Consider the following 239,486-nt stretch of genomic DNA (forward strand, 5'->3'; position numbering starts at 1 on the left):
CTTTTACTTACTTCTACCTATTTCTATATGTAATTATTAGCTTACATGATTATGGCCGTGACATCCCCTCAGTCTCGGCTCTTATATATACTATAAGCTAGGAAGCTTTTCAAGTAGCTTCTACGAACTAGGAAGCTTCTCAAGCAGCTCCTATGAGTTAGCAAGCTTCTCAAGTAGCTTCTACGAGCTAAGCAGCTTCTCAAGCAGCTTCCACGAGCTTGAAAACTTCTCAAGTAGCTTCTATAAACTACAAAGCTTCTCTAGAACCTTCTAGAATCTTCTACAACTTCCTAGTATATGTCCTTGATACCTTCTAAAATCCTTTACTTAAAATCAAGTATTTTTTTATTTTTTTTATTAATGTGATTGTTCCACCAAAGGCTAGGATTAACAAAATATTCTTTTGAATCACTTTCATTACTATGAAACCTATTATAATTAGGAATTCTAAAAGATATAGTTAAAGTTTAAACCTTAAATATAGAGTCTTACTTTATTAACCTCTTATAAACACTTTCAAGAGGTTTCAAGACCTCTACTTCTTTGACATCATTAAGTGATGCCATGAATTGAAAGAAAATCCAATCCAACATCCAATCAAAGAACTAATGAAATAAAAGCATGAGAAGTCATAACAACAATAGTATCAATTCCAACAATAGCAAATTTTTATAATTATTCAAATCAATAGGATTTTTTAAGTATATTCAACATGTTCATAATATGTATATTTAATCAAAGTAATTTACTTACAATAATTAGGTTTGCAACATGATTCTACATAAAAATTACTATCATAAAAGAAAGTAATTAAATACAAGACATCTTTGTAAAACTAAGAAATAAGAAAAATAATGAGTAAAAGACAGTATTGTAAACTTTAATGCTCTTAGTTCTATTGTTATAATATATCCATATCATGGTGATAAGCTTCATTCATCCATAGTTTTATTTAGCTTCATTTGTTTGTTCTCTCTTTTCAGTGTCTAATCTTTTGTGTATTTAATTATTGTATTAGTACCTTGTCAATACATGCCAAGAGCATAACTCTCAATTGTTGATGCATGTATGTGTACAATGCTAGGTTCATGATTCACTTTCTTTCTACATAAATATATTAAAAAAAAAAATTAAAATTAAAATTAAAACTTCTAAATATAATATTATTTTTTAAATCCAATATATTTTTTAAAAAATAGATATTATATAAAAAATATTTTAGCCAAAGTTAAACATTTTACAACCTTCTAGATGCAATTGTATTCTTTTAGAAATAAGATAATGTACTTTTATTTAAAATAAAAATTTAAAGTTAAAAAAAATATAAATATTTTTAATTTTTAAAAAAATATGAAGAAATTGTAAAAGATCTAAAAACCAAAGATGAAGGCATTAAGAATTTCAAAAAAATTAAGTATTATATTTAAAATTATATTATGTTTATGAAGTTAAAATTAGATAAAATTTTAATTATAAAAAAATACATTAAAAAAAATAATTCTTAACTTATTTTTTTAATTATATCATGGAAATTAGATCCTATACAAGTTTTTAAGAAAAGTTCTATAAATCTTAAAATAACTTAGATGTTCTTTCATATAATTATTTAAATAATCTTTCATATAATTTTTTTAGATTATTATCAAAAAAAAATTCAACATAGCTATAGAAACAATTGAAGCTTATTTAATATTATGAAATATTTTATAGGTGTATAGAAGGCTTTAAAATCTTAAAAGAATACTTATAAGATATTACATACTTCTAAATATCTATTATAACAGATAAAATATTTAAAATTTAATTAATTATTTAAGGTCTTAATTAATTATATATCAATAATACCTTTTGGCATCTAGTTATGTCATTATATTAAACTTTAAGAATATTCAAGAATCTACTAATCCTTTATTTAACTACAAAGACTCTTTAAAATTATTTTATTTTTATTTTTTATTATTTACTATCCAAAACATGTATTTTAAGAAGATGCATTACTATTAAAGAATCACTTCTTCTAAGTTTTTCTTTCTTTTTTTCTTTCTTCTCTACAAAATTTAGTTTTTAAGTTTTGAATCATTCTAAAAACAAATAGCTTTAAAAGTTTAGTCTCTTTACATATTGAGTTAATAAATTGATGTGTAACAAAATCAAATAATTGTTAGTCTAAAAGGATTCTAGTTTTTTTTAAATAGAATCTAAATTTACTAAACAATGCCAAAATAATTGCAATTAAAATCTTTATTTTGAAATCAACACCATTTCCAATAGACCCTTAAGCTTAAAATATCTAAATGATGATAATAATAATAATAATAATAATAATAATAATAATAAATTATTAATTTTAAAAATAAATAAATATCAATCCAAAAAGTCACCATTTTAGACTCCTACCAACAAATTTATATATAGGTTAGCTTCTAAATACTTTAGAGAAACATCTAGATGCAAAATCACTTTACTCATTCAATTTTCTAAGTATTTAAGAACCACATATTGATTCACACAATCTAAGATTTGTCTACTACTAAGGGCTTCTTCTATGTTCAATGAATAGGCAATGTTATTCTTGGACTTTGCCCACATCCAGTGACCTCGACAAGGCAAAATCTACCCATTTTTTAAATTTTGCACTTCCTTGTCTAAAAATGTAAATTACTTTATGATCTTTCATAAGAGGTCATAGAAAGAAATTTTTGATAAACAGGCAAGTGACTTTTCATAAGAGGTTATAAAAAGACCTAATGACTTTCTATTGCAAATATCTACCTAATAATTGCATCACCCATCTTTTTCGCTCCCCAAAGTCATTTAAGGACAAGTTGCAGACTCCATTGCTAAAACTAATAATGTATCAAAAAATTAGAGGAGGGTTTTATATCTTAGCTTCAATTTTATCCACCAATCAAGCATAAAAGTAAGCCCTAAGAGCATTAGAACACTCTCATGTCAACATTGGATTAGCAGAGAATATTAATTCTAGACATAAATTCTTCTCTAATATCACTATCTGACACTTGACCTTGATCAGAAACTAGCAACAGAATCTACTAAAACAATATTGTGAATCAAGATTCACAATGAATTGACTTCAAAATCATGGTCACTACAACAGTCAGTAGTGTGGCATCAGCAGCTATGCCTTTGGAACAACAAGACAAGCGTTTTACAAATAATATGAGAGCAAGCATTGAGTACATGCAGCTTCTTCTTCTTCTTCTTCATTCTTCCGATTGCACAATACACGTGAGGCATGTACAGAGGAAGGTTGTGTAGGTGGAGAAGCATGAAGAAGAGGAGAAACTGTTATACTAGAGGACGAACAGACACTCCATTACAAACAAACAGTTGAAATATGTTGTCCTGCGGAATCAGTTGCCGCAGCATCTGGAGAATCGGGAGTGTCGTGCCTATTTAGCTTCTAGGAGTCTGCACTTGCATCGTGAGTTTCGCATTGCATTGGTTGCGGCATTTTTATACAGTGTTTTTGGAGGAGGAAGTGTGGGTTTTTTCGGGATAATTTGGATGTGAATCTGCAGATCGGAGGGTGTTCTTGGCGTTGGATCAAGGTGGGAATTGAAGTAGCGAGAGAGAGAGAGAGAGAGAGAGAGAGATGATTTTACTTACGAACATTGGCCAAGCGGAGGTGGCTTTAGGGAGATCGTTGACGTACTGGGAAGGATTGTGGTGGGAAGGGACTCACAATGTGAGTGACTATTACTTGTACTGTTTGAACATCATCTTTTTGTTTACCATCTTCACGATCGCGCCGTTGCCCTACGTGCTGCTGGATGTGTGGAAGGTGAAGAGTGCGGAGAAGTACAAGGTGCAGCCTGGAGTGCATAATGCGCCATCAGCAACATGGCGGTGTTACAAGGTTGTGATGTGGACATTCTTCACGGTGGTTGGGCCTTTGCAGCTGTGCTCGTTTCCTGCGGTGAGGTCTATAGGAATTCGGTTTGGTGTGCCGTTGCCGTCTGTCGGAGAGGTATGCATGCAGCTTGTTCTGTATACCATGGTGGAAGATTACGGCAACTACTGGTTGCACCGTTGGTTGCATAATGGTTGGTGGTACGATAAGATACATAGTGTACACCATGAATTTGCGACTCCGATGAGCTTTGCCGCGCCGTATGCACACTGGGCGGAGGTTATGATTTTAGGAGTGCCGACTTTCGTGGGTCCTGCGATGGCGCCTGGTCATATCATCACCTTCTGGCTTTGGATTGCGATACGTCAGTTGGAGGCCATTGAGACTCATAGCGGATACGATTTTCCTTGGAATCCTACACGCCTGATTCCTTTCTATGGAGGGGCAGAGTATCACGATTACCACCACTTTGTTGGAGCGAAGTGCTCGAGCAACTTTGCCTCGGTGTTCACATATTGCGATTGGATCTATGGTACCGATAAGGGATACCGCTACATGAAGGAGATGCACAAGCGGGGGCTGGTCGCGAAGGGCCAAGCACAAGAACAGAACGGAAATGGATGGCTTCAGAAGAATGACCTGAAAGGCCTCCCTGCCTCCTTATCTGAGGGTATCAGAGCGTCATAATGCCTCCATTTTTCATGATACTTTCGATGTCTCCGTCGATTTTTCGGCTGCAATCCCTTTCACGCTGGAATTTCTGTTTAGAATGTAGCTTCTCTCTTCTGCAGCCATCTGAATTAGGACACAAATGAGACACCGAAGACGTTCTAGTGGAGGAATAGAAGCACTACATTATGAGAAGACCAGGTCAAGTGACAAATATGCAATACGTTCTGCCCCACCTACTACGATAGAATGTGCACCAGTTCAACCTCATGCTACAGGGATCAGTCACGAGTTTGTAGCATGCAGAGCTCTTTGAACGTTCTTTTCTTCTATTCAATAGAGCGTGTATTCCTTGGATAGGGCTAGTGCACAGTTAACCTTTGTTATTTCGTAATATTGTGATGCATAATACACTTAAAATGTCTGGATTCTGCTGGTGGCGTACTTGGCATGAATTTAAGCATTTTATCATCAGGTTTTCTCGGATTCATTTCTAGCAACTATTCTAGATGCAGGAGTCTAATTCTTTTCCTTGAGAAACCGAGGCTTATTGCTACCATTTTCCCCTCTTCTCGATTGCGTTCAAATTAGTGAACTTCCAAGGATGACCTATTCTGAATGCGTGTGTTTATGTCTTCGTATTCCGAATTTTCCTAGTGGGTCTAATATGATTCATAGGGAGTATCTTCTTGCTTTTGAATGAAAACAGTGAACCAGAATTTAGTAGTTACAACTGTCGGTGCTTCTGTTATGTACTCGCCTTGTGGGTGTAGTACAAAACCTACCAAGTTTCAAACTCTTTCATGTGACCCACAATCCATAGCTCTTATCAAGGAGAACATAACTAAAGTGTTTGCTTACCTTGAATCATGAATTTTGGTAATTGTTGCACAATTAACAATATGTTTTCTATACATTGATAAAATAAAATTATTTTAGGATTAGATTCCTAAAAACTAATTTTTTTGGTTCTTAAATAATCAAAATTAAGATGGTACAAGTTTATGAAATAAAGTACTCATAAATCTATATTAGATTTTTTAAGTTGGATACTTTTAAGATAAAACTCAAAGCAAGTTAAAATTGATCAATAAATTTTTAAAAATTAAATCTTATTACTTAGACTTCTATTACAAAACCATTTAATGGTTTTAGAATGCAAAAAGTACATGTACATAGTTATTTATTATCAAAGGTATGATGTAAATTGATAAATTTTTTGAATAATATGTTGCAATTGTAAATAAAGAGAATTAATATTTCTATCTATACTTTTGTTGTTTACACCATGATACAATAGTTCTACTATATATATGGAATTACAAAATATTCATTTTATTGCCTTCATTAAGGTCTATGATCTTTTTTTCCTCTTTGTCCATTATATTTGGCTCCATGTAATCTACATCTTTATATATATGACAAATTATTCTTATCATATGGCTAGCAATTCAATCTGACCATTCTTTTGCCAAAAAGAGGCTTCAATAGGAGGTAATTGGTTGAAAAAAATCAACCACATTGCCTAAAAATAGTTATTGCAATGAACAATGGCTATTAGTTCTACATTAATAATGAATAAAAATAATAAAAGTGTAGATAGAAACTTTTTAATGTTATTTCAATTTTATAATCTAAAATATTAAAATAAAATTATACATACATTTATATATATTCTAGAGCTATTTTTTTGTCAAACATCTTTAAATCTTTAGAATACATATTGTATTAATTTTTTTAAAATTATATGTACTTCAATTGAATTTTCTTGTTTTTTTTAAAATAAAATATATTATAGTTATAAATCACTTTTTACACATACTTTCAATAAATCAAGTCTATTTATCTATTGACTTTTACAAAACTACTTATTAGATTTTCTATTGCTTTTGAACTATCTTAGCATGCTATAAGTTATATTAATTTTTTCTATACAAAATGACTTGGTCTTAAAAAATAATGTATATTTAAATATTAAATTTAAATTATCCATCTTTAAACTATAATATTTTAAAAATTATTCACAATTTAACTTTTGTCATATTTAACCTTTTTAAGTGCATTCAAGGTCCAAACTGCATATCATACAAATATTGGCATAGCTCTTTTGGATACATTTCACCTCTTCTTTTGATGATGCTTGTATGTTGGATAAATTTTTGTAAAAATATATAATAAAAGTTTTTGTACCACTATACTACTTCTTGTATGGATAGTTTAGAGGGAAGAAGGGAGGTGGACTTAGAAGTTGGCTAGAGCTTAGTTTGGGTGGAAGTTTAAAAGAGGCACCTCTTTTCAAGATTTGTTGTGTTTGATTAAGAGTGATAAACTTGATTCCATGACTTAAGCAGTCATGAAAGCCAAAGTGGGGTGAAGTTTCAAAGATCTATCAAATAAGGGGTTCAAAGAGAACTCTTTTTGTCTCCAAGTATCACTTTCTAGTTTCAATTCTCATTAAAACAAATACAATGATAAAAAAAACAAAAAAATAAAATAAAATAAAATAAACTTTGCAAAGATGACAAAAAAAATAAAAATAAATAAAAAATTTAAAAAAAATAAAATGATATATAGTTCAATTTTTATTTGGAAGCTTTTTTTGCCAAGACTCAAATCCAAGTCATTCAAGTAAGAACTAAATATCATAACTGTGGAATTCTTTCTAGGATTAAAATAATACACTAAAATACATTACATGAAGTACATCTATATATGTCATCCAACCATTGGCTAAGAGTAATGAATCAATAACCTTTTGATGGACATGGTGAACTTGCCTAAGTCCAAAATATACTATTATACATAATCATATTTAGGATTAAATGACCACTATCACTAGTACTGAAATGGTATTTATGAGATACATATCACTCATTATTGATGTCATATTATACCTTGGCTTTCTAGTCTATTGTTTTTTATCTTAGATGTCGAGGGCCTAGATCAAAGAATTGCCTCCCATTTGCCATTCATGCTCAAATATTATTTTTCTATAAGTATTATATAATTACAACATAGATTTTGAGATTTGTGATACTATTTCTAATGCATGGATTAATTTAAGATGATGCTATTAATTGAAGAAGGTCCTTTGGGCCATATGATATGGTATCAAAATAGCATTATTGCTCTTTTTTCATCTTATGCTATTAATAAAGTATATGTGGTGAGTTTGATGGCTCTTCTTTATATTTTCTTTTTATTTTTGGCAAAAATTCTTTCTTTTCTTTTTTTATTTGTTCTTTTGTTAGATTTGATGAAGGAGATTTAGAAACGTCTTGTTGAAGATATATAATTGGTTGTCAAAATCAAAAACTTAATGAAAGAAAATAAAAAAGTGAGACTTTTTCAAAGAAGTATGACAAAATAGAAATATAAAAGTATATATATTAAAAAGAAATTAGAATGACTATTTCCAAAAAAAAAAAAATAAATAAAAAATAAATAGAGCTTTTTTGAAATTAAACTAGAAATAAAAAAAGAATTGACAAGAGTGAAAAAGACTTTACTCTTACCTCTATATATACTATCTATCTAAAAGCTACATAGTGACATTCTATATGACCTTCAAAACGTGTTGACTTTGTTTAATACATATCTTAATTTGCAAGTTAAGTTTTATATATGAGCACCATATAGTTAGCTTATTTTACAAGCTATCAACATGTGTGGCATGTGATTAACTTTTTGATCAAGTTACTAAACTACTAATCAACTATAAATACATAAAAAATCAAAGCAATATTTATAAATCTTTTAAGAAGCTTCACTAAAAGATATTAAGAAATTAATCTACTTTTATTTATTTCTATTTATTCATATTATTTAGATAATAATTAAAATAAATATATGTTTGTGATATTACCTTCTTTTTTAGGAATAAGTTCCAAAAAATGTAGTGCTTACATATTGAAAAAGTCTAAAATGAAGTGAATTGTATTTTTCACGTACTTTAATTTTTTTTTTCTTTGAAGGTAGTTGATAGGTCCTCTTAGCTATTATTAATGTTTTATTCTAAAGCTAAAAGATCACCTTATTATTTGATCATTCTTGAGACCTTTGTAACTTCTTTCAAATAAAACATTTGTAATACCATCAAGAGTCATTCCTACCTCTAATAAAATTATCAGACATTAAGACTTTTTTTTCAGATTGTGATACCAAACATATTGTATCTTACCATCTATTAGAAAAAAATAGGTTATTCTAGAAGGTCTTCATCCCTATTATGTAGTCTTAAATATTGTAATAATTGTAATGTCTTATTTGGTGAGTTAGTAAATGATGGCTCTTGAATTGAATCTGTTGATTGTTGATTCTTCATCTCCTTACCGCCACAATTACACGAAAACTACAAACAATGATAGAAGGTAGAATGAAATATTTCCTAAATTGTGCTTCTTTTGTAGCAAAGATTTATTATTATTTATCTTGATTTTAATAGATACCATTAATGAAAAGCTTTGACCTTCTCTATTGTATTTGTAATATTTTTTGCTAACTTCTATGTATGTTTGCTAATATCATATTTGTACCAATGAATAAGGTATTCCAATCTAAGTTAATGTTGTCTTGAGTCTAAAACTTCTTCCACCTTGAATTCTTAATTATTATCCACTTCTATAAGATGTAATAGTATTTGTCTTCTTTTTGAGATATTCACTATCTTGTATGGCTCTAAAAGAAATATATGAAATACAAGATGAATTTTCATAGACTTTGGTAGATGTAATCAATAAGCAACTAGATTAACTTCTTCATAAATAGGAAATAGTCAAAGTTTATGATTATCCAACTTATCACAATGAAAAATAATTTTAATATTACAATAAAGTAACCATACTTTATTACCAACATGAAAATAAAGTTATTCCTTGTAATAGGCATTGGCATTGCTCTTTTTTTATTCTTCAATCTCTTTTAGTCATGCCTTTATTATTATATGTAGCTCTAATAAATAATTTTTCAAATCTTCTACCATATGATTATCAACTTTTAAGAAGTCAAAAGTATCAAATCATGGATAATAACCATAATTAGCAAAAAATGATGTTTCTTACATAGAAGAATGTATTGTATTATTATAAGTAAATTTTATCAATGGCAAAAAATTATCCAATCATCTTATTAGTAGTTAATGGTATACTTCAAATATTGCTCCAAAACCTTGATTTACATATTCTATTTTTCTATCAATTTGAGGATAGAAAGTCAAAGATAGTTTTATGTCTACATTCAAAATCTTAAAAAGAATTTTTTAAAATCTAAATACAAACTGAGTTTTTCTATCTAATATAATATCTTTAGGTAATTCATAATAGTAATAGATGTTATTAAAGAAAAGCTTAGATGTTTCTTTACCTATGATAGATTTTGTAAATGATACAAAATAATTCATCTTAGTAAAAAAATCTACTATCATAAATATAGAATCATAAGAATTTGAGACTAAAAGATCCATAATAAAATCCATAGAAATAGAAGATTATGGTTGTTCTAGAATGAATAATGGTTAAAGAAGTCTATAAGATTGATGATAAGAAATTTTTTTATTTAAAGAAAATATCATAGGATTGTACAAAATCTTTGACTATCTTCCATATTTGAAACCACCAAAAATTCCTATATATTAGCTTTAAAGTCTTATTTTATCCAAAATGTCCTACTTCTAGAATGTCATGATAAGCTTAAAAAACACATAATTAAGCTTCACCTTCCATAATATACAAGCACCCCTCAAAATATAGTAGATTTTTTTTTAATTAAAACTTGAAAGTATCATAAGATTTTAAAAGATTTTTCTTAATATTACAAATAAAACGATCAAAAAACATATTTGATAGAACTTACTTAATGAAAGTTGAATCAATAGTTAGTATTGATCTAATTTCTTGAAAATAAAAATATTTTGGCTTCAAAAGAATTATCCATTGTTGATCAAAAGTGACACTTCATTTCTTTGATGCAAAGTAAGGTTATTTAAATAGTGAGTCTAATAAACCTTGTTGTTTTCTTAGTTGATAAGTGATCTTGAATTTAAATTTTAACAAGGACATATTCCAATAGACTTGGTGTTGATTAAAAATACATGCTAATATAAAATATTTAAGATTCTTTTGATTTATATATACAATAACTAAATTACAAGCACCTTTTAGATGATGGTGCTATTTTTGAAATAAATCCACAATTACAAAAAGTTCTTTGTCATGAATCTCTTAGTTAATCTTGACTATTGAAAAAAATTGGAATGAAAAGTTATAGAATGAAGTTTATCATTTGTTTCCATTTGTGACATTATGGCATCTAAAGTAAAATCTAATGCATTTATTTCCATAAAAAATGGCTTAAAAAAATCAATATGATACAAGATTGGTACAAAAACAAAGGCACCTTCAATGCTACAAATGTCGCTTTTGCTTCTTAATTCCATTGAAGTTTGTTTTTATAAGTTAAACATATAAGTGGAGCTATAACTTGAAAGAAGTCTTTGACAAAGATCTAATAGTAGTTGGTAAATTTCAAAAAGTATTAGACATCTTTTATTATTTTTAAAATATTTCAATCCATAATAGTTTGATTCTTTTTAAGATCCATCGTAAGTCCATCATTTGAAATGATATATTCTAAGAAGTCAACTTGAATAGTATCAAATACACATTTTTTTATCTTGGCATAGAATCTTCCATCTTATAGTTTTTGTAACACACAAAAAATATGAAGTTTATATTCTTTTATATTTTTAAAATAGATTAAGATGTTGTCTAGATAATAGAAAATATTATTATTTAAAAACTCTCAAAAGACATCATTCACTAGATGTTGAAAAGTTGCTAATGCATTTATAAGTCCAAAAGGCATGATATTATATTTAAAAAATTTATACCTAGTTTGAAATGTAGTCTTCTATTCATCTCATTCTTTGATGTATACTAGATTATATACCTTTTATAGATCTATTTTTATATAGATCTTAGCTTGATTCAACTAATTAAAAAGTCTAGATATCAAAAGTAGCAAGTATCTATTCTTGATAGTGATCTTGTTGAATCATCAATAATCAATATACATTCACAATGATCCATCTTTTTTCTTTACAAATAAAATTAGAGCTCTTATTGGAGATTTGGAATGGTATACAAAGTTCTTGGCTAATTTTTGTTCAATATATTCTTTGAGTTAGTTGACTCATTTTGTAATAAACCATAGATTGATCCAAATGGCACTTAAGATCATTCTTAAAAGTCAATTAAGTAGTTATAGGGACAATATTCTATAAGAGTATTTTCATTCTTTTTTTTCAAATATTTCTTTAAAATCTTGATATTACCTAAGAATGTCATTTGAAGTCTTTTCAATATTAGAAATAAGTGTCGCATAAATAATACAAAGTGATACAAGAAAGCTTATAATATATAAGAAAGCTCTTACATCTATAAATATAGATTTGATTGTACTAGATTTATGACTTTTTATTTTATTAATTATATTCTTTATTATATTTTTAAAAAAATCAAGACTACAAGAAATTCAATCTATTTAATGATTGTATTTTTTTAACTATGATAAACTTAAAATAATTAGATTAGAAGGAGATCTAATAATATTAAATATTACAAAACTACTATGACTATTAGTTATTACTTCTAGAAGAAATATTTTATGAATAATGTTTTTAGAGAATAAGAAATGACCATCTACAACTTCTATATGAATAGATTTTTTTTTCTTTACTAAAGATATGTTATATCTTTTAATAAATTTTTCATCTAAAAAACAAACTAAGGCTCCTAAATCTACCAAAATAGAGACTTTGTAATATTTAGATCCTAAACTAACATCTTTTATAAAACAAGGAGAATGTTTTGAGGAGAAAATAGGACCTTCATTAAGTATTGTGCAAGATTTTAGCTTCATGATTCCTATTTTAGCCATTCAAACTTATTTTTTAATATATTATCTTTTTTGATAGTCATACTACTTATTTTATAATTCTATTGTTTTTTCAAAAAATATTGAATAATATATTTTGATTTTCTACAATATAATGCAATCTTTTTTTATGACAATAAGTCTTTTCTTACTCATTTAAAGATTTGAAATATATTGCATTAATTTGCATATCCTCTACTTTCAAAGATATGTATTGAAAAGATATTGATATTGCCATTAAATTGTAATAATATTGAAGCCTACTTGTGAGATTCTTAGACCAAAATTCAAAAAGTCAATTGTTATATTTTACAAAAAAATCAATTATTTGATTCAATATTTGAAGATCAAATAAACTAAGCATCAATTTCTTTATCTCATATTATAATCCATAAAAAATTTGACTAATAAGTATAGCATCATTTCACTTAATATCAATTAAAATTTGTTTAAATTGTAAAGCATATAATATTATAGATTGATTTTCTTATTACAAATTATGAATCTTGTTTATCACAATACAAACTGCATCATGTTTTTCTAACATAGATCAAAATTCTACCAAAAAAGCTTTTAAATTATCCAATATTAAATCATGTCATTCAAAAAAAAGATAAAAACTATGATAATTCAAAATCAAAAAATAATATTTCAATAAACTTGACTTGTGATCTTAGAATTAAACAGATTTGGGATAAAAGTTCAATTGCTAATTATACTTGATTGATGAATCTTCAAAATTTTGATTTTATACCATCAAACTTCTCAAATAAGACAATTATTGATTCTCTAGTACTTGAATGGTGTTCCATTATAAGAGAAGGAACATGATTTGGTGTACATGTTGAAGCAACTCCAATCATCTCTATATTTTGACTTTCTAATATTTTTATTCCTTTTTGTAGTAGTAAATTGAGTTGATACATTGCAAGCATTAACTCCCTCAATTGTTCATGCATTTGTGCTATTCAAATCTTCATTTTGAGAAGCTCTAATAAAATAATACTTAGAAAAAAAGAAATATCTTATATTACTTAAGACAAATAAATAAAATTATTTGAAAATAAAAAAAATATTAAAAAAATATTAGTTTAAAAGAAAGTAATCCACAATTTCTAATATTCTTATATCTTATAAAAAATAGATAATTTAATCTTGATTAAAAAATAATAATAATAATAATAATAATAATAATAATAATAATAATATAAGTATAATTTTTTTTAATTTGTCAAAGATAAGAACTCAATAAAAGTAAATAAATAAGTAATACTTTCTCAAAGAAGTATGAAAAAATAAAAATTAGGAAGTATGTATATTAAAAAGAAACTTGAATGGCTATTGCAAAAACACAAGAAAACTAGAGACTCTTGAAATTAGACTAGAAGCATGAAAAAAATTGAAAAGAATGAAGAAGACTTCACACTTGCCTCTATATATACTATCTACATAGGAACTATGTGGCGATATTCTATAAGACCTCCAAAACATGTTGACTTTACATGACATATATCTTAACTTGCAAGAAAAAGTTTTTATATGAGCACTATATAATTAGCTTATTTCGCAAGCTATGAACACATTTGACACATGGCTAACTTGTTGACCAAGTTTCTAACCTATCAATCAACCACAAATACATAAAAATCCAAAGCAACATTTAAGAAGCTTTACTGAGAGATATTATAAAATTAATTTATTTTTATTTATTTCTATCTATCTATATTATCTAAGCAATAATTATGGTGTTGTATTGTGGTTTGGCTACTATGTAAAAATAATATATTTATATATTTAATATATAAATATATTAGAAAACATGGTGAAAGCCATGTTAGTGGATTTTTGTAGGTTATAAGATGTAGATAGATTACTATCTCAAAAAGAGGTTGTTTAAAAGAGCTTCTATTAGAATTTATATAACTTTATTTTCTTTTGATAGTGACTTTTGAAGTTGGTTTTATTTGTAGTAACTTTTATACATTTAGAGTCACCTTTGTTAGACATTGGTAATCCTTGAAGTTTTATTTTGTTTCTTATAATTGATATTTAGGACATATATTATATAGAACTAATAAAAAAAAAGGATTAGAGAGGGATTTTGGTAGCAAAAAGAGAAGTTAGGGCATCTATATGGATGAATGGAAATGGATGATGAAAATCTCCATTCCTATTAGCAAAAAATCATGCCCAATGGACTTCAAGGAGGCTATCTAAGGCCTTATTAGATATTAGGGTTATTTTTTCGAAGTCATTCGAGCTTTGAAGGCTAAGATCAGCAAGTTTAGATTTTGGCTATGGTTTTGATGCAAATTTTGTATGATTTGGAGTTTATATGAAAGAGATATGGGTGCTCAAAATTAACGTGTTGATTTTGTACCTACTATCACTCTTTTGAACATAATATATGCATATCGAAAGCAATAAAGGATTTGCAACTGAAATTGGAGAAAGCACTTTTTTGGCTAAACTTTTGGCATAATTTTTAATGGGTTTTAAGTTTGAATAAAAGAGATATTGGAGGTTGAAGTCAGCACTTGCAAATCTAAGGATAGTAAGTAATTTGATTCACTAGTAGTTGTGTTTTGAATTATATCTTATGCAATTTGACAATATTTTAGGTCAAAATTTCTAAAAATGTGTATAGTCATGTTAATAAATTTTTTACTTATATTTTGTGGCATTTGAATTTTTATTTTTGAGATATAAAGAAAATAGTGCTTGAGTGCTTGTAAGTTAGGATTTAGAGCACCTGCTAGGATTTCTAAGATATCAAGAGATCAATAGTGATTTTATGATTTTTTTTTTTTTTTTTTAGTAAAGCTTAAGGGTAATAGCTACATTATGTAAAACTTTGAAAGAAATTGAATAGTTGAATCAAAAGACATGAATTTCTAAACTTTGGAAAGAATGAATCATTTAAAGAAAAAATATGTTTTGAAGGTTTTTTTACAATTTGGACATTTTATAAAAAGTAAAGAGGTTTTGGAAGCCAAGACTTTATATATTAGTTAAAGGTGGAATAAAAAAACTTATTGAAGCTTAGCCAATAAGTTAAAAAGAAACTCTCTACAACTAAATACTGTGTATATTCTGAGATTTCAAATCATACCACACGACAATGATAAATATATGTCCTTGATATTGGTGTTGCTAAAACAAGTATTATATCATTGTTTAATAGCAAGATTTTTTTTTATGTTCAAATTTTACAATTAACCTTGTCAAATAATTCATCAATAGTTAGTTAGAGTTCTATACTCTCCAAAGCCATATTTGTTGTGATGTTTGAAATTTTTGATTAGATATGTAGTGTTTGTTGTAGAACTCTACAACAAGTTCTTGCAATAGAAAGGATGCCAAAGATAGTCAATTTTAATGCTATAGGTTTTATGGATTGGCAAAGACCTCTTGAATCATCCATATTTTATTAAAAAGAGCAATTAACTGCTAAATCTTCTTTGTACTTCTTTTATAATAGTAAATACTTCTTCATACCTCTGCTCCAACATTTATCACTATTTTTCAAGAGTAGAATATTGCCTTATCAAGAGAAAAAGCATGACCTAAGATCTCTTTTACATATTTTTAGATCCGTATGATTTATTTCAAGTTGGTGCGGAGGAGATTCTAAGTTATATTATTATTAACCAACATCCAAGAATCTACATACTATGCTATGGTTGATTCTAAATCAAGGCTATCAAGTTGATTTTTAATGCTATAGCATATGTCATATCAAGTATTGTATCCATTTTTTAGGTTGAACTCAACTCGGAAGGCTTTAAAGTGTTGCTATGTAGAGACAACTTATATGCAGTTATATAATGTATATTTGCATGTCTTTGTTACTATTGAAATGCATAGTCTGCATTTTGTATCTTAGGAGGCTTTTATCCTCTATTGCCTAATAGATAATCTCCTTACTAGGTACAACCATATAATGGTTGTAATTTTTTAGAAGAGCCAAAAATACCAAATTCTTTGGATTAATAATTTTTTTTATTTTTATAAGTATCCTTAACTTTCTAACTCTTAGAGACCTTATATTGTATGGATTATTTTACTTAAGTTGAATTTATAATTTTATTTTGTTATATATTAAAGAAACTATATTCTTGTAGATAGCTTTGTTGTTTCCAATACCAATTTCAAGGATCCTATATGAGTAGGCTAATTGAGGTTATTCTATATAACCATAGCTTATTGTCTTTGTAATATGTATTTGGATTGTAGGGGAGAACTTCTTCCTTAGTCCTAGTCATATAGATTATTTGAACATGATGGAGAGTATCTAATGGAAGCACCTATAGATTCATCTCCATTAGTATAATTTCTTTTAATTAGAGTACTTGAAAGATCCTATAGACTTAGGTAGAATCTGATTGCTATCAAAGGTGGTAAATTATGGCTATCTTGGACATTGTTAGAGTAACTTAATTACCAATTTTGAAAGTAATTGTAGAAGAAAATTTCTAGAAGATAGCTTAAATCAGCATCGGCAATTATGTTTTAGCCATGTACAATCTAATTGATGTCTTGATGAAAACAATCATATATCATTGATCAAATAGTTGATAGAAGATATCCTTGATCTAAAAGACGCATCTTTTAGCTCAAGTAGAATATGTAGATGTTAGGTCAATGCCAAACATAACACTCAAAGTTTGTTGGATTAATAAATTATCAAACAAGGGTTGCCATAAGATCTCCAAAGCATGACTTGAAGCAACTTGTTTCAATCTTTCTTTTGTAAAGAGCCATGTTTAAAAAGTTGCTTTCCAAAGAAGAGTAGAACTACAAAGTCGTATACAACTTGTTGAAATCCAATGAAGATATTGCAACCATCTTCTTGTTCCAATTGGTATTATACAACTTAAATAGTATTGAGCAAAGATTTTCCATAGTTCATAGTCTAGTTTCAAGCTATAGATTATAAGTTTAGTTATGAGTGGTTGTGTCTATATGTAAAGATCTAATATCTTTACACCTCCTAAGTCCATGATTTGAATAAGAATGGACCATCTAAATTTTACCTTAGTAGTCTTGCATACATGAGCCCCGTTGATGAAGTTTCTAATAAGTCCATATATTGTTTTAAATGTCAAGTTTGTAATTGCTAAACATAAATATAAGAACCATATTATGGCTAAGAACGCCTAATTTGTTGTCATGATCTGCAGTACCAAGGAAAGATTCCATATTATGAGACTAGTAATAAGACTCTCAATAATTTTATTTGCAATGGTTTCTGTAGACGCCTTGTAGCTGATCAAAAAATCCAAGTATCATGTGATATTGCTCTAGGTAGCCAAATCACGTCGGAGGCTCTTGCCCATTGCCATGGATGTGGTTGGTGGTATGCCTAGATTTCACATGAATTATGCCAATTGACCTTGACTCCGCTGCCTAAGCAAAACAATGTGAGAATACTCATAGTTGTATCTTGGTTGGTTTTTTTGTGCGCAAGCCGATGCAGTTCCTTGGGAGGTCATGAAAATATTTGCAAGGCAAAAAGTACGAGCCAACTATGTAAAACAATCAGTCATTGGCTGATAAAGCCAGATGAGCGAGGCGATTTTTAATCGTTACAGAAAAATAAAAATTAATAATGTAAACCCCAATGAGGGAAGCAAAATTGGAGTCCTGATGGGAGTGGAAACTGCAAGAGATTAAACCTACGTTATGAGATTACTTTTGATAATTTAACCTTCTTAAAACTCGGACCCTTCTGCTTTGTGTTGAAGGAGGTATCTTCAACCTGACCCTCCATAGTGCCCTCTCCGTCTCTTGCCTTAATATTCTTACAAGACATGTCTTCATCCTCGGAACTTTCACACTTGGCCTTCAAAAGAGTCGAAGCTTTTTCAATCACCGTGAGTACCTCAGAATCCTTGTTCGCCTTATTCGAAGCAATCTTGTTTGCGTTCCTCTTTGTTGAATCACTGATCACTGAAGTCTTCGTTAACTCTTCAGTAACTGTATTTTGAAGCTTTGTGATTAAGTTATGCAGTTTTCCTTTACTTGGCGCGTCTATGGCTTTAAGACCCGCCAAGAGAGCTTTGCTATCCAACAATGAGTGAAGTCCTTTCAGTGGATAGAGCACTGTGAAAACATCAATGCAGCTACTACAAAATTTAAGCGCGATAGATTTGTAAGCAGACTTCTCCGGCGGACTTTGAACAATAAATGAAATGGCTGCCCCGAGGGACCCCATGTGCTGCTGAAACGCTTTCGCAAGTAGGTTACATTCAACGCTCTCTGCTACTGTTTTCTTTCCCTTACAAGATGTGACTGGTTTCAGAATCGCAGTGAGCAAGCGCAGGGCCTCACACTTCATAAACTCTGTCCGTCCATTTCCGCACTTCTCGATAAGCTTGCCAATAGAAAACCTACCAAGAATTTGGTGTCGTTGGAATATCTCGATAAAGAAAGATCCAGCGAGGCGTGACTTCTTTTGAGTGAAGTAATCGTCTAACGCAGTTGAAATACATTCCAACAACTCGGCGTCGCATTTCTCAGCTGTATCTGGAACGTTTCCTAGAAGAACCTTCAATGTCCACAAAGTGCACGCCTAAAAGCACATAACAATCCAAAACATCAAATTTCAGTCGAATCAGAGGCACTTCAACAAACTGAAATTCTCCACTTCCAGTTTAAGCACTGAAGACAATAATCTAGGCAACCGTTGTTCCACTATGAACTGGAATGTGTTCTCGATACTTAGAATCACTCCAGTACTGTAAACACAAAACGATAATCTAATTATTTCAGCATAAAATCTATTTCAGAATCACCACTATATGGCGACTCAATTCCTAATTAAGAGGTAATCTGTAACATAGGTTTAGACGTTTCATAATATAAATATTTCAGCACTAAGAAAAGACATACCTGAGCTAGTTTTCGAACTCTCTTGATTGATGACCTAGAAGCCAATTTCAAAAGTTTCTTCAATAAAGTCCTGGCGAGTGGCAAGTCTACATCTTCCCCCTTCGGATACTTCTTCGCGTGCAACACCTTGCTTTGCAACATGCTTTCTAACCGCTTAGCGAGTACCTCGTTCTCCTCAGGTGCTGTACCAATTTGATTGATGGCACACATAAATGCCTTCAAAAGGCCATGCACTGCAAGCAAAACCAGGCTACTGCCAGGATGCTTTTGAAGAAAATATTCTAGTAAAGATAGAACTCTGAACTTGAAGTGACCTAACTGAGTTTGAGCAGTACTTTTAATTGCTTCCTTTTTATGCATCAACACATTAGCAAGCAGTGCATCTGCTCTAAACATAGCTTCATCGTCCATATCTGAGAGGTCCGAATCAGAGCCCTCTGCCTCATCATCGAAGTCTTCAGCAGGTCCTGCAGAAACAACTTATATCTCATGAATAAATTCAAGAAAATTGTAAAACAAAGCTTAAAACGTTGAACTAATTCAAGATTCTTCATGCCTACAAAAGAAACTACACAATACTGCTTGAATTTGCGAGGACGCACTTTTGAATCTCATTTGTTGCTGAAGGGTCCTTGCTTTAGTATCACCGTCACCCATTTCTACATCTTCCTCTTCTTCCTCTTCGTCGTCGTCGTCGTCGTCATCGCTATCTTCCCCTTCTCCCTCCTGAATCAAACCAAAAACACACTGAGTCAAAAAAAAAAAAAAAAAAAAAAAAAAAAAAAAAAATGAAACAAAACAAAACATAATACAGCATCAATCACAGAAACGAACAAATGGCCAGTAATTTGCTGCGAAACAAGAATGTAGCAAAAGAAATTTGACGTTTGGTCAATTCATCTAGTACCTCTGTTGTTTCCTGAATATCTTCCTCACCACCACCCTCTGATTCCTCAACATCTTCTAGGATGCCATCATCATCAAAATCTTCGTCATCATCGTCTAATATGCACTTATGACGTCCTGATTTAGAGCCCTTATTTATGATTCGCAGGATATCAGTCAATCCTGCAATGGTGAGGTCCTCGCAGTACACTTTGAACACCTACTCATAACACAAAGACTGCTGAGAAAATAGTTCGAAGTCAAGTGCAAAAAGACTGCAGGCATTGTGCTTCAGTAGAAAAGCATCATCAACGCACTAACCTGCTCGACTGCATTACGAATTGGAGTTGATAATTTTGCCAGCATCGACAATAGAACGTCAACAAGAACACCCATCACTGGGGGTACTTCATTGTTCTCGTCTTTCTCCTCAATTGATGCTGCGATTTTCGACAGTTCTGACAAGTCAGAGAAAGCTTTGCTACAGCAGATGACAAGCTCAGCTGCAATACCATCGGTGGAGCCCGGTTCCAGGAAAGACTGCAGGAGGACATGTGAAAGAAGCGTCCTCATTGCCAAAATCCTCCTAGATTTGTCAACATTCGTGTCAAACTCAATCTGTGAGATACCCCATAATACGCAAGCACGTCATGATGTGAGCAGTACAGAATTTTCTTTCCAAAAAAATTAATTGAAGAAAAGAAAATTGAAACAAAACAAAACAAAAGAAAATACAAGGAAATGTTTCACCACAACTAGTTATCAAATGAACCTAGATTGCGAACCATGAGTGCACAATTATTAGCCCAAGCTCTAACCAGCATGTCAAATTGAGTAGTCATCCAATTAGACCGCATTAAACAAAGCACATAAAGAATTGCAACTCACAGCTGAGGATAAAGAAGACACGGTCTGATGGAGGAGTTTCACAAATTCTGCGGATTCCACTTTCAACGGCTGTACAAGAGCTGCAGCTGGAGATCCTTGGACGCTCATGCAATATAAAGCCGCAAAATGAGAAAAATCTTCGTCATCTGTCACTATATCATTCACTCCACTCACACCAGTCTTGTTGCTCCTCGATTTTTGAGTATACATCCAGTGTTCAGCATCAACTAGGACACTATGCAACCGCTCTGCACATAATTTTCGGGTACTCCCTGTCAGAAGATTTTGAGGCCACCTAATGTTTTCTTTCTCTAAATCCATAACGTTCTGTTGACTGCTTGCATGAAACAGAGAGTGAATAATTAGGAACTTAATCACTTCTCTGTAAAGTGTTGCCTTAGCTTTAGGCTCCAACTTCACCTGCCGACAGAGAGCATGCATCTGCTCTATGATCCAGATCCGATCATTAGCTCCAGGACTGTCGTGACCATTCATCGGAGTATCCTCGGACCCCTCCGCAAGTTCTTCAGTAACTTTTAATGCCGTCACAACATTAGACTCGGCAGATACAAACAACTCTTGAAGATTGTTGACAAATGCCAGTATACCATCTTCGGTAATCAATCCATTTGTTAGTGTTTTGACAGTGGAGGATTTAGATAATGTATCGAACTTCCCATAGCTACTTCGCTGCAAGGCCCCAATGACAGCAACTCGACGAGTATATTTATTTTCAGCCCAAAGTCGGAGTTCGCCTACGCACCTCTGGGCACTTTTATAAAGGTGGGTGTCTTTAGACGACAGAATATCCAGAATGCATCGAACAAATACGTTGGACAGGACAATGCCAACAGATTCAGGGGTTGGCAATCTAGGTAGTACTAAAAGAAGAAGCTCCATTGCAAGATTCTTTCTCTCATACGAAGAAGGCAACAGCGCTCCATCGACAACCACACTCCAGAAATTTGTCAAATTCTCGTTCACTTTTACATCCTTCGAACTGCCAGAATTAGCTTGCTTCTTCGTTGCTGTGTCTAGAGGGGAGAAGAGGCGGTCTAATAACAGATGCCAAACTGAGTGTATGCGAGGGTGGCTGCTGGAAGACTCCTGTGTTCAAGTTGAACCACAAACGCATTAATTCGTAATAGATGTACAAATAATAATTGATTTTAAAAGCACAACCAGGTTCATTTATATATAAAACAATCCAGAAGTCAACAAGGATACCCACAGGCGAAGGCTTGTTAAGAGATTCGAGGCCAGGGCCCCAAGTCCAACTACGTGTTGTGCCTCTTCGGAGACGTTTAGACATTAACTAAAATTTTATTCTTTTTATCTAATGAGAAATAGCAAATTCTTTTACTTAAAATATAAAAAATAGACTGCATTGCTTCAAAGAAGAAGCCTGTTTTAACACTCACGTATCCTTACCTTCAAGCAAGGGACAAGTTTTGCCAGATGGGATGGCTTGAAGAAATCTTGAATGTTTCCCGACTCAGGCAGCAAAGGGGAGCTCTTGGATAGGAGCTTATCATACAGGTGCAAAACTAAGACCAGGGCATCCGCACTTTGGTTTTCAACGTCTCGCCGCAACCATTCGTCAAAAAGTGGAGCTGCGCACACAGTCTCCCTGACAGCACTTGAGGGCAGCTGAGCCATTTCAACGTTGTTAAAAACAGCACAACCCAAGTAGACTATAGGTGGAACATAAGAATTCCAAATTAAGCTCGGTTTTATCATAAGCACATCACACAATTGCATAAACCTGTAGTGCTAACTAGAATTGAGAGTACTACGAATTACAGAGTGGAACTGATATCTTATTCGTTAGCACTTCTGAAAGCAGGAGAAATGCAGAGTTCAAAGTTGGAAACTTGGAAACAGCAGCAAAGCACTATATATTTATTTAAAGTAGTGACACAAGATGATTACCCTGCTTGCAAGCTCAATAACCAGGCTCACAGCTGGCTCCCGAAGAAATGTTTTCCGCTTGGCGAGGTTGAACAGTTGCTGAACAATCTCTTTAGCTAGATCCTTCTCTTCTGAACTAGTGCAATTTCCAATTAATCTCCTTGATCGGATCATAGACCCGTAAGCAAACAATCGTCCTAACAGCCCGTCCCTTGCATCCTGCAAAGCCATGCAAGAAAACGAGATTCGTAGGTAAAGTTTCGTATTCAACGCCAAAACTAAAACTAAAGCTGAAGCTAAAACAGTCACTCGAAACTAAAGTGACTAATAGAAGCAGTATGTTTGATCCCTGAAATCCTGCTTCCAGCATTTGAATAGACGACGATGCTCTTGGGCCTAGGACTCTTGTGTCATAGTTATGCAGCCAAGACGTGCACTGATTCACGAGAACCGAAAACCAAATTCTGAAAGTAGTAATTTTCCACGATTCCCGCATTGCAAGTCGAATTCAAATACCTATGTGTTAGTTAAACTCATTCTCTGCTCTAAGCATAATTTGAAGTCAGACTCAAAGAAATGGTGAATCCTTCATTCTCATGGCACCAGTTCCCATTAGATCGTCAATTTGTGAATTACATAAAGCAAAAACCCCGTGTCCGACATCCTTGCAAGCGTAGGTACAGTATCATAGTGTCTTAAAATTGCGTGTCTACCTGCTTCTTCATGGACGATGTGACCTCCAAATTCGAGGGAATGATCCGGAGCAGAGCTTCTCCTCGAATCACTGGAAGGGCTCCGATCACAGCCGTCAACGCAGTAGCAAATCCTTGTCTCGCACACTGAACACATATACATTGTTCCGTTATGAAGCCATTAACAAACTTCGCTGTACATAAGACCACAAGCCAAGATTGCATCCAGCCGCGTGGCAGCCATTAAATACGTGCTGCTTCATTTGTGAGAGTTGAAAGTCCTCCTGAGAATTCGAACCACCTCACCTCACGCGAAGAGCCAAGACCGCGCACAAGCCGCCGCAATGCATATTGCACACCCGGAGCACATCCTTCCAACAGTTCATCGTTCTCTTTCGCTCCAAGTGCCTACACAAATTAATACACTACCTCCACTTGTAAATTGCCTTTACAAGACATTCATCTCGGCATTTGAGAACCGGCACCCCTTAATTCATGACAAGCAAGAAATTCAAGCTCTAAAAGCTGAGTACAAGGACATCTATTCACTTGCAGCAGCAGCAGCAGCAGCAGCAGATAGAATCTGTACCGTAACGGTACACTAGCAGTCCCATGATTCTATGAATTGCAAATTCCGAGTCACAACCGGCTACAAGAGATCCAACATAAAAATCGTCCAGCCATCATCGAATGTCTGTCCCACCGCCAATTACACTGTCCAATCTTCCTCATAAGAAGGAGGCAAAGCTATACCTCGCCAATTCCCTCTTCACTCCCGCTGGATACGAAATCCTCCTGATTGGCTCGCAATTCGCCCACGAGCGCCACCGCCGCAGCCTCCCGCACCGCCATCTTCAAGGAAGACAGATTCCAGTAAATCTGCATGCCCACGGGATTGAGGCTCTGGTTGGCCACCTTGGCAGCGCTCTCACCAGCATCATCAACCATAGCCACTTCCCCTCCCGTCGTCCACCTTGTCGCAACAACAACGCTCGAATCGGGCAACAAAGGCCCCGGAGCCATGGTGGCCTGGCCCTGGCTCTGTCGCGCCTGCTCTAACAGCTCCCGAGGCGGATTCGTGTGCAAGTTGTGTGCAAAGGGAGAATCGACTTCAAGAGCAAGCTGATCAGAACGGCGGTCAAATTTGGGCCGCTTCGCCATCGATCGGTGATGCAGACCAAGCTCTGCGCGATTGCCTCCGAAAGCATCGTCAAGCCGAATCGTGACCAGGCTTTTGAGGCCTGGGTTTAGGGTTCACTGTCTCACTGTCGAGTCCGTGCGGTGCCTTGGCTATCAATACAATTTCGTGAACATCGCCAAGAACGTGAGAACAATATATAAACAAATAAACAAATAAATTAATAAATAAAACAAATCTCCTGGTTTTACGTTCGCTTGATGAATGTGGTGCTTCGACGCTCCATCCCTAAATTGGCAAAACCATTCAATTCTTTCTTTACATCTTCATTTATTTCCGTTTCTCTCTCCTTTGGGACACTTCTTATTGGCCTTTGAGTGGTTATGAAATGGGTTTGGTTGTCCATTTCTTTGCAATAGGATTATCCCCACTTGATGTGCAGAAACTATGCATATTTTCAGACGATTTTGTTTATTTGTTACCAACAATTTGTACTTTCACATGTTTTGCAGACATCGTGTTGTTGTTTGTTTGTTTGTTTGTTTAATATGAAAGTAAAAAATAAACAACAAAAAATAAACTGTGTGCAAGTTCATAACAAGGTTAAAATATATCATGGTTTTTTTGTTTTACCACGTTTTATTTCTCTACATGCTCATCATATATTTATTAAGTTGTCAGTGTAAAGATGATGGTACATATAATATAATACAAGAAGAATCAACTATATTTGATTAATTAACTTTTAGTTCCCGAAAAATTTAAGTGATTTACAAGGAAAACTACTACAAACTCAAATATTGCACAATGAATGTGCAGGTTTGTCAACAGCCAGAGTTGATGCGGTTGTCAGCTATTTTACATTTGAAATATATGAAATCAAGCAGGCCTATCAGAAAATGATTTTATTTTATTTTTATTTTTATTTTTATTTTCTCTTTTTTGATGTACACAATAAATATTTTGCGTGTTATTGTCTTTAGTTGAGACCTTGGTCACATTCTTCAGTGGCAAGTCAGCCCACACACGAGCAAGTTCTGCAAGTGGGCGAGAGGGGAACGAGTCACCAATGAACGTTCCCAACGGGCTTTGTGGGCACAATTCACCTCCACATGCTCCTTGCCACCCATGGGGAACGAACCATCCGAATCATCCACCTCAACATCCATCCATTTACTCATCCATATCTATCACTCACTCACACTCAATCAGACGGAAGTCATGAGACAGATAAATCGAAATACTATACAAGGATACGGAATCGTATTTTTACAATATAATTTAAAATTTAATATACGAATACATAGTTCCGGCCACGGGCTTTGTCTCGTGCTCGAGCTCCCGCTGCACTGGACTGCACCGCATGCTTCCGCGTCTGCCGTGTTGCTGGCTGGCCTTGTCCGACCGCGGCCTCGTTCGTAGCAGGAATTGGCGGTTCCGGGAGATTGTAAGTTGGCAGCTGGAAAATCCGTCTCGTCGATTGATGCCGTTAGCATGCGTTTTTGCGGGAAATGGTGGGAAGTTGAGGTAGATATGACGACATTTGAGCTGGATGTGGAGGGGTTTTGTTGAGTTTGGTTAAGGTTTGTGAAATTTTTGGGAAGTTGATTGGTGGTGAGACAGAGAGGGAGGAGGGGATTGAAACCGAATGGCAGGACGAGGCGGAGGGTTGTCTTGTAATAGTGGAGACGAGTAGAAGTGGTTCGGATGTGGAGTGGGGACGACGACCAGGAGGTTGGGGGTAAGATCAAGGATGATGGAGATGGGGACGCCAAACTACTGGGATGCCGCGGATCCGTTGATGGTGGAGGCCTTTATTGGAGGCTATGAGATTCCGGGTTATGAGACACAGGATGATCTGGCTAGCACCTTGGGGCAGGATTTAGAGCAGAATGATTCTGTGCTGCAGCGTAGGTTGCACAGACTCGTGGAAGAGTCGTCGGAGGATTGGACCTATGGCATCTTCTGGCAGCTCTCTCTTTCGCCTTCCGGAGAGTCGTATGTTCCTACCGCCAGTTCTTGATCATGTTTCGTGGTTTCTGTTTTTTCCTTTTCGAATAATTCTCCTAGGTCTGAATGTGTGATGCCCCCCCTCCCTTTAATTACATTGAAATGGACAGAGAGGGGTTTGCACGAATTAGTGACTATGCAGCACCCTGCATAAGCTCAATAAGCTCCAAGGGAACAGGATTTTATCATACATTTCTGTGCACAGCTCTCATAATTACTGATTAGCCTTAACCTTCAATGCGTCAGTGATGATCGTATGCGGCTATATTTTAAGGTTTTCTCTGTGGCATTCGCGTGTTACAGTAATTGAAGACGATAATTTTGTTTACTGCATCAGGACTATAAAATGATGATACTTTTCATGGACATTGTGAATTTCGCAGTAGGCGCCCTTCCTTGCAATGTTCTAGTATATGTTTAGGATACGAGAAAGTCTTACCGAATGCACCGACCCTAATATTTGCGATTCCGGTAACATTCACTCTGACTGATCTCTCTAAAACCTGATGAGGTATGCAATCGAAGATGACAACGCGACGGTTTATGGAATAGAAATTATAGTTTGCAATCTTCTTTTTAGTATCAAGTCTCGCTTCCTCTTCCACGCTTTCTAGAATGATGATTTAATCCTTAGACAATAGCATAATTGACAAGAATTTCTCTCTCTTGAGAGTTTGGTCTTTGAAGGATCGAGGATGGGGCTGCTTCAAGTGAACCTTTTGGCATTATTTCATTTATTTACTATGTAACGGATTTGATCTTGTCGTCGTGGCAGAATGTTGGGGTGGGGGGATGGGTATTACAAGGGACCGAAAGATAGTGACCAATTTGAGCCAAGGAAAACACAAACCGAGGAGCATCAGCTACAGAGAAAGAAAGTACTACGAGAGCTTCAGGCTCTTGTTTCCTGTCCAGATGATGATGGCACTGAAGACGTCTCAGATACGGAGTGGTTTTACCTTGTTTCTATGTGTCACTCATTTGCAAAAGGGGTCGGGTATTTCTCTCTCTCTCTCGCGCGCGTTCGACGTTCTTTTCTGTCCACCGCATACTATATTGAATCTCAAACTCATACACACACACACACATACACTACTTCTCCTTTTATTTTACGGCTAATCTTCGTTTTGAATGTAGTACCCCTGGTCAGGCATTGGCGTTTGGAGAATATGTATGGCTGGAGGAGGCAGATAAGGCTTCTTATAAAATCTGCACACGAGCCAATTTAGCGAAGGTGTGATACACAGGACTTATGACTTTCCAATAATCGCTGAGTGTCAACATATATCTTATTGGAATATCCTCAATCCCTTGTTTTTCTCACCCAACGTATGTCTGTTTCTTTCACAATCTTGATTTGTGAACATGCTGATATAGTTGGTCGTCTGAGGGTTAGAATTATAACCTTACTTTTCCATTGTTCTAGCACATTCCTTGCTCATTAGTGAGCATGGTGATTAAGTGACGCACACCAGCGTTTAGAGCGTTTTTAGTTTTGATGAATTATGCAGGCGATTGCCCTCAAAAAGGTTAAAACGACTGGAAAATAATTGTTTTGGCTGTAGACTTTGGATTCATTAAGATTCTAGGAATGAATTCTATGATGATTTCATTGTACTCACAGAGGTTTTGGTTTGTTTTATTGTTGCATTCGGCCTTCCGAGAATAGATGGCAGGAATTCAGGTACATCACATTTGCAGATACTCATTACGCAGTTATGCTAGATTCGTTAAGTATAATCTTTTGAAACACTGCTTTTTTCATCTCTTCAGTCGTTTTCATTGTGTAGTGCAGGTACCTGTGATTAATACCTTATTCAAAGGATTAGTTAAGCATGTGGTTGACGTTCATTTTATTTTATTGATGTGGCAGACTATTTTATGTGTGCCAATCATGAATGGGGTGGTTGAGCTTGGTTCAACTGATGCAGTGAGTCTTTAATCTTTTCATGAACTTTGAAGATTGTTTTTGAAGTTCATTTATTGTTCAACGGGTAGCTACGATATCATTTCATGTCAAGCGAAAATCGTTAAGTTTTCTTATGTTTTTATCCGCTGTCAATTGCAGATTCACGAGCGCTTGGATGTTGTTGAGTATGTTAAGATGGTGTTCCAAGAGCCAACGTGGGGGTTGACTAATATGTCCCCAATTATTTCCCAATCTCAAGTTGGAAAATTTGATACAACATTTATGCCTCATTATCCGAGTATACCTTTTGATTCGACGAGTGTCTCAGGTGTATCCTCCATGACACTGAACACTGATCCAGGTCTAGCAGACAGCGAAAGCATGGATTTTGGGACAAGACACAGCCATATGGGCAAGATGGTATCCCATTCAGGTGCCTTTGGTTTCAACGGATATGACCATGTATGGGGACAAACTAATGAGTTCCACTATAATGATCCACTTCCAGATGACAACGTCGAGAGAGATTTAGGACAACCTATGTGTAATATTTTAGGTAGCTTACCTCTACAAGACGAGAAGCTCCCCTTAGCATCCAGTCCACCTCCTAAAACCCTAGACTCAGATTCGAGGTATTCAATTTTTCAGCAGAACAATGTAAAGAAGCCTCCCCAACTAGATCATACGCAGACATCTTTGCCTGTAACGGAAAGGTTACATCCTAAGCCACACACATCACAGGCCTTTCTGCATCATAATGGTTCCTTCGACGTGGGTGAAATGTTTAACCCCCCAGGGCATACACAGACTGTGCGATCAAATCCACCCAGCCTAGACGAGCAGTTGCATTCTCCTTCAATGCCTGCAGTCGAAAAGCTTCCAATTGTTGAGAAACCCACGTCTATTTACAAACCTGAAAGTGTTGAGAAGCCTATGCCTGTTTTCAAGCCACTTCCACAACCACCATCTCCTCCCGCTTCAAAGCCAGCAGTACCTGTCCCTGCAAATGGTTTACTGCTTGCCGGCCACCTGGACCAGGAGTGTGTTGATACAGAACTGATTACAATGAAAAATAATGTGGTCGAGGCTCCAAAAGTGCCTCGTAAACGGGGTCGGAAGCCCGCCAATGACCGGGAAGAGCCCCTGAACCATGTACAAGCTGAGCGGCAGCGGCGAGAGAAACTTAATAAACGATTTTATGCTCTTCGGGCTGTTGTGCCAAATGTCTCAAAGGTAATCTATATTCTCCATGTCCTCATATCCCACAATAGCTCAAATGCTCCGCAGGACAATCTGGTGTTATTTCCAGCTCTTATATTTTTCAGGTTTTTGTCCCTTATTAGAGTATTAGTTTGCAACTAGAATTTCTTACGTGTGTTATCCTCTGTTAAGCCTTATAAAATGATTTGATACCATGTTTTTGAGTCAACTCTTATAGCCCCATTCTGACACCAATTTGTCATCTTTCAATCAGATGGACAAAGCTTCACTGTTAGGCGATGCAATTGCGCACATTAACCACCTGCAAGAGAAACTTCAGGATGCAGAAATGCGCATAAAGGATCTTCAGAGAGTTGCAAGTTCTAAGCACGAGCAAGACCAAGAGGTGCTTGCAATTGGTACGCTCAAGGATGCTATCCAACTGAAGCCTGAAGGGAATGGGACTAGCCCTGTGTTTGGCACATTTTCTGGTGGTAAGAGGTTTAGTATTGCCGTAGATATCGTTGGAGAGGAGGCTATGATACGAATCAGCTGTCTGCGAGAAGCTTACTCTGTTGTCAATATGATGATGACTCTACAAGAATTACGACTCGACATACAACATTCTAATACATCCACCACAAGTGATGATATCCTGCATATTGTTATAGCCAAGGTAATATGTTAGCCACTCCGAGAATGCTGTAGCTGATTCGGTGCTTCAGGGATCTTTCAATTTTGTCATGTTCTGCTTGCTGATACATGTGATTTTTGTTTGGCAGATGAAACCAACCTTAAAGTTTACAGAGGAGCAGCTGATTGCTTTACTCGAAAGATCCTGTCAAAATACCGGGTACTTGAGGAAGCGGGAAGGAAGTGATAGACTTTTGCAAAGACCTGACAATTCTCCCCAACTTCAATAACCCTGTACCTTTGATGTATAAAAGGATGTGTATACTGACTGCCGCCATTGCAAATTGTGATATGTAGATATAGAAAATTTAACCAATTCTTAGGAGTAACCTGATAATGTTGCAGCTCTAAACTCACCTTGGTAGTAGAAGTTATCTAGGGAATGTAGATGCGTCTTCGATTGACGCAGGAGTTCCTCACTAATTGACAGCATAGGTATACAATGGAGTTGAAGATGAGCAGCTCCGTTTTCTCTGTACATTATGGTGTTCGATCTTGCTTGATCAATCAATCTTTTGGTATACGGCAATCGAGTCCTTGCAAGCATGATCAATGAATACGAGATGGTGAACTTCACATACTAACTTTTAGTCTCGTTTCATTGGAGTGTCGGCGCTTCGCATGTTTCGGGCGCTGCCCATTACTCTTAGGAAGGCTAGCTCACGGGAAAGCGTAGCGGATGAATTCCAGCTTTTGAATGAAATTTTTACCAATATTCGCATGGGCAGAAGCTTCATGATTGGTGCTTGAGAGAGTGCATGCCAACGGAAAGTCGGGACTTGAGTGGTTGTGCCACTGCCTTGAAAGGGTGAAACATTGAGTATTCAAGAATCAAAGAGTTTACATCTTAAGGAAGCCTGATCGGCAGTGTGGCTGTCCTAAATCTAGAAATGACGAGCACAATTAAGAAATTTATCCTACAAGGATATCTTAGCATTCAAAGCGCTTATTTCCTCTGTGTGTCCACACAACTTTGAGTGCAAGGGATCAGTATAAGACACAAAAACCACCCTACCAGCCCAGGAATATTACGTATGAGCAATGAAGTGTGAGATACTAACTGCTACATCAGTGTTAAAAATGTTCACTCGTCCGTTTCATTTCAAATCAAAACAGGTTAAGCAAATTGTCCCCTTCAAATTAGTCCTCAATTCTAATCATGTTTACTTTAGACAAAACACGAGAAAATAATTGTCAATAGGCTGATTCACCTGGTAATAGACGAGAGTTGTATTCAAATGATGCTGTCAACCAAAACAACCTCGTTCACCACAATCATCAATCTAAAAATGTACAATACATGTTCGAGGAGATCCTTTGATAGAGTTACTTCTAAAGACCTTCCTTATCAGAAAATCTTAAAAATGCACCTCAAAGAATGAGTCCCTCTGACGCTCATGAATGTATGAACAAAAATATTTAAACGACAGTCCACAGACGGACACACGCATCGTCTCCACCGCTAGCTAATGTTCCAGAGTCTACGAACACAAGAGCTGAAGCGCCTCCTAAGTGCGCATTTCTAATGGCCGTGCGAGCAGAGGCCGGCTTAGTGACGTCGTAGACATAGATGCAACCATCAACTGATGTTGTAGCAACTTTGGAGCTATCAGGAGACCACGCCACAGCATTGACTCGAGCAGTATGATAGAGCATGTTCTTCACCTTCACCTGCAAGTACCCGAGGAATGATAATTGTAATTCTCTAAAAAGCAGAATACTCCTGGCAGATGCATAACTTTTGTCTACACAACATGTCTATAATCCTCAAATAGGATAACCAAAATACCTTTGGATGGCGAATTTTCAATAACCTTAAACTGATGAGAAACGAGAGAGTGAAAAATCAAACGTTGCCAGAATCTCACAAGTGAAAAACCCTACTTGACAATCGTAAAAGAAATTGCGTGCATATCCTTTCCAGATACTTCCAACTCAGCACTGCGTTACCAGGGGGTGCATGAGTATAGCACCTAAAAATATTGTGCCTTTCCTTTCGAGGGATTGACGACCTGGGCAAGGAATAAGTCAAGGGGTGTGAGAACTTACCTCCCAAGTAATGCGGTCCCAAACCACAGCTTCCCTGTTTAGGTCCCCAGATGCGATCATAGTCCCGTCTGGAGAGTACCGGACAGATGAAATCTCCCCTCGATGCTTCTCTAGAACTACCCCTTGAGTTAACGTGTCACCCTTCACAGAATACACATAGAGCTTCCCATTTTGACCTCCTACCACTGCTTCTTCACCATGTGGGGATAGTGCAGCGGCTGTTGCAGAATAGTCGACATCAATTGATGATACAATTGCACCTTGACGTAAGAGAATTACTGACTTCTCTACGGGCACTATCGCTAACTCAGGGCATTTGGATGCCACATCCAAATCTCGTGGCAGCAACCCAAGGTCCACAGTTTCCGCCTCTGTGTACGCGTCACCTGGTAACGGAACACGCCGAAACTGGATACACCACCATATTAGGATCTGCTCAGCTGCTGGAAGTATAACATGATGAAACAACGAAGATAACAATCTCTAAGCTCGAGATAACCACCTCTCACATTGCTTGAGAAAAAATAATAATAATAATAATAATAATAATAATGGGAAATTTGGCACGTAAAGAACCACAAATTGGACTTGGCTGTTCAGCTTCCTCGTACGTAATCTTAGGCACATTACGAATTGATGAAAACGGCGAAGTCGAAGAAAGGTAAGACATAGACCTTGTTGTCTAATCCAGTAGTAATTAGGTCGCTCCCTTGAACAGTCATGAAAGCAGCAGGATTTTGAGCCCCGTTTTTTTGCAGGCGCCCATGGTATCCTGATCCTACCTTCCACTTAATAACAACGCCATCGAAACTGCTCGAGTAAAGCATTGTAGTGTCTCCCTCTTTTGCAACTGTGAGAGCTGTAATGCTCCTCAAGTGTCCGGAAATCGACCTTAAAGGCGTGCTTGGATCGGAAACAGAAAGATAGCTAATCACTCCACCCAAAGATATTGTAATGAGGTAGTCACCCATCCAGAGACAACCCACTTGCATGTCTTCGGTTCCACCGACATCAGAGAAAGAAAATGTTGTGTATACCTTTCCAGAGCCTTCTTCCGAAATATCCCAAATCTTAGCAGTTTTGTCGGCTGAGACTGTAAGCACCTGATCACATTTTGCCTCCAGACATTAGACACATGTCCAAAGTTTTAGAAAGTAGACTTTCACAACTTACTGATATTTTTAATATAATAAATACAGCCGGAGTGCCTCTACTAAACCTAACTTTTGCCAGCATCCAGCTCTAGTTACATTAGAGCCCTGTGCGAAGTCAGGAAACAATCTATTGAGAATATCACAAATTTTAGCCACAATAGACTAAATCAGCATCAAATGGTTTAGTTTCAACCTGCTTCCCATTGGGACTCCAGCTAGCTGCATAAATACTACCACTATGACCATTCTCAGAGGAAAGTTCTCCGATCTTTTCACCGGTTTTTCCATTGAAAAGAAATCCGTTCTTGTCCGAGCCAACTGATAGAAATTTACTACCATCAGGAGAGAACCTGATACAGTTTACGAAGTTGCTGTGACCTCTGCAAATCCAATCAAGAATCTTAGCATTGGCAAATACAAAAACAATCTCGAACTACATCCTACGTTGTCTCGACTATCATGAGCTGCCAAAGAGTAAGTTGTGCGAAAAATCTCTTGCTCTCTCTTCCTCGTTCAAGTTGCACATGCCTGTTCGATGCCTTAAACCGAAACGGAGGGCCTTCGTAAAAATTCACGAGAAAGTCTTCTCCACAAGTTACGATGCGAAACGGACGAGTCGGCTTGAAAGCACAGCTCAAGACCCGTTTAGAATGCCCATCGAATTCCCCAACAGTCGATCCGGAATCCCACCTGCAAGCAACATATTCATCTCTACTCTTGAGTGCAATAAATAACACGACCACGGGATTGTGAAAGACATATAGTTTTTGTTCAAGTGAAAAGAAAAGCCTCAGCTATGATCTTGCCAATTTATGCAATAAACAGGCTTCGTGCTAATCACATTCCATCGCAATCCAATGTCTCAAAATGCACGAACCTCATCCGAAGACTCCACGCTTGCGGGAATTCGAGCAGAAAAGTCTTAGATGCACTACATAACTGACTAGCTTCGATCACTAGAATATCCAAGAGTAAAGAGAGAACGACCAGAGTGAGAGCAGGAGTTTTCATACAAGAATGCTTTAACGAACGTTGAGCCCTTGCCATCGCCACACACCACAATGCGCTGACCATCGGGTGACCAATCCAAATCATCAACTGATCCAGACAAAGCCCGGATCTCAAACCTCAAGGTGCGGTCCTCATTCCTGGCCCAAACCCTGACAGTCCCCGACACATCCCCCGACGCGATCCACTCGCCATTAGGAGAAAACCTGGCCACCGTCACAGCGTACCCATGCTCGCCATAAACCTCCACCTTGGACGGATCTTTCAAGCTGCGAATAATCACCGATCTACCATTGCAATATACAATTGATCCTGACTTGGGGTCCCCCGAAACAAGAATGCCTCTCCCTCGCTCCGTGCCGGGCACGGTGGCATACGTCCCCACCAATTGTGCCATCACCCCAACTCCAACACCAGACAATCAAAACCAATACCCACAAAGCCCAACACTCCCTCGACCTTATTGCTTCAGATTAGTTCCGACCCCACAAGTAACTTCAAACCCCACACACGAACAAAGGCCTAAATCACTGAATCCACGACCAAGATACAGATTTGACGCAGTTAATCTTCCGATTACGCTCCCGATTAGGAGGATCCCGAGACACGTATGTGTGCATCAGAAGCAGGACATAGCTTTTTCAGCAAGATCACGGGAAACCCTAAATCCTAAACTTGGCAGCGATCTTATCAGCAGCACGAGTTGCAATCGATTTTGGCCAGAGGCTCAGGTGGTAAGTGATGAGCTAAACATGATTTCGACTGAGTATTCGCAAACAGGAGGAGCGTTGAAAAGTTCATCACTGCTTGTGACCGACCGACGATGGTATGTTTGGAACTCAACCGATTTGCTTCAGAGTGCACATGGGGCTGATACAAGTGAACATGAAGCTTTTTAGAGGTCTTTGGAGTGGCCATCTTTGGACATAGAACTTGCAGTCTGCAGAACAAGGTGTACATCTACACTTCATGTTTTAGTTGAGTGATACAACTTTCACCAGTAATCGGAAGAGACGAAGGACTTGCTTGATTCTCAATTATGTTAGCTTTTGCCACATTTCTGCTAATAAATCCCATAGCAACGAAAACTAATAATACCAGTTTGGTTTTGTAATTGATAATCAAGTGATGGAAAGATAGTTCAAGGGATATACCTCTTGAGCTCACCCCCAGATGGAATTTGAGGACAGATGTGGCATAGCACTATCATCGTTCCTCATCCTATTTTAAAACAGTATGTTATTAATGGTTCAATTAATCTAAAAGTAGTATTAAGAGCGTTCCTGCTTTCAAGCATGCATACATATCTTCCTCACCCTACTTTATCCGGCAAAAAGCTCTCTGTGTCATGCCAAATCTTGAAGGGGATATCACCCTAATCTTAACTGATGATTGTTGGTGATTAACATGACTAGGAAATGATTTCTATTTCCATTGTTCACATTGCTAAAAATGTCCTTAAGGTGTTGGATCGCTGGACGTACATCCATTTTACTTTTCTAGAGAATTACAAATTCCCCAACACCTAGATTCGCCATGGTCAGGGCTGACGATGGAACACGATAAAATTCTTGGACAGTTGTCAGGTTTCCGGTAGATGATTATTTCTCGATTTATGAGTCTGTTCTAAAAGCTCTAAAACAGTGCAAATTCTTGTGAAGTCGATGAGACGACAGTCACAAGCGCAGCTGCTATCTTAACACCAAAAGTGCTCACTACAGTGGGCAGTGCCAATCAAATGCAAAATATATGTCCTTGCTCAAATCTAAACAACCTGGGCTATCAATTATAAATTTGTCATTTACAACCAGAGACCTTTTTCAAAAGGAAACCAAATATGAATTCGAAAAGGAACTGCATAATATAAGCTATATAATGCCTGGTAGAGGTACTCAGGACACATTTGCAACTCGTATCTTCTACATTGAAAGGTAAAGTTTGGAAATGTGCTTGAGAATAGCGGCATACTGTACATACATTATCCAACCAGGACCCGATAACAGCCTCACTTCCCCTACTGAATATTTTGAAGCTTTCGTATCATGCAAACAGGCTTTTCGGTCGGCCTGCCAGAGAATCTCGCACTTGAAAAAACTTACTCAAATTATTGATAACTGCAACTTTGGACAAAATTTCTGTTCCAAGCCCCTCAAGGGCAAACTTAATCATAGTATCAGGCATTGATAGACGGCAAGGGTGAGATCCAAGACAAGGGATTATTGAGATCGTCTTGATGAACCTAGCTTTTCTGAAAGCCCGTGACCTTCATCCTTGGTAGAACAGCTGTAGGGTTGACATGACCTCTCCAGTATCGCACATAGCTGCTCCTGTGTGTAATGTTCAGTTGGCTCAATCTGCAAAACAAAAGCCGACAGTTTAACTTCTAAAACTATCCACTCCACATACGAAGCTGGACCAAAAACAAAAAGAGTTCTTCGAGACGAAAATAACCGCTACTTACGAAATAAAGTCTCACCTTCACAATTACAATGTGTAGAACCATGTCCTGCGTGGTGGAGGTATTTGAGTGCCGAACCTCCAAACGTAACTCTTGCAATGCCATCATCATCTGAAGAAGGGCAACAGAGTCCTTTAAACAGTTTATACGAATCATAGCCTCTTGCCCAAGAATGTGCACTGCAATAGTAGGTTTCGTCCCACTTGGTGCATTTCCAGAAATCGAGGTGCTGTTAACACTCCCTTGTGGTCTTATGCTCAACCCATCTATAGTCGAGTTATCCATAGAACCCCTTGCAATCGAAAGTGATTCTTGTGATTTGTCACTCGAACCAACCACATGACCTTTCAGGTCTTTGATTTGAGCCTCTGCCGATTGCAGCTTGCTCGTAAGCTCATTAATGTATGCAATAGCATCGCCCAACAACGACGCTTTGTCCATCTGATGTCCAACACCAAACCACAAAAGTCATTTAAAGATCTTACGTCAAAAGACAACAAACTGGAAATTGATTAACGTCAAAAAAAAAAAAAAAAAAAAAAGAAAAAAAAGGCAAAAACAAAACAAAACAAAGCAAAATTTAGCAAGAGTTCAACACACGAACAAATAATATGATTCGGAGCACGAGTTGTGAGTCATATGTATAGCCTCAGTCATCTAGTACATATAACATGCAGTAAAAGAAACGAAGACTCACTTTGGAAACGTTTGGCACCACAGCTCGCAAAGCATAAAATCGCTGATTGAGCTTCTCCCTTCTCTGCCTTTCCGCTTGCACATGGCTTAAGGGCTCCTCTCTGTCATTGGCTGGCTTTCGACCCCGTTTTCGAGGAGGTTTTGTACCAACATTTAAACTGAACTCCACTGCGCTGCTCTCCTTGAAAGAGATCTCAGCTTCTGATTCTTGAAAGGAATCATGCTCTGACTGATCAAAACTTGAACGCCCACTTGCGCTAGCTGGAGGTCCTGATATCGCCGTCTGTTGTTGCTGAGGAGGTTTAGGAACAGGTTTGGCTTTCTCAGCCACAGGCTTCGTAGCGCCCCCAGTTATTCCGGGAGCACGCCTGGTTTCTACTTGCGCTGGAAGTTTCATCTCTATCGATTGTCTGAGATCTGGGGTACTTAAAACCTGGCTCAATTCCCCAGCACCAGTCTTTTCGGGGTAGGAGTGTGTAGTATGTACCTTGATATGTGGTAGTGATGAAGGCTTTTGATCTTCAGAGGCCAACTTTTCAACATTCTGAAGCATGCTTGAATGCTTCACTTCTGCTGCCCTGGTTCTACTTATCAAACTAGTGGCAGAAAATGGAAGTTTCTCTACCAGAACAGGTGGTCCCAAAACAGGATAATACAAACGTGATTGTCCTTGGTCCTTCTCAGTAGTACCAACTGATACTCCATCATTAAATTGCATTTCGTCTGATTGCTGCCACATATAGTCCAAAGTATCAAAGCTAGTGCTTGCCATTGAGGAACCAATCTTTTCGACTGACACATTCCTCCCTCTATAATGTGATTCATGATCTTTACCAAGAGTAGAGCCTCTACTAGCTACGCTGGGGCTTGATGCAAACGCACTTGTGGTGCCCATCGACATGATACTTGGACTTGGAGGGAAGAAAGTCGCATCGCTGTCCATAAGCAAGGATTGAGCCATAACTTGACTTCGATTTGCTCCCCAAAATGGTTCATCAAATACCATCTTTATATGGTGAACAACGTCCATGTTTTGACTTATCTGCAAGGAAGTAAAAAGATCGACATGTTAACGGGCTCCAAGGGTAAAAACGAAAATTCCAAGAAACAGCCTAATACTAAACATGGACCCAGAGATATTTCATGCGGGAGCTTCCTAGGAATTTTATAACGCTCGTTTTTGAACTTGGATAGAGCTACTACAGGGCTTGCAGAACTGCAGTCAACGGCAAAATGAAATATTTAGACTAACATGTGAGAGTATATTTAAGCAAGATAGACGGCATTTCTAATTTTCCCAATACTATCTACAAAGTTCTACCTCGCCGTTTCATCTACTGAAGATATGGCCTTGGCATATTTCAACGTTGAGAAACCTGTGTAAATTACAAGACAATCTACACTTTATTCTGAAGCTCCGATAACACAATCAAACAAATTCTATCCTTCAAATAATCGTAAAATTTGATTAATTATAGGTTTATCAACTATGTGACAGCAAAACATACGCTACTACCAATCGGGACAAACTGAACTTGAACGCATTCTTATCCCATCCCAAGCATTCTAAATCAGTGAATAGATTTCACCTTGTATTGAAATAGCATCCAATAGTACAAAATTTTCAGCCAGGGGTAATGATGGGTTGGAAACCAAACTATATTTTAATGGATATATTGTGGAGCCCAAAGATAAGTAGAATTTCAGTTCAGTTGAACTCACCAAATCCGTAGATCCAAGCTCAACAACCCCAGTTCTTGTAGGAACACAGACGATTGTCTGCAGACGGAAGAAAAATAATGAATTAGAATCTGACTAGAATCGCTCCAGAAAACTGTTCATAGTCTCGTCATCAGTGGCAGGATGCATTTGAAGATAAATTCCACTATCAAACCTTCAGCAGTGATGTCAAAAAAACTAACATGTCTCACATCACAAGTCTAGAACAAACAATGCTAGGGTCCTGTCAATACCTGGATACCAGCCATCTGCATTCGGTGAAGCGCCATGAGAGAAAACAATGTCACCAACCAGAACATAGTCAGTTCAAAACTTCTCGTGCTTTTTTTTTAAGTCAATCGCTCAAGAAATTTGTAGGCTTCCGTGTAAAAGTATATTCTGGTATGATCATAGCAGCCTAGAAGTTTAAATCCTACAGAAATTACTAATAGTGGAACACACAGACAGACGGAGAAGAAAGACACTGGGACTGTAGTTTGACTACAAACTGTGACAAACAGGTGGACGGGTTCGACGTAGACATCCGCAAAAAGGTATCCCAGAACAGCTAAGGATGAATGAGTTCAAACTATGTTTTCACAAAATAGTGCAGCTGGTGCATGCAAAGATGTTGTCATTATTCATAAATCCTGGAACGAGTTATTAAAAAATGACACCTAGAAGTGACTTTCCTAAGCTACTACAACTCCACACAATCCACCAATAAAGAGAGCAGTAAAGGTATACCTTGGCTAAATGAGCTCGTGTACAAATATGATTGGGGGCCTTGTTTGCCTCAGTAAGCCACACAGGACTTTCAGTTGCCAGTGCTTGGCCCGGAGTCCTGCATCAAAAATACATTACCATGCCTGCAATAAGAGAGTTGAAACAAAACCATCTTCAAATAATAAAGTCTAGCGTCGTGGAAAATTATTAACTCAACTGAGAAGCCCTGTTATTGTAACCAAATAATTAGAAAAAAGAGTAAATAGGTTTAATGTCCTACCCCACACCATACGCAAATGAGTGCGACATAGAGACAAGGTAGAACCATTCTGTATCTGTTACATAATCACTAACGTCCTCTTCAGTATTGCTCACGAGAGACTGCAGTTCTCTCAACACTTTCCGTCTCAGTTGCTGGTCCTCTTCACTACCTCCCTGATCTATACGCTTCTCAGAAATTTCATTCTCTTTCGGCCCCTTGAAGTACCCATCACCCCACCCCAACATCCTGCAACAGCCAACACTATCACATTAACACTCTCCCCACGTAAATTAAATACAAAATATGGTACTAAAGTGATGTATAATTTAGAAATAACCCATCGTCAACCCATCAAAACCAAGTTTGAAGAAAGGAGGAATTCCTATCATTCATATTGTTGTTTCAGGTTCAAGAACCCAGACCTGCAAACATATTTCGATGGATACTCTGTCGGTAAAACAACAGGCATACGTCATAACTATCATATGTTTCGGTATGTCTTTAAGGAGTGGCATTCTGGTGTGCAACAGGCCAGAATTGACCATTTCCTGCGTCGACAGACTCTGGTTTGGCCATTCCAGGGAAGGGGTTTTCTTCAAAATACAATAGTAAATTCAAATGTTATCTGAATGTGGACAGGAAAAAAAAAAGTATCGGACGGAGATAGAACCAGGATCCCAGCACTCGGCCTTCCGACGCCGATCTCCCTGAACGATACCCATTAACGCAAGATCCCAGTACATGAAAGATACGGAATCCATTCCTGAAAGGCCCCAGGATGTATGAAAGGGAAGAGTTCATGGGTGGATATGCAGTATAATACGCAAAAGGCGCCAACAGAGCTTCTACCTCTGATGGACTTCTAGCTTCAGTTCATTACGAATGATACAATAAACACAAGAGCGTCGGAAGCCAAAGTGGGGGCAAAAGGTATATGCTGATGAGTTCGTGAGGGAGCTCTTCAAGTTCGGTGAAACTTAGGACTTGGAAACTAATCTGCTCAATCTTAGAGCCCAGGAGGCATACAATACCCAGGTATGCGCGCGTCACATAGTGCTGTGTGGGGAAGGAAAATAAATACAAATATACATATAAATAAATAAATAAATCAGATCCTGTCTTGACTTACAGCTCTCCAGATGGTGACCTTGAGAGCTGCCAGAAGATTCCATAAGTCCAATTTGATGAGGTCTCCTCAACCAGTGTGTGCAACCTCCTAAGCAGCACAGTCTCACTCAGTTCCAGCCCCTTCTCGGTTGTGCTTGCCAAATCATCCTGTACCTCATAACTACTTGGGATTCCATAAGCCGGTCCCATGAACGCCTCGATCATGGCCGAGTCCCCGGCGTCCCAGAAGCTCGGCACTTGAGTTTCCATCATCATTACCATACACTGAAAGAAAGCATGCACCTTAACTACAAAAAAAAAAAAAAAAAAAAAAAAAAAAAAGAGAGAGAGAGAGAGAGAGAGAGACCCGCTCCAACCCTCACACTTTCCTCATCCCATCTCTGCCACCGTTGTGTCACACCAGACTCCCATCCATAACTCTTCCACCCCGTCACACTCCAAACCAACCTATCTCATAAAAAATGTGTCCAATTCCACCACAACCCAAGTAATCGCACCCCTGCCTCCAAGAAATCACCAGATCAAGCTCCCGCCGCCGCCATACGACCCTCATCCAACCTCTCCCTTTACAAAAGTGCTACCAAGTCAAGGAATTAACGACACTCGCCAACCCAACCGTGACGTCTCCGCACCCCACCACCACATGGCCGCCGAACAGATACCAACCACGCCCCTCAGCTTCGGCGAAACACACACACACACACACACACTCCAACCGCAAAACGGTGACAAAAACCTCGAGATCGAACTCAAACCACCATCATTTGCACCGCGACGAAGCGCAAATGGGAGGCAAGTAGGCAGCGGATGGCACGGCCCTCTCGCGCGACGGACCACATCGAGAGATTCGGGCTTGAGCGTCGAGTCAAACGTGATCTGTCTGTCACTGCTAGTGGAGTGGAGTGGGCCGGGCTAGGCTGGGTTGGGCTGGAATAGCAATGGAGAGTCGCATGTGGCGTGCGAAACTGAGCAGAAGGGCCCTTTCGCCCTTCTGGCCTCAAACCTCCCACTAGCCCTGCCCTGCCCTGCCTCCCCTATATGTATTCGTATCCCATCTCCACGACGAGTTTACGTACTTACGTACGTACTCTTCCGCGTATCTGTCGTTAAATTCACACACGTATGGGAGCCACAAGCCCTTGCATGCCAACGTGGGACAGTGTGTGGAAGCAGGGGCGTACATCCATCCTCCTGCCATCGCTTCTGTTCGTCGGTTCGTTTGTTTTTCGTCCGTCCGTTCGTCCGTCCGTCCGTCGGTTCGTTCGTTCGTACATGGATTGGCAGGGCACGTGGTGGGTGCCAGGACCACTTACGTAACTTTGGAATCGTTACTTTTTCTTTTTTTTTATTTTTTTTTTTCCTCTGTTACTTTTGCTTTTGGACTAACTTCTGGAATCTGCTGCCCCAGTGTCCACTAAACTGCTTAGAGAATGCAATAAACAATGAGCCTATGTGTTTCATGAAATTTTATATATATATATATATATATTATTTTTATAAGTTTTTTTTTTGAAGTGGCTTTTGGTATGCAGGCATGCACATAAGTCAAAAGTATCCTACTATCATCATTAAACTTGAAAATTAAATAATAATAATAATAATAATAATAATTACTGAGAGCTATATCGAAAGCCATGTCGTCCTCAGAAATCGCCTCAGTTGTAAGCTACTCGAAGGTGATGGAGTAATTTTAAATAACTCTCGGTTAGTGTAGTTGAATGTCACAGTAAAGGAATGTCACAATAAACTTGCACGAATTCATTTAAAGAAATGCTTAAACAACATTATAGAATAACTTTTGATTTTTTTATATCAGATAGAATAAGATGTGATATCATCTATTTCCCGAAAACAAATTCAATTACTGGTTGTGTGTTATTTTTCCAGTAATTTTAATGTTCCTTCTGGTGATTCGTTCACTGCGTTTGATTCAAACCAATTGAAGCTTTACGTTTAGACTGGTTCGAAAACATGTTACAGTGTCCTGGAAGTCAAGTAAATGAATATATATATATATATATATATAAATTGATGCACATTATATATATTCACATTTATATCCCGTAAATTAAATATAATTAACTAAATCACCTCATGGAACCCATGTTAAATTCTCAAATATGATGTTTTGATAGATAAAAGTACCCATTAATTTATACATACTTCATCGCGCCAAAAAGGTCATTTAATGTTGCTAATGTCATACAACTCATAGAATACATGAGTTAGATAAATAGCAAGGTTCTACTATACCTCCCACTAAGTTCGGTCTCGGAGGCTTGTTCTGCCCGGAACAGGCGTGCTCACCTTGCGAACGCGTTGAACTGGGCCACGAAACGGTTACAGAGGGCTTCAGAATGTCATGGCAGTGGAACCATGGAACCAGTTTCAATCAGTATCTGTTCACACTGGCGGCAATCACGCGGTCGCAGTTTCCAGGAACGAGGTGGTTCTGAAGGCCTTGCCGAGAGTCGACGACGTTGAGTTGCCGAGGCTTCGCTGTTAGTTGCGAAGAAACGTGGTGTGGCTGGTGGTGTGGATCAGTCTGCGATGGCGATGTTTATGCCGCACCCCCCCTGGAATTGGAATTAGAACGGACAGCACCTCGTTGTAGGATTATTTTTGTGGGGAATAGGAAGAAAGAAATTGTGTCTGGACGGACCGAGGAGGGTTGGGGTTTTGAGGGTTTGGGAGGGTTTGAAGGGTGTCGTCGATTGTTTTGATTGGCTAGTTTGTTTGAGAGATGGCGCTCAAGTTTTTGAATAAGAAAGGATGGCACACGGGGAGTTTAAGGAATATCGAAACGGTGTGGAAGGCAGAGCAGAAGCATGAGAACGAGCAGAAGAAACTCGAGGAGCTCCGCAAGCAGATTCAGGATGAGCGTGAGAAGTCGGAGTTTCGTCTCATGCAAGAGCAAGCCGGCTTGGTCCCGTACGTGATTCCTGACCTTTTAACGAGTTTTGGTTGCTTAATGTTCATCTGGGCGGTTTTTGTGAAAGAGTTGGAGATGTTGCTTCCCCGCGTTTGATTCTGCAGTTTTTGTTTCTCATTCTGGAAGTATGAGCTTAGGATTTTTGTTTGGATATGAACAGGTTCGAATTTTATGCGTCAAAGATATTGTGTTCTTCAGATCTGTTGCTATTAGGGTTTTCGTTTTTCTTTTTTTCTTTTCTTTTCTTTTCTTTTCCGAGACCAATTTTGGAGCAGGATACAGTACCGTCAGCTTTTGGAGGATTTTGGGTTAACGTATTTGGTAGGCTTATTTTATGCTTATTCAATTTTGAGGATAGCTGCGGGCTTTAAGTATCGGCATGATGGATGCGGGACACATTGCTTTTCGGCAGTCTCTTATGTTTTCACGGGAATCGGCTAACTGTAGATGGCATTCATGCTGAATTGTTGAGGGTTTTGGGATTGCAGAAAGCAGGAGCGGCTGGAGTTTTTGTATGATTCTGGTCTTCAGGTTGGAAAGGTTGCTCAAGCAGATGAATATTTGCTAGGAAAACCTGTGGAAGAAGCTGTACAACCTGAAAGTAATGTTGGACAGGTGAGAGCTTATAACCCTGAATCCTTCAACTATTTGCAGGAAATTGTGCTTGCAACGTAATTTTCATTGGTCTGTTGAGAAGAGTTTAATTTGATATTTATCTTCACAAATGTGAATTACTGCAGGTTGCAGCTAAACCCGGCGCATTATTTGTTGAAGAAAAACCTGCCTCAGCAAATGATTCGTGGAGGAAGCTGCACTCAGATCCCCTTTTCGCGATTAGGCAACGTGAGCAAGAAGCAATTGCCAAGATAAAGAGCAATCCAGTCAAGATGGCGCAGATTAAAAAAGCTGTAAGTGTACTTTCAATGCCAAGGATGATGTTCTGTGCGTGACTTATTTAACTTGTAAGAACGTGTTCTAGGATACGGGTTGTGGTCAAGTAGAAGGAGTTGTTCTAATTATGTTGAATCTGTAGGCCGAGTTGAAGAAAAAGCTGAAGGAAGAGAAGAAAAAGAAACGTAAAGAGGCTAAGCTGGAGCGCAGAGAAAAGAAGAAACGGAAAAAGCAGCACAGAAGCAGCAGTGAAGACTCCTCTGATTCAGACGATCCTCGAAAAGGTAGGAAGCTTGGGCATGGTTCGGATGCTGATGCTGATGCTGATGGTGGTCATACAAGTAGGGCCCGTGTTCTATCCAGAAGCGTATCCAGGAGTCCGACCAGCAGTCCCGTTCGAAATGATCGTCGCCAAAGCCCAAGGAAATTGATTAGTGACCGGAAGTCGAAAGGGTCTGAAGACCAAGAATTTGAAAAGAGAACGAGAGACCCGTCGAGGAGTCCCAGCAGAAGCCTTACTCGGAGTGCGGCTGTTCAGAGAAGTCCTGTTCGCAGAGATCGTGAGCAGAGGTTTAACGGGTCTAGAGATCGTGATTACGAAAAGAGGAAGAGGGTTCCATCTAGGAGCCCATCCAGAAGTCGAAGCAGAAGTCCTGTTAGGAGGGTTCCTCTTCGAAAAGACCGTGACCCGGGTAGATCGAGTAGAGGCGATTTTAATTCCAGAGATTCTTACACGCGCGAAGGTAGGTATGGGGAGTACAAGGACAGTGATCAGAGACAGAAAGGGTCTGAAGATCGTGATTATGGAAAGGGTAAGCGAGTTCAATCTAGGAGCTTATCTAGAAGTCCGAGCAGAAAATCTACACAAAGGGATTACGACCTAGATAGATCGAGGAGAGATAATTTCGCTTCTAGGGGTCCTTACTCGGGCGAAGGTAGGTATTTGGAACACAGGGACAGTGACGGAAGGCTGAAAGGGCCCGAAGATCGAGATCATGTTAAAAGGAAGAGAGTTTCACACAGGAGCCCATCCAGGAGTCCAAGCAGCAGTCCTGTTCACAGGAGGGATTACGGTCAGAGTGGATTAAGAAGAGGTGAATTTGATTCTAAGGCTCCTTCTAAAGGTGATGAAAGATACAAGGAACTCCATCTTAGTGATCAAAGGTCAAAAAGGTACGAAGATAGAGACACCAAGCTTCCGTACACTAAGGAACCAGAAAGGAAAATCAAGTCCCCAAGTAATGGCTCTGTAGATGATTTGAGAAACACTAAATTAGATGCGATAGAGAAAAGGCTGGTTGTTGAAGATCAGGTAGTCGGAAGGAAGGACATAAATAGTGAAAACGTTCTCTCAAAGCCAGCGAGTAGAGGAAGACCTCCCAAGCCTGGGCAACTGTCGGATGCAGAGAGGGCTGCACGATTGCGGGAGATGCAAGTTAATGCTGATATTCATGAGGAGCAGAGGTGGCAACGTTTGAAACGTGCTGCAGACGCAGATGCTGTCGAAATTAAGCGTACAATAAATGACAAGTCGAATGAGCAATTCATAGCTGATACGCAGAAAAGTATGTTTGGATCAGAGGGAGTGAGTGCTTCCGCAATCGAAAAGAGTGTAAAAAGGCGGGCACACTTTATTGAGAGGTCAAGTGCAGAAAACGAGAGAAATGCTTTCAGAAGGTGAACAAATGGATATAGTGAGATTTCTCATTGTGGCACATTATTTGTCCCATGCAATTTACATTACAGTACTTGGTTGTGGCAGGGCTGCCCGCCCTACGGAATATTGTACTTAAATCCGCTTTCATGCAGCGTCGGTGAAAGATTCCTTTTCTCAATATCTTTCATTAGCTACTTTTGGACTTTTAGCAGATTTCGTATATTGTTTGCTTCTTGACAAGATATGCTATTTTGGTGAGAGGTTTGGTGGATGTAGGCTTCTGTCGATGTAGATTCTGCAGTTGGTGGATGTGTTTATCAGATCTAACGATTGACATGTGACTTATCCTGTCCTGTCGATGCCCAGGCGTGTGAAGTCTCTTTTGTTCTGTGCTCCGCCTGCCAACTGGTTGTGTATAGCTGATTTTGTCAAATGTGTGTTATGAAGGTTTCTGGAAATGGGAATAAGTCTTTCTGGATTTTTATGCACATATTTTAGCTTCATAGAAAATTTTAAATCTGTTGCAATACATGAATCATGATGATCAGTAGTGATCTAGAATGTCCCGAAACAATTTCACGACAAAACCTTTTAAACGGTCGGAACCACGAGTCGCATGTGTTTATATACAAATCGCAAAGATCAATGAACAAAACATCACAAGGTTTTCTGAACAATGGTTTCCCAACACAATTAGAGAATATTTACATTCTTTCCAACTGAAAAAGGCTCAACGACATTGATTTTATAATGGAATGACCCACTTCAAAGAATTTTCGATCTACTTGAAGCCTAAAATTTCCTCAGTTGCATATAACCCATTTACTTCTCATAAATAAATCCTGTCAAGATGGTGCAATTGCATCGACATAAGAATTGACGTCTAAATTTCAATTTTGCCATCGCGGACCAAACAGCCGAGCATAGTATCTTCCACCAGTGCAGATGATTACATAGTTCACAAGCAACATCCTTGGGCAGCAAGCTCTTCTTCTAACTGTTTAGCGTTCCGAAATACGATTCCCTTCATCCCAACTGCCATCGCAGCTTCCACATTCTTAGCTCTGCATGGATTTAACTGCTATCAGCTTTCTCCCATCACAATGTCTTAGGACATGATTCAGAAGATAAAACAGGAGGAAACAAAAAAAAAAAAAAAACAAAACAAAACAAAAAAACAAAAACAAAACAAAACAAAACAAAAACAAAACAAAACAAAACAAAACACAAATTCCAGGCCGACAAGCCTCAATCTATCACCTGTCATCAACGAAAACACAGTCCGATGGGTCGAGCTTCAACCGACGAGCAGCCTCGAGATATATCTCTAAGTCAGGTTTCCTCAATCCTGCAGACAGGAGCGATACAAGAAAATCATAGTTCAACACAGGCAACTTCTGAAGCGAAAAAATATGGAGACGTTCATTGGAAAAAGAAGTTAACGTCCTCCAGTCTAATATCCACAGAATCCAAGTGTGCCCATTATTTAAAAACGCTAATGTGGATCCGATACCAAAAAATGATTGTTAGGGTTATAGATATAGTACCCATGTGACAGGAAACGAATGTCCAAGGCATATATTGCGAGAGCTGGAGCGTGTTTTCAATCATACTGTACCAGCAAGGGTAATTGGAGAAGGCATGCATGGTGTACCCGGCGGAGAGCAGTCGTTGCAATAGTTCTTCCACTCCTTCTAAATAAGTGTATCCCTTTGTCATACACTCCTTCAACCCTACCATCCACACGGTGATATCAGCATTTCAGAATCAGAACTCTAAATTTTGCTTCAAATTCGGGAATAAAAAAAAGTTCACTAAACTCTGACACACTGTTTGGAAGAATGGCAAGGAACCCACCCTGAATGTCGAAATCTCGTCCATCGGCAAAGAACTTCTTAATTACCTCATCCTCAGTCAATTGGCCCATTTCAAACTCTATCCAACAAGTGGGGTGTTTCTCAGCTAGCAACTCCTTCATAGTCATTCTGCACAGTTCACAAGACGGCTTAGCGTCTTGGTGGGTCTATTCGGACATTCTCATTGTCTCGTGACCCACTTCGAAAATTGCACCAGCCCATATCCTTGGCATAAAGTCTTAGTTCGCTGACTGAAACCCATGCTAACAGTGCCCAAATTCCGACTCATCACCCTCGCAACACGCAACCAAATTGCACATTAGGAGAAACGAACAGACCCGTTACCCGAAAAAAGCAGGAATGTCCTCATAGAATGGATCCCGGACGAGGGTGCCCATCACATCAAGCAGCAGCACGGGCACCTTCGGCTTCGACATGGTCGCCGCCCTTTCCATCTCTCGCAATCCAGTTGACGCCGAACTACCGTCAACAGCAGCAGCGGCGGCGGCCATCCTCCGAACTGGCGACGACCTATTCTTTCTGCCCCACCCCGGCTCCACCCTACGATTACAAATGCCCGCAATTTCATACCAAACTAGGTTGCGCAGCAACGGTGAAGACACAGCCAGCTTGAGGGATGCCGCATTGGATGAGACTGCGGGCAACAAAAGCATCGTCATGAACGATGCGTACCCAAAATCCAATTCCGCACGTAATCTGCTCAATTGTAGAGTTGCAGCCTGAGCTGATCCATTTCCATTCCGATTGAATTCGGGATCGCAGGAGGGCGGTGGTCGCCGAGAGCTCTCCGCCACTCCAATACTTGTCGGTGCAATCGTCATCGCCTTCGACTCTTCCTCATCTGATGTGGACTTGAGATCTGACGTGGACGAGCTGAGCTGGAGCTCCTCGTAAATTATGTTGTAAATTATTGGTGCATAATACTTTATAACCACACGGTAATTCGAAAACTAAAACTAAATTCTTTTAAATTCTTTCATTGCTATGGTCAAGAATCTACTCTCCTTTCAGGAAAAAATCATATTATCAACAAAGTTCAAAAACACACACCAAATATATATATATATATATATATATAGGGGAATGTTAAATAGATCCAAGTTTTTATTAAATAGATTCACCCATCATGAAAAATAAAAATAACCTCTAGATTCATTTCTCCACTATTGGATCTGCAACCAATAAAAACCAATCACATTCATCATGATTGCCATTTTCTTCATCAAGTATGGGACTATTTAATAAAAGCATGGGTCTATTTTACATTCCCCTATACATATTTATATACATATGTGAAGTAGAGATATGCTTAAGAGCTGATTTACACAATTAAAATTTTGAAGTTGTGATAGTAAAATAAAGTGCCGGGCAAAGTTTGCTGATAATAAAATTAAACAAATTTTTTCATTCTTGTGGTAATAATTAACTATGGATGCAATTTGATGAATGCTTTTGAAAATGAATAAATAGATTCAGTCTACATAAAATCAACATGAGATGTAGAATTTATATAGATCATAAACATCTGTCAATGTAATGTGTGTCATCTCTAAAGCAGGGTAGCAAAACATGTGTTTTCTTGTATTGACATTAATCAATAAAATTTGTTGAATTTTGTACAATGTGCAAGGTACATATCAAGTAAAGAGTAAATCTTTTAATAAAAAAATAATTTGACAAATATAATTCTACTAGGAAGTTGCTTAATTGATTCAATGAAAGATGTTAATACAAACCAAATGATGGAGATCCAATGTATGGTGGCTTGAATAACAATCTATTGAGTTGTAATTGTATATATATATATATATATATTTATTGTATTATCACTAAAATAATTAAAAAATAAAATAAAGATTTGTGAGTAATAATAACTCGAAATAAATTTCCAACAAATAAATAAAAAATAAAAAAATAAAACACACCATCAAAGTTTTGAGCTTTACAGTGAAATGCAATGAACAAGAATATGAATAATGACAAAAGTTCACTAAATCTAGAGAATATTTATTTTGAACCACGTTATAATTTATTAACACATGAAAATTTAGGTAAGTAAATGATACAAAGAATAATTAAGAAGAAATAAATGACATAAACATAAAAAGAAAGAAAGAAGCTGGAGCGCCAATTCCACCGTCGAGTTTTTGTTGTTCTTCTTGAGGAGGGGTTTGAGTCCAAGACCCCCGCGAAGTCGCAGGGCATGAAGTCGCCCATCACCAAGACCCGTTTCGAAGACCCATTTCGAAGACCCCACCCACCACCGTCTATCTGCGTGCTCTCCTGACAGGGTTTGTTGGGTGCTGCATTTTAGGGTTTCTGCCATAGCTGGACTCTTTGCTTGCTTTTGATTCAGGAGGAGGAGGAGGAGGAATAAGAAGAGGAAGAGGAGGGGGTTTCGTCGTCGAAGTTTTGTGCGTGCGTACAGAATTAGTGCAATTTTTCACAATGTATAATGGGATTGGGTTGTCGACGCCGCGAGGATCCGGTACCAATGGCTACATTCAAACGAATAAGTTCTTCGTGAAGTCGCGCCCCGTGCGGTCGGAGGTGAAGGAGTTTCAGAATGGTCAGGGTGCAGGCGGAGTGTTGCGCAAAGCGAACAAGGACATTTTGGAGCATGATCGCAAGAGGCGCATCGAGCTCAAGCTGATGGAGCTGGAGGACCAGCTGGTGGATCAGGGTTACCCCGACGAGGAAGTGTTGGAGCGCGTGGAAGCTTTGCGCAAGCGTTTGGAGGCCGCGGATGCAGAGGATGGCGATGATGCGCCTGCCGGGGCCGATTCTAAGTATTTCCTATTCCCTAATTTTCGATGTTGGTGTAGGTTTTTGTGTTGGAAGTTGCTACGTCCTTGGGAGCTTCTTCTTGTAATTGACAAGTTGGGGAAGTTCTTCTAGTCTGACATTAGGAACATCATGTTGCTTAGTATTGCTCTGAGCATGAATTGCTTTACTTGTGGACATTGTACAGCATGCTCTCTACGATAAATGCGTAGTTTAGACTTCGCTGCATCTATTTCTAAGTAACTTACCAATTAGGCAAATATTGGTGTGTTTAACGTTGCATCTGTGTGTCCAGAGTGAACTCAACGCAAAGCCATCACATCGCTGCGCAAAAAGAGAAGCAATTGGAAACAATGAGAGATGCTCTAGGGTTGAAGGAGGTTAAGGAGGGTGAGGCTTTTGATCGAGATTTGCAAGAACAGAAAAAGCAGGAGCGAATAATGGCACGGGAAGAAAAAGATCGAGAGAGGCGTGCGAAGCTGGCTGCCATTGAGGAGGAAGAAAAGCGACAGAAGAAAGAGCTGCGCCGCCAAGAAAAGCTAAGGCAACGAGAGCAAGAGGAGGAAGAACATAGGCAGAGAAAACGTGAGCGCAAGGCTCGAAGAGAGCAGGAAGAAGAGGAGCTACGTCAGAAGAGAAAGGAGGCAAGGGAGAAGAGGGAGCAGGAAGAACAGGAGCGCCATCATAACAAAATGAAATTGAGAGAGGGGAAGGAGCATGAAGACGATGAACGACATGTAAGGGCAAAAGACTTGAAGGAGAAGAGGGAAGCAGAAAATGAGGAGAAACATGTGAAGAAGAATGAGTCGAGAGAGAGGAGGGAGCATGAAGAAGACACGGAACGACAGGACAGGAAGAAAGAATCAAGAGAGATGAGGGATCACGAAGACGATGAACGATATGAAAGGAGAAAAGAGTCGAGAGAGATGAGGGAGCATGAAGACAGCGAACGACATGAGAGGAGAAAAGAGCCCAGAGAAAAGAGAGAGACAGAAAACAAGGAGCAATACGTGAAGAGACAAGAGTCGAGGGAAAGAAGGGAACACGAAGACGACAAGGGACATGGGAGGAGAAAAGAGTCGAGGGAGAAGAAGGAGAAGAGGGAGCACTAGACCCCCCCTTACGTACATGGGTTCCTCTGACCACTGTTGTGCATTTTACCCATGAAGGGAATTACTGTTTGTTTCACATAAAATATCAAGACTGGAGTTATTCAGTGCTTCCTGCTTCTTTTACAAGATTTAGAAAGACAGTTCAGCGCACACAAGGTCATCTGTAAAGCAGGTAAAGACAATGTTAGCATCCGGTCAGATTAGGATGAATCGCAGGTCAGGGTGATCAAATTTGTGTGTTCAGCTGCATCAGCTTGGCATTCTTCTTGAGACGCTTCGGCCTGAAAACTTGTATATTGTTTCAGCACCTTGTGTCGAATTGAAGTCCAGTTCTCTATAATCGATATACGGTCTCCTGCATTAACTGCTGTTATCGTGACTTCTCTTGCCGTCCTCCTGAATTCCGCAAAATGAGAGCTTGTAGTGTCTCTCAGGTTCAAATATTGGCCCAGCGTAGGATCATGACTTCTTGGGTTAAGTGAATGCTCGTCCGTAGGTGGTGTGAAGAATTCTTCTCGTTCTTTTTAAATCCTTAAGTTGCTCTGTTTCGTTGAACGTTGAATCCACTTGGTTCGGCAGACGGCCCATTGATCAGTTGAGAGAGGATGTAACATACCACCGACTGAGGTAAGTACTGTAAAATTGCCTGGTAGATTGAATTCATCTGAAGTTTTAAAGGTATTGTAGAAATGGAGAGCTTGGGTTTGGCCTTTTAAAACAATCATGAACTCACATTTGATTCCTTTCTAACTTAGTAAGTGTCTATGTATGTATATACGCACAGACATACACATATGCAAATAAAGAATTCATTGTTGGGTTTTCTGTGTATAAGCTATTTGCTACGTAGTATTTAAAACCTGTTTCAACATTGCTGGGTGAATAATGTGTGTTGATTTTCTAACTCCAAAATACAGAAATTAATATAATGTTGACTTTTCAAAAACTTGTTACAAACTCATACAACTAATTTTTTGAAAACCACATTGTTTTTGCTTTAGATGCTAAAGTGAATCTTGAAGAATAATTGAAGATTAGGTTCAATTTTAGGATTAAGTTATATCTCTTGGAAAGTTGAATTCCATTTTGCAATAGAAGTTGATCTTACCTAATAAGACAATGATGTGAGGAAAAAAGAAAAGAAAAGAAAAGTAAACAAACAAACAAAACACAAGAGTGGACTTATATATTTATTGTTGCAACAGAAACATACAATGAAAGTGATTAAAGATTTAAGATCATTATTTGCATTTGTTGTTGGAAGTTGACTTTAGGAGCAATAAGAGAGAACGACAAGGAGCTAGATTGTGATATTATGATATAAATTTATGAGATACTTATAATATTATGTGCTATGATATACTAGTTATTTTAAGATGGATGTGAAGCCTTGCTATAATATACTAGCTATTTGAAGTGGGATGTGAAGCCATGTGTGTGAAATATTATTTTTGAAATAAATTAATATTATAAATAGTTATAATCTTCCAATACTACATGAAATTGCAATTCTATATCTAATATATAATTAGATATAGAAAGTAATTTAGAAGAATATATGACATGGTTGTAAGATGGCACAAAGAGCTTCTAATTTATCTATTATTTCATTACATTATTTTTCTTGCATTGAAGGAACAAAATGGCTCATAATTTTAATGCAAATAAGATCATGTTACTAAAATTGAAAGCTAATTAAAAGAGGTGTGTATATAATAATCTGATAATATTTATGTTTTTAAAGCTTTTTAAAGAAATAATAAAAACTTAACTAAATCATATTGTAAAAAATTACCACACAAACTTATGGAAGTTTTTAAAGCAACAAAAAATATATTTATTTGGAAGATACTAAATTAAATTAGAAAAAAGCACACAAATGTGTAATAAATATTATTATAGAATAATGTAATTAAGATATTAAAATAAATAACTTGAAAATAAAGAATGATTCTTCTTCTGTTTACTATTAATAATGCATGCAATGAATTTGACACTTTTTGTAATTTAATACCAAATATTCAACTATTCTACCATTTAAACATAATTGGGATAATAGCAACACATTAATGTAAATTATATTATAGGTCAAAAAGTACCGAGAAATTTGTTATGCAATGTAGATATATAAAGTAAATTAAATCAAATTTGGTATGCAATACAACATTGTATATTTTCAATGTTTTAAGATTTATAATAAATAAAATGGTTTGTATATCATTTTAAATTGTATCTTTCAAAACAAGTTCATCAAATAACAAAAAAAATAATTTAATGACTTTAAAACACATCTTGAGAATGAAAATTTGGTATTTAATTATAAACAGAGATTGTTTAAGATTTGTTTTAATATACACCAAGTCATCTTATTTAATCATAAAGAAATTTTTTTGCAAATCTACATAATAATTCATCTTGTTTATTGATAAACAAGAAATATCTTATAACCCTTCATTGAATAAATTTAGAAATATTCTTAAGATTTTTGGCATATATATGTATATCACTTGAATTATGTGATTGTAAATGAAGGATTACTAGTTATTTATGGTGCTTTTGTTTAATATTTAAAATTGTAATAATTCCAAAGATACATTATTTTTTTTTAAAAAAATGTCTATATGTTTCTAAAATTGATGAATTACATAACTAAAACATCTTTAAATTTAAAATCATTTTTTATAATTATTATTAAGTTTTATACTAATCATGTTTATTGCTGTTTTTTTAATAATAGATTAAAAATGATTTGGACACAATTAATATATTGAAAACCATAACATGTAAATATAAACTTAACTTTTGAACTTTTAATAAAATTTACTTATGTAGGGTTTCTAAGTCAAAGAATAAAAATTATATGTTTTTAATATTAATTAAATTATCTAATTAAAAAAGTGTATTTGATGATATATTAAAAAATATAATACAATAATTTAGAAAGACTTACAAATTTATTCAGATATAAGAAGTACATATACAAGATAATGGAACAAAGCAAAAAAAATGCAAATCCAATTCCACATTTAAATTCATTAAAGTTTAACAAAATAACTCTATTGATGTTACACCTTAAAGTTGTACATTCCATCACATTGTTAAGAACTCTTATTCCATGTTGAGGTCTTTGCAATGGTTCTAGCTTAGTTATTACAATTATTGTAAATTGTAGTATTAAAAGAAGAATTTTAATTGCAAGATACAAAGGACAATTCTTCTTATAAATATACCATTGTTTCTATTGCTATCTTTAATTCTTTATTACTTCTTATAAAAAAATTATATTAAAAACAGCATTTGAAAAAACCACTAATAAATCTCAAATTAAATTATTGCAATTATAAAATAATCATCGACCTGAGTAAAAATTATTATATATTTATATATTTTTAGGTTCATACATGTATATAAATATTATTTAAGAATACCTTTAAAATATCTAAGAATTTTATTATTACTAATATTTATCTTAATAACACAAGTTTTTATAAATGTATATAAACATATAAAATTTTAAAATAGAAATTTTTGTCAATTAATTGTAAATGAAGAATTGATTAAACTCATAACATAAAATAATTAAATAATTTATATACACAAATAATAATTGAATAAAACATTGTACATAAAAAACCATAGATTACATTGGTCATGTTTTTAAATTATATATATTTTATATACTCTCACACTTTTATATTTTTTGGTTTTTATTTTGTAGAATTATTTCTAAAACATATAGTTTTAGAGATTTTAATTTTTAATGTTTATATATTTAAGTATATTTAAATTTTATCATCTTAATAATTTCTATGGATGTACTTATAGTTAAATTCATGAACTTTTACATTAATTACACAATTTTTATATATCTATTTATATTAAAATATAAAATATAGACATATTTTTTATTATATATATATATATATATATATATATATATATATATATGTTGTGCATGCTAAAGCTTGAGCTTAAATTTTTTATTACTAAAAATAATATATAGTTATTTAAATATTAAAAAATAATTATTTTTTGATTTATTCAATCGTTAGTGTAAATTTTAGCATTAAATCACTTAATTAGAGTTCATATACAATTTAGTAGATACAAAGTTGGTTTCATACTTTCATAAAGATAAAACTTGTCATACTTTATGATTAAAGTAGTCCAATATAGTAGTAATTATAAATTAAAAAAATCATACTATTATGATTTTTATTGTATATAACTTGATGTGTATATGATAATCTTATTTTAATTTTTTTGGTAAAAAATACAAATCAATGAATTTATATGGTATCAAATTGAAGACGACCTTTTTGCGTAGGTTAAATGTATTAATTTAAAATTTTATTTTATTTTATAGAAATGAAAAAAAAAAGATAAACAACAACAACACACACATACATGAACATACACTTATTACAGTGTTAACAAATCTTCAAAAGTTGATTATGCATTAAAAGTCAATCTTTATAAACGATTTCTTTTATTAATTTTTTTAAAAAATAAATATTTTTTATCTAATAAATAAAACAAGTGGATGGTCTTAATTTAGTTTAATTTAATTCAAATTCTTTGCTTATATATATATATATATATATATCATAACTTTAATTCCTCTTAACTTTTACCTTAAAAAAAATGTTGACAACCATAAAGTTTTAATTGAATAAAAAAATGACCTCAAATTAAAAGAAAATAACAAATTGTACCAAAAAAGAATCTTCCGACTTTGGTTTAATTGTAGTTATAAAACCCTAATCTTTCTTTATGGACCCTACCAATAGGATGTGACCTTGTCTTCTTGTATTAAAGAAAAAAGTAAAAGAAAGATAAAGAAAAAGTGAAAGGTCCGTGCCATTTACTATCACCGAGAAAGTAGAATAATACTAGTAACGTTCACCAATTCACGAGAACTTTCCAAGCACTTTCTCCCTCTCCCCTGCATCCAAACCCTAACCGTATACCGGGAGCTTTGTTCACACCGCTCCATTCGAATCATACTCATGTGCCCACCACAAGTGTGACGTTCTGCACCGACAGACGGAGGATGAAGGTAGTTTTTACTTTTAACGTTTGGGGTATGTTTACTTTTGTTTATTCGGGCAGCCCGAGGTAGAGCCGCTTCCTTATCTGACAACGCTCCATTGGGAATGGAGACTGAGCAATCATTGGAAGCCACAGACAGCTGGCGGAGGCACCACGTGTCTTGTCATGAATCCTGAGCGCGCGCAGTCTCTCGCCAATTTTGGCAGCGAAGTTGATACCCTCGAATACCACGCCTAACTCCAGGTATGTTATATCCGGGTTTTAATTTGTGTGTGGGGGAGTAAGGGTAACTGGTGAGTGAGCAGGAATGACGATTCCAACCATTTATTCGGGTAACGAATAGTTATTTATTTGAATAGTTTATTGTGTAAATTAGTTGGTATTGAATGGTGGTTATATCAAAACACCAACATATATATATTTCAGTCTCTTTTGCTATTACTTTAGCTTCTTTTAATGCAAGCACAATAGATTGATGTTCAAATTTTTTTGCATCAATTTAATTTTCTTTTTTTAGTTTTTAATCTTTTTATCCTACTTGTGGTAGAGCTCAATGTTTATGCCTTTATTTATTTATTTTTCTTTGAATTATATTATTTATATTCCGAAAATAAAAATAAAACATTACTAATGTTTAAAAAATTAGATAAAGTTCTTGGTTCAAAAACTAGTTTTAAGTGTGTCTTTAAATGAGCATTTAAAATGAAAAATCTAAATCTATGATATCACTCATATAAATGTTTGTTAAAAATTTTAATTTAAAATATTTGCAATAATAATGTATTCTTGAATTCTTTATATATGATAGATGCAATTTCATCTTTTACAATGAAGAGTTTATTCTAAATTTCAAAAAATAACTCACGTTTCATGTTTATTTTATTTTTTAAATTATTAAATTATTTATTTATTTCTATAATTAATAAGTATTTTATAAAATATTTTTTATATATTATATTATTTTATGTAAATTTTTTCATGATTTTCAAGTATAAATAAGATTGTAAATGGCACTCAAAACTTATGACATTATTTTATTGTGTGTGTATATTATTTCAAAATTTAATTCAAAAATACTCTTTTCTATTTTGAGTGATTCTTATATATTTTAAAGATGAAGTATTATTACTTGTTCTTTAAGATTTGTATCATTTTTCAATTGTAAGATATTTTAGATACAACAAGAGTTTAGAATTAATCTCAAAGAATTCTATAGTTGCATTAAATAAGAAAAAGAATTAAATATTTTATGAAATTATATGATATTTTTTTATGTTTAAAAACTCTTCATATTGGTTTTATAAAGTTTTCCAAACATTATTTATATTAGAACAATTATAATCATCTATTTCTATTGTTACTATCAACAATCTTCAAATCTCAAGCCCTTCTATACTTGTGATAGTAGATCACTTCATTAAAATGATACATTTTATACGTTGTACAATAACTATCATAGATGAAGAAACAATTAGATTATTTTTTTTGAAAACATCAATTATTACCATGGATTGTCAAGAAACATTATATTAGATAGAAGGACCTAATTTATATCTAAGTTTTGAAGAATTCTTTTTAAACTATTGAAGATAGAGATAAAACTCTCTTTGAGTTTTTATGCCCAAATTAATGGATAAATATAACATAAGAATCAAGTTTTGGAGCAATATTTGAGATGTATCATCAATTACTATTAGAATGATTAAAAAACCTTTTTGCCATTGGTAGAATTTTCCTATTATAACATGATATTTTTTTCTATTCAAAAATCACTTTTTATGCTAATTATGGTTATCATTCAAAATTTGATATTTTTAACTTTTAAAAGTTAATAATCCTGCAACAAATGATTTCACATATTGCTTATCAAAATTATATGTAGCAATAAAGGCACAATTAAAAAAAAGCTTAAGAAGAAGAAATGATTAATATAAATATCTATTACAAAAAACAACCTTCAATTTTATGTTGGAAACAATATATAGTTACTTTTTTGTAATATCAAGATTGTTTTCTCCTAAAACAAGTTGGATTACAGTAAACTTAGACTATTTTCTATTTAAGAATAAATCAAACTTATTACATATCAATTATATCTATCAAAGTCTATAAAGATCCATTTAATGTTCCATGTATCTTTTCTTAAACCATACAAGACAATGAATATACTTTAAAAAAAATACCACCTTGTCCTATAGAAGTAGACAACAATAAAAAAAAAGAAAAAAAAAAGAGGTTTTAGAACTAAGGCCATGTGAAAATATATATATATATATTTTTTGTACTTTGATATAGATATGATATTAGTAAACATACATGAGAGCCATCTAAGTATCTTAAAAATAAAATTAAAAAAATTGATACTTTTTATAGAAAATATCTATCAAAATTAAAAGAAAGGATAAAAATATACTTTGCTATAAAACAAAGCATATTCAAAAAATATTGCATTCTATCTTCTATCTTTAATTGTGGTTTTTTTTTATCTTTTTAAGCTTAAGAAGATAAAGAATTAACAAACAACAAATTAATTTAAGAACTATCTTTTGCTAAATTATTGCATGAACCATTGAAATTGTCACAACTTTCAAAATGATGTAATAGAAATAAAGATCTTTAAAAATAACATATTTTTCTTTAAATAGATAATAAAATATAATGCATTTGATATAACAACCTTTGAAAAGACTCATGATGTGTGGTAATATATTTAAAAGTAGAAACCACTTTTAATGGTATTTTAAATATTTTATTAGAAAAAGTTATAAAAGCTCTAACAATGATCAAATAACAAGGCAATCTTCTTACTTTGATATGAGATTTTATTGATTGTTGAAGACAACCTATTAACTACCTTTGAAAAGAATAAGATAAAATAAAATATGTGGCTAATTTGATTTGGAGCATCTTAGACTTCTTCAACATGTGATTGTTGCTATTTGTAAAAAATATTTCTACAAAAGAGTATAATACTACAAATATAAAAACATTGGCAAGATAAAAAGAATTAAAAAGAAAAAAGCAGAAGTAAATAAATTTAAAAATACTTTATGAAAAAGATTTTTAGAAATTTAACTTTTAAAGTATTTATAAGTGATTGATAGGTTGAAAATTTAGCTAATGATTTGGCCACACCCTGCATGAAATAAGATCGGCCTATCTCAAGAATCTAAGACCATTCCAATTCACAATAATTTAAAACCTCATTACAAAGTAGGACAAATTGAACTAGAATAAAATTGAAGAAAACTAAATAAAATAAGACATAAAAGATAAAATAGAGCAAAAAAAAAATTAGAATAGAATAGAATTGAACTGAATAAGAAGATGCAAAACCAAATTTTATTAAGAGAAAAGGTCCAAAGCCATACCTAACCAGATGCCCTAAAAGACCCGAGCCAGTCATATTTATACTTTGTTCTATTACCTTGGACTTTCTAGAATATTCTTAGATAATGGATCTCACTTAGATAACCGCCCTAACTTCTTTTTAGAAGGTTCTATGGTGGACTCTACTTAGATAACTATCCTAAGCTCTTTTTAGAAGGTTCTATGGTAGATCCTATCTAAATAACCATCCTAAGCTCTTTCAAGAATGTTCCATGGTGGATCATATATAATCCATTTAACCTAATCCCAATTCTAGAAACTTCCATAACTTCTTAAATATGGTTCCAACTATCTATTCTTATGTATCAACAATACAAATATCTTATCTATACCATGTTATAATTAATCCTCCTCTACTAATGAAGAATGTCTTTGTTTTGCTCTCGATGGTATTTCTAAATTACTTCTTGGCAATGAATGAAGTTTTATGTAGGTTTTCACCTTGCATCATAGATGGAATATCCTTTCCAAAGAACTTTGTATTGAAGTTGTAGATGTCTATTGCCATAACAAAGGTAGGGATGATCTAAAATATTCTCTACTTGATATTCTTATTGATCATCAACTACAACTAGTAGTAGTGGTAATTGATGTCGATCTGAAAAACACTTTGGCTTGATATGAAATTCCTTCAATTATGAATACATGGAAGACTGGATGGATCCAAATATGTGGCGGAAGCTCAAGGTGGTATGCGACATCAAAAATCACTACAAAAATACAGAAAGGTCCAAACCATTGAGGTGCTAGTTCACAAATTTGAGTTGATGTAGTAAGTAGCAAGTTAACAATAGAAAATAACACTTCATCATCCTTCAAAAAGGACTTATATTGCCGATGGTTATCCGCATACTTCTTTTTTCAATTCTATATAATAAAGAGGGGATGTTGTACATCTTGTAAGGTCGTTGTAAGCTATTGTATAAACTCATCTATTGTCAGGTTATTGGTGTTGATGGAAAAATAGAGAGTTGTTGGCATAATTAGATGTTGATTAGCATTAAGAAAAAATGGTGAATGATTCGTACTTGCTTAAATATTATCATTATAAGAAAACTCCAAAGATGTCAAATATTCATCTCAATCATAATAATGAACTACCATGAATGCTTGTAGTATATCTTCTAAAGTCCAATTTGTACACTCTATTTATCTATCTATTTAAGGATAGAAGGTTATAGATATGGCAAATTATGTACTTAGTAGCTTGGACAAGGCTTGCCAAAAACTTTGTGTGAAGCATGGATCCTGATCTGAAACAATGACATAAGGTAATCTATGGTAATAAAAGACAATATTGAAGAAGATAAAGTCTAGCATAGAAAGTCTTATTGAAGGATTGCTCTAATAACAAAGTCAAAAACATCAATGTCAAGTGTACAAGGAAGGCTGAGATCATATAGTTGCAATATTAGAGCAATAATGAGTGCTTCTTTCAATCTACTTAAGGTGCTTTGCTGGTCTAGTTTTCATTCAAATAGAGCACCCTTCCTTAATAAGTTTGTCAATGAGGTAGCAATGTATACAATTTACCAAACAAAACAACGATAATATCCAACAAGAGCTAAAAATGAGTAGACTTCAGAAATATCTTTAGGAGTTGGCCAATTCTCTAATAATTTTACCTTATCTTGCTCCATGCGCATACCTTTAAAAGATATCATATGTCCCAAAAAAGTATCTTTTGACTTCCAAAGTTCACATTTTGATTGCTTGCAATAGAAGCGACTATCTTGTAGCTGATACAACACTTCTCATAGGTGTTGCTCATGTTTTTTAGGAATTTTACTATACACGTGGATATCATCAATGAAGACAATTACATACTTGTCCAAAAGGTTCTAAAACAATATGTTCATGTGACCTATGAAAGAGATTAGAGCATTAATAAAGCTAAGAGGTAAACTAAGCCATTCAAAATATCCATAGGACATACAAAATGCCATCTTTTTTATATCTTCTCTTACAATAGATATCTATTAATAGCCACTCCAAAGATCCAATTTACTAAAGATAGTCACATCTTAAAGTTGATCAAAAAGATCATCCATATATAGAAGTGGATATACATTCTTAATAGTCTGCTTATTAAGGCCTTGATAGTCAATGCAAAGTTGAAGTCCACCATCTTTTTTGGGTGCAAAGAATACATGTGTTCTCCATGGTGATGTGCTTTTTCAAATGAAGCCCTTCTTCAAGAGTTTGTCTAATGTCTTTCATAGCTCTTTAAGTTTATTTGATGTTAGGCAATAAATTAGCCAACTTGTTGATTTGGTTCCAATCAATAGTTCTATTTGAAAAGGTGCACCTTGATTAGCAAGCATGCTACTAGGTAGGTTGGTTGGAAAGACATCTCAATATTCTTATATGAGTTGCTCTATCCATTCTATTCTTTTGGCTATCTTTTCTACCATTGATGAAAGATTTGGAACCACTATATATACTAGCTACTTATGCTGTATTTGCGTCTTCATAAAAGTCATTTCTACAAATAATTCTTTAATTGTAGATTTTTTTTTTTTTTTCTTCACTCAATACAGAGGTACAAAAATTTACCTTGGGTCCATCCTCTTTGAAGGAGATTGTCCTTGCTATCCAATCAATTTACTTATTTTCCACCTTTAACCATGTTATATTAAAAATAACATCATATTTTAGCTTTGTTACCTTGAATCTCTCTCTTAAAACATAGGTGTTAGTCAACCTCAAGGTTTCTTCTTTGTATATCTCACTCAATATGCTCTCTTAGCTATGTACAAGGTATATACTTTCTCCTCTAATTACCTAAGTTTTAATCCTAAGTTAATCGATAATTTCAATTGAGATGTAATTTTTTGTAGAGCCAAAACTTTCAAGTACTTTACATGGTTCTTCTCTTAGTAGTCTCGTTAGATGCACCAGCCGACTCTTATTATAGTTATCTAAGACCATGCCATTTGTCTCTAAGAGATAGTATTTATCTCTATTATTGGCCCTTAGCTTCTTTACTAAGGAGTCTCATTTCCTTGCTCTGTCTCATTATCGACTTAATGAATCTTGAGACTGTGAACACACCTTATTTTTTTGGTGCTTGAATTTTGACTTTTTAGATAACTTTTGATATGATGGCCTGACTCCCAATAATAGAAACATAATTCCTTTTACACCAATATTTATCATCTTTGTGGTGTCAATGATCCTTGTAGGGCATCAATCTCCATTGGCATTGGTTGTTGTGCCATAGTATTAGATAACAACATAGAACTTTGTACTATAGATTGTACTCTATAATTTTTGAAATCTATAGCATCAACCCTCTTTGCAATCCTAATTTCTTCTTCAAATGTTTATGGATCCTTTAGTTCCACATTTCACTAGATCTTAGGTTTCAAACCTCGTAAGAATCAATCCATCAACTTTACCTCCAAAACATTATCAATTTAAAGACATAGGAACTTAAATTGAACATACAATCTTGCATCGACCTAGATTATGTAAGATTTGCCAACTGATTCTGTATTATCTTCTCTGCATTGATGTGCCAAAATTGATTTCTAAACAAACTGTCAAACTCCTCCCAATCACAAAATCCACCTTACGCTCTATAGCTTTGAACTTGATGTTGCCACCAAATGGCTGTCGCATCTCTCAAATAGCTGACTGTATATATAATTTTTTTAGTGCTATTTGTCCCAAATAGTTGGAGGTATTTTTGTATGTTAGAGAGCCAGTGACATACATCTTCTTGCCTTGAAGTTCTAAAGTATGTATTAGGCTTACTCAATTTCAGCCTAGTAGATGTCAACTCTTTTAATTGAGGCACTTCTATTTGCTCTTGTAAAGTAGCTATCTGATCTAAGAAGTGTTGTATTTGAGCCTCTATCTAGGATTGCTCCCATGCTATAAATCTCGTACTAAACTCTACTATTGTAATGCCTTCTCACTTCTTGACTCACTTTTAAAGAGTAGCTTGTAGTAGCCTCAATACACTACCCAGTGTAACCACAACAACTGACCTTGATCTATATAATGACTATTAATATACTACCAAAGAACAATCTAGCATTTATTCTAATATTAATAAAATATGACCAATCTATCTTAAGAATCTAAGATCCTTCTAATCCATAGTAATTTAAAACCTCATCACAAAGTAGGACAAATTAGACTAGAAAAAAATTGAATAGAATTAAACAAAATAAGACATAAAAGATAAAATTGAGCAAACAAAACTAAACAAGAAGATACAATACCAAATTTTACTAAGAGAAAAGGTTCGAAGCCATATATCACCAAATGTTCCAAATGGCCCTGGCCAATCTTATTTATACTTTGTTCTACTACCTTAGACTTTCTAGAATATTCTTAGATGATGGATCCGACTTAGATAACCACCTTAACTTCTTTTCAGAAGGTTCTATCATGGACCCTACCTAAATAAGTATCCTAAGTTCTTTCTAGAAGGTTCTATAGTGAACTCCATCTAGATAACCATTCTAAACTCTTTCTAGAATGTTCCACGATGGATCCTATATATTCCACTAATCTAGATCTAATTTTAAAAACTTCCATAACTTCTCACATATAGTTCCAACCATCTATATTTATGTATCAATAATACAAATATCTTATCTATACCTTGTTATACTGCACATATTGACTACTTATTTTATAAGTTGGCTACTTATGCTACAACTTGTCTATGTGGCGCATACATTGAAAACTTGCCTTGAAAGATAGACATACATTTCTTTAAGTTGGACATGTATCAAATGACATATAGAACATTGCCCTATAGCTTTTTTGTTAGATGATATATTTAGAGGCAAGAGTGAGGTCTCTTCATTCTTATCAACAAATTTTTATATTCTTGTCTTAGTTTACTAATCTCTAATCTCTTTCTATTTGATAATAGTCATTCTAGTTTTTGGCTTATATCTATCTTTGACTTGTCTACTTTCTCTTTTTAAGTATTACAAGAATACATTGCTTCTTTTGAATTTTGTCATGATTCATGTTCTTGACACACTCCTATATATACACAATACTATTATCATTATGTAATTATTTTATATTATATAGCCTTATCCATCTCCCAATAATTGTAGATATGTATGTTTATTAAGCCTAATTTTTCTACACCTCCTACAACACTTTCTATTTGTACTTTCTACTAACTAAAATTTGAAAGATCTCCATTAGATGCTTATAGAAAGAAGGAAGGCCATACTTGTGTGTGTAATTTATATATTCACTACATTTTATTTTGTTTGTAAAAGGTTCCATTCATAGAAGATATTATTATGTATATACAAAGGTGCATGGCATGAAGGTGTCTACATACTAAAAGAAAGATGTCCACTTAGTGGTTTAATTTAAAAAAATATATTTTATAGTAATTTAACTTGTATCCAAAGAACTTTTTCAACAATCTTTTTTTCTACATTAGTTTCCACATTAACTTCAAACATTATATATATATATGTATATATATATTCCCCTTATGTACGATATTTTGAAAATCAGAATCAAATCACATATTCATGACCTTTTGCCTTAAATGCATGCATGAACACTCATCAATCACCAAGCAGTAACCTAATTTTCTTAGTAACATTACAGACTTGTGAGAAAGTTACATACACAATACAGTTCACTTTCATTGAGCATGATAAAAGTTTTCAAACTTACTGCAACATTGTTGTGTTGTTGGCTTAGAAATCCAAAAGTAAAAACGATTTTCAAATCTTCCCAGAAAGCACAACAACATTGTAGTCAAGTATGACAAAAGATGGCCTCTTGAAAACAAGCCCCTACAAGGAGAGGCTCACACACACCCACAGGACCCCACTTCTCACCCACAGTGTCAGCCAGTGTCATTCAGGCAACAACAGATGATGTGCACAACTAACCGCAAAACAACAACCTTCATGATAATCCACAGACAAGGTTCCAGTAACCAACAGTAAACAGACCCAAAAGCTGAGCTTGGGAGCAGTTTATCCACCCATTAATAACAAAAGGGTAAACCCACAATTGTGTTTACAGAAAGAAGAAATAAAATATATATATATAAAAAAAAAACACAGAGGTTAATAAAAGGCAAAAACAAAAGAGTAGCGAAGCAGAAGTAGAAGATAAGCAAGGGATTCCAATGAGACCCTTGCTGCCTGGGGGAGGAGGTACAACTGCCGCCGCATTCCGCAGGCGTATTAATTGCCTCATTCTCCAGCTCCAGGTAACTGAGCCATTGAGCAAGCAGACAGGTAACTTACACCCAGTGTGCACAGTTAGGCAGCAGAGAGGGAGGGAGGGGAAGCCTAAAGGCCTTCACGAATTCCCAACACCACTAAACCACCAAGGAAGCAAAAGCAAAAAAAAAAAGCAGAAGACAAAAGCATCCGTCAGTCTTCACTGCAGGCGCACAAGATCAGCAGCAGCAGCTGTAGCATTGAATATAGAACGTCGGATTTGTGTGTGGGGGATATGGGAAGAAGAGCTCATCACCATACTGGACTTGGCTACTTTCTCTCACTTGTAGCTGGCCGTCTCCTCGTACACGACGCTCTCTCTCTCCCACACACAAATCCAGGTCTTTTAATTCTCTACGCTTGTAATGATTCCACCCCTGCTCTGTCAATAACTGTAACATTCTCCCCACCCCCCCCCCCTCCCCGCTGTGATTTTTTTTTAGGGTCAGAGCTTGGCAGGGAATTTATCGATGGTCTTGAGAGGGAGACGAGTTTTGTGACACGGGTGAGTGATGTCGTCGAATTGAAGTAACGCATGAGTTGTTGGGGGGGAGGAGTGTATTCCTTCGGGAACTGTGACGGTCATATGTTACATAACGTTTGAAAACCATGTCCTCGTTTCGGGCAGCTCGCATCGTAGCCCTGTATTGCTTTGGTGGAGATGATGGTGGTGGTGGTGGTGGTGCTGATGATGATGTGGGTGTGTCAGCCGCTGCCAGCTTAACAGAATGCCACTGTGATCATCCTTGTTTGTTTCTTTGGAACCCCGCTTTCCCTCCCCCCTCCCTCCCCACCTTGCTTTGGCCTTCGTCGTCTTGTCCGTGAGATGCACCTGATCTGTAAGCTGGGTAATCATAAGGAACCTGGCTTGCAGGGATCTCAGTGATGAGTTGTTTCCTGTCGATGAAGGTCCTGCTTTTTGTTGTTGCTAGCTTCGTGCAAAATAGTGCTCAAGTGGACATTATCACATGCAGTCGCGATGGGTGATGGTGTTCCGATTGGAGCGGCTTGACCACCTGGTGTGTTGTGGCGACCTTGTCTCCTTCTCTCCCCCTCTGGACTCGCAAAAGTGGTTGCGATGCGAGCTTGAGCTTAGCAGGGTAGATAGATTAGCAACCTCCTAATTCACAGGTGCTCGCTGGGAGTAATCTCTCGGAAGCGCCGCTACCATCATCGTTTTTTTCAGTCTCTTGAAGTTGCGAAGGCTTTAGTTTTAGTTTTCGTTTTGTTTTTTTTGTGTTATTTCCCCCGCCTATCTAGCTGAATGCACGGTACTGTTGGAGATTGTCTCGAAGTTGCAACTATCCGATGACTGCTGTTAACTCTACAGCCACAATTAGTTGTACATCATACCCGGCTGACTGATAGCGGAATCAACTTGATGCGAGTAATGAAAGCTCTTGAAATTGAGAATAATCCATCGAGGCTTATGTAATCCTCGCCATTTTCCACTGGCCGTCCGTGCTCCCCTCCTACCCGAGATTGGTGCTCCAGTGTGAGCATCTGCAATGGCGGTGTGCTGGAGATTTGTCATGGTGCTCTTGCTCACTCTGGCATCACTTGTTGCTCCCAGCCAACCCCTATTCCAACCCCCAGCAGGTATGCATGCGCTCTCCACCATCCCATGTTGTCTCCTCTCACAGTCAAAGATCATTGTTAGATTCTGCTTGCTATCCTGAGCCTGATAGAATTGGCATTATCGTGAAGTGTAGTCGGCGCTCAACGATGAGTGTGGCATCACGCCAGTGCAAGGTAGTGATTCGACCACTTTGCAATGCAGCGAACGTCGTCAAGTGGAGCCATGGATAACGCCTCATGTGTAGAGTCTAAGCCTAGGCTTGGTCACAGATTCAGAGAACAAAGTGGGGGGGGGGGACTGATAAGAATCAAATTCTCGTAATCTGCTTGATGTTGCTTTGTGGTTGCTCGCTCTGATAGCAGGGCCTTACCAAATGCTGAGGGGAGACCTGAGAACCTCAAGTGCTGTGATCGAGAACCAAATCCCTCTTGACGTATGACCCTTCATCACCACCTGTTTCGCATCGAACTCGAATTTGAGTTGCGTGAGTTTTTGAATTGCTGTTTTTCTGGAAGGTCGCTAGAGGTGTAAATTTTGCATGTGGGCACTTGAAAACATTTCCTGTCATTCCGCGCAGGGCCCAGCTGGCTCTGATGTGGAGCAGAGCTGGAACGTCCCTGTGGGCCGACGAGGTCGGTTCCGCAGGCTTGTTCAAAGGGGTGGTCAAGTAGATTGCGACTTACAGCTGAAGTGCCAACGTCGCAAGGGAAGGGAAACTCACAACACGCTGGATGACGACCGAGAGAGATCACGAATCCACGAAACCCTCGCCAAGTACCGACTGCCACCGACGAGACACATGGCACACCTCAATTCCGACCGAATGGTTCCGACGGGACCCAACCCACTGCACAACAGCAACAGGTCGCAGATCGCATTCCCTTGAGAGCTCAATCCACCACCGCGCACATCCAATCGATTTGTCCGAGAGGGCTCTTCCTCTTGACATCACTCGTCGATCGCCGATCAACCCTAATTCATCACACGACAACCCACTACGGACATTGTTCACCGCCGGCCTGCAAGTCACGTCACACGGGTCGAAAATTTGAAGGGAAAATCACCAGCGCGACAGAGATTGGAATCGAGAAGTAAAAAGGAAAGGTGGGTGCGGCTCAACGAGGAAGTTTGTTTTTGCGACGATTCTCATCGTCACACGCGATACAGCACTGATCGTGCTCCGTGTCGTGATCGAGCTCAAGAGAGTGATCGGCCACTCGAGCTCGCATCGGATTCCGGTCAAATGTACATTACTGAGTGCCGCTTTATCCATCATCTATGAATATATTGGCTATGAAATTTTGCACCCCACTCACGCCATAGCCCACAATTGCTTGCTTGATGTTTCTTACCGCGAGTAATACTTCGAGTCGAATGCGCACGAGACAACACACGTTTTGATGTGCGATGCAAATGCTGCCCCACTCTTCGATGATCCTCTGCAATAGTCGGTAGAATTAGGGTTTTTCGAAGCCTTTACTAACTCTAATTAGGGTGGGTTTTATTTTTTGGGCTTCATTTTCTATGTGGATGTGCATTGAGCGTTGAAATGATTTGAAAAGTAGGTTAATGAAACAGAACAATCATTTTTTGTACCGTAATTCTCTTTCATGCTTTTGGGTGTTACTCCTTCAACTCCAACACCTTTAATCTACTCTTAACTTCGTCTCTTTGTTGAAAGGTCCTGGCATAGCATTTTTTTATTTATTTTTTCTTATCCGTTTGCTTGTATGAGTTCAATGATTTGACCATTTGGAGTTTAGTAGAGGTTCTTAATTTGGTTGATATAAATTGATATAGTTACATGTTTTGTAGAAATTAGACTGTGGATAGTTGATGTTTGGAAAAATTATTAATTGTAATCTTGTCCGTTACACTTGATGATATAGGTTCAAATCATTACTAAGTAGAGAAAAGTAGAACGTATAAGAATAAATTCTATCATACCAAAGATGTTGATTTTTCTTTATTGATTTTGGAATTGAATTATGACATTATAAATTAATTATGAATAAAATTAAATCAAAATATTACCAAATATTGATAGAGTTTTGATTTTAGGTTGTTTGATAATATTTTAGCATCAGATTCTTTGTAATAAATAATAATTGATTAAATATACATATTTACATAGTAGAAAATATCAATATTTTGGATAAAATGTATTATATTTTAATGAGTTTATAAACATTGTAATCTCAAAAAACATACAATTAAGTTCAACAAACATGCATTTTTATTCATCATCACTTGATCATCTCATATATAAAGGCATATATATATATATATATATATATATCCAATTCAACTATAATTTTATTTATTATCATTTGATTTACAAAGGAAATAATAAGAATAGATATTATCTAACATAGTGGTATTTTATCATCAAAATAGATGTCTAATAGTGCTTATAATTACTTGATGTAATGTTGCACAATCTTGCATCTTGAATGGACACTTTGGTGTGTAAGAAAGTATGTGTGTTTAGGTGAGATGAAAATAAGACTCAATTTCTATAGGGTGTGATTGGTTGGAGTTGAAAAGCCTCCCTATCTTAGCTTTATTATTGGAAAAATTAGTCATGAAGCTATGAAACAAAATCACATGATTAAATGTTTTTTTTTTTTTTTTTTTTTTTTTTTTTTTTCCTGAATAGTATAATTAGTGTTGTTCCTTTGATAGGCTAATCTAAAGAAATAGTTTTCAAGAAAAAGATGAAAATTATTTTAGAAATTTCTTAAATATTCATTAAGATTTTTAAAAATCTATTTTTTTGTTGTTATAATTGTAAGAATCGACATATTATTTTTTATATTTAGAATCATAACAAAAAAAAAAAAAAAAAAAAAAAATCATGCCATGGCCTCTTTTCACTTTATACTATCTCTAAAAGCCAAGATTTCTAATTTTTTTTTTTTTTTTTTTTTTTTTTCACTAAGCAAGGAAATTTTGTAAGGTTTTTAGACCGTGTCTTTTCAAGTGGATTTTCATTTATAAAAATTCTTTAAGTTGTTAGTTAAATACCAAAACAACAACTTAATATATGTATTATTGGCTATGAATCAAATAAAAATAAATTATTATTTTATATATTTATAAAATTAATAATCTTTTATAACATATTATAATTCTTAAGTTCATTGATATTGTAATTTTACTTTGAATTATATTATATTCTTAAAATTACTAATCAACTGATTATTTAAAATTTAACCTAATTATTATTATTATTATTATTATTATTAGTAATATTTTATAAAAATATTTAGTCGAATGTTAATATATGATCTTATTTATAGCACATATAAAGAGCATAGCAAAACTTCACCTACTAAAATAAAAATAAATATAGTGATTAAATTATTGGATTCTAAAAGCTACAAAAGAAATAATATGTTTAAGTAAAAATATTTCTAAAAATAATCAATTAATGTACTTAAAATATATTCCACTCTATGCACATATATTAATTTTTAAACAATATGATAAAGAATTTTAGAATTATATCATAATTTGATACATGTAAAACATACAAATGTATATTATAAGTGAATAAATTCTTTCTTATGCAAGCCAAGTAAAAATAGATTTTATTAAAAAAAATATCATAATATTGCAAAAGCTTCTGAAAAGAGACTTGTTAGCAAATGCACTTATTTGTTAACATATAAATCCATCAATGATGTAATTAAGCATTGCAAATATTTTTCAATTTGCTTGAATTTACTAGAAGTTTCATCCAAATAATGATGAATACTCTAAACTCATGGCTTGAGTTAAAAAACAAACAACTATACCAAGCCACCATACCTTGCAATAAGAGGGACCATAAATTGGAATCAACTAACATCAAAAAGTGAATTGGAATGTTTTAATGACAATAGAAAGAATAATATTATTAAAGAGAAATTTAGTTTCCTAGAAAAACTTGCAAAATAAATAAATAAACAAACAACTTAGGCAAAGAAATCACCAAACAAAAAATCTACAAAGTGAAGAGAATGATGGAGAGAGGCAAACAGCCCACTACGCTCCTTGAAAATGGTCTTCATTGGTAGTGACTTGGACCTACTTTGGAATTAACTTTGAAGCAGCAAGGAAAGCAATGGTGGAGGTGTACACAAAAACAAATAAAAACAAAGAAAAAGAAACAAATAAAAAACACACTCATACACACATACACACACACTTCCCGCCGGGAAAGGCAAAAGAGGAAGAATGAGGCGCCTGCAGAAAGTGAGGTCATTCAAAGAACTCGACGGCAACAAAAACGGAGAAAGGACGAGTGCATACTTCGAAAAAACATCAATTAGCCCACCTTCTCAAAATTCACACCTTTTGAAAAGTAGACAAAGCTTGGCTCTTCACAACCTTCAGCAATCTCACTCGACCTTCCCGGTCATCTTCTTCGCTCAAGACTCTCGCAAGATCAAGCTCATAAGTTCAGTTGAAAGATCAAGTGCATCATCCTTTCCAAGCCGCACCTTACAGATCGCCTTGTTCTATTACCACAATCGGAACCAAAAATATGTATCATGAACTTGGTCATGAACTATTTTCATAGGTTGTGTTTTTCACCACCGCAATCACAATCGCAGTGACGTCGTGGACTCCAGTCGGGCGTTCATAGAGAAAAAGGCCTTCAGGCAGTGTATCACGGACGAGGATTTCGGAATGCAGATACGATTATTCTACAACTCCATGATTGAATCTTTCAAAAGGAACATGATCATCGCACCCTAGGGTTTTTTTGGATAGCCTTTCACGACTGCTTCGTGGGGGTAAGCGATGGAAACGGACTCTTGGGTGCTGTAACCTTTCGAGCAAGCTCTGGATCTTCGCAACATCAGAACCTCATTTCGTAGACAGTAGACGCCGCAACTTCATTGTGCTCTGAAACGGCCGTTTCCCTCATGTTTTGCGCACTCAGGGCTGCGATGGTTCCATTCTGCTACGTGGATCCAACACAGAGCAAGCACTTCAATTCAACTGGAGACTCCAAGCTTCCAGGCCGTCGACGCCGCCAAACAAGCTGTGAAGAAAGCCTTTCCTAGCATTGACTGCCCCGCTGATGACTTGCGAATTCGACGCCCGTGACTCAGTTGTACTGCTAATTTACCATGCTCCATGTCAACAAGTCGACTGCAGCTCTCATTCACATCAAAGTCGCTCTCGGAATCTCTCCTGCGTGCCGGTCACGCCCATGCTCAAAATCGCCAGACATGAGCGTGCAGGCTGGAGGGTACAGATTGCACTTGTGCGGTGGTCGCCGTGATGGCTCGGTTTCCATCCACACAGAAACCTGCCTTCTCCAAATACGACCATCCCCGAAAGCTTCGAAATATTCCAGAGTAAAGTCTGGAACGAAGTGCAGATGGTCACGCTTTCAAGAGAATCAAGCGAGAGCGCAGTGCATCACATTCGACTAACACCACGTCCAGGCATCTCCTGTCATCCCAACTCTGGCTCCCTGCTTCGCAGCGTTCCTGCAGGGGACGGTACCACGAGTCACGACTCTAGATCGATGTTGGCATGGATTTTACCCCCATGTCGATTCAACACCCACTATCGTCCGAGGACCAGGCATGCGTTCAAGAGCGGATCCTCGAAGGCGATGGTGGCGATGAGCCAGAGTGATGTGTGTGCAGGGCAACGATGGCGAGCTCATGCGTCAGATCGGCGAAGAGAAACAAGCACAAGATGGTGTAGGAGTACTTTCTGCAACAAGTGGACGTTTGTTTCGATCAGCATGAGTATTTATTCGAGGAAACTGGCGGGAAAACGTCGCCTTTATCTAATTATCTGATCGAAACGACCAAGCTGTGCTGAATCTGAACCTGGAAACACACACATTTCTCTGCAAAATCGAGGCTTCCTATAATTGGAGAGAAATGCCGACTCTGGTCATAGAATTATTCTGGTGGTCGATTTCGATGTCGTAGCGTGCAGTTCATCTAGTGCTGGAGCCTATTCAAAAAATAATTTGTATAAAAAATTAATTCATTTGTTTAGAAGGTTTTTTTGTGCTCAACATTGCAGGTTTCTAATATTTACGTATTGATATTGCAACTTTAAAAAACCACCACAAGAGTTGTTAATAAGTTGCTCTCAAAGTAGAAGAATTCTTCCTGTGACTAAGAGAACAGGTTCTCTTCTAATTCTATTTAGATGCAGAAGTACTAAGTGTGATTATCTTGCCTCGACTATCAACACAATACAATAATGTGCTCACCAATACACTCGGTTATTCGTCGATAATTAAGTAAATAAGGAGGTAATTCAGAAGTTGCATTATATTCAGAACAGAAAGGGTGTTGTCTTTTGTTTGGGGTTGTTTGGGATTCAAATATTTCGCTAAAAATTCAAAAAAAGAATCAAGAAAACTACCTTTAATTGTCTGGTTTTAATTCCAGAAATAAAAGCCTTTTACATTTGGTGTTTTAAGATTTAGAGGATTGATCTTGTATTTTAAGAATTCAAATGTCTGGAGGTAGAAAAAAATATCATTTGCAAAATTACATTATTTATAAGTATATTACTATGAAAATATACTTGATTTTATAAATATATACACATACATACATACATACATACATACATACATACATACAAATATAGTTTAGCATAAAAATTGTTTTATATTATTATTGTTAAAAAAAATCACCTAATCGTTTTAACTTACACTTTCAAATTGTAACAATAGATTATTGAATGTAATGTGCATATATATATATATATATATATATAAATTTAGGAGAATGATAAAGCAATCCAAATTTTTACCAAAGCAACCTATCCTATCTTAACCACCATTGCATCTTTGCAGCTTCCATCCCTATTCTCAACCATACTCCATTCCCAAGTATTGTCCATGTTTCCAATGTTTTTCTCATTTTTAGTACCCCCCCCCCCCCCCCGTCCCTCTAATTCTTATAACTAACTCGACCTCCCACCTTCCATCTTCATTTCAATAATATCACTAATTTGACTCAAAATTCATGGCAGCTTAGCAAAGCTATAAAATTTAGATCCAACAATTAAACCAAAGCATACAAATTATAAGCAAAAATTCATAAATTTATCCAATTGTAATTATTCAACGCTGTTGATGAACTATGGATCATAAGCAACATAAGACTTTTATATCTTAATCACTTTATTGACACCAACTTGTTTGTGATATAAATTTTGATAAACAAAAGCTTTGATTTCTCAAACAGGAACAACATGGATTTCTTCAACATGTGGAATATGGATTTCAAAGGGAATATGGATCTGTTAAGCTCTTTTGTTTGTTATTTCTATAACTAAGCTCCCTTCAAGATGAAGAACAAATAAAAGAAGAAGTTAATTTTAAATCCACTACTCACTACAACTTAGATTTAGAGCATTTTTCTATGTATAGCTTATCAATATGTATACAAATTTCTTTTTAGTTGTTTATGAATATTAACATAGCACAACATGCTTTGAGTTTAGTTCCAATATTTTGCACTATAAAATATGTCTTTGAGTCAAATACTTTTATTTTTATATATTTGTAGCATTTGGTTCTTTCAACTTGATTGGAGTTATAATATTAAAAATAAAGAAAATATTTGGTTTGAGAGGCAAAATTTGGGTTAATTGTAAAGAAAGTGACATCAAATAATCACAAAAAATAGATGGCTAAGAAAGATAAAATTTGAATGTTGTTGATAGTTTGAACTGAATTTTGGAAATTGTAATGTATTTGTAATCTTTCTACACATATTTCATTCAAGCTTATGTTACAATTGACTTTTCAATTTTTATTCATTTTTTTGAACAAATTTTTATAGAAAAGAATATGACTAAACCATCTAATTTTATTCTTTTCATCATGTGCTTTCTTGTTTTAAAATGATAAAAATATCTAACTTATATCGTTTATTGACATACAAATTTCTTACATTATAACAAGGATACTACTGCTATAGTCTAAACTTAATCTATCTCTAAGAAATCTTTGAATACCATGGATAGATTAGACAACTTTTGTGAATAACAGCAGTTGCTTAATTGTAAAATGACACTCATGCATTTTTTTAATTTTATGTGAAAGAAAAATAAAACTTGGAATGATTGTGAATTCTTCGATTACATTCTTAACATGAAATGAGCTTTGCAACTCCAATTAAAGTTTCATATTGCAATTAGAATGGAAGTAGGCATCACACTTAAAACATGCTTTCATATTTCCTATTTCTTTCATGAACTAGTTCCAAAATTATTACGGACATCCACTAAGGAGATTCTAGAAATATTTGATTAGGTTTTAGAAGATTCTATAAGCTTTTAGAAAGATTTTCAGAATATTTTAGAAGGTTCTAGATAGTTTTTAGAATATTCTATCAAATTTTAGAAAATTCTAAGAGGATTAAGGAAGTTGTTTGAGAAGATTCTCAAGATTGTTTCAACTTTAAGTAATATGGAAACTTCTCAAGAAGCTTCTTAAGATTGCTTCATCTTCAAGCAACATAGAAACTTTTCAAGAAGCTTCCTAATACCTATATATATTGAAGTCGAGGCTAAGGAGTTCCTCCGTTTCAATAATATATCTTTAGGAGTTCTAACTCACTTTTCTTGGTATTGATCTTGTACTCATTTACTTTAATCAAGTTCTTATAAGCTTTCTTGATAAAAGTTTTCCATTCAACTTCTTGTTTGGTCTCCTATATAATGTATCCATGACAAAAATAATTATTATACACTCAAATTTTTCCATTAGCGTGGATTATTATGTTTCAAGCAGCACCATGGTAAATAATTATTTGGACTAGACTTGCGGAACCTAACTATTACTTCAATAGCTTTTTAACCTTTTTCCATTGTAAATATCAAAAAAATCTTTTAATGGGATTAAAATAAAATTCTTGCCCTAAAAAAAGTAAATTTTGAGTAAATTATAATTTAAAATTGACATTTCTTATTATCAAGAGGCAATGAATAATTAGTTGATTAATAAACAACAATAACTTGAAAGGTAGGTTTCACTTGAATGCATTCTTAAGACACTCACAAGCCTAAGCAATGGCTGCCTTTACAGCATGCATTTGAGCAAGAGCATTTGTGAAGAAGTTTTCCCTCTTATCTTGCAGCACATCAAATTCACCAATTATAACTAGAGCCGAGAACATGCCTTTAAATACTTCCATTAGTGTCTTTAATGGAGAAGCACTCGGCTCCTTTCATACACTATAATCCAATGCATACTAATCTCAGAACCACTGTATGACCTGAACATGCATGACCTGAACAGTGAGTGATGGCCCATTATGAAATTCCTTATACAATTTGATATCAAATGATGCATCGATGATTAGGTAGAATAAGCACTAGAAGCAAAGCTTAGGGCCGCCTTGTTCCTTGCATATGATGATCACAACAATGGATATATTGCCACCCATCTTGTCTCCACAAATTGCAAGCTTTGAGCTATCAATACCAATTGCATTCCCGTTTTTTGCAACCCACTTAGTTGTTGCATAGGCTTCTTCAATGGAAATCAGGTACTATACTTCTTGTGAAGAGAAATAACAATGTAGGGTTACTAATGGATAGTGTATAATACAAGTCAAGCTGCAAGGGGCTACTATTGAGTGAGCAAGGAATGGGCTTTTTGATGCAACATGATTCAAGGAACAAGGGAATGGCCTCTCAACCTCTATTCTTTGAGCTGAGAACAAAGATGGATGCTGCAAGGATGCAATGATGGTTAAGATAAGGTGGATCACTTTAATAAAAATTTGGTTTATTTTATCATTCTCCTATATATATTCACATATATATACATGTTGAAAAATATAAAAAGAGACATATAAATGAATATTTATGTAAAATTACATATAGAAGAAATAAATTTTTATTTATAAATAAATCACTAATTTTTTATTTTATGTATTTTTAATAAATATAATTTTAATATAAATTCAAGGAGATTAGATGATAAATTAATAACATAAAGTTTGATGTGGTCAAATGATATTACAATAAATAGAATCTATTAAATACTTCTTAAAATAAGGGTGTTATTAGTGCCACCACAATTCTAGCTATTGATACAATAACTTGTCATCTATCAAATGTCATCATAATTTTTGCTAATACCACCACAAGTTTCTCCAAACTTACACTACATACCATAATACATTTTATGGAATATTAAATCATATATACATAAATAATGTACACATTATCCATTATGGTGTGTCTTAGGAATGTTCTATAAAGTGCATTGTGATATGCAATACAAATTTAGAACAACTTGTGGTAGCATTAGCAACACCCAAAAACATACATTGAGAGATAATATCATAATATTCTATAATATATATATATATATATATATATATTTAAAAATTTAGAAACAAAATAAAATTTAAAATCTACCTTAAAAAAATTCTTTAATAATTTTTGTAATATGTCTTATTAAAGTGATTTTCTAAGAAATATTTTAATAATTTGGCTTACACAACTAATGGAGATTATTTTTGAAAAAAATACTTTTCATATATATATATTTATATAAATTAGTGAAAACTTGTATAATTGAAAATAAAAATAATATAAATAAAATACCTATATATATATATATATATATATATATACATATACAAAAAAAGCTCTACAAAAGGCTTCTATGTTAAATTCTAGTAACATCATCTACCTATATGATTTCATCTTTGCTCTTATATATAGTATATATATATATATATATATATATATCTGTAATTGATGGTATTCTTATTTTTTCTTTAAAATTGATTGGTGAATTTGTCTTTTAGTTGTAAATTACTAAAGATAACAAATACTAGTGCTCTAAAATATTTTATTTTTTGTCTAAAATATATACCATTTATATATAATTATAATTATTTGATAAATTTTTTATAAATTAATTTATTGCCTAAAACATATATATATATATATATATATATATATATATTGCATCACAATCAAAAAATATTATTCATCTTTTAAATGCTATATTAAAATATTTTCTAATTTTAAAATTTCAACAATGCAATGCTATCTCTAAAGCTTTTGAAGTTTTTTTTTTTTTTTTTTTTTTTTCCAAAATTAATTTAAATCAATGATTATACTTCAAAAAATATAATAGAATATTCCATAAAAAAAATCTTATTAGTGTATTTGTTGTAATGCGTTTTTTAGGAGTATATATACATAAAGAATCTTTAAATATATGAAAGTTGATTTTTTCACTCCAAACATTTACTCTAAGAAAAATACATAAGAAATCTCAATGACCATTGTACCTCAAATGTACTTTTGCTTCAAAATTAGACCTTCAAAATATATAAATATATATATATATATATATATATATAAGGGAAAGTTACATACACCCATGCTTTTACTAAGTAGACCTACTCTTGATGAAGAATATGGTAATTGTAATAAATGTGGTTGTTTTTTATTGGTTGCAGATCCAATAATGAAAAAATGAATCTAGACGTTTTTACTTTTCTTTTCTTCTCTTTTTATCATTCATGATGGTTAGGTAAATTCAGTAAAAACTTAAGTCTATTTAACATTCTCATTCATAAATATAAAATATATATAGAATATTTATTTATCCATTCATTTTTGCAATAATGTTTTTAGTATGCATCGAGTCATAGAACGCAGAAGACATTTCCTTATTGCAGTCTCGGGGATTGAAATCACCGACACTAGTCGGTTCCACCCACAAACCCTACACCGGCTCCCACCGGTCGACTGAAGCCTTGGGGGCCGATTGAACGAGGTGTTGTCGAGGCTGCGGGTCTCGTTTTTTGATTTGTGGTTCCCCCCCCCCCCCCCCCCCCTCTGTATCCATTTGAGTGAGATGTGGGTTGTGGGTAATTTCGGAGTGATGGTGAAGGATCGATACTCTAGGGTTTGAGGAGTCCAATCTCAGTTGCCGTTTGAAACTAGTTCTGAAATCGGTCACTAAAGATTCTTCTTATGTTGCTCTAGGACCCAATTTTAACGCTGAGGGCAGTACGCTTCGCGTCACTGCACGTTCATTCGTGGGTTTGGAGGTTTTTGTTACGCTGGGATTCATTTCCTGTGCTGTGGTAGAGATGAGGATGTAGTGGTGGCTGTTTCCGAGGATTTTCTCTTGGCAGATTTCTGCTGAAACGTGCCACACGGTCTGCTAATCATGAATGTAAGTATAGGGTTTTGGATGGATTTGTGATTCGAGTTGGAAAACATGATCAAGTGCAGAGGTTTGTGTACGAAATTGGAGTATATACAGTAATGGCGACACGCGTATATTGAATTGTGTGATTGTAGGGGCTTAGTTGTGGACTGCAGTCACAGTTCTGAGGTGGAGTTTGTACTAACTGTGACCTCTGCTTTGTGTAGAAGCAGTTGAAGCTCAAGGGCAATCTTGAGTCAAGGGATCAGGTCGAGGACAAGCTTAGAGCTAGCAAAGCCGCAAAATTCACCTTCGAATTCATCACACCTGCTTCGGCGAAGCTGAGCTTGTTATCTGTGATTTAGTGTGGGGAGGAACTTGTATTTATTTTTGGCATTGATTCCAGGCGGTTTATGGTTCAGGGCTAGTTTTATATAGCAGTCATGGCAACGTCGTTAAAAGATTATTTGAAAAAGTATCAGTCCGTTGGAGAAGATGACAACAAACAACCTAAGAAGACAAAGAAGAAGCGGAAGGTAGCGCAGGTGAAGGTGCCGGTGGGGCTCGTTATAGTTGACAACGATGCAGCTTGGCAAAAGACCATCGACGAGGACTCGGACGAGCCAGAGGTGGAAGGGATAGACGCTCCGCAAGTGATCGAAGACGTCGAAGTGAAGCGCATGCATCAAATGGAGAGGATAAAGCAGCACCGACCATACATGTCGATTGGGGATGATGGGAGTGGTTGGAGTACAGTAGAAAGAAAGCCTAAGAATGTCGAACTTAAAGGACAGAGAGATGATACATTGCGGCTAGGCTCTCCCGACATATCCCCTCCCAGGAGGAACCCCTCATCCCAGTCACAGGACATCTCTCCTCCAAGGAGAAGGAATTCACGTCCAGGCTCTCCTGATGCTTCACCCCCCAGGAAGCAATCCCAGGTGGAGTCGGAAGACATCTCTCCTCCAAGGAGAAGGAATATGCGTGCAGAGTCTCCTGATGCTTCACCTCCCAGGAAGCGATCCCAGGTGGAGTCGGAAGACATCTCTCCTCCAAGGAGAAGGAATGCGCGTGCAGGGTCTCCTGATACTTCACCTCCCAGGAGGCGATATCAGGTAGAGTCGGAAGACATCTCGCCTCCAAGGAGAAGGAATGCGCGTCCAGGCTCTCCTGATGCCTCACCTCCCAGGAAGCGGACCCAGGTGGAGTCGGAAGACATCTCGCCTCCAAGGAGAAGGAAGGCACGTGCAGACTCACCTGATGCCTCACCTCCAAGAAGACCCCCAGCAAAGTTACGGGATATATCTCCTACTAGGAGGAAAAAGTCACGTGCTGATTTCCAGGATAGTCCTCTTCGGAGGACATCTCGATCACAATCTGAAGATATATCTCCTCCAAGAAAGAAGAAGCCACGAACTGATTCATCTCCTAGACGGAGGGTTGCTGAGCAAGTTCTCAGTCCTAATGTAGGTCGCAAACCAGTAAAAATGACTGATGGCAGGCAAGCAGGGCTAATTACAGATAAAGCAGAGCGTGTTGCTGAACTTGCGAAGAAGAAGCAGGAAGATGCCAGAAGATTGAAGGAAATGGGTGGCGGAGGTCGAGCCGCAGAAACAGTATACCGTGACAAACGTGGTAAACGATTGGAGGGTTTAGAGGAGTTGTTAAGACAGCAACAGGGTGAAGCCAAACCTGAAGTCAAACCTCTTGAGTGGGGGAAAGGGTTAGCACAGAAACGAGAAACTGAAGAGAGACATGCTGAGTTTGAGGCTGAAAAAAACAAGCCATTTGCACGAACTCGTGACGATCCTGAGTATGACAAAATGTTCAAAGAGCGATTACGATGGGGTGATCCTATGGCACACCTTGTCAAAAGGAAGGATCCTGCAGCTGAGTTGGTGGATTTTGGAGCATCAGATGAAATGAAAGAATCAGGTTTTATAATTCCACAGGATATTCCTGCACATAGTTGGCTGAAAAGAGGAGTTGGAGCTCCAATGAATCGGTATGGAATCAAACCAGGACGCCACTGGGATGGTGTAGACCGAAGCACCGGATTCGAAAATCAGATGTTCAAAGCCAAGGCTGAGAAACAAGCTACTGAGATGGAGGCTTACCTTTGGTCTGTTGCAGATATGTAGGTGCATTGTTTAAGCATCCAATGATAATTGTTAAGGAATGAACTTTGTACGACCCGTCTCATTATGTGATCTCACGGGATATGAATTACCCCAGTACATGGCAATTAGCAAGTGCACTGAAGTCCGATCAAGTAAGGCTCTTATCTTGGAAACACATATTTCTGTTCTGTACTTACATGTGCTTTCATCGCTACTGGACGCATCAAAGTTGTTCACTGACATGGTTCTCTTGTCTTGTAAGTAGGTTGTATAACTTATCTTCTTCCTTCTGTTCAGTTTCAATGGAGATGCAGTGTCATTCATTTATATGCCACCCTTGAGTTGAGATGAGGATTTCACACATTGGACCGAGGAGGGGTCCTGGTGAAGATGTGACATGTTTGAGCATATCTGCGACTAGGGCGCTTGCTTATCAGTCTTGGTTAGGGGCGTTGCTAGGGATCAAAGCACGATGTGTGATTCCGTCAGCTTTCATGACTTGTGGCATTATAAATTGCTTGGCTACTGCCATTTTTTTTTGTATATAAGTTAGTAGACAGATAAAAGCTTACATTGCGCTCGTCTAGCCATGTTTGCAAACGAATATCCTGCAGCTTCGTGGAGCAAGAAGAGAAATTGGAAGCTTGTTCTTGTACCATATCAACCCCTGCCATGCTCATATTCTCTGTACATGCTGGACCTGCTAAGTGGGTGCTTACTTCTCTTCACACAAAGCTCCACAATCCATCGACTGAAACTTATATAATTTTATTTCTGGCGTTTTACTGTGATTGCTGTGAGCTCTATGCTCTTCAGAATGTTGACTGAATACTGTTCTTAAATGATGTGTAGTCGCAATGTCGATTCATATCTTGTTTCGAATATTCTTGATCAAGACGTATACAACTGCTTTGAACATGATTGTAGATCTACTGGAATTCAGCTTGGAAGGTTGATAAGTTTAACACACTGCAATTTCTTATTTCGGAAGTAAACTCAACAAATGAGTAATTATCAGCAAAGTTTTATCTTTCAATAAAGGATATTAGGGGTCCTTTGATTGGCTTTGATTGGATTAAGCTAAGCCAATCAAAGTGTCAGGGAGAAGGGAATAAGTCGAAATTCTCAACATTTGTGGATGGTTGAAATTGAGAAGCATTTCTTAGTTTGCATTTTATTTAGAAAAATACATTGATGGGAAACAATATATATATATATATATATATAGTTATATTTACTAGGTATGAATAGTGTTGTTTCCCAAAATTTGTATTAGGCCTCTTTCAAAAGGTGATTTTTGCAAAAATTTGAAAATATATGTCAATAATTGTTTTAAATATCTATTAAAATTCCAAAACATCCAAATTTTAATGATATTCAAAATGTCTAGGCTCCTAAAGAACAACTTTTCTTAAACTGGCAAAGAATTTATAAGGTTTTTAAACCATTGCCTTTTAAAGTAAGCTTTTGGACCTTAAAACTCTTGGTTATGCAAAATTCTTCAACTAATGTCCTAAATTTATATTTGTAGAGTATTAATATTCACAAATACAAATATTAAGTACTTCAATATAATAGTAATTGACATAAGATTCTATATCCTATTATTTAAGATTTCATGTCAATTTTATAATTTATAATATTAAAATAGAAAATAAGTATGACTTCATATTTTTGTAAAATATAGAAAAGTGATATTTTATTTTTTTATAAAATGTATGTGGGTGTATATATATATATATATATATATATGTCTATATATATGTCTATATATATATATGTATTTATTTATTTATATTATAGAATAAATTGGGTACAAAAAAAATAATAGTAATAATAATAAGAGTTTGCTAAGACTACAAGTAGATATTTTGCATTTGTGCGAGATTTTAGCATAGTATTAGTACATTGTTTATCTATTTGTCTTTGGTATTGTCTTTAATTAAAACCACACTGAAGTTAAAGATACTACTACAAAATGGCATTCCTTGTGGTACTTAAACTTCATTATTTTATTCAAAGACGCACAACTTAGAAGTTACCAAAACGTTTTCAAGACTTGCTTTAAAATCATCTTAAATTATGTATCAAATCGATATAAAATTCCTATTATATCTAACTAAGTAGATCCACATAAACTTTTCTTGTACAACCATATCAAAACTCTTATCACAAGGCTTTATATAGGCTCATTCTAGAATAGACTACTATATACAAATAAGTCCTTTCAAATTCAAACCTATTAAAATTAAATTATTTTTTAATAATTTAGTGGTTGGAAAGCATGATAGGACTACTTGACAATCTTTTAGTATCTTCAAACTTAGGAAACATCTAGTGGTGTAGCTAAAAATATGACTACATCCTTGAATCTCAAATATATACATGAAAGCTAGTTCCTCATAATATTAATTGTAAATTTGGCTATTTGTTCCTCTCTCTTCCTTTGCTTTTGTCCTTAGTAAAAATACTTCTAAAAAGTTATAAATTTAGTATTTTTTTTCTTAAAATACCATTAATTATGCCTTATAAGTTCTTTAAGATATATTTTGACAATATACTTTACTAAATTTATTAAAAATAGAAATAATAAAAGTTTTAGCAACATTTTTGCCAAAAGAAGATGTTAATTAATTACTTAATTGTTTTATTTTAATACATTGTAAAGGAGTTATATTCCTCTCAATTTTTGGTGTATTAATTTTAAAAAAATTAATCCATAATTTCTCTCTACATTGTTGTCTTATAACTTTTAACCTTCTTCTTTACATGAAATGGTTCTTAGCATTTTAGAATCAAGAAAATTGAAGATGTTACACTGAGCACTATGTTCAACTTTTTTCTCTTCTTCTTGTAGATGTGTGTCAGGTAATAGCTCCAAAGAATTATGTTACATTGTATTTTAAATACATTCTAAAACGTTACTCAGTAGTCTCTCTATATATATATATATATATATACATACATGTATATTAAATATACACATGAATGGTTTAATTTTAAATAACTGGATAAAATATACAAATATGTAACTATGTACGTAAAACTAAAGGTACAAACATTTTGAAATAACCTGGATTTTGAAGTCCTTCTCATTCACTTGGATCTGAGAAACAGATCATCCTTTTCATTATTTTAACTCAGATGTGTATTTTGCACACTTGAAGTTAATGCTGATAAAATCAAATATGTTCTATATATCTAACATGAATTCATCATAAACTACGGTGCAAATGCAACATGCACTCATCATAATGATTAGATAATGCTAAATAGGGTAAAACAGATGATTCTTAATTTCAGTTTGCTTCGATCGGTCGAATAAGCATTATATTTTACTCTAAATCGCTAAACCAAAGCCCATGAGCAGATTTCCAATGTTCGTATTTTATCACGACTCTAATACAGGAATAAATCTTCAATGCACAATTTCACCAGAGAAAAAGATACATTATCTTTAGACATCAGAGATTATTGAAAATGCTCAAGCACACTAACCTATAGAAAGAGCTCTTGTCGCATAACTCTTCAATGAACTGAATGTGTGTGTTCAGAATAAAAATAAATAAAAAGAGCATACACTCATACACACACACATATGTGTGCATATATATATATATATATATATATATATTTATTTATTTAAATATAAATATATATCCTGTGTGTGAATGATCATTCCACAATTGTTGTAAAAAATGAAGGTGAAACCGAAAATTTGAGAACTCATCGCAGATGACAGAGAGCCCGCAGAGCGAACCTTGCCAGTCACCGACGTATTTCTGAATATATTGTTTTGTACACAGCCGAAGTAAGCAATGACTACCCATGCTGCAAAAGGAAAAGTCATCGATCTAAAGAACATGATTACGAAGCTTAAGATGGGAAAACTGATCTATCCGGCCAGTTATACAAAATAAATCTAAGACAACTAGCTCTGAACAAATCGAGACTGTGAACTCTGTTGCTCAGTCACATTCCCTACCCAAAGATATTCAAACGCAACGTCAAATAGAGGAAAAAGAACTCCTTCGAAATATCGTATAAGAAAGGGTAAACAATGGGAGGCTTTGAGCAGGTTGAATTGCTAAAAATATGAAAGACCCCAGAGTAGGATACCCGACACCTGCTGATGTAAAAACCTGAACTCCGAGGCGAAAGGAAGCCTCGGATTTCGTTGTGCAGGTTTCCTTGTTTGAAAGAATCGATGAATACACTACAAATAGAAAGGATTACTTGTGATCCGTCTTATCTGGCAAGGACGAGGGGGTTGTTCCAAGAGCTGTTGGTGAAGTTCACGTTGTCGCCTGGAACTCCCAAAGAATTCAGGGTGTCACGAAGTTGCTGCACCCGAGATGGGTAGTGAATGATGGCGTCTAACCCTGCAGGTACTTTCTTTTGTTTCGAGCCTTGCCACCTGTGGGAAACAAGATGGTATATATTTAGTCAGTTTGTGATACTAAAGACGCAGATAGATGACACACTCAAAGTAATCTACCAGCAAGAAAGAGACTAGTGCCGTGAACCAGAGCTCAAAAATGGTAGAATTGTACCTGTCAAGGTCTGTGACGGCGACGAGGACTGTTTGAGTCGTGAAATCGGAGCTATTGCAACGAGATTCCGCGCTTCGAAAGTGACGGACGAGGGCGTAATCTTCTCTCCGCGTGTTGTCGAAGTTGACGAACACGATAGAGAAGCCTTCGAGGTCTTGCATGCTCTGCTCGAAGGAATCTAAAGCTTCAGTCTCGTTGCTTGCACAACAAACTTCAAATCCACAGCGCTCGAGCATGAGGCTGAGGGACTTGCGGCCTCGAACGTTAGGATCAACCACCAATGCCCTGACCTGAGTCAAGCTGCGTCCCAAGTTTATTCCGGCGCCACGAATGGTTCCCATGCTCTGCTCACTCTTGCACCAATCTTGAGAACAAATAGATGAGCCTTCAGGCTCTTGAGAGTAGAAAGAGGAGTCTTCAGCCTCGAAAGATGTAGATGTCGCTTGGTCCATGTAGATATCGATAGCATCTCTGACGGAACCGTCGAAGTAGGGAGAGGAGGGCCGCTCCAAGGCTGCCAGAAACATGTCTTCGCTTCCGCAAGGACTGCCGCAACTATTCGGCGACTCCTCTTCCAAGTCCAAGATGCTCATACGATCCATGGCGCAAGCCGTGGAGTCCACGTTAAGAAGTGATTGTTCCATTTGAGGGGGACTAAGAAGCATTATCACACAAACAACCCCACAAACAGCACCCATGCTATCTGTGCGGGCATTAGCCAAAAGCAATGCATTTAGTTCCTTTCTCCACTTGCTCTTCAGGCTCCAAATCTCCTGAGAAGATTCTCGACCTTCACATGCAGCCTTTAATAATTCCTCGCAGCCCCTAAGAAACCGAAATGCCAGCTTTGTTAGAACTAGGAAAAGAAACCCGCTCTGCGAGAGCAATAACCAAGATAAAGGCTGGAAAACTTTGAAGCATGATATCATTTGAGGAAATACAGTAGAGTCTGAGAAAGATACTCACTGGTTGTTAAACAAGGAAGCCGTAAAATTCGGCATGGAGAAAACCTCAGACTCCGTCCAGCCGGTGGCATCGGCAGCGCGACTGGAATAGGAAAGCAAACATTAGCATACGCTTCGAAATGTAGGACAGACCCAATCCTCAAACGTTCTCAATAATTGTTCAAGTTGCAAGCTTAAAATTCTACCAAATTCATTCACGGTTCCCCACAAGAGACTTAGCTAACTTCACCAAGAAGTTAAACATGTGCTCTAAAGTTTTAGTGCTTCCAGGCATTACGGAGTAAACCCTCAATGAGTGTGCATTCGTAGGGGTCAGTGCACACTCTCGAGGATAATCATCATGTTCCTCACAAGAAGCTATTTACAGGTTTCAAAATTCCTGGACCTATCGTCCAAAGAGCTTGACCAAAACGGCGACCCTTGCACGACGTATAACTCGAGAGATTTGGCACACAGACAGTGTGGCGCGGAGGCTGGAGGACTCGCAGAAAAATGCTTAAGAATAAGTGGGTATGACCGAAAGGGGCTCACCTGTTCCAAAAAGTGCAGCGCAGGTTGAGGTCAACTCCGAACATAGGCACAGGGAGCTCGTCGGCGTGCACGAGCGCGTCGGTCATGTCCAGCGCCTTTCTATCACTCCCTGCACGCGGGGAGCGTGAGAGCTCCGCCACAAAGTCCACTGCAGCACGCTTGAAGTCGAGCTCTGGAGCTCCGAACATGGCTGCCAGGCCGCCGACCTTCCTCTGCCCCGTCTCCAGAATCATTTTTAAGCCGCAGTCCGGCCTCAAGACACAATCACTGAAGTCTCCCAAACAGTCTAAGATGTATTGCACGCTACAATTTTCCGACTTCGCCTGTATCCAATTGAGCTGACAATCAACAACTACCAAGCCCGCAATTTAACAATCAACCAACCCTCGCAGCCTCGAATGCAACGGACCCTGACTACGAACTCCACAAAAGGCCGATGTCTGAAATGAGACGACGAGGAAGTATCTAAGTACGCGCAAAGCATGCGCCGGGCACATGCTGCCACGGCAGGATGGGCAAATCAGCAACTTGGTACCGTGGATTCACTCAATCAGTTACAATTTCTTAGTCGAAATTTTTTTTAAAAAATCTGCGGTGAGTTAAAACTGTGTTTGTGTTGTGCAGGATCGTCAACACTTGGATGAAATGATGCATCGCAGCTTGTTTCACAAATCACACGCTCACGATCAGTATTTTTAGAATTCGGCGTAACTTCAATTCTTAAATTGATTTGGACTGTTCTTCTGTCGGAGGCGAATGTCCAAAAATTAAAAGTGATAAAACACGTCACAAAACATACGTTGCGTAATTCTTACTTTCTACAAATATATAATTTTTTGTTGGCATTGATAGCTCCCAAATTTTTCACATTGTCTCAAATACTTTAAAGTCCACAAAAGGAATGTGTAGGAGTGTAAAGTGAAAATATCTTTCTTAAAGTTATTGTCTTAGATATCTTTAGTCGCCAAATGATCTAATATATATATATATATATATATATACATATATAATGATAATTTATTTCATGTTTATTTTTATATTTTTTTAATTTTAATTTTAATTTTTTTTTGTAGATGGGGATAATTTGTTAAAATTTATTTATTCTCATTATAATACATGTTTATACTCCTTTGAATGTTTATGCTCCTTTGAATGTCTATTAGTCCATTTTGTTTTGCCATGCCATTTTCTTTTGCGCAATGTGACTACAACCTTTTCACAATATGTACTTTCACACTAAATTATCCAAACAATGTTTGCTTTTAACCTCTTTTAGTCTATGCTGTAAAATGTTGTGTTTCTTTATGTCTTCAATCCAACATCACAATTTTTAACTATCACTTTTGAGATTTAATATTTATATAAATGAACTATTTTATCATCTGAAAATAAAATATGCCATAAAATCAAATAAATCATAATTGACTTGTTAATTTTTATCTTTGTTTTTAATCTATTTAATCTTCTTTTTATTCTAAAGTGTTTGAAACCTTCTGATTCACAATAGTTCTTTTCTTATTTGTATACATGTATAAGAAGATATGTGTGCTTTATTATTTTTAAACAAGTTGAAGAAAAATATTTGTTGTCATTAATACTTATTTTATTTCATTTTATATATAATACTAAATTTTACAACTATATATATATATATATATATATAATTGTTTAATTAAATAGACGTAATCTATGCTCTTTACACTTAATCAAAAAGAGCATAAAAATATTTTTGACTAGCTTATTTTTCTTATCCACAACTATATATACATATATGCATAATAATAAAACATCATTATTTTTATTTTTTATTTTTTAAAACTTAAATTAAATAATATTTTCGAAATATAAAATTCAACTAATTATTAATACTTGCAATAATTTTAAAAATTAATTACCTTATAGTTTTTTTATGAAATTATTTTAAATTTGAAATAGACATATAAAATTAAAAAACATAAACAATCATTAAATGTATGTAAAATGATTAAATTTAGTATGTATGATAATTTTTATTTTTAATCTAAAGAATTTTTTATTATAAACTTATCATTAAACTTAACAATCTAAATAAGAGATTTATTTTGTAGATGTAGAGATGCATGGCAAGAGGAGGTGTTTATGTAATAAATGAGGTGTATCCACCTATGGATTCTCTTATTATATCATATATGTAGTATTACGATTTTTAAAATTTGATGATATATATATATATATATATATATATATATATAATCTTTATTTTTTATATGTGAATATAATAGATTAATTGTGATATCAATGAATATCTTTTTGTACATTTAAAAATTATACATTAATTTAAATTATATTTTAAAGATATTATAGTATTAATTTTAAATATATATTTTTGAGCTTAATCTTTAATATGTGTCTTCTTAAAATGATTGCAATATAAATTTGACTTAAATATATTTAACACCAAAACACATGCTTTAATTTTATATTTATTTTATGATACATTTTTAATAAAATTAAAATTCCTTAAAATATTTATTATTTACTTCTTTAATCTAACTATGTTTTCAAATGTTATTAAAGTCATTTTTAAAAATCTAAAATAAAAAGAAAAAATAAAAAGAAAAATCTAATGGATTCAATATTTTATATTCTAATTGTAAAATTCTAATGCTATCCAATAGACTCTAACATGTGAATGTATATTTTTGTTTTAGAGAAATAAATGAAGTTGAAAATAAGTCAAAGACACAAATGTTTCAATATCCCCATTGACTATTTTTAGCCTTTTGAGTTGCCCATTGGTTTGTTTGAGAATGTAGATTATTACCTCACCACCATTTTTCTTGTTTTTTATTTTTTATAAATCTGTTCTTAAAAAAACAATGAATAGCTCTTAGAATATTAAAATAGTCAAGGAGGAATACCAATATATCCATATCATAAATTAAGGATCGAAATTCACTGAGTTTTTCAATATGAAAATAAATTTAATATCTACAAGATAAAAAGATAAATATTTGTTATTAAAGTAACAAATTGTATAATTTATTGTCACATATACATACATGGAATAGAACATATGTTGCAACTTCAATATGAATCATTTATTTTTCTTTGCTTTCATATTTTATTACCTGAATCATATTCACCATTGTCTCTCACCAAATTGGAGCAGTTTTATTTTCTGGCTTTTCATCAAATGATAATGTGAAGCATAACTTGAATTTTTTTTGTTAAACATGTCCATTAATCCACAGATCACTGCGACGACAGAATTAAAATTTATGACTCGAAGATTACTATACATGGAAATACACTCCTTAGCAGCTTTCGACATGCTTTCAGAATCATTAGAATCATCCATTTGATCACACAGTATCGCAGACTCTCTAACAAGCCAACTTACAGAACGAAGAGAACACGAAACTCTTAATGACAGACAAACTGGTAGGTTGTTTTAGCAGATGCAGACAGGCAACCAGATGGGCAAAAAGCCGCGCCGGATTTCATGGACTTGATGGGCACAAAGCACCTGCCAAAGTTCGAAGATGTCAGGCAAAACTGCTTTTGTCTAAGAAAGTTGGAACATAAAGCATAGCTAAGTAACGACACTTCGGAGCAGGAACTTGAAGATGACCTCATCGTTTGAGTTTGTCAAAGTCCTGTGATGTGAAGGATGATGCGAACTAAAAAGACCCGTTGCACACATGCAATGCAGCTCCAGGAGCCTCAGAAGACCGGAAACCACCCAGAAGATAAACTTCAAAGTAACAATAGCTGTCATGTCAACAACAGAAAAATAATTCAATAGAATACATACTTCAAGTCACAGTCAGGCTCCACTGTAACATTATCAAAGTGAAAAAAATGAAGCACGCAAACGATGGGAGTGCAATGGACGTGACCTCGAGGTTCACTGCATGTTACGTCTTGCACCAACACGCACTTCATGTGTGGAACATATAGAACAGAAGAGAATTTCCTGCTAGGACCGTTCACTGGACATAAAGAGGAAAGCTATGGCTGGGTAGCAAGATATCATTCAGATCCAGCCACATTGCGAGACAAAACCACATCAAATCACAAAGAAAGTACCAGAATGTACGAAGTCTACCAAGCGAACCAAGTATTTGGTATTCACTAAGCGCTTGACAGTATGAATGTCCATGTCAGTAAAAGTTTCAAACTGAATAATGAAAACATTTAGTCTCTAACAAAATGCACAAGCTTGTTTTATTTCATAATTTTTTCATACATATATACATATCATGAATTTTAGCTGCTGCTGATTGACACGCGACTGCTTTGCAAACTGAGGTATTAGATTCTGTAATCAAAAATTTGTAAAGAATCTTTGTGCTACTTGCAACAATGGTCTACAAGTGTATATGCGGATACATGAAAAAATAAATAAATAAATAAATCAAGGAGCAAAGTCACCAGGCTTTCCTACCTTGATATTTTTTTTCCCAAGGAACCACGTGATGGCATTCCTTTGCCAGGCTTTGAAGCTCTTACCATCAAGGTGGGCGACAACCTCCCCACCTGGAAAGGCCCGCTTCGTTGCCGAAACTGCCTCTAGAATCGCCTCCTTCCAAGTCCCTTCAATCTTATCATAATCCTTCACATTAGCACCTGGATCGGACATCAGCAGAGAGTAACCCGACAGCAGATGCCCCACCCAAACACCGTCTTTCTGTGCAATATCTGTATGGCGAGGAGCATAATGTCCGCCACCTATTCCTAACAATACCTTCTCCCCAGCGTGTATCTCCTCAGACCAGCAACCAACTGCCTGGTCTCCATCTAAGCCTAAACCTTTCATGAACACCGAGGCAACGGTGGCAGCTGCGTCCTCCCTCCTCCAGTAATCCTCTGTGCTGCCGATCTCGACGAACATCGCAGGAACTTCAGTCCACGGTCCGTGATGCGTTGCCTCAAGCGTAACCTCAAACTCGGGAAGAAGGTTGTTGTTAGCAGCCGTGGATTTCAATAAACGAAACCAAGCGCCGATGCGTGAGTTCGGAGGCGAAGCTCGACCGGGTTTCCCTCCAGCCGGCGAATTTGCATCATGCTCCAGGTGTGGTATGCCAATTGGGTGCACTGTGAGCGCAGGTCGGTTGGATGCCGCAGTGTGCCGGCTCATGAAAATAATTTCCGACACATTCTCCCCTGTCACAGTTTCCCATCGCTGCTCTAAGAAGTCCTCGTAAACTATCTTGTCCTGTAAGTGAATCATGCGGACATCTCGTGTTCTGTACGAGGGATTGTTATCAATGTCAGGCCCTCGCGTCCATGAGGAGCAGAGGGAGAGAAGCGCGGACGCGGGACCAATAGAAGCAGGGTCGGCCTTCGTGGCCACAAGCAAGCACACCATGGCTGGCCTATTTACCACAACAACAACAGCAACTATTTGTCAAAACATCAGCTTCGATTCCATTAGGGCTAAAATTTTCACAAAACGAGATGTTCTGTCGATCATCTTCTCCTTGGCGATAGTTCGCCAATTACGAGAGCAGACACAGGTTTATTTATTTATTTATTTATTTATTATGTAAGCGCCTAACTTTCAACATGCAGCCAGTGAAACAAAAAACAAAATTAAAAAAATAAAAATCCAAGAATTCCCACATCATAGCACTTGTCCGAAAGCCGAACATGAGAAACCAATTCACGAATCACTGGCCAGAAGATAACGAAGATGCAATCCAACAATCCGCAAAAATATAAAAAAAAAACAAAACAAAACGAAACAAAACAAACAAACAAACAAACAAACAAAAACAAAAAACGAAACAAAAAAAAACTTAAAACCCTAAACCCTAAACGAAGGAACTCTGAGGAATGTGTTGTTGAAAACAAAACCTGTGATTGATAACAAAGCCGCACAACTTGCCGATCTCAAGCCATCCTCCTCCTCCTCCTCCTCCTCTAGCAGCAGCAATAGCAATAGCGGTGAAGTGCCGCAACTGCACAAAATGAACTTAACCCCACTCCCTTTCCCTCGAAAGCAAAGCCGATGCCGGGCTCTGTCTGCACTCGTCGTGTAGAGAGCAATCCCCCAACACCCTCCAAAAACTAACTAAACCTGCACCCACTCACCCCCCCCCCCCCCCAAAGAGTGAGTGAGTTGGGTGTCGGTGACACTATTAGCTCTCCACGTCGATGATGTAGTTGTTGCACCTTTGGCAAAAAGACTAGTCTCAATTGTAGAGTGATTGTCTATGTAGAGAATGTTTTTTTTGTTTTTGTTTTTTTTTTGTTTTTTTTTTTTTTTAATATAAAGAAAACTCATGTGTTCAAATGGTAAATGAGTGAATCCAAGAGTGTGAAGATGTTTTTTTTTTTTTTTTTTTTTTTTTTTAATTCTTTTTTCTTTTAATAGAGTTAGATTGTTATTGATTGTTATAAAAAGACTTGTAATATTTAAGATAATAATATTGTTACTTCATTGTTAAATTGTTAAGCTTTTAGGATGCAAAGTAACTAATTTAATTAAATAATATATAACAAACAATTCTAAAAGTTTTTTTTTTATATTTTATATTTTTAATAGATTGTACTAAAAAATTTTGAATTAAAGAATTTAATATTAGTATTTTGCACAATATGTTAACTTAAAGAGATACATATATGCCTAAGAATTAATTTTTAGTTGTTATAATTAAATTTACTTTATGGTCATTAGAAAATCTTTATACTTAAGAAAAAAGGCAAGATGACACAACTTGTAAATCCTTTGATTGGTTGAAATCAGAAGCTTCAAATAGTTGGCTATATATTTAGAAAAATCAATCCAAAGATCATAAGAGAAAAAACATGAGATAAAATATATTTATATTTTACATAGCATAAACAATGTTGTATCTAAATTTACAATAGACCCACTTTAAAGAAATAGTTTTTACAAAAAATTTAAAAATTATGTTTAAACAATATTAAAAATAGCTATATTTTTTAAAAATTTAAATATTAAATAATTATATTTTGATAATTTTTAAAATAAAGATGTTAATTGATAAATTTAAAATTATAAAAAAATGAGATAGTATATTGTCTATTTTATACTCTTTTATCACTTTGTACCATCTCTAAAGGCTAAGGATTCTAAAAGAGTTTTTATTTTTATTTTTTATTTTTTATTTTTTACCAAGTGTAAGACATTTGTAAGGTTTTTTTTCTTGTATCATGGGCTTTTAAAGTGAGCTTCTTGGTATAAATGCCCCATAACTTCAGTTCTTATGCTTCTATTTTTGACATATGGTTTTAGCAAGGACATAATTTAAACAATGAATGCTATAATTTTTAATTTACTGGTGTTGCATGTAAAAGCCATATTACAAAATAAATTTTTGAGTTTATTTTTTGTTGTTGCATTCAAAACATTACATTATTCATTCATGTAGTCATTGATACAAACAAGAATAATATTGCAATATATAAGAATGAGTTTCACAATTTGTTGAATAATCCTTTTCTCAATAAAATTCTATTACTGGTGTACAATAAAATAAAATAAAATCACCAAGCTTGAAGAAATTTTAAATTGATTTATCTTTGATCAAATTTATGTTTATTTCTTCTCTAAATTATATTATGTCAAATGTTTGTAAAGAAATAAAAGAATATTACTACCTAGGAGTTTGGACAAATTGTAGTTCTTATTTATTTAAAAATTAAAAATGAACTTTCAAAAGCCATGTAGTATACTACAATATGGTATTAGTTGTATTACCACTTTATTAATTGTACAAATATAAGAGTTTTAACAAGATTAAGCATGGTAACTTGATACACTATCTTATTCAAAAACCTCACCTAACATTGACATTGATTGGCTTATAAAGCACTAAAAGATTGCCAAAAATTAATTGAAATATTTTAAATTTATATATATATATATATATATATATATATGAAGTTGTTGGCACAAGCTCAAATAATTGTTGTTGGGTTGCTCATCCTTCTAAGCTGCAATTGAATTGTGATTAGGTTGTTATAATACAAGCTATTTCAAATTGGTTTCATAGAGGAGATGAGCTTTTTGGCATCTTTGTGTTTAGAGTTACAAATAATCTTCTTTCAAAAGTATTGAAATATAGTTTATATCTTGATTCTTATGTTTGGTCAATGATGATCTTTTGTATATAACCTCACATTAGGAGGTTCAAACATGGCCTTTTTAGGTGATATTTCATCAGTGATGAGATCTCAAAATATCCCATGATATTTCTAAATATCAATTTATACTTCACTAAATCATCCACCTCGCAAGGTGGATAATTTTGAAATTAAAATATCAAAAGAGAGGCAGATGAAACATCAAAAAACACATTGCTTGCATCAACTCTCTTCTCTCTGTGACTCATTATCTGACTATACATACTTCACAAACTTGAAGCTGGTAATAAAGTCTGAATAATGATATTTTGGATTTGATATTGGCTTGAATTTGTATGTTGACAATTAAGATGCAGTTAATGCTAATGACATATCCTTCTTCAAAATCTCCCTCAATATTTGGCAAAACTATCTTCTTTTCAGCTGGGCACAAAGTTCTTAGTATTCTAATGTTTGAAGTGGGAGAATTTGAAGGTGTCATTCAACTTGGTGACACTTTTATAAATGTTCTGAAGCTCTCAAAAAAAATGAGATGAACATTTGTGAATATCTTGAGCTTTTTAGGGAGTCGGAGATGCAGTGTCTCATTGTGTAGAAAATCTGTTTTATAATGTATTAACAACCCAACCTTTTTCTTTTTCCACAGCATGGTGTTTGGTTTATTCATCTTATAAAATTGGGTCATTTTCTAAATGATCTTTGTATTTTTTTGTAAATATGTTTGTTTGGCTTAGTCTACCAAGGGAACATTTCAATGTCAAAAGCTGTAACAGTTAGGGACAGTTCTTACAATAAATACAAAATCGTCAACTGCAGGATTTGAACCTGCGCGGGGAAACCCCAGCAGATTTCGAGTCTGCCGCCTTAACCACTCGGCCAAATTGACTGGATTTCAACATGCGAAGTGCTCATATCTATTTATATCGGAATATAAGAACACAAACTGGTCACCGAAAACTTGGTAACATTTTCTACACAGAATGGTGGCCTGATGCTCTGTCACAAACGTAACCAGAACGGAATTTGAAGTTGTCTGTTGAAAATCACTTCCACAATGCGACATTTTGGAAGTGCTTCATTCGAGTTGCCTGTAATTCACACTTGCCTGCACGTTGGACAGCAGAGATCTGTGTCAGGTCGTCTCTCGCTTAGAAATTCATTCCGAGTTGTGTGGATTTTCTGTTAATTGTTCAATTTGAGGCTCCTGTTTTAATATCTGATGTTTTTGTTAGTCACCTAAATGGCAATGGCAGATTGCAGCATGCCATTCTGGAGTCTGGAGCTCGGTGATGTTTCGCATCATAGTTAGCATGTTATACTCGGAAACGTTTTCATGTCCAGGAACGGCCAATCTTTATGTGAACAAAGTCTTGTAAGTAGAGGACGGGACCGTTGAATATGTTCTGCTTTTAGAAGATTCAGGGAAACCAAGCCCTAATATTTTGAATGGACGAGCAGACAGTCATATAAATGGATTTGCTTGAAGAGCAGTGAAAAAATTGGTGAAGCGAACGTGCTGTTGCTGTAGACCTGGAGAGCAACGATGGCGAAGGTCGATCACGGAAGAAACAGACGCGCTATCGTTGTGGCGGTATGTTCCTGCTCACTGGTATTTTGAGGTTGGATTTTGTTGAATGAAGACCCCTAACTCTGACTACGGGTGGGAAATGTCGGAATTGGCACGACAAAAGCGGTCGTGGATTGTGATGTTGATAATTGACCATGAGTTGGCAGAAATAAGAGTTCAATCACCTAAACGGCCTCTGCTTGAGATTCCTGCAGCCTCAACTTGTTTGGTTTCATGTTCCCTCCCGCCCTTGCGCTGAGGTTTCTTGACATTCAAATCACACTTTCTTGTAAGAGTGTCTTAGAATCCCCCAGCATTGCCCTCGACTACAAGAAGTTTAGTTGCAGCGGTCCCAGTTAATAATTCCTGGGCCTGCATTGCGAGAATCCTGGTGTGTGGCGTGTTTTCATACTACTCCAGCGAAGCCAGTCCATCGGCTCAACTCATAGGTAGTAGGTCGTAGTTTAGCTGTGTTCGATTTGAATTGCTTACATGTTATTGTTAAAACATTTGTAAAATTGGTAAGGATGCAGGTGGTCCCGACTGGATGTTTGTTTTCTGGTGTGTTCGGTGAAACTTATAGGTCTGCGCTGAACGTGGGGGTATTGTTGAAGACTGTGCCATGGGTGACAAATTCTTTGCACTTCGTTCTATGATGATTATAGACGATTGTTATTGCGCAACCTCGTAGCATCTTGTCAGAATTTTCACCTAAGGAGTCGATTTTTAACATGACAGGGATCCTCGACGCCTTCACATGATCATCGCAAGCACTTTCAAATTTCAAACCCACATACGAACGAGTTCTACAATTGTTCTGACCGCCACCAATCTCCCGCACTCGTCCTTCCTCTCGTCCGGTGTTCAAGCTGGTTGTTTGGTGAAGCCTTTACACCATGCCGGCCGACATTTGCCGACCTCCTGCGGGGAAGAGGTCTTTGACGCGCGTTTCAGGGACATCGTCATTTGACATATTCAGGAGCAACAACACCCGACCGTGCAGTCCCCCGCACGCGACTCGTGTATTCAACGACGCCACTGTGAAGGGGAGTAATCCTTTGTTAGAGGCTGCTCGCGAAATGCATGAGGGCGTTTCCAGTTGTAAACCATGCCGGTCGAATCCCCAGAACCAGGTAGACAATCATGTACAACTACAATTACTGGGCCAGAGCGTCAGTCGGTGAGTCCTTGCAGATGAACAGGTTTCTGTACAAAGACGCCGTTCCTGATGGTAGATTGTCTTCCGCCTCACAGAATCTAATTTAGCTCACCCATCTTCCTTCTAAACAGTCATCTTTTGCAAGGGGATCAGAGAGTCAGATTACGTTTGGCGAGTGCATGACCCCCAAAGAAGCCGAAGGATTGATAGTAAGGTGAGCTCTAATTTATGTATGATGATTAATGCCTTCAGATCTGAATTAAATTGCAGTTGAAAATTGCAATTGATCTCCACTGCGAGTGGATTACTGGATGTGAAGATATGTAAGTGTTCAATGAATAACATGCTGTATTACAAATTGCAGGCGGCCCCGCTCTGAATGCAGGCAGATGGACTTGGTGGGGAACCACAGATTGGAGGAGAATTGCGGTGGTGTTGGATTGGATGTATCTGGTGGACTCACTTTCGTAATGATCACACTTTCGTCTTTTATGTGTTCCTTCGCATCAAATTCCTTCTTTTCGCAACTTGAATGTGAAGAATAGCTCGACATATTGTGCGAGAAGAGAACTTGCATCAAGTAAAGTTTGACATACAGTAGGTTTGCAGAAAAGTTTCAACTGCAGGCAAGAACTAACGCATGGGTGGGGAGATCTTTCTACAGCGGCCCTGCTCAAGTAGCAAAACTCAGGAGCTTGCAGGCCATGATGTCTTTGCTTTCACCAATGCGTCCGACTCACCTCCACCGCCTGTACGAGTGCCCTATTGTCCCCAGGAAATACGCATCCCACCACACGAAATGCCCCGCAATGTATGTCCTTATATCCATGATTGCTGTGCTTGTTCAATCTGCTTTTTTCTCTAAGATTTTCATCTCAAACTTACAGAAGGTTCGAGATGAGGTAAATTTTCATTTCCTGCCGAGTTACAGTTTGTACTTGGAATAAGTGTTTCGACCACCTTTTCACAGTATATGCAACTTGTGGCTGCTGATGACTCAGTTAATTTCACAATTCCGTGCAGCCAAAAAGATTAGAAAGCCATCTTCAAATGGGAGACCTCGTCGTCTCGCCAAAGAGACCATCAACGTGCCCGTCCTCTATTTCGTATCAAATACGGAGCCCAAACTGTGAGGGGTACGACTTTTTCTCCAGGGCACGACTAGTTGAGGAAGCAAAAACGCGGGCTTTTCGGGGGAATAACATATTTGATTTTAACGACGAGCCACGGAACATGGAAGAAGATGGGCATAACTTTACCTTGAGCAAGCTGGCACGACGTCGCGACTTAAGAGGAAACGACATATTTGGAGACAGCAAGCTGGGGGATACTTCGGATCTACGGTCTCCAGCCCCTTATGGCAGACGACACGTAGGCCCTTGTAATTCACAATTCTTGCGCGAAAACCCCCTTTCGTCCACCGACTCTGCCTGTCACAGGACAGCCTTGGAATCTGACTCTGTTTGAATTGTAAACTCACTCGAAACACCTTGACACTGCAATGAAAATGATAATTCTGTTTTTTCTCAGCATACTATCATATTTTCATTATAACTTCTCATCATATCATCCTCCCTTTCATCTTGAGCAGTCTGGTAGGCTTGAGTACACTTACCCTGATTAAACGCTCCATTCTTTAGCTACACACTTCAGAACATTCATGCACTTTTATCGAGTTAGTACTTAGAAGTTGCCTCTAGATGGTCTTGGGTGCTTCAATATTGACGGTCATTGACACGAGAGACTTCTATTACAGTTTATAATTCATGGAGCCGTGTCGTGAATATGAAATTCTTGAACCGTATTCGATTTACTTCCAGGTGAAGCAAAGTAGCAATGCCAAATGCAGTTGTAGAACTTGAACAATCCTTCAAGGAAATCTTATTCAGTTGATTCTAGTGCTGACTTGCTTGATTTAATAGCACATCGTTTAACTTACGTACACTGGCTCCACAAACTGTGCAAAACAGCAATGAAATCATGGAAAAGCCTGCCACTCCGAACACCGAAACCAGGCATTTATAAACTTGAGTTGTAGGTCATGTGGTTAAGCGGTTATGCTTTGTAAAATCTTGACTGTGAATACACGATGAATACCGTGTATTCACAGTCAAGATTTTATTATCTTGCAGCGCCACCATCTGTTCTCTTCCACAGAAGTTTACCGACGCCGTTTTTCTTGAGCCTCTACTACTGCCCAACAATCTGTTTCACTCGCACCCATTCTTTTTGACGAGTAGCTCCACGGAGAAGAGGTGAGCGAAAAACACTAGCTATTCATGGGAAAGGTCTTCGCAAGGATTCATTCCTCCATCTCTCGCCTGCATGAAGTTGACGAGTGTTGTTTGTAAGTTCAATCAACACTGCAGTGATGCTTGCAACTCTGCTGCACAAGTTGGTGCCGTGGTGGGCTCGATCATGGCAAAGTGTGAAACAGAGTGGGATGTGTGAAAAAGCCCCTATTTTACCAGCCTTGGTGGAAGGGTCCACCTCACATATGCTGAAGTACCTTGCAGGTTAGTGACCACTTGTGACACCGTTAGAAAAAGTTAAGCGGTTTAGAATGCTAAGAGTTGAAGAGTATTTGATAAAAAATTATAATATTGATATTTTAGTATTTTATTTTTAATTAATTTTTAATTCATGGTGCACAATTAATAAGTATTTTATAATAATAACTTGATTTTTCATGAATTTTGTTAATTTACAAACATTAATTAACAGAAGCCACAGGGTTTGGAGAGTTACATGGTTAAATGGGATTAGACAAGGCAATGCCACATAGCTGTGTGTAATTGGGCAAGGCAAGACCACAGAGCCATTATGGTGGAAGCAATTAGCATAGATTCTAGGGCCATAGCATGAATAAATTTTATCATACATTCAATGCACCACATTTAACGGTTGATATTCCCTAATAATCAATATTCTTTTCTTGAAACAAATGATATTAATCAATGAGAAAAAAATTATACATATATGAAAAAATTGGAATATAAATCTTTTTATATTTACAAATATTTAAAATCTAAATTTAGTGGAATTTATTCAAAATCGCTTTATTTTAGCATACATCTTAGTAAGCAAAAATTGCTTCAACTTCAGCTGTGAATTTTACATTTTGAATTTTCATACAAGTAACATGATGGATTAACATTCATTTTTATTTATTTATTTATTTTTGGTGCTGCTATTACTTTAAAATAAAATATAAATAAATAAATAAATAAAAAATACCTGGTCTGTGCTCATTTAAATGCGTTTCTCATATTTGGTCTAATTTCATGTTGGCAAAAAACTGCCCAAAAAAACATATACCTATACACATGAAATACAACTTTACATGTTTTTTTTTTATAAGGTTATTATTATTTTTCCATATTTGTGTAAATTAGTAACAAAGTATGTTGGTTATGTTCTGTAACTCAGAAGTGGTACACACAAACGTTATATAATATGAATTATTTTCTTCAGAGCAAGATCAGTTGTTATTTGGAGTTCATGAGGTTATGTTTACAGTGTATATAAATATAAATACACATTTGTACATAAAATAGTTTTAGTCATGGCTTGTTATTAAGATTGCATGATACAATAGTTTAAAGAAAAACTACATTCTTTTTGAAACAGAACATTTAGCTGTCGATATCTATATCTTAAAAAATTTAAAAGCGTGTTAAACATGAGTGTAAATTTTAGAATAGTATCCTGTTTCAATAATAGTGAAACAGAAACAAGGATAATGTGCCTCAGGTTGCAATCCAAAATCCAAACCTTTACCTTAAAAGAATATCCGCTCTTTCGAGTTGAGCACATAATATCCTTCGTTGATGCTTTGGAATCACTTTCTAATTCCTTCCACACAACACAAACCCAAGTTATTGCAACGGCCATATTTATAAATTAGAAGCAACCACTTTATATTTAAAAACACGTGTACTCCCAATTGACTTCAATCCAAAACCAACTCTTTCTCACCCAAAGCACGTGCTTGTCAAAGAATCAATAACATGGTTCTACAAAAATGTTTCCCGCAACAAGTCTTCATTCTCTACTGAAACATTCCCACACAAAACCAATAGCAAAACCAATGTACACTGCTTCATCCAAAGTGCTCACACAAGGCCACTGTTTCACACTTTTAATATTGGGATCCATCAGATTCGCAATATCATAAACGTGAAGGCAAAAAAAGGCACTGCAGTCATGTGAGGGCAAAGTCAAAGTGGACAACCGACAGTGAGGGGATCGCAAGAGCAGGGCATTGGAGATTCGAAGGAAAGCAAAGCATAGGAAGAGTCTCCACTGATGATGATGCTCTTTGCCCCTCCCAGCGATGCCAGCATAGGATTCCCGAGCTTTGTCGCTCTCTCCACATCTTTCGGTAGCGTTGTTTGTGTGTCTGTGATTGTTTGAGTTTGTGGGCGTTGTCATGAGCTTTCGGGCCAAAATGAAGGGGACCATGAGAAGCTCGTGCTTTAAAGCATATGCGAGACTCGTGTCATACCCGAAAAGCACTGCGGTGATCCGTTTCGTCCGGCTTCCTGCACACTGCAGGGGCATCAGCGCTGCACTGCGCTTGTCCGATCCGGACGAAAGCTGCAATCCTGCCAGCCTGTGGGCGATCATGGCGGATACCCCACCGCCGGAACTCCCTCCCTCCCTCGCCTCCTTGCGATGGCGGTATCGGGCCCAGCCAGTCCCACCCCTCGTGGACAACCCACGGTCCCCGATCCCCTTAGCATTTCTCTTCGCGGTCCCTGTAGCCCAACGACGCCCTCTATGGCGGCCTGTAAAGTGGCCCTCTTCTTACCGAGGTTAAAAGAGCCTGCGATGGCACCCTCTCGCTGCAAAGGAATAGGTACCCAGTTTACTAGTACAAGTATTTTAACCAGACAATGTATACACATACATCAATAATCACACAGTGATGATAATGAGAATTAAGCTCTGTACTACTATTACTCATGACATTACAGGGTGTAGACTGAAAGAGACAAAAGAGAAACCTATCAGAGCAAGTAATGCACTGCTCAAAAGGTACTCCGGATGAATGCAACTCTAGACTAAACTACACTGTACTTCGTTAACAATGTAACATCAATACTCCCACACATTGGTACATAGAATGTGCATGTAGTTTCTCGATACAAAAATTCTCCCACTCTACTATACTTTCATGACAATGTTGAGTCCTTCTCGAAGACAATGGAATTTCTCAGGCTTTTGTAAAAAGATCAGCAAACATCAGATTAGTTGGAACATAACTGGTGTGGATATCACCTTGAGCTTGAATCTCACAGATAACATGATACTGAATCTCAGTGTACTTTGCGCGCTTATGATATTTGGGATAATGAATCAAACATATAGCAGGTCGATTATCCAAAAAAAGAAGAGTCGGTCTAGCTTGTCCATAGCCAATATTTTGCAACAAACATCAGATCCACACAGTCTCTTTGCTAGCAAGACATGCTACAATATATTCAAACTCGGTAGTAGAGCTAGTAGTGCATAACCGCTTGCGATTACGCCAAAAAATCGGTGCTTGTTGAGCAAGATAACAACTCTGCCACAACTCTTATGGTCGTCAAGATCACCAACATAATCATCGTCAGCATAAGTTGTGAGGATGTTGTTGGCATCAAACTTAAAGTGACATAAAGCATAATCTGTAGTATCACGAAGATACTTTGCAATGCACTTAACAGCAGTGCAGTGAATCTCATGGAAGTTATTGGAGAACTGAGAAACCTTATTGACTGCTAAAGAGATATCAAAGCGAGTATCGATAGCTGGATAAAGCATGCTATCAACAATCTCTTGGTATAGAAAAACTGGAGTAATAGTATCATCATCTGGTCTCGAAAGTTGTGGGTGAACATTACTGTTGGCAAGGGTCGAAATAAGGTTGCATGTAACAAAGCTAAACTTCACCAGTATAGATTCAACAAAATGCTCTTGGTCAACATAAAAAAGAAAAACAATCCCTAATTATTTGCAAACCAACATAAATATCCATAAAGTCCACAGTAATTTTGAAATGGTGACATAGACAGTCAATGACCAGCTTGACGCGATGTTTGTCTGGACAAATTCCAAAATCGTCATCAACCCAAATGAAGCAAATAAGGTCCATTTATTTGATCTATGGTCTAGTAAAACACACATGGATCAACAGTACTTTGCTGGAGATCATGACGTTTGAGGAAAGTAGTAAACTTTGTGTTCCAAGTTCAACTAGCCTATTTCAAGTCATAAAGACTTTTGCCTAAACGACATATTTTTCTAGTGTTGTGAGGAAGAAGATAACCATGAGGTAATTCCATATAGATTTCTTTATATGGATTACCTATAATATTGTCCATTCATTGTATCCATAGAGTATAGTCATTTGCAACTTTAACATTGTAGCACTTATCTTGGATTAGTTCAAAAATCTTAAACCTTTGTCGATTATCATATATGTATTCATTTGCACTAGAGTTTGCATATCAGATATGGTCATAATTGGTTGAAGAATTAGCAAAGCTAATATAATAGGCTTTACTCTTTGCAAACAAATTGCAATTAAAGGAATCATCATAGATAGGAGAAGTAATAACATATGGTTGACTACACTTTGATTTGAATATTTTTTTAGGTTTTTGATATTATAAAGGAGAATATTGATCACTTCCATTGCTAGTATTATTGTATTCATAGAGATTATTCCTATCTTAGTGACATTTTTTATTACAACTATGACATCAAGTTTTCTTTTTAAGTTAAGCAAGCCTATCAATCTTGAATTTCTTTGGCTTTATATTAAAAAAAAGACAATTTTTGTTCCAAAAGAAAGATTGATTTAAGTGAAGAAGGTATTCTTTGCTTGAACATCTATCTATCAACCATACTCTTTAAGAGCTATTTCATGCTTTATTAAATAAGATTAAATATGACAAAGAGTCTATGCAATTATTGGAGTGATGTTCAATACTAATAGAAAAGATTTGTAACTAGGAGAAAGACTAATCTTAATCTTGCTAACTAATTGTTGCTCATTGATTTTTTGATTCAAATCAATAAGTTATTATGCTAATTTGTATAGAGTACTAATATAAATTACAATCAAAACATTTTTACCAAGCTTTAAACTGTAATATTTTTCTTATAAAACTATAATACACTCTTTAGAGATGCATAGCAATCAATATACATAGAAACAATTAAAACAATTCTAAGACATGAACTAAAGATATATAAGAAAATGGACTAGAAGGGCTTGATTCATAACATATTAGTGCAAGTACTTTAATCAAACAATGTATGCACATATATCAATAATCACACAATGATGATAATAAAATCTTAAGCTTTGTACTACTATTATTTATGACATTATAAGGTATAGACTCAAAGAAACAAAAGAAAAACGGATCAAAGCAAATAATGTACTACTTGAAAAGTACTCTCAAATGAATACAATTCTATACTAAATTACACTATACTTTCTTAATATTGTAACATTAATATAATTTTATAATTTTTATTCTTCATTTATGAAGAGATTTTAGATAATTAATATATATATATATATATATATATATATACCTATTTTCCCACTAAATTTGGAACTTAATATTAAAAAGAATAGAAGCTATGGAGATTTGATAAGAGCTAAGGGAATTGGTTGGAGAGATAAAATTAAGTATTACAAAGAGGAATCAAAACATAACTATAGCATAAATAGTCTATTGTATAAGTAGTTAGAATCAACATGAATTCAAGACTATTGAGAAGATACTAGAAACCTCAACCATTGGTATTAGATGTCAAGGATAAGAACTTAAAGAGTGTAATTATACATGTAGTATATTTTATAAAAAAGTTGATATAAAAAAAATGAGAAAGTCTATATATATATATATATATATATATATATATATAAGATGAAATTAAAATGGCTATTGCAAAAGACAAAAAAAACTATAATCTCTTAAAATTGAACCAACAACAAAAAAAAAATTGGTAAGAATAAAAAAAATCCTTATTCTTGCTCTTACATATACTATTTAAATAAAGAATTATGTAGTAACATTATATGAGTTATTCAATGCATATTTAACTTGTGGAACATGAATCTAACTTATAAAGTAAGTTTCTAACATGTGCACCACATGACCAACTTGTATAATATGTGGTCTACTTATAAAGCAAGTTGTTAATATGTACAATACATGATTAACTTGTTAGCCAAGCTTTCAACTTATAAATTACCTATAAATATTTATAAAATCAAATCCACATTCATAAAGCTTATAAAAAGGTATTTTATAAGATATTATTAAAATTAATTACTTATATTTAATTCTTTTTATTTAAATAAATATTAATATTAATATATATGTCTATAATATTACCTCTTTTTTTGAAGAAAAGTTCTACAAAGAGTAATAATCACATATTAAATAAGTTAAAGATGTAATATATTCTATTTGCTACATATTATAATCTTTGTTTATATTAAAGATATTTGATAGGTCTTCTCAATAATTGATAGTATTTCATATCAAATTAAAAAAAATACCTTTTTATTTAATAATTATTGAGATGTTCATAACTTCTTTTAAATAAGACATTTGAAGAACCATCATGAGTGGTTTTTCACATGTAATAGTATTATCAAATATTGAGAGTCTCTTGTAAGATTGTGATATCAATTGCATTATATCTTATAATCCATTCTAGTAAAAGAATGTTGTTCATTTCTATCACATCATCTTCAAAGTTGCAACAATCTCAATATCTTGTCTGATAACTCAATAAAAAATACTTGTTGAATAAAATCTGCTAACTATTGATTCTTTGATATATTAATGTGACACTTATTAAAAAAAACAAAAAATTATAATAAAAAATAGAATACAATCTTTATTGAATATCTTTTATTTTATATTAAAGATTTTTTTTACTATTCATCTTAGTCTTGATGGATGTTGTTGAAGAAAAATATCAAACTTCTATATTGCATTTGCAAGATTTTTAGATGGCTTCTGTATGCATTGTTAAGGACAAGAAGTAAATGAAAGCAAATAAATAAGTGAGATTTTTTAAAAAAATATATAAAAATAGAGAATTATGTATACTAAAAAAGAAATTGGAATGGCTATTGCCAAAAGTCAAGAAAATAAGAGACTCTTAAAACTAGATTAGAAACAAAAAATCAGTTGACAAGAGTGAAGAAGGCTTCACTCTTATGTCTGTATATATTATCTACCTAGGATCTATGTGATGACATTCTATAGAATCTCCAAAAATGTGTTGAATTTGCATGACACATATATTGACTTGCAAGGCAAGTTTTCTATATAGGTGCCACATAGTTAGCTTGTTGACCAAGTTTCTAACCTATCAATTAATTATAAACATATGTAAACTCAAAATAGTATCTAAAAAAAATTTAAAAAATTTATTTAGAAGGTATTATGAAATTAATCTAATTTTATCTAATTCTACCTATTTATATTATTTAGGTAATAATTATAGTAGATATATATCCGTAACATTACCCCCCCTTCTAAAAAAGAGTTCCACAAGGAACAATAATCATATATTGAAGAAGTCTAAGATGTGGCAAATTATATTTGTGACATACTTTGATCTTTGTTTTCTTTAAAGGTAATTAATAGATCTTCTCAGCCATCGATAATATCCCATTTTAAGACAAAAAGACCACCCTATGATTTGATCATTTTTTTTTACCTTTGTAACTTCATTCAAATAAAACATTTATAACACCATCAAGATTTGTGCCTACCTCTAATAAAATCACCAAACATTGAGAGACTTTTCTCAGATTGTGATATCAAATACATTGTATTTTGTCATTTATTTGAGAAAGAACATATTGTTCTTAAAGGTCTTCACCACTAATATGTCATCTTGAAGACTATGATAATCACAATGTCTTATTTGATAAGTCAACAAATGATGATTCTTGAGTTGAATCCACTAGCTATTGATTTTCCATCTCCTTAATGCCACAATTATACAGAAACTACAACAAAGATAGAAGGTAGAATATAATCTTTCTTTAAACATATTTCTTTCATAGCAAAGATTTGATATCCTTCATTTTGATTTTGATGGATGTTATTGATGAAAAGCCTCCATTGTCTTTATTGCATTTGCAAGATTCTTTACTGGCTCCTATGTGCATTCACTAATATCATATCTGTGCTAATGGACAAGATATTCCAACATATTTAGGCACTGCCTTGAGTCTAAAACTTCTTCCACTTCAAATTCTTCAATATTGTCTACTAGGAGGAGGTAGGACTTATCTTCTTCTTGGTATGTTCACACTCTTATATGATTTAAGAAGAGACACGTAGAATACATGATGGATTTTCATTGATTCCAATAGATATAATCAATAAGCAACTAAATTGATTTGTCCACAAATAGGAAAAGGTCCAAGCTTGCAGTAGTCCAATTTGTTGTAAGGATAAGTAGTCTTGATAGTATAATGAAGTAATCATACCTTGTTGTCTACATTGAATTATGGTTATTCTTTTTGTTAGATATTTGAGTTGATATTTTGTCATTTTATAGCTTCTTTTAATTGCACCTTCATTGTTGCAAGTAGCTTTGACAAACAATTTGCCAAATCTTTTGCAACAAGATTATCAACTTTTGAGAAGTCAAAAATATCAAGTCGTGGATGATAACCATTATTGATAAAGAACAATATTTGATGTGTAGAAAAATAAATCATATTATTATAAGCAAACTCTGCTAATGGCAAGATGGTTCTTCAATTGTCTTATTGATAATTGATGATACATCTTAAATATTGCTTCAAAACTGTATTTACATGCTCTATCTATCAATCAGTTTGAAGATGAAAGGTCAAAGAAAGCTTTATGTCTACCTTTAGAATCTTAAAAAAGATTTTTTAAAATCTTGATATAAATTGAATCTCCCTATCTAATATAATATCTTTTAACAATTCATGATATTGATAGATATTATTAAAAAAAAGCTTGGCATTTTCTTTACTTATGATAGATTTTGTACATGGTATAAAATGTGCCATTTTAATAAAAAAAAATCAACTATCACAAATATAAAATCATACAAATTTGAGACTTAATGATCCGTAATAAAATCCATAAAAACAAAAAACCATGGTTGATCTAAGATAGGTAATAGATGTAGAAGTTCATAAGGTCAATGATAAAGAATTTTTGACCTTGAAAAAATGTCACATGATTGAACAAAGTCTTTTACAACCGTCTACATTTGAGTCACAAAAAATCTCTACATATCAGCTCCAAAGTCTTGTTGTATCCAAAATGTCACACTGCTTGAAAGTTGTGATGTGCTTGAAGATTATATAAACATGCTTCTCCTTCTTGAACATATAGGTGTTCTTTGAAATAAAGTAGGTTGTTCTTGAATTTGAACTTAAAAGTATTATGAGACTTAGAAGAAATATTCTTGATATCATAAATAAGAAGATCAAAAGACATACTTGATTGAATTTACTTGTGAAAAGTTGAATCAATAGTCAATGTTGATTTCACAACTTGAAGATGAAATTATTTTGGCTTTAATAAAATTATCTTTTGTTGATCAAAGTTGCATTTTCTTCTTTTGGCGCAAAACAAGAACGTCTAGAAAGGACATTGAACAAATCTTATTGTTTTCTTAGCCAATAAGTGATATTGAACTTAAAACTTGACAAAAACATGCTCCAACGAGTTTGGCGATGATTCAAAATATGTGTTAACATGAAGTATTTGAAGTTCATATGATTCATATATATAGTGATTGGACTAGAAGCATGTTTCTTAAAAAGAATTTAAAATTGCAAGAAGTTCTTTTTCATGGATCTTATAGTTAATCTTGATTATTGAGAATTTTTTGGAATAAAAAGTTATTGGATAGAGCTTGTCATCTTTTCCTATTTGTGATAAAATAACACCTATAATAAAATTTAATGGAACTATTTTTATAAAAAATACCTTAAAAAAGTCAATACAATAGAAGAGTGGTGCATAAATAAATACTAACTTTAAGGTTTCAAAAGATGTTTCAACTTCTTAACTCCAATCAAGTTTGTCTTTGCATATAAGATGTGTAAGAAGAGTCGCAAGTTGAGAAAAATTCTTAATGAAGATCTGATAATAGTTGGCAAAGCTCAAAAAGTATTACATATTTTTTATTATTTTTAGAATCTTCCAATTTATAATATTTTGAACCTTCTTCAGATCCATCATAAGTCTTTTGTTGGAAATGATGTATGCAAAGAAATTAACTTGAATAGTATGAAATATACACTTTTCCAACTTAGCATACAATCTTGCATCTCTAAGTTTTCGTAACACATGACAAATATGAATTTTATATTTTTTTTATGTTTTCAAAATAGATTAAAATGTTATCTAAATGACAGATAATAAAATCATCTAAAAATTTACAAAAAATATCATTTATAAGATATTAAAAAGTAGTTGGCGCATTCATGAGTCCAAAAGGCATGAAATTGTATTCGAAGTGTTCATATCTTATTTAAAATATAATCTTCGATTCATCTTTGTCTTTAATATGGATCAAGTTATATGCTCCTTGTAGATCTATTTTTATTTAGATCTTAACTTGATTTAGTTGATTAAGAAGTCCAAATATCAAGAATAAAGGATACTTATTCTTAATGATAAACTTATTGAATCTTTAATAATCTATGCACATTTGTACTGATCCATCTTTTTTTTTCACAAATAAGATAGAAGTTTTTATAGGAGATTTCAAATAGCATATGAAATTCTTGGCTAAGTTCTTATAAATATACTTTTTGAGTTTAGCTAACTCATTTTGTGATAAATTATAGATTAAAACAAATGGTAGTTGACTTCCTTCTTTAAAGTTGATTGAATAATCATATAGATGATGCTTTGACAGAATATTTGTATTTTTTTTCTAAAAAACATCTTGAAATTTTTTGTACCGACTTAGAATGATATTTGAAGTCTTTCTATCATTAAAAATGGGTGCAGCATAAATAACAAAAGATGATCTTTCCTTTGCAACATCTAAGAAAGCTATGGCACCTAAGAGTATGAATTTGGCTACACTTGACTCGTGGCTTTTCATATAACTCTTAATAATGCTCTGAAGAAAATCAAGTTTACAAAAAATCCAATCTATTAGAAGATTATATTTTTTTAGGCATGATAAATCTAAAATGATTGAATTAGAGAGAGACTTAATTATATTAAAAATTATGAAAATATTATGACCATTTATTATTACATCTGTAGGAAGTATTTCATGAGTAATATCTCTAGAAGATAACAAATGGCCATCTATGACTTCTATATGTATGGATTTAATTTTTTATACTACCCATATTCTATGGCTTATAACAAATTCTTCATCTAAGAAATAAGTTGAGGCTCTTGAGTTTCTTAAGATAGAGGCATTATAATTATTAGGTTTTAAATGCATATTTATTGTAAAATAAGAAGAAGGTTCTGAAGAAAGGATAGGACCTTCATTTGTACAAGATTCTAGCTGCATGGTTCCTATTGCAGCTAGATAAATTTATTTTTTGAAATTTTTTCATCCTTAACAATTGTACTCCTCATTTTGTAGTTGCATTGTTTCTTTGGAAAATACAAAGTCAATTACTTAATTCAATGTCAAAGGATCAGATAAGTTGAGTATGAATTTCTTTACCTCATATTGTAATCTTTAGAAAAATTAGCTGATAAGGGCAACAACATCCTATTTGATATTAATCACTAGTTGTCAAAATTATGAAGTGTATGATGTCATTGATCGATTGCCTTGTCACAAGATACAAATCTTATTGGTTGTAATACAAATTGTATCATGTTTTCTATACATAGATCAAAACCCAGCCAAAAAAGTCTCTTAATTATTTAATATTGAATCTCATCATTTAAAAAAAGATAAAAACAATAATAATGCCAAACTTTAAAAAAGTGTATCAATGAATCTAACTTGTGATCTTGAGATTGGATAGCTTTGGGGTTGAAGTTCAATCATGAGTTGTACTTGATTAATAAATCCTCAAAACTTAAACCTTGTGCCATCAAACTTCTTGAATAAGGTAGCTTTGGATTCTCTAACATTGGAAGGATGTTCTACTATAGCAAAAAGGATGTGATTTTGTATAGATGTTGAAGTGGTTTCAATTATTTTTGTATCTTAACTTCCATCCATTTTTGTTATTCTTGGTGGTCATAAACTGAATTGATGCATTGTAAGCATCAATTCCTTGAATTGTTCTTACATTTGTATCATTGCACTTTTTATTTCAAGAAGCTTTGCCATAATAATACTTAAAGAAAAAATATCAAATATTGCTCAAGATAAGCAAAAGAGAGAGGACTTGAGAATAAAAAAAATACTAAAAATAATATTAGTTTAAAAGAAAAAAATGCTCAACTTCTAATATACTTATGTCTTATTAAAAAAAATTTCACTCTGAATCAAGAAAAGACAAAGTTCTAATATTGTAAGTATATTCTTGTCAATCTTATTTATTATGTTCACTTTTTATATTTCTATTTAGATTTCTTTGAAAGGTTTTTAATTAAATTATTATTGATTATTACTTATAATCTAAATAGAAATATAAAAAGTGAACATAATAATTTATCAATTATAAATACATAAAATAAAATTTATTATAGAAGGATGAAAGAATGGCCTTGATTTTTATCATTTGTATTGTGGAATGATCAAATAATTTATAGTTTAGTAATAGAATATATGCCTATTGAGTTCATGACAAGTTAAATACATATTATGCTAATTAAAAAAATATATCAACTTGGATTGTATTACTATAGAAAGATAGATTGACAAAAAAAAAACTTTTAGGATCACCTTTTGTCAATTATGCCACATGTCTTTGTAATAGTCAAAATACTTTAAGTGGCATTTCAAACTAGTATGAAGTTTATTAAAACATTTTTGAAAAGACAAATGTTAATAATCTTTTAGAGCATTATCCTTATGATTATTCAATTGATTTTTAAGAAAGATCTTAATCCCTATTTGAACAATCTATAACTTATAAAATAAGATATATTATCTATTTCTATAAAAAAAATTACATATCTCATAAAATATCCTAGTATATATAATGTCTTGTATGACTCAAGAAGAATTACATAGAACATGGAATAAATCTTTATACAGTTTGATAGGTTTAAACAATTTGTAATTAAATTTATTTGTTTGCAAACAAAAAATGATTAAAGTCTATAGTAATCCAACTTATTAGAAAGACAAATAGCCTTAATATTAAAATAAAATAATTATTTCTTATTAGTAATGTGTAATCAAGGTTATTCCTTAAAACAATCATTTGCATTGATCTTTCATTATTCTTAAGCTTCTTATAATTGTACCAATATTATTAGATGTAGTTTTAATAAATAATTTTTTAAATCTTTCGCCAAAAGATTATCAACTTTTGAAAAGTAAAAAATATCAAATTATAGATGATAACCATAGTTATTATAAAAAAGTGATTGTTTAGTAAAAGAATGTATCTTATTATTATTATCAAAATTTATTAATGGAAAAATAATTGTCCAATCAACTTAATGGTAGTTGATGGTATATTTAAAATATTACTCAAATAATTAATTCACTCATTTTGATTGTTTATGGATTTCAAAATAAAAGATTAAAGATAGTTTTATATCTATTTTCAATATCTCAAGAAGATTTTTTCAAAACCTAGATATAAATTTATTTTTTTATTTGATATAATATATTTTACTAATTCATAATAGCAATAAATATTATTAAAAAGAATCTAGATGTTCTTTTACATATGATAGATTTGTATAAAATATGTCATCTTAATGAAATGATCTACTATCACAAATATAAAATCAAAAGAGTTCAAGATAAAAAAAAAATATTATAATATAATCCAAAGAAACAGAAGACCATGGTTGTTCTAATATAAATAGTGGTTAGAAAAGCTCATAAATGCAATGACAAGAAATTTTTTGCTTGTGAACAAATATCTTATGATTGTAAAAAGGCTTGAATTGCCTTTTAAATTTTAAGCCACCAAAAATTTCTTAAGATTATTTATAAGATCTTGTTGTATTAAAAATATTTTAGAACTCAAAGATTGTAATGAGCTGAAAAATTGTGATAAGTTTAAAAATCATGTAATAGTAATTTACCTTCTAGAATATATAAATATTTTCTAAAATAGAGAAGATTGTTTTAAAATTCAAACTTAGAAGTATCATACAATTTAAAAGAATTATTCTTAATACCAAGCATAAGATAATATGAGGACTTACTTGATTGAGGTTAATCAATAAATATTGAATCAACAATCAATGTTCATTTTATTTTTCAAAGATGAATTTTCTTTAATTTTTTTTAAAAAAATATTATTAATTAAAGACTACATTACTTTCTTTTGTTATAAAATAAAAAGATCTAGAAAGGACATCTAAAATTTTTTATTGGTTTCTTGGCCAATAAGTAATATTAAATTCAAACCTTGCCAAAGACATCTTTTAACAAACTTAACAACAATTTAAAACTTATGTCAACATAAAATATTTGAAATTATTGTAATTTGTACAAACAATCACTTGATTGGAAGTACTTTTTAAATAATCGCCTTATTCTTGAAATGAATCCATAATTATAAAAAATTCTTTATTGTGGATTTTGTAATTGATATTGACTATTGAAATTTTTCTTGAATGAAAAGCTATTAAGTGAAATTTGTCATCTCTTTCTACTTATGACAATACTACACTTAAGACAAAATATAATGCAATTTTTTCCAAAAAAAAATATCTTGGAAAAGTCAATACAACATAAGATTGGTGTTGTAATAAATAGTATCATTTATAACTTGGTGTAATACTTAAAAGTTACAAAATCTTGGTGCAATACTCAAATTTTGTAACTTATAAGTATTGCACCAAGATTTTACTTGTTTATTTGATATTAATCATGATTATTTTTTAAACTATCTAGATAAGCAATATCATAAATAATTTAGCTCACAAATAATTAAGGCAAAACAAGCTAGTTATCACATATTGTAGGAATTTTTTTAAAACAACAAAAGTAAAGAAACATGAATTGTGTGCCATTGTTGAATATCATAACAATCCAAAGTGCAAATGGAAACAATAAGAAATAAACTTTAGGAACAAACATTCATATCAAGTTGTTGTGTTTTTTAAATAGATAAATTAAAACAAGCTCAATGATGTACACTTATAACAAATTAGAAATAATATTATTGTTGCACTAGATTTTATTCTTACTTGCAAAAACAATTTAGCAACATCAAAACTAGTGGAAGATCTTGCTTCTTCAATACAACAAACATCCCTTATGCACAAAACTTAAAAATAAATGTAAGAAAATAAGAAAATAATAAAATAAAATTACACCCACCCACAAACATCCCTTAAACATGAAACTTACAAATTTATGTTAACATAAATAAATAAATAAATTACACCCACACACACAAACATCATGCTTCAGCAACTCAAGACCGAACCAGGGTTATCATAGGAGACGAGTCATGCAGCATAGAATTCAACGAAAACGGCGCCCGTATCTCACACGTCTGCAGATTCATTCATTCAGGAGATGTTCCCGAGGGCATCCAGAAACCATGCAGGAAAAACACACGACCCTATCACCCTCCCACCCACATGCACACACTAAAACACACAAAAAAGCAACGAACGTGTGGGTCTTACCGTCGACGAAGCAGCCTCGCAGGACGCGGAAGGAAGGAAGGAAGAAAACTGGGGGACTCGTCGTCGGCTGGGGAAACGACGATGGTCGGTCTCCGTCAACAAGGAAGGATCCGAATCCGTGTCAGGGGAAGAGAACGCCAGTCAAAATGCCGCAACCGATGACTGGCATGGCGAAGTGTGGTGGCTGAATGGAAGGGGAGGGATTCCCTTTGGTTTCGGTTGCGAGGAGGTAGCCCGGTGGGGTATCCCGAACTCTGCAGCAGTAATTCGATGGAACTTTGACTGGACGATGCTTTTAGCGTTCCATTGGGTGTTCCTTCATGGTAAGGTTACCGGCACGTGGTGAGCTGCAATGCGGTCGTTGAGCACCCACCACCACGTGGTGTGTGTGTGTGTGCACTGTCGATTCGGGTCCGTTTCATGCCCACCATCCTGGATGGATCCCTGTTGCTACAGTCGCAAAGTGTGCCGAGTTGGGAATTCGATGATGCCGTGGTATTATTACGTATTCTGGAATGGACTTCGGAAGTGGATTCTGGGATAGGTGGGTGACTGAGTGAGTGAATGAGTGAGTGGGTATAGAGGGCTTGGGATGGGGGCGGAGCGGGCGCGGGTCGAAGGTCTAATCGCGTCTTGTGGCACCTTTAGTTGCTAGTTTCTTATTAAGGAGTGATTGTGAGCTGGCTCATGATATTCTGGGCGTTAGAGTTTTCGTTTATCTGGGGGTATTGCGAATTAGGTGTGGGACTTAGAGTGTGTGTGTTTTTTCACAGTGGAGGTGGGTGGTGCCGCACGAATGCGGGTCAGTTACAAGCGCCTGTGCAAAGTGAGCACTGAGTCGGAACTCGGTTTGAGTCTCGTTCATTTTTTTTCCGGAAGTATTTTGTCAACTTTTCGTGGATCAAGTCGAGTGCGCTTAGTGCCTACCTTGGGCTTTGTACTACAGATCCATGCGTTTTGTGGGCTCATGCACGGTTCATGTTTGGTGACAGCAAGTGTTGATGATTTGCGTGGCACTTTGCTCGAGCTGTAGCTGAACGCTGCTGTTTTCTTGCTCTTAGGTTTCTGAAGCTTTTGGAAGGTGTGACAGCCCTTGCATCTGTCTGTGGTTCTTGGTGTGGCTTTTCCGGTAGAACCCAATTTTTATATGTATTTTTGGATGAGAGGGATTTGCTCCGATTGCATCTGAACTTTTTCACGTTTTCTTTTGGTACTCTCACAAGCCGAGCATTTCAAAAGTCGCAAGATTTGGCTCAATGTGACAAATTTATACGATTGGTTCATTTTCTTTTCTTTAATTGTAGCGACTTGGGGGAATTATTTGAAAGCAATTTTCTGTCCTCATGTTATTGTTTTTTTCGCTGTTGGAATGGGAGGGTCCTGTCGTCCGCCTGCTCAGATTTTTGTTCGAGTCCGAGGTGCGTGGGTTGGTTCTGCCGATTTGGTTATGCGATTCTTCCACTGAGCGGAACAGAATTAACTAATTTTTGGAAACGTAGTCAACTCTGTCATTTTTTAAATTTTAATTTAATTTTAAATTTATTTTCTTGCTTCACTTGCTGCATTAGGCGCCTCTGCTCAGGATCACCTTCCGTCTTTAGTTCTTCTCTGTGGGGATTTTAATTCACTTTTTGCGAACAACCATTATAAGATTCCCGTGTTTTTTCTGTGCTGCTGAACACGTCCTTTGCCGCTATTGTAGCAGCTTTTTTGGAGGAATAACGGGACTTAAGCAACATTTGGTTAGGAAGTGATTCGTCACGAAGAGTCTGAAAGATGGCGGACAACGCTCTTTTAGAGCGTCGCAAGAGAAAGTGTAAAGACATGCGCCTACCCGACTACATTTTAGACTACGAAGGCACTCCTGGAAAGGATGAGATACCAGCAGTTCCCAAATCTCCGATGATCGTCTTCGTGAATTCGAAAAGTGGAGGTCAGCTTGGTAGCCTCATCATCAAGTCCTTCCGCGAACTTCTAAATCCCAAACAGGTCTTTCTTGAGAATCAGACCATCTGTTTACGTTCACCTATTGCCGTTATTGCTGCTGATAGACTGAGTGTAAAAAAAAAGCCGTATGTTTTTGCTGAAGTTGTCTTATATTGAGGAGTTTTCAGAACTCAAGATATGTTTTGAAACTCCAGGTGTTTGATCTAGCTGTTGAGAAGCCTGAGCAAATACTACAGAAACTATTGGACCATATTGAGAAGCTTCAAGACAATGGAGATAAAGTTGCGAAGTACATTCGAGAACATCTGCGCGTAATTGTAAGCTTCTTCTATCATTCCAACTGTATTATGATTCTTTGTGATCTGCATATCGTGTCAACAAGCACTTCTGAGTATCTCTGGAAAAAAAAAAAATTAAAAAAATTAAAAAATGTATATTGGAGACTAATCGTCAAAGTTTTGATATCCTTGTTGACAGTCATAAACTCTTAAGTCAGTTAGTGGAGGCAGGGACATAGATATGCTGCTCAAGTTACTTTGGGTGGGCAGGTGGCAGGAGGGGATGGGACGGCCGGGTGGTTGCTTGGAGTAATGGGCGACATGAGGTTGGATGACCCTCCACCAATTGCAACAATGCCTCTTGGAACAGGAAACAATTTACCTTACTCTTTCGGATGGGTAAGTGTTCAGCCCTGTCCACCACCCACACGTGTTGGCTCATGCTGTGTTGAACTTAACCTCACATTGGTTATCCATGACGGTTTTTGGGTTGCAGGGCAAGAAAAACCCCGGCACAGATACTAGAGCGGTGCGGAGGTTTTTGAGGAAAGTTGAGCGTGCCACTCCCATACATGTTGACAGGTACTGTATCACTTTTCATAGCACTAAAGTGGTCGATTCTCAACAATGCTAGTCAAACCATAGCAATGAGGATGACAACCACCTGAATATATCTCAAAAGTATTGGAGGGCTTGGGATTGCAGTTGGCATGTAACGCTGTATATGGATGTGGAAAAAGACAATGATTCTTTGGAACCTGTGAAGCTTCCCCACTCATTACACTCTTTCCGTCGGATTGACACCGATCATCAGGCAAGTATGCCCAGACTCCTTTTGTCCACTGTACTGTGAGGTTACTGTTATCGTGAGATTGAGCAGGTTCTGTACTGCACTTAAGCACACGAATAACAGAGCTTAAATGGGAATTCACAGTCCCTTCGTGCAAGAGGTTTTATATCCAGAAATCTCTCTCTCTCTCTCTCTCTCTCTCTCTCTCTCTCAATGTATATATATATATATATATATATATATACACTTACTGGAGTTCCTCAATGTCCTCTGTCTAAGATGCGAAATAGTTGTCCCGTCTTCTTTTTCCTTATGTTGGAAATACTTGAAGTTGCAGGATAAACGTATCACTTTCCGGGGAGGGTTTTGGAACTATTTCAGTATTGGTGAGTGGAGCTGTGCTGTCAGTCAACAACTTTTATGGTCGTCTGAATCTCTAGTTTCATTATAACTGGGAATTTCAGATTTAATTGCATCAATGTAGTAGCAACGAAGTTCTGAAATTGTATTTTGAGCGCGTAGGAATGGACTCTCAAGTAGCATACCAGTTTCATTCTGAGAGACAAGCACATCCAGAGAAATTCAAAAACCAGTTTACTAATCAGGTTAATGATCATCTTCTTGTCCGTTCATGTTTGTTGAAGTTTCTAGACCCCTGTCCATGCATTGTGGCGTCACTCCTAAATGATTCGTGTATGCCGTTATTTAGGTTTGGCACTGTGGTGAAATTGGTTGATTTCCTTATTTTCTTATTATTTCGCTCGTTTCACTGCAGACTCAGTATGCGAAGATCACGTGTATGCAAGGCTGGTTTTGTGCATCTTGTGTTCATCCGAAATCCAAGTACGCACTGTGACATTATGTCATCACATTGTTTCGTGTCTGAATCCAGTTCCTGTTTCAAGTTGTTTCGGGAACAGGGTCACTAAGTTTCATGTTTTGCTACAATTTTAGGCCCGTGTCTTACCTGAGTCTTACCTTCCACGTTCAATATGCACCAAGTCTTTTTTGTACATCCTATTAGAAGGTAGACACTCATGGGATGTCTGCATTGTTATTAACATCAAATGTGTCTCAGTAGCTGTAATCGTAGTTTGCATAATGAGAGACGTGACGAAGCGAAGTTGTAAGGATAATGCTTCTGGGCTGATCACTGAACGGTGGCTTTTTAATGCAGAAATACCAATCACCTGGCGAATTTAAAAGTTGCTGGAAGAGGTGAAGCTTGGCAGGATTTGGACGTTTCTAGCAGGTACAAAGCACTCCCTTGTTACGAGAAATTTTATGGTTATCAACGTTGATCCCATTAAGGCTACATTGTGGCTGGTTCACAGTAAAGGACTGGAGGGAAAATGCCGGACATTGATCATGGTGTCCTTCATACATTTGTCACTGATGAAGTTCGTGTCAACCTGTTAGTTTATAATAACGCGCAATTTGGGATGCAGCATAAGGTCAATTGTGGTGCTAAATCTTCCCAGTTTTTCTGGAGGTCTCAATCCATGGGGCACACCGAGTGATCACAAATCCAAGAAAGTAATTTGCTACGATCACCCAAACTGAATTCAGCATATGATGCTCAGACGAGAGTCTAAAATGTGTTTGGATACATATTCACTGGGATATTTGTTTTCTGATAGTGTTTGAGTCTTGTTCAGCATGCTCGATGTTTCTGAATCTGCTTACTATATTCCTCTCAGCTGTCAAGCAGTGTGGGTATCGTCGTATTATTACTCATCTATCGTGCAAAGGTGCGCACCATGGTATGATTGCTTTTTGACAAGCAAGGCCATTGTTCTGTGAAAACAGAGAGGCCTCACCGCTCCATTTGTTGATGATGGACTTCTGGAGGTTGTAGGCTTCAGGGACGCTTGGCATGGAGCCATGCTCTTTGCTCCTAATGGGCATGGAGTACGCCTTGCACAGGTTGGTTGTGGTTCACTTCGATGATTTTTCCAGACTGTTCATTTCCTTATGCGTGTTAAGTGGATTAAGTATTACTTTGTAAAGTTACCAAATTATATGTACGTAAGAAATACCACAGTTTTTGCTAGAATGGAGTGGGAACTTTCTGAACTAACGAGAAGTATTTCTGTACTCAAAGGCACATAGGGTTAGAGTGGAGTTTCATTCCGGAGCGGCAAAGGAGGCATACATGCGCATGGACGGAGAACCTTGGTTGCAGCCTCTGCCGGAATCATCGAAGCCGACAGTGCTTGAAATCACGCAACTGGGGCAATCAGTTGTTTTAGTCACGGATTCTGCTACTGCTAAGTCGACTTCTGCTACTCCTTCATCGGTATCGTCATCGGAGTCATCTGACGATGACTCAGGAGTGAGACGCAAATTTGGGGCTGCATCGACGTTCCGTAGACATGAAACGGAGAATTAAACATTTGTCTACCTTGGTACGCAGTTCTATGAGCTTACTTCGAACATTTAGATTTTCTTCTGTTTGATCAGCATCCACATATCTGTAGTCCTTTGTGTACATCTGGAGATATGGAGGTCTATGAAGTGTGGTTTCAGAGTGAATTCGTGTGAAGTCGACACAGACTTTGGATTAGACTCTTATTCATTAGTTCACTTGAAATAAACAGACTGTTGTATAACTTATGTAGATCATTTCAAACAACAGATGATAGGTGATAACATTCATTAGTTGCATGCTTTAAATACAGCATGTATATCTCACTATTTTTTGTGCGACTGTGTAATAGCTTCCATATCTGCCACAGGATTACTGGTCATGACGCTAGTCTGCAAACGGTTTGTAGATCTGTAAAGAAAAAACTTGGGGGTGCCACAAAGAAGGTTGTAATATGACATTTAATCAATGGGTTTGGGAAGATTTTATTGAAGTGAAAGTGGTTGGTCTTGAGCTGCAAAACACAGCTCCTTTTGGATTCATATTAAGTGTAGTGTTTGTGTGGTTTTGGCACATGAATGGAGTCTTAGTGAGTGAGATTGTGGTCAAGTCGTTGAAATTGACAAACATGTCGATCATTCTCGAATGGGGAACATGCGATTCTGTTTTGTTTAAGTTTGTTTTTCACTATTGAATTTCTCACCACTGCCACAGATCTACACATACGTGATGGCGGTACACTTTCAAAAGCAATCCAGTGATAATAGTATCTGAAAATCGCAAAACACGTATGCGGCATAAACAACATTTATGTACAACTTTTCTAATTCTGGAGGTCCACCCAGAATTTTCTGATACATAGCCCTCAACTCAACTCCTATTCATTCGTCCTCTGCTCATCATCCATGCGTGTTGATAAGAATGGATGCCGAGTATCAAGCAATTGTTGGATTATCCTGAAATATTGACAGAAGGGTTTAAAGTTTTGAAAACAAAAAATAAAGTTATTTTTTATTTTTATTTTTTTGGCCTATCAGGTTACACATTTTTAATAAATTGTTTTGGTACTGGCAACTATTTGGATTTTCTGTTCATCCAGTACTGGGTACCTATTTCTATATAACCAGTGGCATGGATAATGTGATTTTTTGGAGAAAACAAACATGGATCAAATTGAGATGCTAATGAGAAAATCAAACATAAAAAGTATCCAAGGAATGTAACTTGCCAGGAGACAACATGAAGATGGGTTATAATTTCAGGAGATTATGAATTGATGTTATGAAGTATGAAACTCAATAGTCATGGACTCCACTTAAAAGTTATCTAACTTAGTCGTTGTTTTCTTTGTTTTTTGAATAGTTGAATTAAGAGAAAGTTTTATTATCAGAAAAATAGAAAGTAATGAAGGTAAGCATGTGTTGCCATTGGAAAACAGTAATTTTAATATTAATGATTAATAAGGGACACCGACAAGTGTTTGATTCTTTGTTTAACTATTAATCTATACTGGTTTTTTCAAAACATACTTCTCCATATTAGTCTCCTACGCTGAAACCCATAACTGAATACTTAATGGATTTTCTTGTTGAATATTAATTTAGTTTTACTAAAAAATTACTTCTCTTGGTTACTTATTTTGCACAGTTTCTCTGACCTCAAATTGGACTTGTGAGTCGCTGACTGAGGATATGTGTTGAAACAGTGCCAATTCAGTACGGGGCAGCACTTTATTAGAAGGAATTTGTCAAGGAGAGAGGTTCTCGCAAATTTTTTTCTGAATCCATCCTGTATTTTTGCGATAGGTTGTCAAGGGGAGTCAAGAATAGTTAAGGTTCCACAGAGAGTGCTGTTCGCTAAGTCACGTAATATCGATGGCAGAGCCTGGTTTGTCTCCGTTATCTCGATCGTCTCGTCGTGCAGCTAGACCTGGAACTCTGAGTTGTGATCCCGGCCGAGAACCTCTCTCGCTCTCCTTGTCTGCCTCTCAAAGAGTGCACCCACAAGCTCTCAGTTAAAGAGATCCTACTGAGGTTTGGGTTTTCAGTATCCCACGCAAAGAATAACTGGAGCCTACCCGTCGTCAGGTTCATACCATGAGAGCCCAGCAGAGGTTTTCAATTCTAACCTGGCATCAAATATAGCTTCTGGTTCCTCATCGGGTGCAGCACTTCATTTAACAGTGATTCCAGAAAATTTTGAGCAGGAGAGAATGCTTTTCAAGGCAGGCCTTGAAACTAGAGTTGCATTGGAGTAGACGGCAGCTGCTGCGACGTATGGTGCTCACAGGGGGAGTGCTTCGGATGGTGTGGACGTCCGGTGGTACTTTTGCTAGACTCCACTCCGCCTTAATGGTAAATATTTTTTCATCCCGCTGTCAATACTTGTACAGAATAGGTTCACCTGCATGAACACCGTTGCTAGTACTGTCAATGATTCCACGCTTCAAGGGGTGCATGTCCCTATGTCAAGTTATTAAACAAGCTGTAGTCGTGATTGCAGCCTGCAGCTAGAGAACTAAAAGAAACTGGCTGTGACGGTGGACGTTCGTTGATTCTTGAGGGCTGTCATATATACATTTTAGGGAATTTTTAAATTTTTTCTCTCTCTTTTCTTTGTAAGCAGTGCTGTTGTTGGAGTAGATACATATCACTCTGTATATTTGATGCTTGCTTGGATTACATCTAATGTTTAGAAAAAGACAGAAGATGCGAATAAGTGCCCACTGAGTCCTTGGGCTTCTAATAAACTTAGCCCCTGATTGTAGCCGAATGGAGGGCTTTGCAGAAGCTGCTGCATAAGTGCCAGCATCTGAGCTTGCAGGCAAAGGCGAGTACTTCCGATTTAGTGAACGGGATTCACATTCACTGGAGGCTTCATTTGTACAGGTTTGTTATATCTCATGAAGTGCATTGCAGTTGTAGACTTTGAAGGCAAGTTAGTTTTTGTAAGGCTGTGGTGAAGACGAGCATAATCTCCAGGATTGGTTAAAGTGGAAATGATGTTGATTATCTCAGAGAAAATGAGGCAAACAATTTCACAATGATCAACTTGGTGTCACATGAACCGTTTCTTGTATGTTAGCTTCACCCCCTGCAGGTTAAGTCACGCCACAAACATTGGTCATGAACTAACTATTCGCGACGATCAATATCTAATTATGGGTAGTTCTGGATTATTTGTCAGAGAGAGGAAGAACTGCTGTCAGCATGGTCCAAAAAGTAGTTCAGCTCTCTCAGTGGTGCAAGCGACGGAAGAACAGACCAAAATGGTCCTGGTAGCATTAGTTTTGATTACGATCATGGGGAGAGCGTGGGAATACGATGTAAGAATGCTACCAAAGAAATGAATGTGACGTGAATCTCGCCTTTCACAACGAGATGCTATTGGTTCTCGTACAGCAAATTGAACAATGAGTATATTCAACTTCTAGGTGGATTATAAGCCATTGTTTCTGTTACTTGTAGATTGATCTTATGCGGCGCAGGTGTATCCCAGTCTACTGCAGAGGGGAGGATCCCCTCGTACTACGCGGTCACTGGTACTTACGGAATTGTAGACATGATTGGTTGCCATTTCAGGAAGTTATTGCTGAGCAGCTAGAAAACGCCTACCGTGAGAAGATACTGGATTTCGGGTTGCATTTATATGAGCCCCAATCTCTGGATGTGTTGCGTGCTACTCCATGTAGGCACACTCAGATAATGGATTAGAATGACGAGTCTCTTGATTTCTAACTGCATAGATATTGTGCCGTCTACAGTTTCAACCATCAGGATTGTATGCTGTCCGTGTCAATCTCACAACTATGGTTTGTTCCAAACCTACGAACGAATGGTGGTTTCTATGTTTTCGTGCTGCATTCGGGGGGATATGGTGTTACAATAAACCAAATGTGGGTTTTGTAGTACCAGGTCTTCACAAGCATGTGTGTGCAGAGTGGCATGGCAGTGACATGGCCTTCTAGAATAGTAGGAAACAAAGAAAATTTCATGTCAAATCAGGTGATATGCCTAAAAACTCGTTGACTGTATGTATCTGTTGTAGGGACTTCATGCACTTTTTATTGGAAAGGATGATAATTGGGAAGGAAGGTTTGTTATAGCTATCTTGGGTATCTCAACTATGTTTGGTTTTTAGGAAAGTGGAGTGAAGTTTTGGCATAGTTTTTCTACCTCCAACAAAGAAAATCCAACTCAATTGCCATTCAAGTCTATAGAAACAAATGATCTAGTTGTTTAGGCATTGATTCAAGTCCATAGAAACAAATGACCTAGTTGGTTAGGTATTGGTAGTGGTTAAAAAAATTCCATAAGATTGATGACAAAGAATCTATGATCTTAAAAAAATATCACATGATAGTACAAAGTTTATAATTGCCTTCCACATTAAAGGCCACCAAAAATATCTTAAGATTAATTCCAAAATCTTATTATATCAAAAATATCATGTAATTAGAAAATTATAATAAGTTTGTAATTTGAAAACATACTTGATTGAATTTGATTAAAAATTTGATTAACAATTTGAGGACATACTTAATTGAATTTGATTAAAAATGTTGAATCAACAATTAATGTTGATTTTATTGCTCAAAGATGAAATTATTCTAGTTTCTATTTCTTCTCATAGTATAAGAGTAGAAAGTTTGGAAATAACATCCAACAAACCTTATTGATTTCCTAACTTATAAGTGATATTGAATACAAACTTTGATAAATGCATGTTGCAATAAGCTTACAAACCATTAATAATGCATGTTGATATAAAATAATCAATATTTGTGTATTTTGTATAAATAATCATTTAATTAAAAGTGTCTTTTAGATAGTGTTGTCATTCTTAAAATGAATCCACAATTACAAGAAGATCTTTTTTGTAGATTTTGTAATTAATATCACCTACAAAAATATTTCTTGAATAAAAAATCATAAGGTGAATTTTATTTTTTTCTTCCGTTTATGATAATACTTCATCAAGATAAAGTATCATACATCTATTTCTATAAATAATGCCTTAAAAAATTTAATATAATATTAAATTAGTGCTCCAATAAAAATTATCTTTATTACTTGAAATGTTGCTTTAACTTCTTTATTGCACTTAGATTTGTCTTAAAAAATCAACTTATAAGTAGAGTAGCAAATTAATATTTTTTAAAATAAAATCTAATAATAATTAAAAAATATCAAAAATATATAATTTTTCTTATTATTCTTAGAATCTTTTAATCTATAATGGTCTAAACTTTCTTAAAATCTATCATAAGATCATCATTTTAAATGTTATGTTCTCAAAATCAACTTGAATTATATAAAATATATACTTTTCTATCTTAGCATACATTCTTACATCTCTAAGTTTATATAGCATATGACAAATATGAAATTTATGTTCTTTTATATTATAATGAATTAAAATAATAACTAGATAATAAACAATAAAATTATTTAAAAATTCAAAAAAACATCATGTATTAGATATTAAAAAATAGTCAATACATTTGTGAATCCAAATGGCATGAAATTATATTCAAAATGTCCATATTTAGTTTGCATTGTAGTCTTTTATTCATTTATTTTTATTTTTATTATGTACCAAGTTATATCCTCCTTATAGATTTATTATTATATCCTCTTTACTTCATTTAAGTAATCAAAAAGTATTAATATCAAAAATAAAAGACATCTATTTTTGATAATAATCTAATTAAGTGCTTGATAATTTCTACACATTTGGAATATATATAGATATATATATATATATATATATATATATATATATATATATATATATATATTACAATTAAAATAAGTATTTTTACTGAATATTTTTCATGGCATATAAAATTCTTATCCTAGTTTTTATAATTTTACTCTTTAAGTAAAATTAACTTATTTTTTGATAAGCTATAGATTGATTTAAATGGAAATTAAGTTCATTTTTAAAAAACAAATAAGAAATCAATAAAAGATGCTTTTGAAGAATATTCTTATTTTTCCTCTAAAAAAGTCTTAATAATCTTTACATTAGATTAGAATGTTGATTGAAGTCTTTGCACCATTTAAAATGAATAAAATACAAATAAAAAAATATGATCTTTTTTTATAGCATGAATGAAAGTTCTTGGATTTAAAAATAAAGATTTGGTTATACTAGATTTGTAACTTTTTATTTGATTAGCAATAGTATTTGTTATGCTATAGAAAAAATCAAGGTTACAAGTATCAAATCTATCTTAAGATTATATCTCTCCAGCTACAATAAACTTAAAATGATTAAAATAAAAAGAGATGTAATAATATTAAATATTATTATAATTAGTTATAACCAAATTTTATTATTTTTATAAGAATAACTTCATAAATAATAGCTCCAAAAGACAAAAGACCACCATCTTTATCTAATACATGTATAGTTTTTTTTTAAAATTAAAAATATATCATATCTTTTAACAAAGTCTTTATTTAGAAAATAAGCTAAAAATTCTAAATCTAATAAAGCAAAGGATTTGTAATTTTACATCCTAAACAAACATCTATTGTAAAAAAAGATAATAATTTTGAGGAGAAATTAAGACCTTTGTTAGGTATTGTACAAGATTTCAAATGCATGATTAATATTGTAGTTGAACAAACTTGTTTTTTTGACAAATTGTTTGCTTTAACAACCAAGCAAATTTTTTTGTAGATTTAGGATTTTTTTAGATAACATTTAATAGTGTGCTTATTTTTCCTTTAATAAAAGTACAATCCTTCTTGACTATGTGAAATATTTTCTTACTTAGTGGGAGGTTTATAACATATTGTATCAATTTATATATCTTCTATTTTCAAATATATATATTGAGACAATGTTAATATTGTCATTGAATTATAAATACATTAAAGTATAGTTATATGATTCACAAATTAAAATTTAAAGAGTTAATTGTTATATTTTACATCCAAAATAATTGCTTAATTCAATGATTAAGAATCATGTAATTAAAACATCAATTTTTGTATCTTATATTAAAAACCATAGAATAATTGTTTAATAAGTGCAACATCATTTTTTTTTATATAACTTATAATTTATCAAAATTTTGAAGCATATAATAATATTAATCAATTGCTTTGATGCAAAATATAAATTGCATCATATTCTTTATACATGGATTAAAATTTTGGAAAAATAGATTTTAAATTATTTAAAATTTGATTATGTCATTTAAAAAAAGGTAAAACAGTAATAAAGTTGAATCCAAAATAATGTTTAAATAAACCAAACTTTTAATCTTGGAATTAGATAACTTTGAGGTTGAAGCTCAATCACTAATTGTACTTGATTAATAAATCTTAAAAACTTAGATCTTTAATTATCAAACTTCTTTAGCAAAAAAACTCTCAATTCTCTAATATTTGAATAATATTCCAATAAAATAGAAGTAATATGTTTTAATTTAAATGTTGAAGCCATTCCAATCATCTTTATATCTTCATATCAAGTCAATCTTATTAATCTTTGTGGTGGAGAATTAGATTGATACATTACAAGTATTAATTCATTTTTTTGTTCTTATATTTATGCTATTGCATCTTTTATTTTGACAAGCTTTATCATTATAATATAAAAAAAAGAAAGATGTCTAATGCTACTTAGAAAAAAATATACAAGAGAATCAATAAATAAATAAAAATTTAAAAATAATATTAGTTTAGAAGTAGATAATCTATAACTTTTAGTATGCTTATATCTTATCAAAAGAAAAAGTAACCACTTATAATTAAAAAAAAATACAAAGCTTTAATATTATAAATATATTCTTATCAATATGTCAAAGATAATAACTCAAAAATTATATATAAAAAAGTGAAATTATTATGAAAGAGAAGAAAATTAAATAAATAAATAAATAAATTTATATTTAAGAATACATGATAATGGTTTTTATAAAAAATAATAAGACTAGGAATTCTTGAAATAAGGCTAAGAACAAGAAAGATATTGAGAAGAGCAAGGAAGGCCTCTTTCTTGCCTCCATATATATTATTTAAGTAAAATATAATATGACAATGTTCTATAGATCATTTGATATATGCCCAACTTGCAAGATATGTATCTAACTTGCAAAATGAGTTTATAATATAGGCACCACATGACCAACTTGCACATCAAAAAACCTACATGTGCAATGTCTAGCTTACTTATAAAGCAAGTGGTCAACATATGTGATACTTGGCTAATTTATTTTAACAATCTAAATGAATAATTTTTCAACATTAATATTTTTTTTTGCTACTTATTTTTTTTTTAAATTTATAAAAATTTTAGAAATAAATTCCACTATTAGCTCATAAAAAAGATTAAATCTAAAAAAAATATTATTATAAAAAATCAATATGTAGTGACTAATAGAATCATAAATACACTAACTTTATATAAATTTTAGTACTTTAAATGTGGATAAGATGATAAGACTAAGACCTTGAGGCTTTGCAAGACATTTTTTTATACTACTTGTAGCCTTTAATCATTAAGTTTTATTACTTGTATTTTTTAATTATGTTATTTTAATTTTTTATTTATTTACCAAAATATTTTAATTGATACAACCTTGTAGTATAGATTAAAGAATGAATTTTATCTTGATATAAGATTTAGCTTATTTAATACTAAAAAACACTTAATTCAATTATGTATGATTTTTTTTTTTTTTTTATGTGTCTCTTATTGAATCTGATAGTATGTTTAATACTTTGAAAAGAAAAAAATAATACTGTTTTTTGATTAAAAAAACCCAATTAAGAATTTAATATAAAATAAATCTTGAAATTAATTGTATTAACTCAAATTAAAATATCTTATATATTAGAATAGATATAATATTAAAAAATATACATAAGAATTATCTAAGTATTTATATATATATATATATATATATATATATATATATATATTTAACTACATCCATTAAAACTAACAATTAATTATTAAAAATAAAAGATTTGAGTCACTAAGTTGAATTACTAGTTGTTTTAGAACAAAAATGTGCATTAAAAGTGTCAACATTGCAAGTATTAGGTGAAGATTAATTTAAAAGATTTAGAGATAGGAAAAATAGTATTAATAAAAAAATAATTAATATAAAAAATCTAATAGAAATTTTCATGTAGAAAGCATCAATTGAGCATCATTTTAATAGCTTAAAAGAATCTAAAATGAATTTAGAATATTTAAGATTATAATATTAGATAATTTATATATAGCCATCTTCATTATGAACTATGTTGAATAAGATATAATATATATTTAAAATTGATACAATCTAAAATTATACAAGATATAATACCAATACCATATTGATGATGTATTAATACAATATATATAGTATTATATAATATACAATGTATATGGTATTGTATCACATATGAGCTATAGATACATATGGTTAGATTGTGCATACCTAAATATCAAGTTGTTAGGATGTCAAAAGCAAGTATCAGACTTTTGCATCTAAATAGATGAGGCTTGTCTTCAAATTCAAGAAAAAGGTATCAATAAGAATCTAGAATCACCTTAGATCTTGCCTTTTCATTTATTTTTTTTAGAGAAGGAGGCTCCGACTTTCTTAATATGTGCTACTTAAGAGAATGTGTGTTGAATTGACGATAGCAATGTTGCAATTTTTTTTTTTTTTTTTTTTAATACTACATTTTTCATGTAGTCATTCTAGTAGTCAAGGCTCCTAATGTGGTGACGTTAGTTTTTTTTTTTTTTTTTTTTTAAATCAAGTTTTTGTGCTGCAACAACAGTTGTTTCAAGAAGAGACTTTTTAATTGAACTAAGCTGTGACATTGCTATAGTGGTGTAAAGAAAAAGGGTGGTGCTTTTTTTGTAAGTGGCAGTGTTGTGATGTAAGATGACTAATAAATAAAAGAAAAAAGAAAAAAAATTATGTTGTAGAAGATCTTATTTTAAAATATTATAGCAAATTATTCTAGAAAATATAAATAAGATTCAAAAGATAATAAAACTAAAGGATATTAATATTGCCTTCTTGCAAAATAGAATTCTATTTACTTTAAAAGACTATAAATAAGGTAAAACAAAGTAAATTAAATAATTAAATAATATAGGCATATATAGGAAAAAATTAAGAATAGATTTTAGCAAAATTTACCTCAAGAAGCTAAGAATTGATATCTAAAGAGAATTGGTTATCAACCTAGGTTGAAATCAAATTCCAAAGTACCATGCATATATGTAGTGACTCTAAGGTTCTTTGATAGATTAGATTGTAGAATTTGAGAGCAAACTTAAGAAGAGATTTTTGGAATAGTAGCATGGAAAGCCGACCCGGCGAAACGCCCGGCTCCTAATCTCAGTTCTCGAACGGTTGGGTGACCCACCAGCCTTGCCCGGTTGGGCCCCAGTCCCCTTTTCGGAAGCTCCTGAAGCGCGCGTTTGTTGTCTCACGGCGCCCGGTTGGCCTCCTCACCAGCTTGCCCTTGATTGGAAGTACCGTCGCTTGAGGTGCTATTCAGCGAACATCCGGGTGAATACGTGTTGGTCTTAGATCTTCTTGCGATGGGCGAGTATTTTGCCGTATTGAGGTGGAGAAAGTGAGTTTGGCGTTTGGTTTCTGTGAATTGTGAACAGTCGAATTGGTTTCTTCTCTCGGATGGACGTGGAGGATACGTAGGGCGGGAGATGGTGTGTGGAGTGGTGGATATTTCGTTGTTATTATAATGGTGATGGTGTGGGGAGGTGGCGAAAAATGCGAGGCCCCGGGAGATTGGAAGTCGTTAGAATTGTGTGATTTCGGACGATGTGTGTTGTGGTGCCTCCCGTACAGGTTACGATTCAGTTGAGAAGGTTTTGCTGGTGGTTGATTGCTTTTGGGAAATGTACAGCTCAGCTCGGAGAATTGAGAAAAAATCTCTTCTAATACACATGAATTGCAATTGCCTTCTGATACGATGCTCTGATCATTGTCAGGGGTTTTGCTCAAGGCTTTAGTAAGTTTAGGTTTGTTGTGCGGTATTTCGCGATAGGTTGCGGTGGGGTGTCAAAAGTAGTTACAATTGCTTAGGGAGTGGTGTTCGTCAAGTGACGTACTCTCAATGGCAGAGCCTGGTTTGTCTCCGTTGTCTCTATCGCCGTCATCCTCTCGGCCTACCGCGAGACCTGGAACTCCTAGTCGTGATTCTAGCGGAGGGCCTCCCCCTCTCCCTGCCAGCCCCTCAAAGAGTCCACCGAAGAGCTCTCCGTTAAAGAGTTCCTACTTAGGCTTGGATTCTAAGTATCCTACACAAAGAATAACCGGAGACTACCTACTGTCGGGTTCATTCCATGAAAGGCCGGCAGAGGTTTCCAATTCTAACCTGGCATCAAATGCAGCTGCTGATTCCTCATCAATTGCAGCACTTGATGCAAAAGTGAATCAAGAAAATTTGGAGCAGGAGATTATGCCTTCCTCGGCGGGCCTTGAAGCTAGAGTTGCATTGGAGCAGACAGCAGCTGCTGCGAAGTATGGTGCGCATACGAAAAGTGTTTCAGATGGTGCGGACGTCCGGTGGTACTTTTGCAAGACTCCACTCCGCCCTAATGGTATAACCTTCTTCATCCCGCCATCAATAGTTGTACGGAATGAGTTCACCTGCATGAACACCGTTGCTAGTACTGTCAATGAATCCACACTCCGAGGAGTGCATATCCCTATGTCAAGTTATTAAATAAGCTGTAGTCGTGATTGCAGCCCTCAGCTTTCCTGACGTAGCTGTTATTTCTCATCAACTGACATGCTGGCATCTTCCTTCGTCACATAACCATAAGACAAGAATTAGAGAATTGAATGGAACTGTGCTTTGGCGGTGGGCGTTCGCTGATTCTTGAGGGACTGTCAAAAATATTTTTGTGGGAATTTTAGTTTGTTCTATTTCTCAGTGTACTTTTTAAGCAGTGCTGTTGTGGGAGTAAATAAACATCACACATTATGTTTGATTCTTGTCCGAATTACAATGGATGTTAAGAAAAAGCTGGAATATGTGAATAAGTGCCCACTGAGTCCTTGGGCTTCTAATAAACCTATCCCCTTATTGTAGCTGAGTTGAGGCTTTGCAGAAGCTGCTGCACAAGTGCCAGCATCCGAGGTTGTAGGCAAAGGCGAGTACTTCCGATTTAGTCTACGGGATTCACTTTCACTGGAGGCTTCATTTGTACAGGTTTGTTATATCTCATGAAGTGCATTGCAGTTGTTAGATATTGAAGGCAAGTTAGGAGCATCGTTAGTTGTTGTAAGGCGGTGGTGAAGACGAGCTTTATCTCCAAGCTTGGTTAAAGTGGAAATGATGTTGATTATCTCAGAGTGGGTGAGGCAAACAATTTCACAGTTGTCAACTTGAAGTTACTTGAACAGTTGCTTCCATATTGCCAGCACCTACCGCAGGTTAAGTCACGCCACAAACTTTGGTCATGAACTAACTATTCGCGACGATCAATATCTAATTATGGGTAGTTCTGGATTATTTTTCAGAGAGAGGAAGAACTGGTGAAAGGATGGTGGAAGGAGTATGCAGAAGTCAGTGCCGGCCCGACAAAGTCTTCTGGTACCCTTCCCAATATCCTCCAAAGTGATAAGGGATCAACCGAAGAGAAGTTTGGATCAATTAGTAGTGCTAGCGATGGTAGAACAGGCCAAAAAGGTCCCGGTAGTACTAATTCCGATTACGATGACGATGAGGAGAGCGTGGGCGTGCTTGTCAAGGCCGGGTTATATGAGGTGATAATGGTGCTAAATACTTGAATGTGACGTACCTTGCTTTTCAAAACGAGCTGTTATTGGTTTTCGTACGTCGAATTGATTGTTGAGTACATGCTACTTTTAGTTGGATTATAGGCCATTGTTTCTGTTACTTTGTAGGTTGACCTTATGCGGCGGAGGTGTATCCCAGTCTACTGGAGAGGGGAGCATCGCCGCGTATTACGCGGTCACTGGTACGCACGGAAAGGTGGACTTGATTGGTTGCCACTTCGGGAAGATGTGGCTGAACAGCTAGAGATTGCTTACCATAAGAAGGTACTGGATTTCAGTGTTTTGCTCATGTGAGCACCAATCTCTGGATGTGTTGCGTGCTGCTCTATGTTGGTACACTTAGATGATGGACTAAAATGATTTGCCCCTTGGTTCTCAACTGTGTAGATATGGCGCCGTCGAAAGTTTCAACCATCAGGATTGTATGCTGCCCGTGTCAATCTCACTGGCACAACTATGGTTTGTTCATTACCCACGAGAGTTTGTTGGTTTCTATGTTTTCTGGCTGCATTTGGGGGGATATGGTGTTGCAATAAACCAACTGTGGTTTTCCTAGTACCAGGACTTCACAAGCATGTGTTTAGAGTGGCATGGCCTTAGAGAACAGTAGGATGCAAATCAAGTTTCACGACGAACTAGGTGATATTCCTTCAAACCTGTTGACCTTGTTTATTGGTCGCAGGGACTTCATGCGCTTTTTACGGGAGAGGATGACAACTGGGAAGCAACGCTTGGAGTAGATGCCTCAGGTATTTCAGCTATACTTGGTTTTCAAGGAAGTGGTGTGAAGCTTCGACGTGGTTTTGCTCCCCCAGACGGTGTAAATCAAACTCAGGTACTATCTGAGCCCACCCAATTTGAATCCCGCATGGAAACCAGCCATGGGATTTAATGTAGCCGTTAGTATAAAACACTGCAGAGGAACGTGACAAGGAGGTGTGTATGTCTTTGTTAGTAGGACGAGTCGTTGAATATAACTAAAATGTGAAGAGAGGTTTATGTCGATAACATTTGCAGTCCTAACGTATGTCAACTTCAATTTGCTTGTGTTAGTTAGTAACATTGAATGACTTGTTATACAGGACGAACTGAGGCAAAAAAAGGAGGAAGAGCTGGATGATTATGCTTCTCAGGTTTATATATGATTTGAACGAGCTTATCATCATATGCGTTTGTATGAGTACATTAAGATATATTGTTTCAAGAAATTTGTATTAGATTCATAATGGTATATGCACGACACGTCGGCCTAAGTTGGCTCAAGCAGAGGTTTTAAGAGAGGAATAAATTTGAAACGGTAAATTTTGTTGCATACCAGGTGCCGGTTCGCCACGTGGTGTTTATGGTGCATGGTATTGGACAACGACTCGAAAAGGCAAATTTGGTTGATGATGTTGGCGCTTTTCGGGAAACTGTTACAGCGCTGTCAGAGCAACATCTTACGCCACATCAACGTAATGCACAACGAATTTTATTTATACCGTGCCAGGTACGTTCATTTGTAAACGGTGATTTTTGTTCTTTAATAACGTACAAGTGAGTTTTTTCCAGTTTTAGGATGTATTCTATGCAAGTCAGATTGGTGATCTTCAGTAAGTTTTTATATGTGGTTGATGGCAGTGGAGGAGAGAGTTGAAGCTAGGTGGCGAGGTAGCTATGGAGCATGTCACTTTAGATGGTGTTCGTGCTCTTCGGACAATGATTACGAAAACTGTGCACGATGTTCTGTATTACATGAGCCCTGTTTACTGCCAGGATATTATTGATTCTGTACTATTCTACACTCTCAAGTGCTGTCTTGTGCTGCTGTTGGTTTTGGGTTTAGTAGTTGTCTAAGGAAGAGTTCAGGATAGCTCTCAACCTTCTGTCCACCTTCGTTGAAGTGATGCTTAGTTTCGAAGAAGGTGAATTTTTTCGAGTCTGACTGCTGTGGTATTGCAGGTCACTCGATCCCTAAATCGACTTTACGCCAGATTCATAAAGCGAAACCCAAGTTTTGATGGCAAGGTACTAATTGTTTGTATGCGCATCAATATGTTTACGCAATAAGTATTATCTTTTGGCCCTTAAATTCTTCTATTGGAACACGAAGACTAAATGTTAAGTACATCCACTGTACTTGTTCCTGCCTAAAAGTTTCGATATGGTGATTTATTGTATGTGCAGGTGTCACTGTATGGACACTCTCTGGGGAGCGTTCTAACTTATGATATTCTTTGTCATCAAGATACATTGAAATCCCCATTTCCAGTTCAAAGTATCAATGCTGCCATCACACGTAATGATTGTGAGGATGACATGCCGAAGATAGACCGCCTTCCTTCTAGGATAGAAAATGAGTTCATTCCTGAGGATGGGACTTCTGTTCCGGACTCATTGAGGTCGGCCAGTAACCCTAAAGAGTCTTCTGATATTATTTCTACCGCTATTTCAGCAAACGAACTTATACCAGAAGTAGAAGCAGTTGAAAATGAAGACGCTACAGCAGCTGAGGATGTCGCGTTAGAAGCACATAAGATTGGAAATATCGCAGTGTCAAATGAAGATACGGACGTTTTTCCGCGTAATATTTTCACTAGCAAAGTAGGTGATATGTTGGAAGATGAAATTGCTAAGGAGCATACCGAAATCTCAGAAGATGCAGGCGTTGTTAAATCACATTCAGAAATTTCAGAAGAGACAGGGGTTTCAAAATCGCTTTCAGAGATTTCAAAAGAGGCAGGTGTTGCAAAATCACACTCAGAAATCTCAGATGAGGATGACCTTGTAAAGAAGGATACAGAGATTTTGATGCAGGATGACGATACATTGGAGTATACACAAACCTTACACGAGCATGATAATGCACAGGAGCATGCTGATGCCTCAGAAGAATTTCAGGCTTTAGAGATGAAAAATTCTGAAAATGAGAATGAGGATGCTGGAGTGGATTCTAACATCATAGGGCGGGAGTCTTTACCGGACCTTGAGGGTGCAAACTTTGAAAATTACATATCTGATGCAGCCCAGAATGCGCGGCTTCAGGACACAGAGCAAGAAGCCGTGCAGGACATGGCGGGTGTTGAGGTTAAGAAAGTATCAGATGATTTTGATCAAGTGATGGTGAATTCTGTTGAAGACTACGAAGAGATACCTGAGATTGATAGATTAAAGGCAGAGGTATACTTTCGCACCTCATCAACAAGTTGAACTAAATTTCAGTTTCCTTGGATTGGTATCCTGTTGATGCATTTGTTAGTGATACCCTTCATATTCGTTTTAATGCATGCTTTGCGATTTTCATCAAGAGTGTCTTACCTTGTTTGGATACTTGGGCGTAGATTATTGCACATGTTTACGTCTTAACGATAAAGTGCATGACTCATAATTGGCAGGTATCTGCGCTAAAAGAAAAATTGAGGTTGATGGAGGTTGAAAATCGGGTTCACCATAAACAACAGGAGACCTCTTCTGAAAATAGAGAACGATTAGACCACTCCATATCGCGCAAAAATGAAAATCCGCAAGGTTCACCAGGTTCAGTTGAAGCCGGGAAAATGCACCATGGTTCTGGAGAAAATTGTTCCGAGTTGCGGCAAAGCACTCCAGATGTTGACTCCGAAAATGTAAAAGGGAAGTTGGAGCCAACTATTAGTGCTCGTAAACAACATCGGCCTTTCATCATTTATCCTAAACTCAAGTTCAAGGTACAACCTTTTGACGCTTTGAACTACCCCGAAGTAATAATTACCAATTATCTGTGACTGGGTTGTGTTGTATTTAGTGCTAATTATGTTATTGGGTGGAGCAGGTGGAAACGTTCTATGCAGTAGGATCTCCACTTGGAATGTTCTTAGCACTTCGCAATATACGCATTGGACTAGGAACAGGGACGGAGTACTGGCAAGATGAAGGCATTGATGAAGAAATGCCAGCCTGCCGCCTTTTACTGAATATTTTTCACCCCTATGATCCAGTAGCATATAGGTAAGCAATCTTGTCGTGATGTCGAACTTGATAAGAATTCTGAAGAGAAACTGCTCGACCATGTGCTGCAAGTGTCACTCACTGTCTCTACCCGTATGATTCAGGCTAGAGCCGCTTGTTTGTAAGGAGTTTGTCGACCAAAAACCTGTATTTATTCCTTATCATAAAGGAGGGAAACGCATTCATATTGGACTCCAGGTATTGAGCTCACTATTTGAATAGAGATGATTTTGGTGAGATAACGTTTTGTATGCATCGTGGACATAGGAAATAATTTACGCTTTGCGACATGTACATGAGAACACCATTAACTGATGACAATGAAATGGTGATCGATTTACAGGAGTTCGGTGAGGATATAAGCATGAAATCCAAGGCTTTCGTGAATACTATTAGTGCTGTTGGGGTGGGTTTATCTTATCATTTTATTTTATTTTGTTTTGTTCTGGGACATGTGTTTGTTTGTTCTTGCCCACGAAACAGTTCTACTTTCAAATCACCCTATTTTGGAAAGCATAGTTTCTTTGCGAGTACTAGCTGATGTAAATCACTTATTTTAATAATTCTGTTCGTTGGGATTGACAGACTCGAGTGGCTTACGCTTGTACTTCAAAGAAAGATGAGAGTTTGAGAGGTATTGAACTTTATTTACCAGTCGATGATTTTGCAGGGCTTTAGTTAATTGTTATTAATTTTAAAGCTTGGGGTTTTTTGAAGAAGTATGTTAGATACACCTGAATTCCTATTGACAGTAATATTACTGTTGGGTATGTGGATAATTCAACGTTACAGGGATGAGTTTTATGGTTGAGGATTTGTTTATCTAACTAAGACGGGTGGTTGATACTATTTTGGGTGGGTGTAGAGGAAGAGGAAAAAGAGAGAAATCGAAAGAAACCTAAAACTTATGGACAAATGGTCATGGAGCGTCTCACGGGAAGTGCAGAAGGGCGCATTGACTGCATGTTACAGGTATATAGTCTCAACGTATTCTGTTTGTAGATTTCGAAAGTCATCCGTTGGTGGTATGCACTAACACTATATTTATCTGATGCTGCAGGATGCCACATTTGAGCATCAGTATATATCTGCAATCAGTTCTCACACGTAAGTTGCTGTATTGGCTTTTGGTTTCGCTGGTAAGACCTGACATGTTTGGCATTGTATCATCCCAACGATTCTGACAGCAGTTGATGTGCATGGCAAATTGAATAAGCCAAGCGTTGTGTATTTTGGTGAAACAGATCCTATTGGCAAGACCAGGATACAGCCCTGTTTATTTTGAGGCATCTATACCGTGACATCCCTGAAAAACCAGAGTCTGAGGATGTTCCAACGATGGAAGCAATTGATGAAACGATTGATGATAGCAACGCTACGGTGAATTTGTCCCCTGTTCCAAGTGCGCAGGATGACTGGGACTCTGGTGATGATGACTCCTCTTCGCTTTTCTTCAGCAAGGAGGACTTCGTTGCTTTGTTGGAAACAGATCAAGCCAAATCCACCCCAAATCAGAAAGTGTAAATAATTGCGTACATACATTCACGTGCTAGTCCACACCATATGCTCTGTAGAATCATTATTAGATGCCCAAGATTGTGACCTAATTCATAGCTTGTTGTCCCAATGACCTCTGCAATTGAGACAACGATTATGTACGAACGTATCATGTAACATCTATGATTAAAGCTCGAGTTCGGTGTCGGGAGCCTAGTCTCCATGACACGTCAAAATCCTTATATTGTCATTTGGATCGTCCCATTTTTACTGGTCAACCTATCCGTAGTAACTGAGTGCACTTTGCTTTCCTTCCAATTTGTTAGATGTGTCTCCTGTTATTGTAACTCTGTCGCAGTCCTAAGTTCATCCTAATGTAGACTGACCTTTGTTGTGGTGAGTTTCTGTTTAATACGCAAATATTGTGATCTGGATAACAAAGCCATCTCACTAGAAACGTCAGGGTGTCCTTCGACCATTAGGTGGTGAACAACACGAGATGTCCCTTTGTGCCTTTCGTGCAAAGATCCAAAGTATGTAGGCTACGTCTTCCACGTTTGTCGCCCCTAAACAAACCGCAAATAATGAGGTGCTCTAAAGAGATTGAAAAATCATTACAGGCTTAGTCAGAATGGGCAGTGTCTGGAGAGGAGCCTGCCAGGTCCACATTTTTCTCATATAAAAAGGAATAAAGAAAAAAACAGAAGGCCTGGAAGTTGAGCTGACTTGGTGAACACCCAACTGGGTAGACGCTCTCAAGCTGTTCCCCAACTGCTATGCCACGTCTGGCAATGCGCTCTCTTACAGCAATTGCGTTTTTAAGGGGCTCCAGCGGAACCATTGTCCTTCCTGCCGAGCGACGCTTCGTAGCGGAGGAAGCTGTGACGTTGCTTCGCCCTCCGATCTTCGTCTCCCCGTCGCCAGGTCCGTTTCTTCTTCGTCTTCTTCCTCTTCTTCTGCATGCTTGCGCTACACGGTGGGCGCTGGTGGTAGGTATTCGAAGCTTTTGGTGAAATTTTTGAAATGTGTATTAAGGATCGGAAAGGGAGATTTCGGTTCGGGGTTTGAGAGCGAGTAGATCGGTGTCTTTTGGATCGACCTACGTGTGGCGTAGTGTGTGGCGAGCTTGAAATTGTCGGGGTGTCATGTTTGCGGTGCAGATTTGGAAACGGTGAGGGCATTTAGGGGTTCGGGAAGTGATGGTTTGAATGTACTTGAATGAGGACTGAGAGTTGGGAAACCCCGAACGCTATGTTTTTTCGCCAGGCTGGGGAGCGTCGAGTGTGTTAGGGTTGTGGTATATGTGGTGTGACGCAAGTTCTGTGGGATATGGTGCAGGCGATTGAGTTAGGATTGTGGATGTTGAGTAGGGTTTGGAGCTTTAGTGAAGCTGAATTGCAAGTGCGGAATGCGTGAGAGGCACGCAGAGAAAGGAGAACGTGTAGGTGCCGTCTTGCTACATGCTGCCTAAAAAGAGAGAGTCTGGGGAGGAGGCAGAGTTTGGAAAAAACAGCTTGAAAAGGAAGCGCGTGGAACCTTCCAGCGGCAGTGTAGTGTTGGGGAAGAACCGAGAGCTCGTCATGGCGCCCGACAGCAACATGGAAGTAGAGATCGATGAGGATCTTCACAGTCGGCAGCTCGCTGTATATGGCAGGGAGACTATGCGTCGTTTATTTGGGGCTCAGGTTCTCATCTCCGGTCTGCAGGGTCTCGGTGTTGAGATTGCCAAAAATGTGATTTTGGCGGGGGTGAAGTCGGTCACGCTGCATGATGCTGGAAATGTAGAGCTTTGGGATCTTTCTGCTCAATTCTATTTCACTGAGGAGGATGTAGGGAAGAACCGTGCTTTGGCATGCGCAGATAAGCTCAAGGAGCTGAACACGGCAGTTCTTGTCACCACCAGCACAGGTGATATTACGGAGCAACTTTTGTCAGCTCATTCGGTCGTTGTCTTCACCGACATAACGTTGGACAAGGCTATTGAGATCGACGAATTCTGTCATAGACGTGAGCCAGCCATCGCTTTTATCAAGGCAGACATAAGAGGGGTGTTTGGATCCGTTTTCTGTGACTTTGGACCATCTTTCACAGTTGTTGATGTCGATGGCGAAGAGCCTCACACGGGTATCATCGCATCCATTAGCAATGATAATCCTGCACTGGTCACGTGTGTGGACGATGAGCGGCTTGAATTGCAGGATGGGGACCTTGTTACATTCTCTGAAGTGCATGGCATGTCAGAGCTTAACGACGGAAGACCCCGGCGTGTCAAGGGCACAAGACCATACTCATTTTTATTGGAAGATGATACGACTGGTTACGGGGCTTATGAGAAGGGTGGAATTTTTACGCAGGTGAAGCTTCCTAAGGTGCTCAAATTCCAACCCCTGAGGGAGGCGTTAGACAATCCAGGGGAATTTTTACTCAGTGACTTTGCGAAGTTTGATCGACCCCCGTTGTTGCACTTAGCATTCCAGGCTTTAGATGCTTTTCGTGTCGAGGTAGGCCGCTTTCCTGCGCCTGCATCGGAGTCAGATGCAAACAAGTTGGTCGACATTGCACACCGAATAAATGAGGAGAAGCCCATCGATCAGAAACTAGACACAATTGATGGCAGTATTGTGAAACTTTTGGGGAGCGGATCTCGAGCAGTTTTGAGTCCTATGGCAGCAATGTTTGGAGGAATCGTTGGCCAGGAAGTTGTGAAAGCCTGCTCTGGAAAATTTCACCCTTTGTACCAATTCTTCTACTTCGATTCTGTGGAGTCGCTACCAGCGGAGCCATTGACACCAGAGGATGTGAAGCCTTTGAACTCACGATACGATGCACAGATCGCTGTATTTGGCTCCAAAGTTCAACAAAAGCTAGAACAGTCGAAATTATTTTTGGTTGGTGCTGGTGCTCTGGGTTGTGAATTTCTCAAGAACCTTGCGCTTATGGGAGTCTCATGTGGCCCGAAAGGAAACCTCACTGTAACGGATGACGATGTGATTGAGAAGAGTAACTTAAGCAGACAGTTTTTGTTTCGTGACTGGAACATAGGACAAGCGAAGTCGACAGTGGCTTCATCAGCGGCCATTGCAATCAACCCTTCCTTCAATGCAGTGGCGTTGCAGAACCGTGTCAGTCCTAATACAGAGAATGTCTTCGACGATACTTTCTGGGAAGGTCTCGACTTGGTAGTCAATGCTTTGGACAACGTTAATGCGAGGCTCTACATCGATTCTCGGTGCGTTTATTTCCAGAAGCCTCTCCTCGAGTCAGGAACTTTGGGCACAAAGTGCAACACACAGGTGGTAATTCCTAACCTGACAGAAAACTACGGCGCATCACGTGATCCTCCTGAGAAGCAAGCTCCCATGTGCACTGTACACTCATTCCCTCACAATATTGACCATTGCTTGACGTGGGCACGCTCGGAGTTTGAAGGTTTACTAGAGAAGACCCCGGCTGAGGCGAATGCGTTTTTATCTAAGCCTGAAGAATATAAGACTGCAGCGAAGAATGCAGGTGATGCTCAGGCCCGGGAACTTTTGGAGCGAGTTGTGGAATGCCTGGTCACGGAGCGCTGTGCCTCATTCGAAGAGTGCATTACATGGGCCAGGCTTAGGTTTGAAGACTATTTCTCGAACCGAGTTAAGCAACTCACATTTACGTTTCCAGAAGATGCGACCACCAGCAATGGATTGCCATTCTGGTCAGCTCCGAAGCGATTTCCCAAACCCCTGCAGTTCTTTTCATCTGATCCTTCCTGTCTCTCTTTTGTCGCTGCGGCAGCTATTCTGCGAGCTACTACGTTCGGTATCTCAGTGCCAGCGTGGGCCTTGGATGCGAGGAAACTGGCCGAAGCTGTAGACAAGGTTAAGGTGCCTGACTTTGCACCAAAGCAAGGCGTGAAAATTGTGACTGACGAGAAAGCCACTAGTATTAATTCCTCTAGCATGGACGATGATTACCAGATTGAGATGTTGATCAAAATTCTGGATGAGGGTGTCAAAAAACTACCTCCTGGTTTTAAAATGAATCCTGTGACGTTCGAGAAGGATGATGATACCAACTTTCACATGGATCTGATAGCAGGACTCGCCAACATGCGAGCACGAAATTACAGCGTACCTGAAGTGGATAGATTGAAGGCAAAGTTCATTGCTGGCCGCATCATTCCTGCCATAGCCACAACCACAGCTATGGCTACAGGACTCGTCTGCTTGGAATTGTACAAGGTTATACTAGGGCATAATGTCGAACGTTACAGGAACACCTTTGCTAACCTGGCACTTCCTTTGTTTTCAATGGCTGAGCCTGTACCTCCGAAGATGTTCACTCATCAAAATCTCAAGTGGTCTATCTGGGACCGTTGGGTTATTGCTGGGGATCTTACCCTAAAGGAATTATTGGAATGGTTTGGAGAAAGGGGCCTGACTGCGTACAGCATTTCTTGTGGCCAGTCTCTGTTGTACAACAATATATTTCCTAAGCATCGTGAGCGCATGGGAAAGAAGGTGGTGGACCTGGCAAGGGATATTGCCAAACTTGATATTCCGCCTAACCGCCGGCACTTCGACATAGTGGTTGCGTGTGAAGACGTCGATGGAAACGATCTTGATGTACCGTTGGTCTCCATTTGTTTCAGGTGAACTTAGGTTCCACTATTTCTATTTGTGGCTTGTTACATTTTCTACACATATCTCGAAATAGTCTGTTCATAGTTGTCCATCTTAGACGTACTTTGATGATATTCATGGTGGTTCTACAGCTGATCAAGCCCTAAACGCAAATGCCTCTGGGTCTCCTATTTTGTCGTTTTATAACAAGTTGACTGCATTACCCATTGACATTTCCATGTGAAATGTAACTGGAGGTTTCATTGCAACTGAAATTGCAGTGATGGCATAATTTCTTAGCCATCTTGACCATGTTTAATTGTGACTTGTATGTTTGGAATCACTGTAAGTTTCGATAATATGTCTAGGGGGTGATGGATTGTACGGCCCGGCCAATCCTAGGTTAGTGTACTGCCGCTGGTAGGTGCCAAAGTAATTGAAATCTTGTAATGAATTCTAAGTTGCATTAAGATTTCACATGTTTTCTTACGTCAGTCTTAACAGGTTGGTGTGATGAGTCTCGAACGAAACCTACTACACTTTCAACTGAGATTCACCAGAACTGCTAGAATTCTCAACAAATCACCCCATTGGGTTGAAAACAATGAGTTCTTGCTGGAAATGAATTATCCAAAAGTATTTGGTTTCTGTGAAGCTTCCAATCATATCACTACTTCGTCCAAAAATAATCCATTTTATATCCCACAAAGATGAGAACTCCGAGGGAAAAAAGGAACCTAATGGTTGAGTCGAACAAATGTATATCATGTCTCACAGTTTCTACATGTGACCACTACTTGGTATCTAAAACTCCATAATGGAAAATTACATTGCAAACAAATCCAAAGCAACCCCAATCCCACTCCTGCACAAGAATGTGACAAATCACGCCCTTCAATACCAAAACTAACATGCAAAATTGAATTATTCTTATCTGGAAGACCACAAATATTTCCTGAACCAATATAAATTGTGCTGAAGTAACCAAACTGCAAAAGTTATTCAAATTAGGACTTGTGTATGCTTCCATATGTGTACTTATTGATATCAATCTAATTACGAATATCCTAAGCACACCCAAAGATCTGCATTTATTATCCCTTGCTGAGAAAAGATCTGTTGGCTGCGATCTTTCCAAGACACAGAACAAGTAACCAAGTGCTGTGTGCCCACTGCAAAAACTCCCAAAACAGTTTATCTCTCACCACTGCATGCATGCACAAAAGGACCTTAAGATATTCCCTAGAATGGGAAATCTCCCATCCCTCCAGTATTAGATTGCATGCAGGCATATTTTGAACTGTAGTCTCATCTCAAAATGGTTAAGCCAACACACAACGACAAGCCAGCAGTCATAGCATTTGTTGTACTTCCAGCCCCCTTAGCACCAGACATTGCAGAGACAAAATTATCAATGAGCAGCTGGCACATTTCCTATATATATATATATATATATATAATATTATATATTTCTTCACTATCTCTCCACCAAATCACATCCAGTGTTAATTTTCATGTGTTGTTAACCATGGACTTAACCGAGCTTATGAAGTGTGATCAAGTTAGGCCTTCAAAAGAAAATAAAATTGAACAGATCAAACTTGAACATTGCAACATTTGGTAATTCTTTTAAGTGCCATGAAACATATGTCTTTTTATCACATGTTTGTATTTTTATATGAGTGCTGAAGGTGAGTCCTTGATACTTTACCATCCCAACTCAAAAATGCATGTCTCACAACCATACTCTTCAACTCTGAAAAGGAGGTTGTCTTTTACCTATATTCATACCTCTAAATTTCACAATAATTGTAATTGGATGTATTTAGTACATATTATATTCCAAAAAATGTCAACCAAAATCCTTGTATGTAAAGTTGAGTTCCCAAACAAGGCACTTACATGTCAAGGCCTGTGAAATAATCTATAATTTAACAATGAAATCAAAATTCTCAACCTAATAATTTCTCTACCAAAAGATTACAATCACTAAAATACATTAGAATTTCTTGGGAACCATGTCCAAGAAATCCACCAAGTAGTCATGACTAAACCACTTGAGCCACAGAGTTAGAGGCACAGAAACCTAACTGGAGAAATAGCCCATGATAATATGTAGAACAACACTTAAAAAATAGAATAGCCCAAACAGGACTGGACACAATTCCCAATGTAGAGGATGCCGTCAACAGTTCCATGGACAGGCTCAGTTATTAACAAAAACATCAGAAAACCCACAAAGCTAAACCAGCAAAAACACTTCATATTGTAACACTGACTTGCACTTACAATACAAAAAAAAAAAAAAATTGAAAATATTTATTTAGCACATGCTTTCTGAGTATCATGATCTCAAATGATTATAATCAACCAAGCCTTTTGGGGATCAAGTGTTGATGGTTGAATTCAATTGGTTAATTGGAGAAACTTCATTTAAGATTGTGATAGTGTAGATATTGCTTCGAAGGTATACAGGACACAATATATTGAAATTACCTTTGTATCCTTTGTATTCAATTACTGCCTAAGTATTTACCACTTTTTTTTAGTGATTTAAGGGCTTTCTTTTTTGTTTTTATTTGGTCGTTTTTGGTTCACTTGTGGTAAATAATATATATATATATATATATATATATATATTTATCCTTGCACTTGCATCAAAAATTGTTGATTCTAGTTTTAAATACTCTTAGAATAATACATCCATACTACTAATTTACATATAAGCAAAAGTCACTGGTAATAAGGTCAAGACACTAGTTACAATATTATATAACTTCTATGGCATTCTATAATAACTTCCATTTTTTTTTATTGTAATATTTTTTTGAGGATTTAAAAAAAAGAAAAAAAAGAAAAAAAAGAAAACATTCTACATCATAATAGACATTTTACATTGCATTTTTTCTAGGGCACCACTCACTATTAACTGAGAAATTTGCCATATATATTCTTATATATGGGAACAGAGTTGTCATATATATATATATATATATATGGGAACAGAGTTGTTAATGTCACACCTCAACTTTGTTAAAGCTACACCCTCCTTCCCACCTCATGATTCATTTTTGTACAAGTCCCGTGTCCACTCTGTTCCCATCCCATGTCCCCCGTTCCCCTACCCCAGCTCCACCACCCCTGCCTCACCTGAAGTTGATTGGGCAAAAATTTGGGACACCTATATTCACAAGATGAGCAATGGAACCGCCTCCAGCGTTGTGATTGGAGCGAATTATGACCTGAACTACACTAATTCATCTGCGACTCATTCTGCTCGAGAGTTTGACGAGGAGGCCATAGCAAAGCTTGTAGAGCTGGAGCTCAGCAGGTCAAAACTGGAAATCGAGTTCCAGCAGAATAGTGCATTCTCCAGAAACTCCTCCAAAGTGAAACCCTATGAGGTCGGCAGGTCCTGTAGTAAAACTGGTGGTATTCCCATGCTGTTAAGAAACGGTTCCAAGAGGTTTGCAGATGACTATTACTTCTCAAGGAATTGTTCCAGGAGAAAATCACGTGAAAATCCTTACACCGACAACAACTGGAAATCCGACGTAGCAGTGCATGAAACGGAGGCTGTCTCGAACGGTGGCTGCCATCATGATGTCCAAATCCAGCAGGACCAGGAGCATACGCTGGATTGTGAAACAGAATACTGGTCAGCAGAGGAGGAACCTTCGAGCTTCTCGTCCAAATCTATGCAATCAGAGTTCTGCGGTTATCCATCTCACCGCGTGACCAAGTAGTTACAAATCTGAGGATCATCGTGCGCAACCGATGCCAATTGAGTCGTAATGCAAAAACTCCGCTGTCGCTAGCAGGCCTCTCAGTTACCAGGAACGTGGTCGGTGCACGCTGCCGAAGCTGTGCGCGATCTTCACGTGTCACTGTCGAAGAAAAACTGGCTCTATATTCTTACTTGATGCGGTATCTTCTCCGCCTCAGCCATCGCTGCTGCGCTATTGAGACACTCTTGCTACTGGAGGTATCAATCTAATCAGAAAATCTACTCCAATTCCAAGTTTGATGTGTGTTGGGTGCAGTTCCTTAGAAAATTTCCTGCTCGTAATCCTTGCAGACAATGCGTAATTTAGTAATCGTTTAGTGCAGGTGGTGTCATGGCTTAGGATGTTCATCACCAGTGAAGCGGCCAAAATCTCACAATGTCAGCGATTAGACTAGATTCGGGCGAGACCTGAGTCATAGCCCGTCGTGATCCTTCTCGCAAGGCCTGTGTGGATCCCTCTCTGATTGCCTTCATTAAATCCCTAATTGTGCTCCTTGACATGAACAAATATTTCGATTCCTCCGAATCATCAATTTATGCAGATCTGGTCTTTAAGAAAACCTACTGGGCACCCCATCTAATCACGCATTACTTGCAATAGCTTGCAACCCCATTCGTCTCTTTTAGTGTTAGTTCTTCCAATGACTGTTCCATGATTTGAGGTGTCTTTCTTAGAAGCTGTAATTCCCCTAGTATTCTCTTGCGAGGAACTTATGCTGACGCTGAGTATCGCCGTAGCGCGAAGGCATTTGCGAGTTGTACTGGAAATCATTGAATCACCAGCTATCAAGTTGATAAAGGATCTTTTATGGATGGTTTACTTACTTTGAGACAGATCTAATCAAGTTCTTGTATATTTATGATCTGTGATGGCAACTGTCGAATTTTTGCTGAGCATGATGTTCTTGATATACTACATGACTTGGTGACGCAATGCAAGTGATTGTGTGGCTAGTAAACAATGACATGAGGCTTGATGGAAGATAAGTTTCTCATTGATGATCTGTTCGACACATGAAGGCGAAAATGAAATGCAAGCGAGTGCCAGTATGATTCTTCCTGGTTTGATATACTGCTAGCATGTGGGACCAGGGAGTGGGGTCGGAGAGAGTGAGCACGAGGTGGGGACAGGGCGGGTGGGGCGGGGTGTGGCCGGTTGGCGAGGTACGGGAACGGGGGACGTGGGATGGGAACGGGGTGGGGCGGGTGGGGCCGGTTGGCGAGGTACGGGAACGGAGGACGTGGGATGGGAACGGGGTGGGGCGGGTGGGGCCAGTTGGCGAGGTACGGGAACGGAGGACGTGGTTGGGAACGGGGTGGGGATAAAGGAATTTGTACAAAAATGAGTCATGAGGTGGGAAGGGGGTGTGGCTTTAACAAGTCCGTAAATATATATATATATATATATATATGTAGAAATTTTCTCTTTTAAAGGAATAAAAGTACATTCTTGGAAAGAATTATTATAAATTTAAGAGGTATACAAAAACATTTTGGATCTGTTTGGTGGTTTCTTATTCTAATTTCAAGTATAAGTAGAAAAAAAGTTCAAAGAAATATTGAAACCTTGAGATAATGAATAATTTGCAAAATAAATCCCTCCCATTAAATAAAAAAACAAAATTATTTATGTAATTCATTATTTTCCATGTATACACATTACTCCTTTGCAAAGTTTGAATTTGACTCTCATGAATTAAAAAGCTAATCTAGGATCAACATGATATAAGGAAGGGGATAATAGTGCATGCAAGAGGTATAATAGTGCATCCCTTAAGACACATTGTGGGGCACAAGCCTTACACAACTATTGCATCCCAAAGTGACTTTATAAAAGCACAAAGGATTTTACCCAGATGGATTCCACAGTTGTCCTGGACATTTTATCATTTTATTTTATTTTATTTTCATCTTTGGAATAAGCACCCGACATGGGATATGTTGCCTCTCTCTCTCTCTCTCTCTCTTGATGGATTCAACAACAAAAGATGCAACACAAGGGAGGAAGGATTTCGGAAAGAGATGGGAGGAGCAGCCAAGCCCACACAAAACACAGTACCCCCCTTCACCTCACCTCAGGTACACACTCCACAGCTTGCAATAAAACCCTAAACCAGGCAAAACCCACAAAACCATTGGAACCCACCTCTGAAAATGAGCAGCTGGAGCCTTGAGATGCGTGCTGCTGATGCATGGAATTACACAGCTGTGTTCATTTACACTTCATGACCAGAGAGTGAGAGAGTGAGAGAGAGTGAGAGAGTGTGAGTGGGTGAGTGAGTGAGAGCCCAGTTATGGGGCTCAGAAGAAAAAACAAAACACATGACTCACCCGTTTCCGTGGCACCTTTACTGTCACCCAACTTAACCTGAAGGGGGTTAATAATATATCAGTAAAGAGGAGGCCCATTCAACTACCATCCCCCCCTCCCCTCAAAGCATCTGGGTGAGGTCAAACCCACTTCGCTGGTTCCCATGGTTCAACAACACGGGGAACAGCGACAGAAGCCTTTTTTATATTTTTAGCGTGGTGGTGGGATTCTCAAAAATGAGACTTGAATGGGAGCGGGCGATTTAACGCTGCGAAATGCGGAGACCGGGTTTGCCTGTGGCAATGCGCGAGGGGGCTGATCACCGGAACTGGAGACTATGGTGGGGGGGGGGGCTCGGGGTGGCGGATCATCGGCGCGCAATGGGTAGGCGGGGCGGGTGGAGCGGCGGGCGTGGACTGAAAATCCGTCGCGTTTCTAGCTGACCTGCTCATGCGTCCCCTGCCAGTGGATCTACTACCCATCATTGCCGCGGCTCAATTCTAGCTCTCACAGCGATACGTTGCCGCTCTTGTAATCTGCCCGCGCGCCCCACGGCGTGCTTGGCTATGTGTGTTCGCGGCGGCGGAACAGCTCCCATGCACATTGAGCGTTTTTTCATGAATGTAATTGTGTGGAGAAATTGTCGACGCTGGTATTGAGCTTCGATAGTAGTTTGGTGTTCGGTATCTCCTTAGGTGTCTGCCTGTTGCGGAGTAAGGGAAACAACGGTTGGTTTGGAGTGGGTCTGCGGGTGCACGGTTGCTGGATCCTGGCTGTGTGAGTAGTGGCAGCCAGTTGGAGTAGAATTTTGGGATCGGTGTTGGTTTTCCTTAGCGATCTTGGACGAGTCGAGTTAGGTTTGTGGCGGGATTTGCACGAGTAGGGAGTGTATGATGGGAATTGCATTGTGTTGTTTGCCCGTGACGGGTTGCGTGCGGAGATATGAGTATGAGGCGGAATCTGAGCGTCGCGGCAGTTGGGGAGCTGCGCGCTGGAGAGCCTGCTGATACGGCGCTGAGCTCGAATTGCTGAAGATCAATCAACACGGCGACGGAGCGGATTGTGTTTTTTCAGAGGATGTGACGCCACGGCTGGTTCTGGCATTGTGCTTCAGAGACGTAATGCGACAGAGTTGCAGTTTTCTTTTTTCTTTTTTCTTTTTTTTATTCCCTTGTCCTTCAGAAACTTGATTTGGCAGTGGCGTAGAAGGAGAGCATTACGCAAGAACTGGAGTCAATACCTTATCGCCTGAAACGCCGGAATTTTAGAAGATGGATTTTGAAAGGGTCGGCTTTGTCGTTATCGTAGCGATCCTGTGTGGCGCTTGTATGAGTCCTTTTGCCGCTGCTCAAACTGGAGGTAAGGTTGTCAAATGAACTCCCACCTCATTTTTCTTGCCCTCTGCTCCCAATTCAACCGAAGAGCTTGTGGCGATGCAGTGTCGGCAATCAATTTACACACAATTCCCAGGAGCAAGTAGGATTGGGTCTTGATTGTTACTCTAGTGAATGAACAGTGAATGAGCAGGGGATCCTGTTCACAATTTTCACATGTTTGGTACTAAATCATCAATGGAGCTATTTGACTCATCACGAGGAATGCGCTATATCTTCCCTCAGGCCCATTTGCGATTCGGATAGCGTGTGGTTCCACAGTCGACTCAGTTGCAAACGAGACCGGCTACGCTTGGTCGAAAGACACTGGCTACTCAGGGGGAAAGGGTGCCGCTGCGCCTGCAACGAACCGAATTGCGGGACACCTGCACACACTTCGCTACTTCGAAAGCACAGATGGACCTCAGAGCTGCTACAACATTAGCGTCCCGAGTGGCCACTACTTGACGAGGTTTTGCCCGATTCGATGTCTGAAATCTGGTGGCGTCTGTTTCAGGCTGAAGTGCGTGTTTAACAGTTTGTGCTCTTGCCTTCAGGTTTTTCTTCACGTTTGGAGAAACTGATAATGCGGGACAGGAGCCAGTTTTTGAAGTTTCTGTAGAGGGAACGCTGGTGTATTCGTTGACGTCAGGGTGGAGTTCAATGGTCGACAACGAGTATGGAGACTCGCTCCTTCACATCACGGACGGAGCAGCGACGATTTGTTTTCATAGCTCGGGTCACGGGAACCCCGCCATTGGCTCACTCGAGATTTTACAATTATACGTGGATGCCTACAATATGGGATCATCGGCGAATTTGAATGTGGTTATGCGAACTATCAAGAGAGTGACAGCGGGCGCAGCGCAATCTGGATACGGCTCGCGGATGCACGCCGACGCGTGGGGTGGCGACCGCTACTGGGCCACAGACCAGACACTTTTCGCCCCCGGGTCTCCAATTGGTGTCCTGCGCACTGAAGCCAACATCAGCAACTTCGGTAATCCGCCGAACATTTACCCGCAAGCGATATACCAATCCGCGACCACGACGGAGCCATCGAACAAGCTCTCGTACATCGTTCCTGTCCAGCCGGGCCAGAACTACTCCATTTGGTTGCACTTCGCGGAGATTGCACCAGAGGTCACTGGTCCTGGTATGCGAGTGTTCAATGTGATGGCCAATGACGCTCTCCTGTTTCCAGCTGTTGACATCGTGAACATAACCGGATCGCCATTCCGAGCTCTCATCCTGAACAAGACGATCACGGCCGAGAGCAGAACCCTAACGATCAGCTTTGTTCCGCTTAAGGGGTCGGTTGCTGTGAACGCGTTTGAAGTCTTCCACGTTATTCCGCGCGAGTATGCTTCCTTTGACGAGAATGGTACTAAAACCAAGCCAATCTTTCCATCGGTTTCTTTTTGTTGTTTCACAACATGATTGCTTGTAGAAATCTTCTCATGATAATGGCCACTGGTGTCTGTTGGCCACAGTGTGGGCGCTTCAGGCTATCAAACAAAGCCAGAATTTACCTCCACGTTTGGGATGGAACGGAGACCCATGTGTTCCACCAGTGCATCCTTGGATTGGCGTGAAGTGTGTATTCGACGCTCTAGCCGGTGCTTGGTTCGTTTCCTCCCTGTGAGTAAGCTGTCTCCGATTGGCCGCGTGTCGTATTGTTAATGCAATCTTGACTTGAATCATTTGGCCGAAGTTTTTTCTATACACCCACTTGAGCAATTTCGAAGCTCCGGTTCCGACTTGTGATGGAATTTACTGAATGTACGTAAATGGCATGACCTCAGAGCTTTGGATCAGCAGGGCGTTGGAGGTGTGCTTGGTGACGCTTGGGTCGGCCTGCGGCAACTTCAATCGCTGTATGTGTGCTTCTCGTGTAGTCGTTGGGGTTTAGGGTTTAAGGCTGAGGGTCAGGCGCAAGATAGCACTGTTTGCGATTTCGTAGACGCAAAGTTTCATCATATGAGGTAGAAGCTGCTGAATCGTATACCTGGCATTGAGCAGAAATTTGAGCAAAAATCTGTTGGTTGGAGAGATTCCTTCGTCGTTCGGCAACATGAGCTCCCTTACCTCTTTGTGAGTACTTCAACGTCTGTTTTCACCTGGAGGACCTTCACATGCATTGTGATAGTTGGTGTCTTATTTTTGAACTGCTTCTATATTCAATACGTAGTAATCAATTACTCCGAGTTCTGCGACCTCCAGAGTAACTGATTCTTTGATCATTCATGACAGGGACCTCTCGCACAACCGTCTGAATGGATCTATTCCTTCCACTCTCGGTCAACTGGTTATCCTCAAAGAATTGTAAGCTTCCCTAACGAATGCCTATTTTGAAAAAGCTTTCTTATCTTTGAATGCAGTTATGGAGGTATGCCGCCGTCCATTCCTCATTAGGGGTGTTCGCCTTTTCAGGTTGCTGAATGACAATCTTCTAAGTGGAGAAGTGCCGCCGGCTTTGGGAGCGCTTCTAATCCGCGGTGCAAGCTTGAAGTATGGCTACATTCATTTCTTATGTGTGCGATCTTGTGTTTATCGATGCCAGCTGAATTTCCATATGAAAATGTTTTTATTCTTCACTCACTCCGGCAGCTCACGTGCATTCCGTTCTGTGCAGCGTTGCTAATAATCCTGGTCTTTGCGGCGTTGGAATAGGACCGTGCACGCATATGTCGGCCTCTGAGAAGTTAGCCCTTATATTATCGCTCGTTATCGGCTCTGCAATTCTTGCCTCCTGTGCCATGTTCCTCTGGATAAAGCACAAGGCCAGTTCCCGAGGTGCTCAACGATTACGTAAGTAAATGGGATTTGCTTCGTTCATTGATGACTGATGTGCTAGCTCAGAGTCTGGTGCAGTAAAACTGCTTATCTGTGAATTCAACGACCTGATTCGCTTTTGTATTGTGTTTCTTGGTTGCAGCCCGTGATGCGCCGTACGCCAAGGCACGCACAACGTTCGTGCGCGATGTGCAGATGGCCAGGAGCATGCTTCAGAATCATTTCAGCCGCCCCGCACCTACTTATACGGAAGCTACCCCCTTAAATCCTCATTGAACCAACGAGTAGGCCATTTACATAATTGAATTGAATTCAGCTGTAAATGCACTAGCGATTCGCTGTCATTAACAATTTGGTCCGGTGACAGTGCTCAAATGATCTGGCTCTGTCGCCTCTCATGTTCCAGCGAATCAATGCGCAAGGCTCGTCTCTTTCCTACCGGCAAACTTTCTCAGGTTTGTACATAACGAAATTCTTTCGCAAATTTAAGAAGTTTCTGATCAATCTCGCCTCATCCCTCGGAAGGAGACGGACGCATGTATGTGCTCTAGGTATCTTGCAGCGTACGTGTTTTCCTGACGTAGACAAACATTTCGATTTAAAATTTAAAATTTAAAAATATATATTTCTTTGTCTTAGAAGGCACAGAAAAATGTTAGAAGTTCTTACTTCTGCAGAAGAAGGAGAAATCAGTTTATTGAGAAATTTACACAAGTAAATGCATTCGTAACTTGTATGTGATTTCCACCGAGAAATCGCAAAGGTAATAATCACCTTCGCAGAATGTCTTGAATCAATCATTCCTTCACTCTTTGTGAGGATAAGAATGGACGTTTGTTGTGTACTCGTGGAGGTCTGGAAAGTTTTGCAACCATTTGTTGGCAAACCTCATCTCGCTCCATGCCTGAACATCGCAGCGGAATTTTGTCAGCTGGTGACACATCATTGTTATTTTGTGTTAGCGCTTCTCTCCTCTCGAACTCATGTCTTAGTTCATCGCTCGTCTCTGAGTACTTCTTCAAATCCAAAAATTCCACCACTAGATAGGCTTTAACCAGGAGTAGGGCTCCAGCAGCATCACTTGTACGAAGATCTTTCTGCCTGCACAACAGCGGACATGTCGAGAGAAATTAAGGTTTTACGTGTACTGAGTGCAGATGAGAGTTTTAAACCTCAGTCTATGAGATGACGCGACATATGTGATCTCGAAAAACCTAGAGGGAGCTGTTGCCTCAATTGCGATGTGCGGTGTGCGGTGTGCCTCCATAAAATGCCGCGGCAGGGAAAACAAAATTGTCATGGATGCCATAGTCACGGACTTCCCACGCTAGTCCAGAGGCGTGCCTACGCATCAATCTCCCAAGACCGGCATGCTTGAGTTTTCAATCACAGAAATTATAGGAACATGGAGAACTTGCAATCATAAGAACAAAATCCAGCCTTTCTTGCGAGTTATGTTTTGCGATGATGCTACCTTGAAGTCTGAATTGTCAAGCCATAATTTTTGCGTGCAAGCCGAAAACCACCAAAACTAAATCACACCCGATTGCAGTTATGCTTCACGACTTCACAGTACAGCCTAATTAAGTACACAGTACAAGAGATACTTCTTCCTCTGTTCTGACCATTCCCTGATATTCATGTGAATTAGTGTCAGACATGGACTGCGATTACCATTCTCTCAGTGAAGCATCAATGCTTTCAATGCAACTAAGGGCATTCTAATTCATCCTAGAAATTTGCATTGTCTGCAACGAATGTGGACACGCGGTTGTTGCATGCACAGTACTGCAGCCTCACTGATAAGGATCGCTCCTTCATCACTCTTTGCAGGTTTGTTTGAACGATACATTGCAAACAAAATGATCTTCGTCTAGAATAACTTTGGTCTCAGTTCGTACAGGCCACCATTAATGCATACATTCTGGTGTTCTTGCACTGGCCACAAATATATTCAAACCCCCAAGATGATGATGCTGAGTTACTGCCACATTTAGTACGAAATTCTACAGCACAATACCTTCCTATTTACTGTCAATTTTATGTTTTCTGCCAGGAAATGGGGTCTAGTTTTGATGTGGTAGCACTTGCAGGTACTGTACTGTGAAAGCAACCAGTATAGTTTTTCAAAAGGCCAGTATCAATACAGGTTTGGTAACATTCTCAAAGCTGACATTTGCTGGTAAGCTGTGTACAAAATACCATGTTGATACTGGCATGTTTGTCATGAAAGTTCCCTCAATTACTATGGTATCTCATTAACAATGGTGCTAAACAGTATATTTACTCAATGGATTTCATCAGGTTTCTGATGTTAGAAATAGACCGTGAAGCGTGTAGCCCCACCGGAGTAAGACTTTACTGTAAATTGCGCTGGTAAAGGTATCTCAAGATATGGTTGATGGCCTAAATGGTCGGTGGTCCAGTGACTGTGTTGGACTATGACTTGATCATTCATAGAATCAAACCCTATTCACTTTGTCTCTCTTTTCTTGTTTACTGTCTCTCTCCTATTTTGTCGCTATATTTTACCTCTGTGTGTATACTCTATTGTGGGTGTCGTCTGCCTCAATTGATGGCCTCTGCTCATCTAGCGGTTATAGTCTTTTCCTCGCAAATGTTGTGCTGTGGCTGTGTAAATCTCCAAGGTGACTTGTTCTTCAAATGTTTCTCTTGCTGCAAATGCTCTGGCAACGTCTTGGAATATGGTTGCCATGTGAGGTGCTGGATTTGTCATTTCCTTGATTATCTCTTCTCTTTGTTGTAGCTCCCTTGTTTCAGCTTTCGTCATTGTTGGCTCTTCCATAGAGTCTTGTTGGTTGTCTGTGGGTCTATTCATGAGTTCTTCCATCTTGAACATTAGGGATTTTTTGATGAAGGCTCTTGTTCTTGGACTTGATTGTTGTCTAATTTGGTTGGTAGTGACTCTACCAATACATAGGTTGAGAATTTCTTAATATTGCTTCAAGTATTGTAATTAAGTGTTGCGCTTAGGTTTTGGTTTTACAAAGTGCAAGGATAAATAATGTTTACTTGAGTTTTGTTGTGTGTTTGCTATTTGTTGTGCCAATTTTTTCCTTATCTCTAGTTGTTGTTCTTGCTTGGTTGTTGATTTTTTGTATGACTTCTACAAAAAAATTGTTCAATAGGATCTTCTAAATCTACATCAAGGTCTAGATCTATTTTCTCAAAGTTGTAAGAATTGCAGTCTTGTTGTGGAGATTATTAGATTGCAATTTCAAAAAAGATAGGTAGTGCATATATTGCTAGCCGTAGGAGTAGAAAGGCCTTTTGTGAAATTAATTTCTACTTTGGTTCTCTTCCTCATATAGTTGCAAAAACCTCACTTATAGTCCAAGATCTTATTGAAGGATTATTCCATTTCTTTCATTTTGACATTAGATTCTTTATGTTAGTATAGTTCTTTTCACACTTCCATACCTACTTATATAGTTGTTTTTCTAAGAATGTATAGAACTTTTCTCAAGTTAAAGGAGGTGTTGATTAATTCTTGGTTATATTTTTTTATTTGTATATTCCATATTAGTGTGCCTCTAAGTATCTCTTACGTTGTGTTGGAATTAATCTCTATGTTGTTAGTCTAAAAAAATATGATTTCAATCGTATCTTGTTTAACTATTTCATAGATTTTTATAATGATTATATTTCATATATAACATAGATTATAAAGATTGGCATATATTTGCAATTGGCTGAGCCTTGTTGAAGCTTTGGCAACCAGTAGATATCTATAGAATATATGCTTGAAGGACTTGATATTTGGACTATTACATAGTTTATATGTATTCTCGCAACTTATCTTGTAATGTCATTTTCTAATTAGTAGGGTGGTTACTTATGTAAGCTAATGCATTCCTAAAATTTTCTTTGCCATCCATAGATCCTAGAGTTATTTGATAAGTAGTTTGTATTATCCTAGACTAAATTCCATACTTGCCATTTTTTTTTTAATTTTCTAGCATAATTGCTATTTAAGAATCTAGTCCTATCTTATAAACTAGTTTACTTATATATTCAAAGAACTTTATTTTTTTATATATGCCTTTCTTGCTCCACTCTCAGTCTTTAAGATTTTAAGGTAGTATAATAATAAGTATCTTGTCAAAAAACCAAACTTTTTTTAAAATTCAATGGCTAATGCATTAGATTGTATTATATGACGTAGTTGCTTATAGTAATAAGAATTATAGCATGTTCTAGAGGTCTAATAGGAATATATTCTTTTCTTGTATTTGTGATTTTTTTTGCTTATTCTAGTCAATGTTTGTTATCTAATAAAGAACTAGAATTTACTTAGATTATGTGATATATATATTAGATAAGGCCATATGATAATAAAATGATTTATTTGTCTAGTTTTGGTGGTCGTCAATGGTTAGAGCGTTAGAATATATTGTGGATTAATAGTACTAAGGTATATTGTAAAATAGTAGTTTTGTCAATATTACTTTTTCATATATAGTTGGATCCAAGATTTTAAGTCCATCATTGACTATAGTTTGAATCACATATTTTCAAGCTACTTTAGTTTTAATAGATTTTCCTATAGATGCTACTCAAAGTAGTTTTTGACCATGCCTTTGATTTGTTTGAATATACATTTATCTATGCAAGAGTAAGAAGAAAGATATCATATAGAAGCTAAAATGATCTAATTTATTATAAATATAATATTTATTAGGAATAGATTTTATTTATTCCAATAGATGAAACAATCGCTAATTTATTAAATAAGTTGGTTGTCAATTTTTTCCTTTTGCATTCTAAATCCAATAGAAAAGCATTTGTATTTGGTGTTCTTACCTTCTTCTAACCACATCAACTTAATGTTAGCTTATTATTTCTAGTGCTTTAGATTTAAAGCTATTCATATACCAATAGATTTTTTTCAATTAATTTTTGTTTCACTACATTCACAAAATATATTAAAAATATTCATGGTCATATTTTATTTTTTTTAGATATCAAGTTGGATATTTAGCAAACATCTAATTAGTAGCAATAATTTTATCTAATGAGATAAATCCATGAAGTCTTCTATTTGAGTCATTTAATATAATGCCTAAGATTTTTTCTACTATTAGATATAAATGAAGGACAAGCAAACAACCTTATCTTACATATCTTTATAATTCAAAAGATGTGCCTACTTGTCCATTAAGAAATACATTAGTATTGGCATATAAGTATAAGACTATTATCATTTTTATATATTGTATTGAAAATCCTAGTGATAGCATGGCATATTCTAGAAATTTCCATTAAACACAATCTTATGGCTTTTCAAAGTCTAAAAGAAGTATGATTAGTTCAAGTTGCTTACTTTAGTCTAGTATATGGTCTTGTCAAGGACATGAACTGAAAAATGATGCATAAACCAATAAAATCCGTGTCAAAGAAAAAGTGACAAAATAGAAATAAGAAAGTATATATATTAAAAAAAAAAACTAGAATGGCTTATTGCTAAAAGACAAGAAAACTTGAGACTCTTGAAACTGGATTAGAAATAAGAAAGGAGTTGATAAGAGTGAAAAGGACTTCATTCTTGTCTCTAAATATACTATCTAACTAGGGGCTATGTGCCAATGTTCTATAGGACCTCCAATATGTGTTGACTTTGTAGGATACATGCCTTGACTTACAAGGAAAGTTTTTCTACATGTAGGCCATATAATTAGCTTGGTCTTCAAGCTAACAATATGTGTGGTATATGGCCAACTTGTTGAATATATTTCTAATCCAAAAAGTCAATTATAGATACCTATAAAGTCAAAGAAACATCTATGAAGCTTCTAAGAAGCTATTATAGAAGATATTATAGAATTAACTTACTTTTATTTACTCATACTTACTTCTACCTATTTATATAGGTAATTACTGGCTTACATGTGTATGTCTGTGACATTACCTCTCTTCCGCCTCTAAGGACAAGTTTCATGAAGACCTGTCATCATATGTTGAGGAAATCAATGATGGGATGAATTATATTTGTCACATACTTAGATCTTTGTTTTCTTCAAAGATGGTTGATATGGCCTCTCAACCATCGATAGTGTCTAATATCAAAGGAAGGAGACCATCCTCTTATTTGATCGTTCTTGAAACCTTCATAATTTCATTCAAATAAAACATTTGGAATACCATCATGAATTGTTCCTACTTCTAATAAAATTACCAAATATTGAGAGTCACTTCTAAGGTTGTGATATCAAACACATTATATCTCACCATCTATTCAAGGAAAAATATGTCATTCTTGAGGATCTTCATCTTGATTGCATCATCTTGAAGGTTGTGACAATCGTAATGTCTCATCCGGTAGGTCAACAAATGAAGGCTCTTCAATCGAATCCATTGATTTTTGATTCTTTATCTTCTTAGTGTCACAAATACAAAGAAGCTACAAACAAAGATTGAAAATAGAATGTTATTTTACCTAGATCTTGTTTCTTTTATAAAGAAGGTCTTCATCTTGATTTTGATGGATGTCGTCAATGAAAAGCCTCCACCTTCTTTGTTGCATTTGCAAGATTCTTTGCTAGCTCTTATGTGCATTCACTAATATTGTATCCATGCCAATGAACAAGATATTCTAACTTATTTTGACACTACCTTGAGTCTAAGACTTCTTCCACTTCAAATTCTTCATTATTATCCACTTCTACAAGAAGAGATGATATTTGTTTTCTTCTTGGTATGTCCATTTTCTTGTATGATTCAAGAAGAGATACATGAAATACTGGATGGATTTTCATTGGCTCCGATAGGTGTAAATAATCAACAGCTGGATTGATTTGTGTAAAAATAGAAAATGGTCTAAGTCTACAATAGTCCAACTTGTCACAAAGACAAGTAGTCTTGATGTTGCGACAAAGTAACCATGCCTTGTCACCCATGTAGAATGATGATTGTTCCTTTTGATAGACATCTGCATTGATCTTTTGTTGTTCTTGAGTTTTTTTAACTGTGCCTTTATTGTTGCATGTAACTCTAACAAATGATTTGCTAAATCTTCCTTCATAAGATTATCAATATTTGAAAGGTCAAAAGTATCAAGTTGTGGATGATAACCATAATTGGTAAAGAAACTTGTTTGTTTTGTAGAAGAATGTATTGTTTTATTATGAGTAAACTTTGCCAATGGCAAAAGAGTTATCAATCATCTTGTTAGTAGTTGATGGTACATCATAAATACTGCTCCAAAACTTGATTAATACACTCCATTTGTCCATTAATTTGAAGATGGAATACCAAAGATAATTTTATGTCTACTTTTAGAATCTTGAAAAGAATCCGTTAAAATCTTGAAACAAACTGAGTTCCTCTATCTGATATGATATCTTAGAATAATCTATGATAGCAATAGATATTGTCAAGAAAGAGTTTAGCTATTTCTTTACCTGTGATGGATTTTGTATATAGTATAAAATATGCCATCTTAATAAAACGATCTACTATTACGAATATAGAGTCATAAGAACCTGAGATTGGAAGATCCATGATAAAATCCATAGAAACAGAAGTCCATGGTTGTTTTGGAATAGATAATGGTTGAAAAAATTTGTAAGGTCGATGATGAGGAGTTTTTGATCTTGAACAAATGTTGCATTATTGAACAAAGTCTTTCACACCCTTCTACATTTGTAGCCACCAAAAATCTCTAGATATAAGGTCCAAAATCTTTTTGTATCCAAAATGTTATGCTACTGGAAAGTTGTAATAGCTTGAAGAAAATGTAATCATATTTCTCCTTTTAGAACATATAATTGACCTTTGAAATAGAATAGGTTTTTTTTGAACTTAAACTTAGAAGTATCTTGGGACTTAGAAGAAAGATTCTTGATATTATGAATAAGAGAAGCAGAAGACATACTTGATTGGATTTATTTCACAAGGATAGAATCAACAATCAATGTTGATTTCATTATTCAAAGATGAAAATGCTCTGATTTGAAAAGAATCATTCTTTGTTGATCAAAGGATACATCTCCTTCTTTTGGTGCAAGATAAGAACGTCTAAAAAGGACCTCTGATAAACCTTTTTATTTTTCAGATCAACATGTGATCTTGAAATCAAATCTTGATAAAGACATGCTCTAATGGACTTGGCGACAATTCAAAACATGTACTGACATGAAGTACTCAAGATTCTTATGGTCCATATACATGGTGATTAGATTGATAGCGCCTTTTAGATAATGATGTCATTCTTGAAATGAATCCACGATTGCAAGAAGCTCTTTGTTGTAGATCTCATAGTTAATCTCGGCTGTTGAAATTTTTTTGGAATGAAAAGCTATTGGTTGAAGTTTATCATCTATTTCTATTTATAATAATATGGCACCCAAAGCAAAGTCTAATGCGTCTATTTCCATAAAAAATGCCTTAGAAAAATCAATTCAATATAAGATTGGTGCAAAAATAAAAGATGGCTTCAAAGCTTCAAAAGATGCTTCACCTTCTCTGCTCTACTCAAGTTTGTCTTTGCAAGTTAAATGTGTAAGTGGGGCTGCAAATCAAAAAAAGTCTTTGATGAAGATTTGATAATAGTTGACAAAGCCCAAAAAGCATTAGATATCTCTTATCATTTTTGAAATCTTCCAATCTATAATAGTTTGAACTTTCTTAAGATCCATTATAAGTCCATCATTTAAAATGATGAATCCTAAGAAGTCGACTTGAGTAGTGTGGAATATACACTTTTCTATCTTGGCATAGAGTCCTTTATCTCTTAATTTTTGTAATACATGACAAATATGAAGTTCATGTTCATTTGTGTTTTTAGAATAGATCAAGATATCTTCCAAATAACAAACAATAAAATCGTCCAAAAACTCTTGAAAAACATCATTCATTAGATGTTGAAAAGCTGTCGGTGCATTTGTAAGTCCAAAAGGCATGACATTGTATTCAAAATGTCCATACCTAGTTCGGAATGTTGTCTTTCATTCATCTCTTTCTTTAATATGTACTAGATTGTATGTTCTTCATAGATCTATTTTTGTGTAGATCTTAGCTTGATTTAATTGATCAAGAAGTTTGGATATCAAAGGGAGAGGATGCCTATTCTTAATGGTCATTTCGTTGAGTCTTTAATAATCAATACACATCCGCAATGATCCATCTTTCTTCCTCACAAATAAGATTGTAGCTCTTGTTGGTGATTTGGAATGGTGTATAAAATTGTTGGATAGATTTTCTTCAATATATTCCTTGAATTCAACTAATCCATTTTATAATAAATTATAGATTGGTCCAAATAATGGGTGTGTTCCTTCTTAAAGGTCAATTGAGCAATAATAGGGATGATGTTCTGGAAGAGTATCTACATTCTTCTTCTCAAATACATCTTGAAATTTTTGATATTGGCTTGAAAGGTCACTTGAAGTCTTTACATTATTAGAAATAGGTGTGGCATAAATAACACAAGGTGATCCTTTTTTTGTAGCATGCAAGAACCCTCTCTAAAATGAGGAGAAGATAGGACCTTCATAGATGGTCGTCTATTGTCTCTTGGAGATGGTCGATCATCTACGACAATCTTATATAAGATTCTAGCCGCACGGTCCCTATTATAGCTCTTTAAATTCATTTTCCAATACATTGTCTTCTTTGACAGTTGTACTCTTTATTTTGTGGTTTTGTCACTTTTTTGGACAATGTTGAACAATGTGTTTAGGTTCTCTACTATATAAGCACAATCCTTCTTGACGGCAATGAGTGTTTTTTTGCTCAATAAGAAATTTAAAATGTACCACATCAATTTGCATATCCTCTACTTTTGAATGTATGTATTGAGAAGATGTTATTGTTGCCATCAAATCATAATAATGTTGAGGCCCACTTATGTGACTCTCAGATTAAAATTTAAAAAGTTGATTGTCGCACTTCAAAAAAAAGTCAATTGCTTGACTCAATGTTTGAAGATCAAGTAAGTTGAATATCAATTTCTTTACTTCATATTATAATCCATAGAAAAATTGGCTAATAAGTGTAGCATCATCTCACTTGATATCAGTTACAAGTTGTTAAAATTATGAAGCATATAATGTTACAAATTGATTGACTTGTCACAAAATATAGATCTTATTGGTTGCAACATGATTTGCATCATGTTTTCCATATATGGATCAAAATTCTGCCAAAAATGCCTTTAGATTATGTAATATTGGATCTCATCATTCAAGAAAAGTTAATATTATGATAGTGCTAAACTTGAAAGAAGTGTATCAATGAATCTAACTTATAATCTTAGAGTTGAATAGCTTTGAGGTGGAAGTTCAATCACAAGTTCTACTTAATTGATAAATCCTCAAAATTTGGATCTTGTACCATCAAACTTCTTAGTCAGGCAACTCTTGGTTCTCTAACACTTGAAAGAAGTTCCATTGTGGATAGAGGGACATGATTTGGTGCAGATGTTGAAACAGGTCTAATCTACTAAAGAAAAGAAGTCTAAAAGCTACAAACACTTAGCATCACCAAGGATTGTAGTCTAAAAAAAGTGTGGAGAAAGATGACTCTTACTTCTAATACTCTTTACTTATATGTGGTGGTTTGCTTACCAACGAGGCAACTTCCATCCTTTTGATATTACATCCATTTCTACCTCATCCAACTAAACCCTTGATGCCACTATAATAACTTACTTTAACACTTTATTGCCTTTTTATTATTAGCAATATACTATGCTTAATCTCTATGTGGTTGTAACTAAATAAGTACTTGATGATCTTCAATACTCTCACTTTACTAATATTCAAAAGGCTTTTAATCCTAATCTCTAAATCAAGTCATGATGTCTATCCTTCACTAATACTTTTATAAGCACATTAGCAAGCATGTCATTTGTAGCACAATACTTCATACCTATTATTCCATCTTTAATCTTCTCTCATATGAAATAATGTTGAACATCAATATGCTTGGATTCTTGGTAAATGCAAGACATCCTTGATTGTCACACATAATTAGAGTTGCTTCTAATTATACTAGACCAATGTCTTCTAAGAATTTCTTATCTTACACGCCTCCATTGCACAATGACTTGCTGCCATGTACTCTGCCTCTATCGTTGATCTTGCAATGGTAGAAAGTCTCTTGCAATTCGATGAAATGGAGTGGGAGCCATTCGCTAATTTGGCCTTCATCCAATCCATCTTTTCAAAATTGTTAGCCAAGATGATCAAATCATCAATATAAAAGATTACAATCAGTAAGAACTCTCTAGATTGCATCACATACAATGAATGATCAGCTTCACTCCTCACAAATCCTTCATTAACAAAGAAGGTGTCAATTCGTTGGTACCATGTCTTTGGTGATTGTTTCAATCCATACAAGGATTTCTTCAATTTGCACAGAAGATGTTCTTTGCCTTATAGTACAAATCCTTGAGTTTGATCCATGTAGATGTCTTTTTATAATTCTCCATTCAAAAAGGCCGTCTTCACATCCATTTGATATATTTCCAAATCCATTGCTGCCCCAATTGCTACAATGGTCCTAATGGTGGTGAATTTGGCAACGAATACATAAGTCTCATTGAAATCGATTCCTGCAACTTGTGAATATCTTTTGGCAACTAATCTTGCCTTGTGCCTCACCACCACACCCATTGCATCTCTTTTAGTCCTAAACACCCACTTACAATCAACACTAGATCGATTTGCTGGAAGAGGTGCCAATTCCCATGTACCATTGTCTATAAGAGATTGGTACTCTTCTTCCATAGCCTTCTTCCACTTGATTACATCTTCACACTTCATAGTATCACACAAAGATAATGGATCACCAAGAAGAGTAATATTTGTATGTTCTTTACTTACTTGAAGAAAAATGTGATCCTTCTACCATTCGCCATATTGCCTTCTTTTTCTCAAAAGATATTTCCTTTCACTTGTAGAAGAACATTCACCTTCTTGCATTCCTTGTTCTTTTCCAACTCTTAAACCTTATCGTTTTTCCCTCAATGGTTGGTACTCTTCATCATTATCATCATCCCAATCTTCAACATCTTCATTTCTTTCATTAATGGTCCTACTAATTGTAGGAGCCTTCATCTTTTCAACCTTCTTTGGCTTTTCATCTTCATCATCTTTATTATCTTTATCTTCTTATTTCTTTGTTGAATTCAAAGATGTGTCCACAAACACACCATTACTCCCACTTCAACACATCTCCAAGTGCTCACAAGCACTCTTGTGCTTCAAAAACTCAACATCACGACTTTTGATGATCTTCTTGGTTTCCAAGCACATTAGCCTATATGCCTTAGTACCTTCATAATAACCAAGAAACACACACTTTGTACTTTTTGCATCAAGTTTTGAGTTCATACAATTTGGTGTTTTTGCATATGCAATGTAACCAAAGGTCTTCATATGGAAAATGCAAGGTTAACTCCCATTCCAAGCTTCTTGTGGTGTCATTGATGCAAGAGTACTTGTTGGACACCTATTTCTTCTATATATTGTATTTACCACAACTTCTGCCCAAAACTCATAGCCAAGGTTTTGAGCATGAAACATGCTCCTTGCCATCTCTACAATGATTCAATTTGCCCTTTCAGCAATACCATTTTATTGTAGAGTGTATGGAGTTGTGGTTTGTCTAGTAATTCCTTCATTCTTCAAATAAACATGAAATTACTTAGACATGTACTCACTTCCATTGTCCGTACGCATCACCTTGATCTTACATTTACTTTGTTTCTCAACAAGTATTTTAAATTCTTTAAACTGCCAAAATCATTCACTCTTGGCTTTAAGAATGTAGATCCAAATCTTTCTTGAATAATCATCAATGAAAGTAAGAAAATACCTTGATCTTCCAATACTTGTTTTTTTCATAGGTCTACATACATCCGAATGGACAATCTCCAACAACTTGGTAGCACATGTTGCTACACTCTTTGGAAATGAGGCCCTTTGTTGTTTGCCTTATATGCATCCTTCACATGCAAGTTGTTTTGCATTATGGTTTGTATTTCCAAGATCTAAGCCAGTTACTATGGTCTTAAGCTCTTTCATGCTCTTCACATTCAAATGGCTAAGGCAACGATGCCATATATTCAACTTATCTTGGTTTGATGCAAATTCAGCAAATGCAGCTATCTCCACTCCATTCACCTTCTTACAAATGAGGTAGTACAAATTTCCCTCTTTCAAGCCTTTGAAGACCTTGTTTCCACTTAATGTTCTTACAAAACATCCATTTATATCAAATTGAACTTTAAAACCTTCTATTACAAGTTTACTCACCGAAAGTAGGTTTTGCTTCATTTTAGGCACATGAAGGACATTTTTGAATCTGATCCTATTGGTTTGTCCATTCACAACCACTTCTATCATAATAGAGCCAATTCCAATGGCTTCACATGTACCACTATTTGCCAGTACCACGTGTGATACTAGAATAGTCTCATAAGTATCAAATCAACACTTATAAGGTGTCATATGCTTGGAACAACCTGAATCCACAATCCATCTTGACATGGCAGCCATAGAGGTCCCATTTGTTGCCGTGAATGCATAATCTTATTCTCCAAACTCATCTTGCAAATTATTTGCATTTTCTTTCTTCATCTTTTTGCCTTTGTAGTAATTTCGAGCAAAATAGCCTACTTTGCCACAAATGAAGCAAGATTTGACATTACTCCATTGATTTGAATAGTTACCCTTGCCTTGACGTGAGTAGAGTACTGAATCTTCACTTTAAGGCTCATTTTCTTTCTTCTTGGTTATTAAATGGATAAGTCTTGCCATCACATAATCCATTGTAAGCTCTTTTAGCTTGATGGACTTCAATGCCACAATAAAGTAGTTGTAGGATTCAGGAAGGCTCATTAGCAAGATCATGACAATATCACTTTCTTCTAAAGACTTGTCAACAATTGCTAGTTGGTTTGCAATAGCCTTTATCTTATAGACATGAGCCATGAGGTCTTCACCTTCTTCCATCTTGCAAGTGAAGAACTTCCTCCTTATATAGATGATGTTGGATAAGTTTTTCCTCTTATAGATGTTACAAAGAGTCTTCCATGCTTCCGCAAGTCCTTTGCAAGAGATAATGTGGAAGAAGTTGGCTTCATCTATATTGGTTGCAATCAATCCAAAAGCCTTCTTTTCACGACGTTTGAACTCCTTCTTCTTTTTCATATCAACATCTTTGCTTGGAGCCTCTTCACTTTCATCTACAATATCCCAAAGATCCAAAGACGCCAACAAAAGCTCCATTTTTACCTTCCAATGGTAGAAATTGTCACCTCTTAAGTTCTCAATAACTCTCAATCCTTCATCCTCACTTGAAGCCATGTCTAAGGAAGAGTTATATCAAAAAAGATTGTAAGAAGAAGTCCTAATGCTCTCAAAAATCAGCAAGAAGGTTTTCTTGTCTTAGAATCACAGAATCCTTTTTTGTGAACAAACTAGTGTTTTAACTCTCAAAAACTCTCTCAACTTCACTTCTAAACCTTGTCACAAGTCTTATGACTTATCTAAGTGTTTCAAATCTGATTTGCCACTCTAATATCTTTCTTATGCTCACAAATCACCTCTATATACCATGAAAGGCCTTTTAAGCACAATCAGCAACTTTAGGACATGAAATCATAAAGTTAGATTATCAAAGTTCTATCTCAACAAATACACAATGCAAATTTTTTCTATAGGTGGAAAACAAGATACTAACACCAAAATGCTCTTAACCACAAGTAAGAGCAAACTATGATCTAGATCTATATCTGAATCTGAAAGTTAGGTTTTTCAAAAGTATAACATCAGCCACAACAACTTGTTCAACTCCACACTTATAAAACCACTTCAAAAAACTTCAAAAAACACTCAAGAAAATGTGAGTGGGCCCATAACCTATTGAAGAAAAGAAGTCTAAAAGCTACAAACACTTAGCATCACCAAGGATTGTAGTCTAAGAAAAGTATGGAAAAAGATGACTCTTACTTCCAATACTCTTTATTTATAGGTGGTGGTTTGCTCACCAACGAGGTAACTTCCATCCTTTTGATATTACATCCATTTCTACCTCATCCAACTAAACACTTGATTCCACCACAATAACTTACTTTAATTCTTTGTTGCTTTTTTACTATTAGCAATATACTATGCTTAATCTCTATGTGGTTGTAACTAAGCAAGTACTTACTAATCTTCAACATAATCATCTCTATATCTTCACTTCTTGCCATTCTTGTTAATCTTTGTGGTGGTAAGCTAAGTTGATGCATTACAAGCATCAACTCCCTCAATTACTTTTTTATTTGTACCATTGCACTTTTCATTTTAATAAGCTCTACAATAATAAGATTCAGAAAAATATCTAACACCACTTAAGATAAGTAGAAGAAAGAACTTGAAAATAAAGAAAATACTAAAAGCAATATTATTTTAGAAGAGGGTAATCCACAACTTCTAGTAGGCTTATGTCTTATCATGAGAAAGAAATAATTCAGTCTTAATCAAGACAAGACAAAGCTCTGATATTATAAGTATATTCTTGTCAATCTATCAAGGACATGAACTAAAAAATGATGCATAAATCAATGAAATCCATGTCACAAAAACACTGACAAAATAGAAATAAGGAAGTACATATATTAAAAAAAAACTAGAATGGCTTATTGCTAAAAGACAAGAAAATTTGAGACTCTTGAAATTAGACTAGAAACAAGAAAAGAGTTGATAAAAGTGAAGAAGGCTTCATTCTTGTCTCTATATATACTATCTAACTACAAGCTACATGGTAATATTCTATAGGACCTTTAATATGTGTTGACTTTGTAGGACACATGCCTTGACTTACAAGACAAGTTTTTCTACATATAGGCCATATAGTTAGCTTGGTCTTCAAGTTAACAACATGTGTTGTACATGGCCAACTTGTTGACGATGTTTCTAATCTAGAAAGTCAATTATAGACACATATAAAGTCAAAGTAGCATCTATGAAGCTATTAAGAAGCTACTACAAAAGATATTATAGAATTAACTTACTTTTACCTACTCCTACTTACTTCTATCTATTTATATAGGTAATTACTGGCTTACATATGTATGTTTGTGACAGGTCTCAAAAGCCATATATATATTATTAAAAATGCAATGATCATTTATAAAAGTAGTCTATAATTTTCTTATCCATCATAATAAGTAAAGAATCATTTTGTTTGTAAAACTTTTGGCAATAATTTTATAGATTGATTTAAAGAAAATAAAGTAGTAATTAATTACATATATCAAGTTATTAGTTATTGATAAGAGACAAAGTTTGCTAGTATTTAATAATCAACATAATATATAGGTATGCATCTTTTCTATAATTAATATTAGAAAGACTTCTTTAATATAATTAAATATCTCTTGTGAGAATTTAATGGATATGCCTTCAATTCTAGCTACCTTTTTGGTATTATATGATAACACAATTATATGGTGAAAGATAAAAATATGAGTTTTATTATAAAAAAGTCCAATAAAAAGATATGTTAGCAAAACATGGATAAATGATAGGAAGGTATTAATTTTTTTTTAGTATTAATGCTACCTTTTTATAAATAAAAATAGCTTCTATTTACTTTATAAAATCATAAATAAGATAAAATAAAATAGATTAAGAAAATAAATCATATAGACAACTTTAGAAAAGAATTTAAAATAGATTTTAGGCAAATTTATCTCAAAATACTAAGAATTGATACATGAAAAAGATTGGTTGTGAATTAGGATCAAAATCAGATTTTAAGGCACAAAACTATGTATCTACAATAATTTTGAGGTTCTTTGGTTGAATGAAGAATGAGATTTGAGAGAAAACTAGTGAAAGGTTTATAAGGATTTGATTTCATGTGATTTAGAGGCATATTAAATTTTTGAAGACTGTTCAAAAAAAATAATGTATTTAATGGTTTTAGATTTTGAGAAATAAAAAGAAGTGTACAGTTTTGAAAATTGTGTAAGTATCAGCGAATATTTATAAGTAAAATTTTGTAAGGTTGTTATTATACTTATTATAAATATTTTAAAAAATTTGATGTTATTTGAATTTTTAGATTAAAAGATCAACATCTAGGTTAGAGAAGAAGAGTAGTCAATATTTGAGAGGTTTAGGAGCTTTTTCTTTCATTTAGTAAGTTGAATTTTCTTCAAGTTTTTTATGCTTATCAATTTCTTATGAGTTGGAACGAAGGTGAAATTTAAATTTAAATAAATTATTTTTTAAATATTTATAAATATCTTAAAACAACTATAAGAATCAATTAGGATTTTTTTGGATTTTTTCAGGATTTGTTTAGGATTTGATTAGAGATTGGTTTGGACTTAAAATTTAATTAGGATTTGATTAGAGATTGGTTTGGATTTAAAATTTAATTAGGATTTGATTAGATTCAATTAATATTTAATTATAATTTATTTAAAATTTATTTTATATTTGATTAAAATTTATTAGAATTTAGTCAAATTTTAATTAGGATTTTATTAGTACTTAATTAGGATTTTGATATAGTTTTAATTATGATTTGATTAGAATTTGGTTATATTTTTGTTTAGAATTTGAATCAGATTTATTAAGATTTGATTAGAATTTTATTAAAGATTTCTTAGGATTTGTTTAGGATTTTTTTAGATTTTTCTTAAGATTTCTTTGATATTTATAAGGATTTTATTAAGATTTATTTAGGATCTATTTAGGATTTTTAATTTTAATATTTTTAAAGTATTTTTTTATTATTTAAATAATTCTATATTTAACATATTTTAAAATTATTTTCTATTTTTTAAAGATTTTATTTTAATATTTCTTTTAAATTTTTTTGTTATTTTTCTTTAAGAGTAATTTATGATTGCTTAATGTTTCTTTGATAAATTTTTTTAAACTTCTTTTGAATTGATTAAAGTTAAATTAGATTTTTAAGGTTTAATTAGAGTTTATTCAAGATTTTGCTAGACTTATTAAGATCTTATTATTCCATTTTTTTCTATTTACCTTCCATAACTAAGTTTCCATTGTATTCTCAAGCTAAAATTCATGTTATATAATACTAGTTGAAAGGTCTTTGATGGTATCTTGTAGTTATTGTAATAAAAATAATGTTGTAAGATTTTCATTTTGCTTTGCTATTACTTTTTATCAAACGTTGGTAAAACAATTTGTCCTTATTATTTCATTAGCTTCTACTTCTTCATCTTGATTATATATTCTAGTATTTTAGCTCTTGACATTAGCTTATTTTTCTTATTTTTGTATTAGGATTTTGTCATTATCATTAAGTCCTTTGATTATGACAATTTTTTTATAATTAGAGTAGTGGTGTCAAGGACAAAAATCCAATGAAAGCAAATAATCAAGTGAAACTTTTTTCAAAAAAGTATGACAATATAGAAGTAAGGATATATGTATATTAAAAAGAAACTAGAATGGCTATTACCAAAAGACAAGAAAACTAAAGACTCTTGAATCTAAACAAAATTAAGAAAGAAATTGATAAGAGTGAAGAAGGCTTTACTCTTGTATTTATATATATTACCTATCTAAGAGCTATGTAGCCATGTTCTATAGGACCTCCAACATGTATTGACTTTGTAAGCCACATGTCTTAACTTGCAAGGCAAGTTTTTTATGTGTACACCACATAGTTAGCTTGTTCCACAAGCTACCTACATATGTGACATGTAGCTAATTTATTGACTAAGTTTCTAATCTAAAATTTAACTATAAATAAGTATAAAGTCAAAACTATATTAATGAAGCTTTTAAGAAGCTTTTTTAGAAGATATTATGAAATTAATCTACTTTTATTTATTTTTATTCATTTCTATTTAATCATATAAATAATTATTATAGTAAGTATATATATCCGTGATAATATATCCATGATAATATATCCATGACATTATTTTTCCTTCTATGAATGAGTTTCATGAGGCACGATCATCATATATTGAGAAAATCTAAGATACAATAAATTATGTTTATTATATACTTTGATCTTTGTTCTCTTTGAAGATAATTGATAGGTCCTCTCAATCATTGATAATATCCTATAACAAACTAAAAAGACTACCTTATTATTTGATCATTGTTAAGGTCTTCATAACTTCCTTCAAATATAACATTTGAAACATTGTCAAGAGTTGTTCCTACCTTTGATAAAATCACCAAACATTGGAAGTCTAATTTAAGATTATGATATCAAATACTTTGTATCTCACCATCTATTTCAAGAAGAATATATTTTTTTTCAAGATCTTCATTTCAATTACATAGTCTTGAAGGTTGAAACAATCGCAATGTTTCATTTGGCAAGTTAGCAAATGATTACTCTTGAGTTGAATCCACTGATCTTCCATCTTCTTAGTGCCATAATATACTTAAAAGTTATAAATAAGAATAGAAGATAGAATATTATCTTTTTTTGATTTTTTTTTTTTAAAACAAAGATTTTTTATTCTTTATCTAGGTTTTGATGGATGTCATTGTTGAAAAGCCACCACCTTCTTTATTGCATTTGCAAGATTCTTTGCTAGCTGTCATGTGCATTCACTAATATTACACTTATGCCAATGAACAAGATATTTCAACCTATTTTGGTACCACTTTGAATCTAAGACTTCTTCTACCTCAAATTCTTTATTATTGTCTACTTCTATAGGAAGAGGTGGCATATGTTTTCTTCTTTATATGTTCATTGTCTTGTGTGGTTCAAAACGAGATATGTGGAATACAAGATAGATCTTCAGTGACCTTTGTAGGTATAATCAATAAGTAATTAGACTGGTTTTTTCACAAATAAAAAAAAGATCTAAGCTTATGATGGTCCAACTTATTATAAAGATGAGTAATATTGATATTACAACAAATTAATCTTACATTATCACCCACATTAAATTATTTTTATTATTTTCAATAGGCATTTGTGTTTATCTTTTGTCATTCTTGAGCTTCTTTTAATGGCACTTTTATTATTGCATATAGTTTTAAGAAAAAAATTGCCAAATCTTTTGCAATAAGATTATCAACTCTTAAAAAATCAAAAGTATCAAATTATAGATGATAACTTTAATTAGCAAGAAAAGGTGTTTGATAAGTAGAAGAATGTATTATATTATTATGGGCAAATTCTATCAATGTCAAAAAAATCATCCAATCATCTTGTTAGTGGTTGATGGTACATTTCAAATACTACTTCAAAACTTGATTAATATGCTTTCTCTATCCATCAATTTGAGGATGAAAGGCCAAAGATAATCTTATATCTATCTTTACAAACTTAAAAAATATTTTTTTAAATCTTAAAATAAATTGAATCTATTTATTTGATATAATATCTTAGAATAATCCATGATAGCAATAAATATTTCTAAAGAAAAGATTAACTATTTTTTTCAAGTGTAATAATTTTTGTACATGGTACAAAATATACCATCTTGGTAAAATAATCTAATATCAAAAATATAGAATCATATAAATATGAAATTGGAAGATCCATGATAAAATCCATAGAAATAAAAAAATAAAAAATAAAAAAATAAAAAAACCATGATTGTTTAGGTATAAATAATGGTTGAAGAAGTCCATAGGATTAATGATGAAGAATTTTTAACCTTTAACAAATATCACATGACTAAAAAAATTATTTCATTGCCTTTCACATTTATAGCCATGAAAGTTTTTAGATATAAGCTCTAAAGTTTTATTGTATTTAAAATATTTGACTACTGCAAAATTATGGCATGATTAAAGAATACTTAAACGTATTTTTTTTTTTTTGGAATATATATGCATCTTTTGGAATTGAGTAGCTTGTTCTTAAACTTAAAATTGGAAGTATCATGAGACTTAAAAGAAAGATTCTTAATATCATAAACAAGAAGATCAAAGCATATACTTGATTAAATTTTTTTAACAAATGTTGAATCAATAATAAATATTGATTTTATTGCTTGAAGATGAAAATACTTTGGCTTTAAAAGAATTATTCTTTGTTGATCAAAAGATGAATCTTTTTCTTTTGGTACAAAATAAGAATGTTTAAAAAAGGCGTTTGACAAACCTTGTTGTTTTCCAAGTTTATAAGTAATCTTGAAATTAAATCTTGACAAAGACATACTCCAATGGACTTGATAATGATTCAAACTTTTAATTCATATAAACAATGATTAGATAAAAAGTGCCTTTTAGATAATAGCACCATTCTTGAAACAAATCCATAATTGCAAAAAGTTCTTTGTCATGAATCTAGTAGTTGATCTTGGCTATTGAGAATGTTTTCAAATAAAAAGCTAATAAGTGAAGTTTATAATTTATTTCTATTTGTAACAATAAAAAATTTAAAGTAAATTTTGTTGCATCTATTTTCATAAAAAATAGCTTAAAAAAGTCAATGCAATAGAAGATTGGTGCATAAATAAAGGTTGTCTTCAAAACTTCAAATGATGCTTTTGCTTCTTGATTCTATTGAAGTTTGTCTTTATAAGTCAAATATGTTAGTAGAACTATAATTTGAAAGAATTCTTTCATAAAGATCTAATAATAATTAATAAATTCTAAAAAATATTAAATATTTTTTATCATTTTTGAAATCTTTTAATTAATAATAGTTTGAATTTTCTTAAGATCTATTATAAATCCATCATTTGAAATGATATATCCTGAGAAGTCAACTTGAGTAGTATAAAATATACACTTTTCTATCTTGGCATAGAATATTATATGTCTTAATTTTTATAATACATGACAAACATGAAATTCATATTCTTTTTTTGTTCTTAGAATAGAGTTAGATATTATCTAGGTAATAAATAATAAAGTCATTTAAACACTGTCAAAAGACATCATTCATTAGATGTTGGAAAGTTACTCCTATATTTATAGTTCTAAAAGGTAAGACGTTGTATTTAAAATGTCTATACCTAGTTCAAAATGCTTTCTTTCATTCATCTTCTTCTTTGCATATCAGATTGTATACTCTTTGTAGATCTATTTTTGTATAGATCTTAGCTTGATTCAACTAATCAAGAAGTCCAAATATCAAAGGTAGTGGATATTTATTCTTGATGGTGATTTTGTTGAGTCTTTGATAATCAACATACATTTGCAATGATCCATCTTTTTTCTTCACATATAAAACTAGAGCTCTTATTGTAGATTTGTAATGACATATGAATTTCTTGTCCAAATTTTCTTTAATATATTCCTTGAGTTCAATCAACTCATTTTATAATAAATTGTAGATTAGTCCAAATGATGGTTAAGCTCTTCTTTGAAAGTCACTTGAGCAATCATAAGAATGATATTCCAGAAGAGTATCTGCATTTTTTTTCTCAAATATAACTTGAAAATCTTGATATTGGCTTAGAATGTCATTTGAAAACTTTCTACTATTAGAAATAGGCATGGCATAAATGACACAAGGTAATCTTTTTTTTAAAGCATCATTTTTTATAGTCATTCATCACAAGAAAAATTATATTCTTGAAATAAAATAATGTTTAATACAAGATTTGCATGTTAAAGTAGGTCTTTAATTTTTCACTATTTTTTATTCTTGTGATGGCTTTTTGTAAACCTTGGACGTTTAGCAATATAATCATGAGTTGGTTGTTAATCATTAATAAAATCCAATATTATCATAAAGTTGGAGTCTTTTTTTTCCTCTTTGTCGAGGTTTGCATCAACTATTAGTTGGATGGTGTCTTTAAAGAGTGTCCTTAGTAGATTATTATTTGGTATAAACTTAAGTCTTTTTGTACCTCCAAGGTTTTATGCTAATATTTACTTTTTGGTATAGGCCAAGAGCCATATAAATATAGCTATGGATATTAAGATCTATTTATAGTTGAGTGGATTTTTAATCATTTTTTATATTATTATTGTAAATTAAAGCTGATATAATAGTATAGAAACTTGTCATTTCTATTAGTTGAAACCAAGAGTAGAACTAATTGATATCCTTCTAACTTAGAATTGAATTGATTCTTTTTATTTTTAGTATAAATTTTAACCGTAGATGAAGTATCATCTTCTTCACTAAATAAGTTAGGGCTTCCTCTTTTGTCCACTTAGTAATGTCTTTATTTTGTATTTGATAAAAGATAAATATTGGTTTAAAATCTCTATTAATATGTTCTATGATTGCTTCATAGATTTTAACTTTATTTCTTCTTATAAGTAATAAGGATATTATGATAAAATATATAGTTTTTCCTACAAAGCCATCAAAATTCAATGTCTTCTAAAATGTTTTGAAAATCCATGTACTAGAGTATACTTATTAATTATTTATTACTTGTTTTTAGAATAAACTTTACTTTGTAGTTGTGGTTTTATTGATAGATTATTATATGAATTTCAATCTTTGACTTGCCATGTAGTATGCTAGAAAAAAAAGATTGATAGGATTTTCTTTTGGATTCTTAGGTTGCTTGTGTAATAAATTTATTCTTAACTTGATGTTTGTGATGTATGCAGTTTAATTCTTTTTTATGCCAATCTTCTTTTTTTTTCTATTGGCCTTCTATTTGAAAAATAATCTTGTACTATGTAACCTCTAAATCTACATCTTATGTATTATATTAAAAAGCTACTATATTCTATTTTGAATTGGACATTCTTTTTTTTCATTTAGTTGTTGCAATGTTATTATCTTAGATAATGTTTCTTTACTTTCTATGAGGATTTTGATTTTGGATTTATAGGAATTTGATCTATATTTTTTATTTTCATCTATTAAGAAGACCTCACAAAAGTTGAAGAAGATGTTGATAAAATAGGATTTTATCCTTAGTTGATAGAAAAGTTTCATAATTTGTACCTAAAAAATTATTTTTGTGCCTTTTGATTCTATAAGGTTGTTTGTGTCAAAATAGAATGTCTATGAGGTTACTAAAATCTCTTCACCTTCTTGATAGAAAGATTATTTTGATATTGTGATGTTTCTATTTTTTTGTACAAATTCCATTTTAAAGTAGTTGTTGAATCTCATTGATAGAATTGAAAAGGATGTGTGAAGCTTTTGCAAAGGCCAAATTATTAGTTTGTGTACTCTTGGATTTTTGCCTACAATTTATTTCAATATTATAAAGTCCTATGCTTGTAATAACAAGGCTTTGTATTTTTCTAGTTTTTTTGGATTTAAAATTACTCCATATATTAATTTTTTTTTTTAAATCTTAATTTTTTAATGTATATTTTGATTCTAATATTTTTTTCTTATTTTTATTTTTAAGGATTAATTTTTATGGAATTTCATGTATTACTAGTTGTTTTGATACAACTAATATCTTGAATTTCAAAGATTGCTTCATTCTTAATATATCCTTTGATTTTGGAATTCAAGCATTTTGAAAAGAGCAATCACTTGTGAATCAGATGTTGGCCATGCCTTTTGAAGTAGTTCACCTATAGTGTCAACAACTATTTGTTTTAGTATTGAGTCTAAGATCTCATATGTTTGATACTCTTTTATAAAGAATTCTTCTAAGCTTGAAAATATTTTTTTAAGTAATTTTTATAAGTCGTCTAATTTTGTGGTTGTATATGCAAGTCTAATGTTAGAGTGTTGATGTTTTAGCAAATCTTTTAGTGTTTTTTTTTCTTATATTTATTTTTTGAGTATAAAATAAATTTCTTTATGTAAGTAGCTCTACAATGAATTTGATTTGATTTTTTCAGCAATTGTCTTTAATAGTAGGTATAGTGTTCTATCTAGTGATTATGCAATAGGAGCTTCCATTAATTTGTAAACAATATTAAAGATACTTACCTCATTCTCTACAAGATTCATGTTAATTGGTTGTTTGATTTGGAAATAGTTGGAGAAATCCAAGAGTGCAAGGCTTGATCCTTCATGTGACTTCATTTTGTTTCTGGCCATTACTATTTTTTCTTTTGGTGGAGCCAATTTGACTCCCAATGATGTACTCTTGTGGCTCCATATTTTATATTAGTCATTTATTCCTTCTACTAGTATTCTTGGGATTCTAAGCACATTAATTGACCCTCCTTTAGTAAAAAATAATATGTCATCACCTCTACTTTGTGCTCTAATTTAGCTAAATATTATAACTTGGTTTATTCTTCTGCAAATTGAATTAAACTAGATGCAATATGTTCTTTAAGAGATTGTGATTGTTATATTGATTAACATACTTAAGAATGATTAAAAAAAATAGTAATTATAAATTACTCAAAAATTTAAAATCTTGTAAATGTTTTTTTTATAGATATTTAGTATTGTCTTGATATTAAGAATAGACCATGTTGCTTCTTGATCATTAGTATCATCTTATAATATTATGATTGATGATAGTGATTGAAGCAAACCACCTTCAAAGCATAAAATCTTGTTGGTATATATTGCTAGAAGTACAAATTCTCTATTTTTTGGAACAAAAGAATATTATATAGGATTTTTACATTTAATCTAGCCATAGTTGTGTTTGGTTATAATTGGCAATAGAATGATTGTGTGACAAAGAAGAAGATTCAAGAAATGGTTTAAATAAAGCTCTGCAACAGTTTTGTACATTTAATAAGCTAATTAGTTCAAAACTTGTTTGATATTAGTTTAAAATTATAATTAAAGAAATGATGTCTTTTTATTTTTATATTTAATAATAATAATATAAAATTTTGAAAAATAAAACATATCAAACAACTAGTTAATATGAAAAAATATTACTATATTTTTTTATTTTTTTAATAATATACTGAAATACCATATTTCTATTGTAAAATCATTGACAACATAAATCTTCATGCCAATCTTCTTTCTTTCACACAAAACACACTACTTTTGTACTAATCACTTTTGATCCAATGAATCGTACCAATGGTTATCCTCGGCACCATATATTATAACCTTTATATTAAATCCAACTTCAACTATGATATATTTACCACATATATTGAAGGTGCAGAACATCCACCTACAAACATATAAATACGTAGCAACAATGCACATCAAATATCATTGTTTCCAGCATTGTTTATCATATTTTTGGGAAGTGCATAATCTGTCGAGTATGGAGAAATCCAAGGGTGTTGCGCCTTGTGTGCTATCCTGGTGAGAGCCATCGTAGCTGAATTGATAAAATGTTGCAGGTATGTGGAGTGCCAACATCTGTGACATAATCTGATTGCAGAGCTGGCTTGGTTCATGCAGAATCACCTGGGTCCTCCCTTTCCTCCCTGGAAGATCTTTCTGTTCTAGATGTAGCGTTTTCGAGTGGTTGCACAATCTAGATATAGCAGCAGTCTATCTAAATTTGATTTGTACACTCTTGCTTGGTGTGAACCTTCACGCTCAAGGCACTATACAAGATGGCATTCTGAATATCATTCGAAGTGTTTGAAATAGATGAGAAGACCATGTACTGTGTCGGATGTCGGTAAAGTGGAGGCATAATCCCCTCTCCAGATCCCTCATTGATTTGTATGCATCTGTGCTTGCGGGCTGTGAGAGTAGCAACAGCAGTGGCTACGCTGCAATAGCCGATGAGTTGGTATTGGTTCACTAGAAACTGTCAGTAAAGCAAATTGGTACTTGCGTATCTCAATGCAGATGAGAGTCGACTGCCGTTAAAAGTTCAATGGACAATTTGACCTCACATGAGTCAAAACTTAATGGTCGAACAATACCTTACATGTGTCAAAACTTCCACAATTGAATGAAGTTTGATCTTCCAAGTAATAAATGATATAGGACACGCTTATTGCTTTGCTCTAATATGTGAAACTCATTACAATTTAATTCCCATGACTCTGGGCAGATATTAAAATGTGTTTTGTAGTTTCACGGCAAAGCACACATTGAACATATAGGTACCTTCCAGTACAAAATACACAAATTTTCAAAACTATCCTCAACTAACTTGTCCAAACTTTAAAACTGGTTCATTTAAAATCTTCCTGCATCTATACTTACGCACATTCTCTGCATTATATTGACAATTAGAAAGGTGCGGAAAAAAGTAGAGTAAGTTCATTGACGAGTCCTTAAACATCAACATCCGCAAGTCTGCACTCTAACACGCTGCCCGTAAGATCTTCCTGCAAACCACAAGTACACCTTAGAACCAGACACTTATAAGCATTCAGGTATAACAAATTAAAGACCTTAAATCCCGGTTCCACTGAACTCAAAAGGATCTATAACTCGGAACATAAGGATGATGCAGGTAGAACAGCTTACAGGCGGTAATCATCTTCCAGATTTGGTTATCCTGTTTTTTCCATGCAAAGGTGATGACAGGTGAGCCTTCTTTCACTCCCCCCGATTTCTTATCCCCACGAAGAACATCCAAGTTCCGTGTGATCTGAGACGCTAGCCGAATGCAGCAGTAGCCTTGACCCATATCCTCGCTCATTGTCCACAACACGGTCTGGTCGAGAGCATTACTGTCGTAATCTGCCAACAAGCACTGCAATAACACAACACACCCAATGCAGGTTGGTGCACCTTAAACTGACAGTCGTAACAGAAATTTTAGGTTTTTTGAAGTTAGTCATAATAGCAGAGTAAAGGCGCTTTAAAGAAGGATTGCTCGGGGGTAAATTTGGTGCTTGCAAATGAAAAAACACCTGTGCAAGGTCCTCAGGTGCATGTCGTAAAGCTTGACCTGTAGCCTTGTTGATCAGAGAGAAGGCACTCGATCCAGTTTCGTCTTTGACTCTTGTGCTCATGGTCACATCCTTATACCACACCTGATATATATTTTATTTTTTCAAGATCAAGCAAATTTACAGTCAAGGTCACGCTAAGGCCGGAAGGCAGATGACACATTCAAATGACTATGATTATAAGTGCAGCAGTGGCACGATTAGCGGACAGTTAGAAGATAGAAAGAGAAAAGGGACACGAAAGGCTCATCATGTTTCAAATTTGCATCTAATTCCTCTACCTAGTCTCAAAAGAAAGGGGGCGTCTTCACAGAAACTTGAATCCCTCACCTGGAAATCATCGTTCGGACTGAATGGGACCATAACCGGGCCTTGGCCAGGAACAGCAGCGAGGTTGAAATTAGGATCCGCCTTACAATGGAGTCTTACAGGCAGACCAAGCACTGGCCTCCGACGAGAACCCTCATCCTCGGTCACTACGCTGTGATGACGTGGAGCGGGTACATAGGGCGAGTTGTGATATTCCGGGCCGACATAACGAGGACCTGTTTCAACATTCCGAGTTCAAATACCTGCTCGGTACCTGAAATCCTACAAACTCTAAACATATCGGAAAGGGAAACACAGTTTGAGTGTTCCTAATTGCAGAATTTCCATGTCTACAAGCTCGACTCATGAACCAACTAACCTGATGGAGGGTATCCTCCAGAATGGCGGTATCCCTGCTCTTCGTATGCACCGCGCCTCCCCTCCTGTCCATATGATCCTTCACCATAGCCATATGGAGCAGCATCTCCAGATACTGGCATGGGAGGAGGCCTGTGCTCGAGATTGCTGCCGTATCGAGGCTGCTCTTCATCCGAAAAATGGCGGTGATGGTGGTGGTGGTGATGGTGATGGCCTTCCTTCTCAGGATATGGATTGTAAGGCTCACCCTCACCGCGATTCATGATGGCGTAGTCTATTCCAATATTGGATCCCAAACAGGAGTTACCACTCTCGTATCTCTTCTGTTTGAATAATCTTTCCTGCATACACGACCATTTTAAAAGTTACTTGAAATACAAGCACAAATGTTCTAGCATTCAAGCACTGCTTTAGACCATCTTAATGATTTAAATTAGATCGAGGAGGATGTCAGAGCATTGACAGAGGCTTGGAAAATTGCAGCAGTCTGATAGAACATAACTGGGTATGACTAACAGAAGAGATGACTTAGAACACCTCTCGATCCTGTCTTAACTACACTTTCAATTCGACAGAGGCAATGATTTGACACAACTCCGGCACATTAGACATCGCGAGCCCCAACACGATCGACTACTGACCTGATCAAGGAACAGTCCAGAGAAAACGGCGAATATCCGCACCCAACGGACAGAACTCCAACTGACGTACAGCCACGTAACTATACAAAAGGGCCAATGCAAACCTCTACAAATCAGCACAAGGCCACCAAACAGTACCGACAACTTCTGAGAGTGTAAGGATGCAATCGGCGTCTGCTTACCTACGTCGGCGATCCGCCTAACCCCGCAAAAACCTCACGACCCCTACGACAGCAAGCCTCTCAAAACTCCAGATCGAGACACACAAGAGGAATGACACGAAACCTCTAAATCCTCCCGAGCTGGGTTCACGCGTGACTGCAGTGAACCAACACGTACAACATGTGGGGTACAGTCAGGCATTCAGGAGACCATGACTCGTCTCACATTGGACATCAGACTGTTCGTCCAAAGTAGGAGCAGCTCACAAGGGCGTCGCGACGTACCTACTGCGGCATTCGAGCGAGCGAGAGCTTCACACGGAGGATCGGCAGTGGCGTGCCGGTTTTGGCGATCCGAGGCGATTCGATTCTCCGGGTGGAGTGCGGTAGCGAAAACGAGGCAATCGTGGGAAGATGTAAAGCAAGATGCCGACGACCAATTCGATTCTACGGCCCCTTCGCTAGCGTGGGGTTGCAGTTGGATTGCGCCCCCTTCCGCTCCCGCTTCAATGCTCGTGCTTCCCTTTCCCGCTCGTGCTTCCCGTGGTCGACGGATTCCTCGGCTTTGGATGAAACCTACTCTCATCCCGACGTTCGACCATTCATCTCCTTCATTCGTCGTCCTTCAAATTTGTTCAATCATCCGTCCATGTGAGAGCCGCCCATCCATTATTGTGAAGAATCAAACCTAAATACACCTTAAAAAAAGAAAAATGATAAAGCAATATAATTTTTTACTAAATTGATTTACATATTTAAACCATCATTGTATTCTTCCAACCCCATCTCTGTTCTCAGCCATTCTCTTGTTCCTAACCACTACCTTGTTCCTAATGTTTCCAACTCCTTGCCCCCATCTTTAATAATTGTTGGAAACAAAGAATGGCTGAGAACATGGATAGGAGCTACAATGATGTAATGATGGTTAAGATAGATTGGGCTGCTTTAGTAAAACTTTGGATCACTTTACCATTCTCCGAAATAAAATGTCTTCTATTTATTTGTATAATGTTACATGTTCAAAGTAACCACACTTGACTACAACAATGTTATCCATTCAAAGAGCTACTACCTATTGCAAATGATACTCGCCAAAGTTCTCCGATGGCATGCCATCAAAGGAGTGGTAAGCAAGGAAATAAGACATCATTACGAAGTCATCAAAATTAACATGGGATGTAGTAAGGTATCACGGACATATACATTTACCTCAATAGTTACTTATATGATTAAGTAGAAGTAGGTAAATATAGATTAATTTCATGAAGTCTTCTAGTGCAACTTCTTAGAAGCTTTATAGATGCGGTTTTGATTTTAGATGTGTTTCTAGCTTAGAAACTTGGCCGAAAAGCTAATCATGTATTGGTAGCTTGTAGAACAAGTTAACTATGTGGTGCATACATAGATAACTTGTCTTGCAAGATAAGTCATGTGGCTAGCAAAGTCAACACATGTTGGAGGTCCTATAGGACATCGCCATGTAGTTCTTAGTTAGATAGTATATATGGAGGCAAGAGTGAAGCCTTCTTCACTGTTGTCAACGCCTTTCTAGTCTTAGTCTTGTTTCAAGACTTTCTAGTCTTCTTATTTTTGGCAATAGCCATTTTAGTTAATATTACATCATCTTTTGAATGACTTTCTAGTTCTCTTCAGTGATAGAAGAGTGTATTGAGGATTCTCTTTCTTCGAGATTCATGTCCTTGACAGTTTGACAAAAATGCTGACATATTATTTTTGTCTTGTTTTAGAAGTGAGTGAATTACTCCACTTCTATTGTTGTGTTTTGAATGTTGTGGACTATCCACTTTTAAAGAAAAAAACTTATTTTCTAATAATGATCTTTTTCTTAAAGAGAGTGGATTACCTCTCTTTGTGATATTTGTTTTTAGAGGTTGTGGATTACCCTCCTTTAATTTGACTTTTGAATTTGTTTGAGTTGTCTATATAAGAAAAGATTATGGATGCTACTTTCAATGGAAGTGAGAATAGATTTACAACTATGGCAGATCTTCATGAGCTTGTCAATACTCTAAGAGAGGAAATCTCACGTATTTTCAACGTGAATCATGGAAATACTATGCCTACGCCTATGGAAGAAGTTCAAAGTCTGCGACACGAAGTAGTCCAGTTGAAAGAAGCAAATAGATCAATGTCACAACCAAATCCAAGGAATTTTGCTTCTACAAGTATGACAGGGACAAGGATTAGTATGCTTGAGAAGTTTGATGGAACAAGATCAAAATTTTGAAGATTTTTGCAACAAGTCAAGCTGTATCTAAAGTTGCACCTTTTCCAATATCTTGATGGATTTACCCAAGTCAGATTCATAGACACACTACGATCAGGATGTGCTCTCTTTTGGTTTGTATTTTTAATAGAAAAAGATTCACAACTCTTTTGTGATTTGAATTCATTCCTAAAAGTGTTTATAGCTATATTTAAAGAAAGTGATCGAGAACGAGTATCAAAGACCAAGCTTTTATCCTTACAGTAAGGATCATGATCAATTACTATATATGTTGTTGAATTCCAAAACCTTGCTTGCGATGTGGATTGAAACGACAAAGCACGTATCAACCAATTTTGATATGGGTTGAAGGATAACGTCAAAGATTTGTTATTAACAATGCCAAAAGTAAAATCTTTGGAACAATTTATTACTCAAGCCATTGCACACAACAATTGTTTATTTGAAAGGCGTCAAGAATAAAGATTTGATTGAAAAGAAAAAAGTCAAGTAATGGTGGCAGCTCCCAAGTTTTCCAAAATGTATTTGTCAAAGTCGGAACTAATGCAAATTGATATGATACATTTTAAACCTCTCACAAAGTAGGAAAAGACTCAATGTTGCTAAGAAAGATTGTGTTTATATTATGGAGAAGGTAAACTCACTGCTCAACATTGCCCAAAGAAGCAACGCAATTACAAAATGATGAGCTCAATTACCAAAGAAGATAGTGTATCAGAAAATGAGTTTCTCCAGTTTCAATAGGAACCATGTAGTTAGAATCATGTGCAACACCTAGTAAAGGTCTTATCCTCTCCTCAAACTTCTCACCTTGTTTTATAATAGAAGTATATTTAGGACCTAATAATCACAAAGTCTTTACCTTCTTAGATTCAGGAGCCTCAGCATGTTTTATAAACGAAGATTTTATCAAAAATCAAAAAATACATTTAGGGAAGAAAGTTAAATCTATACATGTAGAAGTCATAGATGGTCGTTCGTTGTCTTCTGAAAATGTTATCCATAAAATTATTCCTTTAAATGTAGCAATTAAAGATCATAACAGCGTAGTAGTATTTAATATAATAAAATCTCAATCTAATCCGATTATTTTAGAATTATCATGGCTAGAAAAATATAACCCTCAAATAGATTGGATTTCTCATAACCTTAACTTTTCTGATAGTATAATCCAAGATTGCATTAGTAAAGTAGAAGTACGTAAGTCTAGAATATCCAAACCTTTACTAGCGAGTGCAAAAGCTTTCATACATGCTACAAAAGAAGGATCATCTTTTGCTATATATGGTACAATCATTTCTAATGGTAAAACAATGTTGAGTAGTATTCCTAACCAATATCAAGAATTCGAAGACGTTTTTTAAAAGAAGAATGCAGATATTCTTTTCAAGCATTGACCTTATGATTATTCAATTAATCTACAAGAAGGAGCTCAACTACTATTCGGATCAATCTATAGCTTATCATAGAATGAATTGGCTGCATTAAAGGAGTATATTGATGGGAATTTGGCAAAGAACTTCATATGCCATTCTAAATCTCTAGCCGGGGCTCCTATCTTATTTGTGAAGAAGAAAGACAAATCTCTGCAAATGTGTGTGGATTATCGAGGACTCAACAAGATTACCATCAAAAATAGATATCTTTTGTCTTTGATTTCAGGACTTCTTGACCAATTTAATCAAGCAAAGATTTATACCAAAATAGATCTACTAGGAGCATACAACTTGGTTCGTATCAAAGAAGGAGATGAATGAAAGATTGCTTTTCAAATTAGGTATGGACATTTTGAAAATAATGTCATGCCTTTTAGATTCACAAATGCACCGTTTACTTTTCAATACCTTATGAATGATATTTTTTGTAAGTTTTTAAATGATTTTGTTGTTTGCTATTTAGACGACATTCTAATCTACTTTAAGAACACAAAAGAACGTGAGCTTTATATTTGACGCAGGTTACAAAAACTTAGAAATGTAAAATTATATACCAAGTTGAAAAAGTGTGTATTCTATACTACTCAAGTTGACTTTTTAGAACACATCATTTCCAACAAAGGCCTTGTGATGGATCTAAAGAAGGTTCAAACTATCATAGATTGGAAGATTCCAAGAAGAGTATGAGATATGCGATGCTTTTTGGGCTTTGCTAATTACTATCAAATCTTCATCAAGAATTTTTCTCAAGTTGTAGCTCTACTTATATGTTTGACTTGTAAAGACAAATTTGAGTGGATTAAAGAAGCAGAAGCATCATTTTATGCTGTAAAGAAGGAGTTTATTTTTGCACCAATCTAATATTACATTGAGTTTTCCAAGTCATTTTTTATGGAAACATATGCGTCAGATTTTGCTATATGTGCTATGTTGTCACAAATGGGAACAAATGACAAATTCCACTTAATAGCTTTCTATTTGAGGAAATTTTTTCAGCAATCGAGATTAATTATGAGATCCATGATAAAGAGTTCTTTGCAATTGTAGATTCATTTCAAAAATTGTATCATTATTTAAAAAGCACTTCAAGTCTAGTTACTATGTATATAAAACATAAGAACCTCGAGTACTTCATATCAACATGTATCTTGAATCGTCGTCAAATCCATTGGATCATGTCTTTATCTAGATTCAATTTCAAGATCACTTATTGATCCAAAAAATAACAAGGTCTATCAAACACTCTTTCTAGATGTTCTTATCTTGTACCAAAAGAAGAAGATGCATCTTTTCATCAACAAAGATCAATTTTCTTGAAGCCCGAGCATTTTTCAACTTTGAGCTATAAAATCAACATTGACTATTGATTCAATATTTGTCAAGTAAATTCAATCAAGCATGTTTTTTGATCCTCTTGTTTAGGATATCAAGGATACTTCCTCTAAGTCCCATAATACATCCAAGTTTTAATTCAAGAATAATCTATTATATTTTGAAGGACGCCTATATGTTTCATAAGATAAAGCTCAATTACACGTTCTTTAAGCTCGTCATCGCTTTTCAGCAGTATGACAATTTGGATACAATAAAACTTTGGAACTAATATCTATGGATTTTTGGTGGCCACAAATGTGGAAGGCAGTCCAAGATTTTATACAATCTTGTGATATTTGCTCAAGATCAAAAACTCCTCGTTGTCAATCTTACAGACTTTTTTAGCCGTTACCCATTCTAGAACAACCATGGTCTTTTGTTTCTATGGATTTCATCACGGATCTTCCAATCTCAAGTTCTTATGACTCTACATTCATGATAGTAGATCGTTTTACCAAGATGGCACATTTTGTACTATATATAAAATCTATTACAGGTGAAGAAACAATTAAGCTTTTCATTAATAATATCTATTGCTATCATAGATTATCAAAGGATATTATATCAGATAGGAAGACTCAATTTGTATCAAGATTTTGAAGAACCATATTCAAAATTCTAAAGGTGGATATAAAACTTTCTTTAGCTTTTCATCCTCAAACTGATGGACAAACGGAACGGATAAATCAAGTTCTAAAGCAATATTTGAGATGTACCATTAACTATCATTAAGATGATTGGACAACTCTTTTACCATTAGCAGAGTTTGCATATAATAATTTGGTACATTCTTCTACTCAATAAATATCTTTCTTTGCCAATTATGGTTATCATCCATGTCTTGATACTTTTGACTTCTCAAAAGTTGATAATCCTGCAACAGAAGATTTAGCAAATCGCTTGTTAGAGTTACGTACAACAATGAAGATACAATTAAAGAAAGCTTAAGAATGACAAAAGACCAACACAAATGCCTATTGCAAGGAGCAACCACAATATAATATGGGCAACAAGATATGATTACTTTATTATAATATCAAGACTACTCATCCTTTTGATAAATTAGATTATTATAGCCTAGGATCTTTTTTTATTTGTGAACAAATCAATCTTATTGCCTATCGATTACATCTACCGGAGTTTGTAAAGATCCACCTTATATTTCATGTGTCTCTTCTAGAGCTGTATAAGACAGTGAATATCTTAGGAAGAAGACAAATGCCACCTTCTCCTATAGAAGTGGATAATAATCAAGAATTTGAGGTGGAAGAAGTCTTAGACTCAAGGTGGCACCGAAATAGGTTGGAATATCTTGTTCATTGGTGCAGATATGATATTAGTCAACACACATGGGAGCCATCAAAGAATCTTGCAAATGCGGCAAAGAAAGTTGAAGTCTTTCATCAATGATATCCATCAAAATTAAGATGAATAATAAAAAATCTTTGCTACAAAAGAAATAAGATCAAAAGAAGATAACATTCTACTTTCTATCTTTCTTTGTAGCTTGTGTATTTGTGATGCTAAGGAGATAGAAAACCAACAACTAGCAGATTCAATTCAAGGGCTTTCATTTGTGGACTTACCAGACAAGACATTGCAATTGTCACAACCTTTAAGATGATGGAATCGAAATGAAGATCCTTAAGAATGACATGTCCTTTCTTGAATAGATGGTGAAATACAACGTGTTTGGTATCATGACCTTGGAAGAGACTCCTGATGTTTAGTAATTTTATTAGAGGTAAAAACAACTCCTAATGGTGTTTCAAATATTTTATTTGAAGGAAGTTATGAAGGCCTCAACAATTATCAAATAACATGGTAGTCTTCTCACTCTAGTATGGGACACTATAGATAGTTGAGAGGGCCTATCAACCATCTTTAAAGAAAGTAAAGAATCGGAGTATGTAGCAAATACAATTTGCCACATCTTGAACTTCCTCAACATATGAAGACCACTCCTTATCGAATTCGTCCCTAGAAGGAGGGATAATATCACAGACATATACATTTATCTCAATAGTTACTTATATAATTAAGTAGAAGTAAATAAATATAGATTAATTTCATGAAATCTTCTAGAGAAGCTTTTTAGAAGCTTTATAGACACGGTTTTGATTTTAGATGTGTTTCTAGCTTAAAAACTTGGCCAAAAAGCTAACCATGTATTGATAGCTTGTGGAACAAGTTATCTCCATGTAGTAGCTTGAGGAACAAGCTAATTATGTGACACATACATAGATAACTTGTCTTGCAAGATAAGTCATGTGGCTAGCAAAGTCAACACATGTTGGAGGTCCTATAGGACATTGCCACGTGGCTCTTAGTTAGATAGTATATATGGAGGCAAGAGTGAAGCCTTCTTCACTCTTGTCAATGCCTTTCTAATCTCAGTCTTGTTTCAAGACTTTTTAGTCTTCTTATTTTTGGCAATAGCCATTCTAGTTAATATTACATCACTTTTTGAGTGAATTTTTAGTTCTCTTCAGTGATAGAAGAGTGTATTGAGGATTCTCTTTCTTTGAGATTCATGTCCTTGACACAAGGCAGAGAGGTACTTAAGCATTGAGGAAAGTTCTTAGCAATCAATCAAGAAGTAGCATAGTATGTAGCAGGTCCCACACAATAGTACCATGAGTTGAGTTAGTGCTAGATTGGAAGCCATGTAATTTTGATTAAGCAATAAACTAGTCTTTGTCTTTTTTCAATCATCATGTATTTCAAGTCCAATCTCGTAAGGTTGTGTCTTGTGCTTGCCAATAACCTTGAAAGCTTGAGTTACATATATGTATTCTTTATAGATTGTAAGAACTAGTTGATATAAGTGGTAATGGTGGTTTTTGATTGATTGATTTTATTCTTGTTGTTACTAATATATATTGTAGTTGTTTTGCCATTGTTTTCTATGGTTATAGTTAGTTTTGGTGATTAAAAGTTTTCAAAAAAAATTAAATAATTAAATTATGCAAAAAATGATAGATTATTTTACTTAAATTCAAATCATATATGATAGTTTTGATAAAAATATATATATCTTGTCTAAAACTTTTGTGTCTTTGAAAATTAATTCAAGTCCTTTTCTTAAACCAACTATTAAACACCTTCAGATTAACATCAATTTAGATGATGTTTAATTTTTTAAAATTTCTATTTTCAGCACATATTTATAGTCTTTTATAAATTTTATTTGGATTAAATTTAAGCCAATAAATATATGAATAGTTTTATATGTTTGTTTATATTTTAATTCGAAACTAGTAATATCCAACTCTACAAAATCCAATGGAAGTGAGCATCCACTACAATAAAAAATTATATGTCTTGGAAGGATCTTATACTGCAATAAATGTAATTACATTCTATACGAATTATTTTTATATATGATGCATTGGCAAGTTAATACTACTTTTCTTCTTCTTCTTCTTCTTTTTTTTTTTTTTTTTTTTTTTTTTTTTTTACATTTGGTACATTTGGTGCACATTTATAATAGGAAAAAAAAAAGAAAAAAAAAGAAGGCAAAGATGGAAATTTAGGTTGAGTTCCTTTGCCAACAATATTTTTTCAGTAATAAAATTGGATTATTTTAGAGATCAGAGATGCAACCAATAAAAAAGGCTATAATTTTATTTTATTTTTTGTATGTCACTGTGGTCTTAACAATATTACCAGTTACTAAGAGTCTCTTGCAAGATTTTATTCATGTATACAAGTTGTATGTGCACTTAAAAATGAGATGTTATGCATAATACATATATGTTTATCCTAGCTGTAGATCAGCAGTGTTGTACCATGTGGCTCAATTGCATTGCTCTCAAACTTATCCTTGGCCTTGGGTTTCTTCTTAAATATCTTGTTGACATCAAACCAAATTTTATTCCTACACAAACAATGTTGAAATATCTCGAAGCTATGAATCACATTGAAAAAATTTCAATTTAAAAATCTTAATATTTTTAACAGTCGTCAACACATGAAAAGCATTGATTGTAGGAGGAACGAACGAAAACAACGACCTATTGGACGACGACGAAGCGTTGAACGAAAATGTGCCTGAAACGGGTGAGAAAATGCCGACCCGTGGTGGGAAGCAGGGACCCGTCCTAGGCGGCGGAGCACAAACCCTACGCTGGGTTTCGGAAGGACTCCTTTTCACCTCTTGTCAGGAGCGTTGGTTTGGCGAGGCAGCAGGAGCGCGTTGGTCACGGCAACCATGGTGAGTAGCTCATGTCGATATCCTTGTGGCGACTCGCAGCGTCGATTGAGCTTAAGAGCCCTTCTTCGATTTTTTACTGACCAAGTCTTGTTTTGGAGGAGAAGTGAAGCACTCAGAGTTAGGGCTTTTTTGTATTTTTTGTATTTTTTGTATTTTTTTTTTTTGAATGACTGAAATTGATGTGAAGATGTGCGGGCCAGGGTCATGATGTCAATTTTCTCCGCGATTTCTAATCCATCGCGGTTTACAGGTGAACGTACCGAAGACCAAGAAGTCCTTCTGCCCGGGGAAGGCATGTAAGAAGCATACCCTTCACAAGGTGACGCAGTACAAGAAGGGAAAGGACAGCTTGTACGCCCAAGGTATTTTGGCAGTGACGATTTTTTTGTCTACGTGACCTAATCACTGGGCTACACGCATGAGACTGGCGAAGTCTCATGCAGGGCGTTTGGGGTTTGGTGGTCTGCGACCAACCTCTGAACCGATAAGTGTTGATTTGATGAGAACAGTATTTTTTGAACTGCCTGAGTGATGTTACATCGATTGAGTCTTAGTCTATTGTGAACTTGAGGTGGGAGCCGCTGCACTTTGTTCTAGATTAGGGTTTCTGCGTGGAGTTGGTCATTTTAGGCTTTAGTGTTTGTTCGGGTCGATATCGAAGTGGGACTGTCATTATACGTAACTCCGTCTTCTCTATTCGTGACAGGGAAGAGGCGTTATGACAGGAAGCAATCCGGTTACGGAGGTCAGACCAAGCCTGTCTTTCACAAGAAGGTTAGCTGAACCCTCTTACTCGTCATGAGAATTTCTAATACTAGTTTTCTTTATCGCTTACAGCGTACTTGCTTTATTTCGGTTAAATTTTATTGCTGAAGTTTAGAATTTGGATGTGATTTCATAACAAATTTGAGAACCCCCTCTTCGCTTTGTCTCGCTGGTATCGATGGCACGTGGCACTGAGAAAGTCCTGTTTGATATTTTGTTCTCAGGCCAAGACCACAAAGAAGATTGTGCTTAGGTTGCAATGTCAGGCTTGCAAGCATGTGACTCAACATCCCATCAAGGTAACCTGCACTACCGGCAGACTTATTTTCTGTTAGAGCAGACGTACTGAATCGCTCGGGATGTTGTTCAGTTTCTGTGCAACTTCGGTTTGCGGTCCTATGTAGTTTCGACATGCTTTCGATCAATTGCTAGTCTTCTTTTGTTGGTTTCGCGTGCGGAAGCCCTCATAGTGTTTTAGTCTCTTTGCTTACTTGAACAATCCTCAGGCTTCAGGTGACTAACACTCAAAGTGATATTTTGCAGCGCTGCAAGCACTTCGAGATTGGAGGAGACAAGAAGGGCAAGGGTACCCAACTTTTTTAAACTACATGTCTTAATTGAAATGTTAAAATTGTGGACTGGTTTTCACCGTGTACCACTCATTTTGTAAGAAGCTCTTGGAGCCTTGGTTTCATACTTGGTGTTCTTGGCGAATGTCTTTCACCTAACCCTTAATTTGCACAAGTTGATTGTGGGCTACTATCTAGTGTTCAAGCATGGTCTGGTGCGTTTTCATCGGGAGTTTCTAAGTCACGGATGTTTTCCCTTAGTTTATTTTGTGCATGCCCCAAGTAATTGAAGTAGGGGCTCTTTTCTTTTCGTTTTATTAACCGTTGTTTAAGGCTGATCGGGATTTTATCCCGACATGTGGACTACTCCAAGCTAGCATTTAGAGAACTGTTAAATGTTATCCTGACGTCGCATTGAACTGAACTGGAGTCCAGCTAGTACCAAACGCACTGGCCAATTTGGTCATGAGAAAGTTGTTGACGCACAATTCTCCGGCTCTTATCAATGGGAATGAGGTGAATCCCACTGAAGCCCCCGTCCAAGGTCCTTCGGTTACACTTGTCACACACTATGAGAATCTTGCATTGGTTCAAGTAATCTGAAATAATATGAAGTGGAAGACGTAGCACGCACATACCGATATATAGTTAAAGTAAAACGAAGCAGGTGGCTTTTCTGCCGCTCTATGTTCAAGTGCGATTGTGGCATGCACCGCGTCCTTGACGACCTCCTAAAAGTATTCCTCTACTTCGCCTGCCCGTGATGTTAAGCTATGTAGGGCGCCCCGTTGTCGCCGATCGATTCGTCAGCCCAATGACCCAGGTGTGGTCACAATTCGTAAATACCCCAATATTTGGTGAAATTACTGTACCTAAGTTAAATTCGTCGCATGAAAATCATTGTAAAAATACTTTCAGAACGTTTACCAAGGCATGCTATGCACCTTGTTTTAGTCTCGAAAGCCTGTCAGAACAGTACTGTCGTCTGTATTTATTGAGAATTGAGAATTGGAAGTTAGAACTTGTCAACTGTTTAGATGCACACCGAGGTAGCACTAGCACGTGCTGACTTGGTTCACAAATACTTCAATACAAACGTACATTCACGCATCTGTAATGCAGTTTGTTCCATCACATTTGTCACGGAAGGCTACTGAAAGTTATTAATGTAATTCAAAACCATCCAGCAAGATTTAATAACCCATCGATGTGCTCGTGAGTTCAGTTAATATCAAAACGAACCACACGAATATGTTATATATTGTGTTTTAATTGCTTAGAAATGATTACTTGGGTTATGGATGTTCAATATCATGTTCAAATAAAAACAGCTGTTACTTCAATGATTACTTCAATGTTACTTTAACACAACTCGAAGATTTTATTAAAGCAGGATATGAAAACATCATTTTGCCTAATCTAATTAAATTTGGTGTAAATATCATGTATTTTGCAAAGTATGTTTTTCTAAAACCCTTTGATTCATGTTGGGTTGATAAAAGAGTGTTTTCTAGATTGTGTGTACATTAGTGGTGATTTCATTCCTGAAAATGTCTATGATGCAAGACAGGCCTTTTCTTTGCATCCAGACAGCGCCATTTTCTTGAGAGCACTGACCACGCGCAAACGCCTCTTTTGCAAAGCACACAAACTGAAATTCTGAAAATGTAAGCATTGTATTTATTTGGCATCGATTTGGGTGATCGAATAGCGAAAGTGCCAGGTTTTCTACTTCGAACACACTGTTCACATACAGACACCTTTCTGACAATGACAATAATTGTACCCACCTTTAAATTTGGCTGGGTCGAGCCTGGAATTCAAGTCAACTTGTTCACAGCAAGTAAATAATGTTTCCTCACGCACCACGAGCCATCTACAGGGATGAGAAAATGGCCATTGGCTTGTGGTGCGTGAGGAAATGGGAAAATTCTTTCGTACAATCGCAGTTATAAGCTCATAACTTTTCAAATCGTATGAAGAAAATTGTGGTAAAATGAATGTACAGGGAAGAGAACAGAAATTGGCATAGTTCTCGGCCACCACCATTATGGCTAGGTCAGTTATATGCAATGGCTAGTGGCACGTCGATGTGTTGTTCGCAGTCGCGAACAGGTGGGTGCACAGCTTCGGAGATGTGAAACTCTTGCAGTTGTAGCTTTCCTTATGGAGCAGCTCCGGTTGATTGGATTACCTTGGATAATAACAAAATTGCGTAGCCATGGTGCTCGTTTCACCCCACCTGCTGATGTGGAGGCTTCGTTTGGAATGATACGGACCCTGGCTCTCTTAGTATATTCTCAGGTTAGACCATCCTCCGACAGTTTCATGATGTTGGATTCAGCGCCACATTCTTGATTAATCGTTATTGAATGGCAACGGAACAGTTTTCACTGCTCTGTACTTGCCAACGTTGTTCAGATGCTCATTCTCAATGCTGCACACGTTGACAAGGTCACCCTCTCCAGTCAGCAAGCTGGCCCTAAATTCTCCAGATTTGTTTTACCACTTGACTCCGAAGCAAAAGACTTTGGAAACAACAGAGGGCATTGCTAACATACAAACAAGCAAAAGAGTTTACAACCTAATGGTTAGAGTTTAGGAATTTCAGCCGTGCAGAACTCAAGCAGACAAACTCTCAAGGAAATTTGCTGATTCTAATTTTGACTCGTAATGTGGATCAACATCAAACACAAGACACGCGCACGCTGCGTACAGCAGTGCGTTGATAGGGAGTAGAAGCTTGATCGTTACCGGAAGAAATTCCAAATTCCTCTGCGGATGATCTCCAATGCAGCAAGACCCGCATTGAAAGCGTTCTTGTATTGCACAAAGCCAAGCATTCTGTCGAGTCGCATGATTGACAACATCCATGCTAACCTGAGCACAATATTTGCACCCTGGAAGATACACAAATCGAAACCACCAGAATCAGGAACTGCAGATGACATAATAAAACTCCAATGTTTTTAATGAGCATGTTATGTTACATCATAAAGGCTTCTTTGACACTTCATAAACACAAGGGAAAGGAATTAAAGATCTCCACAAAGATTTCTGCAATTTGGTAACTTACGATGCACACGAAGTAGACGGATTTCCTCTGTAAGATGATCTTGTCTCGTAGCCACTTGTTCTTTGATTTGCGGTTGAGCAGACCCCAATCGACACACAAATCCCAGTAGCTCGCATAGATGGTGGCAATGATGGATGTTATCACAGAAAACGCCCCCAATACCTTCAAATTTTCGTGGTTCGAATACGCTTGTCTCAGTTCCAATGCTACAATCGCTGACATGTACTTTCCAGCATTCTCTAGCTGGTGTGTATCCTTCTCATCATAATATCTCCTAAGACACTGTTTAAGACAACGTAACCACGTCAGGCAATCAAGTTCAGTGGCTAAGTGGCACACGTGTCTTTTGAACAGCCACATTTTCAACCAAAATACGACAGAGAAAGGCTATACTAAAGGTTAAGGAACACCACTGTGATAAAAGGTTCCCATGTTATTCGCGATCATACCTGCAAAAAACGCCACCAAAATGGGAGTAGCGCCACCACATATCCAAACCCTCTGTAGACATCATCCAGGTCACATTTGCCGATTTCTCCTTTCAGAAAGTATCCAGTGGGGTAGTAGCAAGTCATGAACTGAAGATTTCTGAACAGCAACACCTGGCTTGTCAACTGATCACCGAGGAAGAAATCTGGTAGTGTGACCTACACCATTCAACCACAGAAAATTTCAGGGACTATACTTGGCGAAGGGCACACACACTTATAGTTGTTTCCTATGCTAATTAAGTTCTGGGCTAAATAGGGTCATCAAATTTGATGGAGAAATGGTGGAAATCACGCTAACCTTGACAAATGGAGCGGAAGCCAGACGTCGAAAGCAGCCCAGAAAAAACGCCCGCGAGGATCTATACAAAATATTGAATGGAAGGAATAAAGCCACCAAACATACCTGTACAGCACAAATGCCAAATGAGTATTGGATCGAGATTAGTAATCTGGCAACTGGGGGCATGTGAGTCGATACAGAATTCAATCGATGGTTCCCTTTCACTTAAACCGCTAAGACTAAAATGGAAGCGGGCAGAGATGATGATACCTTCATTCACCACAGTTGGTTAATTCTAGAGTAAGTGAGTTGGGAGAACTCTTACCAAGACTAGGAGCAAGGGTATCACATCAGCCACCATGCGATGATTTATCACGATACTTTCTTCGTTCACTGTCTCCTCAGGCGCTATTAACAAGGTCACTCCAATATGAAGGTTCATGCCTGCCAGTAAAAAAGTCGACAATCCAGTGGCTAGAAGCAAAACTTCGCGGTATCGGAGCTCTGTGCCTGAAGAAAACCCGAAGATGAATGGGTAATTTATACGAGTCTTTGCCCACATATACACGTTGCCGGCGTAGCAGAGTATATGAAGCCAAAGCAACATCAGCGTGCTGCACACACAACACATGTTCGGTATCAGCAGAAATTCGAGACCACTATTTGAATTCCTAGACTCATGTTGCAAAACGCTTGAATCGATCAAACTTGAACTTTCACATTGGTATTGAAAGTGTTAAGAAAGCTGACCTAAATATGGGGAAGACGTTTTTCACGTAATTGTGCGCAGTGTCTGTATGACCACGACCCAGAGCATTTTTGTTGTCCACCAAGAAGAAGAACGAAATGATCAATGCTACGGAAGTGCCCGAAAATAGACCTGATTTCAGCCATTTGAAACAGAACGTTAGTAGAGTGCAACCCCTCAAAGTACTTGTGATTCAAACGAGTCTCTTCAAGGAAGCTTTGAGTAGGGAAATATCTGAAATCAAAGCTCATCCTATGCCAAACCTGGCCACCTGAAACGACTCGATGTTCATACCTATAAAGAATGTCGTCCTGTGAGACCCTATTTTTCGCTCTGGCCGCAAATGAGAAATAGCTTTCTTTCGCTCACCATCGGTAAAATGCTTTGCGTATAACTCTTCCACCTTGTTCATCAACTTGTGTACCTGCGCAATCATTAAGAAGACAATATAATCATGAGAATTTCTATGAACGCTACACAAAGCTGCACGGGGCAAACTGGCCAAGTCAGAGAGTCTGGATACGAGAGGTTCTGTCAAAGAGATAATCAATGACATCAAGGGAGGAGTGGGGCTGCGCAGCATCAGTGCAAGTAATTAGGACTCCCCTCAATTTCCTTACCTTTGATGAAGTGACGAAGTAAGAGCTTTCGACTTCCTTCATGTAGATTGGCGACATGTTCCATCCTGTGGTCTTATCATACTTCTTCAAAATTTTAGCGAAAGCTGTCATGTTTAAAGACCTGAAACTAGATAGTAAGCCGAGCCCTCTGTAAAACTCTACAAAAGCAAGACGCAAAAGCCTCTTTGCATGATTGAGCTCTTTCTCGGATTTATAGATTTGATTCTTCTGGTTTTCGATGTCATCTTCTGGAATGTCGCCAGCCTCGTCAGGCACTTCACCTTCTTCGACTTCAGCGCTAGTATTGTCAGGCCCTGGGTGGGCACGCTCCGAGTCATCAGAAAACTGGGAAACTTTCTTCAGCACCGACCTTGGGGAGGGTAGCACGGAAGAGCCATCCGAAGAGACCGGGGAAAATCGCACCGATCGAGGAGACTGGGTTCCTGGTGCTATCAACGAAATTGAACCTTGTGACCCATTAGGTACGTCTATCTCAAGTTCAGCGTCTCTACAACTGCCTCTTCTCTGCTTCAAATTTGACATTTGAAAAATGTAATCTTGAATGACGGTGTCCTGTTCACCCTCTTCTGAATCATCGCTGTGCTCACGATCCCCGTTGGACGCTTGCATTGGAAATGTCTGCACCTGGAACCCACCGGACTTGTCCGTTCCATCCGGTAAGAGAGGCAGCTCATCAGCGCCTTCCTTCATAGCTGCAAGAGTTAGGGAAGTGGAAAACCATGATGTTGTTATTACCAACTCTTCAAAATGATGTAGTAATCTGATTTTCAGTCATAAACACCATTAATGTTACTACGGTCTTGCGCATACCTGGAAGGTGGTCATCTCTGGTCGCCAAGCAATCCGATGTTGTAAGACCCCGCCGAGCCATTTCCTCTTCCAAGTTTATCAAAGCCAGCATCTGCTTCTCCAGGACCCGTGCTCGGTCGATGTACTCTGCCTCCTTACTCCTGAAGAATTTGTTCACTTCAGTCAGCTGCGCATCGAGCCGGACAAAGAAGGTCTTGTCTTGCGGTGAGAGCGCAAGCGGTTCTCGCAGCTCAGTGATGTACACTTCTTTTTGCGCCGTCCATTTCTTGTTTACCTGTGCACTTGCCAGTGTGAGCTTACGATTCTGATTTATGTCCCTTCCGGTATCCATATCATCGCCAAGACAAGACTAGCTTAGCCACTTGAACGAACTAAAGTTAACCAAGTAAGGTCCAGCTTTGAAGTTCTCTGCGCTGGAAGATGCTGTACACCGGCCCTTTCGAACGCACTAGCAACTACAGTTCAACAATTGCATAAGTTAGCAGAAACGTACCGAGATAATATCCTTAGATTGATATCCCCGTGGTGAGAACGAGATCATGTGATCTGGTCTCCAAGCACGGCTTCCTGAGCGGCTTAGAGGGCCGCTAAAGTTGGACGGCTTGAAGGAGGCCAGAGACTTCAAGAGCCCCAACGACCCTGTGCGAGTGTAGGTCGGCCCCATGATTCGGTGCTGCTTGATGCGTGTTAGGTCAGCCTTGAGGTCGGCGTAACTGCAGTAGGCCTCCTGCCATTCTGGCACCAGCTCCCTCTGGAGCTGCTGCTCAAACTTCACCATGGCAGTTTTCTGCTAGAGTGAAGCCAGCAGGAAGTCGTGGTCCTTCAAAGAGCCCCTATTATTATCAACAGTCCTCCACTAGAGACTACTGATCGATTGATAAGAACTCCTGCAGAGATGAACTTGATAAAAACTTGATGCCGCTATTCTACTACTCCTCACCGTCACCTTATTGAAGTGATGTCCGGCAAACGGTCCTCACTGTCGGAACCCAAACTTCATGCAAAGAGCCTTAAGGTACAGAACTAGATCAGAGTCACGGATCCAGAGAAGTGCAAATTGAGCTCCACGAGCACTCACCAGACCTTAACCAGTCCCTCTGACAGACGGGTGTTGCAATGCACGAGTCTGAAGTGGGCATTATCATTGTACTCACGCAGTGTGCGAGGACTGTCCGCACGTTAGCTGCAATGCAGCAAAATCTCGCTAACTATCTCTCTCACTCACTCACTCACTCACTCAAACATCTCTTCAACTCCACCTTAGCTCACATTAAAAAGAACTGGTGACTATGAGAGCTCACAGTCCGTACTAGTGTTCAATGACAGAATGGCTTGTGGGGAGTGGGTTTCAGTGCAGGGAAAGTCGAGGGAGTGGGTGGCAATATAAAGACACCATGAGTGAAGCTTCCACTCGCTGGACGGACAACCCCGCCAGACGAGTGAACCACAATCAGTGACGACCACGCAGGCAGCAGCAGTACCAGGCGGCAATTACCACGAGAAACCGGGGGGGATTCAGATTCATCAGTCAAAGGCAAAAGATTCAGTACCCCTCGATCGGGACACAGCTAGAGTGCTTCGGCAGAGCGAAATCCCCTTGCAAGAGCACAGAACAAGACTCTGGCGACCGTGACGCGGAGCGAGTGGTGATGGAAGACTCGGACGACGACGAGGAGGAGCTTCTCTCCTATTCCCGCTTACAAGCAAAGTCGTCCTTTGCTTCGAGGACTCGCAGCGTCGACACGCTTGACGGCTCGACATTCGTCCCCCTATCGTCGACGACGTCGTTGTCTCCGTCGTCGTCGTCACTCTCGTTGTCGTGGTCCTACCCCTCGTCGTTATTGTTGCTTGCTGACGCGAAAAAGGCCTTTTTGCCTTTTTGGGGGACTCCAAAAGGAGAGCCGTGTGGAGTCGGATGCAACAAGTTTCAATGTTTGTTCATTCTAATGAATGCCTTTTATTACAAGGCGATTTTGCTGTCACCTTACGACCAATCACCTAACTGAAGTGCAGTCATCAAGCCCAAAAAATCAACTACAAACCTTGTGGCAAGATTTTGCTTTGTGTTGATAATTAGCTTTTAAGGGTTATTAACAAAGATCGAACTTTTATCTTTCTAACATTTTTTCCCATTGCATCTTATTTTTATTAATGAGCAACATTGAGAGTGAATCTAGTGGAGGATGGGTATGTAGAGAATCGAGGTGGAGTGATGGTTAAGTGTTGAATGTGGCACTTGATGCTGCACTTGATGACTTGAGGTTTTACTGTAGGGGTTGAGCAAGCACGCATACCCCCAAGAGGTCAAGGGCTTGGTTTTTATTGGGTTTTGGGTACAGTATTTTGCTCTTGGAAGCAATGTTCATGATTTGGTGAAAATATATATATATATATATATATATATTTATGTGTGTGTGTGTGTGTAGAAATCTAATATAATAATGCAAGTCCAGCCATGTAAAGCCTCTCAAAGTAGGCTAGACTTCCCACAATCTTGTGAAAAAGGAGAATGAGACAAAACAAACCTCCTCTTGCCTCCCATGCAACTTGTATTTCGAATAAATTTACACATGAAGGCTTTACTTATATTTATGTAATTTTTAAAAATTGATTCCCAAACATATTCCTACACTTTGATACATCATTCTTTGATACTTTGATGCACTTCTCTCATTTTTCTACAATTAAGTTTATAAGATTGCTTGATAAACTTGACATGGCACGGCTTATTTTCTACATTTTTCTATATAAGTAAGGATAAATAATTTATGAAATAAGCAACCCATATCGAAATAAACAAAGAAGTCACACAGACCTTCTCATTTACCGAACTTTTACTCGTGTATTATTTTTATAGAACAGGAACTTCTGTTTAAAAGAAATGTTTTCAAGGCAAGAAAATATACTGTAAGGTTTATGCAGATCTCAAAAGACATGTATTCTAGGTGAAGGAACGTTGGTAGGATTTTACAGGTGAAAGGATGTTAGTCAAATGTCTTTGAGGTAGAAGACTGCATAAGATATCTACGAATTAGTACGTATCTTAAAAGTAAGGAATGCAGTGAAATCATTTTTTAAATAAAAATAAAAATTAAACTTAATTGCACATATTTGTAATAATTCGAGGATGCAGATAAGTATATATGCCTGTATATAAAACTCGAAGACCATAAGCATTGTAATAAACCATGAATTAATATGTATAAGAAAGTGACCATGCATTCAAATCACAAAATACAATACAAGTTTATGATAACCTAATTATTCTATTAATATCATAAAAATCATTTTCTTTTGCTTTGATTGCAACCATTTCCATTGTCCTTTTTGGAGGAAGCAAAATGAACTTCCATCTTTTGTATAAATCCAACCACAAGTCATTATAAAAACTTGCAATATGAACTCAATTTGCAATCGCATATTTGTGTTTTATAAAAAGTCAATTTACAGATATATAACATCAACCCATATTTTAAACATAATAATAATGATAAAATGAAGCATATTCACATTAAAATTATTTTGTAGCATAGAACTTAACATTTTCCAAATACTATAGATACTCTGATGGAGTTTAAAAAATAAGTAAATAAACAAATATAAATTTTAAACACAACTTATGAAATTTTATTTATGGTATATTTTTGTTATTTTTTCTATCTGTTTAAATTATTTTTACAAAAAAATAACTCATTCCATAGAATCATTTTATAAAATTGATTAAATAATTTTAAATCCTGTTGTGCCTTGAATTTTTAGATATAATTATATCAATACAGATACAACCACCAACCCACAACCAACTCTCTGAGTACCATATTAGCTAAGGGGGCACAAAAATATTTGTGATCTAATTTAACTATTACTAATTTAATCTAACAACTTTATTGAAAAAGAGATGCTCCAATGTAAATGTATACAGTACATCTAATTCAAATAATGTGTCTACACATGCATACATTTCACATTCTGCTTTCATGATACGATATATAAAATCAAAATTAATAAAGAAGAAAATATCTACATATATATAATTAGCAATGCATTCAAAGATTAAGATATAATGTGGATGTTTTATACAAAATTAAATCCAAACTATTGATATTCAAGGCTCAAGTATGTTGCAATATATACATATATATATAGATATGTGTGTGTGTGTGTGTGTGTGTGTAATTTCAACAATTATATATATATTTTTTTTAACAAAAAAATTGATTTTACCTTTGCAATAGAAAATTTATAAACATCACCTCAAAAGTACAAAATGAATAAAGTTATTATTTCACTTTTATGTTTTATATTTAGCATCATGAGTGTTATCATGCATACTTGTCATTTGAAGATTGGTTGTGAGATTTTCTTGTATGCCACGACAGTCCCCTAAGATATCTTGTTCTATTTCAACTTCTGGTTCTATGTTTTGATCTTTTTGACTGTGTCTACTTGCAAATACGGACTTCACTGTCCTATTGGTTTCAGAAAGTCTAAGTTTCATACTAAAAAATACATATGCATTATCAACTTCTCATACAGTCTTTGCATAAAAGTTTGATATTCTTGAGGTTTCAAACCCTCTACCTTCAAAAAGCTTAAAACAAAAGAAATAAAAAAGTAAAAAAAGCCGAAAAAACATTCTAGATTAAACATTGAATTTGTATGCCAAGATAGCCCCAAAATGTCATGTTCTATTTCAGCTAATGTAGACAACCCATTTTTGACCACCCCCCATTTTTGTCATACAGGGTAGTTTAATTCTGATCAACTCGACAACGTTCACTAATCAGTTGTAACACCTCAACACTTAGTGCACATTTCCCCTCAACTCTATAGAGCCATTGGATAATTTCATGCCAACTCAAAAAAATTGGCTAGAATCAAGCATTCTCGATTTTTGTAACCAGCCATTGGTTGAAAATTAGGTTAACCTATACGACAAGTTTGTGTAAAAAAAAAATCTTTAGCTAAAAAATTCATAGTAGTTATTCTTTTGGGGAAAATGATGTGATAAAACCTGCACTCCTTCTGAATTCTATTTCTCTACATGGGGAATTTTTTAAAGTGTTTCATACTCGTACTGCAAATATGCTAAAAGGCTTAAGTGAGCAGAAATGGGCAGTCTACCTTGCTGGTTCTTTGTTGTAATGTTTTGGACTGTGCGTACTTTGTGTATTTATTTATTTATTTTAAAGTTGGGCTTTTACTGTGTCACACACTCTTGTAACTAGAACTCATTGCAAATTCATTATTTTAAAGCACTTGCAATCTAAAGTCAAACAAATAGGGAAAGATAAAATTTTAAAACGGAGTCTTATCATAATCAAGTCTATGGAATGAGGTTCCCCATCATGATCTATCCCCGTCATTCGCACACCGCCAGCGAACCATTCTCAAATACGAGAAAAATATCATAGCCACGCCACGTAGGCGTCACGTGGCAGCTAGTGGTTGAATGACGAGACACCAGTGCCCGGCCCGGCCCGGCCCAAATGGATTGACCCACCCCGTCACCACGCGGATGAATGAGAGATGATAATGAATGACATTTATGGATGTACCAAGACATACCGAATAGCAAAAGATCAGGTCATGTTCGGGGACCCGCAACCCCTTTAGGAGGGTGTAATTCATTCATCTAATTGGACTACATTCGTCTCTTGGAGACTAGTGGTTGGTAGGGGGTCGTGGTGGGTGTGGGTCAGCTGCATGTGCGTTTACCGCCAGACTCCGCGGATGGTGGAAAGCTGACAGGAGTCTGTCAGGAGGCTGTAGGGGGACCACGAAACGTCCGCGAAGCTGTTTTCTTTTGGAGGGGAATGTCTTGCACCTGGTCGTCTTTCAGTGGATGTGGTTTAGGATTGAGGCGGGATAGATCACAGCGGCAGCTGAGGTGGCAACTCTGACTGGCGCAAGGAAAACGAAATTGGTACGGACTCGGCCTTTGAGAGTGTCTGTGTTTCCATGGCTGTCTGAAGTTCATGCGTCATTTTCAACGTTTCTCCAGCGTTCCCTGTGTGCATGGGAACAGAGGTTGGTACCCTGTTGGGATCAGTTTTGGGGGGGGGGTCTTCGTACATGGTCTTGCATGGGAAGGGCTGGCTGTTATATTCTTCCTTGGCGCCTAGCTGGTCTTCAGTCTTATTTGTACATGAAATGGACAAGAGGGACAATGTTTTGCAAGATGATCATAAAATTCTACATGAGCTTCAAGCAAAAGTTGTGAAGGATAGGCACTAGTTGCTTCTTCTCTACCTGAAAATCAACAAGTGTATCTCTTTGCTGTGTAGATGAAATTGGAATGCTATGAAAGTCATTGTCACATGAATTCACATGAAGTGGTTGCAATGCTATCCAGGCTCTTTTGTCATACATATCCATAGCTGTCAATGTGGTGCTATGCCCACTGACCAGCCAATGGGGCCACCAAAGGGGGATGTTAGTCTTCACACAATATCAACCACCTAATCAAGGTCCTCTATTTGTTTTGGGTGTGCATACATCAATTTGGGGTGTGTGTGTAGCAACTTGGGGTGTGCTTGTAGCCTAAGCATTATTTATATTGAACACAAGTTAGTATTAAAAATGATTACACTATTTGAACCCATATCACTAAAATGCTTGTGATGGGAATATTTCTTTGCAGCTTACCACAATTATAGTGTTGTGCCAGTGGGAGGCAAATGAAAGCCAGCAATATGTCTGAACAACATGGAGTTCCCAAGTTGAAATCTATGCCCTTCTTTCAAAGCCATGAATTCCTTTGAATGCAGGAATACAGACAGTTAATCATAAAGAGCTGCCACAGTGAGTTTGGAGGTAGTTTTGCTTTTTAAAGTGGTCCTAGTATTCTATTATTACCTGACAGATCCAGCACGACAAAAGATTTATTAAAAAAATAAGGAAGTGTACCAGATTGGAGGTTACTGACCCAATAGAATTTTACATTACTCATTGTTATGATTAAGAACTTCTGTTTTGTCATTTTTGTGTTCCTGTTACAGAATGTAACAAAGTTCTGTATCAAAGAATTGCAATCCACCCAACCAAAAAGCCCTATTCTTGGCAAGTTTTGCCTCTCCTTTCAGAATTTATAATCTTTATTTTGTGCCATGTGTAGAGTCCACAGCATAGGTTGGTTGAAAGGCTTCATTCCACACACAAGACATGGGGATCTTCTGGCTTATTTCATGTGATTGAATGGTCACAAATGCTGTTGGAATCTGTACTGTGCTTACGTCCAATTCTGAAGTAGATAGAGAGAGACATATACATTATAACCTCTTTATATAAACTACTGTTCAAGTGGGATGAACCTGCCCTACTCCAAATCATGCTATGAGATGGCTCAAACCCTATGAACTGCCTTTGTATCAACCCACATGTATTTTGTTTGTGCCTTTCTACCATCATTCAGTAGTTTTGGATTTTAAAAAATAAATGAAGATGAAAAAATTGTGGCTACAAGCATTTCACCATAGTAATAGAATCATTCATTTTAGAACTCATATGTTTATAAATATTATAGGCTATTGCTATGTTGTGCTGGTGAAATTTTGTTAAGAGTCTTCTCATTATAAAAAATACCACAAAACATGGATTTCAATAAACTTCTTTAAATTGGCAAGTATAGGAATATTGTTGCAATGCCAAATTTTATAAAGTAAATACTTTCTAATATAAATACAAATTGACATGTTTGGAAACTATGTTAATCATTTTAGAACTCATATGAAAATGATTTAAAAATTTGCTAGCTTTAAGTCAATATGTACTTTAAGTGGATCTTTTTAATACCTTAGAATTTATTTATTCATTATTATTATTTTGTTATCATTAAGAAATATTTAGGCTTATTATTAACACTTCCTGTGTATGAAATTCTGCCTTTCTAGGTGAGCAATTTATAATCTTTACCACTCTTAAATAAAAGAAAGATAAGAAGTTATTAATCATACATGTATATATATATATATATATGTTTGAATCATAAAATTCTTGATGCCAATCTGTGAGATGTTAATATGATCCAAAAACAAAAGTCTGTTTCTGAATTAGACCTTGATAAATTTGTATGCTGTAAACTAACCTGGTCTTTGATTTCCTTTCGTGACTGAACTATCAGCTTATGCTGTTATGATTCAAATCCACAAGGATTCACTGTAATTTAGTTTGTTGAACTATTTGAAGTTACACACCAAAGATTTATGTGCATCCACCCAAACCCCTCAACATTCATCAATCCATTCATACAAATTATGTCACTCTTTATCACACCTCAACAACTTGCATTAACATATTACTTCCAAAGTAAAACAAGGATCCTCCTTATACATATACATACACACACATAATTTGTTATACAGACGTACATACATACATACATGCACATAATTTGTAAGTTGTTTTTCATTCTTCATTTTTACATTTTAGTAAATTAATAATAAAATTTGTCTGCACTCGACGTGGCATCGCTGGGACGAAGGTTTGCTGCACTCACCGCAGCTCATATCCAGCGCCCAGCTTCTGCTCTGATGTCTGCGTTGAGATTTGAGCCCAATCTCCACTACAATGACGTGAGGCTCTACGCGAAGGTTGTCATGCTGACGTCCATCGTGTTCAGAAAAGCCTTGGATTCGGGCCTGTGTCTGAACCGGAAAACGAGCTAATGTTTTAAATATACATACATAATGAGGCCAGCGGAACACTTGGACAAACCCTGCCATATGAATTGATAAATCGGAGCGAGTTTAAAAAATTGGGGTTGAATGAAGATTCCTGGATTGGGTTAAAGGCTTGTGTTTGGAACCTGTTTTTTTGCATGACAACAGTGGATGTCTTCAAGTCTAACCATGAAACTGTGCATTTCTGAGAACTACCTAGACTGCTCTTCATTCTTCACTTGCATGAGTAATAACAGAATCTTCATGTGTGTCGTGTCAGAATTTCGGAATAGAACTGAATTCTGCTGCATTTTGTCGAACACATAGCAGTGACTACATTTAATGAATAAAACAAACAAGCATTGACAGGGTAGTTTCTGCAATTGCTTCTGTGCAATGCTAACTGGTATAATCAATTAATGGAGATGGTGCTCTTTCCCAAAAGCTTCTTCTAGGTTTTCTTATGAGTACCACTGCACTGTAGCACCATTTAGTTATTTATTTCTTGGGTGGGTTCACATTTCATTGCTTACATGTGGAAGTATTCCAGGGAGTCAAAGGAGAAACTACAGTCAAACCCTCACCCAAGCAAGAATACATGAATATATGTATATATATACAGATGATAATCACTAATTCAGGTAGGACCAAAGTACCTTGCCATGCTTACTTACCTGGGTACCCAAAAGGCATTGAGGTTGATGAGATGTACTTAAGATTCATTATTGCACAAGGATAAAACATGTGTTTGCTCAACAATAGTACATGCAAAGTGTGGAAAGTTTGTCTTCTGCATGCACCTGGGTTTTGAACCCAATACTGTGTCCATGATGAGAATCCTAATTACCCCAACCATGCCAAAGTCTCCATCACTTGCTAGTCTTCCTCCTCTTCTCCCTAATGGCTAAGGATAGGCAGCAACCTTGAGCTCCAGCTACTTGCATCCTCTGAATCCTAACCCTAAACTATGACTGACTTGTACAGAATGCATTTATTCGAAACACAAATGTGTATTTATTCACTCCCTGGACACATCTAGCAATGCCTAGCTACCAAAGTTCTTCCAGTGGATGGATATCCATCGGAGATGATACACTTCAGAAGAATACTAATGGATGTCCTGTCAAACCTGTCACTGGTGTGAGTGCTGTGTTGAAGAAGGTGACGACCCAAATGCATCTAAACGTGACAATTGTAGTCAGGTTTGGAATTGAAGAGCTACTTCAAAAACAATTGTCACGTTTTATTCCAAACCTGACTACAATTGTCACGTTAATTTTATGTCTCGTTTACACCAACCGAGTTAGGTTTGGGATTGAACTACATTGCTATCCCATGAAATTGCCATGCAGAAAGCAGATCTAGAGCCGTGTTCGAATTACACGGCACGACTCGAGGAGCACTAGTCTAAAAGTGGCATATAAAAAACAGAACTTACTGCATTTTATTTGTCAGCTGAAAGTGACGGAATGGAGCACCTGGTGCAGGTTTCACCAACCGGGCAAAACATGGTCGGAATTAGGTGTCGCAGAAAGAAAGATTGCGAGATGTGCACAACAGCAATCTCGTCAAGGCTGATGGGAGATTTTGTCAATCTGAGGATTAGGTCTTCGATGACCTGAATCTTACGACCTCGCACAGTAGCGTGACTCCCGCAGGTCTAGATTCCGAACTTCCCTCCGTTACATTCTGATTTCTCTTGGCTAACCATGGGCTACTGAGCTCCATGTTTTCCTTGTGTGATCAATATTCCGGCGGAATCTGCCGCCAGGTCTTGTGCTAGTTTAGCAACTCACTGTAGAGTTTAGCGATGATAGGTGCTCACGCTCTTTGTGGAGGATACCTCCTCAAACCGCATCTGTGAAGGGTGGCCAGTAATGCTCTGCCCGTGCTGGGTATTTCTGTAGCTTTTTTGCATTGTCTACACATTATGTTGTGAATCCTTTTTCATGGTACGGTTTGTAGGGTCGTTGCGGTCGTGCACCTGCCCTTTTCCACACCGTGCTCCTGTGCAGGGAGCACCTTTACACACTTTTTTCCACACATTAGTAAGACCTGTGATGCTTCGGCCCAGTTTAAGGTTCGGTTGGGAGCTCTGAGACCATACCTGCACCCGGTAGTCTCTCTTTGACAGATCTAGGCCCAGGTCAACGACAGTGATATCAGAGTTCAATCTCGTGTGACATAGAGTTTGGGTTGTACTTCGTTTGGAACTCCGAATTTGCGGGCTTCTTTCTGTGTGCAAATCCGCCGCGAGAGTGGAATGTGGGTTATTCGCGCCCTTTTCACTGCCCAGCTGGAAGTTGGGATCTGTGGGATTGAACAAGTCGGAAGGAAGTAGTCACTCAGAGTTGATCACCATGGCCAATTTTCCTTCATTGCAAGTGTGGGCAGTGAGCAGTCCAGCGATGGCTTACGTTTACTACGGAGTGATGCGGTTGCCGAAAGGCCACTTGCGCCTTGCGGCGTCGCTGCCATTGATTGCATTCTACGTGTTTGTGGCGAAGGGGTTTGATACAGTATTCGAGAGATCGATTTACTCGTTTTTCTTCATTTGGCTGACGTCCTTCAAAATCGTGTTGCTCTGTTGGGACGATGGGCCTGCTTCCGACCCCTGGGCCATAGCATCGTTTCCTAGATTCCTCGCTGTTATGAACCTCTCCTTGCAAATCAAACGAGAGAAGTTTAGTCAGAGGTTGAAGGGTCATAGAATAAAGTCGAAATCCAGGGATTCGAACAGTGCCGCAATTCCCTCAGATGTTGCATTGAACGGCAACGAATCTAAACTCACTGAACCCCAAAAACCTACAAAATCAAGCTGGAGGTCACTTCTGAAGAGCGTGGATGGATCGCTTGACTGGCACATGGTGGTTCTTAGGTTGTTGTTCAAGTTCGTAGTTGTATTACTCATCACTTGCTCTTACGCATACCGTTCTTCGATGCCCCTAGGGTTGCTCTACGTGATCTACTCGTTCCACATCTACATTGTCGCCAGCCTGATTTTTGAAGGCATCGCAGCAATTGTGTCGCCGATGATGGGAATTGAGCTAGAGGCGGCTTTCGATAAGCCATTTCTAGCACATTCTCTCTCAGATTTCTGGGGTAAGAGATGGAATTTGTTGGTTAGTAATCTTATGCGTGTATCTATCTACGATCCAATGCTGCGATTCTTGTTGTGGAATCAGTCCGAGCACCATTCAAGAACGGAACCTTCGAATGGGGAGCAATCTAGAAGTGAGTACTCTACCCCCCTAACTCTCTGTTTTCCTACACCAGAGCGCGGACTATGTCTAACTGAGTGCACCCAACCAATCAACCAACCTCAACTTTCTCGATGCGGCCATGTGCAGATGGACCACCATCCACTATATCAACATCGATTATCTCCAAGCCGCCGCTGTGGGCGCGGTCGATCGCGATGATGGCAGCATTCTTAACATCAGGCTTGATGCACGAGCTGATATTCCATAACATGACGAGACAAAAGCCCACATGGCAGGTGACAGTCTTCTTCACTCTGCACGGCGCTGCAACATTGCTGGAGCTAGCAATTCGCCGAAAGGTTGCCTTTCGGCCATCCAAATGGATTTCCACGCCGCTCACGCTGGGCTTCACACTGCTCACGGCCGTCTGGTACTTCTACCCACCTCTTGTCGACAGCGGAACTGCCGAGGCAGTCATCGACGAATTCACATGTTTCTTCCAGAAACTACACCAATCCGTGGTGGGATTGGTGGGAGGATCTTAACACACATACACATTCACACAAGCTGGATAAGGTCCAGTAGCATATCTCACCCTTGTGAACTCCGCCTTCATCGGCTGTGTGAGTTGAAGAGGCTCTCGAAGCTCCCGACACGAAACATGTCGTGGGAGACAGCAACAACACGATTTCTTCAGCACCGAGATCTCCACACTCTTCGCCCTCCAGGCAACATCGATCACCGCAAACCACCATCAGAGTACAAAACCTGGTTCTTACGAGACCCACAGTTCCAAATGCATGTAATTTTCATTTGTGGCGCTCATGGTGTGTTGTCCTCCAGTTGGTGGTTCTGCATACCATTTTAGCCCCGTTTTTGCAATAATTATTTTGGTAGTTTTTATAGTTTTGTTTTTACCCACCTCGGCGGATTCTATGTTGAAGATTTGGCGTCTTGTGTGACTTGAAATATACGTTAAACAAACTCCATCGCTGTGGCACAATTCTGGTGCAGATGTCTCATGTTTCGACGTCATGGTTTTATCCTCTGGTGTCTTTTTGGTTTTGTGAGTTTTGTTGTTTAATGTAGGTCTGGATCTTTTTTGTATGCTGTGGTTGGTTTTGGAATTAGAAAACTAACAAGAAAAAGAATGGAAGGGTTGATGAGTATAAATAGTGTTTTTGAAACTGCATTATGTTGGCTAGGGCCGCCTATTGACTAAAAAATTGCTTCCTTAAAGAGTCAATAGAACAAATTAATTGCTTTGTTTTGGTAATTGATGTTGACAATGATTTTTACTTCTTATTATATTTACTTACAGGAGATTTTGAACAAAAGAAAAGATTACAAAATATGTCTTTGTATGTGTGTATATATATAATATAATATAAATGCACTTCAAAATGTCAAAAATGAATTATTAGTTCATAGGTTTTGATGATATTTGATTCTGTTACATAGAATTCTAATTCAAGTTATACCTTAGGAAATACCTAAAGTGTACAAATTACCTCAGTCAACAAAAATACTCAAAAAAATAAATATTTGTAGTTTTGTGGGTTTTTATAAGATGGTACTATGATTATTTTCAATAAAAACCATAGTTGCATTTCTCTTTCAAGGAATCTTATATTCCATGCTTGTACTAAGCATGTTGAAATTTAACATCATTTTGTTTGTGAGAAGATTGAGAATGGCAAGATCAACTTAGTTTTTTTCAAGACTAAAGATGTGGTTGCAAATATTTTGACTAAAAGTTTAACTTATGAGAAACATTATAAATTCAAAAAGATGATGGTAATCATTAAATTGAATTAGTCTATTATGTCTTTAAGTAGGAGTATTAAAAGAGTATTCACATACATGTATAATTTCTATTAGACATTATGTGATTACTTATGTAGATGGTTGAAACCATGATATTGATTGACAACTTCTAATTGCCATATTAGCTAATAGTCAATATATTGTTATTTCCACCTATCAAGCTATCATGTAATCTAATAAGATAAAAGTCTATATGTCAATTGGATTTCATCAGCTATGCTATTTGTTTATGTATTTGCACTAGAAAGTCCATATCAATAGACCACTCACTTGTGCAATAAGAACTAAAACTTGAGGTTCATTTTAAGTGGTTAGCTCTCTTGAATCATCATAGTTGGATAGTAAGTATGTCCAAAATATAATAGATTTTTTTTAGATCATTCATTTCAAATCTTTTGGCTAAGTAACCTATTGTATTTGAAAAAAGTCCTTTGTTGTTGCAGACTATAATGAAAACATCCATGTATAATGTAATGATAATGAATCCATTAGTATTCTTCAACACATAAATATTAGGATCTATGTAATTGATGTTTTACTTATTCTACAAATTCTTTTCAGAATAAACCTGTATAGGGGAATTCGAACTTAGGGAAAGACTAAGTGCATAAGCTTACAAGTTAGGGTCACTCAATTAACTGTAATCCGAACCACTAAAATACCAAGAAACACTACAATGCTTCCTTTTAGGAACAATACTCCTTTATCAACTAGTAACCACAATGTGCAATCATATACTCTCAAAAGACTACTCAATATACAATAATTCCCATCCAACACCAGGAAAATAGACTTCACTCCAACCAATATAGATCCACACAATTTCTGTAATCATAGACTTTCTCTATCCAAAACACCTACAACTCTCAATAAACAACAATCATAATCTTCCAATCATAATCAATCTTCCAATAACTTCTTATATAATTCAATTACATAATACTCTAATTACATAATCAATAACTCATAAATCAATCTCTGATTTATTCCACAGACTCACTTCTCAGTATTCAAAAACTATCCATTACTCTTCAATAACAAAGAAAACAAAGAAAACAAAGAAAACAAAGAGGTAGCACCAAGCTTAACCTCGGCTCATGACTATCACAGTCTGGCACCCCGACAAACTTCTACAACTCCTATATAATTCCTCCTGATTTCTAGATCCTAACCATAATCCTATAATAACTGCTTTTAATAACTAAATCAATCATCCGTCCTCTTGAATTGACTATTCTATGGACTATTAGTCTATTTTACCAATATCTTACAAAAACAAACTAATATCTATTCTACATAGCCCCACTCCTATCTGTACAACGTCTTCACAAACACACAATTGTTACCTATCTAAAAACTACTTAATAAAACTCTACAAAATTACTATTTCCTCTGGCCCACCCAATTGATCATTTGCTGCATTATCTAATGTGGGTTCTACCAATTCTTGTTCTAAATTCAAATTTTCTTCCTCTTCCAATCCGTCCATCGACTCCTTCCTCAATTGGTTTGATAGATCTTCATTATACTCACCCAATTCATGGACTTGAGCCTCCAGTTTCAAGATCTGGGCATCACGGAGTTCAAACTGATGCTGTTGCTGACTCATCCATTTTGGAACATCTTCAATTGACACTTGTGACTAGCTTCTCATTGTTAACTCTTCCGTTAATTTCACCACCTCAGCTTGTAAAACTTCAATTTCGGACCTCAACTTCTCCGTTTCGCATCTGGATTGATCACTCAATGCCTCTTTCTCTTCGCCAATAACTCTACCTTGTCTCCTTCTGCCTGCAACTGGCATTTGAATTTTTCCCATTCCAAACCCCATGTCTTGCGATTCTAGATTAATTTGTCCTATTATCCTTCCATAATCCGTAAGATGTGTTCTTTTTCTTTCATCCAAGACTCATATTGGTGAACCCATTTTTGCTCCAATACTAGTTTGGATTCCCCAATTTCTTTTATCGTCCGTTCTTGCTCTTCAATTCTTTGATTTTGCTCTAATATCACTTTCTTACTGTCCTCCAAATCTTGTTTACTACTGTCCTCTTTGTCTATAGTTCTCTTTGCACTTTCAATTGCTATGACGCTCCCTCTATCAAGCTCTTAACTAGAACTACTACTCTCGAATACACAAGAAACATAAGAAATGGTACTCCAACAAACCCAAAATGACACCACAAAATGACTTTTACTGGTGCCTCACTTCTATTCTTTTACTACTTGGTGATATTGACAATAGGTTATCCATACTGTCTGTGAAAGGCAATATGAAGTAAACTTTCTTGGTGGCCGCATTAAATTTCCGAAAATCCTGATAAATGCGGATTTTTCCATTCTTTTTCAACACCATCACGATTGAAGAAATCCACTCGCTATTTGATACTGGGTAAATAAAACCAACCGCAAGAAGCTTGTCCAATTCCTCTTTCACCATGAGGGAATATTTAAGATTAAGGCGATGTTGCCTCTACCATACCGGTTTAGCGTTCTCCTCTAAAATGATACAATGCTCACAGACGTTAGCGGAAATACCCTTTAAATCAGCATAAGTCTAAGCAAAAGTGGACTTATGATGCAAGAAAAATTCTGTCTAACAGGTCTACTCATAGTCCTTAATACCTTCGTAGACCATAATTGTCCGAAGATCTGATGTGGTCGCCATATTAATAGTTTGATATAAAGGTGCAACGATGATGTTCTATTTCAATCCCCGGGTTGGTTGAAAATCAGTCGATAAGTCCGACATTTGTGAAGTACTGAATCCTATGTCTAGGGCACTAACATAGTACTCATCATATTTGGTCATCCAATCAATACTAACATAATCAGAGCTTTCCGAATCCGTCGGGTATATCAAGTAGTCTTCCGGACCTCCACATTGGTATACCACTCCAAGGTGTTGCATTGCCTCCATGGACGCCTCCGTAATTGGTGCGACTGCTTCATCATCGGAGCTAAGCTCATTGTCTGACCTCAATTTAGATGCTAGTAATTGAGATTCCCCGTGATAGTATACTGGATACATTTATAATACCATTTTATCTCTGTCTTTGCCAATTGTCAAAATATCCTGACCCCAATCATTCTTGACCTTTGCTTGATAAAGCCAAGGTCGTCCCAATAAAATTGGATACGATAAAGTCGAACGTTGTAGATAAAAGATGATATAATCAATTGCATATGCAATACCAGTAATTATAGTTTGAACACTCCGTAAAATATTGATTAGTTTAACCCGGCTATGATTTGCCATCCGTAATACTAATGTCGTGGGTACTAAGTATTCCAAATCTAAAGCATCCATTGTATTAGCATTCATTAAAATGATGCTGGAACCACCATCCACCTGAACGCCTGAGATCATAACACCGTCAATCAAAACATCGATGGTTGGTGCACTTGGATCAGGTTCAAACTGACTTCACAAACTTCTTTATTATGTTGCCTATGCCGTGTTAATGATGAATTCAATGTAGAACGGCACTTTGGTGTGACCGCTAGAAGTTGGTTCATAGAATTAGAAGGCTGAATAGCATTCAAATCCTTCAAAATGTCATAGGATTCCATATTTAGGATAATGCCCAATGCCCTCTTTTTTTTCATTGGTTTGAGTTTAACTCCGTAAGGTAAGTTATTCTTCCACCCTAAACTCGAAATTGAAGCAGAAGAGGGAGATTCCTTGAAATTCATGCCTTTGAGAGGATCTTTCAATGGAAAGGATGTTTTCCAAAACTGTGTAGAAAAGGAAACAGCTTGAAATGGAATCGTAGCCTCCGTAATCAGGACCTCGTTGAGTTGCCCAACCAAATCATGTCTCATATTAGGTAAGAGGTCCATTTTAGGACCTCGATTAGATGGCTCTGTAATTGAGTCAAATTGGCCCTTCGCAACAAGATCATCTAAATGTTGAATTGGTCCTTTCTCATTTTGCTGATTCTTGGTAAGAATGGCTTAGACACATTCCACCCAATTTACTAGAAAATCTTTAGGACCTTGATTTATCTCCTCAATTTTTCATTGGCTTTGGATCTACTAATTCCGATTATTGAAATTGAACAAAGCATTACATTGTTGATAAGTATGCCCCGACTGCTTGCTATTCCCACACATTGGCACATAATTGTCACTGGCTGTGGGATTGGAACATTCACTAGCATAATGACCAATTTGTCTGCAACGAAAACAACGAAGTGGTCTTCTTGCACCCCCATCAGGCATATTAGGTGTCTCCATCGGTATATACCTACTAGGCTTGTTCTATGTAGGGTTAGAAAATGATCCTAGTTGTCATATTGGAACAGAGGATACTTGGTTCGATGACGCCCAATGAGCATATGGCTGATATCTCTGCTGCTCCTTCCCATAGTACTGGGAGTTTGATGCAGACCCCTGATTAGAATTGGAACTTTGAAAGTTATTGAATGCTTGATTTTATCGATTAGATCGCTTTCCATTCCATCCAAACATATTTCCCGATTGAACTTGATTGACATCCCAGTGAGTTGGTGGGATCATAATCTGATTACAGAATTGTTGTTGCCTTTGCAAATTTCAACAATTAGCTGTTAAATGCTTTCCTTTGTAAAATGTACATTGATCCATCATTTGTGAAGGTGAAGGGCATTCTATTACCAAATGACCATGGCCCTTACAATTACTACACCAGACATTGATCCTAGTATTGGTAGGCTTTTGCCTCTTCTCCTTATCCTTGGCAATATTGACGACCATTTCCTCCATTTTCTTTGTCAGGTTCAACAACAAGGCTTCATTAGAATCTTTTGGAGTTGATATTATTGGTAAATCTACTGTTTGTTGTTGATATGGAAAATATGGAGCATACACTGTCGTATTACGTGAAGTCTTGCTTGAGAATGCACCGAGCACCTAACTATGGAAGGTAAAAGAAAATTGCAACAAAAAGTCCTAACAATCCAATAGGATTATAGAGAATTTATAATTAAATGTTAACAATCATAATCAAATATTAAACAAGTTCAATTAAATTTTATTCAAGTTATAAAAGAAACACAAGGAAATCCTAAAGAAATATAAAAGAATATTAAAGAAAACTTAGTCAAATCCTAACAAAAATCTAATAAAACCTTAAATTCTAACCAACCCCTATTCCTAATCCGACCTTAATCAAACTCTAAATCCTAAACCAAACCCTAATAAAACTTTAATCAAACCTTAAATCCTAAACCAAACCCTAATAATATCTTAATCAAATCCTAAACTTTAAACCAATCCCTAACCAAATCCTAAACCAAACCCTAAATCCTAATCCAAATCCTAATCCAAACCCTAATTCAAATCCTAAATTCTAAATCAAATCCTAAATCAAATTTTAAACCCTAAATCCTAAACCATACCCTAATCCTAAAAAATTCTAAACCCTAAATCAAATCTTAACCAAACCCTAATCCTAAATCCTAATCAAATCATAACCCAAACCAAATCCTAATCATAGATTTGAAAATTAAATAACTAAAGATTGAACCGTTGATTCTAATTCAAAATTTGCACACTTCTTGGAGTTTAAGTTAAAAACTAGCATACAAATTTTGAAGAAAATCGCACTTACCAATTAATTGATGATCTCAAAATTCCACTCGAATGTCGGCTGGTCTCTCCTTATCCAATCTTGATGCCAACTTCCAACACTGATATCTCTCCTTTCCACTATTCGATTGCTTCCAAATTTTACTTACATATAGGAAATCAAGTCTTCTACTCATAAAACCAAAAATCTCTCCAATCCAACTAGCAAATTGCTAGATATCTAAGAAAACCTTACTTGACTTCAAGACCCTAAATCCTCAGACCTTAGCCCACAAAAACCTTCATATGTATCGATCTAGCTATTCGATTGACCTCAAATCTTTTATACACATTCACAACAAGCATACCAATAAGTCTCTAAATTTTCACCCGTAAAAATACTACAAAAGACACGAAATCCAAAAATTTGTAAACCAGTTTTATTTCTCAAAGATCTGAATTCACAGGGAACATCACTCACTTTGAAAATCCCTCAAAACTCCAATACTGATCCAAACGACACAAAATCACTTCTCAAAAATCCCTCTACAAGTCTTCTCTCTAATTCGGCTCCCGATCTCTCCAAAGAACCCTTGAGTCACCGTAAGAGTGCAGTTTTGTGCCTCGAGGTGTGATTTCGATCTAGGTTCATAACTGGTCTTCTTCGGGTATCAACTTTCGTCTTCTTGAGGTAAATTTTACTAATTTTCATTCCTAACTCCTCCATACATATACCTATATTCTTTATTTTTCTAATCTACCTTTTTTTGCCTTATTTATGGCCTTACATAGTAAATAGAAGCATAATTTGCAAATAGGCAGCATTAGCACCTTTAATTTTTCTACCCTTTGACTAATATCTATTTTTCCAAGATAATTTGCTACAATATTTTTGAAGTAAGATCCTCAAAAGATGATATTTTCTTCACCCTTTCACTTATTATTTGTGTTACATCACAACAACATTGTTGTCACATTCAGTGGCATAGCTTGCAATAGAGTGATATTAACTGGCCTCTGAATATTGGCACTGGAATTAGCCCCTTTTTCTAACATCCATGGATAACTACTTATTGATCCGTTCCAAGTCGGATTTTGATAACTGCCTTAAACTGGAATCATCGTAGCTCCCATAGTTAAAAACTAATCATAATGGCATTCCTCTCAAACCTTGGCTCTATTAAGAGATGCAGTTACCGTGTTTGGTTGAACCTCTTTTACAAACATTTTTAGTTCGGATGGGTGCAATCCGTTGATTAATATGGACAATACAAAAGCCTCTAGCATTTGGTGATTTGGCTACTTACAGAGTATATCTGCCACACGACCTAGTATGATTCCACTGCCTCTCTTGGATCCATTTTGCTACTCATTAATCTTTCTCGAAGTCGATCTTCAAATCCAATTGGGCAAAAATGGATTAAAAATGCATTCTTCAATGCTTCCCAATTGAAAAATTGATCCATTGGTTGACGGTTCTACCATTCAAACGTCATGTCCTTTAAGGTTGCTGGCAACCATCATAACCAAATATCTTTGATTCTTCCATTATTGGCTATACATGCTGTCAAAAACTGAGACAAATGTTAATTGAGATCCGCATCCAGAAAGCCCCTAAAAGTAGGTAATGGAGCCACGCAAGTTGTGCGATAATCCATGTCACCCATTTGGACTGCTATTGGAACTGCTGGACCACTCGTCATCATTGAAGAGGACAATGTGCCACTTAATGTCTTATTAAAATTACCACTGCCTTCTCCAATTGTCTTTTCTAGACTTTCGAACTTCCTCAATTTATTATTATTATCCCTGAATAAGTTTATTGGTTGAATTGGAGGTAAAAACGATGGATTTTGATATATGCTGAATTGGCCCTTATTGGCAAGCAATTTATGCCATTCTACAGAACCAATTTTTACAAAATCGACAGTTTCTGCTATTAGAAAGGTATCCAATGGAGTATCCAATTCTTCTGTATTTCTTGCACTTATAGTTAACAAACTCAAGAGATACACTAGGCTGTTGACAAAATTTCCTATGAGTGCTCGTGGCACTTTTCTTAACGGTATATATATCTGATGTGTTTTCTTTACTACAATGTTCTCATTCTTAATAACCATAACCTTTCAGTATATACTGCTGAATTTGCTTCCTATTTCTCTTCTACTCATTTGGCAGTTAATTCCTAACCTTCAATGCAATGTCAATTTATTAATTACTTATATTTGTGCCAATTCATATGTAAGTAAATAAAGTAAAATAGATAAAGGTAGAATTAGAGGTAGACAAAGAAGTACAGTTGTATAAGTTTGCTAATCACTAAGTGTACAAGCTTGCAATTAAATCTTCTTAATAAAGATGAAGATTCAATAACAAGACCTTTTTGACTATTGCTATTGTATAAATCTCCTACTACATCTCCACTTTCACTCTCATAATTACATGTAGAGTTTATAAACTGAATTTTAATCATTGTCTATATATATTTGATGTTAGAAACTTCTAAAGTTCCTTCTCATTGTTTATTATTCTGACACTCAACAAACTTAATATTATTACTCTTGATAATTTAGCAATTTTCAACATCATAAAGATAATAGCACTTAATATCCTCAATATAGCCTTAAAAAATAAAAATTTATATTTTAAATCATGTTTTGTATATTTTTTTATCTCGGACATGTGCAATGGTATCACATTCAAATACATAAAGATGTTAGACTAAAAATTTCTTACTAAACCATACTGCTTTGGATGTCTTTCTTTCCATAGTTGTAATAGGAGCTTGAGTAAGGACATATGCTATTGTATTGATGACATTTGTTCAAAATGAATTAGAAAGTTATCTATGTATCATGGACATATACATTTACTTCAATAATTACTTATATGATTAGATAGAAGTAGATAAATATAGATTAATTTCATAAAGTCTTTTAGTGAAGCTTCTTAAAAGCTTCATAGATGCAGTTTTGACTTTAGATGTGTTTGTAGGTCAGAAACTTGGCCAACAACTTAACTCCGTATAATAGCTTGTAGAACAAGCTAACTATGTGGCGCATATATAGATAACTTACCTTGTAAGTTAAGACATGTGGCTAGCAAAGTCAACATGTTTTGGAGGTCCTATAAGACATCGCCACGTAGCTCCTAGTGAAGAGTATATATAGAGGCAAGAGTGAAGCCTTCTTTACTTTTGTCAACGCCATTCTAGTCATTAGTCTTGTTTCAAGACTTTTTAGTCTTCTTATTTTTGGCAATAGCCATTTCAATTAATATTACATTACCTTTTGAGTGATTTTCTAGTTCTCTTCAATAATACAAGGGTGTATCAAGGATTCTTTTTTTTTTGAGATTCATGTCCTTGATAGTTTGATAAGAGTGCTAATATACTATTTTTATCTTATTTTAGAAGTAAGTAGATTATCCTACTTCTATTTTTGTATTTTGAAGGTTGTGGACTATCCACCTTTTAAACAAAAAAATCTTATTTTTTAACACTAATCTTTCTTTAAAGAGAGTGGATTACCTTCTTTGATGAAATTTTTATTAGAGGTTGTAGATTATCCTCTTCTAATTTAACTTTTTAGATTTGTTAGAATTCCTATGGAAAGAAAGATTGTGGATGCTATACCTAGCGGAAGTAAGAATAGATTTGCAACTATTACAGATCTTCATGACCTTGTCAACACTCTTAGAGTGGAAATCTCTTGTATTTCTAACGTGAATTATGGAAGTACTATGCTTATTCCTATGGAAGAAGTTTAGAGTCTGTGGCAAGAAGTTGTACAATTGAAGGAAGCAAGTAGATCGACCTCACAATGAAATCCAAGGAGTTTTGCTTCTACAAGTATGACGGGGATAAAAGTTAGTATGCCTAAGAAGTTTGATGGAAAAAGATCAAAATTTCAAAGATTTTTATAATAAATCAAGCTTTATCTAAGGTTGCACCCTTTTCATTATCTTGATGGATTTACTCAAGTTAGATTCATAGGTGTACTTCTATCGGGAAGTGCTTTCTTTTAATTTGCACCTTTAATGGAAAAAGATTTGCAACTCCTTTGTGATTTGAATTCATTCCTTGAAGTGTTTACAGTGACATTCAAAGAAAGTGATTGAGAACAAGTAGCAAAGACCAAACTCTTATCTTTACGACAAGGATCACAATCACCTACCACATATGCTATTAAATTCTAAAATCTTGCAATATGGACTAAAATGACAAAAAACTCATCAATCAATTTTGATATGGATTAAAGGATAGAATCAAAGATTTATTTTTAACAATGTCCAAAATAAAAACTTTGGAATAATTTATTTCTTAAGCCATTGCATGTGATAATCAATTATTTGAAGGTGTCAAGAATAAAGACTTAGTTGGAGAGGAATAAATCAAGGAATAGCGGTAATTTTCAAGTTTTTTGAAATGTATTCATCAAGGCCAAAACCAATGCAAATTGATATGATATGTTTTAAAATTCTCATAGATTAGGAAAAGACTCGATATCGCCAAGAGGATTTATTTTATACTATAGAAAATCTAAGTATACTGCTCAATATTTTCCAAAGAAGCAACGCAATTACAAAATGAGGAGCACAATTATCAAAGAAGATAATGTGTAAAAAAATGAATTTTCTAGCAACAATAGAGATTGTGTGGTTGGAATCATGTACAATACCTAATAAAGGTCCTATTCTCTCTTCAAATCCCTCACCTTGTTTTACAATAGATGTGTGTTTAGGGCCTAAAAATTACAAAGTCCTTGCCTTATTAGATTCAGAAGCTTCAGCTTTTTTTATAGACGAAGATTTTGTCAAAAATCAAAAAATATCATTAGTCAAAAAAACTAAGTTGGTACATGTAGAAGTCATAGATAGTCATTTGTTGTCTTCTAGAAATGTTATCTATGAGATTTTTCCTTTAGATGTAACAATTAAAGATCATAAAAATATAGTAGTATTTAGTATAATAAGATCTCCCTCTAATTCGATTATTTTAGGATTATTGTTGCTAAAAAAATATAATCCTAAAATAGATTGGATTTCTTATAACCTTAACTTTTTTGGTAGTATAATCCAAGATCGAGCTAGAAAAATAAAAGTACAAAAGTCTAGTACTTCAAAACCTTTATTAGTAGATGCAAGAGCTTTCATACATGCTGTAAAAAAAGGATCATCTTTTGCTATATATGCTATGCCCATTTCTAATAGTGAAAAAACATCAAGTGGTATTCCTAGCCAATATGAAGAATTCTAAGATGTTTTTAAAAAGAAGAATGCAGATTTTCTTCCAAAGCATTGACCTTATGATTGTTCAATTGATTTAGAAGAAAGAAGCTCAACTACTATTTGGACCAATCTATAGCTTATCACAAAATGAGTTGGATGTATTAAAGGTGTATATTGATGAAAACTTGGAAAAGAACTTCATAAATCATTCTAAATCCCCAATTAAAGCTCCTATCTTATTTGTACAGAAGAAAGATGGATCTCTGCGGATGTGTATGGATTATCGAGGACTCAATAAGATCACCATCAAGAATAGATATCCTTTGCCTTTGATTTTAGGACTACTTGACCAATTCAATCAACCAAAGATCTATACCAAAATAGATCTATGAAGAACATATAACTTAGTTTGTATCAAAGAAAGAGATAAATAGAAGACTATTTTTGAACTAAGTATGGATATTTTGAATATAATGTCATGCCTTTTGGACTTATGAATGAATTGGTGGCTTTTCAATATCTTATAAATGATATTTTTTGTGACTTTCTATATCATTTTATCGTTTGTTATTTAGACAATATTCTAATCTATTCTAAAAATATAAAAGAACATGAACTTTATATTCGTCATGTGTTATAAAAATATAGAGATAAAGGATTATATGCCAAGTGTCAAGGACATGAATCTCAAAGAAAGAGAATCCTTGATACACTCTTCTATCACTGAAGAGAACTAGAAAGTCACTCAAAAGGTGATGTAATATTAACTAGAATGGCTATTGCCAAAAACAAGAAGACTAGAAAGTCTTGAAACAAGACTAAGACTAGAAAGGCATTGACAAGAATAAAGAAGGCTGCACTCTTACTTCCACATATGCTATCTAACTAAGAGCAACATAGCGATGTCCTATAAGACCTCTAACATGTGTTGACTTTGTTAGCCACGTGTCTTATCTTACAAGGCAAGTTATCTATGTATGTGCCACATAGTTGGCTTGTTCTATAAGCTACTTAACGGAGGTAACTTGTTCCACAAGCTACCAATATATGATTAGCTTTTTGGCAAAGTTTCTAACCTACAAACGCATCTAAAGTCAAAACCGCATCTATGAAGCTTCTAGGAAGCTTTTTTAGAATACTTTATGAAATTATTCTATTTTATCTACTTCTGCTTAATCATATAAATAACTATTGAGGTAAATATATATATCCGTGACATAACCCTCCCTTCTAGACGCGAGTTCCACGAGGAGCGGTCTTCATATGTTGAGAAAGTCCATAAGGCGGCAAATTATATTTGCTACATACTCCAAACTTTGCTCTCTTCGAAGATGGTTGATAGGTCCTCTCAACCATCTATAGTGTCCTATACCAAGATAAGAAGACCATCCGATTATTTGGTCATTATTAAGGCCTTCATAACTTCCTTCAAATAAAACATTTGGAACACTATTAGGAATAGTTCCTACCTCTAATAAAATCACTAAACATTGGGATTCTCTTCCAAGGTGGTGATACCAAATACATTGTATCTCGCCATCTATTTGAGGAAGGACATGTTGTTCTTGAGGATCTTCATCTCAATTTTGTCGTCTTGAAGATTGTGACAATTGCAATGTCTCATCTGGTAAGTCTACAAATGAAAGCTCCTGAGTTGAATTTGCTAGTTGTTGGTGCTCCATCTCATCACAAATACACAAAAGCTACAATGAAAGATAGAAGATAAAATGTTATTTTCCTTTGATCTTATTTCTTTCATAGAAAAGATTTGCTATTCTTCATCTTAGTTTTGATGGATGTTATTGATGAAAGACTTCAACTTTCTTTGCTAGATTTGTAAGATTCTTTGATGGCTCCTATGTACGTTCACTAATATCATATCATCGCCAATGAACAAGATATTCCAACCTATTTCGGCACCACCTTGAGTCTAAGACTTCTTCCACTTCAAATTCTTGGTTATTATTAACTTCTATAGGAGGAAGTGGTATTTATCTTCTTCCTAAGATATTCTTTGTCTTATACGGCTCCAAAAGAGATACGTGAAATATAGGGTGGATCTTCATAGATTCCAGTAGATGTAATCGATAGGCAACAAAATTGATTTGTTCACAAATAGGAAAAGGTCCGAGCTTACGATAATCCAATTTATCTCAATGACGAGTAGACTTGATATTACGACGAAGTAACGAAATCTTATTGCCCATATTATATTGTGGTTGCTCCTTGCGATAGGTATCTGCGTTGATCTTTTGTCATTCTTGAGCTTCCTTTAATTGTATCTTCATTGTTATATGTAGCTCTGACAAGCAATTTGCTAGCTGTATCTTCTGATATAGGATTAGAAAATTTTGAAAAGTCAAAAGTATCAAGACATAGATGATAACCATAATTGGCAAAGAAAGGTGTTTGCTACATGGAAGAATGTATCGAATTATTATATGTAAACATTGCCAATGGTAAAAGAGTTCTCCAATCATCTTGATGATAGTTGATAGAATATTTCAAATACTACTCCAAAACTTGATTTACCCGTTCTATTTATCCATCAGTTTGAGGATAAAAAGCTAAAGAAGCTTTATATCTATCTTTAGAATCTTAAATAGGGTTCTTCAAAATTTTGATACAAATTGAATCCTCCTATCTAATATAATATCCTTTGGCAATCCATAATATTGATAGATATTATCAATGAAAAGCTTAGCTATTTCTTCACCTATGATAGATTTTATACATAGTACAAAATATGCCATCATGGTAAAACGATCTACTATTACGAATATAGAGTCATAAGAATTTGAGATTGAAAGATCCATAATGAAATCCATAGAAACAGAAGACCATAGTTGTTCTAGAATAAGTAACGGCTAAAGAAGTTCATAAGGTCGATGACAAGGAATTTTTGATCTTGAGTAAATATCACAAGATTGTACAAAATCTTTGACTTCCTTTCATATTTGCGGCCACCAAAAATCCCTGGATATTAGTTCCAAAGTTTTATTGTATCAAAAAAATCCTGCTGTTCGAAAGCCATGACGAGCTTGAAGAACACGTATTTTGGCTTTACCTTATGGAACATATAGGCGTTCTTTAAAATATAATAGATTATTCTTGAATTCCAACTTAGAAGTATCATGCGACTTAGAAGAAGTATCCTTGATATCTCGAAAAAGAAGATCAGAGGACATGCTTGATTGAATTTGCTTGACAAATATTGAATCAACAATCAATATTGATTTTATAGCTCAAAGATGAAAATATTCAGGCTTCAAGAGAATTGATCTTTATTGATCCAAAGATGCATTTTCTTCTTTTGGTGCAAGATAAGAACGTCTAGAAAGAGTGTTTGATACACCTTGTTATTTTTTGGATTGACAAGTGATCTTGAAATTGAATCTAGATAAAGACATGCTCCAATGGACTTGATGATGATTTAAGACACGTGTTGACATGAAGTATTCGAGGTTCTAATGGTCTGTATATACGGTAACTGGACTTGAGGTACCTTCTAGATAATGACGCCATTCTTAAAATGAATCCACGATTGCAAGGAGCTCTTTATCATGGATCTCATAATTAATCTCGACTATTGAAAATTTCTTCAAATGAAAATCTATTAAATGGAGTTTGTCATCCATTTCCATTTATGACAACATGGCACCTATAGCAAAATCTAATGCATCTATTTCCATAAAAAATATCTTAGAGAAGTCAACGGAACATAAGATTAGTGCAAAAATAAACTCCTTCTTTAAACTATGAAATGATGCTTCTGCTTCTTTATTCCACTGAAGTTTGTCTTTACAAGTCAAACGTGTAAGTGCAGCTACAACTTGAGAAAAATTCTTGATGAAGATTTTATAGTAATTAGCAAAGTCCAAAAAGTATTGCACATCTCATACTGTTCTTGGAATCTTTCAATTTACGATAGTTTGAACCTTCTTTGGATCCATCATAAGGCCTTTGTTGGAAATGATGTATCCTAAGAAGTCAACTTAAGTAGTTTGGAATACACTTTTCTAATTTGGCATATAATCCTACATCTCTAAGTTTCTGTAACATGCGATGAACATGAAGCTCATGTTCTTCTGTATTCTTAGAGTAGATTCAAATATCGTCTAAATAGCAAACAACAAAATCATCTAAAAACTCACAAAAAACATCATTCATAAGATGTTGAAAAGCGGCTAGTGCATTTGTGAGTCCAAAAGGCATAACATTATTTTCAAAATATCCATACCTAGTTCAAAAAGTAGTCTTCCATTCATCTCCTTCTTTGATATGAACTAAGTTGTATGCTCCTCGTAGATCTATTTTGGTATAAATCTTTATTTGATTGAGTTGATCAAGAAGTCCTAAAATCAAAGGCAAAGAATACCTATTTTTAATGGTGATCTTGTTGAGTCCTTAATAATCCACATATATTCGTAGAGGTCCGTCTTTCTTCTTCACAAATAAGATAAGAGCCCCGACTGGAGATTTAAAATGGCATATGAAGTTCTTTGCCAAATTCTCATAAATGTATTGCTTTAATGCAGTCAATTCATTCTACGATAACCTATAGATTGGTCCGAATGGTGGTTGAGCTCCTTATTGCAAATCAATTGAACAATCATAAGGTCAATGCTCAGGAAGAATATTTACATTTTTCTTTTCTAAAACGTCTTGGAATTCTTGATATTGCTTAGGAATACCACTCGACATTGTTTCACCATTAAAAATGGATGTAGCATACATAGTAAAAGATGATCCTTCTTTTGCAGCATGCATGAAAGCTTTTGCACCTACTAGTAAAGGTTTGGACGTACTGGACTTACATACTTCTACTTTGCTAATGCGATCTTCAATTATACTATCAAAAAAGTTAAGGTTATAAGAAATCCAATCTATTTGAGGGTTATATTTCTCTAGCCATGCCAATCCTAAAATAACCGAATTAAAAAGAAATTTTATTATATTAAATACTACTACTCAGTTATGATCTTTAATTGCTACATCTAAAGGAATAGTTTCATAGGTAACATTTTTAGAAGACAATGAACGACCATCTATGACTTTTACATGTACAGATTTAACTTTCTTCACTAAAGGTATTTTTTTATTTTTGGCAAAATCTTCATGTATAAAACATGTTGAGCCACCTGAATCTAACAAGGCAAAGACTTTGTAATTATTAGGTCCTAAATATACTTCTATTATAAAACAAGGTGAGAGGTCTAAGGAGAGGATAGGACCTTTACTAGGTGTTGCTCATGATTCTAGCCACACAGTCCCTATTATAGCTGGAGAAATTCATTTTTTGACACATTATCTTCTTTGATAATTGTACTCCTCATTTTGTAATTGTGTTGCTTCTTTGGATAATGTTGAGGAGTGTGCTTAGTATCTCCACAATATAAACACAATCCCTCTTGGTGATGTCAAGTCTTTTCTTGCTTCGTGAAAGGTTTAAAATATATCATATCAATTTGCATAGGTTCCGGCTTTAACGAATATGTTTCAGAAAACTTGGGAGTTGCCATCATTACTTGACTTGTTCATCTTCAACTAAATCTTTGTTCTTGATGCCTTTCAAATAAACGATTGTTGCATGCATCAGCATTGTTAATAACAAATCTTTGACGCTATCCTTCAATCCATATCAAAATTGGTTGATAAGTGTTTTATCATTCTTGTCCATATCACAAGCAAGATTTTAGAATTCGGTAGCACATATAGTAGGTGATCATGATCCTTGCCGTTATTATGTTGTAATATGACTATATGGTGAAAATATAAATGAAAAAGATTTATTAATATTTAATCATCTTGGATATTAAAAACATTGGCCAATTCTAGTGCTAATATTCAAGGGCCAGTTAATGTCATCCCATTGCAAGCTGTACCACCAAACATGACAACAGCGTATGCTCCACCGGTGTCATCAAATCAAGTACCCTCTATACCAATGGGACGACTTGGATCATTTTCTAACCCTACATAGAATAAGCCTAGTAAGTATATACCAGTGGAGATACCCAATATGCCTGATGGGGGTGCAAGAAGACCACTTCGTTGTTTTCGTTGTAGACAAATTGGTCATTATGCTAGTGAATGTGCCAATCCCACATCCAATGACAATTATGCGCCAATGTGTGGGAATAGCAAGCAGTCGGGGCATACTTATCAGCAATGTAATGCTCTGTTCAATTTTAATAATTGAAATTAACAAATCCAAAGCCAATGAAAAATTGAGGAGATAAATCAAGGTCCTAAAGATTCTCCAGTAAATTGGGTGGAATGTGTCCAAGCCGTTCTTACCAAGAGTCAGTAAAATGAGAAAGAACCAATTCAACATTTGTATGATCTTGTTGCGAAGGGCCAATTTGACCCAATTACGGGGACATCTAATCCAAGTCATGTTATGGGCCTCTTACCTAGTATGAGACGTCACTCGATTGAGCAACCTAATGAGGTCCCGATTACGGAGGCTTCGGTTCGATTTTAAAAAGATTTAGCAACCGAAGTTAATTATGAGATCCATGACAAAGAGCTCTTTATAATCCTGGATTCATTTCAAGAATAGTGTCATTATCTAGAAAGAGCTTCAAGTCCTGTTACTATATACATGGATCATAAGAACCTCAAATACTTCATGTTAGTATGTATTTTGAATTGTTGTTAAGCCCGTTGGAGCATGTCTTTATCCAGATTCAATTTCAAGATCATTTGTTGACTTGAAAAATAACAAAGTCTATCAGTTATCCTTTCTAGATATTCTTATCTTATACCAAAAGAAAGAGATGTATCTTTTAATCAACAAAAAATGATTCTCTTGAAGTCCGAGTATTTTCATCTTCGAGTAATAAAATCAACATTGATTGTTGATTCAACCTTTATCAAGCAAATTCAATTAAATATGTCCTCTGATCCTCTTGTTCATGATATCAAGAATCTTTCTTCTAAGTTTCATGATATTTCAAAGTTTGAGTTCAAGAACAATCTTCTCTATTTCGAAGGACGCCTATATGTTTCAGAAAGAGAAGCACATTTACGTATTCTTCAAGTACGCCATGACTTTCCAACAGTTGGTCATTTTGGATACAAAAAGACTTCAGAGCTTATATCTAGAGATTTTTGGTGGCTGCAAATGTAAAAGGCGATAAAAGACTTTTTACAATCATGTGATACTTATTCAAGATCCAAAACTCCTCGTCATAGATCTTATAGACTACTTCAATCGTTACCTATTCTAAAACAACCATGGTCTTTTATTTCTATGGATTTTATCACAAATCTTCTAATCTCAAGTTCATATGATTCCATATTTGTAATTATAGATGGCTTCATCAAAATGGCACATTTTGTACTATATACAAAATCTATTTCAGGTGAAAAAATAGCTAAGTTTTTTATTGACAATATCTATTGCTATCATGGATTGCCAAAAGTTATTATATCGGATAGGGAGACTCAATTTGTATCAAGATTTTAGAGAATCTTATTCAAGATTTTAAGGGTGGATATAAAGCTTTCTTTGGCTTTTTATCATCAAACTGATAGGCAAATGGAACGAGTGAATCAAATTTTAGAATAATATTTGAGGTATACTATCAACTATCATCAACATGTTTGGACAATTCTTTTGCCATTGGCAGAGTTTGCATTTAATAATTTTGTACATTCTTCTATTCAACAAATATCTTTCTTTACTAATTATGATTATCATCTACGACTTGATATTTTTGACTTTTCAAAAGTTGATAATTCTATAGTAAAAGATTTAACAAATCATTTGTTAGAGCTACATACAACAATGAAGATACAATTAAAAGAAACTCAAGGATGGCAAAAAACCAATGTGGATGCCTATTGCAAGGAGCAATGACAATTCAACATAGATGATAAGGTATGGTTACTTTTTCGCAATATCAAGACTACTCATCTTTGTAATAAGTTGGATTATTGTAGCCTGAGACCTTTTTTTATTTATGAACAAATCAATCCTATTGCTTGTTGATTACATCTATCGAAGTCTATGAAGATCTATCATATATTTCACATGTCTCTTCTTGAGCCATGTAACACAGTGAATATTTTGGGAAGAAGACAAATGCCACCTCCTCTTATAGAAGTAGATAATAATCAAGAGTTTGAGGTTGAAGAAGTCTTACAGTCAAGGCAATGCCAAAATAGGTTAGAATATCTTGTTCATTGATGCGGATATGATATTAATGAACACACATGGGAGCCATCAAAAAATATTACAAATGCAGCAAAGAAAGTTGAAGCTTTTCATCAATGAAATCCATCAAAACCAAGATGAAGAATAGTAAATCTTTGCTATAAAAGAAACAAGATCAAAGGAATTTAACATTCTACTTTCTATCTTTTTTTGTAGCTTGTGTGTATTTGTGACACTAAGGAGATGGAAAACCAACAACTAGCATATTCAATTCAAGAGCTTTTATTAGTGAATTTATTAGATGAAACATTGCAATTGTCATAACCTTTAGGACAATAGAATTGAAATGAAGATCCTCAAGAATAACATGTCTTTACTCAAATAAATTTTGAGATACAACGTGTTTGGTATCACGACCTTGGAAGAGATTCTTGCTATTTGGTGATTTTATTAGAGGTAGGAACAAGTCTTGACGATGTTCCAAATATTTTATTTGAAGGAAGTTACAAAGGCCTCAACAACGATCAAATAACAAGGTTGTCTTCTTGTCTTGGCATGAGATACTATCGATGGCTGAGAGGGCCTATCAACCATCTTCAAAAAGAGCAAAGATCGGAGTATGTGGCAAATACAATTCACTGCATCTTAGACTTCTTCAACATATGAAGACCGCTCCTCATAGAACTCGTACCTAGAAAGAAAGGTAATGTCATAGACATATACATTTACTTCAATAATTACTTATAAGATTAGGTAGAAGTAGATAAATATAGATTAATTTTATAAAATCTTTTAGTTAAGCTTCTTAAAAGCTTCATAGACTTAATTTTGTCTTTAAATGTGTTTGTAGGTCAAAAACTTGGCCAACATTTAACTACATGTTGGTAGCTTGTGGAATAAGTTAACTCGGTATAATAGCTTGTAGAATAAGCTAACCATGTGGCGCATACATAGATAACTTGCCTTGCAAGTTAAGACATGTGGCTAGCAAAGTCAATATGATTTGGAGGTCCTATAGGACATTGCCATAGAGTTCCTAGTTAAGAGTGTATATAGAGGCAAGACTAAAGCCTTCTTCACTCTTGTCAATGCCATTCTAGTCATTTATCTTGTTTCAAGACTTTCTAATCTTTTTGTTTTTGACAATAGCCATTCTAATTAATATTATATTATCTTTTGAGTGATTTTTTAGTTCTCTTCAATGACATAAGAGTGTATCAAGGATTCTCTTTCTTTGAGATTTATGTCCCTGATACTATGTTGTAGTATGCACCTTATATTCTTATATAATATTCTATTTTTATATTTTTTAATTCTATTTTGTTAAGGTATATGAGATGTAGAAAAAATTGCCATTCAATGCTATTTTTTTTACAAAATTACCTAAAATTTTGGATGTGTATTCACCACCATTATTATTGCATAATTTTTGAATATTCAAGCTCATTTTTATTTCAACTAGAGCCTTAAATGATTTGAATTTATCAAAAACTTCAAATTTTTTATTAATGAAGTATACAAAAGTCTTTCCTGAAAAATTGTCAATAAAAATAACAAATTATTTTGTTCCTTGATATAATATAGTTTTCATATAATTATTTATATCAAAATATATCAATATCAAAAGTTTTATTATAAGAGTACGACTTTATGTTAAGAAAATATTACAATATTATTTGCTATAAATAAATCTTTTGTAAAACACTAATTTGGAATACTTGCCTAGATCCAAATGCATAATCATATCATCCATATAAAGTTTCTTCAAGCCAAAAATGCCAAGGTGATCAAATTTTTGATGCCATAGATCAACCTTATTTAAACTTTTTTTTGTCTTATAAACAAATAAAGTCTTCTTCTCGTCAAAAGAGCCTAACAACTTATATAAGTTGCATGCTCTTATACCTTTGATGATAGTATTGTCATTCTTCATAAGACAAGTGTTTGCTTTGAAATTCTCTTCATAACCTTAATTTGTCATTTTGTTAATTAATAGCAAGTTCATAATAAGTCTTTATATATGCAAAATGTCATTTACAACTTTTTGAACATTGTTTGGAAAATCAAAGAAAAGCTTATCATTTTCTTTGATGGCAAGTTGTATATTACCTCCAAAATAAATCGCTCATTTTTTTAATGTTGCTAGATCTATAAGTGACACAATAGGTTTTTTTTACTTTCTATTAACAACCTTTTATAAATCTTTGTCTATAAAAATAAACTTAAAATTTCTATTGTAAAGATGTTAATTATTTCTATCAAATTTTTCTATCATGTAATGTTATATTACATGAAGTTTGCTTGAAAATGCATTAAGCACCTGATTTTAGAAGATAAAATAGAAATTACAACAACAAGGTCCTAATAATTCTAATAAAATCCTAAAAGAACTCCAATTAAATCTTTAAAATTCTAATCAAAATTTAATCAAACATTAAAAAAAATCTGTAAAAAATTATTTAAAAACTTTTAAAAATACTAAAAATAAAAATTTTAAATAAGTATAAATCAAATTTTAATATAATTTTAAAAAAATCTTAATTAAACCTTCATTAAATCCTAATAAAATCCTAAATCAATTATAATCAAATGATAAAGTTAAGAACTTCATGAATGTAAATAAACAAGTGAAATTTTTTTCAAAGAGAGATGAAAAAATAGAAATAAAGAATAATACATTAAAAAAAATTAAATGGCTATAGTCAAAAGATAAGAAAACTAGAGATCCTTGAGACTAGACTAAAAGCATGAAAAGAATTAACAAGAGTGAAGAAGGCTTCACTTCTACTTCCATAAATACTATCTACTTCAGAGCTACATGGCGTGTTCTATAAGATTTCCAACACATGTCTTAACTTGTAAGACAAGTTTCTTATATATGTACCATATTGTTAGCTTATACCATAAGCTATCAATGTGTACAACACGTGGCTAATTTTTTGGTCAAGTTTTTAACTTATCAATCACCTATAGATATGTATAAAGATGAAATTACATCTACAAATCTTCTAGAAATCTTTTCTAAAAAATATTATGAAATTAATCTACTTTTATTTATTTATATCTATTCATATTACTTAAGTAATTATTAAAGTAAATATGTATATTTGTGATATCAAATCCTAATCAAATCCTTAACCTTAAATTAAACTTTAATGAAATCATAATAAAATCTTAAACCTTAAATAAACTCTTAACTAATTTTGCAACAGATTAAAACTTTAATAAATAATAATTTAATTATTTATTTAAATGCAAAAATTTAAAACTTCTTAATTACTAAATTGACAACAAGCACAAAAAATTTTAAAAAGATCAAACTAATCCCATAAAAGATAAATTTTATAATCCACAGAAGTATTGGCTAGCGTCCTTCCTCAATCTTGATGCCAATCTTTGAGCACCAATATCTCAAAAATATGCAATTAAATTATTTTTAAGCTTTGTAATTTTTTAAAAAATCAAGTCGATTACTACCATGCAAAATTTTAATTCAATCCAATTGATAAATTACTTTAAATCTTAAAAATCCTCATTAATTTACTAAATACAATTTCCAAGACTTAAGTATGTTTTAATTTCAATAATCTTTAAATGAATGGTTAAATCAAGCAAAAACTTACAAAAAAAGTTTACAACAATATTATTCATACAATCATCAAATTTCATCTATAGATCATTTATAAATCTTGTACAATTTTGTAAAGTATAAACCTTTTGTATTTTTAAAAATCTCATGTAATCCCAAAATAATGATGGCTTTACAAAGCTTTTACAAAGTGATTACAAATTTAATTCACTAAAAATCAACAATCAAAAAATCTCTTACAAGCTTAATGTTAAAATGTTTAGGTCTGCAATTTTTTGCTTTAAAGTCTAATTTCAACTCTAATTCACAATTGGTCCTCTTTAGGTACCAATTCTTGTTATCTTAAGGCAATTTTTTCTATAAACCATTATTTATTGTCTTTTAAAGATATCTATACTATTTATTTTCTTAATCTATCTTATTTTGCCTTATTTATGGTTATACAAAGTATGTAGAAGTTTTTTTTATAAAATATAATATTAATATTAAAAAAAATTATTACCTCCATATTTTTTATTTATATTTTTTTACTTTATCTTTCAACTAGGCTCTTCTACAATAAAATACACATTTTTATCTTTTACTATATAATTGTATTATAGT

The 239,486-nt window shown here is 35.6% G+C and overlaps 23 protein-coding genes, 1 long non-coding RNA gene and 1 other non-coding gene across 51 annotated transcripts; 15 read left to right on the forward strand and 10 right to left on the reverse strand.

The window, feature by feature from the left end:
* The first annotated feature begins 3,331 nt into the window (after window positions 1-3,331).
* LOC112279680 (methylsterol monooxygenase 1-1) lies at window positions 3,332-5,029 on the forward strand. The gene has a single exon (XM_024514337.3). The coding sequence runs from the start codon at window positions 3,617-3,619 to the stop codon at window positions 4,559-4,561; it is 945 nt and encodes a 314-aa protein (XP_024370105.1). The 5' UTR covers window positions 3,332-3,616; the 3' UTR covers window positions 4,562-5,029.
* A 12,979-nt stretch (window positions 5,030-18,008) lies between these two features.
* On the reverse strand, window positions 18,009-25,034 carry LOC112280168 (uncharacterized). The gene is made up of 11 exons (XM_024515320.3): window positions 24,499-25,034; window positions 24,052-24,153; window positions 23,767-23,892; window positions 23,075-23,272; window positions 22,574-22,792; window positions 21,143-22,249; window positions 20,576-20,872; window positions 20,277-20,474; window positions 19,972-20,095; window positions 19,370-19,836; window positions 18,009-19,049 (listed from the first exon to the last, which is right to left on the reverse strand). Exons 1-11 carry the CDS (start codon window positions 24,904-24,906, stop codon window positions 18,159-18,161), a joined length of 4,137 nt encoding a protein of 1,378 aa, XP_024371088.1. The 5' UTR covers window positions 24,907-25,034; the 3' UTR covers window positions 18,009-18,158.
* A 1,175-nt stretch (window positions 25,035-26,209) lies between these two features.
* On the forward strand, window positions 26,210-31,224 carry LOC112279920 (transcription factor MYC4). The gene is made up of 9 exons (XM_024514682.3): window positions 26,210-26,330; window positions 26,507-26,881; window positions 27,669-27,890; window positions 28,031-28,127; window positions 28,563-28,577; window positions 28,767-28,823; window positions 28,962-30,035; window positions 30,277-30,678; window positions 30,785-31,224. The coding sequence occupies exons 2-9, from the start codon at window positions 26,637-26,639 to the stop codon at window positions 30,923-30,925; spliced, it is 2,253 nt and encodes a 750-aa protein (XP_024370450.1). The 5' UTR covers window positions 26,210-26,330; window positions 26,507-26,636; the 3' UTR covers window positions 30,926-31,224.
* Window positions 31,225-31,883: 659 nt separating this feature from the next.
* On the reverse strand, window positions 31,884-36,011 carry LOC112279921 (actin-interacting protein 1-2). Of its 2 annotated transcripts, none has more exons than XM_024514683.3 (6): window positions 34,912-36,011; window positions 34,427-34,588; window positions 34,092-34,278; window positions 33,419-33,847; window positions 32,745-33,152; window positions 31,884-32,366 (listed from the first exon to the last, which is right to left on the reverse strand). In XM_024514683.3, the coding sequence occupies exons 1-6, from the start codon at window positions 35,301-35,303 to the stop codon at window positions 32,115-32,117; spliced, it is 1,830 nt and encodes a 609-aa protein (XP_024370451.1). In that variant the 5' UTR covers window positions 35,304-36,011; the 3' UTR covers window positions 31,884-32,114. The 2 variants fall into 2 exon arrangements, with proteins under 2 accessions (XP_024370451.1, XP_090104761.1); XM_090248635.1 differs by having other exon boundaries at window positions 34,776-35,762.
* Window positions 36,012-36,672: 661 nt separating this feature from the next.
* On the reverse strand, window positions 36,673-42,226 carry LOC112279918 (transcription factor MYC3). 2 transcript variants are annotated; one of them, XM_024514680.3, is made up of 8 exons: window positions 41,897-42,226; window positions 40,786-41,013; window positions 40,527-40,623; window positions 40,034-40,048; window positions 39,783-39,839; window positions 38,062-39,102; window positions 37,383-37,805; window positions 36,673-37,260 (listed from the first exon to the last, which is right to left on the reverse strand). In XM_024514680.3, the coding sequence occupies exons 1-8, from the start codon at window positions 42,154-42,156 to the stop codon at window positions 37,123-37,125; spliced, it is 2,259 nt and encodes a 752-aa protein (XP_024370448.1). In that variant the 5' UTR covers window positions 42,157-42,226; the 3' UTR covers window positions 36,673-37,122. The 2 variants fall into 2 exon arrangements, with proteins under 2 accessions (XP_024370448.1, XP_073388741.1); XM_073532640.2 differs by lacking the exon at window positions 41,897-42,226 and adding an exon at window positions 41,190-41,353.
* A 2,158-nt stretch (window positions 42,227-44,384) lies between these two features.
* On the forward strand, window positions 44,385-47,553 carry LOC112280129 (uncharacterized). The gene is made up of 4 exons (XM_024515220.3): window positions 44,385-44,826; window positions 45,316-45,442; window positions 45,568-45,735; window positions 45,861-47,553. Exons 1-4 carry the CDS (start codon window positions 44,639-44,641, stop codon window positions 47,397-47,399), a joined length of 2,022 nt encoding a protein of 673 aa, XP_024370988.1. The 5' UTR covers window positions 44,385-44,638; the 3' UTR covers window positions 47,400-47,553.
* A 502-nt stretch (window positions 47,554-48,055) lies between these two features.
* LOC112280130 (flavin mononucleotide hydrolase 1, chloroplatic) lies at window positions 48,056-50,088 on the reverse strand. Its single transcript, XM_024515222.3, has 5 exons — window positions 49,577-50,088; window positions 49,233-49,360; window positions 48,923-49,108; window positions 48,636-48,723; window positions 48,056-48,439 (listed from the first exon to the last, which is right to left on the reverse strand). Exons 1-5 carry the CDS (start codon window positions 50,071-50,073, stop codon window positions 48,334-48,336), a joined length of 1,005 nt encoding a protein of 334 aa, XP_024370990.2. The 5' UTR covers window positions 50,074-50,088; the 3' UTR covers window positions 48,056-48,333.
* Window positions 50,089-51,556: 1,468 nt separating this feature from the next.
* LOC112280715 (uncharacterized) lies at window positions 51,557-53,512 on the forward strand. The gene is made up of 2 exons (XM_024516538.3): window positions 51,557-52,041; window positions 52,332-53,512. Exons 1-2 carry the CDS (start codon window positions 51,701-51,703, stop codon window positions 53,146-53,148), a joined length of 1,158 nt encoding a protein of 385 aa, XP_024372306.1. The 5' UTR covers window positions 51,557-51,700; the 3' UTR covers window positions 53,149-53,512.
* Window positions 53,513-68,749: 15,237 nt separating this feature from the next.
* On the forward strand, window positions 68,750-71,000 carry LOC112279694 (uncharacterized). The gene is made up of 3 exons (XM_024514370.3): window positions 68,750-69,419; window positions 69,762-69,832; window positions 69,977-71,000. The coding sequence occupies exons 1-3, from the start codon at window positions 69,329-69,331 to the stop codon at window positions 70,283-70,285; spliced, it is 471 nt and encodes a 156-aa protein (XP_024370138.1). The 5' UTR covers window positions 68,750-69,328; the 3' UTR covers window positions 70,286-71,000.
* A 10,242-nt stretch (window positions 71,001-81,242) lies between these two features.
* On the forward strand, window positions 81,243-83,902 carry LOC112280428 (uncharacterized). 2 transcript variants are annotated; one of them, XM_073533072.2, is made up of 2 exons: window positions 81,243-81,595; window positions 81,796-83,902. In XM_073533072.2, exon 2 carries the CDS (start codon window positions 82,012-82,014, stop codon window positions 83,707-83,709), a length of 1,698 nt encoding a protein of 565 aa, XP_073389173.1. In that variant the 5' UTR covers window positions 81,243-81,595; window positions 81,796-82,011; the 3' UTR covers window positions 83,710-83,902. The 2 variants fall into 2 exon arrangements, with proteins under 2 accessions (XP_073389173.1, XP_090104762.1); XM_090248636.1 differs by having other exon boundaries at window positions 81,262-81,595; window positions 81,802-83,902.
* A 3,503-nt stretch (window positions 83,903-87,405) lies between these two features.
* On the reverse strand, window positions 87,406-90,167 carry LOC112279336 (uncharacterized). Its single transcript, XM_024513683.3, has 4 exons — window positions 89,738-90,167; window positions 89,208-89,288; window positions 88,242-89,066; window positions 87,406-88,105 (listed from the first exon to the last, which is right to left on the reverse strand). The coding sequence occupies exons 1-4, from the start codon at window positions 89,968-89,970 to the stop codon at window positions 87,937-87,939; spliced, it is 1,308 nt and encodes a 435-aa protein (XP_024369451.1). The 5' UTR covers window positions 89,971-90,167; the 3' UTR covers window positions 87,406-87,936.
* Window positions 90,168-92,362: 2,195 nt separating this feature from the next.
* Window positions 92,363-93,805, reverse strand: LOC149989489 (uncharacterized). The gene is made up of 3 exons (XR_016502046.1): window positions 93,619-93,805; window positions 93,351-93,490; window positions 92,363-93,245 (listed from the first exon to the last, which is right to left on the reverse strand). It is a non-coding gene; the product is annotated as an uncharacterized LOC149989489 (long non-coding RNA).
* Window positions 93,806-93,915: 110 nt separating this feature from the next.
* LOC112279445 (D-aminoacyl-tRNA deacylase) lies at window positions 93,916-95,855 on the reverse strand. Its single transcript, XM_024513881.3, has 2 exons — window positions 95,579-95,855; window positions 93,916-95,097 (listed from the first exon to the last, which is right to left on the reverse strand). The coding sequence occupies exon 2, from the start codon at window positions 95,088-95,090 to the stop codon at window positions 94,137-94,139; it is 954 nt and encodes a 317-aa protein (XP_024369649.1). The 5' UTR covers window positions 95,091-95,097; window positions 95,579-95,855; the 3' UTR covers window positions 93,916-94,136.
* Window positions 95,856-98,638: 2,783 nt separating this feature from the next.
* On the reverse strand, window positions 98,639-98,720 carry TRNAS-CGA (transfer RNA serine (anticodon CGA)). Its single transcript has one exon. It is a non-coding gene; the product is annotated as a tRNA-Ser (tRNA).
* An 80-nt stretch (window positions 98,721-98,800) lies between these two features.
* On the forward strand, window positions 98,801-102,092 carry LOC112279562 (uncharacterized). 6 transcript variants are annotated; one of them, XM_090248638.1, is made up of 7 exons: window positions 98,801-99,425; window positions 99,617-99,850; window positions 100,140-100,534; window positions 100,692-100,774; window positions 100,925-101,027; window positions 101,225-101,371; window positions 101,584-102,092. In XM_090248638.1, the coding sequence occupies exons 3-7, from the start codon at window positions 100,298-100,300 to the stop codon at window positions 102,025-102,027; spliced, it is 1,014 nt and encodes a 337-aa protein (XP_090104764.1). In that variant the 5' UTR covers window positions 98,801-99,425; window positions 99,617-99,850; window positions 100,140-100,297; the 3' UTR covers window positions 102,028-102,092. The 6 variants fall into 6 exon arrangements, with proteins under 6 accessions (XP_090104764.1, XP_073388604.1, XP_024369914.1 ...); XM_073532503.2 differs by having other exon boundaries at window positions 99,706-99,850; XM_024514146.3 differs by lacking the exon at window positions 99,617-99,850 and having other exon boundaries at window positions 98,801-98,970; window positions 99,293-99,425.
* A 16,721-nt stretch (window positions 102,093-118,813) lies between these two features.
* Window positions 118,814-124,228, forward strand: LOC112280205 (diacylglycerol kinase 5). 10 transcript variants are annotated; one of them, XM_090248640.1, is made up of 14 exons: window positions 119,051-119,172; window positions 119,339-119,427; window positions 120,049-120,335; window positions 120,488-120,610; window positions 120,842-120,970; window positions 121,068-121,153; window positions 121,277-121,385; window positions 121,699-121,747; window positions 121,884-121,966; window positions 122,137-122,204; window positions 122,539-122,613; window positions 122,810-122,897; window positions 123,171-123,287; window positions 123,466-124,228. In XM_090248640.1, the coding sequence occupies exons 3-14, from the start codon at window positions 120,123-120,125 to the stop codon at window positions 123,751-123,753; spliced, it is 1,428 nt and encodes a 475-aa protein (XP_090104766.1). In that variant the 5' UTR covers window positions 119,051-119,172; window positions 119,339-119,427; window positions 120,049-120,122; the 3' UTR covers window positions 123,754-124,228. The 10 variants fall into 10 exon arrangements, with proteins under 10 accessions (XP_024371191.1, XP_090104766.1, XP_024371186.1 ...); XM_024515418.3 differs by having other exon boundaries at window positions 120,052-120,335; XM_090248641.1 differs by having other exon boundaries at window positions 119,408-119,475.
* Window positions 124,229-125,670: 1,442 nt separating this feature from the next.
* On the forward strand, window positions 125,671-127,134 carry LOC112280506 (uncharacterized). 2 transcript variants are annotated; one of them, XM_024516059.3, is made up of 3 exons: window positions 125,671-126,083; window positions 126,517-126,617; window positions 126,916-127,134. In XM_024516059.3, exons 1-3 carry the CDS (start codon window positions 126,006-126,008, stop codon window positions 127,076-127,078), a joined length of 342 nt encoding a protein of 113 aa, XP_024371827.1. In that variant the 5' UTR covers window positions 125,671-126,005; the 3' UTR covers window positions 127,079-127,134. The 2 variants fall into 2 exon arrangements, 1 of the variants encoding a protein (XP_024371827.1); XR_012217220.2 differs by having other exon boundaries at window positions 125,702-126,083; window positions 126,497-126,617.
* Window positions 127,135-134,179: 7,045 nt separating this feature from the next.
* Window positions 134,180-142,227, forward strand: LOC112279993 (phospholipase SGR2). The gene is made up of 19 exons (XM_024514868.3): window positions 134,180-135,324; window positions 135,838-135,938; window positions 136,250-136,495; window positions 136,637-136,792; window positions 136,916-136,987; window positions 137,211-137,363; window positions 137,611-137,661; window positions 137,847-138,017; window positions 138,149-138,298; window positions 138,470-138,535; window positions 138,695-139,687; window positions 139,903-140,214; window positions 140,319-140,494; window positions 140,599-140,692; window positions 140,838-140,900; window positions 141,080-141,128; window positions 141,360-141,466; window positions 141,555-141,601; window positions 141,739-142,227. The coding sequence occupies exons 1-19, from the start codon at window positions 134,838-134,840 to the stop codon at window positions 142,016-142,018; spliced, it is 3,774 nt and encodes a 1,257-aa protein (XP_024370636.1). The 5' UTR covers window positions 134,180-134,837; the 3' UTR covers window positions 142,019-142,227.
* Window positions 142,228-142,638: 411 nt separating this feature from the next.
* Window positions 142,639-147,260, forward strand: LOC112279994 (ubiquitin-activating enzyme E1 1). 7 transcript variants are annotated; one of them, XM_024514869.3, is made up of 3 exons: window positions 142,774-142,915; window positions 143,330-146,624; window positions 147,091-147,260. In XM_024514869.3, the coding sequence occupies exons 2-3, from the start codon at window positions 143,452-143,454 to the stop codon at window positions 147,107-147,109; spliced, it is 3,192 nt and encodes a 1,063-aa protein (XP_024370637.1). In that variant the 5' UTR covers window positions 142,774-142,915; window positions 143,330-143,451; the 3' UTR covers window positions 147,110-147,260. The 7 variants fall into 7 exon arrangements, with proteins under 7 accessions (XP_090104769.1, XP_024370637.1, XP_024370640.1 ...); XM_024514872.3 differs by having other exon boundaries at window positions 147,100-147,260; XM_024514873.3 differs by lacking the exon at window positions 147,091-147,260 and adding an exon at window positions 146,748-146,907.
* A 2,228-nt stretch (window positions 147,261-149,488) lies between these two features.
* Window positions 149,489-151,388, forward strand: LOC112280504 (uncharacterized). Its single transcript, XM_024516058.3, has 2 exons — window positions 149,489-150,580; window positions 150,706-151,388. Exon 1 carries the CDS (start codon window positions 149,592-149,594, stop codon window positions 150,339-150,341), a length of 750 nt encoding a protein of 249 aa, XP_024371826.2. The 5' UTR covers window positions 149,489-149,591; the 3' UTR covers window positions 150,342-150,580; window positions 150,706-151,388.
* Window positions 151,389-153,151: 1,763 nt separating this feature from the next.
* On the forward strand, window positions 153,152-157,706 carry LOC112279351 (receptor-like protein 4). The gene is made up of 10 exons (XM_024513718.3): window positions 153,152-154,052; window positions 154,313-154,538; window positions 154,624-155,450; window positions 155,560-155,707; window positions 155,872-155,943; window positions 156,089-156,160; window positions 156,320-156,391; window positions 156,500-156,577; window positions 156,702-156,877; window positions 157,005-157,706. Exons 1-10 carry the CDS (start codon window positions 153,965-153,967, stop codon window positions 157,136-157,138), a joined length of 1,893 nt encoding a protein of 630 aa, XP_024369486.1. The 5' UTR covers window positions 153,152-153,964; the 3' UTR covers window positions 157,139-157,706.
* Window positions 157,707-183,477: 25,771 nt separating this feature from the next.
* On the reverse strand, window positions 183,478-186,529 carry LOC112280399 (ricin B-like lectin R40G3). 3 transcript variants are annotated; one of them, XM_090248647.1, is made up of 7 exons: window positions 186,029-186,098; window positions 185,847-185,926; window positions 185,207-185,546; window positions 184,849-185,063; window positions 184,480-184,602; window positions 184,091-184,319; window positions 183,478-183,948 (listed from the first exon to the last, which is right to left on the reverse strand). In XM_090248647.1, coding segments are annotated over exons 3-7 (831 nt in total). In that variant the 5' UTR covers window positions 185,469-185,546; window positions 185,847-185,926; window positions 186,029-186,098; the 3' UTR covers window positions 183,478-183,946. The 3 variants fall into 3 exon arrangements, with proteins under 3 accessions (XP_090104773.1, XP_090104772.1, XP_090104771.1); XM_090248646.1 differs by lacking the exons at window positions 185,847-185,926; window positions 186,029-186,098 and adding an exon at window positions 186,293-186,529; XM_090248645.1 differs by lacking the exon at window positions 185,847-185,926.
* A 582-nt stretch (window positions 186,530-187,111) lies between these two features.
* Window positions 187,112-196,740, forward strand: LOC112280171 (large ribosomal subunit protein eL42). Its single transcript, XM_024515324.3, has 6 exons — window positions 187,112-187,133; window positions 195,160-195,281; window positions 195,532-195,643; window positions 195,988-196,055; window positions 196,271-196,345; window positions 196,590-196,740. Exons 1-6 carry the CDS (start codon window positions 187,112-187,114, stop codon window positions 196,647-196,649), a joined length of 459 nt encoding a protein of 152 aa, XP_024371092.2. The 3' UTR covers window positions 196,650-196,740.
* A 1,532-nt stretch (window positions 196,741-198,272) lies between these two features.
* Window positions 198,273-204,004, reverse strand: LOC112280170 (phosphate transporter PHO1). The gene is made up of 11 exons (XM_024515323.3): window positions 203,155-204,004; window positions 202,662-202,935; window positions 201,831-202,543; window positions 201,505-201,634; window positions 201,213-201,342; window positions 200,788-201,076; window positions 200,481-200,585; window positions 200,141-200,338; window positions 199,692-199,973; window positions 199,370-199,515; window positions 198,273-199,052 (listed from the first exon to the last, which is right to left on the reverse strand). Exons 1-11 carry the CDS (start codon window positions 203,437-203,439, stop codon window positions 198,974-198,976), a joined length of 2,631 nt encoding a protein of 876 aa, XP_024371091.1. The 5' UTR covers window positions 203,440-204,004; the 3' UTR covers window positions 198,273-198,973.
* Window positions 204,005-212,775: 8,771 nt separating this feature from the next.
* LOC112279291 (acyl-CoA--sterol O-acyltransferase 1) lies at window positions 212,776-215,527 on the forward strand. Its single transcript, XM_024513573.3, has 2 exons — window positions 212,776-214,555; window positions 214,672-215,527. Exons 1-2 carry the CDS (start codon window positions 213,682-213,684, stop codon window positions 215,067-215,069), a joined length of 1,272 nt encoding a protein of 423 aa, XP_024369341.1. The 5' UTR covers window positions 212,776-213,681; the 3' UTR covers window positions 215,070-215,527.
* The last annotated feature ends 23,959 nt before the right edge of the window (window positions 215,528-239,486 follow it).

The sequence above is a fragment of the Physcomitrium patens genome, chromosome 3, assembly GCF_059467195.1.
Source record: "Physcomitrium patens ecotype Gransden chromosome 3, ASM5946719v1, whole genome shotgun sequence".
Lineage (NCBI taxonomy): Eukaryota > Viridiplantae > Streptophyta > Bryopsida > Funariales > Funariaceae > Physcomitrium > Physcomitrium patens.

What these genes read in the sequence shown, in the direction of transcription:
- LOC112280168 (XM_024515320.3), bottom strand. Translation starts at nt 24,906, where the DNA reads ATGGCGAAGCGGCCCAAATTTGACCGCCGTTCTGATCAGCTTGCTCTT. An exon ending in TTATTGAGCTTGCAAGCAGG is followed by an intron (nt 22,793 to 23,074) that starts GTAATCATCTTG and finishes GAAATGGCTCAG; the next exon opens with CTGCCCTCAAGTGCTGTCAG. An exon ending in GAGTTCGAAAACTAGCTCAG is followed by an intron (nt 19,050 to 19,369) that starts GTATGTCTTTTC and finishes ATGTGCTTTTAG; the next exon opens with GCGTGCACTTTGTGGACATT.
- LOC112279694 (XM_024514370.3), top strand. Translation starts at nt 69,329, where the DNA reads ATGGCGGTGTGCTGGAGATTTGTCATGGTGCTCTTGCTCACTCTGGCA. An exon ending in CCTATTCCAACCCCCAGCAG is followed by an intron (nt 69,420 to 69,761) that starts GTATGCATGCGC and finishes CTCTGATAGCAG; the next exon opens with GGCCTTACCAAATGCTGAGG. An exon ending in AGAACCAAATCCCTCTTGAC is followed by an intron (nt 69,833 to 69,976) that starts GTATGACCCTTC and finishes CATTCCGCGCAG; the next exon opens with GGCCCAGCTGGCTCTGATGT.
- LOC112280506 (XM_024516059.3), top strand. Translation starts at nt 126,006, where the DNA reads ATGGTGCTCACAGGGGGAGTGCTTCGGATGGTGTGGACGTCCGGTGGT. An exon ending in GACTCCACTCCGCCTTAATG is followed by an intron (nt 126,084 to 126,516) that starts GTAAATATTTTT and finishes AGGGCTTTGCAG; the next exon opens with AAGCTGCTGCATAAGTGCCA. An exon ending in TGGAGGCTTCATTTGTACAG is followed by an intron (nt 126,618 to 126,915) that starts GTTTGTTATATC and finishes ATTATTTGTCAG; the next exon opens with AGAGAGGAAGAACTGCTGTC.
- LOC112279918 (XM_024514680.3), bottom strand. Translation starts at nt 42,156, where the DNA reads ATGGTAATGATGATGGAAACTCAAGTGCCGAGCTTCTGGGACGCCGGG. An exon ending in TCATTTGCGTATGGTGTGGG is followed by an intron (nt 40,624 to 40,785) that starts GTAGGACATTAA and finishes TTTTTGATGCAG; the next exon opens with GACTCCGGGCCAAGCACTGG. An exon ending in TACACATTGTAATTGTGAAG is followed by an intron (nt 37,261 to 37,382) that starts GTGAGACTTTAT and finishes TTTGTTTTGCAG; the next exon opens with ATTGAGCCAACTGAACATTA.
- LOC112280171 (XM_024515324.3), top strand. Translation starts at nt 187,112, where the DNA reads ATGGCATGCCATCAAAGGAGTG. An exon ending in GGCATGCCATCAAAGGAGTG is followed by an intron (nt 187,134 to 195,159) that starts GTAAGCAAGGAA and finishes GGTGGGAAGCAG; the next exon opens with GGACCCGTCCTAGGCGGCGG. An exon ending in GGACAGCTTGTACGCCCAAG is followed by an intron (nt 195,644 to 195,987) that starts GTATTTTGGCAG and finishes TATTCGTGACAG; the next exon opens with GGAAGAGGCGTTATGACAGG.
- LOC112280399 (XM_090248646.1), bottom strand. Translation starts at nt 185,468, where the DNA reads ATGAATCGCGGTGAGGGTGAGCCTTACAATCCATATCCTGAGAAGGAA. An exon ending in TGGAGGATACCCTCCATCAG is followed by an intron (nt 185,064 to 185,206) that starts GTTAGTTGGTTC and finishes ATGTTGAAACAG; the next exon opens with GTCCTCGTTATGTCGGCCCG. An exon ending in CACCTGAGGACCTTGCACAG is followed by an intron (nt 184,320 to 184,479) that starts GTGTTTTTTCAT and finishes GTGTTATTGCAG; the next exon opens with TGCTTGTTGGCAGATTACGA.
- LOC112279920 (XM_024514682.3), top strand. Translation starts at nt 26,637, where the DNA reads ATGATGGAGATGGGGACGCCAAACTACTGGGATGCCGCGGATCCGTTG. An exon ending in AGCTTGGTTCAACTGATGCA is followed by an intron (nt 28,824 to 28,961) that starts GTGAGTCTTTAA and finishes TGTCAATTGCAG; the next exon opens with ATTCACGAGCGCTTGGATGT. An exon ending in TGCATATTGTTATAGCCAAG is followed by an intron (nt 30,679 to 30,784) that starts GTAATATGTTAG and finishes TTTGTTTGGCAG; the next exon opens with ATGAAACCAACCTTAAAGTT.
- LOC112280504 (XM_024516058.3), top strand. Translation starts at nt 149,592, where the DNA reads ATGGGAACAGAGTTGTTAATGTCACACCTCAACTTTGTTAAAGCTACA.
- LOC112279921 (XM_024514683.3), bottom strand. Translation starts at nt 35,303, where the DNA reads ATGGCACAATTGGTGGGGACGTATGCCACCGTGCCCGGCACGGAGCGA. An exon ending in ACGTTCGTTAAAGCATTCTT is followed by an intron (nt 34,589 to 34,911) that starts GTATGAAAACTC and finishes TGTTGCTTGCAG; the next exon opens with GTGGGATTCCGGATCGACTG. An exon ending in CTACTGGATTAGACAACAAG is followed by an intron (nt 33,153 to 33,418) that starts GTCTATGTCTTA and finishes TGGTGTATCCAG; the next exon opens with TTTCGGCGTGTTCCGTTACC.
- LOC112279562 (XM_090248638.1), top strand. Translation starts at nt 100,298, where the DNA reads ATGCCGGCCGACATTTGCCGACCTCCTGCGGGGAAGAGGTCTTTGACG. An exon ending in GCCGAAGGATTGATAGTAAG is followed by an intron (nt 100,775 to 100,924) that starts GTGAGCTCTAAT and finishes TACAAATTGCAG; the next exon opens with GCGGCCCCGCTCTGAATGCA. An exon ending in TATCTGGTGGACTCACTTTC is followed by an intron (nt 101,028 to 101,224) that starts GTAATGATCACA and finishes ATCTTTCTACAG; the next exon opens with CGGCCCTGCTCAAGTAGCAA.
- LOC112279680 (XM_024514337.3), top strand. Translation starts at nt 3,617, where the DNA reads ATGATTTTACTTACGAACATTGGCCAAGCGGAGGTGGCTTTAGGGAGA.
- LOC112280170 (XM_024515323.3), bottom strand. Translation starts at nt 203,439, where the DNA reads ATGGTGAAGTTTGAGCAGCAGCTCCAGAGGGAGCTGGTGCCAGAATGG. An exon ending in ACTTCGTCACTTCATCAAAG is followed by an intron (nt 201,635 to 201,830) that starts GTAAGGAAATTG and finishes ATGATTGCGCAG; the next exon opens with GTACACAAGTTGATGAACAA. An exon ending in TTTGGTGGCGTTTTTTGCAG is followed by an intron (nt 199,974 to 200,140) that starts GTATGATCGCGA and finishes TGTCTTAAACAG; the next exon opens with TGTCTTAGGAGATATTATGA.
- LOC112280428 (XM_073533072.2), top strand. Translation starts at nt 82,012, where the DNA reads ATGGCAACGTCGTTAAAAGATTATTTGAAAAAGTATCAGTCCGTTGGA.
- LOC112279993 (XM_024514868.3), top strand. Translation starts at nt 134,838, where the DNA reads ATGGCAGAGCCTGGTTTGTCTCCGTTGTCTCTATCGCCGTCATCCTCT. An exon ending in TGGAGGCTTCATTTGTACAG is followed by an intron (nt 135,939 to 136,249) that starts GTTTGTTATATC and finishes ATTATTTTTCAG; the next exon opens with AGAGAGGAAGAACTGGTGAA. An exon ending in GCCAGGATATTATTGATTCT is followed by an intron (nt 138,299 to 138,469) that starts GTACTATTCTAC and finishes GTGGTATTGCAG; the next exon opens with GTCACTCGATCCCTAAATCG.
- LOC112280130 (XM_024515222.3), bottom strand. Translation starts at nt 50,073, where the DNA reads ATGACGATTGCACCGACAAGTATTGGAGTGGCGGAGAGCTCTCGGCGA. An exon ending in GACATTCCTGCTTTTTTCGG is followed by an intron (nt 49,361 to 49,576) that starts GTAACGGGTCTG and finishes TGAACTGTGCAG; the next exon opens with AATGACTATGAAGGAGTTGC. An exon ending in ACGAGATTTCGACATTCAGG is followed by an intron (nt 49,109 to 49,232) that starts GTGGGTTCCTTG and finishes TGTGGATGGTAG; the next exon opens with GGTTGAAGGAGTGTATGACA.
- LOC112280129 (XM_024515220.3), top strand. Translation starts at nt 44,639, where the DNA reads ATGGCGCTCAAGTTTTTGAATAAGAAAGGATGGCACACGGGGAGTTTA. An exon ending in CTGAAAGTAATGTTGGACAG is followed by an intron (nt 45,443 to 45,567) that starts GTGAGAGCTTAT and finishes GAATTACTGCAG; the next exon opens with GTTGCAGCTAAACCCGGCGC. An exon ending in TGGCGCAGATTAAAAAAGCT is followed by an intron (nt 45,736 to 45,860) that starts GTAAGTGTACTT and finishes TTGAATCTGTAG; the next exon opens with GCCGAGTTGAAGAAAAAGCT.
- LOC112280715 (XM_024516538.3), top strand. Translation starts at nt 51,701, where the DNA reads ATGTATAATGGGATTGGGTTGTCGACGCCGCGAGGATCCGGTACCAAT. An exon ending in CCTGCCGGGGCCGATTCTAA is followed by an intron (nt 52,042 to 52,331) that starts GTATTTCCTATT and finishes CTGTGTGTCCAG; the next exon opens with AGTGAACTCAACGCAAAGCC.
- LOC112279994 (XM_024514869.3), top strand. Translation starts at nt 143,452, where the DNA reads ATGCTGCCTAAAAAGAGAGAGTCTGGGGAGGAGGCAGAGTTTGGAAAA.
- LOC112279351 (XM_024513718.3), top strand. Translation starts at nt 153,965, where the DNA reads ATGGATTTTGAAAGGGTCGGCTTTGTCGTTATCGTAGCGATCCTGTGT. An exon ending in CTGCGGCAACTTCAATCGCT is followed by an intron (nt 155,944 to 156,088) that starts GTATGTGTGCTT and finishes GGCATTGAGCAG; the next exon opens with AAATTTGAGCAAAAATCTGT. An exon ending in ATGAGCTCCCTTACCTCTTT is followed by an intron (nt 156,161 to 156,319) that starts GTGAGTACTTCA and finishes CATTCATGACAG; the next exon opens with GGACCTCTCGCACAACCGTC.
- LOC112279445 (XM_024513881.3), bottom strand. Translation starts at nt 95,090, where the DNA reads ATGGTGTGCTTGCTTGTGGCCACGAAGGCCGACCCTGCTTCTATTGGT.
- LOC112280205 (XM_024515423.3), top strand. Translation starts at nt 120,123, where the DNA reads ATGGCGGACAACGCTCTTTTAGAGCGTCGCAAGAGAAAGTGTAAAGAC. An exon ending in AACTTCTAAATCCCAAACAG is followed by an intron (nt 120,336 to 120,487) that starts GTCTTTCTTGAG and finishes TTGAAACTCCAG; the next exon opens with GTGTTTGATCTAGCTGTTGA. An exon ending in TACCTTACTCTTTCGGATGG is followed by an intron (nt 120,971 to 121,067) that starts GTAAGTGTTCAG and finishes TTTGGGTTGCAG; the next exon opens with GGCAAGAAAAACCCCGGCAC.
- LOC112279291 (XM_024513573.3), top strand. Translation starts at nt 213,682, where the DNA reads ATGGCCAATTTTCCTTCATTGCAAGTGTGGGCAGTGAGCAGTCCAGCG. An exon ending in GAATGGGGAGCAATCTAGAA is followed by an intron (nt 214,556 to 214,671) that starts GTGAGTACTCTA and finishes GGCCATGTGCAG; the next exon opens with ATGGACCACCATCCACTATA.
- LOC112279336 (XM_024513683.3), bottom strand. Translation starts at nt 89,970, where the DNA reads ATGATTCTGGAGACGGGGCAGAGGAAGGTCGGCGGCCTGGCAGCCATG. An exon ending in CGCTGCACTTTTTGGAACAG is followed by an intron (nt 89,289 to 89,737) that starts GTGAGCCCCTTT and finishes TTCCTATTCCAG; the next exon opens with TCGCGCTGCCGATGCCACCG. An exon ending in GCTTCCTTGTTTAACAACCA is followed by an intron (nt 89,067 to 89,207) that starts GTGAGTATCTTT and finishes TCGGTTTCTTAG; the next exon opens with GGGCTGCGAGGAATTATTAA.